This window comes from Bombus affinis, chromosome 12, assembly GCF_024516045.1.
Source record: "Bombus affinis isolate iyBomAffi1 chromosome 12, iyBomAffi1.2, whole genome shotgun sequence".
NCBI classification, from domain to species: Eukaryota; Metazoa; Arthropoda; class Insecta; order Hymenoptera; family Apidae; genus Bombus; species Bombus affinis.
Window position 1 is genome coordinate 5533791 of NC_066355.1, and position 243793 is coordinate 5777583.

Here is a 243793-nt window from a genome sequence, read left to right on the forward strand (position 1 = left end):
TTTTTGTTCTTTGCGTAGGAGCGTTGCAACAGGAAATTATGATATGTTGGAAGTGGTTTTGGGCGGAAATCGTCCGAAAAATGGCACTTCCCATTGGACGAGCATACAAGGAATATTTTTCTGTACATTTTCCGGGCAGTTTTGGAATTTTCGTTCCTTCTGCACCAGCCTTGTGGCAGAAAATTATGATATGTTGGAAGGGGTTTCACGCGGGACCCTCCGAAAAATGGCACTTCCCATTGGACCAGTATACTAGGAATACTTTTCTGTACATTTTCCGGGCAGTTTCGAAATTTTCGTTCCTTCTGCACTAGCCTTGTACCAAGAAATTATGATATGTTGGAAGTGGTTTCATGCAGGACGCCCCTAAAAATGGTACTTCCCAGCGGAAGGGCATACGAAGAATCGTGTTCTGTATATTTTCCGGGCAGTATCAGAATTTTTGTTCTTTGTGTAGGAGCGTTGCAACAGGAAATTATGATATGTTGGAAGAGGTTTGGAGCGAGGCCCCCCGAAATATGTTACTTTCCAGTGGAAGTATATGCTAGGAATGTCTTTCTGTACATTTTCCGGGCATTGTGAGCCATTTCGTTCGTTCAAACGCCCCATACAGCCGATGATAATGATAGGCTAAAACAGGTATCGTGCAAAAAACAGACCGAAGAATGGTACTTCCCATTGGTCGCGCATACGAAGAATCTTGTTCAGTACATTTTCCGCCCCATATCGGCTTTTTCGTTTCTTCTGTAAGGGCCGTATAGCAGGAAATTATGATATGTTTGAAGAGGTTCCACGTTGATATCCTTCGAAAAATGGCACTTCCCATTGGACGAGTTTACTAGAAATATTTTTCTGTACATTTTACGGGAAGTATCGGAATTCTCGGTCTTTCTGCACCAGCCTGGTGGCAGAAAATTATGATATGTTGGAAGAGGTTTTGGGCGGAGATCCTCCAAAAAATGGCACTTTCCATTGTAGGCGCGTACGAAAAATATTGTTCAGTACATTTTCCGCACTGTATCGGTTTTTTTCGTCCCTTCTGTACGGGCCTCATAGCAGGAAATTATGATATGTTGGAAGAGATTCCGCGTTGAAATCCTCCGAAAAATGGTACTACCCACAGGAGGCGCATACGAAAAATATTGTTCTGTACATTTTTAGCACTGTATCGGTTTTTTTCGTCCCTTCTGTACGGGCGTCATAGCAGGAATTTATGATACGTTGGAATAGATTCTACGTTGAAATCCTCCGAAAAATGGTACTTCCTATTGGACGCGCATACTAGGAAAATTTTTCTGTACATTTTCCGTGCAGTATCGGAATTTTCGGTCTTCCTGCACCAGCCTTGTGGCAGGAAATTATGATATGTTGGAAGTGGTTTCATGCCGGGCCCACCGAAATGTGATACTTTCCAGTGGAAGGGCATACTAGGAATATTTTTCTGTACATTTTCCGGGCAGTTTCGGAATTTTTCGTTCTTTCTGTACGCTCGATACATCAGGAAACTATCATATGTAAGAACAGGTTTCACGCGGAAACCCTCCGAAAAATGGTACTTCCCACTGGATGCGCATACGAAGAATCGTGTTCTGTATATTTTCCGGGCAGTATCAGAATTTTTGTTCTTTGCGTAGGAGCATTGCAACAGGAAATTATGATATGTTGGAAGAGGTTGTGGGCGGAAATCCTCCGAAAAATGGCACTTCCCATTGGACGAGCATACAAGAAATATTTTTCTGTACATTTTCCGGGCAGTTTCGGAATTTTCGTTCCTTCTGCACAAGTCTTGTGGCAGGAAATTATGATATGTTAGAAGTGGTTTCATGCGGGACGCCCCTAAAAATGGTACTTCCCAGTGGAAGGGCATACTAGGAATTTCTTTCTGTACATTTTCTGGCCAGTGTGAGCCATTTCGTTTGTTCAAACGCCCCATACCGACGATGATTATGATAGGCTAGAACAGGTTTCGTGCAAAATACAGACCGAAGATTGGTACTTCCCATTGGTCGCGCATACGAAGAATCTTGTTCAGTACATTTTCCGCCCCATATCGGCTTTTTCGTTCCTCCTGTATGGGCCTTATAGCAGGAAATTATGACATGTTGGAAGAGGTTTCACGCGGAAGCCCTCCCAGAAATGGTACTTCTCTTACGAGTCGCATTGGAATCACATCGTTTGCACATTTTCGGGAGAGTTTCGGATTTTTCATTATTTTTGTTCAAGTCTTATAACAGAAAATTATGGTAGGTTAGAACAGGTTTCACGCGGAGACGTTGCGAAAATTGGTATTTCCCTTACGATACCCACAGTAAGAATATTGTTTGCACATTTTCCTGCTAGTGTCGGATTTTTCAATCTTTTTGAAATCTCTATTTTGCAGGAAATTTTGACATGTAAGATCAGATTTCACACGGTGATCCGCGGAAAAAAGGATTTTCCCATATAATGTCCATAGGAAGAAACTTGTTTGCTCATTTTCCGGCCAGTTTCGGCCATTTCGTTCGTTCTAAACGCCCCATTCACCCGAAGATTATGATAGGTCCCAAAACAGGTTGTAGGCGGAAACCTTCCGAAAAATGCTGCTTCCCATTTGACGCGCATACGAAGAATCTTGTTCTGTACATTTTCGGGGCAGCATCGGAATTTTTGTTCTTTGTATAGGAGCGTTACAACAGGAAATTATGATATGTTGGAAGAGGTTTCACGCGGAAACCCTCCGAAAAATGGCACTTCCCATCGGTGGCGCGTAGGAAGAATATTGTTCAGTACATTTTCAACCCGGTATCGGCTTTTCCGTCCTTCCTGCACGAGCCTTATTGCAGGAAATTATAATATGTTGGAAGAGGTTCCACGTTGAAATCCTCCGAAACATGGCACTTCCCATTGGCCTAGCATACAAGGAATATTTTTCTGTACATTTTCCGGGCAGTTTCGGAATTTTCGTTCCTTCTGCACAAGTCTTGTGGCAGGAAATTATGATATGTTAGAAGTGGTTTCATGCGGGACGCCCCTAAAAATGGTACTTCCCAGTGGAAGGGCATACTAGGAATGTCTTTTTGTATATTTTCCGGGCATTGTGGGCCATTTCGTTCGTTCAAACGCCCCGTACAGCCGATGATAATGATAGGCTAGAACAGATTTCGTGCAAAAATCCTACCGAAAAATGGTACTACCCATAGGAGTCGCATACGAAAAATATTGTTCTGTACATTTTCCGCACTGTATCGGTTTTTTTCGTCCTTTCTGTACGGGCCTCATAGCAGGAAATTATGATTTGTTGGAAGAGATTCCACGTTGAAATCCTTCGAAAAATGGTACTTCCCTTACGAGGCGCATACCAAGAATATTGTTCAGTACATTTTCAACCCGGTATCGGCTTTTTCGTCCTTCCTGCACGAGCCTTATAGCAGGAAATAATAATATGTTGGAAGAGGTTCCACGTTGAAATCCTCCGAAAAATGGTACTTCCTATTGGACGCGCATATTAGGAATATTTTTCTTTACATTTCCCGGGCAGAATCAGAATTTTCGGTCTTTATGCACTAGCCTTGTGGCAGGAAATTATGATATGTTGGAAGAGGTTTCACGCGGGACCCTCCGAAAAATGGTACTTCCCATACGATTAGCATAGGAAGAATCTTGTTCAGTACATTTTCCTCCCCGTATCGGCTTTTTCGTTCTTTCTGTTTGGGCCTTATAGCAGGAAATTATGATACGTAAGAACAGGTTTCATCCGGAATCCCGCCGAAAAATGGTTCTTCTTATACGATACGTATTCTAAAAATCTCGGTGAAGATGTTTCAAAGTCGAGCCTTGTATCACTTGAACATATTGTGAAGGATGATTGCAAGAGTGCTTTGTCTGGCCTTTGATTTGGTGTTATATTTTTTCGAAATGTAGAATGTGATTTTAGGAGTATATGATCTGTAGAAGAATGCTACGTGAATTTACTTACCTTTCTTACATTTCCTTACCTGGTTTGATCTTCTTATTTTCCTTTACTTACTTGCTTTGATCTTCTTACTTATCTTTCCGTATTATTCGTGGTCATTCGGATTCTTTATGTTCTGTAAATCTTTTCTCTTATGTACATATTTATCTCCAGGAAAGGGTTAGAAATAGAAACGCGGAGTTAATCTCTTTCACATTTTATTTAAATTGGTTTCGAACAGCATCGGACTAGTTTTGTACACGTAGGAATATTTCATATGTAAATAGAATAGTGAAAACAGTAGTTGCTTCAACGAAATCCCATTTTTCACGAAATGGACATAATCCTGCTTACGTTCGAGGATTTTCTCGTCAGTCAGGCGGTTGTACTTCGTTGCCAATTAAAAAACGTCAATTCGTAATTATTACGTGTGTTATGTTGTTCGAGCGTACAGTTAATGGAATTTTTGAGGAGGAGATTACACCTCGCGTTTTATCCAATTTGTCCTATTGCATGGCACGCGCTAATTCCACGCCTGCTTTTTCCTGTACACTCTGACATCGTGTAACTTTCTTCTACCTATACATTTTGACTTCTATTTTTCTATATTATATTATTACAAATGCAAGTATTTTTGTGTACATTTATATATTTATGAATACGACTTAAAAGTTAGATCTATGTATAGATTTATTTTATTCGCTAGATATTATTATCAACTTGTGAATTTTTATTATACAACTACTCGTTATAATGTTTAAAACAGATTTATTCTTAGATGCAACTTCTGTACTTATATTCGTAAAAATACGAATTTATATAAAAAATCGAAATTTATTCTTATGATTTCTAAAAATGTCCATACACTGTCGTAAATCTGTATATTTTTATATAGTATTTGCATTTTATATATTCTACACCATTTAATCCTGTATAAATGCATAAAAATCCGCAATTTACCTACAAGGAATAAAAGAGTTCCGTTTTGACGAAGTCGCTGCGACAGCCTGTCAGTAGTCCGTTCCATTTGTCAGTATACTTTTCTAATAACGACCAGAACCTCTCTGTTGGTTCGACAGACTTTAAACAAATAGCCCTGCAACAGGGCACGAAGAATAAAATAAATGGTAGTTCGCTTTCGCAAAGGAGAAAGGGGCATGTCGCACGTCTCGACGCGATCCATCAGGCGTCTTCGCTTCGACTGACTCAATAGACTCCAAGATCGATCGAATTCTTACCTGGCTCGGCTTGAATTTAAACATCGAACACTCTTGCCTCTTTTCAACCACCATCCACGTTTCTTGACTCTCGATTAAGACGCGCCAATAAATAATTCTACCCCATATCGAAGCTCCGTTTTATTCGTTAGTGCTATTCTTCATGAAACTGGGAGGATCAAACAAAAAGTATTTTTAAATTCTTATCTTGATTCTGATGATGTCGATGGAATGGTCATGAAATCCTGCTTATAAATCTTGCAGTTTATATGTTTATTGGCCAATTGAATGATTCAATGGTAAAACGCGTTTTATGTAAAGTGGTGATGAATGTGTGAAATGATACATGATGGCACAAGGGTATTTATTATAAATCCACTGATGAATTTTATAATGAATTCGTTTAAAGTATTTTGACATTTTCGAAAGCATACAAATTTCCGTAACCTTACTCGCAGTTTTCTCAAATTAAAGATTTTCTCACTTGTACGAGCCGTACAAGTGTAACTGGTCTACAATGTGTAATTTTACCTCAATTTTAAAATAGAAAATCTCAAGGAAGTCTCTAAATTAAATCAAATGTAGACATTTTTACGTATTTGCTTTTAGATATATGCTATATTCTTTATGTGTATAACATATATTACTTCTAATTTAAATAAATTCAAGAAATTCTCTTTTCCCCCTAGAATCATTAATAATTGGCCTACATGAAAATACTTTAGTTCTAAAAAATACAATATTTTTTAAATAGCCATTGTTAACAGTTATTATGTTAATAAAACCCCTTCAGAGACGCTTCAACTTCTAATAACATGAACTCGTATCACCTACACAGATACAGGCGTGAAAAGATCGCATAAAATGCTTCAGAAATAGCATTTTTAGAAGAAAAATTGTTTCAAAAATCGTTGTCACGTTCGGAGGTCCCCGAGGAATGGCGTGGAACCAGTAAAACAACCGAGGAATAGGTTTACCTATAGATGCCGGAATACGTAGGCGATGACGACGTTCCCGAGGGAACACGATTCATTACCGATCTTGAATAAATGATCACGCGGCAGTATGGACGATTGGCAACGTACAGGAGGATACTTTTGGAAAAGTGATTATTCGTTCGACGATGTCCTGTTCACCAGGACGAAATCGACCCCTGAGGACGAGCATCGTGACTGCCTGTGTCGCCATGTATCTCCTTTAACTGCATCATTGATGATCGAACCGGTCCATTTGAGAGTCTTCAGGACTCTTTTCTATATTTTCACGTCGATACTATTTAACTTCGTCCTTGTGTGATTAATCTATCTGTACACGCGATTCTAACTGAGCTAACTTAGAACTAATCATACATTTTTGGGGATTCATGAAGAATTGCTGTGAGAACAATTCAGGGGCCCAGTGGGAAAATAATTTTTAATTTGAGAAAACTGTGGTTACATTTCAAACATAAAAATCTGTATGTCTCCAAACATTAAGACACATCGCTATGTATACTCGTAATGAGCTGAAAATTCATAATAATATTCTTAATTTTTTTAAAATAAAAATGAACTTGTACCATTTTTTGAATGTTATTAATTTTATGGCCAACTTTGATTAATAAACTGAAACGATTAAGCGGAAGGCGAAGGAAAAATATAGAACGCCACGAAATATCTTTATTGAAAAAATACTTACGTAATATTTTGAAACTTATTAATAAGGAAAGAAGGTTCAACGAATTTAACATTATATTTTGTAATATGAAAATTATACTCTGATTAAGTGAGTCTTACAGTAAGAATAAGCAAAGAGATTTTCTGTTTAAATAGCAATAAGCTATTGCATTGTAAAATCAATAAAAATGGATATTTCTAATCTTAACATTACTACAGTCAAATATTTCCAATCCCGAAATCGCTAAAAATAAATATTATCTCCAGTTTTTAACATCAAGATAAATCAGTTCCAATAGACGACAAATTTTCGCTAAGACAATAATGTTGCAATTTTAACTTGTTCGTTTTTTCGTGATTCCAACCCTTAAGCTTAATGTAACATAGCAGTTCAGCAAAAGTAAGAAACCATATACCTAAGATATCCTTTCGCTGCATCAGAGCCATGTTCCTGAGCACCATGTTCCGCGGCAGGGAAAATTCAAATGGAATCAGCCAGCCCTCTCTGTCCCCGTGCATAATTTCGCGGACGTCCTCGCGGACGTATCGACGCCTACCTGGACCACGTAGCAGCCGTAACTCAGTTTCGAAATGGATTGCCTCCGAGGAATACTTTATGCGTGCTACACGTCATTCCAGCCGGCTGCTCGATCCATGGCTGTTCGATGGCACGAGATACGAGGACAAGGATCTTAGGTATTCTACGTATCGTGCAGAACGACTGCATCGAGGTGCTACGCATACTATCGAACCTGTTTCGCGATAGACAAAGATCGAGATGAGGTGAGAGAAGAAAGGAAGAAAAGTCCAACCCCTGTTTCACGACCCACCGGAAGAAACTGCGAGCAGCAGGTCTACGGATAATCATATAAGGATGACTAGAGCCGTTGAAGGTGACTGGGTATCAACTTTTGATCCTACAGTATCTTGTACAACCACCCCCTTTCCAACGAGAGCGACTCGGTATTCAAACGGATCTAACTCGATATAAGCGGTGCTCCCTAAGGCACCCTTCTACAACGACGAAGAGGACACCGATCCACCCACCTACACCGTTTCCTCAACCACTCGCACTCGGTACTTCCAAGAAATAAGAGTATCCTCTCGCTCGATCGACGAATTCAATTTGCATCCTGGCTTCTATTTACCGCCTGCCTTTAGTGTCGTTTACTATCGGTGTCTCTCCATTGGATTGAGTGGTCTTCGAGTTGAGCATAAAATGCTTACCGATACGCTTTGAGATAAATAGAATATGATGGATATGTGGAAGGAAATAAATTGTTGTAGTTATAGGCTAAAACATTTTTTTCGATAAGAATTGTAAGATGATTATTAGATATGTATGTAGGTAATTACATTCTTGTAGAATGATAGACATATAATAGAATGTAGGATATTCATGATGAATTTCAGAGTAAAAATTGGCATTGTATATACAAGTTAATTTTGTGCTATTATTAAGTAGTATGAGAGAAGAGACCATGATATACTTTAAGTTTAAGGACTAAGTGTAGTGCGATTCTTACAAATTGTACATTGATATAAGAACACTCTGCCTCGTCATTGAGAAAGGAAGATTCCTTCTTGACCGTCGGCTCAATAGGAAACTATTTGAATTACAGATTCCTACTTTAATAAGGAAGGGTAACATTTTCTAATCTGTAAAGTTCTACTAAAAACTATTCATCATTGACTAAGGATAGGATACACGCGAATAAAAGACCGAACTTTGTATTCCAGGTTCTGAAATATCATCCTGTCAGAAAATCAGAATTTTTCTTATGCCTTCTGCGATTTCCTATGACGAATATAGAAATTATCGCAGATAATTCATTGGTGATTATATCACCGATATGCTATAGAATGGACGTGACATTTATGACATACCGACGTCTTGCTGTTTTACCGACATTATTACTAAGAACTTTTATATCTACCGTTTCTCCGTATTTGATACCCAAGAGTCAGGTATGTGAACGCGAATCCTGTTGTCACCTCTGATATCAGTAGCCATTAAAGAGAAAATTGCATCTCTATGTAAGCCAGCCTCTCATTTAAGATAATAAATAGGATATGAAAGAGCCTGTATCAATGGATCTTGCGCCCTCATTTTTTCATTGCGAAATCTCTCGTGCGTTACTATTTCCATTGCGTTATCAATTCTTAGAAATCTTATATGCTACGAGATATACTAATATAATACGATGATAATGTTAAAAATTGGTTTACAACTGTCGTTTATATCCTTTATTATTGAATATAAGTTTTTGAAAATAAGTATTATCATGCTTATTATAAAGAAGGTAGAATCTCTAGAGACATCCGTTGCCTCAGAAATTAATGTGATGTTGCTTCTTCCGTCCAATTCCGCGGAAAGTATAACCGATTAACGTATGCCCAAATTTAGTCGTCCTTGGGAATCTTTGCATAGACGTTCCAGCACACGACATAAATTTTAAGCGACGCCAAGCGTTATTCTATTTTTGTACTTCCTGCGTTTATCTCATCGGTCGATAGTATCATCATTTGTAAGTATAAAATATGTTGTTATCTGCTGGCATAGGAAATTGCATCTATAACAACCGATGGTAAAACAGCTAATGGTGTCAAAAAATTGTTCATCTTTTAAAGATACTTGTTAAAAGTAAAATTGCAACTAGTGAGATTCATAGATCTATCCAGTGTGTTATAACAGAATTATAAATATGTTATAAGCAAATTTTATACTATGTATTAGACTTAAGAAGTTATATTATATATTTAATAAAGGAATGTGGCAAATAAAATGAGCATGATTTATATTTTATCGTATTTTAATAGTAGTCATATCCAAGAGTACGCCGCTGCGTGTTGCAAGAATCATTCTCGTCTTAATCACGGCTTACATTACTATAAAACGATTAGAAGCCACGTATTATTTTCCCCCATCTTTTTATTTTTAAGATCGTTACATCATTTGCAAGGGTTTCACGCATTTCTCTCGAATATCCTTGGGAAAAAGATTAAAGCTTAATTGCTCTTTTACTTTCGTCGATGAGAGAAAACCAATTCGACGATCGCGCAAAACGAACGACCCAGAATGTCGATTGGCTGTTTGAATTCAACTGGAAGAGAGGCGGAAATGCGAGGTTTCTCAAGTAACAAGAACGACTTTGAAAAAAGTGGAACAGATCTCAACAACTTTGAATTACTAACTGCTTTAACAAGTAACGATACTTGTGAATTAAACTTACAACAAATCTGTCATTTCTTCGACGCTCTTCCGTTCGTAACTAGTCGATCAAAAATCGTTTAATTCCCTTCTATCTACACGTAACAACGTCGTGATAATATTTCTGATTATACAAACGTGACTCTACAACTATCTTCTTCGAGTAGACAAAACGAACTCGTAGTACGAACGAAAAATTATCTTAAAAGTCTTCTTCTGTTCGTGAACAATACACGAAATAATTCGACGAAAAAATGGCAGCGATGAAAAAGTTGAAAGCTCTCCACAAACGTAGCGGGATCATGGATCAGTAAAATTTGACAGGCTTTCATCTCTACGACAGCTTGTCTCGTTGTAAAAAGAAAGCAATCGTGGCTGAAACTTTTTCATTTCAGCTGATCCTCGTTTACGGTAACGTAATAAAACACGTAGAAGCTTAGGACTCGTCGCTGGAGCTGTATAAAACTTGATCAAATTGTTTCAAGTTCACTGAGATATTCTTACGATTAATGTATATCAGGTCATTTTATAAGCAATACGTTCTTTTTTACATTTTCGTGCATGAGCAGCGTCAAAGTTAGGATAACATATGAATGTATAACGTTTAACTCAAAGATAATTATCATACACAGAATATTGTTTATATAATAATATAATTATATGTGAAAGAAAATGAAGTAAATTTCAAATGCTTCTCCAATGCAATGTTAATATGATTTTGATATATCCTGCGTTACTTGCGATCTTTCCTTTAAGTTTTCTATTCCCCTTTTATATAACTTTCATAGCGAGTTCTATTGTATTAAACTCGACTCTTAGGAAGACCACATTACTTATAAAATGGTCGAATATATCATCTTCTTTTTATTGAATCTATTTTTGTTTTATCGAAGATTCGACATGCCTCTTCCTTTCCCTCTAAAAGAGGAAGCACGATGCGTTTAACACGTTTAAAGATTTGTAAAGTTTGGTAAAATTTGCGAATATTCAGCCCTGTCATGTCGTTTCTTCCCTTAACTCGTAATCTATCGGATAATTTAAGAAGAGATTTCGATAGCGAACCACTAAGCTTACGAGCGTCGCACGATTAAATTTTAATTTGGCACTTGCATTCTTAAATGTGATTTTCTCTCTCATTTAGTTTCACTCATCTTCGACGCGGATTTAGATATATGTAAGTAAATACATGTTCTTGTTTCCTTTCTTCTTTCACTTATAAAGAAGCACTCAAGAAAGTGACCAGCCCTTTTTACAATATCTATCCTTTCATATATTCGTTCTTTTTGATTTCTTTCAGTCCATCTACGATTTTACGTAACTCAGGCCTAGCTTCGTTTATCGTTACGTCGCTTATACATAGTCATGATTCTCGTGTGTTACGTCGACTGTCGCAAATAAAACTTTGCCTCTTTTCTTCTTACTTTACAATTGAAATTTCGAACGAAACCTTGGCAGGAAATTGTAAGCACTCTTTACGTTATTTTATTCTTAATTACACACGCCCGAAAGTTTCACCTCACGTTGTACGAAATAGACGTGAGTTTTTTTAATAACGTTTACGATACTACAGGCAGACAGAATAAACCGTAATTTTGTTAGTTGAACGGCGAAGTTTGAAGAAGAAACTTCTGAACGTCATTAAAATTAACGATGCTCTCTCATCGGCGAGAATCGCAAACGGCAGTCGACGTGTTTAAATAACTTAAACGCGGAACACTTAACGAAAAGCATCGGTTTCAGAAAACTTATTCACACAGATATATATATGTTCGACGCATACGTATCGATCTTTACACGTATATAAATTCTAAGTATCAACGCGTTACGCTTCTTCCTTTAGTATTATTTTTCCTTCTATTTCTGGTTTTCATTTTTTTCTTTAGCCATCGTTTAGCTTTTCCTCAGTTTGGCTTGTTTGCGAGCTCATAAACGTTCAACAACCCTATATACCCTACTAGACTTAATCGAATAAGTATAATAATAAAATGTGTAGTAAATATAATGTGTATGTATACTCGTATATATGTATAATATATATATATTTATATATTATATATTATATATTACATATATATATATATAATCCTCATATATCGTGTACGTCGACAAACGATTTAAATATTACCTAATAAACTTCTCAATCACGTTACACCTTCCGACTAGATCGAAATTTATTATTAATATTAGTATTTTATTATTAGGGTTATCGTTCATTAAATATTAATTATTATTATTTATTTTTAGTATCGTTATCGCTAATTAATATAGAAATTTGGCGCATTTTTTTTTTTTATATCATTTGGCATGTGTATCGTTTCGCGACGATAAATAAATTCGTCGAATTTGAGCCAGACGAGCATATTGTATTTTTTCGATATATACCATTCATTATATATTTTATTTCTCTTTCCTCTGTACGCGCGCACAGAAATTTTTGCTCGAAATTTAAGGTCGCGTTAGATATTTTTATTCGGTATCGATGACAATATACATAGAAATATTTAATAATAAAAACGTGAAACGATGAATTTCGATTTTCTAGATTTATCTCTCTTTTTTTTTGTATGTATGTTTGTTTGTTATCTCGATATTTGTTTCCATCAATTTTTAGCAGCCAGGCGCGATTACCGGCAAACTGTTGTACATTCAGGGGGCATATTTTGTACATAGATACTCCTAGATACGTAATAACGTAAGCCTGCGTTATTATCTTCTTCTTCGTTTCATATAAAAAGAGGAGAAACAATCGGAGCAGTGACTTATTCCGTTACGATGTATTGTCCACAAATTATATATTTATCGTTCGCGATGGTTGTGTCTCGTTTTCTTTTTTTTTTTCTTTTTTTTTAATTATCGTTATAATTAATATCGTGTTCCATCGAGAGGAGAACGATGATCGAATGAATCACATGAGATCGCGTTTTTCAAGTCGGAAACCCCTGCTCTTCGCTTGTGTTAAGTACGATCGAAACTTCGTGTCTGTTACTAGCAAGTAAATTCTTAACGATTTTACGATTGAACGCAATTGAAACATACAAAATCTTAGGGTTATTAACACGTTGTTTCACCATATAATATAATATAACGTTAGCGTTTCCTGTACACGTACATACATACAATCGATTACAATCTATTATATCGCCGAAGAACTTAATGAACGCAATATCAGACGTTGGAAGTAGACGCGTGAACATTTTCAGAAGCATGTCGATGAGAATCAAGACCTTGGTGCAGATTTTCGGCGCGTTGAAAGTTTTTCGTTTTCCTTTTACGAAATTATTTAACGAAATTATCGAAAAACCAGCATTTAAGATTCAGCTCTTTATATACTCGTTTCTATTTTCTAATTCACGCGATCTTCTCGGTTTGAGAGTTTTCAGAAATCAAAGTACAGGCGTTAAACGTACACGCTGTACACGTTCAAGTACACGCGTTCCCACTTTGCTCTGAATTCAGCGTTCCCGATGGATCCTCGACACCTCGATGATTTCCGTTTCGTCAGATGGCAGAACAGGCGGATGTAAAGTCGTACTCGAAACGCGATATTCAGCTGCTACTGTATGGAACACGTCAATGGATGTGACAAAGCGTGGTCCAGCAGGATGGGCGTGCCTGCAGCCAATTCCGTTCTCGCATCGCCGAAATCTTCCTCGCAGTCGAAATAATTACTCTGAAAAAGAGACGAATAATGTTTCATCGTGATATAAAAGTTGATATTTTTTAGTGGATTATGTTCTTTGAATTTAGTTGGAAAATGTGTGTTTACAAGTGACAGAGTAATTTGTAAAAGAAATAAAGAATCGAAGAGCGTGAACTCTGGCGGTGAGAAATTTTTAGTACAACGTAATCCTTATTATTCACATTAATTAGTTACAAACAGAATAATCGAATTTCTTGGACAACGTTACTTAATAAACCTAAAATATAGATAACCACAAATCGTTCGCATAAGAAATGATAATTTATTGGATTGTTAAACATTATCTGAAACATTGAATATTATCGCTTAGATAGGATATGCTTGGATAATAAATCTTTTACTGTATTGAACTTCCGAGGTCAAAGCTTCTTGTCATTAAATTTCCGAGGCTAAAGCTCTTCGACGTTAAATTTCCGAGGTTCGATCTTTGCGACATTCAATTTCCCAGGTCAAAGTTTTTTCAACTTTTAGCCTATAAGTTCAAAGCTTTTCGTTATCGAGTAATTCTAGGTGGCGAGCTTTCCGACATTAAGCTCTCTAACCGAAAGGGCTTTAGCTGTGTAGTTAAGCTAACCATTAAAAGGTCGAAGGGTCTAGCCTCGGAGGTGCACGCAAAAGAAAATATTTAACCTTGCAAGTTCAATGCCAACCAGCGTCGGCCTTGGAAAGCAAACTCAATGTGAAAATTCTCTGACCGTAAATGCTCGAAAATACACAGTTCGCTTTGTCACGAGCTGAGAAATACGCGAACTAAAAAAGAAGCTAACAGTCTCATTAACGTCTCCGCATATGTATATTCTATCGCGAGTAAAAATAGAGGATGAAATTTCTCTCGTTAGTTATTCCGAGATTCCATAAACAAGCTCGCACACCTTGCGAAATTTCCGGTGGAATGAAAATTTTAGTAGGTTAACCGATACGCAATAAAATTTTTAATTAAATTCAGACGCCAAATTTCCACGTTGCATTTTCTTTCATTGGTTTTCCGAAACGAGAACACCAGCTGATCGCGGTCGCGCAAGCGGAAAACTGGGGCAAAGAAATATTTACGCGTTTGATCGAGAAAATGGCTAATCAATGGGAACCGCCTCGCCTCGGCTATTATTGGTACACCGGGAGCTTTAGACAATTAGTTCGAAAATCGAGACAATATCCTCTTAATTTCCAAGATTATATTCTCTGACTCGCGCTAATTGCACGCGTCGCGTGAGTGAGTTCGTGAATGGATGCAATTACGCGTTGTAATTTCCACCACTTCGTAAAAAGAACTAGAGGAAACCGAACTTTTATTTGGAATTTTTGTACTTGAAGAGATACCATCACATTATAAAAATTTTTATATTAACGAATAAAACGAATAATAACTTATAACAAATTAAAGGAAATTTCTGCGTTTTCATTTTTTCCTTTCACTTTCTACATTACGTGATATATCGTACTTTGATAAGATGTTACCTAACTAAACAATAAATGTATCTATTTCCAGCGAAACCGGTCTCAAATTTTAGTGCATTGTATCTTTTTTACAAAACCCTACAAGAGGATATTTTCCTATTATTAACTATTAATACAAAAGACATTTTTTTGTGACTATGAAAGAAGTTAATCCTGAAAAGGTTAAAGAAATATAAATTCATGTACAATGGAAAAATATCGTCGAATTTATATAGCAATTTGGAGTATCACTTTTATTACGAAAGAGTGTTATAGTAATCCTAAAACTGACCGCTGTAATGGAGCACGTACGAACATTAGTTCAGCGTTAAAATATTTTATTACTGTCTAAATGTACTTTAGGAGATATATGTAATCTTGACATAAATGCTTTAATCAAACAGTATAATTTTTATCATTATAACTAAAATGATACCTCGTTATAATCACATCTATGGAAATTAAAAATTAAGTAAAGTTGGATTCCTTAAAAAAAAAGTTCTATAAAATTTTCTGATCTCCACATACGAGATAATTGTTATTGTTTGATTTGTAAATTTCATAACTTTGTCACGTTACGGATACACATTTTATTATAGTAAAAACATGTAGGACATATGTTTATTTACCTGACAATCGATGCATGGGCAGCTATCGGTCAACGAACAGGTAAGACCAAGAATCTCAACAGCTTCTTTGTACAGTTCCGCGCTCGATTTCCGTTGCCTTGGTGGCGTGGTCGGCGCACTGACTGTACCCGATGGTCTTCTGCCTCTCTTCAGCCTCGAAGAGGACTCTCGAGACAAGGAGGAGGTCGACGTCGATCCTCTCCGCCGATTGTCACTGGTGAGCAACGCCCGTCCCGCCGGCGAGGCGAACAGTTGCAGCATGTCCATGTCCTGCAGCCAAATATTATCAGTTAGTCCTATAAATGAAATATTCTAATCATTAAAGATATGAAAGTTGATTTTAAAATGATAGAAGAGTCATGAATTTTCAAAGAATCTTTTTAGAAGTTTTATAACCACAGTAACCACATCAGCATAGGAAATGTGTATATATGAGATCGTGAATAAATTCGTGAAGAATAAAAATTTTCTGCAGGGCAATTTTTCTCCTGAAGCATTATTTTCTCATATAAAGTTGCCCATGTACTCCGGCGCGTTTATTGTCGTAGTTACGAGTAGGGACACAGAAAAGTACTTTTCGATACCAAGATATATCGGAATTTCTATATGCATCTACATATACGTTTCATGTTGCCAACATAAATTTCGAATATACTACTATTTTATCTCTTCAAAATTTTATTCACATTATCCTTCTTTCTATATATTTCTGCACCGAAGCGCGTATAAAATAAATATCGTTTGTATGAAAGTTTCGTGCCTTACATCACCATTTTTTTCACAAAAATACTGTATCTCAGTCTTCTTTCTTTTGGAGTCGTTAAGAACATGTAGGTAATTTTGAGAATATTAATATTGTATCTTAACGAAACCGAAATATGATTTTCGTCAAACTCCTTTGATCCAAAATTTTTTAAGTATTGTTACACTATTTTATTTCCAAAATCTTACTCGTAATATTTTTCCCTGTACATTTATTTATATTGAACCAAGTATAAAATAAATATCTTTTTACAACTATTTGTTGATCTATTTTACCTGATTTCTTACAACCGTTTAATCTGAACCGTTTAAGTAAGCAGTTAAACAAGTAAATTGGTCGTTCACTAAAGCCTTGACAAAATCCTTAATCATTGTTGAGCATTCTTAACTTCAAAGGGTCGCATCAATAAACTCGAAGGGGTTGATTGGCTTTTGTTAAGGGTGGTCGTGCTCCTTTTTGCTCGTCTGCATCGTTGACTCTCGTTAGTCTACCACGATGGAAGTTGTTCGGTTGCCCCGGAAGGGCATTATTCTCTTAACGAGGTAAGACGTACCCGCAAGTACCTCCTCCTCTTTTCTGCTGTCTCGTTCGTTTCATATTGGCAAGAAACTCTTTGAGACTTTTCCACCCGCGAACACGCCCCACGGGCGAAAGGGATTTTTCTAACGATGCCACGACGAGCGTCGTCACGCCGAAAGTTCCGTGTCCCTTTTCCCCTTTTTTCTACCCGACACTGGGAGAAAGAAGCGCCCGAAAGAAATTCTCTGCCTCTCCGGTGGATTATCAAAGAGGAATGTGACAAGCTCTCCGTGAGTATTCTTGTCCTTTTAAATTCTTTGACGGATCGGACGGTTCGAGGCGATTAGTTTTACGAGAAAATGTACCAAAGATACTCCCTTCTCGAAAGATATTTCTTTAAGAAATTAGAAAAATGTGGGAGATATTTTAAATTTTGGATTTGCGTTGTATATCGAAAAATTTGCAATATTCATCTATTTGTTGTAAACTATTTGACTCCTCTGAGGTATAGGTTAGGTCCGTCAAGTAAATCCGTTAAATAAACGTTAGACTTAAAACGAGACACTGAATCGCTAAAAAGATTTAAGGTGTCGATGAACTTGTTAGCTACATTAGATAATCTAGTGACACCAGTTGTCCAAACAGGAAGGTATATGTTTGATATTATGGATGTTAACATATGTATTAATACATTAGTATTAGCAAGAATCGTTAGACAGTAAACATATCTATCAAGTATCCTGTGAAAGTAAATAAAATCAGTGGTAGTCCTCCTATGATCCAAGCTTCATATTTATTGCAGTATTCGTACGGTATTAAAATAGTTATAGTAGGTTTTTTTTATTATTATTATTTAATTTGTACTTTACAATTTGTCCAGCTGGACATGTTGTAGTAGGTGGTAGAAATTATTTGACCAAATTTGTAGGCCGTTTGCCCGTTTGCATCGTTGCACTGTTTTACGTTGTGTCATGGTGTTTGGCCCGTAGAAAATCTTACCAGGAAGCCTAAGGCTTTCCTTGCTGAGCATATTTCCTGAGTCGTGTGATCGGAAAAGGATAATGACGAATCATTTTGTTACGTCCGGTGACTCTATACAAACCAGGACCCATACCGCGTCCACGATGGCTTTCAGATATCTAAACACTTTTATTGCGGACCCTCAATAATCTTAAAATCCTATCATAAATCTTCGCATTTTCATAGTTAAGGTCCTTAAGACCAAAAAAATATGTTTTTAGTTGAAGTATTCTTTAGATCTATTGTCCATTCCGAGAAAACATGGGAAAACGGTTTTCCTAGGTACAATGCAACCCACGGGCAAGCTTTGATTGGGAGCGACCAACACTCACCCTTACCCAACAGCTTTTTTCTTGCCCAATTAGAAGCAATGACCGTTACCCTCACTTTCCTGGCCAAAATTGCCATCAACGAATCCGATGGTCCCGTGCGTTAGACACACCCATCAATAGCTTTCCTCCGCGACAACATCGTCACCGAACTTCTTTGGTTTTTCATTCGTTGACCAATCAATGTCTTGATTGGTTTTTCGTGCTTAGATCAGTCACCATCTCTTGAATGGTTTTCCGTACTATTTACACTTCGCTAAGAATACATCTACACGCACCACGCGTAACTATTTATATCTACAAAGTTGTTGGAATAAAGTGCATGTTTTAATTTGTTAACCAAGTGTTATCATCAGTTCAACCACCTGTATTATCATAATCGAAATAGGGGATCGACTAATTCGTGGCGTCGATTATCAAATCGTAACGGGAATTTACGACTCTCGTTGGCGTGCTCCTTCGCGATCGCATTTCTCCGCGAACGGTCGAACACATTTAGATCAGCAATAGAGTTAATAAAAGAAGGTGAATGTCCAGAAGGAAATAGTACAGAGTTGTAAGAGAGAGACGTATGAGGAAAGATTTGTTCTGGATATATGAATCGTTAATAATTGAATTTTCTCCTAATTTTGTTATGAACGTGATATTAATACTTTAAATGTTCATAAGAATTTTTTTCACAGTTTTTAAGATGACAGAATTCTTATTTTTTTTCTTAAATATTCATGTGTGATGTTATACTTTTTCTTCTATCGTGAAAATTTTTACACGTAATGGATTCGATGGTTGTTACTTAAGGAAAATCAGCTGTGAAATATAAAGCAGCTACGGTAAGTCAGCTCAAGAAAGGGTAACGTGAGCCCCGGCTTTTGTTCAATTCGTTAATTAGCGTCGGTCCAAAGGTGCTCGCGTAATTCTTCCACTAATTTCCACCACGAGCTTCCATTGAAATTAGAAATTACAGCCACTTTAAACCGTTTTGACACCAAATGAAAGGAATCTGTGCAATTTTCTGCGCAAAGAACGGCATCAAAAAATTCGACTCGCGGTTTATAACACGGTGAAAACCGTGGTAACACCTTGCAGAGTTCAAGTCTTTGTTCTCGATAAACGTGCAGGCTGGTTGATTGGAATTTTGCGACGAGAGGCAAGCGTGCTTAATTATCGACGGCAGATCATTAAAAATCCACCTCCTGGTTGCTGCAACGCGGCACTGTACAAACGATCGTGAGTCACGGTACTACAACGCGAATGCAGGAGCCGTTTCGCTGGAAGAAAATAATTGGAATGATCCTGACCTCATGTGCGAAGGAATTCGTCGAGGAAGACGCGGTGGTACTTCTATGCGTCGCGGTAATTTGAATGACCCGTTAGGAAAATTCAGTGACTCGTGAAAATATTACTCACCTAAGCTAAAAGTACTGCTCCTTTTTCGTTTCATGGAAATTTCCTACGATTTCCAGAAAATTTCGAAATAAAAGATAATAATATAAAATTGATGAAATTTTACATTCCAATAAATAGGAAAAATTTATTAAGAATGATAAAATAATGTGACTAGGGTGATGCATATGTTCGAGATTTGGAGTGGCCGTCAGTTTGACTCGGACAGCACATCTCCCTTTTTTGGAAAAGTCCGAAGTGTCTGCCTCCCTGAGCTGTAAACCTTATGATGCGATCATCGTCAATAGACTAAAAAATACCTTAAGTGCCGATGGGTTGGGGCATAGGTAAATAAATGACAATATCAAAGGATATGCACCTCCGATACAGGTAAACCAAAGAAAACCCACGGACGGAAAGTCAGGATGTACGGACGAGACGGAGCTGCTGGTGGAGGGAACAGCTACATCCTAGGACAGTCTTCATCAGAGTGTCGTATCATTCGTTTGAGATTCCATCATATTCAGTTTCAACAAGATCGTACAACCGTCGTGATCAGAACGTCAAACTCTTCGTGTATACTGAAAATGCAAATAATGTATCAAACGATACTAACACTCGATATATTCGATATACTAGGAGTGTAAATTCACCTCTACCTTGTGTGTTAGCTCATTGAAAGTTCGCGATATCAACCGATCGGTTGACCCTGACCGATCGCTATTTAGTTGAGAATTCGCAACAGCATATAAAATTTTATTTCGGCGAACAATACACAAAATAACGAAATTAGATAATCTTGCGTTAAATTAGATGAAAGTCGCTTTAATTAAATGTACAAAAATTCAGGTATATTCAGTTAACAGCAAAACTCCATTTATCTGAATAGTTATATGTATAATGGAAGTTCATATAAGAGGACTTCGCCAATTTTCTTCACTACCTATTATTTCTCGTTCACATAGTAAGAGCTCACATTCAGATAAGTGGATTCATGCAGCGAAAGCTCAGTTGATAGAGGATTAAATAAAATTCCGTTCGAATAAATGGAGTTCAGATAAATGGAGTTCTAACATACTTGAAAAATTTGTATACAACCTTTATATATGAACGTATATTTTCACGAATAATATAATATTTTGATAACATCGTAATGTGAATAGTATTCAAAATCAGATAATTCGCTCTGCTAACGAGAGATCTTCATTAATGCAAAAAAGAAAAGCAATCAATAACCGACTGCTAATTAATCGAATGCAAATCCATCTGAATGTTACATCATTAAACAGCTAATTACACATAACAATTTCTATACGAATCCATCATATGCAATTACGCCATCATGTTGATATGAGGTTTGAGATGCGATCATCTCTCGCGGAATCGCGAAATCTCAACGGAATCGTGCAATCGAAGAGGGCATGGAAAATACACGTCGGTTAAAAGGCTTTTCGCCCCGGGGGTACGAGACTTTCCAACTATTACCAACCATAAACGTTCGTGAAAAGGAGGATGCGCTTTTAGAGCTTGGTTCACCAGCGTAGAATCTTCGTTGGAAACGATTCCGCTGCTTCTCCACGAAAGGGTTTTAATGCATTCGCCGCTGTTTGCTTGTGAAAGAATCGAGGAATCGTAAAAGCAATTCAACGGTTAAGAAGTTTTCGGTGATCTCGTGTCGATTTCTCGTAGAATTTTAGCAGATATTTTGCGAAGGAATTAACCCAATTGCGTCGGATATTTACTTTTCTAAGCCTGCCCGTACGTATCCTTTTTAGAGCAAAAACTAAGCTCGAACAGTATAAATTTTCGTCTTTAATTGAAATCGAATGAAGGCTGTAATGTATAGCAATGATGAGAGGGATCTTAGAGAAGACGTAAATTTTTTCTGAGATACGCAACACTCTGATATAGTCTGATACATATAGTACTATCAAACATTATTTACGCTTATACCTAGATTCATATTTAATTGATTATTTCCCGAAGCATTTACCTACGTAAACTAAAAAAGAAAAGGTTTATGAAATTTTCGAATAGAGAAGGAGGTATATAGGTATAGATATTGGAATTTGAGCAACTTGGATTCTATTAGTCATTTATTCGATTTGAAATATTGTTTCAAGCTTTCAGGTTTGCTCTCATTAGACAAGTTATTTACCATGAAGTCGTTTGAGCTCAAATGACCTGGAAGTTGCTTGAGTTCAGGTGATTTGGAACGACTTGACTGATCTAAAGGAAGCTTAACTCATTACGAAGAGGCATTGAAGTACTAATCGACTTATTACTTTCACTTGCTTTCTACATCAAAGGACACAGAATGTAAATTTAAGTTCCACGATCTATTCTGTATCTCTAAGTTCACGTAAAATAACTGATTTTATTATTTCATAGCGATAATCCTTGATTAAAAGATTTTTGCACTGAAAATTTCCGTAAACTTCAACTTAGATGTATAAGATTGCTTATGGTATTTGGAATCCTAACAATGACTCCGGCGGAAAGTTTCTCTTCATCAAGATGGAGGAGCGGAATTCTTCTTTAGCCTGCGGTGCAAAGAGTTAATATTTGGCTGGCTGGTCAAAGTTTAAGTCGTCCTGGGGCGAACTCGCCGTACATTTAAGTTTTATAAGCGCGATTCCACGACGTTGGGGAGCAGACTCGATTAGAGTTGAAGCTCTTGAAAATACATCGCGAGGGAAAGACGTGTACGAAAAGTGGCAGTTTGTATGGTGCCAGGGATAACGAAACTTTACGAACTTGAAAAAAATTCTGACACCGAGCTGTCCTTCTATATTCTTGAAAAAGATCTTAGAATATTCGTGAGATTAAATCGTTCGACTATCAGCAAAGACTGTCCATGTCAAGCTTTTAATTAAAAATTCATTTAACGAAGACACATTCCTTGACGAAGACGTATTTCCTTCGTTTAATAATAAAATTCCTCTCAAGTCACTTAATAATATGGAAAAATAAAAAAAATTTAACGAAGCAGCGTAACACTTGAGCTTCTTCGAACTGAACTAAACTAATCAACTCCATTTTTCCTAAATTTCTTGATTTTACTATATGGCTACATGATTAGTGTTTAATTTCCCTATATACGATAACAACTCTCATAAGATTTAATTATTGCCAAAATATGGTACAAAAATGATAAATTTTTAAAAATGTTAAAAAATCGTGATATTGCTTTCTTCTATTTTCCAATTTACGAAGTTGCTCAGTCTAGTTTCTGAGGATTTGTTGAAGACTTGTTCAAGACCATTGATTTCACTCAATAACGAAGCAATTCATCTTAAGTAACTAACATAGAAATCCAGAAAATTTAATCAGACAGAAAAATTAAGGAGGCAACAGTCGTTGAATGAGAGAAACAGCGTAAAATGGCCATGTCAGGGGATTGTATCATCCGATGAAAGGGACCTTTCTCCTCTTCGACCAATTGACCGAATCTTTATTTCTACCGCGACTAAGGAAGCCCCGAAGGAAACGTCGTCTCCAGAATCCAGGGACAAAAGAGTGAACAGGAAATGGCAAAGAGATCAAATGCCGGGAGATAACAAGTAGAAAGCTGATTCGATGTACCTACACCATGTGCCTGGCCAGACAGAGACTCCAACGATATTCCCCGGGGAGACATATCCAGGCTCCTCGTCTCGTATTTCCTCGAAACGTGCACGCGAACTTTCCTCCAGTCCTTCGACGCTGATAAATAGCTCGCTGGAAAGGACAAGTTAACGCCACCCGGCTCCTTTTTCCACGGAATTCCTGTAGCGTGATCTACGCGGCCGGAATTGCGATCGAACACCTTGAAATTCACTAGAACGTTTGATGGAAGTTTCGTGTTCACGCGTAAAATCAGATATTCCACCAGTAAAACGCTATAACGTTTCGTTTCGATCAGATCGACAGAAAGATCAGATTACGTGACGTTTAAACGCCATCGTGGATCGAGATTTCCGTATGGTTTCCCGCCTTGAAACGTCGAAAAGGGGGTGCACGTTTCTTCCAGGTTGACGATGTCGAACGTTTCTTCGTGTCTTCCTTTTTCTTTCAGAGAAATAAGACGATTTAACGGCCTCTTTTACTCAAGGCACGATCGTAAAGTCCGACGTTGACTCGTTTCTATAACGTTACCTAACTGCGCCAAGATGTTTATCAAGACGCGTATTCCGGAATGAACTTACTTCCGCCAAGTTTCCAGCTGCAGCTTTCCGATGGCAAAAGTTTCTCTATACGCCAGTGAACACTGTCAATAGGGTTTCGTGTTTGTAAAAGTCTTTCTGTAAATATTCCCAACGATCCCCGCTATTGATAACACGATAAACATTAAGCCGTTTCATTCTCTTCCGTTAATTTTTTAACTGGATATAAAAATATTTTTCCTTCGATCTTTTTAACAGAATTAAAACTGTACTGTACGAATGTCTTAAACCACCTGGCAAACGGAAACTAGGAATGGAGAACACTCATGTTCAGAAATAATAACTGGCACAAAAGATATAGATTAAATAGTTTAAAGTAATTTTTATTTCAAGAGATTCTCTGTTATCTCTACAAGAATAATTCTTCAATCATTTTTCTAATTTTATTATTCTCCATTCCATCTTTCATAAAAATAATTTTCATCGATGAATTTCTTCCTAATAATTTTTGTCCTAATTTATTGAAAGTGATCTCTATTTTATAACAATTAGGACGTCGCTCAGGCATAGATCAAATACTATTTTATTATATCTTAACATTTTCAAATTGTACTTATTTTAACATTTTCAAAAAAATTATAATTAAGGGAAGCCATAAATAGATAATACTATAAAGTTTGTTTCTATACAATAGCACGTGAAAACGTTTGCTACAAGAATATTCATTTGTCATTATAAAACCACTAAAACAGATGTGTATGTTATTGTGCAAGTACTTGAACAAAGTGTTGACACGAGGAAATTGGCAAGCAACCAGCAATCTCTTTTAAATATCGTAATATACCAAGACACGGAACAATGGAATAAATAACCTTTACAGGCTTTTGGCGTTAATTTCTCGACTGCAGGTAAAATATTTTTCGGACGTCAAACCAGCCAGCGTAATTACCTAGAAATGAATTTATACGACGCAAGGCGTCGCCGCGCGAAATATAAACGCCCTACCTGGATTAAACGACACGATAAACACTTTATGCTACAAGCTAATTAACGTGAATGTGACTGATTGATCGATTCAATACACCACGGCGAGATGCCGGAAATTCAATGTCCTATGTCACCGCGCGGGATCCAGATCCCACCCCCTGCGAGATTCCTGCAAATTACATTCAGTCTTGTGTACACGGTACACGAAACATCGTGTACACGGATAGCCAATATACACGCAAATAGACGAGCACACCAGCTCTCCCAATTTCTGACGGTATATGTACCTACTTACGCGTATATCTTTACTCATCGATGAATATATGTGAATGAAAATATAATTTATATCAATTATTTCATGAAATTGTGACGAGCTTTGGAAGTACGTAGTTTCCATTAAAACACGTAAGAAGGCATCGGTTCATACAAGATCGAATTCTAAATCAAAAATAATTTCTCAGGAATTGAAATTTCAAGATGCCAATGGTCCTGATTGTGGAGTATTCATTTTTCTTGTTCGTATAGAAGTAATTATTATCATTATTATTTATTGTAAACAGAGAAAAAAAGCTTTCATTAGTGTAGGAAGATAGGAACCTAATGACGGGCAGTTGAAATATATTACATAAAAATTATGCATAATGTTACTGTTGTAATATTAATCCTCAATTTTATGGTTATCGATTTCTTCGACTCGTTTTTCGATACTGACTGATAGAGATAACACGAATTCCTTCATATGATACACACGGTATGTCGCCGGCTAGATTGAAGTATGTTATAAACTACCTTTGCATAAAGATGCCGACAAATATCGTGGCGAAATGAGCGACAAACCACAGACGGTTAATGAAGACAACGATAAGGCAAGAATAAAGCTTTCTGATCGCTTTTGTTCCGTCTTCAGCGACGATAGATCCAGCAAAAAGAGACAATGCCACGATTACAGACTACCGACCCTTCTAGCTAATTTCGGTCGCACGTGGCTTCTAATAAAGATCTTCTATCAATTTTCTACCCCTAATTGCGTCCCTGGTAACAGTACCCTTTGATGGGTTACCTAAATTCCGACAAAAAATTTAAATTTTTCTCATAAAAATCACCACCAGACAAATTATTCTACTGCGATTTCTGATGAATTTTCGGAGAATGAATGTCTTAGGACACGTTTCGCTCTTGATAAAATTTTAATATTTAACGTAAATTAGAAATTAGAAAAAGAGTCATGGATTTTATAGTATAAATTTTAATACACTAGCATCTTTTAATATTTAGAGTAAATTAATTAAAAAAATTTAGTATTCAATTATGAACTTTAAATATTATATGAATTTTATGACAAAAATTTTAATACAATAGTATTTGATACGTTAACTATTTTTTTTGACATGTAAAATATTAATTGACGTACTTTGCTTTTTAACTGTCTCCAGTTTTAAAGTAAACGCAGCAACTGGCTTTTGACTGGGGATGTATGCACTACTCGATCCATTAATTCAACTTGTAACCCTACCTTTGCGTCAGAAACCAAAACTGACTTACTGTTAATGAACAGGCTTCATTTGTTCGACAACTAATTAACTTAATTCATATACACGGACGCATTTCGTTTCTACGATTTCCCTATTCTTCGTAGCCCGTTACGTTGTGGATAATTGAGTGGAGTGGTTCGTTCGAAGGACAATGATATGCACATACCATACATGGTTTAACCAATGATTAATTCGAAAGGTAAAATAGATCGCGTTACGTGAACCGAGCTGCGCATGAAACTGACACGTGCCCATTTTTATTGCCAGTACACTTTTTACGAGTCTGCGCTTTCTATAAGCTTCCGCAACGTTTCGCCATTTTTTGACTACGGATGTGAAATATTTTGCGAAGTTTATATTTATAGCTAAATATTATCAATCAAATTTGATTTTATTATCGATTGATATTAATCACATTAAAAAGGAACTTATGATGCTAATATGATTATTAATAAAAAATCTTTGTGTTTTTCGATTTTTTAATAAATGTAATAATATATAACGTGGATGTAAAAATTGGCCAAAATAATGGTCCAGAGACGTGACAGATTAACGAGATTATTATTATGATATTAAATATGTATAGTCTAACTTTTGAAATGAGATCATTTTTAAACATTTTGATAATTTTATATTGGTTCTTTAAGTTTTCTTAAATTCTTTTTGAGTATCTTTCTAATACATGTAAATAAGAGTGTACATGTATGCTGCCAAAATTTTATTTGAGAAAACGATATCTCACATGTCTCCAAACTAATGAAAATTCGTTTTTCTTCCCTCTTGATTCGTTAGTTAGTGCCAGGAAGATGACAGCAATTCATTGAAAAATTGGAATGCATGTGGTGCACGTGGTATATGCTTGTTTCAGTTCCAGTGGAGTTCGCACCTTGTTATTGCGACAACACGTATCGATTCAATTTATCCACGAAATTTACGCGTCCCGGGGAATTGTCCCGAGAAATTCCCGGTTACCTCTTTCGTGTACACGTGTTCATTATTAAATTTTACTGTTAATCAAAATACGCAACTGCGAGTTTTAATTGGAAACAAAGTCGAACGATACACCATCGTTGAATTTAATTAAATTCGCATCGAATCGGTCGGGGTCTGATTATTTTCTGATCGTGACGAACGCGAATCGAAGACAAGCTATATTGTTCTTGCTATTGTGTCGTAGGAACTATCGCCGTTTGTATCATTAAACTCAAGGAACAACTTCTATAATCTTCGATAACTCGTTTAAGTCGAATAAAATATTCGTACTTCGATCTAATAATTTTATAAATTTGCACTTCTCATACTTTCACTGACTTTGATTCGAGGAACATGAAATTATTCTCGATGTGAATTTGTTATGTAATTGACTTGAAATATAAAAAAATTCTAAAAGTATAGTAAAAAAGTAAATAAGATAAAAATTAAAACATCAACAGAAGTAAATTTATTTACCGTATAGTCCTCATATGAAAAATAAAAAATGCGACTTAACACGCATCTCCCTTATGATATTCATATTCAAAGTCATTTTTACTTAATCCATCAATTGGTTATGCTTCCTCTAACTAGTTCTAGTTTCAATTTAAAATGGTGGTCATTGTATAAGTTTAACAATCATATTAATTTTGGTGACCGTGGCATGCAATTATGATCCGTGCAATCGACTTAAACGAGCGAACAGAAGGGTGGAGCAGGGCGGGCAGTAACAGCCGTGACTAACTGGCTTGTTCGGAATCGTACTCACCGGCAGCGATTCAGGAGTGTGGTCCAGCACATATATGTTGTTCGTGTATCCATATAACATCGTGTCCAGATCTGAAATCCAAGGAGCGAGCAGAACATTAAATTGGATCCAACCATTGACGACTGCGACTTGCGGAATACTAACGTTATGCATAGTTAGCCAGCTGTGCTACGCCCAATGTTCCAATTATGCCCGAGAGCTACCTAGAAGCTTCTTATCAAACGCGTCGTATCCCATTCCTATTCGATTCGATACAACCGAGGAAATTGAATGGTGCGATCATAAAATTGCCTGGCACGTAGGTATTGTTCCATGATTTTCCTATTTGAACGCCATAGCGATGTATCGAATGGTGATTGCAATACGGTATCGATCCATAGAATCAATGAAAATATTATACAGGATGTTAAAAAGAAGTGGACGATATTTATAAGATGCGAGTCAAGGTATTAGAACGAGATATTTGGAAAGTCGTTTGAACCTCATCTTTCCAAGTTATGAAGAATCTAATTTTATTCTAGAATACATTAATAGATATGTAGATCAATGAACTGTAAACTTAACTTCTGAATTCACATTATGTATATATCACCCACTTTTTTAACATCCCATATATATATATATATTAATGATATTTCTTTCAATGGTGCAGCAGAAGGTAGAAAAAATGTTCGATTGATTTAAAACGCAGGTAAGTTGGCAGGCTGTTAAGTTTGGTCATTGCATAACGAAGATGAAACTAATTTCACGTTTGGCGCGGCGGTTAGTTATGCAGGGTTTTAACTCCAACATTAATGCGACTTTTTTAAAGACTTTAACGAACTTTCTTGCGGTAGTCGCTTAGGCAGCAGGAACGTTTATTGATTGGAAAATGATTAGGTGTGGACCGCGGGTTTTGATAAAACTTCGGCGAGATCGATCGAGCTTGAAATGCCATTTTAAGAAATTAGACTATGAGTCTGCCGATAAAAGCTGAAAAAATATTTAAGAACATTTATATTTAATTTAATATGTAATATCTAAGAACAAATATTTAGAATAGCTAATTTATCTATATTCGAGTTATTTGAAATCACTTTATACAATTTTATTTAACTTGAAATATTCTCTACTATTAAACTTCGAGTAGAACTGCGATTCTTGCAACTATAACTTGAATAAAATAATAATTACCGAATAATGTGGATTTATTGCTATTTCTGTGAATATCGGTATTGATTGTCTAATTCGTATTAATATTTAGCATATACCATATTGGATATGACATGGAGTTTTCCATTAGAATCCATTTGTTCTTCATTGCATCTGAAGTTTAATTTATTAACTTCGAGAATTCGATTAAGATATGAAGTATAGAATCAAAGACACCATAGACTCTAAAAAAATGAAAGAATAAATATATATCTTAAATCATAGGCAACAGAAAAGAGAAAAATTATTCAGTATCAATTAAACTTGAATGAACACAAACATGAAATCCTGTTACTTTAATTCGCTAGACACGACTTAAACAAGGCTTAAGAAATTCGTTTAAGACGCGAAACGTAAAATCAATGGTACGATAGACATTAAAAAGGAAAGTACATATATATTGTAAAGTACATCAAGCAGTCTAGAACGCGAAAGCTATTCTGTATCAATACTTGGAGAATATACGATCCTAATGCCTCTTAGGGAATACTTGCAAACACCGATATATCACATGGAATCCAGAAACGAGGGCGATTTATGCGTTAAAATCTCAGACTGAGCTCAGAGAACGGAACAATTTTTCAGAATTATTACCCAGGCTATGCGGCTGTCTGTCGATGAACGAGAGCCACTTCGGCCTCGATCCCGATTCATTTCCATGCGAAAGATCTTTCGTCCCACTCGTTCCGATCGCGTTATACTCGTCACGCACACGTCAGGATAGATATTCGTTGGAGGAATCAATCGGATTCGAAGGCCACACGGCCATCGCTGGTATATCGGCCGATATTTCGTTCATTGTTCACGCTTAGAAGAGACACGCGGTTTTCATTGTGGCACGCCGGTCATTTGCCACGAGCATCGGGACTTTTCTGAACGAGAAGGTCGTATTTTACAACGTCACGGTTGATAGCTTTTATGGATATTCGATGGATATGAATTCGATTCAAAATCTATCACGTTTAATAAAAATAGTTACAAAATTCGTTGATATTTGGCAAGAGGGACACGATGCAATACTTGTTAAGTATGGTTTCATATATTAGTTTAATAATATTTCTAAATCGTAGTCCTAATAACGTTATTTAAATGGTATTCCAGTTGTCGGATCAGGTATTGCGTTGTTCTACCTACGCAGCGAATTATAATGTACAAACTATTTTGATAAATAACACGATTCTGTTCTGTTTGAACAGTCGCAATCCTATTTCACTTCCGCTATCATATGTTATATATACCATAATGAAACTACAATATTCAAGGGCAGTTAATTCATGAATCATTATTAACTTAAATTTCACCGATTTCCCGCGAATATTATCAATTAAGATATAATATGAAAACATTAACAAATATTTACGATCATATACTGCATTCGCTAAATTACATTATAAACCTGAACTACTATCAATTGAAACAAAAATTGATATACGTATATATGTAATAATAAACATTTACAATTTCTCATTATCTTCATTCGCTAACAAGCATAAGTTCCATCAATTGTTTATAATTACGTCTAATTAGCGGAAGAATTAATATGACGTCAATAATAAACATTGACGATCTAATTCTTGCATCGTCACACTCTCTCCCATTTGTCCTCGTTCACAGTATGACGTCAGTAAGATGCGATTAATCAACAATTCACCATCAGAAATTTTCACGCATCGGTGAATCACGATGTTTCTAAATTTCCATTAATCAAATGGCTCAAATAGCGCATGGCACAGCGAGTCGCGTTTCGAGAAAAGGAAAACACAGAGGCCGGGTAATTATTGTTGTTTTCCACGATTAAACGAGCAATTCCTGCGGTACAATTGAAATTTTTCGGTGGGGCGGTTCACGTTACGGAGGACCAGTTTCCGGTTAGCTAATTCCGGCTGTAGCTTTTGACCAAATCTGGGACAATCGAGTCGGAAATAACGAATGAATTTATTCTGGCGACTGTTCTGCGCCAATGGCCGCCGCCGAATGCACGCGTACACACTACGTAACGTTATTACTCATCTCCTCTCTTTTTCTCTTTCTCCGTTTATGGTTTGCGTGTGTAGCATCCGTTTCATCTGCATGACGAACGTTAATTATCGTTCGGATCCTGGCGGTTTTCGTTTTAATTTCGTTCTCGAAACGCTGCAACCACTATCCAAACTCGATATGATACATCACCAAACGAAGTAGTCGAGTGTGGGATTTCTGTGAACGAAATTTTCGACAAAGTCGAGATAGAGATCAGAGGAGCGAACGCGTAACCGATAAGAAATTTTGAAGAAAAGTGGAATTGATTTTGAAGATTGTATGATTATCATTGACTGTGAGAGAGTTTGGTTTCTTTGAACTTTGTAATGAAGATTTCAAATAAGATTTTAAACAAAATTATGGTCTTTGATTCATGTGTGGTTTATAAAGAAGATTGAAGAAAACTGACACTTTATTTTGTAAATTTGATGATAGTCATTGACAATGAAAAAGAAATTTAGAAGTTACTTTGAATTTTGCAAACTCTAAACAAAATTTGAATATGTGGTCAATAAGGAACTCGGAATAAGACTGAGCGTCCATTTTGCAGACAGAATAATAATCATTGGCAATGAATAACATAGTCATTGGTCTTGAGGAAATTAAAGCGAACATAATAGCGAAAATGTGCAAAGCTGGTGAAGTTTGAAACGGGTGAAAATGATCATTGAACTGCAAGAGATAGAAAATTCGAAGAGTAATTTAATATAAATGTGAAGGAATCCAGTGTAAATCATGTGTGATCGTCACATAAAGAATGTTTCTTTCACTGATCTGACTTAATGAAGAAGATAGCGACAGAAAATATTTTTCAATGATGCGTGATGATACACTGAGTAGTTTCGTTTGACAGAAAGCGTACCGTTCGACCAAAAGGATTTGCGGACCCAGAAAACCAACGATGATAGATGTAACATTCGAGTTCAGTCACCGAACGAGCCAGCACGGTATGCGAATGCATCGCAGGAACTTGTAGCGATGCTGAGCCAAACTTGATATATCTTTCCGTAGTAGAGGACGAATATTTTCGGGCAAAGTCTTCCCTCTATTCAGCTGTACGTGTTAGACGTTATTTTATCTAGCACAAACATATATTCCCTGCTAAGAAATCGGCTTTAAACGATATAATACAGCCAATACAAATCCTCTTTTATATTTTCCGTTCGATAACCGAGGCTTTATTTCATGTTATATCTTCCATTTTGATTCGGAATTTTATGGAGATAAAAAATATAAGATGTTCTACTACTATTGATAAAAAAGCTACCTTTAGTCATTAATTTACGAAATATTATTGAATCTTTTGATTAAAGTAAAAAGAATGTGATTAGAAAAGATAATCTGTCTATATAAAAATGTAAGAGATAATCGTCAATATAAATCGACGCTGTAGGTTGGACTTGGCTACTTGTTTATTTATTGTTATATTTTCATTGCACCGATATTTCTTAATAATAATTGAAATTTATTTCGGGTAATAAACCTATGCTACCATGAATGCGAAAGCTTACGTTAAATATAAATTAAGGATACACATTAAATCTTTGAATGAAATCCAGAGAAACATTCAGGATTTCAGAAGCAAATCTTCAGTAGAAAAGAATACCATTAGTCAGACGTTATTCTACGTATTTATTCAGCATTGTATTTTCGTTATTATAGTTTTTTAATAATATTTTAAGCAGAAAACACGCTAATATCTTTCGTCTCGTAAAGATACAAACATGTCGCGTTGAGATAGTCATAAAAAATTTCAGCGCATACCGATGTATCACGATTTTTCTTCTCACGTACTCCACGTATTATTTCTTAGTTTTCCTTTTTATTTGTCTCACCTTCTTCGTGAACATTCATCTTCGTCGGTGTGTTTCACGTTCCAACGGAAGCCGTACTATGCGTTATCCAGCGGCGCATAAAGAAAACGTGTACTCACTCTACGAGGATTTATTGCTAATTACTTTTCTATGCTGACCTATTCGCCTCATTCTCCATCTTCCGTTCCTGTGGATTTATGGCCATTATTTTTCCCCCTCTCTGACGACCGTCGCGGCGAAAATGTATGCGGGCGTTCGAACAATCGCGATATGACGCGAAAATGAGATTTATTGTCTGGAATCGTTACACGCTGGGACATTTATGCTTTTGTAAGAGCGTGATAAAAGGTATGAACAATACAATGAAGCGTGCGAAATGAGTTACCACAATAAATCTGTTCTATCGGTTTACGATCAATACACATGATCAAATTCAAAATTATGTCATTTAGTTTCATAATCAAATTCTTATTCATTTTCCTTGATACTATAGCAATTTTTATTTATAGCATTATTACAAGGGTGAAAAGATAGAGGTATAAATATTCAATACCAGTATGAATATTCAAATTTCATTACTGAAATAAAATAAAGTTGGTTAGTTATTTTTATACTTACAGTAAAGCTCATTTAATTTATTGCATAAATTATCCTCTAAGGATACGTCGGTATATCGCGATTCTTCATCTCCTCCTTCAACTTCAGTTTTCGAGCTTCTTCAAAAGTCTTATTAGTATTGTTACTGACATGAACAATTCCGTTCCCACTTTATGCACTTCTGATGAAAGAGAGACTTCTGATACACGAAGGTAGAACAATGTATAGGTACTGAAATTAGCAAACATAATCATCAGTAAATGGATTTTCGAAGCCATGGTAATTGGGCACGTGGTTACGTCTTGATTGCAAGCCAATTACGATGTATCAAGCCTCGTAAATTGTTCGAAGACGCGATCCAAGAGGAGACGAATTAATATTATAACAACGTCCCCGATGTGAAGTATTCGGCCACGATGATGGAACGTCGTGGAACCCATTTAATGCCTCGCAAGCATCCGCTCCACTGATCCGCAAATTCGTCCAATTATTCGCGGTTCTAACAGTAACGAACCGCTGGCCATAATTGCAAGCCTTGTCGTCGCACCTTGCTAATAGCAATCACACTGCTCGTTCGTGGATAATTTATCACCGTTGGTACGTACTGACGACCACTAAAACCCCGTTCGATTTTCCCTGTGTTCGTGCGAAAACTTCGTTCGACAGCGGTCTCAACGAACCTGGAAACGGACCACATTTCATTCATCGATAGATTGAAACGTTTACTTGTTCCATTTCATTTTTAGTCCATGAGAAAGTTTGTTTCGATGCTTTGAAATGGCGTTGGTAGATCGTTAGAATCGCGTAAACGGCGTATAGAGAATTCATCGAACTGCAGAGGCTGCTTACGTCATTCGTGCAAACAATACATGCGTTTATTTTGCGAGCCGGTAGTTTCGGAACCCGCTTGTAATTCCCCGTGTAGATGCAAATTTTATGCATTTGTCAGAGTTCCTTAAGTTTCGCGTCTGCATGTTAATTGGTTTTGCTTCATCCGGCTGCAAAGAACTTGGCGGCGGCATTCGGGAACGTTGAAACTTTTTTCTTATTCCTGGCCACTGGCATTCTTTCTTTCTTTTTTCGAACTAACCGCCGTCACTCGAACAGGACAAACAAACTTCTTAATGCGATTCATGGACGAAAGATTTTAGGAAGCGTCAGAGATAATTGGCTTTTCTTCACTTTTTTCCGTGTACGCGCGTCGAGTTTAGAACTTCCTGACGTTTCCGCTTACTGCGGTCTTTTTCTTACTCGTAGAGGAGACTCGCGGCAAAAACCTCGTAAACTGTTGTTCACGTTAAAAGAAATTTGTTTCCTCCTTTAGTGGGAGTTTATGCGAGCAGGAAGTTCTTATTACAGTAGGTTTCATCATTTGTACCTTGATAAAATCTTTTACGTCCATCTCCTGCCTGCTTTATTAGAACGTTAACGCGGTTGGTTAATTAACGTTAACTAACGATAACCCGAACGCTATCAACGAAATTAATCAATCTGGAAATTGGCTGTCGCCTATCTTCCCTTTCTAGTCACTGCGTTTCACGTAGATTACCGCATTTCCACAGAGTAGGAACGTAGACAAACAAAGGACAGAAACAAACAAGCTGTGAATGTAAATAAACGAAGAGTATAAATAGAAAATATGAGTTACAACTTCGTTGTAAAATACAAGTTTTCAGTTTTAATTATGAAGTACACGTGTACGTATACACACGTATGTACATTTTTAACTTATTTACCTTTCATCTTTAAAATTTTCCAGGTTTGATTGAATATCTTCAGAACAAAATGTCAAATGATCAGGCAAACTATTCATGGAATGACCAATTTTCTTTGGTTCAAACTCACTTGAAATTAATACTTTCCGTTTCGTCGCTTACAATGATAATTGCATCGCTGTCACAGTTATCACCATCAACATCGTCAATTTTATTCGAAACTCTGTTCCTTTTTTTATATATTATCTTCATATCTCCATCATCACTTGGTACTTCAAATAAATCGTCCGCTAATATTCCTGTAATATCGTTAATCGTCGTATATTAACTGATGGTATGAAGATCACAAGAGAAAACATGGTACATTTATTTTTATCGATTTTTGGATTTTAATGTCATTTTACAATTAAACAGGAGGATTTTAATGTGACATAATTAAAAACGAAAATAATCTGTTAATTCCGAAGATGTACATTCTTTAAATATTTGATAATTGGCCATGCTAAATTAGACGAATAAATGAAAAGATTCGACCTTTAAAAACATACGTCACATCTAAATCTGTACCAAATTTACAGAATACATTACACGAGATCAATAACTACGCAAACACAATGAAAAACCGTATATCAAGATATTTACAATTTAAGTTCCAAGTGTTCTCAATTGTCAAGCACAGAATGCAAAATATCACGTCAACACCCTCCCCTTTCTCATTATCTCTCTATAAAGCGTTAACGCCCATACATTTTCTCATAAGAGATGCAAGATACGTCGAATACACGGGGTACAATACACGTAAACATCGGATGGTCCGCAGTTAGCGTGACTCGCATTCTAACGAAGCGTGGGTCGAGGAAATCAGGCTTGTCATTGATGCGTACGTCGCCTAGTCGACGCAATTTCCATGCAATCAAATGGCAAACAGTGCAACGCCACGACGTCACCGTGGTTCGTACGTTGGCGGCTCGTTTCCGCGAGCCGTGTAGTTCCATATGCAAATTGCACGCTACGACCTAGCACGTCGTGGCAGTGAAATCGAATCAATATTGCATTAGGAAGGTCGGATCCTACCACGATCCGAGCATGGTCACCCATTGAATAAATTATGCTGAAACACAGGTCACAGGTCTCAGCTCTTGATAAACGCAGCTCGAGCATAATGTCGCCAGACAGGCTAGCCTAAAATTTTTTATGATTTTGCCCCTACTGTTCGCCACGAATATTTCATCCGAGCAACTTGGACAACGAGCTGCTCTCCTCATCCTGGATTTAAAAGACGTAATCTCTTGCCGCGAAACTTGATATTCATTTAAGAGCACAAGATATTGATTTTCGGTAAATTGGAAGATTAATCTGTGGCACGATGATGGATATTAATCGACGTTTAGATGAATAAGTGATTCTGAAAAGCTTCTTCAGAGTTTCGCGAAACTTGTTACAGCTTAACGGCTGTTAATGCGCTCGATATTGGGAATATTTAATCACCAAATCCTCATGTACATATAAGGATCATTTTATATTTATACTTTTGCATCTATATTTTATGTTTAGATAATATGTTATTAATATCTTCGTTGTTCACATTATTAAAATTCTATCGTAAAATTGATATATACAATTTTTAATCGATCGCATTTGTTACTTTTAGATTAGTTGATATTAACGTACGACCATTTGGTATTCGAAACGACGAAGATTAGTTTCCTAAAACTGAAAATATTGAAGGACTTGAACATCTTCGTGTTTTATGCGAGGAATATTAAGAATAACTTACGTCAAGTGGATTATATTATTTCTGCTATTAGATGATAGAAAATGTTTTGTCGAATTAATAGGAAGTATCCAAATAGGCACAAACGTAATTTTCCTAAGCAGACATAACTTTCCACGAGTTTGCCCGATTTCCTGTTTACAGACACCTGCTAGTTTGCCGAGTTAAGAACGCGTAGAACTTTCGTTCTATCTAAATAATTATCCATTTCTAGCTATAATCCTGGAGTTCCATCCTGATTCAACCGAAGATAGTTCTATTTCAATTTATTCGCCGCAAGGGAAATATCAAAGCCGCTGGTAACCGCGTAGTTATTCGCTCGAGTAAATCATATACGCTTCGTGTTCATGCGATAAACACAATTTCATAGTTGGAGTACTGATTACAAAAAGGTGAATGAAGCATAGTGTTCTAGCTACAGTTTACCAAATTTCTTTACATATACCACCGCGAAAAACTAGGTAAATATATGGACACTTATTTATGCTTGTAGAATTATGTTCGTAGAATATTATGACATAATGCAATTCATTTTTGGAAATTAGTATACAACAAAAAAATTAAAATCTGTAAGTGTCACATATTATAACCAATTTCGCTATTTAGGAAGTTCGTTATCTTCAGCTCATTTGACTGCCAAATTAATAGGAAGCCAACATTTGAACGAATTTTATATGACATATTGTTGGTTTCACAACATTTAGCATAGTGCATATATAGCACACGCGTAACGCAAACATAGCCATTAATTTTTACATTTTATTAATATTCAAGTATCGTTAATACAAACTGATTAAAGTATCAATATAGTTACAAGTAGCAATATAAATACTAAGTAATTTGTAACTAGAGAAATTACACTTTCATCCTTGTCGAATATATTAATCTCCATTCGAATATTTATTATCAAAGATTTTGACAGACGAACAAGAAAAATGAAAAGTATATGAGGAGTACAAAGACTCGTCTTCATGGTCCATTATACGATCGTAACTCAAAAGTGAGCTTCAGAGTCTGAGATTGATTTTGTCGGGGGCAACAGAGCGTGGCAAGTTGTGGCGTTTGATATCGAGGGAAAGGATAGGTCAAGGGGCGACGTCACCCGAGATTTTTCGATAGTTTGAAACGTAGATACACATTATACCTGATATTCCCGATATTAAAAGATACAGAATAGTTTCCAGTTTCTCCTTCATAACTCATGCAAACCATGATCCGGATGAGCATTAACGCTTTGGAGATCGCGATTTTTAATAATGAATGCAATATACATATAACAATACAAATTACAATGTACTTGAAATTGGAAAAAGATAGGTCAGGCATAATTTCTTAATGAGATATATAGTTCAATTTATAATAGCATTCTAGGTTCCAATAACGATAACAGAAAAATGATAAAAACTTGGGAGTCGTTCTAAAAAGTTACATCTTTCTGCCACATTCGTCCTTAATCTTTGAAAGAAAAGATTCTTCTTGTACGATTTTTAGAATGACACTTAGATTTCCTTCTATTCAACTACCGATCAAGGTTAAAAATTAAATCTTCCTCATCTATTCTCCATGCTGTCCATCAAAGAATGTTCTGCCTAATTTTCTCTTCAATTTAGATCGACCCTGTCCCTCATCCATCACTCTGACAGCACATTGAGATAAATTATTCCTAACGTTAAAACGATCAAACTAGTCGAATAATAGGCGTTCAAGGATCGAGTAATAACTCGAACTAGCGTTGCAGCTCCCGATCGTTCCGAACTTGGTTGAATGAATGAAGCCAGTTACGCCATTTCACACTGATAGAAGCAATGGATTAGGGTCGGTGAAATCAAGCGAGCTTCTCGAATGGCACGAAGCTCGTTTCGGTTTGAGGGCAAATACACGGAGGGCCACTTGACTAACGCTAAATAATTCATAGAACACTGCTCGAATCGTCTATATATGCCAGCACGGTGGCAATAGCCATTGGACCGTTCATCAGCGACTATTGATTGAGTTTTGAGCTTTCCCTTCCCGATTTCCTTCTCGCGCTTACTCTCGCAACTTCCTCGATGCAATTAGTTCGACGTATGACATTTACCAATCACAAGCAGAAGCCTCTAGGATTTCTCTGCTAGCGAAGTACCGCGGGACGCAGACGTGGTTAGCATATCCTGATGAATCATTCATAGTTTACTCGATGTCGTCCTACTCTCCTTCTGTGGATCTTCAGAAACATACAACCAGAATGGTTTCTGGTCTCACTTGAACGTTCTTCCTGGATAAGGCGAATCGGTTTCGCATAAAAGAAGATAAATATCAAGCACTTCTTTCTTCAAACTCCGAGTACACCTATATTTCAGTACTTATTCCGTATTCCTGCGGTATCATGGTTCTTAACATGGCAAGATTTATATCTTTGCCTTGGTACGCATTTATCAAACCGGATAAAATATGTACCACGTGGCAAGTTTACGAAAATTTCCGAGGGAGAAACGAACGATCCCCAGGCTTTTTCCCTAAGAGTACAAGCTACCAAAGTTGTACACACCCCCGTGTATCTGTCAGAGGCTACAAGAAGCGCATTATTCGCTGGGTAGCGCGCCGAGTGAACGCTCTCTCTGGATCAACTCGAACACTACTCCAGTTATTAGAATGCGTGCCATAAATCTCCGCCCGCAATAAGGCTGGCAGTTGACGTAATAAGCTCTTAAACGGCGCAATTGTACTTCCCCGTGGTCGATCTTTCATTAATGAGGTCAACATTCCAGTCCTTTCTCCCCGAACGCTGCGCAACCGCGTGTTCTCATAACTTCCCCCTTTTCATTGGACTCTTCTAGTGGTTTTCATCTTTCGCTGACGTCTGTCAAGCAATAATGGCCAGATAATGACAAAAATTAGGAAAAAGCGAAAAATGTAAGAAACGAGAAATTGTGTCTCTTCGTTATTCCTTTCTTCATGATGGACACGACGTTGTTGGTTTCAAACCGCGAAACAAGGCGAAAGTTCAAGAAGTAGTCCTTAAAAAGTTGCCGGCGTGCTCTTAACAAAGCGGCCTCGCTTTCTTGTTGCAAGCTTCATGAGTCATCCAAGTGTCGCCTAATTGGATTCTGTTATCGCGTTCCTTTTCTCCCTGGGAAATGTGGTCTTTTCGCATCAACATGAAAATCAATAACATGTGATAAATCACGTTTTGATAAATGCCTCCTTATCTGGTACTAATTGAAGAGGATTTTATCAGATTTACAAAGATCCTTTCGTTTATATATCTTCTTAATTTTGATGCTAATATTTGGTAGGCCTTAACGTAAGAACAGTCATAGTTTTCTTTGAATTATTACATCGAGAATACTGGAACTATCCGTAAGCAAAGTTAGGCTAATCAAGTTGTCCAACCAGCTTCACATTCGAATCTTTTCGTGCAGAACATCGTTCCGGCCCTTAACTAAATTTATGGATCGATGACCGCCGACATAGTCCAAAATTGGGAAACTTACCCTGCGGCTCTCGAGCTGAAGGGTGTGTGAGTTTAGACACGTTTCAAGTGATGACACACATCACCAATAGGGTTATTTAATTAATTATAAGTTAGATCAGCTTTACTTTTAATACAGGCTTTATAGAAATCTCAATTATTTTTTAATTTTCGTCAAAATATGTAATGCCTAAATTATTTTACTCCTTAATTAAAGCCAACTTTATTGAACACGTTGATAGAAGATTGACTCGATCTCATTTAGTAAATTTCATCCTTATTAGTTTACCTTTATATAACCGCGTACTACTATCTACACGGGAACAATAAATCAATTTTTATAGGATATATTGTAGAATTGATTATTTTCCATGAAATATTATGAGCAATAAAAGGATTATGTGTAATACTTTTCATTAAATATTTCATATAATAAAAATATGTTTCTCCTTCTCAGGAGAAGAAGCAAGTAAAATTTTGTATCGATCAAACCTGTCACCATATCTTTTTTAACATTCTTCGGGGTTGTCATACATCCTGACAGAGGAAAAAGATCGGATATCCATTCGATGCCGTTTGAACCGCGCCCAAAAACCAGGTTACCCCCATGGGGCCCGACCTGGGTTCCAACGCGAGATTTCCATTTTCCAGCCATAAATCAAAATGTCTTCGATTCGAGCGAACAGTAGCCTACTTTTTCCAACCATTCTCGATCCCTCTATGCCAACCGAACCTCTGTTAGATCGTCTTCCTCGTTCGTGGAAAAGTAAATAACGATCGTTCGGTAAAAGGCTGGCGCGTTCATGGCTGACTTTGCAAATAAAAAACCTTCGATCTTAAAAACTTTCCAGCAGCTTTCGTTCCTTTCTCGCTGTTCCCATTCTTACTTAACATCGTCTCCGAATCCATGCCCGCAGGCTATGGCGAAAACTTAGGCAATTACGTGGAATTAAACTCCTTAAAATTTACAAGGACAGTCTGGTTTGACATTATTTTCTTGAAACTCGGACAGACGACGAGACGTTCTTTGTTTGTTGCTCGGTAATGAGCCACCGTAATTGTTAGTTAAGGAGTAATTACTCGGTTGACATTGCTTAATAAAAGAAGTAAGCATTGATGGATAGTAACGACTCGCAACATTTCTCATTTTACGTAATCGTATTTTGAAACAAAATAGCCCCTTTATTTCTCGCCACGACCACTTTCGTAACTTATATTATGTCGACGAACTTTTCTAATATCTTGAGTGGGGACAGCGGCAGTCTCTAAAGAAAATTACGGTGTCAGTTAGCCGAAAGTTGTCGCTTTTATTTGAAGGATACTTCAATTTCCGCTTCGTTGGTACAGCAACATGCATCCATAGTGGAATAATTTACGCGGTCGTTCTTTCAAACCGAACAGTCTGATGATCGATATTATATCGGAAGGAAGATGGAGATAAATTTTCCGATAGCAGGCACAAATCAACGTTAGAGATCGTTTTACGACTGATCCCGCCAATACATCGATGGTAACGAGAGTATGAAAGTGAACCACCAGTACATGTATAAGCTGCAACGCGTTGATATGTAAACCGACGGGGCAAAATCTCCGAAGCTCATGAAACAGCCAATAGAAAACCCGTGGAATATGTAGCTTCTGATAGTCGAAATTAATAATACAACAGTCACATGGTAGGATCTTTTAAACGAAATAGCTTCCACTGGCTGACTATCGATTATCGATTATCGTGCGAACTTTTTTCTCTGTATCCGGGTAAAATCCCTGGCGAGCGCGATCCAGAGTTTTCTTCTATCAATGGAAAGGATATATGACAGGATAAATAAAATTTACGGATACTTGAATTTGCATACGGTATTTTCGATACGAAAGCTCCAAGCTGGTAGAGAAAATCGATTGCCCATGTCGAGTTAAGGTGTGTAATCGATTGTGATATATATGAAAGCATCGAGGTATAGAAATTATCCTTTTAAAAATATTCATTCATCGACGTCAGCTCATCACTGTTAATACGTATCAGCTATGGTTTATCGGTGATAATGGAGGAATCGGATTATCTTGGTAACGTTCCTGCTGCTCCTTTACAGGAATAACCTGTGTATTGATTACAGAGGTGTAATGAACCACTCGTTTCAATTATGCTAACTTGTGTATACCTACAGAGAGGGAGGAAAGAATCAATCCTCGCCCCCGGACAAATGTTTGCAAGCGGAGGAAATGGGCACGCTTTGTCATGTGGGAACCATCGCGTTAAGGTAGCCAGGACAAATGATAATTGCTCTCGATAACCACTGCGCAGTTTGGTATTAAGCTATTCGAGGAATATTCCGACGATATATGGCGCGATATTGTTACCACCAAAGCTTTGACGTTGCACAATAAAATGATATAAATGGGTATAATTTAACTCTCGGACAACAGCAGTCAACTTTTATTTATACCGATATTTTATGTATACGTATTATTATTTTATCGAACTATATAAATATGTAAAGAATATTGATTTTTAAGTAAATCTTATTGCTTTTATACATTTTATAAAACAAATATTCGATGCCAGTGACAAATGTGATGCAGCCATAAGAGTTAAACTTACATGTTAGCTTCGAGATATCGAAAGGAAACATAATTTTTCTAACTTTCAAAAATTTCTGACTTCAAATCCTTCGTCTTAACTTGATTTTAACGTTTTGTATTCTTTTGTAAAAAAACACGCTAGATTTACAAATGACAGAGTGTCTAATTCCAAATATTTCTGAATTCGATGATCAAAATTAGCATCGTACGAAGAAAGATCGAAAGTTGAGTCATCAATGACAATGTTCCATGCGTACGCGACGCTGTTACACGCTGATCGAAGTTCTTCCGCCAAGGATTTCAGGAAAGGGAAACGACAAGATCGGAAGGTGTGAGGGGACGATGGTTCAGGCTATTTCAGGAAGCCGTAGTGATTACGCTTCGGTCGCCAATGAGAGCTTATCGCACCGCCTTGTAAAGAAGTGTCTATATATACGTAGCCATTACCAGCAGCTCTCTGGAAGCAAGCACCCCTCCACAACAAGCTTTCACAGCGCGCCACGCCGCGGCGACTAAACGCCGTCAAGCTTGCTAAGTTATTACGTCGTGAAAATAAGGAGAAAATTGGAAAGCGGTTTAGCCGTGAAAGTGGTGTCAATTACCGTCTCGATACCCTAAGTCTAAGATAGCTAGCTTTCAAACAGCTTCGACCAAAGTCGATCAAAAGATTTCATGACGTGTTCGGTTTTTTGGCTTCTCGCATACGTCTTTCAATTTATGAACCAGGTTACCACGTGACGAGAGGACCGCAACGTTCGTATAATTAATGGTCGTCGACGCGAGACAGAGAAAAAGTGTCAAGAGAGCGAACGTCGTGGATGGTAGCTTCCACACTCTCTTCCGTACCACGACGAAAATAATCATTTTCAACGCGTTGATAAATCGTCAAGGGTTTATCAAACTTTCAGCGACGTGTCGCGAAATTGATGTTTCTTGCTATAAATAACGGTACAACCTCGCGCAAGAACGGCTTCGGCCTGTCTGACTCGCGCCGTCCCTTTCTACTGTGAGACCAAAGTTGGTTACGTGTCGAACGCGTCGCTTCCATCGAGTCCCCTGTAACTTCTAAAATTACTGGAGAAAGGTTGCTTTATTTTTAGATCCTTCGCGAGTGTCCTTGAATCTAATAATATGTTCTTAAAACTGTAGGTGCTTTTCTAGTCCATCCAGACTGTTCCCTTTTATTCCATTCTTCTTTATTTATATCGCCGTATTGTCTCATTCTGCCTGTTTCATTCTATCGATGAATCAAGTAAATTTAAACGAGAAAGTTAACCAGCGATCGCAGGGAACCAAAAACTGACCGTTCGATGAGTCGATAAAAAGCATCTGTCTCACAGCTGACACAGCACGAAGTCAGACCGTCAATCATCACGATACCCCGACGGTCTATCCAGATAAAAAGAACCACCCATTGGCCCTCTGTTACGTTGCAGGCCCGCGGCGATAATGATGCTAGCAGGAAGTATGGGAATCATCGATCCAAACCCCTGTTCTTCCTTCATTCAGCTTTATTGTCAGACTTTTATCAAGCAAAGGAAATGGGGCACGGGTAAAGCCGAAGAGGAGCGTGAAACTATAATAGAACGATTTCCAGTGATTGGATCACGATGATCGACGCAATTTCTATGGGTAATTCGGCTTCTGGCAGTCGTGAATAGACAGAGAATACAGATGAAAGCGCAGGGAATGATGAAAAGGACAGGTAACAATGCAATTCTAAAAATGTCCGCGTGCAATATCGGCACCTGTTGTCCCATGAAATAACCGAACGCTATTCACGAAGATCCTGTCTCCTTTTCGGACGTCGAACAATCGCGGTTTGAACTCGATTGATTCGTCAATCTTAGTCACCGGAAGATTCCAGGTCTCGTTTTCCTACTTTCGTCCCTGTTTTCATTTAGCAAATGGTCAGTTTGTTTCTCATTTCGAGATTGCTCGTTAGGAATTGAAAAGGAAATGTATCATGAATAATTAATTGTTTCACGGTAAGCTGATCCCCTCCTCCTGCTCCAGCAGTTTGATGGAATTTAATTTCCTGGAAATTTTTTAAAAATGAAATCGCGTGTCATCTTTACGAGTACTCGCCAGTTTTTATTGTTCCAAGAAAGAAACGCGTTTTCACGTAAACGCATGACCCCGAAAAGCCACGAGGAGAAGGAGAAAATGCGTGCGATGAAATGTAGGTGGTAGTAAACAACGCTGCAAAAATATTTCGGGAATGAGGGAGTATTTCCGCCAGGGTATCAGGAGCTGCACATTGTTTTTGCATTCAGATTTACAAGCGGCCTAAACTTTAATTACGGTACGGGAACTGGGTTAATCACTCGCAATTCGGTACGTTTTAGGTGCGGTTAACCACGCACCGAACATTTTTCCCCAGTCCTAACCAACATTTCCAACGACAGCTGTACGTTTTAACGATCGGCGAAACGAGTCGAAGTTGAAATTACTATGCACCCTCCTAGTAAAGATTGAAATTTACCGACTCAATGTGAAAACTACGAACTCCGTAATCCACGGAATTGATACGAATGGAAATGTACTCCGGGCAATAACTCCGGGGAACTATGCCAACGGTGTCGTACTATTTTCACCATTTCCATTATCTATCCGTGGAATTTACGGGCTGAGTCAAAACTTCTAGATGCCCGCGCGAGTGTCCATTTAAACTTTATGATAAACACAAGCTTGATATTTCATCCTGGAACGTTCAACCAGTCCGTTTGTGCATTGAAACTGAACGTTTAGATATGATAATTCGTCTCCTTTATCTTTCTGAAAATTTTACCTCGCGTTACTATTCTGGCACATACGCGGTACTACCTCGTTATAGTTATTTATTTAGTTGATTTATGAGATGTTCCCGTGGGAATTGTTACGTTTGAGAATGTTGTAAATTTTCATTTAAAGTTCGCAGTAAATCGTGGGATGACTAACCTGTGGGTGTGCATGGTGTTCGTGCTGCCTCCACGAGGTCCTCCCGACTTCCGGGCGGTGCTTCCAGCATCGTGCCGCTGCCGGAGAATTTCTTTACACATAGCAGGCTCAACGCTGAAACAGAATGAAAACATTGCCAGAAATAACAGACATTCGAAATAAAGATTACATTAATATAAATATTCGATGAGTTTTTTGTGCATGTATTCTAGACTCATTTTACATTTGATTATTAAAGAATAAATTGTATTTATTTTTACACGGAGAACAGATCCGTTAATTATGTAGAAATTAACGTTTAATCAAGTTCAACGTCTTTGTTCTATCGATATTTTCACAATTAATGACGCGATTCTCAGCGAAATTATGACAACTGAATTTGACTCGAGTTAATAAATTACGTCTTTTCCTGGCTGCACCTCGTCACCTTATCTTAAATGCCAGTGAATTACGAGTATATTTCTAAATATAAAATATTTACGTCGATGGTAATTCATTTTTCAAAATAACCCATCAGGAATACAAAGTAATTAATTATTTTATTAATTTAGATGTTTTAATATTTACGTATTTTATATTTATAATATTTATATAATATAATAATATAACACTTATATTATTTAAATATTTAATTACATAAGCTCGAGTATGATTTATGGGCGATGAATAAATTCTCCTATTATAGGTACTATTATAGAAACGCCTTGAGAAACTCCAACATACAGAAACTATTGACATTTCAGGAGATTAACAATTCCTGATAACATCCAGCTCCTCTTTACTAGACTAACAATAAGTAGAACGCGATGTCTGATCCAATATCGTCATATTCTACTTAACGTTCAATAGCTTCGTATTCTGCGCAGAATATCAAACATCTGAAATGAAATGCGAAGTGTTTGAAGTATTCTTGTGTAAAAATATTCCAACAAACATTTTCAATAAATAGCTTTTGTTAAGTAGTTCCCCCTTGCCAAACTAATTAGTACAACACGCTGTCTGACCCATCATCCTATTCTATTCAATATCGAATTATTTCTTACTTTGTATATTAATATTAAACATTCAAAATGAAATTCATATTGTTTTAGGCATTCTCAAGAAAAAATATCCTAGTATTCACTTTCTCTGAATAAACGGCTTTTGATAATATCCGTTTCCTCTCTACGGGAATAATCATACGAAGAATAGGGTGACTGACCTAATACGTACTATTTTACTTAACGTTCAATTCCTTCGTATTCTGCGCACGATATAAAACATTTAAAATAAAATTTCTACTGAAGCATCTTCGTGTAAAACTTTCCCAGCAGACGTATACTCTAAATAATTATGCGTCATTTTCTCTAAAAAATGTTCCCGCTACAGTGAAAATAAAAGAGACATGGGTACAGTCCAGCCAAAACTGTCTTCTCATTCACAAAATGTTCTCCGACATTCGCATAATTCTTTTCCCCGCAATTTACCATTGGGCTAAGGCAAAAGAAGAACACTCATCACCGCGAGATCTCGTCGGCAACACACGTTATTCGTGCAAGACTCGCGTGTATGGTCGAGACACGTTTTAATTAAATTTTCATAACCACAGCGCCGCGAGGAATGCTCCGTTCTATGTAATAACACATGTGTCTCATGGCACACACCTTGACACTGCGCTATGCTTACGATCGTATGTACAAATAGGATGCAAACACTGGTATTGGAAGGGTTATACGAGCCGGATAATAATGTTTAGCCTTTGTGCTTGGTCGCAAGCCAGGAAGAAAGTATTAACAGTGCCGTTGCGTCGGTTCGTGACACGGACGTTCAAGGAACGCTTTGCATGATTAATTTTGAGGTTGCGTCTAAAACATCAGGTGCCTACTAGCCGTGTCAGGATTCGTTCCTTTTCGCATCTTTCGTTCAATCGCTGAAAATCTCTCGTAGTTCTAGATGAAAATTGTATAGCCGCGCTTGTGAATGTTCTGGTTGGTCGAATTAGAATTTATGAAATTGATTATTCTCCCTGAAGAAGAAAGTTACTCAGGATACCCTAAAGTAGTTTTTATTACGTCAATCACCTATCAGAGAACGAAAACCTTCCTCATCGTACTTTAGATCATTTGTATTGGCATTATACCATGAACAGAATCTTTCAAAAGTATATCCTAGTATCGTTCAGTTCATTAAACCGAAACAAGATATTCACATTACGTTGTTTTATAAACATTCAATGATAAATTAGAAAAAGTCAGATTCTAAGGTTTAAATTTAATTCAATACCTGTTCCACTGAACTCCACTTATTTTCCACGGTTTAGAATGTCATTTCAACGTTGACAATTTTTTCGAAAATCAATATCGGCTCTTTCATTCCTCCGATTTTCTCTCACGAAAATTCTTCCCTTTCATGGCGAAAAAACTCTACGAACGGTGCGGCCGGAACTTTTCACAATCTCGGCGTATAGTACAGTTTCCTGCGGTTCAATTTTCATCCTTTGACGATTGTCGAAAGGCAAGGAGCTTCAAGCATTGAAAATCGGTGGCGGTGGCGGCAGCTACCGAATCATCCTCTTTGTCTCTTCCTATTTTCCAATAGTCCTTACCATCTTCTTCCTCCTTCCTTCTCGATTCCTTCCACCGCCTCTCCCTTTCTCTTTCTCTTCGTCTCTGGATCCTTTTGTGCCGGCCAGATCGAAGAGACCGCTTTTTCCGAGCCACGGCAGCTCTAATCTTGCACGATCGTTCGCTCTGTCGCCTCTCTGTCGACGAGTTTGCGGATACTTTGAAAGCAAATTCACGAGCCACAATTCCAGATAAAATTGCGCCTTTCACCGGCTGACTCACGAAAGAATTCCGAATTGTATTTCAGCTCGCGTGCATTGTCGCGCCGCACGGTTTCCCCCTTTCCTGTGTCTGGAACCCGACAAAATTGAATCACAAGGGGGAGAAAAATGCTTTCCTTCCACCGATCATTTTCGAACTTTCTTCCCCTTTCCTCGGCTCTGTCGATCTTCGTTTTCCTCTCTGTTTAGTCGTATCTCTCGTTTCTCTGACAAAGAAGATTTGTTTTACCATTGCTTAATATTTGTTTCAGATTTCCTATCCGCCCTTCAATTCCAGGGAATTTGGTCGAAGAAAAAGAAAGAGGTATCGAATTATTTTGAAAATTTATTGCCTGGTAGATTCGAATGTGAGGCAGGACGCATCGGTTAGCCAGGAATCCCAGGATACAACTCACTGTACAAATTATTCACATTCTGCACAACAAACAGATTCCACATACCACGCGACCGTTTCCGTCGTTCCAAACGTAACGAATTTCACGAATAATCGGGGCAACTCTATCTTGTTTTCCTTTGTTTTTTTTCGTCCTTTTATATACAGACGGTCGAATATTGGTCCTATTTCTTTTGGTTCTTGCAACAGTTTGATCTTTCGGGAACAATTATTCGTCAAACATTTTTTTTCGGTTGCTATGGTTTCTATTCTTCATCCAGAATCCACAGGGTTACTTTGTTAAGATACGTGAGCCGAAATTCAACGATACACGCACGCGGTCAGCTCGAACGAGAAAATTCCAGCCTCGGCGAAATAGCAGGGGGAATTTTATTTATCCGAATACCAGATCGTTTATCTCCAGTCTCTCGAGCTTCCACAACTGAGCCGCCGGCCAACTTTCGTTTCAGAATCCAATTTTTTTTCGCGGACATGCCACGAAGCTGCCCAATGTACTGTCTAAGATGTACGTTGGCAGAATGTGAACGTTACATTTTATATCTTTTAAGCTCTCAAAGATTAACCAAGAAGACAATTACCATGTTTGATTTTCATTTTTCTTCCTCGAGGAGCGATACAATTTTTCTATCAGACGTCTATTCGTCTAATTATGTAATCAATCATTATGTGAGTAAATTATGTGGGGAACGAAGGAGAATTATAATGAAACAGAGTAATTTTTTATTAAAATAAAAGTCAATGAACTACATTTTCAACAAATTATTTATATAAAATTTATAAGAAAGCTCACCCCGCTTCACGTCCCGCCACGTGTTCGTGATTTCGTCGAATCTTCCTTGCCCGTTTGGTGTTCACCCATATATTCCTCTCACATCGTTCTGATACCTAACGTTCTACGAATCTGAAACATAGCAGAACAATATGTTTAAGGGATTTATTCCATATCTCCGGCCATTGCTTCCCTATTATCCATTACGGTTGTGCAACGTGACTCCAATTATAATGCTACTATAATGTAATATTGTTTTTAACAAAGTATGACGATCAATAGCTGCGATGTCGAACCGATATGCAATTTCAAAAAATAAAGATAAAGTAATTGTTTTAAAGCAAGACGAGAGTTTTTATATTCACTGATACCAAATCTCAGGCGAATACTTTTCGATCCCTTGATCCCAAGAATACAGGTTTTATTCGGTTCCTAGATTGCTTCATTCCCAAACCTCGAATATCTATATCCATCCTATTCCCAGACAACCATTTCCCATGCTTATTCTACTGTTAAGTTTCAAATATCTTCTCTTGGCTTACTTTTTAGCCTGCAGCAAATATCTCATAACTTACCAATATAACCACGTCCATAGTTATGCATGTCTCATTACAGCGTTAATAAAATTTTCTCTGGTAAGTGCTCGAACACTATCTTGAGTCACTGTATAAATTTATAAATTTTTAACGCTATCCATCGTGTTTAGCACCCTTCTTAATTCGATCAAAGATGCTAACATTATAAAATATTTCTATGATGAGAATTCAAATACTTCCGTAAGTCACTGTATTAATTTCTAAATTTTTTAACATTGTTTAATCTTTCCTCTTGGTCAATTAAAGATTCTATCATGAATTTAGAACAAAGCACACATGCGACAAATGCATAATGCTATCCCGGGGCTGCATAATATGAGGCTGGTGGCTGTGTGCATGTGTACCTATTGGCGCGGGCGCATGTGGCGAGATGTATGCACCGCAAACCACGCAAGAGCAAATAGGAGATACGAGTGTGCGCGGCTTATGTAAAATGTCGGCTACAAACTGAAATCGTAAAATTCCCGTGTCCCATAACTTTTATCTTTCCGCCGTGTTCCGTTAAAGCATGTTTTATCGTTTTAATTCGTTTAATACGCAACCGTTTTAATCAATCAAACGATTCGAAATGTTTACCGGGAAACGGAATTGCCACCGAGATATGATATTTATTTCGATAGTTCCCCCCTCCTCTCGTTCGATTTTCTGTGTTCTTTAAAATTTAATATTCCTCTTTGTCGTTTGACTCGATAAATTGTTGCAAATATTAAATTTCGTATTCCAAATTGTAACCTTTTATTATTGGTTTTTAGCATCCCACTTTTGAGAAATTTTTTCATGTTCGATATATTACATTGTAATATGCGAAATATCGAACTTTTAAACATTCATAAATGGATTTTGAACAGCGTTATTTATATGTAAATGTTAAAAAAGAAACTCGGTTATGAAAGAGGAAACCGCCAGCTTGGAAATGACATAAAATGGTACATTTACGAAAATAAAAGTATTTATGATAAAAAAAAGTTTAGAAAATTTGAACAACGAAAACTATAATCTAACAACATGATATTCCAAAAATCTTTGAAAATCTCCTACGAAAGGTATTAACCTGACTAATATTCCATCGAAACGAGGAAGAACGCGTAGAGTAAGTATCCATAAATACTGTTCCGAAAACGAGATTGCTCGTAAATTCCGTTACTTTTATCTCTTAACGTTCGTTTCCCGGTTCCCGTTAGTCGACTGGTTACAGGATAGGGAATGCTCAGCCCTTTCTTAATTTCCGCTCCATCACTTCGTTCGACTGTGCTTTTGTCCGTTTCTTTATCCTCTTTACTATTCACCTGAATCCCCTTCGTCCTTCTAAAAACTTTAATCATTAGCAAAAGCATTTAGCAAAATTCGAAATCCTCAACGTTACAACAAACGAAGGGGATATACAATAGTCTTGCTCGAGGCTCGAAAGCTGACAACGAAATGAATTTAGTCGAAAATCCTCGGGAGAATAATTAATGGAACAATTTCGTTTCGTTATCGTAGGTTCTCCGTTACTTAGCTCTTTGCTCGTCGAGCAGCTCGAAAAGACGGGCTCCAGGTGCTGTTCTCGCCAGATAATGGCGCAGCTATCTGCATACCCGCTAATTCACAATGGAAATTCGCGATGGAAACTCGCGAGAGAACATCGAGAAAATCCTGATAGGAGTTTCGGTTATCGCTCGAGTGGTCACCGGTTGGCCAGTCATGGTCATACCAGCGGCATCAGGGATCTGATAATTGGTGTCTGGAAGCCGTTTTCAGCCAGAAATCAATCGTCATCTTCTCTTCGGCGAAAGTTTCGCAGCTACTAGTAGAGTTTCCTTGCTGTGAACTGTCCAACCCGCGTGCTGGTGTAACCAATCGTTGAAATAGTGTCACCCAGCAAACCAAGAGAAGAAAAATTGCGGTCAGCGAAGCGTGAAAACTGTGCAGGAGCACATGGAAAAGTTGTGTGTCCGTGTTCGGCTAGCGTGTAACCACACCACTTCACCGATCGCCAATATCACGCGGAGAGGTGGAAAACGAGAGAACCTTTCACCCCAATCGAACCGAAAAGTATTGCGGCTTCGCACAGAAATTCCTTGAAATCAATCGCTGCTAATTAATATCGTTCGACGTTTCTGGATTCCATTGTTGATTGTTGTTGTAATTTAAATTTAAGTATAAATCTGATTTTCTGTATCTGTATTTCCTGATTAAATAAAGGATTTGATAATTCGTATTGTTAATGAAATTGATGCTTCGAAATGTATCGAATTCCTTTGGAAATAAATTTAATTAAAAGTGTTTTTAGTGTAGATGTTTGAAGGTCCAAACGTTCGTTTTCTTTTCCCATATGTATTCTAATTATGGTGATTGGAGAGACTCGTTCCCCGGTCCATTTGATAAGTCCACGTGAAATTTCCATCCATAGAAGAGGAATAGCGAAGGGGATGGTGAAAGAGAGTCGAGTGAAATAACGCTGAAAAACGCTTCTCCGGGCGCGAACGAGGTTGCCGTTATTTCCGATATCACGCAAGCGATGATACTTTCATGTGCCTACTATATTGAAGTTATTGGTCTGCGGTTTTCGGGTTATCTGTAGTTTCTATGTGAACTTCGAACGCTATGCACTCTATTTTTTCTACTCCGACCGACCTTACTTTTCTCAAAATAACAGTGTTAAATGAAAATTACGTTACAATTATAACAATATAAATATATATTACTACAATAAATGGAACATCACAGCATATCATAATGATAATATACTCAATTTCTAAAGGGTTTCTCGAAACAAGTGTCAAGGTGATCCACGGAAGCATAGGAACATCGTGACGAAGACAAGCGATCCGCACATATGAACCTTTATTCGTGTATTATGTAAGGATCAAGATCCCAGCTTTAGTGCACCGTCCAGCCCAGTTCCCTACATACACCTACATCCTACACTCGCGAGCCAACTCCCAGGAGTCATATAGTTGGTGACTAGTAATTAGCTAGACGAGTGACACTATCTCCGTTATCACTCCCAGGGTACAACGAACACGCAATATCCAGACTCATGGTCGTATCATGCATTCGTTTCTGTCCCTCTATAATTCCATGCACGTAATTCTCCGTTATCAGATCAATCGCGGCTCTATTTCGCCGAATAATCAACTTTCAAGATAATCGAATAACTTCCATGGGAAGTATTATATCATCTTCTCATTTACTTGAAAATCATGTGAAATCAGATTCAAAGGGAACCTTTTGTTCGGGTCGAATGAACCTTCCTTATTCATAACCATTTCTCTCATTTTTCATTCTTCATTTCCCCAGTTGAAAGATCTGATTACAAGAGACGTATGCGGTAAGGAGGAACTCGCGGTTGTACGCGAATTGCCTTTCCAATGCAATTCTTTCCTTTACCGCGTTTTTCTATTTTTATCAACCACTATATCTCCAGCTATTCTTCTCTCTATCTTTGCTCATCCCCGTACACTGTGTTATATTTGTATATATATTTTCGACTTCTATCTTTCCGTTTCTCTTCGAGTACTCGATTTGTTCTTCTGGTTTTCAGTCTCCTGCGTGTCTTTTCCCGCTACCGCTTACGAAGCTACCGTTGCGCGTCTATCTGCATGCTCCTCAGCTACGTACACATCTGGAAGACGTTTTCCACGGGGGAAAAAACGACTTCATAACCAGGAATGCAGACGAGAATATAAAGCAGACAGTACAGTGGAACGATCTCATAACCTTTTCCAGGCGTTGCGCCCTTAACATTTTTCTCTGCTCTGTTGCTTTCTCTTTCAATCCTACCCTCGCACATCCGACTCTTTTGCTGTGACCACCATTCGCTATTTCGGTGTGCCGGACGACCCGGTCATTTTCGTGGCTTGCGTAAGTTTGCGGAACGACCTTCGGATATCCGAATGCAAATGAAATTTCACGGAAACGAAACAGCGGTTGATAAAAAGGTCCCATATTAAAGTTTACATAGAAGATTAGCACTCTTAAGGGGAAAATTATATGTCCAGATTAATGGCACACATTCTGATTAGAATCGGTTAATGGTTTGCAATCGCACAAATGTCAGGTTACAATATATGAAATATACAATTTCGTTGTAGTAATATGTATATATATATATATATATATATATATATATATATATATATTACTGCATTTACTAATATAAATTAAAGTACTACATTTACAAAAATAAAAATACTTAGAAAATTCTTACAACAAAAAATTCAAACCCTACATGAAAGAGAAGATATTCAGCTTTAAAATGATATATATATATATAATATTTTATCTTTCATGTGGGTTTTTAATTTTTTAAAAGTTACAACTTGATGCTTCATTATCACAGTTGCTTAATAAGAACAAGTATGGCAATCTTTTAAGATTACGAATAAAAGAGAATTATAAGTATTTCTCTAAAAACAAGTACCTAATATGACAATGATCTTTAAATATTAACAGACCATAAGTAACTTGGTAATACTTAATGCAATAAAATAACTGCGTGACTGAATATAGTAGTAAAATAGCTGTAATATGTTAAGAGGGTAAACGATTCTGAGCAGACTTCGATAAACTGAGGAAGATTTCAGAACGCCGCGTCGGAAATCTATTTATGAAGAACTAACTTAAGGAAGTCTACGATAACGACGTTTCACGCCGTCTTTAATCTTCTTTCAGTTGGTGATTCCATAAAGGAACTGGCAAGTATTATAGCCTGGCGCACGTTGCCGAATAATTTATCACAGACAGCGGGAATTTCCTGTTTTCTGAGCTGGATGGCTACGTTTTCTGACTATTAGTACTCTGTTTCATAAATATCAGTTCCCCTATAACACAACCTAGTATCGAAATACGTTTAGTCTCTCGAATTTCGATCGTATACAATAAATGACTAATCACGTGGAACGTGATTAATTAAACGAACCCTTCGTCAACCGGCGTATATTCATTACGTGGATGAATGTTTTAACGGGTTTGCTTCGATTTAATTAACATCAATCAACGGTAGGTTTAAAAATGAATACTACTTCCAATCCCTTTGAAACTTTCAGCCTAATTAAACTTCGACTCACTCGAACGAAACATAGAAATGAAAATCATAGATCGTTTGGCAAATTATTGTATCTTTATCGGTGATTAAACTACGACAGAAAAGGATGGAAACATTGAAACCGGTGGATCTGAATTTTATGAACACTGTGTATTGTATTATGTAACAGATCCCTTATGTCAGGACATCATGCTTAGTTGCTACCCTTTAGTGGCGTCCTTACGATGAAGGGATGCTGTAAACTTCGTATATCCTTCGCGTAAGACCTCGGTCATAATTTATAGAACAGATTGCTCCATTCTGCTACACTGTTATTGTGATTAACATGGCAAACGTGTTAACTGTGTTTCTGAAACGTCGTCGATCAATTTTCTCCTATCGTGATTCACAGTTCAAGCGAAGAGAGATTCCTAACTCGAAAATGAGGCAAAGTAAGGCAATAAATAATTTCATAAAGAGCTTATTTAAAAGCTTATTTAAAAGCTTTCCCTAGAGTCCGATTAAAACACGACACTTCGAAGATTTCAATATAAATCAGTACTTATGAATATTAACAAGATTAAGTTTCGCTGACTGTCGTTCTTGCGCTTTTAGAGGTTTCAGGCTCTTGTCTAGGACATAAAACTTCGTTTATCGTGGTAGAGTATTTTCTACTTAACACAGAGGAAACTGTTAGAGTACGCATAAAATGGTCAATTTCATAGACGTGTAAAACAATTTAGGATATAAATACGCTGTTAAATAACTAATAGAAATTAACACGCAGCAGATACGGATAGTATTAACTAGTAATTTGTTATAACATATAGGAATATCTTACTAGAGTCTTTTCGACAACAGAGACGCATGTGAACGTTCAGACACTTGGATTAATAAACCTAGAGCTCTGGGTATTTAAGTCCGAGCTTAAATTTTGAAGGTTTTATTAGGCAATTAATTAATAAAAGCTACAAATTCTGAAGGTTTTATTACGAATACGGTAATTAACTAATACATCAATTTCATTGTCGTAATTGTAACGATTTATCATGCGATAGAGTAGACTTTCTTTGAATTATGTATAATTTATTCGTGTGCTTTGAATTTAAATGATTTTGAATAAATCGATCGATTATATCGCATCGAACGCATCAGCACGAGACCCAATTACCATTTCGTGTTGGGCCACGTAATGGCTCTGTATTATTTATGTGTGGCTGAAACTGCTTCTCAGCGACATTTATACTCTTCGTAGGTCAGGGAACGGAACATTAGATAACGCGCTGTACACGCGAAATGCCCGATGCAATTAAACTGCATTATGAGTCCGCTGACTCTGAGTCTCGCTGGCGAACTTCGCTCACTGACAATAACGCGAAATGGATGTGCATTAACACTGTTTTCACGTGTTCATTCCGCGTCAAGTGGCTTAGCCTCAATAGCCCAATGAGTTCACCATCCTGATGAAAACTCGTTTCCATTTGTTACACTCGATAAAACATAGATACCTTTCAATGGATCCAGTTTTTCAAACGCGTGTACACGTTTTCTAGTGTGCTATCTCGTTCAAAAAAATTGCGAGTGCTTAGATTTATATGAAGTATGTGAATTTTTTGTATCGTTGCGACACAATTATCCTCCCCTTTGACTTATTATTGACTCCCAAAATTATCTAATTACCTATTTGATGTTCAACTATAAATTTCTATAATCTATCGAATCGTCCATTTATGATATTGTCATAAGAGGGAAGAAAGATATTAAAGTATTTTCAGAAATATCATTGATTTTCAAATCGCATCGTCATTTTAAACGTGTGATACAACGACAATATTAAATATTTAAAATTTTGCATAACTCATGTCAATACACGAATGAAACTAGGTAACTTTCTATAAGTACATTCCAACGATTCTTCAACTTTTGTATATCTCAACGGGTAGTACTTACTGAACGACGCTCGTATACAGCTGAATTAATTCATTTCATCTACCTGGAAAGTTATATGGAGAAAAAGGAGATACTTGTTTTCAAACGACGAGTTAATGTTCTACCATCTTCGCCGCGAGATATAAAGGGGCAAGGAAACACGGAGGGTATTATTTTTTCAAATAAACACCGCGACTGCTGTAATTCCGCGAGATACGATCTCTTCGTACAATGGAGCAGCGCGGCGGCCAATTCAGCCTGGATAAATCAAAGCGGCGGGTACGATAAAACCTCGGAGACTTTTCTTCCTAGACAGGGATAAACTCGAGCAAGTTTTCCAGGCCGAGGCAATAACCGCGAGACCTCGCGACACCCCCGCAATCATATTCATTCCACTGGTTCTTTTATTTCTTTCTCTCTTTCTTTTTCCCTATCCAACCTTTTCCCTGTTTTCAGTTGACTTAATTAACCACACACCTCGACACCAACTGCAGCACACAGCTAATACGAAAACGTCATGCTCGTTTGTCTTCGACTTTGTTTCCTCGACTGTTTGTCATCCCAAGCAAGCTACCGAAAGAGAAACTTTTCTTCGCCCCTTCTTTTCCTCTTATTCGGTTAAAATGAAACAATGACGCTGACGTCGTCACGTAGGGGCTTTACACAATGTCTGTGTGTATCGTTTTATCTTTTTTGTTTCACGTTCCAAGTATTCTCTCCCCGTTTTTCCTTTTCCTTCGAGCGAGCTCTCTCGGCAGGTCCCCTCGTGGCTGCCCTCGAGCGTCTCGAGAGTGGTTTCGTTTTCCCCGAAGTGACGTGCTTCGAGGCTGACTGAAGGGTCTTCTACGAGGCCCAACGCCTAGATGTAATGGGCTTGATGCATCCTGAGGGGTGGATAACCTTCGAGAACAGTGGCTGCTTCGAATCTTTTATCGGAAATTCACGCTCTCTTATTCGTACCTTCGTCTGGAGAATTCTTTTAATCGTTTTATCGAGACTGCTGTTGAAACCGAGACAGCATTTTACTGTTACATCGTACGGTTGCATTATAATATTTAATTTTTGTAATAAAAATCTATACACTGTGTAAAAATTGCAATAAAGATGTTACGATTTATTTATTATCTGGTTACTTTACTGTATTCAAAATTTAATCAATTTGTTCGGTATTTTAATGATTTATAAAAATTGAAGTAATTGATTAATGCTGGCAATTAAGCAGCACGGCAATTAATGTATATATTAATTATGTCTCTCGAAATTAATAAAACGATACCTCCTATAGATACATTTAGAACGACTGCTGGATTATTATAATCACTCTGACATCGCACCGAAAATTGTTGCAACATATTTTACGTTAGAAATCACTTTCAGTTTGTTTTATAGTTCGTGTCATGATACTATTATATTCATTACAGAAAGGCAAATCTATTTCAAAAAGAATTGGAACCGAAATTCGCATCGAAAATTGTTGCAACATATTTTCTGTTAGAAATCACATTCAGTTTGTTTTATAATTCGTGTTATGATACTATTATATTCATTACAGGAAGGCAAATCTATTTCAAAAAGAATTGGAATCGAAATTAATAAATCAAAATCTTTATCCAGCCATAAATCAACTCGTAAAATTCCAAACCTTTGAACACCCATAAAATCCAACTGTCCACTTCAATAATAGCAGTAATCCAGCGTATGATACATGTCAGAGTATAACGTTTCCATCTAGAGATTTATTAAGAACGATTCACCGTACGAACCACGGCGGAAGCTAGCGATTACTATCGTTCGTACGCGCGGTATGCAGCATATTCTATTCTGAAACATTAGTACGTAGAATCGAGACACGGTCTGGATATTCTGGCGCAGCTTAAATCGCTGGTATTACGAGTTTACGCCGCGAAAGCTCTCGGTGGAAAGCCCACAGTACGCTTAAGTGCACAGATAATTGGTTCTGACAAGAAAGTTTAGTCCGTGTTACGGGCCGAACACTTCGTTCCAGAAAATTTCCCAACACTTCCAGCTTTCCACGTGGCTCGACCACAACAGTATCCCAACATAAGAGTAACGAATTTACTTCGCGTTGGATCACTCACAGAGTGAGTGTTTCGTATTACGTGGAACTAGAAAATCAGGTCAGTCCGCTCTGAAACGAGGCATCGATTTACCGATGAATTCTAATTAGACGAGATGGAGAGGTTGCATTTAAAAAAAAAAAAAAAAGGAAGATACCCGGTACTCTCTCAATGGCACCAGTCGACACGTTCTCGCTCAAAGGTTCGCGTTTATTGTTCCTACGCCGGTAAAAAGGTGTATTCACTTCGCGTAGAGCAGCGGATGTACGTGCACGTGAATAAGTAGTAGTAATAATGGATCACGCAGACGAGGAACGTGTATTCTTCGGCCTTCGGTTGTAATCTGAATGAAGAGATTAAATTCCTTCGTAGTATGCTACTTGGAATTTCCTCGGATATAAACGATATTATAATCCTGCAGACGCATTGGTATAGTTACGAGAATTATTTGTATGGGATAATGCAAGTAATTGGAACTGCTTCGATTAGTTGATTTACGTACTAAAAAATATACGATTCCATTAAAGAAACAATTTGACCTTCGTATACAGTAACTTTACAATATTTCACTTTAAAACACTTTCTACTTAAATCATGTTAATAAGTATTTTTCTAGAACAACTTACAATTAGTAAAATTGTCTTGTAAGTTAAAACATATGCTGTGGAGTTTTATCCCCTTAAAATATTGTATTTTGACAACATTGTAGAATGTTCGCTTTGTTCGTAAGGAATCCTCGCTTCGGACAAAAATTTTTGACAACCGTTATATTATTTCACGTTCACTTATAAAGAAAAGTAATGACATCAGATTATACCTTCTTTGGAACCATTCAACTTTTGTCTGAAGCTCTTTTCACTGAAATCATTACGGAGTAACCGAAGTGATTCCAATTTTATACTCTACCTTATACAATGATCCGGATCATGTCATAAATTGGCATAATATTATATATCATGTCACGATTCCTGACACAACTGTCTAGATTTAATATAGCACGACTAAATATCACGTAATATCTGATATAATGTGAGGTAATGTAATGTAAATTGGATTATAATTTAGAACATGCACCCATAATTCATAGACTAAATTATTTCACGAACCATCTTACAACCAATCCTTACTTAGAGAACTTCTACGATTTCATAATAATTATAATACAAAGTCGTGAGTCAAAGATTGCAATAGCAACGAACAAGATTAGAAAGATTTATCTGAAAAATTCGCCACGTAATTTCTTTGGAACAGCAGTGAATCAGTTTTCACGCTTGCAGCTCGATGTTTTCCTTCAGCTTGTCGTACAGCCAACCGAGCTTAAGCTGCTTAGAACTTCGTAACCCCCTGAATGTGGCCGTTCCCGATGTACACAGCCTCGTTCCTCCACACCTACGCGACAATGGTTGGATACGAATTTGAAGCAATGGCACCATTGGTGCCAGCGTAACTCTGATGTATCGGCGGATTAGGCAACCGACCACGTCGTTCCATTTGGATTTTCCTTCGATCTCGATACAGGAAACCTTCCTATTTAGCAAGTAGAATTCCGTCGAAGATACGCTCATAAAACACCAACCAATTTGCGGCATAATCTCTATATCGTTCTACGGTTATGCTGTTGACTTATTCATAGCTTCCTCGCCATTACTATAATTAGTATTTCTAGTTCGTATTACTATTCGCTATTAGTAATTTTCTCATCCACGATGATACGGTTTTCTTCTAGCTTAAATAAGAGATTTTTTCAAACTTCTCTTCCAACAGTTCTCAAACTTTTTGATTCTGTTAAGAGATACGATTCTTTAAATTTAATAATAAACGAATTAAACTGCGACAATCAATTCGATAGAAGCCAACTGCATATTATAACATATAAATTGAAAATGTAAAAGAATTTACTATGATTTTAAAAAATGCAGCTTATTATAGTATATCGGAGACAACTTAGTTTCTTTAAATTTCATAAAATCATAGGATTTAGACAGAAGAGGAAATAGCGGTGAAAAGATATCGAGCAACTCCTCAGAATCCCCTTTCATAATCACAGTACTAGAAAATCCAGTTCGATATAAATATAAATTGACTACAAAATATAATACTATGAAATGTAGCGTTAACGCAACATCATTAATATCCCATTAATAAATAAATGCAATCGTCGAAAAGAATGATCTTCATACTAGAGGCTAGAGATATTCTTAAATTCTTTTGTGTCTGTTTCGAAAGCAGTCAGGCACAGTGTTCGTCGTTTCTTGTACGCCCTTAATAAACGTGCCGATCCTACCAGGGAGAAGGGATGCGATATAATGGTGCAGGAGTGGTTGCCCATTGTGGCGAACACAATGAATCTCTCGTTTGAACATTCCTAAGGAGAATGTCTCTGGCAGTTCGATGTGGTTCGGGTATAAATGCTGCGAAGCATCGTTGTCAAACAGCTTTACCACAGACCTCCATTGTCCATCACGATTCATGCTAATCTGCCTAAACTGAACTCGTTTGTCCTTAATTTTATCGACAGTATCGCAATTTAGCACGAGTGCGTGAAATATTTCGACAGAGAAACTCCATTTATCTCTGTGAACGCAATTTCCATATGACAATAAAATATCAGATTTAAATTCAAATATCGAGACATCGAAAATTGTGCGAAATTTAATATACGCGTGTTATAGCAGACATAAAGACAAACATGTAATCGCCCCATTTTTTCAGGAAAACTCATTGGACGGGCCGAAATAAAATTCTCTCTGGTATTTCGATTAACTCACGTGTCCGACAATACATTCATTTACCATTCTCGCTCCAATGGGACGACGAAATATCACAGATCGATCGGGTTATAGCATTTGGCGCCGAAGGAAACACACCATCGGAACAATGGAGCTCGTTTCAGTTTATATCCCTGAATCGTAAATTCCCTAGTGGCGCGTCACCATCTTACATCCTCGAATATTCATCGTTATTCGCTGCTTTCTTACTTCTGTGCCCATCCATCCGTATTGTTCCGATCTGAAGTACAAAGAGAGTTTCAGATAACACGAGGTCGCGACACGTTGTTTCCGAGATACCCGCTCGTTGCCGGTGTTACGTCGTCCGAGAACATTGTTAGCCCATCGTGCCTGTGCCAGGCGATAAATTGAACGACTTCCGTCTGCGAGAGATCGTGCAATCTGCGAGCTGGTTCGTGCTAGCCGAAACTTCTCAAACACTCCTCCAAGATAGGCTCTAATGGGCAAAGTTCCTTTGACGAAACATAACAAACGGTTCTAAGAAAGATTTAATATACATGTGTATGTGCGTATATCGATGCTTTCGAAATGTATAATTAGAAACTGGAACGTATTAATCGGAATATTTTGATAGGAGGTAATTTGATAATCCAATTTGAAGTTGAATCAATCATTAGAAAATTGTCAATAATCAAACCAACCTCCTGTCGCTTATTTAATACTTCCGCATTGAATTTTAGGAATAAATGAGATTGAATGATTGACGAAGATTTTGGAGGATTTAGTACGATAAAGAACATTTTAATTTGCAACAACTCGAAAATAGTTTTCGATAGCTACTTCTGTGGCATTAATCTCATTTCTCGATTTGTCACTAAATTTCAACCGGCGCACACCGCCAGAATAAAATATAATTCGTGTTACACCGTTGGCAAATTTACCAGCAAATTTTCCACGTATCTACGAAGTAATATATATATATGTATAAAGGACACAATACACGCAACCGTTGCCTCCATTGTGTCTCGGTAAATGGTGACAACGCTGGAAAGAGAAAGGAAAAATAAAATAAAAAAGGACCACGCAAGCTTCTCATCAACGGGCCGGAAATAACTCATATCTCATGTCAATGTTGCTCCATTTTGTCGCATGGTATTAATTCCTTAGTATTTGTAGCCGCATCGACGCTTTCAATTCTTTCCGCCGACCCAACGAATTCGTTTGTGCCAAAGATGAAACTGTGCCGGTCCCATCACCTCCCCCATTTACGATCGCGTTCATCCATCCCCGAAATTGTCACGGTCGAAGGTTAAATTGGAATCGCGGGCACACCATATAGACTGAATCTCTATTCTTTCTCTCTGCCTCTCTCTCTCTCTCTCTCTTGTGATGCGTATTATCAAAGTCTGCTAGTGAAACGATTCGATGCTATTCTGGTTCTGTTCTGGTTGCTTTATTTAGCGGTTAAACGGCCGGCGCTCTTCGATACAAAGAAGACTGAATCAAATATATCTTCCAAGTATTAAAAATGTATTTGAGTTTGTAGATAGGAATTATATCTATAACTTGGATATAAGATTCGAGATGTAATTTGCTGATTCGATTCACAGAATTTCAGTTTGAAATAGATACTGTCACTCGGAAGTACGCGGATACGTTTATTTTGATCGACAAGATGTTATTTAATTGCACGATTAACTGAAACGATAAATTGAACGATGTGGCTATTTATAATTGTCCTGAATATGTATAGCGGAATATTTTTAATTCGTTGTTAGAAATTAATATGCAATGGTAAGACTGACATTTGTAATTAGAAATCCTTGTAAATTTATCTTTTGTCTTTTTAATCACGAATCAAATTAAGAAGGACTGTGTAAGCTGATGAAAAGGCTTCTAACATTAATAGAAGTAGTCATACTTAAATAATACATGTGTCTAGTAAATATTTCTACTGAGGTATTACAAAGTATTAATGGATAATCTGAATTACTTGGCTAAATCCATAAAAAAATTGTATGTACTACTTTCAGCCATTAATTTGCTATTCATTCATGCCATTTGATAAAATTCACGTCTGCTATCACCACGGTCACTCATGTAGAAATTATCGCAACGGAAAGAAAAATTGAATTACTTTATAAGAGAATGAACGATTAGAAATTTAATTTAAGACATTCTCTATTTTCGTTAATTACTCGAGCTTTCAACTTCGAACGTGAATAATAATTTCTATAGAGAATTAATAGCATGCGGCAACTTTGTTCGTGTATCGACATTGTCATTTCATTCAGAGATTCGCATCATGCTAAATGAGATGTAAACATGTATACCCATACAGTATGATCCCCTTTATGATGGTAATTTGTGTTTCAGCTAATTCACTGTGCAAATGACCGAGAAAGCTATCAGGCTACAGCAATACTAGGTATCTCATAGCATACGAATGGAAGTTAGGATGATGCTAGCAGGGAATAAATTAAATAAATACGTTAACCGTTCGAATTACACTCTTCTTTCGAGTTAATCGCCTGGGTAACGTTCCCATCCGTGAATTTACGCGCAAAATTCTCTTTCTCGCTCTCTTGGTGTTTTAACAACTTTTCCCACTCTAACAATATAAAGAGAGCAAAAGTGGTAAACACGAGTTGTTTTAAAGCCCAGATATCGTCAGCGAGAAACAAAGAACAGCGAGACGTGGAAGAGAAAGGAAATTTCAAGGGGATTCGTGGAATAAAATAAGAGGGAAGGAAACCGGAAGCTCTCGTAGGAAAGTAAGGCTCGAGAGTAAAGACACAGAGGAGAAGCAGGTGGAAAAACCGCGAAGAAATTCGAAACACAAATAAGAGGGGACTCGCGCCAGAGAAATCGGCCTAGTCAAGTTTCATCGAGTGCATACATCTATATGCAGCGTTACCCTTAACTCCTAAAGCAAACTTCCACAGAGGAGCACCAAAGCAAAGTACTAGCATTAAGCTTTTGCGTTGAACAGGAACCGCTACAACATCGACTTTTCGGCAAATCAAAATTTCCTCGACTATTCACGGCGCAATGATAACATCAGGTTACGAAGATCAAACGTTTCACCATAACGTTTCCAACGTTTCCTATATTTTTACAAGCGCTTTAAATAAATACGACGATTGATCCACTCGATGTCGCGTCAATCCACGTTGGAGTCTGGTATACCTCGTTATTGTTTGACGCATAATTAATTCCAACTTTCCTCTGATATCGAATTTAATGAACGACATTATGCTTCGTCACACGACTGTTGTACGAGCACTTGGGTTTCCAGCACCATTGTTTGCCGCGGGTATTATTAATTAAACAACGTCTGAATTATATCGTTCGACAAGGATCTCGAATAACAGAAAGAATATTATTATGGATTAAAATTACGAGGAAAATGTTTGTACTGTCAAGCAGAAAATAAGATATTTAATTCTCATTTTGTTAAATTAATTTTTCCCTTGATTTTATATTGACGTAATCGTAAAGAAATGAGCATACAATGATAAGCTAAATCTGTAAATTCTTTTATTGAAAATAAATTAAATTGAATTTTGTATCAGGGCACAGTGCCATTTTTTGCATTTATCAGAATAAATCAAATGTCCACGTGTCAATAGGAATGTTTTTTGACTTGTGCTATATTCTTAAAAATCTTGCAGTATTTTATTTGCTAAGTATGTAGGTCAAAATAATAGCTGTCAGCAGTTTTCAAGGATTGTTTTTTATAAGTCTTCATTGAAAACTAGCGCAAGAAGTCGTGCTTTTTCTTCGGAGAGTAGAGACTTCCACCTAGGAGGAAGAGTTATTTGGACGATAACTGATTTGTAGCCGTGTACCGATTCAATCGCATAAATCTTCTTCCCACCCCTTTCTGTCGGTTCTTTCTCTCGAGCTTGGCTTCGTTTACACTCACGTAGAATGACCTGTGTACGTGTGTTACCCACACCCTTTCCCTAACGGGCAAGTTCGAGTTCGCTCGTGCGCGTTTCCTACGTTTCCACTATCTGACATCCGACTACTGTCACAATAATATCCTTGCTCCTTCGCCACCCCTGTGATTTATCCTTCCAAATGTGCTCTACAATACGAGGGAATTAAGTCACGAAAAGCGTGCAGGTTTGCCTAATTATACAGCCATTTATTACTGCTTTGTGATTTAGAGAAAGCTAGTTTATAAATAACTATAAATTTGTGAATTTCATATGAGTTCGTATCTCAAAGTATATAAAATTGGAAATATAGCGGTTGGGTTGAAAGTATTTAATATTCGGCAGATTAAAATTTACCGATAAGAAGTTGTAAATAGTTTGATATTTAATTAACTTACAGGCTAATATCGTGGAAGCTATGTAGATATTTAATTAACAGTAGAAGGGTGTAGACCATTATTAAATAATATTAAATAACTTTTGGGATGCTTGTTATTTTATGGATATAATTTGTTGGTGAAAAAGTTAGAAATGATTTTATAACAAATTAAACCATCCAGCAGGATTCATAAAATAATTATTAACTTTATATACTACTAGATAAAATTTAAACACTCAATATTGCCAGAAATTCTCCCACATTTTTCTTTCTGAGACTCTCGGTTTCTCGAAACTCGCAAAAAATGTAATTCATAAAATAAAATTCGAAATGAAATAAGATAATGAAACCATGTAAAAAGATACTGAATTCCACTGAATCACCTCTAGCAGAAAAAAGGAGACTTTTGGATCAATACGTATCCAAGAAATAAGAATACTAAAATGTTAAAAAAATTTCGCGTTGAATCGAGTCTGAAATTTTCATCTGCAATAAAATAGAATAAAAATGTGAGGTAAAAACCACACGAAACTCAATGTAAAAAAGGTATGAGAAAAAATACCACGAAAATACTGCATCTATTTCCTCATAATTTATGATATAAAAGACGTCGTAAGCAAAGAGAAAAACGAATATGAAAGAACATGTATTCTCCGTAATTAGACATAGCGATTTTCGACGTATTTCCACAATCACATTATACTGACAAATCATCCAATTCTCGTTCAGACTCCTGTTTCGCATTCGCCCACAACGCCGCCAGTTTCTATCATAACAAACACACCATCGTGCTCCCTTTCTCACCCTTCAACCTCTATGATTTATACTCACGGGTGTCACATTGTGTACCGCTGCGTGCGTTGTGCTAACAATATCTACGTGTAGATACGATTATGCAGCGGCGTCGTTACGCGTTTCCACACACCCTCCCGTGCAGCCGTATGTTCCATGCGCACCCAACTAGTTTGCCACGGTGTATACACTCGTCCTGTATTTGTCGGTTCGTTTGTCTGTTCGCGCTAAGCACGAATCACGTTCAAAAATCCCACATCCCGGTCACTAAATTCCGCCGCGTTGCAGATAACGTAAAACTTATATCATCACACATGCTGGCTTTGTTTCGCCCATGAAGTGCAGCTATCCTTTCGCAGATAGTCTTTTTTCCATTCCCTTCGTCGCACGGCATGGAATTCGTGATTAGAGCGGCGAAAAAAATGTTCCAATTGCGTAACGTTGGAATATTGATGTAACATAGATCCCATGATCATTTGCATTTGATATTTTCGAGAAGGGATTGAAATTTTCAAAGCTCATATAAACTATGTGAAGTATAATGCTTTCTACGTTATAATATTTGATAGGTGAAACAATTTTCTACCGAGGTTCTACTTTTTTAACTATATTTTCAAAAATATAAATTTGCATAGAAATTCGCAGTTTATTTATCGCAGAACAATTTCAAGTATATACTATGTGTGCTTTATAAAAACATTTTGAAATTTTATTAATACATTGAAATGGAATACGATTGTGATGATTAGATTGGTATTTGAAAGCAATCTGGAAACGCGTATAAATTACAAAATGCTTACTGCAAACATTAACTTGTAATGTTCAAAAATTTACTTTAGAGAGATAATATCAGTAAGTCAGACAAATGAGATCCATTACGTTGTTATTTATTGGATCCAAAACGCAGACGAAATGAACGGTACCTATGGCTTTTATGAGATGAAAGTATCAAATTACTCGGCCTAAAAGCCACTTTTTATGAGCAACACGCACACAGCCCAAAGTGCTCGCTAATAAAACGTACAATTAACTGCAATCAATGGCCCTGAAAGTTCGATAATCGAGTTCCCATATAATTGGCTCTGATTCCGTAACAACGCGGCCTGTATTAACGTGCGTAAGTTCATTTTGCAATTGGAGCTCGTCTCGTCAAGTGGATCATTCAAAATCGACTAGCGAATATCCTCTCATTATCGAAAATTTTATCCCTCGCAGCTTAATTGTCTTCAATAAAATGTAAAAAAGATTACATGCAGGAATTGATTCCCTGTTAGTTTAGTAGAAAATTGGTAGAAAAATTATATCTATTGTTCCGAATGATTGATGTCGTTAGAAAATAATAACAATAAAAAATGAAAAAGAATTAACCGTTCCTCATATTTTTCACTTGACTACCTTCTCCTATTCTCTTATTTCCCTTTTTCTTTTCTTCCTTCGCTTTCCTTCGTTCTCTTCCTTTTACCTCTGTTCCATTCTATCTTATATATCTATATTTCCACTTCTTTCTTTTTCGTGCTTCCTGTTCCATGCCCTTCTCCTATATTTCTAAACCTCTCCAGTATCATTTTTCTTTCTTTCTTTACCTGCGTCACTCCTTTCTTATCTTTTTATCCTTTCCATACATCTCCCATTCTCATTACTACTTTTCTATCTCTCGTCCTACCTCTCCTCGCTCCCCGTTTCCTTTTCTTCTTCTTTTATCTTTCGACTTTCTTCGTATCTCATTCTTCTCCTCTCTCCTTCAGTATTCTATTGAAAAATAGCGAAACACATTCTCAAACAAGTGTTGACATTTATAAAAGATAGCTCGTTTGTTTCGAAAATGGAAAGTAGCTTTTAAAATCGTAGCGTAGGGAATAGCATTCAAGGCAATAAGAATGTTCGCCAATGAATCATCCTATTAATACTAATCGTCAGGTGCTGCATAATTCGAATTCCACCGCAATTACCAGGCGATTTTCCAAACGAAAGGAATTGCCATGCGTGTACGCACTTACTGATTAATGTTTCGCGATGCTTATTATCAGGTCACAGTGTGATTATACCCGAATGACACCGTGGCTCATCTGATTGTAATTGGATGTTAATTATAATGTTCGTAACAGTCAATGCGAATAAACAAGCTAATGGAATTACCGAGTGATTGATCGGAACATCGACAATTGAATATCAAGATAGATATTGATAAGCATTTTAACTACAAAATCCTTTGGTAAACGAAAGAATTCATTTATGGCAAATGAGGTGACAAAACGAGTCCTTTTTTGAGAAACATTCTCGCAGTGCAGTGGATTAAAACGCGAATTGTGAAAGGGGCATCGTTGAGCGAGCGATGCGTTATATAGAATTCTAACTACGTCAAGCTCGCAGAACACACGTTATAGCCGATATAGACGAGAATACAAAACTTTTCCCTCTCACATACGCTTTTTTTACTTTCTCTCTCTCTCTCTCTCTCTCTCTCTCTCTCTCTCTCTCTCTCTCTCTCTCTCTCTCTCTCTCTCTCTCTCTCTCTCTCTTATTCTGTTGTATTCTTTTTGTTCTCTTTAGTCGCCATCAAGAATATCGCGTTGCTAGTTACCAGTAGCTGGATGTTCCCCTTCGCAAGATCGTCGATAAAGCGCGAGTGTCGATAACGGGGCGGAATTTAGAAATGGGTCGGCGTTCAGCCAATCAAGAGAAACAAAGGGAAGTTTCGTCAGGCGAGTGAGAGGAAATTTGTTTCTCGAATGTTCTCAAGTTTTTTCATAGGTTACACGTTGCTCGATATTCGCGTTGCAACGATACTACACGCCCGTGCCTTTCGCGATAAGGGATGAACTTCGCAGGCCGGATAAAATGAGAGTTTTCGTTCGCTGACTAGCTACTGTGTTATATCAACTTCTCATAAATATTCCGCTGAATTTGCCGATATTTTATCAAGTTTTCTTTTTCGGGCCCCGAATAGGATATCTGACAATTGCGAATAAAAAATGACGTTTAACAAAAGTTTTATGGCGGCTGAGATAAATTTGAAATTCTCTTCTTCACCCCCGAATTTTATCTTTTCATGTATTATGGGATATCGTACTATTTTATAAGATATGAAAAATTAACGTTAAGAAAATTCGTGTCCTGAATGTATGAGATTTTCTTTCCTTTTTTCCGTTAGTCTCCAATTGACCTCGTTGCAGTATTATTTTATTACTTTAGTTTGTATTCTATATTTTATGCGACAAACGTCACCGATAATATTTGGCACTCGAGATATAAAAATACAAAGTAAAATAATACAAGCTAATTTGTCTTAAACTGTCGCGGATATGAATGATCCAACGGTAAAAAAATAATCCAATTTTACTAAAAATTTTCGCACTGGTTTGTTCATAAATTAATTATATTTGCGAATGAATTTCACGAATAATTGTTAAACCGCGCGTGGGGAAATAGAGGAAAGAATTTCTATAGATCTGGATTCTGATCAGACAGAAGAATCTCCTCAACTTCCAAACGAACCGCGGTCTGAACCTCTAGCCAATAATTAGATTACCCTCGACACCATTCTGTTATCTCTACACATAGAAATGAAGTGGATCGCGGATGGAACTGCTGTGAAACATCTATGAAACTACTTCAACTGCTAATGACCCTAATCACTCGATGTCCTTCTGCTTTACAATGATTGGTCTTCAATTAACGCCCTTGACTTCATCCTTCAATTAGTCAGACGTAACTAAAAATTTTACGGATCGATTCGAATCACTTGGATCTTTCACAAAATAAAACGAACCGAAAACCAAGTACTTTTTCCTCTTGATCTTTGAAGATTCTTTTAGTCCAAGCTTCAACCTTATTTTACAGTAAAACAAGCGGCTCGAATCGAATTAACTGGCTAATACGTTCCGAGCGCAAGCTCCAACTGATAGGATTACCGGAAACGTTCAATGAACATTGACCTGGTGATTCGAATTTAGTTCAGAGAAACGAGCACGAACGAGGAGCACTAGAGACTGAAAACGAGATTTTTCAACGAAAACGATCACTGCGGCAATTTTCTGGAGAATGCGAAGTCTTCATCTAAACAAAGTATACTGTGGGTTTCGGTTACAATTATGTGTATTGTCTGCATAAAAATTACACGTATCTATACCGATACATTCCGACAAATTGTACATTTACATATATATCTTTATTCGTGAATAGTATTAGAACACCTACTGATATTCATGTGATAACTGTGAACCTTATAAAATATGATTAATACAGAGTATCAGCAAAATGATTAATCAGTTAGAATTTTATATTCATCTAAGATTAAAATCTGAAATATTTAGGAAAAATTTTGTGAAATCTATATGTAACAATTAATTTTATAATAAATGTAAAAGTAAACGTAGAAGGTGACAGGAAAAATAATGAATAAACAATTGTGTGTTGACTCTTATAACCCCTGATCTAAATGCCAAAGAAAAAGTGCTATATTAAACAGGATACTTTAAATAGTATTCCCGATCAAATAATAAATGTAATGGGAAATCTAATAATAATCGAATATCAAAATTGATTAAAGCAATGATTAACAGTCGCCGTCGATATAGAGATGCGCATATGTAAATGAGTTTAATTCTATTACACAAAATTGATAATAGTTTCATTACAATATTAAATGGATTTCTGAATGCAAATACACCAACAATTGAAAGCCTTGAACAATAATTCTTTACTTTCCTGAATAATTCTTTAGATGTATCTCATTTTTCTTTAAGTGTCCTACGGAACGAAGGTGCGCATTAATAAAAAAGGAAAAAGATCGATCTAGACAATACTTAACGTCTCTAACAGTAACCAAACCCACGACAGATGGCCTTGAAAAGGCGCGAATTATTCACTAGGATTCCTCGATAATCCTAAAAGAACCGTTTTTTCCCGTTAGCCTGAATACTCCATTTGGCCAGCCGCAGGCGTTAATTACTCTCCTCCAATAGAAAATATTCAATCAGACGAGGAAATGCTGCGTGGATCGATCGATACTCTCCTCCGTGGCATTGTTTCGCACAGTGCATCCATTAAGCATGGAGCACGATAATTATTCGTTTTGAGACGGGAACGCTGAACATTTCGGTTGGTTCCGATGGAACTTGTGCCTTTGGCTACGAATTACTTGAACTTCTTTTAATTTTCACCGGGCACCATTCGTTGCATATAAAATGGAATTTTTAACGAGTTTAATTTCAATAGAAATTGAAACGTAGATCGCGTCAGAAACGATTTTCGAAGGTTCACGGTGAAGGTAGCTATTATCAAAATTACCGCCAACTAATAGGGGGCTTTTTAACCTAAAATGCGTCGTCTTTATGGCACGAAGAAAATCGAGGGATACCATTGCTCTTTAAACTCGCCCCTATTCGTTTCGCCCTCCTTAATTTCCTCGTTTAATTTCTATTTCTCTCCCTCGCGAGAAAAGAGGTTTTACGAGCGAACAGTAGCCCCTACTGTTGGTGCGATGCCTGACCAGCTGTTTTAGATATCTTCAGGACGGATCATGTAATCTTGATGCAACTTAGAGAGCGTTTAAAATTAATTTTATTGCGTATGTGTGTAAAACTAGTTACTCTTTCGTGAGATTATTCAAGTAGATTCATGTATTGTGTGGCTATCGCATTGATACTGATTGAACAGTTAAAATTCATCTTTTAAATGTTGCTAACGTTTCAACAAAGTTTATTCATATCAACTTTTTCAAAGTATTCGATTGCATCGTTAAAAATTCTATTTTCTCAGGCACGAAGCAATCCAAATTCGATGATGCTTGAGGCAGTGCTATCGCGCGGCGTTTAGAGCCGCTCGAGGAATAGCGACGTTTATTTCGACGGTTCGAGCGTTTAAATTTTAACGAGGAACCGTGGCAAAAAGCGGTGCTACCAACTTGTAACAGTGGCATGCAAAAACTTCATAGACCGGTCGCTGTAAAGTCTGCTGTCCCAGAGTGCCTGAAGATCATCTAGCCGTAGCGGCGCACTATTTATTCAGAAGAAAGTCCTGTAAAAAAAGTCAGCCTGCAAACGACGTAATTCGTGCCGACATACGACGAGAGAACTCGAGAAGAATTTTTCTCGCGAACAGCTATGTACAAGGTTTCATCCCTGGTGCCTGACGTCAAAAATATTTTCGTCATTTCGACTGATGCGTGAATTTTTCCTCGGCTCTTTTATCTTTTTATCGGCGCAATTAAATTTGTCGGAGAATTTCGACGCGTTCCCCAAAGTCCACCGTATGTTATTTTCCTTTCGCCTGAGTTGGTTTAACCGGCAGATATGAATATGTCGCAGCGACAGGTCGACCAATTTGGAAAATTTCCAGGTGAGAAAAAGGCAGCGTGCGCTTACTAAACGTTAGGTTACTAGAAGAAGAGCTTTTGTACGAAGCCGCTACCAAGTTACGACGATATGCATAAGAAGGAAAATTTTTGTAACGTCCTCGAATTTTCAGGATCTACATACTAGTATGTACTTGCAGCGAGAGAATTTAAAATTTTGGTAGACTTTCACGATATTGATCCCAGGATATTGTCGTATCTATATTTTCTTCAAAATAACGAGACTTGGAAGAGAAACGTGCACAAACGGAAATAAAGTCGGAGATATCGAAGAAAAGAGCAACCAACCTGAGAATCATCCACGAGGAGAATCGAAATCTCGAAGACGTGGTTGCGCCAAGAAGAATTTTATGCCAGAAATTCTCAGACAAACAGATTCCTATCTACGCGACAAGATTCAGAATCTTTCGCCTCTTACTAAGATTCTTTGTATCCCTTTTGTGGCTCCAAAACACGATACATCGTCTGCACGCGATAAGATTCTTAAGAAATTGTGGCCAAAAAATTCTTTTCGTTTGATTAAACGATCGATAAATTATCCAGATACGTAAACACGAGTACTTCGTGCGCGAGGAATCATCAACCATCTAATATTTCATTCAAGGGGAAATATACTTGAGAGAAACGCATTAAACGAATGAAAACATGCAACGAGAAGAACGAACACACTAGTCCCGGTGTAATCGTGGTGAATGCAAGCAAGACAGACGTGGATATTTCTTTTACGAGCCAATTTTTTATCGTGCGATGCGCTCGCGCTGAATACTCCAGTAAAAAATTAAGGTGCATTAACTATAAAATGGACGAAGATCATCGAGAATGAAGGAGAAAGTGTTGGTTAAAATGAAACGGTGCTCTCCAAGCTTTATACTCGCCATTCTCAAACTAATTTCGACTCCTCCAGGATAGAACCATAGCCGAGTATAAAAGAATGAAAAGATTATTCTGGCAAAATTTAGGGGAGATTCATACGATAATCCAGTTTCGCGCGACTGCCGGTCATTCTTCATTTTCTCTGGATGAATTTTTCATAAAATTCTTGGCGTGCGTGTCGAGAATGGGGAAAGTTTCGTCACGTGGGATCCCGCTCCATTGTTCGAAAACGAGTTTCAAAATTTTATCGTGAGAATCGATAATATGTTCGCCACTTTGAAATCATTTTATTCCTCGATAATACCCGTATCGACTCTTCGGCTCAACTTCTTTGTTCCTAATTCTCTGTATGCGACCGACGCCCGTATACCGTGTATCAATTTCCCATAAATCACACGCACATGCCACGAAATCACGTCCTACTACAACCCACGTGCGCGCTCCTACGCGTATGGCGTCGAATTAAACCGAAGTTGGCAGGCTAATCAGAACGTACCGGCTTACAATATATCGAGCGCGATTCGCCGTAATTAAAATGATCCCCTGGTCGCGTTTTATCGGCGAGTATGGCGATTCGTACAGCTTAATAGCAGCAGAGCCAATCGCAGCGTCGAATCGAACACGATCACGCCGCGAGGGAGATTAAATCAGCTCGCGTTGCAAATTAAATTCGAATGATGCGCCGCCCGTTTATCTTGTTACCGATTGGTACAGCCTAATAATTGAAATTTCGCGAGGGTCAAACCGATCACGAACGACAGTCAAAAGCTTCGTGCATTGTCTTTTGCATGTATGCGGACGAAATATATTGCGAGTGGAATATGTAGGTGAGTATGTACGAGTATGCATGTATGGAATTGCTAGCATGAATGGGCCTTATTCGATAATTCCGCTGGAATATGGAGGCAGCGATCCACACTTGCGGTTGTCCAAATCGTTAAGTAGCGATTGGACGGTTCTATTGATTCGATGGCGTGCAAGTGACATTGGCGGTTCCCTACACTGTTGGCGAACCGGAAACTACATCACCAGCTATTTTCTCAGGGAGGAAATCCCACGATTGTCAGAACTTGGTTACGTTTGTGTCCATACACAAAGTGACCGCTGTGTAAATGTTTGAAGCGACAAAGAAACCAATTCTGCGAGGAAATATGGAATCTTCATTATTTTGATGTTGAATAATGTGCATACATAATTTGGTAATTTGATAATTTGGGGAAATGACGTGATTATTTTATTTCCCAGAATTTCGCGTTATTGTATATTAAATCGTTATTCGAAATTGTTTAATAAGATTTTATATAGAATGACGTCGGGTTAACTTACTAAGCGGTGATAAATTTCGGTAATTTAGTAAATTTGGAGTTTATACGACTTCAATGTCAAGTATAATTATATTAAAAAGTTAACGAAAATTTTGTGTATTGTAATATTTCGTTTCGTATCATCATCATAAATTACTATTTATTAAACCATTACTGGGAATTATATGAGGCAATTTTGTCGCTGTTTCCGACGATATAGTTTGGCAGAAACTTAATTTAATAATTTGAGAAATGTACAATATTACTTCCCAAGAGCTTACGCGCTATTACATATTAATTTATTACTTGCTATTATTTCGCGTAATACCATTTACTGCCACCATGAATATACTATATATATACTATATCTATACTATGTATATTCGAGAAGAAGATAAATCTTGGTAATTAGAAAGACTTAAAATTTGTATAACTTTATATGTGAAGACAATTCAATGAATCGAGAAATCGACAGTTTTTCAGAGTCGTGCATTATTATTTATTACATTTTCAAACGGGATCATTTGGTAGAATTTTGCCGTCCCAAAAATATTGTTCGACCGAAACATATACCGAAATTGGCTCCATAGCAAGTCTTGTATTAACAAAACGTACTGTAATTACACAATGCATTCGTTCTGTATGCAACGGAGCAACAATGAAAATTTACTGCACCTCGTTTTGCAAAACACGGTCAGTGTACAGTGCCAACTAAAAGTACCGGATTATTCAACCTACCGGTGCATTTCATAACGGCAGCAACGTACTTTCGTACTCATCGCCATTTCCCAGCTGTAAACTTTTAAACTATGGGATATATCACCTTTTGTATTCGGCTCACTTTTGCATTTTACAATCCGCGAAGTTTATGCTAAAAGATCTGCAACCTAGTTTAGCTTCAAACCGGCAGATAAACACTCGTCATTCCATGTAAATTTATTCAATATGTAAATTTCTCAGCTTTATATCTTAAAAGCTAACTAAAAAACAAATTAACTAAAAACCGAAAGATAACACTTTTCGTTTCACCTTTTATCAATCGTGCATCACGAAATAAGCTATTCGTGAAAACAGGCACACTGAAATTTGCATGAGAAAAAATTCGCTTGACGACAGTGGAAAATTGTAACGCGTAAAATTCCACGTTCGTTTACGCGGATCATGCGTTCTGGTAATCCCGGCGGATGTTGAAACGTCGAGGAAGCGAAAAATTCACTACGATAACGAAAAATCATGGCGAACGTGGCAACGAATAACGAGAATGCGGTCTTTTCCCTGTAAAAATGTCACTAGCAACTGTTGACGGAGCTGTGCGGTACGTTTCTACGGCGATACAAGCGAGTCAATCGCACGTGCTCCTGATATTTCCCGATGGTACAACGTTTGCCTGGCGAATCCAAGAACCAGCCAACTGCGAACAACGAATTCAACGCGTGTACACGGCGAAAGTATCGTCGATAGCGAGGTTGTTCGAATGCTCCATCGAATTAAAGGCGATAACAAAGTGAAATCGAATCAGACGAACGAGAGGGAAAGTGGTTCTAGATAGAGTCAAGCGCTTGGTTAATTGAACAGCCGATAGTTTCTTCATTGCCCTATTTACAATGGGAATATTTCCATTGAAAATACTCTGTCTGTGAATTTGGCAAATTGTGGGATAACAGTCTAAGTTTAAGAAGCCAAGAATGTCATATTCTCAGAATATCTTTGAACGTGGAATAACTCCAGGCGTTTTTTAAATTAGAAGGAATTTAATTTTTTTTTCTCAAATCGAATCAAAGTTATATGGAATGCTTAAATTGGAAAGATGAAATTTAACGAGAAGCCATAGAATTAATTCGATTGTTAAAAGTGCGATGACAATGAAGGAGAATAATTACAAAATCCATCGTATAAGAAACGAGAGACGGTTCAAAGGGATAATAATTCTTGATGAAGGCAATAATCTCTTTCAATCGCGAAAGAGTCAGCCTTTATGTTCAACGACTGACATTCTGAATGACCAATTCCGACTGGTCCAATTTGGACAATTTACGTGGTTCGATTTCGCGAAAAACTCGAACGGTTATTGGCTGGCAAAATGTTCACGGTCTACGAATTCCTCAGCGCCGAATTTCAATCCCAGCCATTTGGCAACTTTGTTCCCTAATTACAATCCCTGTCGAACTTTTATTTCACAAATAATCAGAAATACAAATATATTATCGACCAGTAAAATCCTCGATAAATTGGATTAGTTAAACAAATTTTAATATTGGCATTCATATATATATATATATATATATATATATAGTTGATACTCATTTCTAATTATTAATATCTGCTTGACGTTTATAAATACCCAGAACGATAAATATATCACAGACTAATCAAATCTTTATACAATTCTTTTAATTTTAGAAATCAATAGCATTAATATCTACAGGGACGAGTACATGTATAAATTGATACATATTCTTTTGATAATTTCATTTATTTAATTCATGTGATTATTGTTGTTTATACATTTCAAATTTACTTTTGTTTAAAATAATGTTTTCACTTTGAACAATCATCTCAATGTCTCTTTCAACAATATCTCATTCCACAATGTAGTGATATTAATTCAGGGACTCGCAATACATATTTTATGTGGGTTATGAAAACAAAATGTTGCAATTTATATGTTCGTTACTATACACCATCGGTGCATTTCAAATTAAAACATTTGCCTTATTTTCATATATCACTGACTAATGAAACTCTTATAAAAGTTTATCAGCATCGTAATTACATAGCACCAAAAATCCCAACACTGTAGTCTACGTACATTATTTGTAGTATTAAATACTCATGCCTCATTAAGGTAGTTTCTATGCTTTCAAGAAGAAACACAGCCACGAACATACTTGTAAATAATATAGTTAGTAAAATTCTCATAAAATTTCCCTAGCCCCAAAAAACTCACAATTGGAATTTATATGCATTATCAATAATTCTATGTATCCATTCCTAATTATAATATCTTTGCCACTTTCGCAAAAACTTGAATTACGTACATAATAGATAGCTAGTAAAATTCGCGTAAAGATCCCTCGTCCGAAAAGCTGCGGCATTACTATCTAAGTATAGCTATATACCATCAATTTCCTTGCACAGTCCGTATAACGTTTATCGAGGCACCATAACCGCGTCAGCGTCCCCATAGACGGTCAGAATAAATAGGAAATACCGCGTCCCGGGAGAAATTACATAGAGTGGCCATTCTTATCAGATACAGGACTTTTCCGTGCAAGATAAATCAGTTAAACGTAATTTCTCTTGGCAAACTGGAGCTCGACTAAACGGCGCAAAGGGTAGGTATTACAGTATAATCAAGAAAACATATGAGTTTCAAATCAAATTCACGTTACGCAAACATCCATCGAATTCTTTTTAACAAACGAAAAGCTTTTCGGCTGTAGAAAAATAGTTACTGCAACTGAAAGTTCCATCGTATCGCGTACATCGAATGACAGTTTATTTTCTCGGCTAAATTCAGAGAATTTGTCGCATCGAAACGAGTAATCCCGTTACAACGCGCATGCCATCGGTGGGGATCAAAGTGCACGCGTTAAATTGCTGCCGTCATGAAAGACGAGAGGACGCAGACTGGCGAATTCCCTGCCAAACCGCGTCGAAACCCAGAACGGGCCCGGGTGCATTCGAACGCGTGAACGCAACATTCCAGAAACCGCTGCTCTAACAAGGACAGACACTTTGGCCCATTGACGTCACGCTGCGTCTCTAATCACTGCATCACGTTCTGTGCACATACGTAGAGAGCGCGTGGGATGCGCGAAATACCACGCAAGGTTCGATGCGTTTAAAGGGTAAATAATGAGAAAATTTTCCTGTAATTTTCACGACGGGTTCCGATTTTTCGAAGCGAGTTATCACATCAAAGGTCGCTTTTTCAACATCGCATAGTGACTGCCATTCTCGTCGCGTTATATGGAAATATGTTAAAAATTGAAAAGCGCCCGCGTTTAACAGGCATTGGTAATTAATGTGAGTTTTAGCAAATGTGGCGCTTTGAATTTTATAAATTCACGTAATCTTTTTATATCACAGCACTGCTTCGAAAACTCACGAGATAAAATATTTCCGGAGAAACAAAACTTTTGATTATTCTATTTGCGGTGAGTTTCAGTGAATCGCGCGGGACTTCGTACGATTAATATTAAAAGGCCACATTTTTCTAACTTAAACGCGAAAACAAAGTATATCCTCTCTTTTATCCCGTAAACACGCGTAGCTTTGATTACTACTCTTGGCGAAAAAAACCTGACACGATATAGGGGTTTACCACCTTTGAACTTTTAATTGCGCTCCAAATGCGATTTACATTTTTTAACCATCCAACCGAGAGACTTAAAACATGTCCGGTTTTCTCCCAGCGATTCACCGCGCGAAAGTTACCGGCTATTTGTTCCTCTCGCAGACAAGATTAAACGGGAAAAGGATTTTCCTTTCTCTCTCTCTCTCTCTCTCTCTCTCTCTCTCTCTCTCTCTCTGTTTCTTTCGCTAGATATTTTTTTGGATTGAAAATTTGTTCCTGTATACAGGAGCGATGAAACTATGATACAACACGCGCGGTGATATCCGTGCTTTGAAACTTGAATGAATCATCTTTGACACATGAAGCAAACAGGCTCCTTGGTTTGACGAAGAGATAAAATGGGAGTATCTTTATGAAAAAGTCAAAGTATGCTAGGTTGAAGTAGAGTTATTTGGGCCAGAAGGGTATTTTAGCGAAGTTAAGTAATTTGTCTTGCAATGCACTAAATTCGGTTATGAACAATTTTTAACTTCTTTAATTTAACTCTCTTAAAGGAACGTTTGTTCAAATACAGTTAATACTCTTAGTTGTAATTGCCATACTTCAGCAATACAATTTCGTTAGTTCTTACATACTACAATATATTGTTGCTGACTCAAATAACATCACCGTAGTGTTAGTCGAATTATTTTTTCAAATACACACTTTACCATATTCTAAAATGTGGACGCGAAATCGCGACAGTTTCAAAAGAAACACACGCGCGAGAAAATAGAAGAATCGAAGAAACTTCATGGGATGCCTCTTAAAAAATAAAAGACAAGAAGAAAGCAGAAAATACTTTAGCAAAGTTTCGGTACTTGTACGACCCGTACGACCCTCAGGCTCCTTAATGATCATTAGAGAGACGCGAGTGTAGCAACACGTTCATGTGCCGGCTCATATAAGAATCGACATACGTTTTTGAAGTCTGTCTTAAATTCATCTCCTTGACGAGACTGCTTTCTGGTCAATGAAATCATTTTAGGTTATCTATATCGTACTCTCCTGTGTTTATTGAAACCCAATGTTGTGTTAATGCAACGTTTCATTTCTAATTTATATTATTTCAATCTATTCTTAGATTATAATGCACCTCTGTAAAGTATTTACTATTCCACTATATTTCCGTACCTTGGCAAAACAAAAAGCAACTTATTTTATTTATATATCCTAATAATGTTGCACTTATCCTTAACTATTCCACCGCTTGATTAAACTTATCCGAAATCTTGGACCAAACTGATTCCGAAAAAGAATTTAAATTTCCTATTTTATATACCAAGTTTTATATAAAATACTTTTACAACAATATCACATTACACTTTTAGTTTATTCACGCAGATGGTGAATTTATCGATTTCGTTAACTATTCGTATTGAAATCGAAAGATTAGAAATGAAATGAAAGATATAGAAGAACTCGACACAATTTTACTTTCTTCTTTTCTTCGAGCCCTTGCTGGTGACCTGAGAGAGGATGTTCCTCACTTCCGGAAACGGTTCGTGAGGAGGCTTCGCTTTGGGCCGTGGGAAACCTGGGCGAACAAACGGATCGTTACTAAAATGGAGCCTTCGTACGTTGGCTACTGCCGCGATAAGCGGCCAAGAGTACCGATAAGAAAACGCAGGATAATCCATCGCACGTCTTTGGGTAGAAGCCGATAGTAAAATTCCTTTACGAGAGATCGACTGATCTCGGCCAGGCCGAGATTCACCTCGTTACACGGATCCCCCATAAACTTGCTCCGGTTTATTATACACGTATACATAATACATGTATATGTACATATTATACATAATTAAACCAACTTCCACAGATAGATCAAATTTTAATAATTCAACGTCTGCCGGTTTTCTTCGTCCGTAATAGTAGGAAATCATAAAGTGGAATTTCGAGAATATTATAGGCTTCTCGTCTTATAGGGTGTAAAATGTTTCATTTGAATTTCTGATTTTCGTGAGAAGAAGGACTGTCAACGATATTATTAAACTACAAAGGAAACGAGGAGAATGCAACCGGGGTATTAATTATCTTCTTCCGGTGTTAATATGATAGAACTTTGATTATTAAAACATCGATTAAGTTAATAGGTTATTGGAAACTAATTAGTCGATTAATTTAATAGATTTTTGGAAACTAATAATTTAATAGATTTTTTATTAATGAAAGGTGTGTCTCTTGTCTGAGGATGGTCGCTTATAAGAAAGATTAGAAAATAAAAAGGGGAACTGGAAGAAATACTTACATCACACAAAATAATTTTCTGTTTTAGATGAAATTGTGTTAATATACAAAAAATTATACAAAAATTTAATTACCCGAACAACATGTGTTGCGATTAATTTGAATAACCCAGACTCTACTTTATTCTAATAGACAAGCAAAATATTGGAATGCACAACACGAATTGTTTATTGTCTATTTCCTTAGACTGTATGTTGTACTTTTTAATTAACTTTTTCATCTACTTTAAGAACATTAAAAAGTAATATAGGATGCTATATAAAAAATACAAGAGAATTTTAGTTTTCTGTTTTCAGACAAGAAAAATGTATTCAAAGACACCTGTTAAAACTAGTTTAAATACCATATTATTCCATTAATTCCTTCCACCCCCTATTTACGAGTTACACGACCTCAGAAAGGTTAAAAAATGTACGTCTCGTTCACAGAAACGTGAATATCGCCTCGACCAAACGAAAGCAAATACAAGGAACGCGGGCCGATCTCGAAGGACGGCACAATAAAAATCTTCAATTCCCTCTACGGCACGAAGAAAAGTAAAGCACTTGGAACGATCTAAGGCTCGAGTTCAGAGCAACAAGAATGCTTTGGTACAAGCTTTCGCGAAGTAGAACGCTCAATGAAAGGCAAATAATTAACCCGACATCGAGTTCTGGCTCGTGATGATGTCACAATCCACAATTAATCATGTAAGTAAACGCAATTAAACTTCTGTAAACACGAAACTCCAACTGTACGTGGCCACTGAACCTATGTCTCTCAATTTGTGTAGCTTCCTCATCGCGCCCTTCTTTTTCTTCTTTATTACCCTTCCCTTCGTCCTCTCATTGATTTTCGCTTTTACTCTTTTCTTCTTCTTTTTTTTTTTATTTTACTTCTCCTCTTCCTCCTTTTTTTCTGATGAATGTGCTTTAGTGAGTGCACTAGCGGGATGCATTAGCCGGTAATTGCTACAGCTGGAAAAATGGCACTTGCTGTAAAAACGATTGGCCACTTCTGGCTGATTGCGGAGTCTCAATTGCGTACGTGCACCACAGCCACAATTCGATATGTTCGAATGGATGTTGCTGAATAATGATAACCAGACACTTTTCGTTTCGAATGTGGTAATCAAATTAGGAAACTTTTACCCGAAACTTGGATTTCGCTCGCGGTGGACGAGTTTTTATCGAACTTCGTTTCCACGTGAAAATCTAATGGAAATATGAATAGGAGATCGAATATTTGCTGTTGGAAGCAACATACGAAAGATAATAGAAATTTAAAAGCAATAATGACAAAGCTCTCGGAGAAGTTTATAAAGAAATAACTAAGAAAGCAGAAGAAATACAAGTGACTTTACAATCTCTTTGCTGTTTACGAATCTACCTTATTATATTTTCATTCTTTAATGGCTGAAATACAGCTAGAATATGAAATAAATCTTTCATAAAATTAAAAATTTGTCATGGTATTAACCTGTTATAACGTTTGATAAATATCAGATTTTGTATTACAATAGATATTTAATTATAATTAATAATACCAAATGTTGGAGAGTGTAATTGAAATGAATAATTATACTAACATTTTGTAATCATCTTTCAACAACTTACCCTTCACCAAAATCTTCATTTGTCTGTCCGTGTCTTTTAATTCACGTCCGTGTAACGGAGGTGTATTCACGAATAAATAACGAAAAGGTACACCAGGATCATCGTCACGCTCTTTTAAGATAGATAGAGCGCACTAAAACCCAATAAATTTTATTATTTCTCACGAGTAGCTCCATTACTCTTACTTTGTGATGTTTGATTATTTCATTGTGTATAAAACTCCATATGAACTCTCCAATTTTCTAACATAAGCGTTTTATATACCTGCAGTATCTCAATATCAGACAGCATCAACGTCGACGGTACATCCTCATTAAAATCAGATTTGACCTCAAATTCTTCGCTACCTCTGCTACTAATTTCCCCGAAATAGCTGCTTTTTCGTATCGAATCTCTACTTCCGCTCCTAGTCGACGGAGTGTCGAGAACTGGTTCGTCTACGACCACATAAAGTCTACAGAAAAATATTTCACGTTAATCAAATCATCGACCTTTTACGAGTTATCCTCATTTTATTTGATATTAGCAGAATTGCTTCAAAGAAAAAATTAGGTTGTTCGGAAAGTTCGTAATCAATATATTTTTTTTGCGTATATCGTGAGATTAAACAAATGAAAATTTATTTGGAACTTGTCGAGAATAATGGAAACTAAAAAAAATTAACAATAAATTAATATCTCACATATGAAAATCACTGGAGAAAATCTTATAGGTTCGTTTTTTCCCATTCTTTTATTTTAACTTTTTGTTTAAAAAACTTTATTTTAATATGATTCGTAGCTAATAGCAGCTAAAATTTTATACAAAAACAAAAGTATAATTATTAGAAGACGGTATTAAGGTATCATGACAAGCAATATTTTTAAAATTATGAAGAGAATAAAAAAACATGTATTTAGCATTGACACAAAATAGAAAATTGGTAATTTCAGATTGATTGACGGCTGAACTTTAAACTTACTCTTCCGTAATAAATGAAAAATGTAACATATCGTATTTCTCCGTTATACTCTTCATATAATATTGTTGTAATTTAGCAAGTAAAAAGGAATACTTCGTACGCTATAATTGGGCTTCACACTTATGCACCGGAATCACCCGGCGGTCGAACAAGAAATAACAAAATAATATCACAATACGTAGCAATGATTTACTTGAGGCAACGACAGGTGTGGAGAATACATCAATTCTATGTCCACTTTAACAAATGTAATTCCAGTATTATTTGTTTCAGTCCCTAATAAATTTTATGGAAAATTCCGATCGTTTTCCAAAGAGAGAAATCATGTGAGTAAAAAAGAAAAGAAAAACGGTGCATATATTGTTCCACAGAATGATTGATCTATCAAAATACATGAAGTTCAAATTTTTGTTACATTTCTCTACGAACTTTCCGAATAGTTCGACAAAATCGCCAAACGTACGACGATTTTTCGTGAAACGGAGATACTCGAATCCAACAAGTTGATTATAATCGCGAAGCATTATGTTTACTTTGGACTGCATATCAGCTCGAAGCCGCCTTTAAAGCTGATAAAGTTGTACACGGGCACGTAGTCCCGCTCGGAGATCCGGCAATAAATTCTGAACGGTTGCTCGTCGCAGATTGTCTCGACCTGTGCGAATATCGTGATGCACGTGACCGAATCAAATGAAAATTTATTAACGTTTATACGACTCGCGAACATATTTCTGTCGAATTTTTTGCTGTCAACGACGTTCAATGCGAATTATTATAACGAATTACAGAGACAAGCTATCGTAAATCTTCTATTTAAAAACCAATTCCACGACTGACCAAACTCGCCTTTTTATCAATTCCATTTACCTTTCAATATTGACATTAACATACAATGCCCCACAAGAGGATTCGAACACATATCATTGAAAATTTTAAAGACGAATATAAAATAGCGAATGTTATACGAAACTTTTTGAAATTTCATTAGCATTTTAAACTAGACCCTGACGATACGATTATATCGATAAAATTTGAATCAAATCCGAGAACGTAACATCTAAAAGTTACAAGCATTTATTACAAACATACGCTTAGTAAGAAATTAGACAAACATATAATTAATGCTGAAACTTCTTACGAAATACTGTGGCTTACTACTATAATTTTTGTTGATCTTGGGGAAGTATATACTTGCAATGAATATCCTGTACACCTGTGCTATACAAATTTTCAGATTCGATTCAGATTTTGCCAATATAGTCAGGACAATCGTTGAAGTGCTAATAAAATTTCCAAATGTTTTATATAATACGTATGATATATTCAGAAAATATTTCTAAAAAATCAAACATTTTTATGAGCCAGTGAGAAGTTTATAAAGTTAGGTTTGAATATAATAAATCGATTATTGCGCAAAATTTGAAATGATGGGAAATAAAAGAGGAATCTGTTTTTCACAGTCGAAAAGCTTTTGTATCGTGTACCAAAGAGTTGGAAACGATGTTCCTTCATTTTTCAATATTTTTGTGCGTGCATTCGACTGTAACGTTGAGATAAATCGACACCGGTTCCGTTGTAGATGAGAAATTTTCCATTTATGAAACGGTTGAAAGATATAATGAAAGCGGCGAGAGCTCTATCACGATTAATATTAAGTGGATTAAATATTGAATGCGCATTAAATTAAATTGCCTTCAATCAGCTGTGAACGTGAAACAACCGAGGATGCCGGAATACCTCCGAAAACGATCATGTCGATAACATTCATGGTCAGTTTAAATAATTCAAACACCGAAAATACAGATAGAGCCTTGATCCTTTGAATACGTTCAAGAATATGCCATATTAACAAACAAAACTGACTTACAAAAATATTCGAACACTTGTATATTCTCATTTTATGAATATAAAATATAAATATATAATAAAAAGAAACTTATCAACAAATTTAATAAGATACAACAATAGAATGGTAGATAAATAAAATAAAATCAAAACCTTATAGATCATATCACATGTCTAAGATTTTTTAAGAATTTTTTTACTAACAATAGATATATGTTTGCAATATCTTATAAATATTTTGTAATTTTTACATATATTTTCTGATTGGTTTTAAGTCTTACCAATACAATCACAATAGTTATGTCTTATCACGTTGCTAACGATATTTCAAAAAATTTTATACAACACATACAATTATATATATCAAATATTTCTATGATAAGTGTTTAAACTTTCGTGAGCCAGTGTATAATTTCAGCATCGAAACGTGAGTATTATTTTATACCGAATAGAAAAAGAAAGAGTATTCTATAATACTATTAAAGAAATATAAAGTATTAAATATACTAAACCGCGGATGGTATCGAAGGTATTCCAACGTTCCACTGGGTATTAGAAGATAGAAAATAGTACGATACATCGATGAAGAGATCGGTAATGTCTGGGAAATGTTCGTTCCTCAAGGTTATTGTCGTTCTCTCGATGGTCATACTGGGATTTCGCACGACGGTCACGTTAACTTCCAGGACCCGACGTAGCAACATAACTGCACACCATAGAAACTTCTATTCTTACAGAAATCTCGAATTTTCTTTCCATTTTGTCTTCTCACATGCTTCTTAAATTTTGTCAATTTCCAAACCAAAAGACGCATAAACACGATACCAAAAGACACAAACATTTCACATATATATATGTATATATTTTTAAAGCGAAGTGAAATTGTCCCTGAAGTTTCGAGCAATTTAATGATTCTCGACATTCGTTGATACACGGATAAAATCATTCTATCGAACGGAATTTTTTTGTTTGTTCGCCTTTCCTTGGACAGACAATGGATTTTGGCAGTTATATTCGGTTATACGTCATTCATTCTTCCAATTTTGTTCGAGTCACAACAAAAATCCCAAGGCGGTGGGGAGGGGAGTCGGGGAGAGAAAAGAAAAACTTGGCCAACCAAACGAAGGACCATTGATTCGGCGTTACGATTTCAAAAGTGTCACGGCAATCCCACATAACTCATACCTTTTTCTCCTCCACGATCACGATATTCCATCCTTGATGACCATACAGAAACGTCTTGAACGGAATTCGAACGTTTTGTAGCACAAGTAACACGTCCCCCTGAGGTAATCCGATCTTTTGATAAATCGTTCTCGGTTTCCTTTCAAAAATCCTTTTTCAAAAATGTTTACGCTTGTCCTCATAACGTCACGTTTTTATCCCAAACTTTTTCAAAGTGGAATAAGAGAGAGATTCGCCGACGATCGTGGTCGCAAAGATTCCTCTTCAAGTTTTCAGGATGATTCGAAATAATTCGCTGGTTTCAATTCGAACGTAGGAAGGAATTAGAGCGCATCACGTTGGAAAATCCTTTAACTGCGTCTATATATTTTCGAGAGCGTTATTCCGCGCGCTTGCGTTTTCGTGTTTAACCAACTGCTTGGAAAACGTTGATTAACGGGAACAGATATTCTGTAATGTATACGCGTGATTGTTATTGGGAAGGAATGAAAATTACGTAAACGTTCGAAGTGGTGCACCGAGAAAATTTAATTTAAAGAATTCTCTAAGTAGGTCCTGAAACACCGCGCCCGTTCATTGCGATGTTGTTCCAATGCCCTACTTATCGAATTGAGCACAATGGTAAGTAGAAAAACAATTCCGTGCTATGAGTTCTTTTAACTTTATCCTATTACGCGGAATGGCAGACAACACTGGAATTTCTATCTCGTTTGTACGATTGCTTGCGGAAGTCGTAAGAAGCAATATTAAAAAATGAAACGTCATAAGCATTAACGAATTTCAACAATTATCAAGAATTTTTCTGTCGTTTCAATTTCTCTCCATAGGAAATTCAACGTGTAACAATCTTGATAATTTATTACCGATTCCTCAAATATTTTATCTAAACTTCATAGAATACTATATTCAAGATTACTGCTTACTAAAAATCACAGCCAACAATGAATAATCAATAATCAATAATAAGTGAATAAAAATAATTACACAATTACCAGGAATCCTCTTTCAATTTCATTTCTCAATTTTCCTCTCTTTTGTAAAAATTACATCCAATTGCCATCGTTGCGAACGTCGACGAATTAAAATAATTGCACAATCGCCGGCTCGATAATTGTTCTTCCATCTGATTTCTCAATGTCGAAAGCTCAACAGATTAGACGATTAAAATTTCCCCCTAAATTGTTTGATTTAAATCTTCTATAATATTAAACTCAAGATTATCGTTCAAGAAATTGCACATCCGCTTCTTTCGCAAAAATCCCAGCGAGCGATCATCTTAATTTTAACTTCCTTCATCTCCATAAACTCCTTCATCTCCACTCGATGAATTGATCCAGCACCTGAACTCGAGGAAACGGAAGTTCTGGACTCCTGATGAATATCCCGAACGAGGGCTGTCGAGTACTGATGGCCCCTTTCGGCCCCATACATATTCGAGTGGCGTCCTCCCGGTTTGATCCACCGAAAGCGGCCGTTTTTGTGATGGAAATGTCTCTCCGGTGTTGCTCCGCTCGTTCCCCCCAACTCGTCACGAATTTCCTACCCTTGGTTCCCGGATAAACACCTCCGGTCCGACCGGAAGGTGGAAAGAAAATCAATGCCGGTTTTCTCTCGATTAACGCGACGCTGGAAATCGAACGACGATCACGATCGATTCACGTTGCTAATATTTAATCGACTTGATCGCAGCAATCCGTAACCGCTTCGAAAATAATTGTCGAGACGAGATGGTTCTCTGGAGTAGAAGGTTAGCTATCGAGCCAAGTGGTTGTTGCTTCCTGTTCCCGTGGAAATTGAAAATTAAAACAGGTCAGGCCAAGTCGGCCTGCAAAGATAGCTTGCATCGCGTCAAGATAGATGACGAAAGATTCTTCCTCTGGTTTCACAGAAAATTGCTAGGGCAGATAGGATGAGATACTAATGCAATTTCTTGTTCCGAGATGGATCAATTTGGTTTGAAGAATTATATGGGTAATTTTAACGCGGAGAAATAATCGTTGATTTTTACGTGGAACTAAAAGTTTCGTTCCCTCTAGTATTCAAGCGTAAAATTAACCAAACGATGAAAGAGAATGAACATCGGCGATAATGCTTTTCTTTATTTGATTAAATTGCAAATTATTGTAACGTTTTATTTCACTTGTATTGCCACGCGTTCTCTGCCAAAGGAATTCCAATTTTCTCGACAAATGGTCAAACGTGTTCGCTCGAGTTCACGTTCCGAACCTTTTTAAACTACGTTCTGCCAGCGCACCGCAAAAAAGCACGCACATGCTTCCCCCAGAAAGAGATCTTGCTTTCGTGCACGCGTAGATATAATATTTATACCAGCAGACGCAATCGTTCGTAAATAACATTCGATTGCACTGACGAATTCGATACTTTGTAACCACTGAAACAATACTCTTTATCTGCGTCGCACGGAACAAAATACAAAAGAATCCTTTATAACGTAAAACACATATTGCAATATTACACAATCTATGTGTTATTGTCTTCCATTGACATTTATATCTTCATCGTTCGTGATATAACAATTTTTAATTGCTGCTTTGTAGTTATAAATGGAAGATTCTGCGAATAACGTGATTTTATCGATTTCCAAATGATTTAAAAATAACAACGTTTTTAAAATGTTTGAGATCTCAAAATTCTACGCTCCCTTTTATATAATCTACAGAATGTGTCTCGTTAAATTTGCCAGCGATTCAGCAAGTATCAGGGAAAAGTCCCTTTCAATGGACCTTCGAGTATAAAAACCGGTACTTTTTCCAGGCAACCATAACAGCGATCCAATAACGGCATGTACTCGTTATTTCAAACCTCCTCGCAATTTTCCAATCCACGAAAATCGATATGCACCATGGAAATAGAATTCTGTTACAATATTCTATGTCCTTATTGTCTTATAGGATGTTTTTCGTTGAATGTGTTCGCGGATCCCTTTGCATTTACTTCCTAACAACGATATCGTTCTAAGAATATTAGAACAATATTGTTTTATTTTATTTATAAATATACGAAAGGCATTAAATATTCGCAGGTCCTTCCATTGTATCTTTGAAAATGTTGATAATACACACGAAGGAATAAAATTCTTCGGCACTCTTAAATTTATCTCGTCGATGATTTGCAAAAATTCACAGAGGAACCTTGTAAAGAAATTTCTTATGCGAAGGACAATATTTTTCCCAACAACGGGTGCCGATCCAACAACTGAAACTTACAAGGGCTTTAATTACGCCCGCTGCAAATATTTGCATTTCAAGTGGCTTTTGCTTGCCTGCATAATGTTTGACACAGTTGCAGCAACAGAGATGGGCTTAGCTGCCGGAGCACGCTTCTAAGTGCTACTACGAGAGGCCACTTTGTGAACCACGTAATTCCATGATACTAACAATGAAAATCGCTAAAAAATTTCACATCGAATTTTCGTACATACGCATTTTTCTGCTGCCAGTGTAAAAAAAAAATCTAATGACCGATTTCCATTTAGTACTGGCCAACTCTGGTCAAGCGACTTCTCGATAATCCGAGTGCACTCTGCTCATCGTTTCGTTATCCATTCGCTCGTGAAATGTTTTCAATTTTCAGGATATGGCTTTTATGGAGGTTAGCCGAGCAGCTGAAGCAGCTTGAAATCCCTTCGAATAATTTCCAACGCTGCTGTAACGGGCTCGTTTCCCATTTGACGAGTTTTGACGAAGTACCATCGAAATGGTATTCTGCCTTCTTGGCGATCTCCGTCGTGCCGTATTTCTTATAACAAGAATACCACGTAACATCGCGAAATTGGGGCAACGTCCGTCAAACTACGATTAAACTTACAAACTCTGTCCCTTGGTCGTTGTTATCAGTCGGCCTGGTTGGAAAGAGTCGTTGAAACGGATCTTTGTCTCCTTAGTGAGTCGTGTGTTCAAGTATTTTAGCACTCTACTGCAGTATATCTTGAGTGAATTAGAGGTTTTGCGTGATACGAAGGATAGCACGAAAGTAGAGCAAAGTTATATAGAACTGGAGTGCAAAATCGGAAACATAGGGGCGCGAATGTTATCAGTTGCTCCATTTGTAATGACTGTATCTGCCTATCGACCTGCGTTCCGCGATAAAACACACTTGACGTATATCCAGCTCGACCATTCGCAACACACAAATCAGTCGACGTTGGATCACAAGGTTCGATTTTTCTTGGAATCCTGTTCGCGAGCAAATTTCTTCATGAACAGGTTACATGAATCCCTGGGAAACGCCGAATGAAAGCGGCAGGAAATTTGCTGGAAATCAAGTTAGAAAGCAACGTGTTAGCGTCGAATAATTTCATTGAACTCTGTACGATGAGCTTTCCAATATCAAGCTGGATTGTGTCCCGTTTGAAAATCCGATTGGCTATTCCCGGTTCGTTATCTGATTTGTCCTGTTATTTTGCGAAGGAAATGGAAAGAGAAGCAAGGCAGACAGAACAGAGCGTTTTTTGTGTCCGATGGAAAACTCTGTTGCGATCAATCGGCCCGCATCGTTCTACGGGGACATCGAGAGTAAGTATCGCCGCAACAGCTTTTCGAAAAAAAAATTTATTCCGCGCCGCTCGCTAGCTGGAAAGGGTTTTATGTACGGCAAGCTTTCACAAGCAATTTCCCGGGGGTGAGCGAATAACTGCGTATATCCCGTAGGTGAGGTCTCTAACGTCGTTTTAACGACGCTGCGCTGTCGAGAGCGCTATGCGAACCAACGACGAGAAACAAGATTTTCGTTCGACCTACCAGCGACAAAAATAAAACTGTATCGGAAAATCCCGATATTCTTTCACGATCCTCGTCGTAACATTAATCGTCGCATTTAAACAGGATTAGCGCAAACTGTCGGTACTCGTGAATTCTGCAGCAGCACTCTATCTTTGCAAAGATTCGTACGTATCTACCGACTAATATACCCGAAGAACAAATTCCTCCAAAGTTGTTGATTTACCACTGTGAAAAGCTATCTCAGATTGTGTGTTTCGAAGTTTTCTAAAACCTCCCATTCGTATCTTCTCTCATTATATCTTTGACACGTTTTTGTCCTGAAAGGGACACCGAAACTCTTTAATAATAATAATAAAGAACTATAAATACAAAAATAATATCAAGAACATGATCCGAGTACTGTCCATCCAGACAATAGAAGTGTTAGATTCTATCTTCCAAAGACCAGAAAAACATACAAAATCTTAAAAGTGTCACGAATCATACAGCCGAAGCCTTTAACACAACTATATTCAGAACCGCTTAATAGCATTCAAACGTAAAGGTAATGATATTCTTTGAGGCAAAATACACCTGGAAAAACTACGAAGTTTCTTACGAATATATTTTTAGAACGTAATAGGATGCACAGCCTTTAAAACGCGGTTTACTTCATACCGATATCTCAAATGGTTGCCGGGGCCTCAAAGTGCAAGCGTACAGGCGCTGAATTCTTGGATGCACTGTGACCTATTTTTTTTCCAGCAACAGTAAAAAAAACTGTTGGGTCAGCGTTTACCGGTGACCAGTGCACGTAATGGGATGCAGGCAGGTTGGTGAGGCAGGTTTGTGATGACGTGCAAGTATCAGGTACGAGAATTGCGACAAATTAAGTCTCGCTTTGAGCAACGATATCTCGGGAAACGGAAGACGCTTCGGGACGGAGGCATTTGGTCCAGAAAAAATGGCTATGTTCCGAATTATTGTGGATTAAGGTAAAAGAGGATTTGATAAAATATTGGAAGGAATATAGAGATTTCTTATGAGTTTTTGAGGTAATTTTTTAATAAAATCATATAACGGTAGATATTATGAATGTTGCAAAGATGGAAGTTGCCTTGAAAATAATGTTATAACTAGTATGAGAATTCATTGATTTCCTAAGCAGGACAATTCAAGGTGATTTCCACTTTGACAGGAAAACCAAGCTTATTCTGCGCAATCGGAGGATCGAAACGACAGTTTGATATGACAGATAGGAGGCAAGGAAATTAAATGAAATCTCGAAATTCGAACGAAACAAGACTCACGTCGCGGAGAAATGATTCTTGTATCGACTTGTTGTCGTTTTACAGAAAACGCAGCCGTATTCGTGACAAGGAGGAGAACGAAGTATTTTATTGTCAGAATGAGCGAAGACGCAAACGACAGAAAGCAATTACGTATAGTTGTTGAGTTTTCAAAGAAATAATGTGGAAAGGTGAGAATGTTCTCCTCGCTGGTAAAGTGATAAAACAGGTACACGCGGAAACTAGAATAAAGAAGAAAGAAACGGAAATGATCTCATTAACCAGGTCGGAATTCAGCGGACCATATAATATTGACAGAATCGCTTGGAAGAAATTCGAAGCGTTTTTCTCCGTCTGGAAATCCTTTCTCGCGTTTCTGAAACCAATGCATTTCACTGAGCAGTTTCTAAATTTATGCTTCAAATTCTCCTTGAAAATTGAGAAATACTCGTGAAATAAAGTACGAGCATTTGAGAAATTCTTTTTGAAGAAACGACAGCCTACATATCAGGATTAGAAATGCAGTGTTTTGGAAAACTTTGTAACTTTCATTTTAGGTTTGATGGATATATAATGTAAAAAAATTACTAAACATTAGAAAGAATCTCCCAAAGATTAATAAAAATTTATATCGAAATATTCAAATCGTTTTTCCAATTTGTTTGGTCGATCATTATCGAGATACAACTTGAAAGATGAGCAAGGAGCCACATACAGCAAAGTCTCATCTGTTGCACGCGAAGGATTAATTTCAGGTGGCGACGAGAAGATCTTGTTTGCAATTTCTTGCCCCACGGGTATTAGTTCAACGAAATCTTCATGTCTGAAATTTCGCCCCACCTCAATTCGCGTGCATATACCGACATGTTTGTATGACGTACGATCCCTATGATTCTAGGGAACTTTAGCATCTGCTCGTTTCTTGTCTACAAATCCTTCAGAACTGGCAGCTATGATCAGCAAGAAAAAATCTTCTCAATTGCTAGATCAGATTTCATCGCCGTTAATGTTACTTCTTACTCTACTCTTTTACCCGTACTATCGTGACTATTGTTGGAAATACGAATGTTTAGAAAGCTTTTTGAGAAAATTGTTATACTTGAAATTCGATAATTTTAATTTAACAACTTTTAATTTGAATATCTAAAAATTGGGTGATTCGCAATTTGAAAATTCGTAAATTGGAACATTTGAAATTTGAAACGAAAACTTCCATTTAGAATTTGCTAGCGCCACGGGCAAAACTTCTCTTCGTTCGTACTAAGAAACTTTCGACAGCCGAAATTATTCCGAATGTTTCACAACAGTATTGGTAGTGTAGCGTAGAAAACGACGCAAGTTTGTCAGGAGGGAAAGTCAGGAATCCGGAGTATCAAAATTTAATAACCATCCCCCTGAGATCCCGTGAGCGGAAGCTCGACACCCGTACTTCAACCCTTCGAGGGTTACCTCATGGAACTTTCAGAATTAATCCGAGCTAACTCGGAAACGACTCTGTTTCTGCTTAGACAAAGTTCAAATGCCGTCGCCAGCGTGCTATCTGACCCCGAGGCTTTCTAGGATTTCCACGCTCTCCTAGCCCCGACTATCCTCTTCTACTCTTCCCCTATACACCAGTGTTTTCTCTACCTCATTTAAGGTTACGTCCCGTGAGAAGTTACGCCGGACCTCGTTCAAACTTTCTTGAGAAATCGGCGAGTCGAAATTAATTAGCAACAGAGACAATGATCACCGCCAGCCTCCTTGCCCGCTTTCACTCGTAACTGGCAATCAAAATTTATTCGCAAGTTTCTGTTCTTCTCGAGCATCCTTCTCGAGCGAAGTTAGAAGAAATCTCCAACAGAACTTCGACTAATGGCGTAGTCGTAGAAAATGGTACTGCTAATTGTACCAGAAGCATCGTAATTTGTAAGTACTGATGAAGATCTTGCTCCGATTAAGTAAAACTGAATTCTGGCAGAATATTTTTTTTTTTTTTTTGTACTATAAACGATAATATGTTAAAGCGAAGTCGAGTTAGAATTAAATATGAAATACTCTAAAGAAAGGAATTTCTTTGGCAATTAATTTCCACCCTTACACAGATTATAAAGGTACAGTATTATAATAATGAGTTTGCGAGAGGCTAGTACCATGAGTTCCAGCCGGAAGAATAAAATTTCGTTATTCGAGATGGAAAGAAACTCACCTTGACCCAGAATTTCTGTTTAAGTTTCCACGATTATTCAGTCACACTCCCCCGTCGTTCTGGATTTGCCTCACTCTGCCTTCTGTTTCCACCCTGAATCGCGTTGTCCCACGGGTGTTCAGCTACTTCCTACAAAAGATCAAAATAACGCTTATCAATCTCCGTGAATTTCGTAAACGAGAATTTCGTGTTTTAAGGTTAAGTGGAAAGCGAGGGCGCGGCATTGCCAATGGTTTTCTAAATGCAGCCTTATTTTCAATGGCTCTTTACTCGCTCGCTCGTGAAACGGCACACACTCGAACATTATCGCTCCTCTATTCTTTACCTAATTAACCCGTTCTTAAGACGAACGCTATGGTCTACGTCTTTTAGTGGACCAGGCAATTTGTATTCCATAATGTAATCACGATATTTTTACGATTTTTACAGCATGAAGAGTTTTAATAATTTTCTAGAGAACATAGGAAATCAATTTTCTAAAATATATCAATTTAACGTATATTATGGCGTTTTACTATGATTTTTTTCTGATGTAGTTGTTGATCTTCGTAAATAGCAAGTGACAATAAAAGCATAAGACAGGAACTGTTTATGTGGCACGAGTGCGCGATAGAATAACAAATTATTTCATTCGGTGGAGATCTAGAGGACTAAAAAAGGTGCACATGTGGAATGAAGTGATACCCAATTAAAGCTGTCCGTGGTGGTCGCATAAAACTTCTCGCGTAGCAGCGTCGAGCTACGAATAACAAACTAATAAGCCTATTAGTGTGAAAAAAACGCGGTGTGGCCGAGTGAAGCTAACTCGCATAATTAAATTTCATCTTGAGACAGAGCAACGCGGAGTCGCCGGCGAATATTTTACCAACGAAAATTAATCGAGCAACATTCAATTTGACGCGCTTGACTACGGCTTAATTGCGTGCAAACTTCCTGCCTTAGTGCAAAATTTACCCGAAAAATCCCATTATTTTCCCTTGCGTTGCTCGTTTTATAGCTACTCTAAACTTAGTTTCATCAGATTAATATCAAAAAATGTGCCTCAAAATCACTGAATCTGAATTAAATTGTCTCGCAAGTTACATATATATGTTATTATTAGTTATAGTATTATATAGTTATATATATAATTATAATTATATATTATTTCATTCAATGAATGAAATAAACCAAATAAAATCATATTCAACGATAAAATAGAAATACAGTATTGCTCTTTTAAAATTCAATAGAAGAAGTTGTTTTACCTAAATTAAAATAGCCAAGCTCCATCGCTCCCCGCTGTTAATTAGGAAAGATCGTCTTCGATTTCAGTGAAAGTTTGTAGGCTTGAAGAAAAGCCAAAAATAGAGGATGCTTTTTCTTTTGTTCTAGTCTAAACCATCACCCAAACCTTCGTCCAAACGTTGACCCCAACACCTTAACCATAACCATAAACCTAATCTTGGGTGAAGGTTTGGATGTAGGTTTGGTTTAAGGAAACGAATTAGAAAATATAGCGAGAGTACTGAACCGTTCTGACGCTCATTCAATAAACACGAACCGATGAAAGAACCTAGAACGGATCAGGCTAGGCAAACTACAATTTTCCAGAACGTCACCCCTATCGAGAAAATGATCTCGAAGGGAGTGATAGAAAAAAAAAAAAAAAAGAAGAAGCCCGTCCTTACAATCCTCCCTGATCCACATTCATCTGCGTGTTAACACTCTCGACCCTTGTCTCTTCTTTTTCACCTGCAGGCGTTCGCAGACCTCTTCATGCTGCTCGTATCACTCGGGCACACGGTATCGCTACGACATAGAGTGTACGAGGATCGTGTCCGTTGGTAACTTTGTGTAATTCTTTTTTCGGCAAGAATCGGTTTCCAGGAGGGAGGTATCGGGGGGTGGAAATGAGATTTCTAGGGGCAATTTGGAGAGAGTTTACTTCTAAAAGGATCGAGATGAAGGTCTTGGAAACGAAGAAGAAAAAGAAGTAGACAGGGTCGACGGTTGACTAGCACGAAACGCGAGTAAGAGGAGGATGATAGACGAGCAAAGGGGGAGAGGGGTGGAAGTGCAGAATGAGCTGCCTTATTATAAACTGCTGAAGAAAATTTATCAAGCACCTCTCGTGAACTATCTGAACTTAGTTGGAGACGCAGGCGGGAAAAGGCACCAGGAAAACTCGAAAGAGATGTGAAATGAAACTCGATAGGTGGGATCGATCTACCACGGAAAAGAAATTCGCGACGATTGATTACTTCCCAGCTGGCACCGCGAAGCTGTGTGGAAAAAATCAACGTTGCTATTTTTATTGTATTATAGCGCAAGATGGAATTGTGATTTGATTAAATTCCTTGTTTCTATAGTATTGAATGTTACGGATTCAATTACAGTTACGAAAGAACACAAATTTCCTCGGGATCAGATGAGTTTACTCATGGAGTTTGTTCCGTTCTCCGGATAGAGGATTATAGGGAGAAATGTGGCTGGATTATTTTAAGATGTGAAACATAAACTTCCAAGAAGTTTCCCAACCGACTTCAAACACATCTCAGGGTCTTAATACGGTTTAAATCGTTGTTAATACCTAGACGATAATTTACTTCTGACTCAAGCAAGTGTGTACCTTCTAAATTAGGAGGTTGACTATGAGTGACAAAGAGCAAACATTTTACCATGTATTAGTTTGTAATTCAACGTATAGGCATGATTTCGATCGTTTTTAATTCGTCTATTTGTTCCTTTTTTCCTCTCTTTTTTTTTTACTTATTTTCAAGAAAAGTAACTCGTCATTTTCAAGAACACCAAGGCAAAGTATACCCACCGTCAGCGGAAAGTTTTGCGTTTCGCATAAATTCCGTGGAAACGATGAAGGAAAGGAGAAAATCGCAGGGAAGTTGGTGCGGCGAGAATTTCGCATCCGTTACCGTTGAGATACCGTGGCATTATCGGGCGAACCTGAACGTCCAGGAAAAAATCCACCCATATTTTCCCCCGTAACCGGGAAATACATTTCAATTACTGTCAAAAGTATGAAATTCCTTGAGAATATCCCAAGCTGTTTCTTCCCTCTCTTCGTAAGCTTCTAAATTGTTCCTTTCTCGAACGATTTTCGACTTCTTTCACATTCTGCCCGCCACATTTATCTCTATTCCTATTAAAAATATTTATTTTATAAATGAACTTTGATATGAAAACTTTGGAACCCTAACTCCTCCTCAAATGATAGCCATCCCTTTCCCTTATTCTGCATCTTAAGCATATTTTCATCTAAATTAAAAATAATTAATTAAATCAGTGGGGTTAAAAATTCTAAAGTCCGAAACTTAATTAATTTTTGAAAAACGTCGGATCAAAGTCTACACGGAAAGCAAGCGAGGTTTCTTTTAGACGATCGTCGACTCTTTCCTTTCCTCTCATTTTATGTCTTAAACTCATTTTCATCTAAGTTAACAATCTAATTAGAATGAGAAATTAAAATTACAAATTTCAATGTCTGAATTTTAAGATCAAATAGAAAACTTGAAGGCTTAACTAACGACATGTCCAAACGAAAGAGAGATCTCTGAAACGGACTTTGCACCACAGAAACAATCCCGTCGTATCTACCCAGCCATTTCGAAAGCAACTTTACCGTGTCGATCCAAAATTGTACGTGTACCTCCACTTCGCCTGGCGACTATTTCAACGACTTTTCATACGGGAGAACAAAAGAGGCTTTGACGCGGTGGTTGTAGTAGCGTCAGCCAGCGTGATTCACCTTTGATTTCCATACAGACAAATCTTGCGACCGCTTCTAGACATAAAGGTTGAAAATTTTCAAAAAGAATCGACGCCGTTTTGTGAACCGCGCATCGCTCTCAGGACTTTCTTTATCTTCTATTCAACATTCCTTAGTGATTTTCTTCGCTCGCCTTAATTATTCTCCTCGCCTTCCATTTTTCGTAATTTGCAGCGATACAGAAAGCAAGGTTATTTACATTTTTAAACGATCGAACGCAGCGAGTGATGAAGACCGTGTTTAATTAGTTATGGCCGATGAAGTAAAGCAGGCTTAGACGGAGTCATTTTAATTTATACTTCTTTATACGCGACTCGAACAGGGAGAAAGAGAATTTCTCCGAAACGATGAACCTCTTTATCGTTACAGAAACGGTTATTATCTACGTTCGCTTTCGCCCCTAATATTTGCAACAAGTTCGACCACGTTTCTCTCTGGCACAACTTCGGAAATTTCAACTTCAAAGACGGCCCTTTACAAGGAAGTTGCATCTCGAGCTCGAGCATTTCAAGCTCGATGCTTCCTTCCTGATACAAAGCAGAAACAAAACAGAGATCGGAGAGGAGTGGTAGCCAACGAGGAATGATTTTTTAATCTTACTCTCGGGAAGGAAAACGAATTTTGATCGTCCGATTCTTAACCGTGTTTTTTCCATAATTGAAAGTTGGAGAAGTTTCACGATCTGTCCTTTTCCCTTCAACATTGATGAAACTTCTCTGTTTCAATCTGCAAGTCTCGAGATATTCCAATCAATTTCTCGAACGCGAAATTGCTGAGCGGCGAACTTTCACTGCCTGGAAAGTTTTCACACGAGTAGCTACAGCGACTCGTGCGAAACTTTTATTCGGAGAAATTAAGCTCCTTTGGAATTACTAATTATACCTCTCTTTTGTCATCGTAAAATTGTGCTTCGTTTTATAACCACGATTAATCGCCCTTTGCCGTTGTAATACTTTTTATTTATTTATTTTCCCTATTAAACTCTTGAGGGGCGAGTTGATTAAGCCCAGGGGAGGAAACATGATTTTCTTTTGTCTTTCAGAATTGTACTTTCTTAAATATATTTATAGAAATATATTAAGCAAAATAGATCAAATATTTTATCCTTGTGTCTTTGAAAATCGTGTTGAAATTTAGATAAAAATTAGATATGCAAAAATTATATATACTAGTACCATTTAAATGGCTTAATTAAAAATGGTATTTGATAATTATTAATACAATATAATAATTCTGAAAAAGGCATATAGAACACCTAACTGAATGAAACTCATGCATTTCACAATTGCAGATATAATCACGAAGTATATGCTGTATAAATGGCACATTACTAATTGCTCCATTTCTGTCATAGCAAAACGGTACTTTCGCTTACAACCACGATTAATCACCTCCTACCGTACATTACTATTTTAATTAAAAGTAATTTGGACATCGAATTTATACAAAACAAAATTATTAGTGAAATAAAGTAATTCCAAGAGAGATTGCAACTCGTTTCCCAAACAAGACATATGTATGATGCACCAAATACAATGAAAGCTGTGTATATCACGGTCCCAGATATAATTATAGGGTGCACTAAGCCGTGTAAATGAAACATTAATATCCACCACTATCCAGCCTCAGCGTATATTCTCTCAACGTTACAGTATTGTGAAATCATTCAACGGGTTCCTCGACGAAGATTAAATCGGGTCGTGCGCTTAATTATGTTTGATCTCGCTAATTTAAACCCAGCAGCGAATCAAGCCGTGCTGGACACATGTACCTGCGTGGTTCAGCTATCTCTTAATTAATAAATCTATACGATAATTTTAAAGTTGGCTCATCGACGACCGATTAATTAATGTGAAAGTAGAGCGAAAAAGATATCTCTGTACCGATTCTGAAATTTAATACGTCGGCTTAATGAAATTGAAATTTTTTATTAGGAGTTTCATTAACGGTTTCGTAATTAATTGTTCTTAAATGTACAATAATTTATTACTGGTTATACATTATTTAAAGATATCATATTGGAAAATAAAAAGGATGTATGTTTCTGCGATTTTACAAAATATAGGGGATGAAGAATAAATCGAAAACGTAGAAAAATATTACGGTCAATGGACATCGCTGTAAATTAATATATTTCTATTTAGGTTTATGTTCATTGTTCGACTTGTGAGAACATAGAATGAAACCAGGATACAATACGATGCAACAGTAGAAATTTAATTTCATAGAAAAATACGAAAAGGTAAAGTGCATACCCATGGGAATGAGAAATAATTTCAACAATTTTCGAAATGATCAAACGTATCCTGTTTCTCCACTACCCAGTAAAGCAAACATGACTGGGAATATTACACCATAAGCAAGATTTATTACCGTTTATTAAATAAAAATTTAGTATTAATTTTCCCGAAAGCAAAGTCTGGTATGAAATAAATTTAATTTTTCATTTTCGATGTACTTTGTAACGTAATATCATCTCCTAATTTATATTATTACGTTATATGGAACACTTTGGGTACATACATTTTGTACGTGTAATTTTTATTCGAAATTTCCTTTTGTATCAGCAATTTAATTCCAGTCGAGGAAGTCGACGAACGAAAATAACAGGAAACTGGTCCAAACAGTTTCCTAAACGTTCGCGATCTACGAGACGAATGAAGGTCCGAACGAAAAGGAAGCAGACTCGGGGTGCACAATAAAAGCGGCGCCTGCACGCTGAGTACTAAACCTTTGACGATGTTGAATCGAATGGTCACGGCAAAAGGGACCCAGCCGTAAAACCATCGATAAACTTGTCGACCTATAGTTGCTAGCGCGGTACACCAACGTGCGAGCTTTTGTTACGTGCGGTTGGGATAGGCATCCGCCACACTCGAAACGATCCTGAATTTTAAGGGGATTTACATGTGACTTAACTATTTAACGGTGAATATCGCGACGCTAGGAAAATTTCGTGGAGCTGAGATAGATAAGGAACGAATAAGGCTATGGAATGAATAAGAACAATTGAAACCTATTTGCGAGGTATACTACAATGGACAAAAGTTGAATTTTATTTTTCTATTACTGCGTTCATTCACTCTGAAAGGAAGAACTGGAAGATGATTTTTTATAAAATATAGTATCTATTATCTATTAAAGTATCCATTAAAATTGTAGTATCGTGGGCAAAAGGCCCAAGATATCGGTCGAACCGTATACAAAGTGACGAGAGCCGTGGCGCCGTCGAGTACATCAATGTGTCGTCGGTCCTTTCAAGTGGACAGTTTTGTGGAAAGAGCCTGCGTGACCCTGGCCACGGGGTTTCGGGACACGTGTTCGATGGAACGAGAAAAGACAAAGGGACGCTAAGGGTAGAGTTAGTTGAGACGCTAGCGAGAACGAATGCAAAAGGCGTGCAGTATGAGTTGATAAGCGAGAGCGTGCGAGTGCAGATGCCGAAGACGAGAGTTGTAGAGTTGCTAGCGTTGTAGAGAGATCGAGTTGTTAGAGTTATAGAGTTGCGAGAGTGATTTGAGCGGAATAAGACTTTTGTGTTTTAGTTCAAGTTGAACATTTATCGTTCTCTGTCCAATTAATCTCTGTTATTTTTACTTATCTTAAATAAATAGTATTAGGAGAATTTTACAAATCTAAATTATCCTAATCCTATCCTTTTTCCGATACTACAAAATATTTGAGAGATTTCTACTGATCTAATAAAATAAGAGATAATATATCGAGAGAAATTAGCTTAATCTATAATATTACAATGTCACTGATTTTTATCGAAGACAATTTTTAATATTAGGTTATCGACCGAATAATGACTAATTTTCGTACAAGTTTTGGCAGATTAAGAAAATTGTTTCATACGAAAGCCGACAGAAACCATTACGATAAATAAAAAGCTTGAGATCTTTGAGAACTCCAATGTATTTGACGTTATGAAATTAATTAACGATAAAATATGAAGTTCGATGGAAAAAGAAACAGAGTTTCTTAGGGCTCTTCCCACTCAAGTTTTTGCCTTCATGAAACAAGGGTACGCGTTAGAATGAATGATCGAGGGCAGAACAAACGAAGAGTAGATTAGAACGAAGTCAGTAAAAGCGATCTAGGTTGCCAGCTGACAAGCTAGCAATGACTGATCGACGCAGGTTGCTACTATCCACGTCGTTTCTCTCCGTCACGGGTATTGTTCGCGGACTAATTAGATTCTCCTTGAGATTAATCGCGAAATTCGCCTAGCTCCGATGGATTCAACCCACCAAGCTCCCGTACACCACCGCCGATTATTATTGTCTATCGGAATAATCAGTCCGAAGTTCCGACAACCGGAATGTAATTAACAAGAACCGCTAAATCACGGTTGGATTCAGATCTGTCTAACAATGAATCTTCGTTAGGCTTTCTGTTATGCTAATGATACGCACCTTTCTGGATACGACAACAGGAAATCTCTGGAATACAATTGAATTCAACCAAACGAGAAATTTCTAGAGATTACTCCCGCAGCTATACACGATTTTTAGAGGCTATAATTTGGTAAAATACACTTTTATTTGCATCATTCTACTAGCCGTATAAATTATTTTTTATCTTCTCTTTAGGATGAATGAGGAAATGCGAATTATTACAATCATTCGGAATAAAACGTAGACATATAATAACCTAACAAGGAATGGGAATAATCACGTAAAAATTATGATATGTTATCTTGAAAAATCTTAAGTTTCTTAGTCCATAATTATATAAAAATTGTTTCTTCCACCAGTCTCCTAATAATAACGCTCCCAGATGAGAATATTTGCTTAAGTCAATTTTAATTATTTAATATTGCAACACAGCGTGTTGAAAATAAAATATGAACAAACTAACATCGATAGTTCTCAGGTTTGAAGAATTTGAATTAATATTATTAAAGTTGAAGCTAAGCTATATCGCTAATTCAATGTGCTTTTATTAAATCGGTATTATAATACGTACTAAGAGTTTAATTCGATATTTATAGCGTGAGGGATTAATTAAAAAATAACTTCGTGCATTTAATATTACTCTTGATGCAAGTATACAGAGAAGGGAAATGGGAGTAAGTATTTCAGATTAATGTCTGTGATCTAATGCTGAACAATCACAAAGTGAAATGACAGACACACCAAATTCCCGTAGATTGCGTAGTAAACTCGATTTTGTCGTCACGCTGTTCTCCAGAGACGTTAATGAATCGCGGGAACAGGCGCTTCCCTTAATCTTGGCAAGGATCTACAACCGACGCACGACTCGACATTAGTAACGCGTCACTCAACGATAAATCGTCTACACGTCCTCGAAATATCGATTGCCCATCGCTCGAACAAAATCGTGACTCTAACAGCAACTCGAAAACTAAAAATCACGGACATGAAACAAAATTTATCGTGGAAATCTTTTCAACCTAGATTCCTGGCCGTTTCGATCCTTCGCTTTCCTAGCCATCGAAAATAACGAAGCAATTCGGTCGGCAAAGCAAAAACCTCCACTTTTTCTCTCTTTGTTCCCGTGTATATTTTTTTCTCTTCGGAGCAGTTCCTTGCACGACCGTTCAACAATGGAAAAAAAATATAGAAAATAAAAGAGAAAGCCAACTAATCGATAAAAATTAATCGACCGGAAGAGGCGGGCAGAAGTATCCGCGAGTGAAGACACAATCGACGTCGCTTTTGCTCGGTCGACAAGAAAAAGTTGCCAGCCGACGTTTCGAACGATAAAAGCTTCCGGCTGAACGACGGAGGGACACTTCGCCCGTGTCTTTCAACACTTCCGCCACATATGTCCGACAACTTTGCACTCGGTATCGCACTTTACCCGGCCGCTCGTCCCATTTCGCTTTCACCTCCTAAACTTTTCTCGCAGTACTCCGATCGCTATAATCGGCCGTTATTCCTTTCTTCCCTATCTGCTGTCTACCACAAATGCGCTGTGACTCAACGATCGATTCGTAGATGGTCATCGTAAAAATCGTTGAATTTTGTCTGGAAACCCCGGTTACCCGCCACGATCTATTCTCACCGTGAAAACCAATTGAACGTTCAACCGACACGAGGTCAACGCCTCTCGCCAAACAGTTACCATGCTTTTATTCCCTGCCCCGATGGAAAATTTTTCCTCGTATTTGCTATGTAACGGGCAACAATAATAAATTCGCCGACACGTACAGGGTGTTAAGGAAAAATCGAGGAATTTGCTGCAGAGTGCCTTCGAGAAACCGAGTAAACACACCCACCATTATTGGAACGGCAGGTTCGTAAATCCGTGGTGAATAATTTTTGATCGTTTGACGCGAAGGACGATTCTACGGTACGGTAACATAGCAGTAGCAAGTTTCTTAAGCTCCAATGTTCAAGTCGAATATTGAGAAATGTTTCAGAGAATAGACGCTCTGAATCAATTACTTCTATTTTCGTGGAAGTCAGTACACGCGACTACATAGTTGAACGAAATAATGGACTGTTATAGGGTCGCAGAACACCCCAAGCTTGAGATTTCTGGAAAATATACGAAGTAGTCATCCTAACAAACGAAGCAATCACCTTCGATTTATTCACATCATCGTTCCCTCCATACCTGGGATTTTCCACGTCTCTCTGGTTTTACACCATTTGCAAAACTCAAATTTTCCTTCTAAAAACTTCGTTCGAATATCCAATCGTTTATCTCAATATTTTACTCCTCTTCCTATCTTTTGACCAATCGCCATTTTACGGAGATGGATCTGACCGCAATAATAACATTATAATACACATTTTTTACATTTGACGTAATTGATGCGCACGAATAGTATACAACGAACACGAGGTATAATATTACGCGAATTGGCGATCAAACGTCTCTTACTTTCAACCCTTTTTAACTGGACCTGAAAGGACTCCTAGGTTCCAACAGTCGACAATATGGAAACACACGTAATATTTGACGTAATATATTTTAAAATTTGGAAAGATGTGTAACCCTTTAAACGCAACAGGATTTATCGAATCCGTTATCCCAGGGAAAATCATTGATTTTGGAATTCTTACTGGTATTTAATCTATCGTTTGTGTAGCACTAAATTTCAGCGAATGTCGTTGAAGGCTGCGATAATATTTGCTCGATAAATTAATCTCCTTTGTGCTAAATCCTCCTGCATAGCGAAACAGGATAAAGCGACAAATAAAACTGTTTCGTGGGCGAACAGTTGAGGAAAATCTCTCGCGTTTAATACGGGAGAAATCGTGCTTGTCCACGAGCGAAGCGGTGTCGTTAATAATTCCTCTGTCTCTCTCTCTCTCTCTCTCTCTCTCTCTCTCTCTCTCTCTCTCTCTCTCTCTCCCTTACTCTTTCGTAGCTGATGGCGTGACGCGCAAAAGCCTGCTCTCTGTAAGGGCCCAATTAACTACGGTGATTAATCATTTTATCTCGCTCTGACTGTTTCTCCGCTCTTTTCTCGCATTACACCAGACCAGACCAAAATAAACGAACTATTAATTGATTCCTAATGCGTGCTAACCTAGCTAGACCACTAGTGCACACGATAGATTATTTTGCTCTTTTCTATCGAACTCGTCTTCTTCTTTCTATCGAGCTCATCGTAGATTCTTGTGAGATAGTTTCATAAACTCGATGCTTTTGTTCGTTCTATCAAATTTGCTTTGCTGGAGGTTTACTCCGTTCCAATATTAGTTTGTACTAGTTTAATCTCTGGTAAGGGCGTTACGGTTATATTAATTAAATGACGTGAATTTAGCAGTGGAAATAAATAAATTTATTTTCGTTGAGAGCTGGGCTATAATCAGCTATTGTTTTCAAAATGACACAGAAATTTTTTTTTAAAGAATCAAAAGCTCTTGCAAGTAATTGTGCTCGTTAGTGAAAACGGATTATATTTATGCGAAATTTTTGCAGTATACCGACCTATAAAATTCTGAGATTTGTATTTTAGAAATAGGTTAAAAAGGTCAAGTAACTTTTGCACTTTATAAGTACGCAGCATTTTATGTGTACCTTGTACTTTTTCACATAATATTTACTAGTAGAAATTGAACGTGAAAAACGAGGAGTTCTACCAATCTCGAGTTCCTTATATCGATACCTAATGTAGAACGAACTTATTCGAAGATTGCATTTGCGCTGCCGCTGTCGATTGAATTTGCCGCGAAAGTGAAGGTCGAATCTTGTACGAACTGGGAAAAAGGAATCGTGAGAAAGTTGAGTGCAAAGGACGAGGTAAAATTTATACCCGCTAAATCGAGGATCGTCCAACGTTAAACGAGAGATCGAGTTCAGGGCCGATCAAGTTACCAACTGGCTACCGTAAAACGCTACGAATTTTTATGAGGTTTAGTGCGGCCAAAAGGAGAGAAAGAGAGAAAAATCAATGCTAGGATTGGGGAAAAATGAGGTGAAAAGGATGGAGGATGTAAAACGATACTTCGACAACAAGCGAAGCAAACATAAAGGCGAGTGCCTCATCGCCACAAAATTTCACACGAAAATTCTCCGTAACCCTTGATTTCGAGTGCTTTACAAGTAAAAAGCATATTTGCAATCTTTACACGATATTTGAAATTCATATCTACACTGTGGATTTTTATGCATTTATGGAATATTTAAAGACACAGAAATGCATAGAATACATATAGTATGCAAATACATGTAAATTAATCATTGTAATATTCACAAGGTAAGTCTGTGTTTCGTTTCGATTTTTTCGTTATCTTTTATAAAAACATGAAATTATAGAATTAAGCATAAAAACAACCGGTCTATTTATAATAAATTAAATGAAACTTACAATTCGTCGAGAAAGAATAGTATTTTCCTCGTCGTACCCGAGTCAAACTAAAACTTAAAATTCGAATCGCGTGTGGCGGAAGAAGATTCTTACCAAAGTGCACGTCCAATTCCTTAAACATTAAGTTTAGATTGAATCGGTGGTAAGAAAAGGTATCGAAAGTAGATGTAGAATCGCACCAAGACCAGGGAAAAACTGGGTGAACGAAGAATCGATCCGTACTGCCGGCCGGCGGATGTGTGATCATCGAAATGGCTGGTAATAATTTCGTAATTACTATTTGAGAGTATGTCGTAAAGGGAGCCGAGCTTCAGGATATCCAGGACGGAGGAATGATTTTGCATTTTCACCCATGAATCCCCCAGAGTAACGTATCTATTGAAATAGGCTCGAGAAACACACACAGTAGAATAATACTCCTCGTGTCAGACTCCCTTGTCAAACAAACGAAACAGCCATATTCTCCTTCTCCGCGACGTCCTCGTTCCCCTGGCCGACAAGATCTCGTTGCTTCACTTTCGTTTGACTTTTATCATTTCCCTGCGTACGTTCGCGATTCTATTCCACCGAGAGGGGAAGAAGATTTTTCTAGAATTCAGACACGCTCGCGGTTCTATTTTCCGTGAAGGTAAACTAGGTCTTCTTCAACGTCTTATTGAATTACTGTATTCTGGAATTTATTCGAGAGAGGCCCCAGTCAAATGGAATTATATACCGTGCAATAACGATGGTTTCTTTACTTTTAATTTAGAAGAAACGGTCACGATTGATAAATAAGAGGAGGAATTTACATATAAATTAGATAAGTTTGTACGACCTGGAGCTTTATGCGGGTTTTTAGAAAGCTTTCTATAATCGCAAGTGGGAGCAATTACACTGTGAAACGAGGCCTTTTAGTTTAAACAGTCGTTCAATCTCTTAGGCGATTCGCTGAATATTTATCAAGAGATCCGTTCGCGCTGAACATCTCCGAATATCCGTCCTGGGTGGTGCTCGTTTAATTACTTTCTTCGAGACACTTTTGCTACAACAAGAGACCATTGTAAGCGGACAGAAGTTCTCTCTTGGCTTTTATCGCGAGAGGAGTTGCGCGAAAAAGCCAAGAGGCTCGAATAAATTTGCATTGCCATAATTAAAGAGAAGGTATGTTGTCTGGAGAAAGAGAGGGAGGGGGGCGCTGAAGAAAAGAGAAGAAACAAGAGGTTGTCCAAATATGCTCTGTTATTCGTTTATCTTTCTCTTTCTTCCTTCGTTTTTTGTTACACGTGAGCGGCGATAATTAATTTTGAAATTGAAAGCCGTGCTATCACTGACTCATATTTTTCGAAGTTGAGTTATATATTCCCCTCCTCCTTTCCTTCCTTTTCTCCTTCCCCTTCCCCTTCTTACCTTTCACTTCTTCGTACGTGCATATAAATACAGTAGTTTTTATAAATCTAAGCTAGCGAACTACAATCTCTTAATCGTGGAATTTATACAAAAAAACATCGTCCTTTTTCTATTTGAAAAGATTCGATTGAATCTGACTCTCAAGTGTGGAATTATAATTTGAATGAATTAATTAACGAGAAAAGTTTTGTAGTCAGACGTGAAATATCTCCGGATAAATTAAAAAGGGACGTCGCCATTAACAACGACAAGAACAACGCGGTATAAAAAGATTTCCAAGTGAACACAAAACGGAACGATTTCCATCCATTCTTTATCTCTTCCGTTCTATTAGTTTTTATTCTCTCTTTCTTCTCGTCTCTTCTTTTCTTTCTCTCCCTCGTTTCTTTCTCATCACCGTTCTATCAACCAACAACAAGAAAAACTCGCCTATCGTGTCTCGTCCTTGTCCAACCTCCTCCTTTTATCCTCCATACTCTTTTCCTTCTCTATTTCTCCTGTCCACTTTGGAGGCTATGCCCGTTGCAATTGCAACTTTTACTACACCATAAATATTTTTACCTCGGATGGTAATCGATCAGCTCTGTTGCCCGTAACTTCAACAATCGTTTTCCGTTTTCGATGATAAAACTACGACCAGGCTACGCTCTATCATCGTGAATATTTTAAGCACAAAACAAATTTACACGAACATGCGCGTATATTTGCGAATTTCCTGGATATCTATTCGTTACGATGGTTCAATGAAATTAAACATTTGTAAATTTCAATTTACGAAATATAGAAATTAGGAGAGCTTTGAAAGAAAAGTAACACAAGTGGCACAATCTTTGATTTGAAGAAACTGCGAAAGAAATTAACTTCTAATAGAGAAATCTATGTGTTATTCAATGGGAATATCACAGATCACAATCATTTTTCTGTATATTTTTACTATTAAATATATACAGATGTTCTGAATAATCGTGCTTCAAATTTTGTTGTACACTTTTTCGATGACTAAAGCATTTTTATTGCTGGCACAAAAATAGTCATGACATAGTTACAATTCGTCAATAACCATTTATATCGCAATTATTTTCATATTCCAATAGAAACATTACTGTACATGTTCGCAAATTTTCGCGAATTTTGTAACAAGATTCTCTGAATTGAACGTATAAAAACGTATAAAAACTGAACGTATTTTGATAATCCCAGTTTTTGATAATCAATGCACTTGTGCTTTTCCATTGATCAATTTCGATCTATAATAATGTTAAAGATTAATCTATGTTGGCAATTTGAAAGATTGAATGAGTTCAAAGAATTGCAAAATCGACTGAGAGTTAATCCATATCAAACCGTTCATTAATAAATGAATATCAAATGATTATTTCCAAAGTATGCAACGATCATTAACGAATGTTCGCATTATTCAGAGACAAATCATCGTACTCCAACGTTTCGATTAGAAAAATTCTGCTGAATAATAGCTTTGCCTCGCTGATGAAATGCATTTTACGTAAGTGCATGCATATAAGTCTTCCGGTGCAAATTCGTCGCTAAATTGCACGTTATCCAGGCCTGATATTTATAGGTAAATTATGCGAATAGCCTGGTTCAATACGCGAAACGAACCATATTTCTTGCGAGGTCATTCGTACTATCAGTTGAAGTCACTATCGATACACGAATTCACAGGGAAAAGAAGGAAATGCATTTTATCTGATCACAGTTCCACGTTACTTATGAAAGAAAAAAATACATCATTATAGTGATAAAAATATTTTGGAATTATTAGAATCTGATCTAAACTTGGAATGTCTCATAAAAAGATATAAAGGCTACAGTAAAGAAGCATGCTAAATTATACAGCGATAATTATTCCGTTATTCTATTTAAAATTGCTCAAACCACTTGATTCTAAAATGTATCTTATCTTTCCACATAGCAACTCATTTTTCTTTATAATTACATAATATCTTAGTAAATAAATTTAACAAATTTTAACTGGTCATATCTTTCCCGTATGGTCTTCGTATATTTCCCTTCTTTGACGAATACTTCATCTATTTTTCAATCTTTTTCCAATTTCTCTTTGTGGAAGCAACAGTAAAGAATTCATTTAGGGATCAAATATTCACGAAAATCGTGCGAACTGTCAAAGAGTCGAATTGGAAGGCTATTGAACACTGATTAATTCAGAACCACTCAAAGAGATTGGTAAAATTGCAAAATAATTCTATTCGTCTAAAGAATATCCATGACATCGAAAAGGATATATTCGTCGCTGAAGAAAATTTTTAAAGTTTCCGTACTCTAGGAATATTTTTCGCCTCTGTACGAGCAATTTGCTATTCGATTCTAGATTCGGAAGAGTCTCTAAAGCCTAAAGTACATCCTGAGTAGGAAAAGTCTGAGAAACGACCGTTGCAAAACTCACGGAGTCTCTGAAAAGCTAACGTGGAATACATCAAGGAACCGAACGGCAGAAAATTTCCTGGCGGTTCATTTGTCCATTCGGAGCTTTTGACAAATGGCAAAAACGCTATTCGCTGTGGCATGGGCTATAAAAGTTGTAATATCGAGAAAAATGCCGGTGGTGACCGCATTTCCCGCGTATAAAATTCCCGTTGCACGGTCGCGGTGTTAAAGTTATCGCCGACGAGAAAATTCCAAATATCTACAATTTCCACGTGCGTTCTCGATACAGTCTGTGCAAAGTCAATGACACCGTATTTCCATTTTCTAAATTCCTGGTCCATTCGACGAACGAATCACGCCGTTCCCGCGAACAAAAAGAATCTCGGTTTCCTTCTTTAGGAAATCCAGTTCTATTGTTCGCTTGAACGTCGTTTCTGGTCTGTGTTGTACAAAAAGGCGGTCCAATCAGACGACAAGTCCACAAGAAAATCGAAAGCTTCGTGGAACACGAGGAAATAGAAGTAGAAACAAATGAACGAGTACCAGAAATCTCGAAACTTTGCAACAATATCAGCTTTCATATTCGACGCATTTGAAGTTAAACTTCCGTCAGAGTTTCTTCTCGACGACTCGTGTACGAGTTGAGCAGACACAAAGCCTTTTGAAAGTCCTCCGCGCGTGCTAGTTTTTACGATACATAGGGAAAACGAGTCCTTTTCAAGTTAAAAGAGTTCGAACAGCGAACTCTCCATTGATCAACGCGTTGTCGAATATTTCTCGAGGAATTATTATTGTCCATGGATCGCGAATTGCAGTTGGTTGGGGGAAAATTAAATTCACAGGGTTTATCATATACGAACGACTTGATTCTGATTGAATAAAATAATTGATTTCGTGATGAGTGCATTCGCCAGACGCGTATAATTGCCTGAACGATAAATTGAATTCTTTTATGGGTAAACTTATATCGACGGATAGTTTTCTGTTACATAAAATCGTCGATAGATTTTGCATGTGACTTATGAATGTAGAATTAACAGCATCTAATTTAATATTAAACATATAATAAGTATTAAGTATATTCTCACTAAATATCGAATTTATGAATATAATGGATAATTGTCAGTTCCTGTGATCTTTGCAATTTTTACTTTCTATATATATATATTCAGATTTGTTTCATCCAAACTTTCTCTATATAATTATAACAATGGAGTTTCATAGAAGTGCTGATATAATTTTTAAATGTTTCGTACGATATATAAAATATATTTATAAGAAATGTCTAGGAGTGTTGGAATATCGAACCTGTGAATGTACTGAATTGTGAACCTATGCACGTTTGCACAAGTGCGTACGCTTCTCTTTTCTCCGAGCAAGGAATTGCGCCTGCATCGACACAATCAAAGCGAATCGTTGTTTCCGAATGCATTCAATTCTCTCGCGGCCCATTTACGATCCACTTCGGTCCACGAACCTCTCGAGTAACAAGAAACTTTCTTCCGACGTCTTGCCGCCTTCCAGACGCCTCTAATGGCTTTACCTTAGAGTATATCCGCCGCCGAGTCATCGTCGGATGAATTTCAAGAGTCTAGTAATCTGTTACCCTCGAGATGGACATCGATGAAGAAGAGGAATAGAGTGGCAGTAAAGGTGCAAAAAGAAGGTTCTTCAGACTGCAACTTCTTTTCTTTAAACGATATTCTTACGGAAAGGATTCGTCGCTCTGAGCAAGCCGAGCATCGCTGAGGTATTCATTAGCGGTGAGTTGGAAAGAGATAATGCGGTAAATAACGAAGGGTGTATAGGGGTTTATGAGATTCCGTGTGGAAACGTTATGAAGTTATAAAACGAAAGAAGCATCTAATGATATTTCTCTCTGGGGAGTTATTATAAATTTAGAAGATATTGAATCTTTTAAGTACTGGAATAAAGTCACTACGTCAGAGAATAACGCTTCGAAATTGCGTTTCCGGGCTGTAAAGGTTTCTAATAAAGTTTTTCTTCGTCAGTCGATGTAAAGTTAAAAGGTTTGAAAATTTGAAAGTTTGAACATTTGAAAATTAAAAAGTTTTAATATTCGAAAGTCGGAAAGTTTGGATATGTATAAAATCAACGATTTGAAATTGTAGAAGTCTGAAAACTTGAATATTTGAAAAACAAAGAACAAGACGTTCGAAAGCTTGAAAATTCGAGAATTAGAAATTTTTTAATTCAAAGATACAGAAGGCTTGAAATGTTTTAGTTGCAGAAGATATAAAGATGAAAATTGTGGAAGTTCTAGAATTCTACAATCTAATTAAGATAGACATCGATTCACAAAGAAACGGAACGATCGTCGAGGCAGAGAAGTCAATAAAATCAGAAATCAAGAAATCAGAGATAATTTCCTTGGATCCTGGCGGAGAAGCTTGCTCTCTGTATCCATTAAGTGCTACGGATTTGAGATCGTGTGATAAGGGCGGGAATGGCTGGCGATCGGCAAAGCGATACCAGAAATGGAGGCTAATCCGAGATACGTCGAACAAACAGGTCTCGGATTAATATCAGTGACGTGGATTTCCCGGCCACCGGGTGGGAATTCACGACACTTCAAGAATCGTTCCGCTACATTGCTCGTTTCAATTACTCGCATAAAGTGTGTTTTGACAAGTTTCTAACTTTGTTTCACCCAGTTCTCGCCAATACAATCGCCGACACAATCGCCTCACAGCCGATAGTTCATTGTGTAAGCTCGCATGAAATCACCAATAACGAATGTTCGCGTTCGAACGAGCGGTTTTTCCCGCTGTTAATAGTTTGAATATCGTGAAATTCTGTCTGTCTATAGTATGAATCACGGATTCAGTATTTTAGCAGAAATAAAATCCAACTTTCGAATAAATATTCGATCCGTATTAATAAAGTAAATAAATAAAGAAGTGGAACATCATCGAGAAATGTTACTTTCATGTAAGAGGTACAGTTCCATTGATTCGGTGAGAAAGGCTCGATGAAGCGAGCGGTAATTCAGCATTCCCTTCTTGATAGAACGAACACTCGGAATTTCTTAATTAAATGCACGCAGTTAGGTGAAAATCACGAGAAAAACGCCTGAACACTTGTATCCCGTGGAAAGTAGTTTTAATAAAAGAGGAAACGTTCCACTGAAAGAATCAGCCTTTGCATAAGGCGAACATCGCCATCAGCATCTTCTGTTACACAATAGAAAATTACATTCACGAAGACAAACAAAAGCAGAAGGTATAAAAGATTACAGCGGCGTCGTTGTAGATAAATATTACTTTTAGTTCAAACGACACGTGTGTTTGAGCGCATTATCGTAAGAACATTTTCAGTTCTTTCTCACATAGTTTTAAGGGACATAACAGGAAGAGGGTTGTAAAAGGGAAGAAAAGGGTGGACAGAAACAGAAACCATGGCGAAAACCCATTGTCTCGGCGCGTGGTCAAAATCCTCTGAGACTACTGTTCGAGTTATTACCACGTTGGATCGTTATAATCTTTCATAAATCTTACTGTACGTCAACCCTCATTTGTCGCGTACATTTATAATAAAATATTATACGTAAAAAGAAATACCCTGTGATAATAAATTCATAGAATTTCTCCTCCAATTAAAAATATTTCACAATGGAGGAACAACGAAGTTGTTGAAAAGTATCTGAATAGAGGCAAGAAGAATTGTGCAAAATCGCAAATTCGATTGGCGCCAGTTTCTTTAATGAAGGGAGCCGATTCACCAAGAGTATCAGACGACCACAAAAACTACCGCTCGTTACGTCTGAGAGAAGAGAACTTTCTCTTTTCTTTGACATCCTCGCAATCAGGCGACGAAGAAACCCGGTCAAGCCTCAATCTAGCTGATGATCGAGGGTTCCGTGGATTTGCTTCATTATACTCCCTGTGGGATATCAAAGTGATTTGCAGCGCGTAGACGTAGCCGAGGAGTCGGAAGAAAGGGACGAGATAACTGATACTGATCGACATCGCCCGTAGAATTCCGTAGAAACCCAGCTGAGACTCGCTTTGATGAAACAGCAAGCAAATTCCCGGCTACACTCACATTCGATGCTGTCTTTAATTGTATTAATATACATATAGCAATGTTTGGCCAAGCAATAGTATCGAAGAATAACTATCTTGGTTATAGTGAGTAAAATGTACGACATAGTTTTCAGGTAAACTTGCTTCGCTGTAACGAAACATAATTTGCAGTAAAATGTTATCGATCGCTATGAATGGAACACAATGTTCAATCATAAAATACGATCTGCAGTGGAATAGATTAAAATATCAAGATCGCAGAGACGAAACATGATAAATTATATTCTTGGTTTCTTACGCGGAAGCAATTTTTCAAATTTAATACGCAACTATCAACCAACCCCATATTATAGTATCATGTTATAATATCATATTATAATATCATATTATACCAACCCCATATTATAATAATCAACAAACCCCATATTCATATTGTTTGCATTGAAAATTAAATATTTATCTACTTATTTGAACATTTTAAAATATTGTTATAAGATTAACTATGCCATTGACTTTTATACAATTTTTCACCAAGTATCATCAAAATCATAAAACGTATATAAATTCAGTTCACCTGTAGTCTTAATAGATTATTAACATATTAAATACCTAATAGAATTAATTATGGAGAAATTATACATACAATCTATGCATATTTTTCTGCCATGTTATTTCGTATTACTCATCAATGAATTTCAATTGCTTCTGAAAGGCGGATGAGTTATAATCACGGCAGTCAGGATTACGTTCTGACCTATTACCGAAGCGGTACACGTCGAACGATTGCGAATTCAGTCACGATAATGATGAACGTGCCGTACGTCGCGTTATTATTTGTCACGAAGTAATTGCCTGCGGCCGTTCTTGTTTCGAAGCTTACCGCATTCGCGCAGGAAATCAATTTCTGTCCACCGCAATTGGTGGAATGTTTTGAAAGGGGACGAAGTCAAGCGGCACGACAAATTCGACCGCTTTGTGATCGAGTTTCCCGAATTGCTCGTTAATGTTATCACAATCGATGCCACCTTCGTTTAACCGTCCGCTAATCGCCTTCATTTGTCATGCAAATAAACGCAGCATACGCATCGCGATCGCCTTCTATAAGAGGATTCATCCACGACTGATACATCGCTGATCTATTCTACTTGCTCACGGTGAAGACCGATCTAAACGGACACGAAAATGATACTTCTTCGATATAAAAGCTACAAATACATAGAAGTACTTGTCGATTAATACTTTGGAAAAATTCTAATAATATGTAAAAGATTTTTGAACAACGAATTCTTAATGAACTTCCATACGAACAGAAATAAAAAAAACGATTCTAAATCCACACGAAGCATGCGATGTAAATCACACTTTAGAGTATAATCTTTCGTCTTCAGCACCGCCAAGAGATTCCACACTAGAAACGACAGGACTAAAGCATTCTTCGCAAAGGCGAACCGTAGATTTGCAAGTCAGAAGCGCGAAGCAACACCAGGTCGCGAGTAGAGAGCAGGACTTTACATAACTAAGCCCGACCGATGGATTTACTTCGAGCTTATACACCCCCCTTGATCTTCTTGCAAGATGGCCGTATATATTCGTGGCACGTACGTAGAACACTGAAAGGAAAGGAAGAGGACGTTTTCTCGGGCAGAGAAGCCTTGGGTCGTTCTGCTTGATCCGGATCTCTCGAGGAGCCTCAAAGTCGGACAGAATCGAATCTACTCTCGCCACCGTGACATCTTTTTCTCACTTCGTTCTTCTTTACTTCTTTCTCTCTCTTCCTTTGTTCATCGTGCGCTAGGACACACATAATCGATTCTGTCGGTGTCCGATACAAGATGAGCATCCGACTCTTTGGGGAACGAAACATCCGTCGCGGTGTTGTGGATATCGAGTTCTTCGTGCCTTCCTTTCAAGAGAACGTCTTATCTCAAGAGTGTAATTGATCCGGGCATTACGAGACGAGACTACTCACTTGTACAACTGAATTCCAAATGGACCGTAGAAGGAGGAATAATGGAAAAGGAGCTGCATCGATTTCTTCGCTTCGTGAATGAAGATTAGTAGGAAGAATTCAGATCGAGTGCGACTCTGAGATCTATGCGACTGTCTCTTTGTGTTTAGAGTTAAAGAATGGGTAAAGTAGAAACTCTTGCAACCTACCTGCAGGTTGAATTAAACTTAGAGAATTGTATGTATGAGTAGAAAATGGTATCTTGCTGATTAAACGTGGCTATGTAGTTTGAGTCAATATATTATTGAAATTATTTCAATTAGTTTCGAGCGAGGGAATGTATGAACCGTTGCCACAAGTAAAATATAATTTAGTAACAACGAAGAATTATAATTTTGTGGCAAATAAAATCCAACGTAATGGGAATAACCAGTTTTTGTCTGGTTACGAAATAGTCATTCTACTGTGAACGATTGTCGATTCTAAAATTTCTAAAGAATCAGACAGGAAATAGAAAATCTATGCTTTCGTTGTAGTTCACGAAGTGCTGGTTTTATATTGCCGCACAGGCACGTCAAGCTGTATTGAATTCACCAACACGCGATTATGCGATCTCCAAGAACCCTTTCGGTGCGCCTACCCAGCATCCTTAACGATTTTCTGTCGGACCACGTGCGTCGGGCGTGGCTCCAGGATAGTCGGTCGCGAGTATTTGAATTTATCGGCCAATATCAGAAACTACTTTGCCGACTGACAATGCCTCATTGAGGGTTCGTGTTCCAGAGACGAGCCTTCCAGCTGCAGGAGCTTCTCATAGTTGAGCTGATGATGCTAATTTCGCGGAGTTCTAAACCAACATTCTCCTCTACGTTTTCCCACGTTTTTTCCTTTCCTTACTAAAAAGTCATCTATAAGAGGAAAATGAGAAGATGAATCTTGATGATTCATGCAGAATATCGTGATCAGTTTCAGCATCGTCTGATTAATTTGTTTCATCAGTATTTTAAGTTCAATTTCAGTTAGCGATTTAGAGATTTGAGAACACTCAAACAACAGTTACAACTTCTTTTGTCACGATGTGATTGAAAATTATATTGAGGTATATAGTATAGTAAAGTTTCATTAATTGCATCGCCATTAATACAGCCTTTCGTCTAATTCCGAATAGTCCTCCCGCCAATTAGTTTGGATTAAGGGAGGCTTTGCCATTTCTTTTACTCCTATTCTCTGGCAATACAATAAAACTCCATTAATCTGGCCTGCTTTAATCCGGATCTCCGTTTAATTCGGTCGGTCTCGCATTTAGCTCACATCAACGAGCCTTTACCTTACTCATTATAACGATTCCATCTTAAATTTCGTCGTCCTTTTAAAACCATTAGGAAGGAAACCTACTGCTAAGCAAATAACAATAAAATCTCGTCTTTACAAATTGTCATATTGCATATTCTATTAATATCACGATGTATTATAATAGCATGCCATTCGAAGAATAAAGTTAACTACAGTGCTGACAGAGCGTAAGAAATCCTATTAAATTTATATTTCGAAATGTCAAATTGTAGCAGTGATATCAAGTGTGTAAATGTAATTAAAGTTTTAAATAAAAAATATTTTCTGGTTATTATATAAAACTTGAGCAATCGTTGCATATTTCATTACATTAATGATAAATATAAGAAAGGAATTATCACGTTGCAAAGTCTTACTTCGCACCACGTGTGCTTTAATTTGGCCATAACCAGCTTCTATTTCTTTTTCCCTCTGCATCACTATTCGTGTGATATAAAAATTAAAGCAGTGGAGTTGAAATAGTCACATCTTATTCGCAATAAAATCCAGTATCTCATTGGAAAGTGAACCAATAGATGTAATTCATTTTTATAATTGAACTTGTATTACATTCGAGCCATAAATAAAACTTGAATTTTATTTTAAAAAGCACAAAATTAATATACGCGTCTGATGTAAATCTAAATCCTTGAAAGTCAAACATTCTTGAAATATTATAACTATTTCTCATTCCGTTTGATTATCGATGAATCAATGAAGTAGTTTAAGCTCACTAGCCTGGTTGCCGATTAATCGGGCAGAAGGGAAAAAGAAAAGAACAACGGAGACCTGAAAACTTCCGGAAAAGCCAATTCGCTGCGTACCATCAAAAACTCCGTCGCAAATATTCCCGTAGAGAAACTTCTCCGCGGCCAAACACTTTTTCCTCGCACGCGAGCCGACGAGAGCTGAATACCGGATGCAGAACTTTCACCACATTTCTTCCTCTAATGCCGCGGCCGGGGGAGGAATAAGGTCAACCAAGGGATAAGGACAGGGATAAAACGAACTTTCGTTGGATTGTCGAAAGCCTTGAGCCAAAAACCTCGTAGCCATCGAATCCATCCGGTTTATCCGGCAGCCATCGTGGTTGAATTAAAATTCTACCACGAGTACTAGAAGGGAAGAAGAGTGGGGAGAGAGAGAGCTCGGTTAAAAAATGGCTTTTAGATCTCGTTTCCCCAGTGTTCCTCCATTTTTCTCTGTATTTTTGTTGCTTCATGTGCCTCTGTACAATGCACGAAACCACTCAGCTTCAAGATACACCCGACTAAAATTTTTCTATGCCATATAGAACATACGCACATTGGAACTTTGTGGTGTTCCAGTTTATACTACGAAATCATACTTCTACGTTAGTTTAAGCAATAATACCATCGCCTATGTTAAAACATAAAACGACAATAGAGAAACAAGTACTACAGTTTAGGTGATTATCGAAGTCCACTAAACGCTGACTCATTTCCTTCAGAACTCGAGTATTTACTGCCCGAACGGTTTTACGAGTCTAATTAGAAAGTCTAATTAGAAATTCTAATTAGACGAACAAGTTCCGACAGCATACTTAAAAAACGTACAGATTAGGAGAGCAATAATGAAAAGAAATATGCGCAAGAACCTTTTTATCGCAAATATAATGACACTATGAAGAATGATGGAACATTTCACGTTATCGCTGCTTGAATTAGTTTGATAATAAAAAGAATAGAAGACGCGTAGGAATTTCGAACAGAAAGTTTTTCCCTCTTTTAAAGCTTAAAATGTGAATTATCCCTTGGTCCAGAAGATTGCACTTTGCATGCGAGAATCTCGCGCTCGGTGCACAATAAACGTGATGCAGCAATATGGAACAACCGCATTTCCTCTCCTTCTTTTTCTTTCCCGCTCTACCGACGCCGCCAGACGGCGCATTGACGAAAGTGTGCCTTGAAACGAAAGCCAAATTCGATAACAGTTGTTGTTCCCTTCTTCTCTCCTTTCTCTCTGTCTGTCTCTCTGTCTGTCTCTCTGTCTGTCTCTCTGTCTGTCTCTCTGTCTGTCTCTCTGTCTGTCTCTCTGTCTGTCTTTCTGTCTGTCTCTCTGTCTCTCTCTCTCTCTCTCTCTTTCTCTCTCCCCCCCTCTCTCTCATTACTCTTTCAACGGCTACCTAACATTTTCTCCAGCGATACGATTTTTCTTCCCGTTCGTCGAATCAACGCCTCGTCGTCTAACGTTATCGAATCTCGAGAATATTGCGTCGCCGACGGCACGGGGATTTGAACTTTAAGCGGCGTCTTTCAAAGCGTCCTCGAGGAAAAAATCCCCGAGACGAGACTCGCGAAGAAGTATCAATATCCTCTTACCGATATGACATACATCTTTAATATCTTCCTTTTTGGCGTCCTCGGAATATTCCCAAAGATCTCTGCAATTCTTATTCGAAAAAGATATATGGTACACCCGTTGCACGGCTCTTGCGAAACGATCATACGAGTAATACCAAAAGGAGGATCCGTCTACCGATACGAGAAAATTACTATTCGAACGTCTGTCATACTTCCTGTTCGTTTTTCGTAATTCCGAGAGAGCGTAGAACAGAGAATACGCGTGAGAAATTCACGTGAAGTGAAGATGGATAGATAATGGATAGTAAATACTAAGTTTCCACCCGATAACTTGGCTGCATGTAACAAGAATATGTGTTGTGCGCGTGAATTCTAAGAATGTGCTGTGACCGAGATGCGAGAGAATTCCGAGTGATTCATTGACTTCTAAGAGTTATTTAAGTCGTTCGAATCGTCGAACTTGTATAATCAGTATATTCGCCATCACTCGTTATAAACTATTAATTATTTACCACATTCTAATAAGTTTCGCATTACTTTCATTGTACTTTCGCATCCCTATTTTAAACCTAACGAAGTTTGTCCTCGATAATTACTGCAATATCAAAGAAATGTTATTTCTCCTCCACAGAATCGTACGTAAGATTAATCTCGAATGATCAGCGATTTTTCTCGACAAACATTCTTTGTGATTTTCCCCAAGAATTTTGGCAGTAATTGGCAAGGGGAACAGTAGAAACGTTCCTCGAGAGATCCAATGAACCTTAGTGACGCGACGATCGTCTAGGGCCGCGAAATTAGGGGAAAAGGTGGAGCAAGCCAAGGATAAAGCGAAGTATAAAGAGAACGTAAAGGACAAGTAGAAAGGAGAAAAGATCTTGACGAATCGATCCTGGCGACGAAAGAACGGCTGGATGACCGCAGCATGACGCGTGAGGAGAAAAAGAGGGTGGAAGAAGGAGGCTACTAAAGAAAACGAATGACTTTGCACTGATAAAACTGACCTGCAGCTACTACGAACTGGGCAATAAAGATTTGCAATGGAAATGGAGACGTCGCGATTTCTTCATAGCCGCTACGTTATCCATTACAATATTTGACCCTCGCAGTGCCGAAATTACCCTCGCAAAATATTAACCTTTATATCCCTCCCTTGCGTTTTTACGTTGCTACCTCGAAACTACCACGATATATCGCTGGCTCGAGCAACTGTTCCAGCAATATACGCCATCTGTTCCTTTTTGACCACCCTTCCGCTTTGTATCTTCATTTTTCTGATTCCCTACTGTCGTGGCTTTGCATTTAGCGCAGAACAAAATATTTCGTATCATAAGTGGTAATAGATGTTGATCTCTGGGCAAACGTTTCCTCTTAAGTACATACATTGAGAATACATTTTGTAATGAAGATAAGAGACAGATAAGATACAGGTAAGAGCGCAATGCTATGCTATATTCCTATATTGTGAGATTTAAATATATGATATGAAATTACTATGAATTGTAATTTGCATTCCACGTTCAAGTCGGCACTATAGGCGTAAGCTGACAGAACATACCGACTGAGTTCTGTATGATTTGTCTGAGGAGATATTTGGTAGATTATTTTTATTGTTCGCATTGATATTTATCATTAGTTGGAATTGGAACTTGACGAACATGTTAAATCCACATAATGGAATGAAATATTCTTGATAAAATCGCTTTGGGATCTAATTAAAAATGAACGAAATGCGAGAAAGGGAAGCTTAGAATTTTCTTCTTTGCGCGGCGAACGAACGGGAAGATGCGTGAGCGATCAAACAGACGGACAATACGGGAAAAATCTACGTAACCCAAATACACGAGTAAACAGACAAAGATACTGGAAGAGCGAGAGGGGAGAAGAGATTGCGTAAGCTCAGCTGGAAAGATGCCTCATTAAGTTTTTGAAAATACTCGAAACACTGGCGAGACCCGCGGCTTGCGCCAGCATTTAAATAATCAAGGAACACGGGATCGAGATGACAAAACGGGTCTGCACCCCTTTTTTCGAAACAACTGACTTCCGCGTGTTTGCATCCACGCGAAAGTTTCCAGTCGCCTTTCCGGAGAGCTTTTCTAAAGGGCTTCTCTCCTTGGAGAGTATTCGCTTTCTTCCGTCTCTTTGTCGGCTCTCTTGACGCGCAGCAAGGGGAGAAAGTGAGCGTGAAAATGTAAAAGAGCGCTCGAGAATGGTAAACGCCCCGAATGTTATAACGGACATAATTTTCAGCGCGGTTGAAAAAGAAGGGAGAAGGACGAAGAAAGAAGAACAGGCGGCCGTAAAGTAAGCTGCTATACTTCACTGGAGAAACATTAAAAAAGGAAAAGGTAAAAGAGAAAGGTATCTTCGTTCGTTTCTTTCTTTGTTCTCTTCCCCTTTCTGCAATTTCATTAACATAATGCTATGTATGTATGTAACTTGCGGCGTAAACCGAATAAGCCACAATTTAAAGTTCCGAGGAGCAGAAAAAGCTTCGAACTTCTTCTAGATAGGATTTTCTCTGTAGACGGAATTAATATTAATTAAGTTACTACGGCATTTGTGTACGAGATCCAGCGCGGATACAGAAACGAAAGCCGTCGTTCGATGCTAGATATCAAAGTAAAGGGAACGAAACAAAGTTAGAGAAGACGCAAGGAAGCTTGGAAAACAGAGAGGATTTATCGAGAAGCCAGCAAAGTAGTATGTATCTCGTCCTTGCTCAGTCCTAGAGAGTTTATAGTCTTTGTAAAAGCGACAAGCGCCTGGCCAAGAGATTGAACTGCGAACGCCATGACGAGAAAATAGATAATGGAAGATCTTAGACGCGAAGAAGAAAACCCAACAATAATTCCGGACTCTCGAGGTTCAAACTCATTTTTGTTTGTCTACTAGCCGAGCTTCGTCTTATTCTACTTCGTCCCAGCGAGATGACTCTTCCTCGTAAACCTTTACCTACGAGACTTCGTATCTCTAAGACACCCGATTCCTGAATTATTCAAAAGCGTGATGGAGGAATAATAGCACGCTCAGCCTACACGGTCGAAACGTTAAGACTATTAGAATCCATTTTACATTGGAAACTGTAGTGGTCTTAAAATATCTGCTCCCTCTTCTTTGATCTTATAAGCCTCTTCAGAGTTTTTGTCCTTGATAATATATAAAATAGTGAGAGAAAAATGTACCAAGGAACTTTAGAACTTTAATACCAAGCCTATCCAGGCTGGTCAAAATAAGCAATTCAACATTTTTCATCAAAATTTGACAAGATTTTTCATGGTGCGTTTTTTGGAGAATTTTCTCTGATCTCTGGTTATATGGATAAATTTGCTTGTTCTCTTGCGTTATACATATATTTTTCCATACCTTTCCTTTTGATCTCTCTTTTTATTTCGGCCATGGCTAGTTCTCGCGTCAAAAATTTGTCCCTGTCAAAGAGAACCGAATATAAAATCTGCACGTTTGGATATTCATATTAAAATGCCAATGAACTAAATTTTTTAAGGATCAAAATTTTATTTCCATGCACGTAGGAATATCATCAAAGAAGAAGATTTTTATGTAATGTCCATCAAGCGTCGCTTCGATTTTCCAGGCGGTACGGTACAGCGAAACGAGCCAATGCTGAAACTCTGGTAAATCGTCTGTGACGAGCTTGCACATAGCTTTCTCGTGTTTGCGACATACACAATGAAGCATTTAGATAGGAGACGAAATGGGTTGCACAGGCAGTACGCACGATCTAACGAAGTGACTCATGGGAGCTGCGCGCCGGCCAGTTGCAAATGGACCGAGGAGATGCTGTAACATCCCCCTGAGTAACGATTCTGGCGTCTGCTTTATGCAACGAGAGTTAATTCATGGCCTGGCATACTGTCTGTGTAGCCAGATGCGTCCGTATGTTACCACACATCGAGAATCGATCTGATTCCTACGGAAACGTTCGACTCGCCTGGCTACATTTTATATTTAAAAGTTTGCGTCATCGAGCAGTGGAGGAACGCTTTTATTTATCGACCTAACGAGATCTAGACTCGAATCGTGTCTTAAATATAAAGAGAAGTAGAAACTTTCGTAAAACTCTCTTACGTGAAACTGAATATTTGATAAGGAGTTACAGAAAAGTAAAGATTCTTAAAATTTCAAAGTTGCTGTAAGAAATTTAAAGAAGCTTATACAGATAAGTTATAAAAATTTTGAGAGGTTTGTACAAATCGTTAAACATTGTATTCAAGCGCAAAGAGGATTGGCGCATGTTGCGATCGACGACCATGAAAATTTGCGCAAAAAGCGTTATTTTAAAGTTATGACCACGAGAATTCGTATTAAGGAAAGCGACGATGTTATTTAAAAAGATTCTAGGTCGACCCGCAACGTCGACGAACGATTCTGCATGGGCTGCCGGTGGCGTTCCTGGCTGTTCCTAACCGTAATGACGGTAGCTTGCCACGGTTTGCCTTGCCACTGCATTGCCCGTAGCGTTGCGCTTTGTTCCATCGTGTTGTCCGAAGTCTTATGTATTGTTCCATTACGTGTCCAACGTGATATTCACCTATACTACTTCACGCGGTTTCAATTTCCCCAAGACGACGATCTTCGTCATTGCCTGACAAATTAATCGTGAAGTATCTTATTTGTGAGACTGAAAACACCTACCACAAGTCGAATAACATCGAATATAATACGGGGTTATTCAGTGTGAATTTAAAATTTTTTTTATGACGATCCCCATAATTGGAAAATAATGCACGCGCACGTGCACGAGTGCGTCCGGCGCCAATAAACCTCGAATTTCGGTGGTTTTATTTTCAAGCCATCCACTAACTAATTTCCCGAAACAAAGGACAAAACTTTCGAGTCTGTCAAATAGGACTGGAAAATTTATCTCTCATGACAATACCGGTGAAAGGGAATATTCGACGAATAGTAACACAGAAAACACACATGTGTATGAACAAAATTGTGCACTACCTATCAGAATGTATCTACGTTAACACGATGTTACTCGATTAAAAATATAGAAATCGAGTTACGTTATATCATCGCGAGTACTCGCAACAAACAATTTGCGCAACATCGAAGAAAGCTGACGATTTCTTGCCAGGCGTAAAAGGAAGAACAAAGAAGAGATTGTTACAGGAAACGATACAAAGAAACGGTATTATGAATTTGCCAGGTCGAAGATACGATCGAATTGATTTTTCCCCCTTGGTTCGTACGATGTGATTCAAGACAGAACGTCGGCTCTCAGAGCAAATAACCCTGAAAAACCCGATAGCTGGCGGCCAGGAAAAATAAACGACGTATCGGCGAGAAGAAGGCTGCGACCGTGCAAAATCTATTTATGTATAACCGATACTTCAACAAACGATTATGTGCATACAGATGCAGCAGTGAGCCAAGATGGAGCACGACTATTTCTCCAATGGCAAAGTACGAGACACTTCGACGCGTTGACGCTTAAAAGTGTTTGCGAATCCGATTTCGAAACGAAATCTCGCTCGTTCGAACGCGCTCGCCAATATCAAAGGTCCGTTTCGAATGACACGTTGCGAGAGTAAACCCTTTCTCCATTTAGAGGGAGAAAAACATGGACAGTGATTTTCGGCGGAAACGTTCGAAAACGGTTGAAACGATGCAAATTTGCTGTTTTCGTTCGGTTTAATAATGCATAAAGGAACGACAAACGAGTTTTCGGAATCGGTTTCGCGTAAATCATTCGAATATTTTATCAGTGATAAATCGACGATAAGTTAATTATGAAGAATAGTACATAGGCTTGAAATTACTTTCGGGTATTTCTATTATTTTTCGCTTTGAATCTTTCGATTAGGCTACTGACGAGTTTACTTTGAGAGTGAAACGTAGTTTAGTACGAAAGTACTAAAACGTAGCAATAATCTCTGGAAGCTTATATGACTCATTTCACTCCGAAACTGGCGAGAATTAAAACTGGGAAAAGAGAATTCCATGATGTAGAAGATCAAGGGAAGAGGAGCAGTTCTCACAGGACACGCAGAATCAAGCAAAAAAGATGGTTCTTTTGCGAAATGTCGCGCTTTTCGCAGTCAACGTACGTTCCCACCACAGTAAAACTTAATTACCCTGTTTCAGTGGTTTCTTACCGAATCGTTTGCGAGCTTTTTCCAAATGCTGGACGAGAAACATCTGAGAAACATTTGAGAAGCGAAGGATCAAAACAAAGATTAAGCACTCGCTTTTCCTAAAGAACGAGAACAAGCAGGAACAGAAAATGAATAAAATCACAGACGTAATTGTCCAATTAATGTGCAAATCCTGTGTATTCGATTGGCCTTTTCAGCATCGAATTACTTCTTACCTACAATTTACGTTTGCCCTAATGGAAAATAATTCTAATCTATTCCATAATTGAAAATTTAAAAAATGATTGATTTTATATTATTTTTTTACGCGGACATTATTCGTTACATCTAGTTAACACTTGTACAGTGACAAATTGAAATATGAGGCAGTATATCACCACGTACGAACACTTGAAGCACGTAACCGAACATCCGTCAAATGTGAATACGTTTTCGTCATGTATTCGTGAGCTTTTCTATGGACACATGTCACTATTCGCAAAATAGCGGCGAGCTTTCGTAAATCACACGCGAGTTTCCATCGTACGTTTGCACGAACACTGCAAATCATGCGTGAACTTTCGCCATATTTACACGAGCACTTCCCAGTCACGTGTGAACCTATACACTGTTTGCATAAGGTTTCATAGGGTCTACGTATGCTGGCGCAGATCACGCATAACTTTAGTTACATTTGCACGAGTTTTCATCATCCGCAAATTATACCCAAGTTTCACATTTCACGTAATTCTTGAATTTTCATCGTATGTTAAATTACAACTCGGTTAAAATAAATGTGAAAACTTTCACTCTGCTTACAACAAACTTACGATTCATATCTCAACGTCGAATGTTCGCGAATGCGAGATTGAGAGTAATATAATTTCGAATGCCCCGTGTGTCTCTGCCAACGGTAAATTGCCAGAATATCGTATTTTTCGACTTGTATGAAATTGTTTAAATGGAAAACATATAAGTACATTTGCTGGATTCCAAAAGTGAATATGTATAACACATTTTTCGATTAAGAGGAGAAATTTCGTTAATCTATATTTTACCCTAAGACATAATTGATAATTTAAATGCATGCTCGAAGTATATCTATGAGAATATGTATACAGAATTTCATTATATTTTCTGATTGGAATGCTGTCTTTTAAGGATCTATAGATCACAGAATTTCAAATAAAGAAGTGAAATAAAAAGCCCAGTTTTCGATGAGTTAAGAAGCTTAAATATGTGTATGACCATTTAAAAAACACAGTAATACGATGTGATATCCAATTGACCTACCTTCGGATTAAGAAAACTAACATTATCTTCCGACAAATTCAATAAAATTGTACGTACACTAGCTTTTGCGAAATCAAAATCCCGAAAAGATCGACCACAGTACAAAGAAAATTTGTCGAATTTTCTCTTAATTAAAATTCGAATAACTATAAAAATTTAACACCTAACTTCCATCAGGGCAGATCCAGTTTATCCCACAGAAGGATCTATATCGTTAATCAGAAGAGACCCGTGTCTTTCCCGAAGAGAAAGGACGCAAGGAAAGCGAGAAGTGTTTACGAACAAAGACAGGGAATTGATTGAACAGCGACGCCATCGAGGAAGTCGCTAAACAAACCGGACCGCCAGATAGTGTCAGATCCGAACAAAGACACACGCCGGATGCGGCAAGTTAACCAGGACAACCTGTTCCCGATCCAGACGCAATTCGAAGCTGTTTGTAGGTGGCTTCGTTCAACTTCGCCACAGTAATCTCTCTGCAGCTTCTTCGGTCACGGATATTTTTGCTCGTTCCACAATTCGATTCGATCTATGTTTGGAAAATTAAACCTTCCAACATATTTTCCATTCGAAACCCGAATATTGCTGTATCAAAGTTATTATTGATGTTTATGAAAGGCTGGTTTTATTAATTATTTCGTATATTGTTCCAGTTATTGCGTATACACGAGCACAGATCAGGAAAGTTTTTCAACAAAATTCAATCGTCGTAAATGAAATACTGAAAAGTTTCTGCGTGTTTGATTTAGGAAACACCATGGCTTAATAATTTTCAAGTTTCATAAAGCGAGTCGAGCATTGGCAATCAAATAAATTAAACATGCAACATCTCCCAGGCTGTGAAAATTAACATGGAAATGTTATTCCGCTGTTGCAAATTACCATTCGAATATTATTATTCGTATGAATTTATTCATCTGCACGGTTTCGATACAAAAATTCAACGACCCGCTAAAACGAAAATATGATGATCCCAGAATACAAGAAGCTCGATCCATTTGATAGAACAAACAATATGCTCCACTGATTGAAACAAGAAAGAAAAAGAGAATTAGAAAAGAATTGTCCCGATACGATTTTTCACTCGGTATCCGTTTCCGGACGGTTGGAAAATACTTCATCGGCGGGCTTTTCGGTAAACTAACAAAGAATTAGTATCGCGGTGAAATCGGCTGACCCAGAAACGAAACGTTAATTCCAAATTTAACGGTATCAGATGCTCTCTGGCCGATGTTTACCGGCCATCTCGGTTATTTATTAGCCGCCATTATCTAGAAATTACTCGGTGTCTACGTCATCCCGAGCCTCCGGGACTAAATTGCGAACGGTTCCAGAAAGTAAACACGATATATGTATAAAGGGGAGTCTAGCGGCGCCAGGACAATTTCCTTCGTGTCCCTTCAATCACCAAGGCGTAGCTTAATAGCTGGCCCTGTTCGTGTACGTTCACCTATACAAGCCTTCGTCTATACGTATTCTATACGCCTTTTACCCTCACACATTCTCGTTATATAGTTCGTGCGTATGTGTATATATCTAGCCACGTGGCACCGATACGAGTATGTAATGGTATATGAATCTATACGTGTGGCCTATGTTAGCGTGGGAGTGTTTGTATGTACGTCACGACGACACTGCGGCGAGACAAAATGAAATTTCAGTCGGACGATGAATGTCCGGCGTGGAGCTGCACAGCCCTGTTCCCGGGGGCCAGGCAAGAGCCAATTTGCATGGAGGATTTAATTGAAAAATGCGACAGCCTGGCCCGAGATTAAGCCCCGGAAAAGCGTGGAAAAATTTCAAACGCCCACTGCCCTGGCTGGAGTCGCGATTCGGCAAAATTGAGCCGTTTTGCGTCCCGCTGAATTTATTAGCCGGAAAATCTGCCTTCGAATCTTCCGTCAAGGCGTCGAAGTTCTTAAATTTAAATTCCTAGATTTCCAAAGAATTTATCGGAACCTTTCGATTGGATATGAGAAAAATCTCTCTGTTTGTTCTTGTTCCTTTTTTCGCGGTTGATTAAAAGTGAATCACCCGCGGGTACGAGGATCTTCAAAATGGAAGTAAAGGCGCGGAAGTCGGGCACAAATACTTGATTCTACGTGGAGAAATAAAGCGTAGAATTTTCGTGGCACGAGCTATGGAATCCGAGCGATCCCTGGAATCCAGACACAGTCGGAAGAATTTAATATCAGTCGGGGTCGCTAAACATCCTACATATCGCAAGGAATATCAACCATCTTCTCCTTAATCGATTAATGACCCCGGTATTCTGATCAACGCCCCGAGGGAACGCTCCGAAGTTTCACAATTTAACGTCACGCTGTATCCACGAAACGTAAGGAAGAAGGAAGAACAAATCAGCTTACGTCTTCCCGAGATAATTAATCATTCTAATAATGAAAATCAAAATCTCTCATTGTGTTTGCGAAATAAAAGGTAGCGTACTGCCGACTCACCAGGAACCAGTTCTCAAAGTGTTATCAATCCGCCGCGGATTTTTATCTCGATAATAAAACTTTGTCTTTTTCTTTCCCGATTATGGTTACGTGTACACCATCCGATAGAAAAGTTCGGGAACTGTACGTGCTGCAAGGTATTTCGCAATAACGAACAACCAAACTTCTGGCTAGAACTTCTCATCTACGAAATAACGAAAACTCCTCGTTTCCATGGCGCATTTAAAGGATTAAAGTCGTTCCCCCACCATTGTGTTATAACAGCGGAATCAGCTCTATTTGAATATCAGGGAGCTCCCTCTTCGATGAGAATTAATATTCACCCGTGAAGTCAAGCGGATAAAGAGGTAACGGAGATGCAGAGGCAAGAGATCGACTATTCTTTCCTGCTCCTTTTTCTAATTTCCAGCAGCACTTCCGCGAATGAATTCGATTCACTGCGCAGATTCACCGATTCGTCTCTGCTCTCTGTGCAAAAGAGCCAAAGCATTTGCAAGTGCGAGATAGTTCGCACCGGTTCGAGGGACGCGGAGAAAAATTGTGCTTTTAAAGTAAACGAAAAATATCGTCCACTTGAGTTAGTGTTATGGAACACTGTCGTCGTCCATCCTGTTCATCTTTGTTTACTTCTTTTTCAGCTCAACGTTTCTTTACCTTATTCCCAAGTTAACAGACGATTCTTCTATCTTGCTTCACGCTGTAAATATCCTCGCTCTCGTAATCGCGTTATAACTGCACGATCTTTGAATAGGGTATTAATTAGCAAAGATATTATAGTTCAGTGGAATTCATAAATACTAATTAATTATTTAATTATTAAACTGTCTGATAATAAAATGGAAGAACACTCGAAGAAAGAATGAAAACACCTTTCCAAGTGACCTACATTTCCTTTGTATGAACCGACTCTTCTCTATTTATGCACCCCTAAGATGATATCTTAAACGCAAAGGGGAGTACTTCCAAGGGTTCCTTTTTTTATCAGCGGCAGTCAATTCGTCAAGAGTCTATCTCGCACGCGTGTATTCGAACAGCATACACACTTCTTACAAATGAAGTTGATTCTTATCTGTCTGACAGAAAAGAAAATTAACCCTCGACTAATGCGTTAAGCACAGTATATTTTCTTCTACGCTGTTTCCCGTTCTTTCTTTGATGTTATTGTAACACGAGACCAGTTCTCAATCTTACTTTACTGCACTGCTTAATACTTTATTTATTACTTATTTTATCAGCAATCTGATCCGCACTGCTTCAATCGGAAGTTGAAAAATTCTCAAGATCTGGATGAAGGATTTACACGTCGACGAGACTCGTTGGATTTCTAAAAGTCTTCAAAGTTGCCAAAGATAAAAGAGACCAGCTCAAAATCGGGCGACAAGCGTCGAGAAAAAAGTCGAGCTCTTAATGCAAAAGGGAGATGATCTCGCGGCTGCTCGCTCAGTCGTGCCGACTGTGTCTCTCGATATTCAACCCTCGTTTTTCCTTGCAGTTCTCCATCCACCTATATCCCACTCTCGCGCTCCTTTCCTCTTCTTTAACACCGTCACTGTCGTCGCGTCTCTACAATAACAGAGATGAGTTTTTACGCGCTGACACTTTTCACTCGCTTCCGTTGACAATTAGTTCTCGCTTCGAATGTTTGTTGGGAGTCGGATGAAGCTCCTCCAATTGAAACATACGAAAAATTTGTTGGAAAAAGTGTAGACGAGATACTTGCAGATACGCAACCGTTCTTACGTTCATTTTGGTGATTTTTTGTGGAATTTCTATTCTGTCTCTCTCTATTTCTATTCTCTCAAAATTCTTAAAATATATTGAAAAGAATGTAATTATAGTGAAATATTGAAAAGAAATTAGTTAAGGTAGGATATGATTCTTGACGAACAAACAGAGCATTGCGGAATCATTACGTGATTTACAGAGATTAGTGATTTGCATTACCTTCTTTGCCCGACTTATGGTATTTTAGTATTTATATTGTTGAAATCGCAACGCAGTTTTTAGCGTAGAGCAAACAAACGAAAAAGATCTATCGATCTACGTGTGTTTACGAGTTACAATACGCAATGATGGTTGGGAAATACGCGGATGGTTTTGAACTTATGTCTGACACTTTCATTCCAAAAAATTCTTTTGTCATTTGAATCAATAGAAAATCGAAAAGGAGCTTGAAATTCGGCAAATTAAAAAAAAGAAACATTTGATTCAGATAAGACTTCTCGAACGTGGAAAATCTTTTGGTTTTGGTAGAAAGTTTTGACAGAGACTCGATCACGAAGAGGGGAGAAAAGGTTAAAAGGATCACAGTGAATCAAGGTGAGCGAAGGTGAACGACGAAAGAGATTGGCGCGAGGCTTGGCTTTATAAATTCTCGACGTGTTTTAATCCTTCTGTAAGCCGTCCAGTTGTGTCAGAGCTTTCGTTAAATTAAGGGATTTCCGTACAATTTCTAGCTTGCGCCCATGAAACCTTTATACGTATATGTATTCTCACGATACTCCGGCGTCTCGACAAGCCTACTTGTGTATATCGTGCGATATTCGAATCGATCGTCCATAAACGGATTTTCGGATAATAACGGATGATGCTCCTTAACGGTCCGAAGATGCTTTTAACCTAATTTCGCAAGAAATACTTTAGTTAAATCGTAATACCGAGCTGCAAAATAATAATATTGCGACGAATGAATACTTGGCGTGGTTACTCGAAAATTCGATAACTGGGATTTTCTAGAAGAAATTTTTAAACAATTCCTGATAAAAAAGGAAAACCGTAAAAAGAGTCGAGTCAACCAACAACTCTGTTAGCAATTTTGAAAAACTGTTAGCCATGGATTTTTTCGCATGGCACAGAGAAAGAGGTAGCCCATGCTTTACCATGAAAACGTGGCTTTCATTTCTCGTTTGATGCTCGCCTCTTACGAGCGCCTGTGTTTCATCCAACGCAACGCGGATTTAATCCTCGGATTATTGATAACGAAGTTTGCCCAATTTATAAACGCGACATAGCGCGATTAAACGCGTCTGACAAAATGTTTGTCACGCGTGCCGGACAACAATTGATTTACCGCGAGGAAAAAACAGAAATATACATCTATACGACGAGATACGCCGATACGATGCCACTCAGCTTCCTGTTCTACAATAAAATCAATCGAAAATTCCGGCAACTCGAGCCAAATTCTCTCTCTTTCCCTTTTTCCGTCGATAGGTACGCGGAACGAACGGAATAACGTTTTCGCCGGAGAAATATCTGATCTCGTTCTTCGTCGATGCAACTCGTTTTTATCCTTCGAAATTCTAGGCATTCTAAAACAGAGAACAACGAAAGGGTGAAACAACTAGAGAGGACCTTTCGTTCGGAAACAAAAATTCTCCTGGAATAGCTCGCGGTGTGCATTCCAAACACATATCTAATCCTCGTCGGTATCATAGCGACATCTTAGCCTGAACAGAAAAAGACTAACCGGCGAACTTCAGCCAGATGAAAGTTTAAACGAGCGCGACCCAATTCCAGGGGCGTTCTTGCTGGCCGTTTCAACCCCTGTATACGAATAACAACGAGTTTCGCCATTAAGCTCTCGACACCGGCTACAAACGATGATCGCCCGGAGGGTTGTTTCATCGCCAGTAAAAAAAAAACAACGCGAAAGACATGGCAATAAGATGAGAAACGGGAGGTGAGAAAGGGAAAAGTTGAACAAGTTCCAAAGGACAAAGATGGCACTTTCACGTTTAAAAACGATTTCGAAAGGCCTGGCTCTAGTGCGTACCCGATCTTTAGCAACGATCTTAGATAACTAGAACATCGAGCGACTACTCCAACGAACGAACGAGTAAAATTCGAATGTTGCAATCGAAAAAGATGATACAGCGAACGTAGATAAATACCACCGAGTGCTTCTTCAATTCTCATTCTTTGTTCCTCTACCTCCAGAAAATTAAATCATTGTGTTGGGTGATTGCTCTGTACTGAAGGATGGCAGTATGTGCCACTGATGAAAGAGATATAGTGATATCATAAATTTGGTTAGGTGAGCTAAAACCGTATACGAAAGAAGATTAATAAAAAGTGCAGTTGATCAGCTTGGCTTCTGACGGGCTAATATATTTCAGCGTATGGTAGAACGAACAGATATTATAACAATGTTGTAGAACCAATTAGTTCGTTCTAAAATAGTACAACGCATCGCTCATCTGGACAGCGTATAAGTGAAGTTCAGAAGTTTGACGTCGGACGATTTTATCGTACAAACATGAAACAAGCGCGATTATTCATTTACAAGCCGCTACTTTACGTCGAGCAACGAGAGTAAAGCTTAGGATAAGACACCCGGCTAAGGTTTTTCAAAACGTAGGCAGAAAGAAAAGGGGAAGAGGCCGGCTAAACAGCGGAAGCAAAGGAAAAGAAAGAAATGATGGAGGTACTTCGCATTCCCAAGCGTGGCTCTCCAGGGTAAAAGGAGGTAAACACACGCTCTTGTGCTTAGTAGAGCAAAAGCTGCAGTCTGCTGTACGATCCTAATACTTCTACAAGCTGTGCGTAGTGAGGGATAAACGGAAAGCCCGCGTAAACTCTTGCGCTCTTCTCTTTTGTTTTTCTCGGATTTTCTGGTTTCCTTTCGTCCTTCTGGATTTACTCCTGAGAATTTGATCGTTTCCCTCGATATTCATCTTCCTATCTCTTCGAACAGTCTGTCATCCCTTTGATTAGCCCTTTATTTCGCCTCTTCAACACCATCAACTCTCATCGTCGATCGTGTGGCGTACTAATTCAATCTATCCTTTACAAAATACGCGTTTATCCTCCAATTTAGCGACTGTCTTTCTTCATCTCTGGCTTTTCTGTTTCAAATATAAGCAACGAGTTCGAGCGAAATTACATTCTTTTCCTAGCCTCGTAATACCTTTATCGCTCGCCCGTTTTCACTCCCCTTTCCTTTTATCCTTTTTACTCTGGTGAGCAGTTGAAACACCACCATCGTTGGAATGGATCACGGGCCAAAAAGGATCAAAGGATCACCGACGTACAGACTGGTTTCTCGTATTTTCTAGAGGTTTCGCACGGAATAAGAAAGCCAGGAATTTCGAGAAGTGCGATTCCTACGGGAACGTATGTAGCTACGTGCCACTAAGCTCGAAGAGTAATTTCTTTCGGCCGAATGTTGATTGCACCATTCCACTTCGCCGTTCGCTAACGCTAAATGTACTCGCAAAGCTGGCCTTTTTAGGAGACCCCCTTTTCCTTCTTGTTAGCCACCCTCCTTCGCCCCACTCCTTCGGCCACTGTGGTTTAATTACGACGCTTTAATTACGCCACGACCGTGAACTCGGATCTCCATTTGTGGTCGGACGGTGTAAAATTGGTATCTCTTCCTGATATACCCGGGCGAGGATGCTCAGCCCAATCTACCAAGTGGATGTAAACTAATGCAAAGAAGAAGCTTTCGAGGGAAACGTAACAAGACGGCGAGCATCGCGGCAGCTCTGCCAGCAGAACGGTTCGTTTGATGTTCTAATTGCTACGTTGCGAATTTTTCTTAAGTTTGATAACTGGCTGGCGTGATTTTTCTTTGAATATGATAAAGTGAAGAAAATTTTGCACGAGAGAGAGCGAGAGAGAGAGAGAGAGAGGAGGATGGGTGTCTTAAACCGGTCGACGTTCTTATACACGAACAACCCGAAACGAGGTGAAGCACCATTAAAATGGACTATTTTGTGTCCAAACGACGAGTTCTTCGCTTCGAAGAGAATGAAAGCCTCGTTTAAATGTAACTCGACTAATATTGCTTTAGAAATAATTACTACGGAATATAACGATTTTTTAATAGAAACGTAATAATTGCCTTTAGAGAATTCAAAATTATGAATGAAAGAGCCAAAGAAATCCTCGTTACTTCGAAATCGTATAAAATAATAAAGATAGTGCTACTATATTAATTGGGAAAACAGCGACAAACGATGAAATTTAAAGGAGGAACGAGAGAGATAGGGGATTAAATTGATCGGCCGAAATAAAGATTTTAGACTGTTTGAGAGACGACATACGTATCTTTGAGCGGAATTCATCTATACACGCGCGTCTGGCATTCATCGCGTGCCGCTTTTCTTATCCGTAATAACATCGCTGGAGAAAAGGCACTTTGCTTTCCAACATTCAATTTCATCTGGCGCTCACACAGCCAGTGCTTCGTCGCCAATTACCATGAACTTCACCATCCAGAGTTTCATATCATCTTTTCTCCCACCAATTTCACCCTTTTACAACGACACCTTCGCGCTAACCTCCTTTTCCTAACGCGAAATAATATTTTCATAGGGATGATGCAAAACGAAATACGACTAGTTCGATAAAACGAAGGCAAAAACTCCCTTTCGTTCGAGCGTACGATATTATCATCGATTCCGCTGACTTCTCGATCTCCCGACCATGAAAGGTAAATGAACCGATAACGAATAACCGGTAATTACGTATAGTAATTGAAGCGACCGAAGAGCATCAATTAATTTGACCCCTTGCTTGCTTTCTAGAGCGATGTTAAACGAGGGTGCTCCAACGCTTGCTCGATGCTAATGAGTTATTCGAAACGACCGGTGTGAACGCACGTGGTAACGAGGGTTTGTGTTCTTCCTCTGTTGCCGTCTATAAGAGTTTTCGAAATTTCCTTGTTGCGGAAGCTCACGATTTTTGTAACTAATGGAGCTTAATTATTTTGCTTCTCTGACGGTGCGCTCAAATAATCAACAATATTATCAATATTTCAAGCTTCACAACATCATTGTATAATATTGACGATATTGTATTCACAATACATAACAACCCTTTTAGTTGAGAACCTTGAAAAAATGGCAATAAATATTGATAATCTGAAAGCATCCTAAAATGGGGAAGTCGGCTCTGGCATTCGAATTTGTATATCCTAATAGGAAACACTTTCGGTGTTTTAAGAAAAATTTTATCCCAAAGCTTAATTTAAAATTCAAATATAAGAAATTCCTTTAACGATAAGGGAACACGATTGAAAAAAAGATAAAAGCAGTTACGAGGGACGTAGCAGGATTACAGAAAGGGATGAAACATAAATGTTCGTAAGATTGAAATTTCATCGAAAGAATTCTAGATATTATATACAAGAAAGACTCGAAAATGAAATATAATGATTATCTACGATTACTCGGTTATTGAAAATTCCTTCAATACCAAACTGTTATAAAATGTGATCTAAAAGTTCTATCAGTCTCTATCGATATATTTCGTATCTTGCAACATTTAACAATGTCCAAAAACGGTCATACGTATCAACGTAACATCAAAATGCTTTTTAAACCGAGTAATCCAACGACCAGCAATTACGACCGGCAAATTCGTGCACCCACCGCGACAAGTATTAAATCACAATACCGAGAGATTCCCCGTAAGTTGGATTAGCGGCGACTATGGCCAGGCTTACGGAAAAACGTGTACGGAACGGATTATGTCTTGCGGAAATGAAGCTTCGGTCGACGTACCGTCGCGTCGTCTCGTCACTCTATTCGTATAATGAAACCGCACAAAGATAATCTGCGGCCCGTTTAAACCATTAACGAAAACACGTTGCTTATTCTGACAGGAGATACATTTGGCGGCCAATATGCACATGAAATGCAATAAATTACGTAATGCAATTTCAAACAAAACCAGATAGCCGTGGGGAGCAAACGAAAACATTTCCAGATCCGCGTTTCGTATTATCGTAATCTATGGTTACTCGCCAGCACGTTTCAACTTTTATCTAATAGCGTTCAACTGTCCCCTTTCTCGAATATATATTGAAATTAATTAAACTCGTATCGCATGGAACGAATAACGATACTGGAGTCCCTTCCGATGAATAATTTAAGTTTCGAATTTGTTTTTACGAGTACGAAGAGGGTAGTTTCCTTTCTTTGTAGTTCTTCGAGAAGTTCCCGCGGATTCTTCGGTGCACGTGCACTCTCCATGTTTCGTATAGCTGTCCTTTCTAGGCGAATTAAACGTCCGAGAAGAAACTCAACGCTAGATAATCGAAGCATGATTAATCGTAGAGAAACTCGCAACACGAAGAATGTTATACTCTTGTGTAATAGAAAATTATGACCTCGTCTTTCAAAGTTTCGAAAAGAAAATAAATATAAAATATTCAACGCTACGTGTTTACACGAAATCCATGTTTCTATGAATATAACAAATGCAAGATTATAAATACGCATTGTTGTTTCATTATTATTGAATATTATAGCTAATGCAGTGGTATTCCGTTTATACGGAATTCCGTATGAGCTTGTCGAAAGGCAAATAGTTTTTGTAATTGAAATTCATATAACAGAGATCCACTCATTCTTTTTATTTGTGATTTCTCGTTAAAAATTCTCATCCGGATAAGTGAATTCAGCCAATGAAATTTCTTCGGACAACAACTAAAATTTTACTCAAATAAACGAAATTCTACTCTACTCTGCTTTGAATATTTATATATTTTTCTAGATTACGTGTATCAATACGTTCTATATTACGTTCTACAATTGTGAATTTCTTCTAAATACCCGCAGTCTCCTCATCACCGTATCTATACGAAAATCGAAATACGAACAATTCTTTTTCCAGTAAATTACCCAAATTTTCCTAGTCGTAAAAGGGTTTGAAACCTAAGAGCAGGATCCAGAACGAGAACAAATTCGTTGAAAGACAATTGGGAAGTAGGAGGAAGTTCCTAGATTCCCGAATTCGTCGTAGGATTACCGAATTTACGATCACGACAGATGAACCTATGCGCGTTTTCCAGGCTCAGGGGGCGGAGAAAGGCCGTGTTGGATTCAAATTGCGCTCGCGTCCGACTTATTTGCGAAACGTTAGCGCGCTGGAAAGCTAGGTAAACGACGTCACCTGGTGCGCGTACGTCGCGGCGTCACTGCGTCCTGATTGCGAGCGCACGCGTCAAATAGGGCGGAAAGAGGCTTCGCTGTTGCTTCACGAGCAATTTCATTTCCACCCGTGGAAAATTTATGCAAATCATCCCTCGCCACGGCAACCCGTGGCGAAAGAGCCAAGGCTCCAAGCATAACGAATTCGCAGGATTATCCGATTTCCCTGGGACAAGAAGCTGCTAACACGCTCGACGCGAGATCTCTCGCGTGGCCTGGAATCGAGAAAAGTGGCCGGCTCGTCTGCGCCTAATGCGAGAGCTAGAATACCGCGCTGATTTAAATAGATGAGATTGAATATGATAGACCGAATATGATAGACGAAATGCTCAATTTTTAACATTTTCGCTGACGAATATTTGTTAATTCGATGAATTCTGACGCAACGTAAGCTACGAGGATCCGTCAAGAGGTCGAGCAAAAATATCTGGGAACGAACCTTCTGCCGCCAAGTGAAAGATGAATCCGGACAAGCAGTGCCCTACGGATTGAGATGAATTACGTTCGTATTGAGAACAAAATAGAGGTTGACTGAATGCTGGGCTTCAAGGACCTTATGGAGTGTGACTTCCCTATTTTGTTGTCGAAGCATGATTAATCGTAGAGAAACTCGCAACACGAAGAATGTTATACTCTTGTGTAATAGAAAATTATGACCTCGTCTTTCAAAGTTTCGAAAAGAAAATAAATATAAAATATTCTTTTTCGATGCGCATGGAAAAAGATTTATAAAATAGAACATCAAACAGCCTGAAGACAATTCGATTTGAAAAGAGCTTCATATTTTTTTAAAGAGAAGTTATCTAATTAGCATCTCGAATTTTTATTGAAAAAACCCGAGTTATAAAAGTTGTTCGACCTTCCGTCGACTTTCTACTCCTGCAATGAAATAATTCGTCCTTAGAGGAAAAGAGCGATTGAATATTTATAAGTGGCTATCTTTTTTAATTACTTAATCGTCTGACGCTTCGTCAGCTCATAAATTTTCATATACAGCCCATTCAGATCAGCCATACCTTTTATTTAGGTCGTATTTAAAGCAAACCGTTGAGCGGACTGTGGTCGAAGATCACGATCATATCGTGACGTAAGCAGCACGTTTGCTTCTGACAGGTATGGAAATACAGGCGCTGGCCTGCAAATTGCTTCTTCCACTTTAAACCGGCCGTTTTCCGCTTGATGCTGGTGACGTCCGACCGTCTGGTGCGGTTGCTACCTACCCTTCGACCCTTCGATTTTTAACCACCCTTTAAGGACCGATCATTTAACCGTTCTACGGCTAAATCAACACTAACTATGGATATCTTACTATTTGTAATTGAAAAAGTTTCAGTGAATTTCGTTAAAGGATAAAAATACTTGAAGGATTCCTTTAAAAAAAAATTCAACGTTAAAGAGCTAGCGTCATTAAACCTCCTAAGAGTGTCGATTCAATTTTTCAACTATCGGCTTATAGCGTTCGTAAGAAATAAATTTCAAGCTGAAACGATCATTCGCTGTCTTAAAAAAAAAGGGGGGAAAAAAAGAAGAAATATTACATGTATCCAACCCAGAAGTAAGTAAAGATGGAAGAAATGCGAGAGATACATATCAGTCGGAATAAATAAATAAATAGATAGATAGATAAATAAATAAGCAAGTAGAAGGAACGTTTATCTTGAAGGATCGTGACATTAGAACGGATGTTCCTTGATGGAAACTTTGGGAGGATGAGAATATAGATGTTCTCTCGCCTTAAGAGCAAATTTCTCCGGAGGAAATGTAACGTTGAAAAATCTCGAAATAAGTCAAACTATCACTCATGAATTTTATTTCCCACGCGCAAAATGGTCACGGCGTCACTCTTTCTCCCGCCCCTCTCTCTCTCTCTCTCTCTCTCTCTCTCTCTCTCTCTCTCTCTCTCTCTCTCTCTCTCTCTCTCTCTCTCTCTCTCTCTCTTACACACACTTATATTCCTTTCCCTGGGCCAAGAGAATCGCATTTGCATAACATAAATGTACGCTTCCGAGGGAAAGAGAGGTAGAGCAAGAAGCATAGAGGGGATCGTCAAGAGGGGTCGGACAAACAGACAAACGGACAGGAAGCGAGGGCTTCTGCACGGTAAATCTTTGGATACGACTCTCGTCTCGGTGGTACTTTGCATTCGTTTCTTATTCCATAGCTCTTTTTACAACTGTCGCATACTTTCGGCCTCGCGAACACTCGAATCTCATTCGAACTTCAACTGGTTTTATACCACCGACTCGACAAATTATTTTTCACTCTCTTAGCCATCCATTGACTTTTGGTCAAGTCGAAAGTATTGGACGCAGTATCCTCTCGCAGCATCCGTCTCTTTCTCTGTGCACAGCGCCCGCTTCCTGACACTTTATGGTATCGAAAGTGGAAAATACGATGAAAACAATTTTCTTGCTGTCGGGTAAGCTCTTAATGCTAGTTTGTGACCTACGCGGCGTCCCAAACTAGGTGATGCAATTTATGTACGGAAATAAGGGTAGAAAAGCGTTCAATTTTCCAAGACATTGGATATTAGATTTTTTTTAATTATAAACGATTAATATAGCGATGATTTTATATTATATAAAATTGTATTTTAATGGAATTGACGTAACATAGCAGAACCAAGCTGAACAAACTAAACGAAATATTTTTAACGTAATCCATCACGCAACACATCCGAAATTTTTCAACGAAAATGGCTCCCCAATAAAATATCTTGTTGGTTACCTACTCGTATAAAACACGCTAAATTTGTAACATCTGTTTCGCGCAGTATTATTTCATCGGGAATAAAAATGGTTATAATTTTTGGTAACAAGGCGAAATATTCTCCGCAACGATAACATCGAGCGAAATCTGACGCTCGATCTGCCAACATCGATCGTTAACCAACTTCTCTAACACGTTTCCTCTGTGAATTTATCATCATTGATTTTTCGAGTAATGGTTTCCACCGATGATATTAATAACCTACTAGCAGCTACGCGAGAGACTGGCTGTAGAAACAAAGGGAGAAAAAATGATGACAAGTTAAGCGGTCGGAGAATCGTAGTAGTAAGCTTTCTAAATGGTCCTCAAGTTGAAATTATCTACCGGATTCTCTGGCTGTACTTGAAAAATCTACTTTTCAAAAGGAAAGAAAGGAAAAGAGAGGGAAAGAAAGAAGATAGCAAAAGAGTGCTTAAAATTTTTCAGAAAATTATTCCAGATCTATATCTTAAATAGAAAGAAGTTTTTGAAATTCTATGCACGTATAAACGTGAATACCTTTATCGTTCATTTCTATTACACAAAACAGGAATGTTAAAAAATTATCCAGGATCATGAACCATCGCGTAGGAAAACGTGACGTAATTTGCAAAAAGAAAGAAAGAACATTAGATGCCGCCTGTACATTCCAGTAAGACGTTGTTGGCTGAATTTTAATTCTCGTAATTTGTCATTAATATTCGTATCGTGGTAACTACCGTCTTAATAGGTATTTATTTTATTTATCTTTAAAAAGCACGATGGAATGAGAAAAAAGAGCGATATGGTTGGTAACGGTAAAAATAATCCCGAAAAAAGAGAAAAAGAGAAAAAGAGAGAGAACGAAGTCGTGGCCAGTCACTTTGTAACGTACCGTGCTAGGTATTTAAAAAATTCAATTTTTCGCAATAAGAAGAAGTTATGCGCCGTATCAGGGTGCGTTCGTTATGGAAAGTGTATTCATTTTCCACGCGGAAACTCTCCCTTCCATGTTGTAATAAAAGGCTGCACAGAAAGCCATGTGCGTGTGTTCATTAAAATTCAAACGTGTAGTAACAAGGTATCCTAATTAAATAAAACAGAACGTCGCAAAAGACATTTATTTATTCACGCTTCGATCACGAAGAAACCTCGGCTAATTAAATAGGAAACTTATACGTAAAGTATCGCGTGTAAAAAGGACGCAGAAGGAAGCCTTATGATGGTGATTTAATAAAAGTATCAAGAGCTAAATAATATTTTCTACAGTAAATTTACGAGACTGCAGTAACTGAAGATCTTTTATCGACATACGTTTTTCGATGTCATTTTCTTTCAAATTTTCGACGTACGCTATTGAAAATGTCTGGTATCACTATATGAGCTAAAAGAATTAAAACAAATAAAATAAATTTATAGAAAAGTAAGTTCAGAAATCTACTATTTTGGAGAAGACTTTGATAAAAAAAACTATATCAAAGTAAAAGATACTAGTATTGATGTTTTAGTGTTAATTTCGTCGTATTACTAATAAAATTAGCGCAAAGTAATTCCAAATCTTTTGCCAGCAATGAATTTATCGTGTTCAGCTACACTCCATTTGAGCTCGAAGGTCTCCCACTTACATCATTACATTCACCCAACCTCCCTGAAATCTATCGCTATTTTGGTTCAGACATGTTCATTTACAGCCTCCTTCGTCAAATAGCCCCGACCTTAATGCCGATTGATCACCACTTCTTGTTCACCACGTCACGCTTCCTCTGTCGGGCGCAAACTTCGAAAAGTTCAAGGTACATAGATCCCGTAGACCGTAAGGCAGGAGAGATAGTTGAACGCGGTATAACTCAGGAACAATTTCCACCAGGCGACAACCAAGCTGAACTCCACTTTTCGATTCGACCCTCGTACCGACCGTTCATTAGATCCTTCGTACACGTTTTGGGAGGGGGTCTCGAGTTACGTAAAACACGGAAACTCTTTTTGCGAACTACTTCCAAGGCTGACCATAAAAACAAAGCCGCAGTGTATTTAACCAAAGTTCATTAGCGCTATTACGACAATTACGTGGCACGAACCTATTACCAACGATTAAATCCCAATCTTCGATTTGTATACAAAGCTTGCAATCAAAGTAAACGACCAAGTACTAATTTGAACCATACAGAGAATGATTATTTTGTGCGAATTCGATTTCCGAATGGGAATATCTTCGGGAATGAAGTAAACGATTATACTTGTTAGGGAAAGGTAACTCAATTTTTCTGTTCCGTGATTCTCGTTTATATGAAAGTAATATAACTTCCTCCTAACGTCCTTTATTCCCAGACATCTTTACGGCCTGAGGTCAGCCAGTTATAGTGCTTCAACCCTTATGAAGAAATCGTCGTTGCAGAAATTTTTATACCCTCGGTAACAGCCTTCTTCTATCATCGTCTCGAGTGTACTTTCGCGTCGAATATAAAGAGACAATAAAAACTGCCCGTGAAAAAAGGTGGTCCGTTGCACGACTTGAATATTTTTGCCCGGGTGAACCATTCCAAGAATCAAACGAAACGCTGATAGATCGCCGATCGAATCGGTAGAAATATAAATATACGCTAGGACAGTGATGGTAGATTAGAATAGCATTTCACGATGAACGGTAAATATACTCATGGTGAAACGATTATTGGCAACGGGAAAATTTACATGGGCAAACCGTTAGTTTCGAGTGGATGAACATCACCAGTCAGAATGACGCCGCCACTGTTCTCCATTATACATCCAGTTATAAACGAGCTATACGACCTGGAATTAATACGGCCGCAAATTTGTATAAGTTAGAACGATATCGCGGATGACTTTACGTTTAGAAATATAATTGATGATAAAGCTAAGAACGTTGCTCACTGCAGTATTCAAATACTTGTAGGTATCATTTATGAATAATATACTATGTGCGTTGTAACGAAATATTCTGACATTTTGTTAGCAATGTAATTAGACTCGACTATCATGATAATCTGAAGAAATATATAGGAATCATGAGGTACTTACTATATTTATATCTCGCAGAGATTAATAGATTACTGAGACAGTCAAATATCTATTATATTAATAATAAATATTTTATAATATCTAATTAAAATAAATATCTAATATATTATTAAATATTCAGTGGAACTATCTTTAACGTGTATTATACGCCCGAGATGGGTACTTTATTTTATAAAATAATTTCCAATTTCACTTTATATAATTTTATATAATAAAGTTTCCTACTAAAATCATGACAATCGCGTTTCGTTACGATACTACCGAAGTTTCAAACTGGTTTACTTAGAATATACACGTAAAAGGTTTCTTTGATAAACATTCTAAAAACTTTCGCGAACCACCGTAAGATCTAATAACGAGACAACGGAATAAAACGTAATTAAATTAAAGGATATTATAACAGACGCTAAAGATACTTCGTGTTTGAAATAGAGAATCGTTCTACTGGGTCTAACCGGAGGAACAGAGTTTCTCTGTTACATTTGACCCAGCTAGAAATCGTTCATTAGTTGAGGTTACACGTGGTGGCGAACTTACAGAAATTACAATGACTTTTATGGCTTGATGCCGACCAAAATTTCGCCCATCAATTCGAAACGTTTCTGGCCGTCTATTTCGCTAACACAGCATAGTTTTGCCGTTGCGAAATAGACGGGGGCACGAGACTGTAAAGAGTCCAGCAATGTAGCACAATAGAGGGAATTATACCCTGGTTCGAGTCATAAAATAGATTACAAACAGTGTACAGAAATGTTTTAGAACAGTGTACAGATTGTTACGATAACGTTATAGCGTAATCTAATGTAATGTTTTTTATTGTTACGAAATGGTTGAATTATTACCGAATAAAGATAATCCTATAAATAGCGAATAGAAAAAAAATATTATATTTCCAAGAGAGAACAAGGTGATTTAATTTTATATGTACGTGCAATTTAATGAATGGATTACGTATAGGAATTGAGTATTGATCACATTGTATATATTGACAGAAACGAGGGAAACAGAGAGAGAACCAGCACAGCTTCGGTTCTTGCCTACACAAGCAAAACAAAAAGGTTTTTTTGAAGCGAAAGTTCTTTCCAGGAAATCCTTGAACCTTGTGTATACATTTCGGTTAGGAATGCCGTTTAATCTTTCTTTTATGACTGACTTAATTTATATTTACATATAAATAGTTTTTTTTATTGCAAGGATGGATGGAAAATATTTTTATGTGATTAATTCAAATTGATACATGTTTATATAAAGTTTCAAAACTTCAGTGAGTCACAAAAACATCTTTCAGTTACTAAAAATAACGCTCTTTTTGCGTTGTGTCATCGTCAATATGCTGCGGTAAGAAGCTGGACGCTTAAATTATAAGAAAATTATGAAACATAAAACGAAATCTATGATACGCAATCCATTCATTCTTAACGTGTCGCTGCGGATAAGCCATGGCGCGTCCTTGGTTACATCTCGAGAATCGGGTATCGATTGCTTCTCTCGCACGCCGATGAAAAACGAGGGAAGGAAAAGAAAACACACTAGAGCTCGTGCTCCCAGTTCCAACAAACAAACATGTTGCCCCTAACTTTCAACCCCCTTTCTACACGCTGGCAAAGCTTGTACGACAATTCTCTTTAATTCCAAAGCGAAGCACGACGTCAAAACATTAATTCTACTCGATCTCGAATTCACGGAACTTTCACTATACCGTATCTCTAACGTATTCTTGAATTCGTATATCTTGCGCTGCTCTATGTCACTGCTGTGACATTCGAAAAAAGTGACGCAGAAAATATCGAACGCTCGCAAAGAAACTAAAAAAAGTGATTGCTCGACTTACCGACTCGCAGTTCTTGAGAAGAGAAAAATTCGGAGGTAGTCGTGCTACGACTGGAGGTGGTTGGCGGCTACAGGTCGGCGCACCACTAGTCAGGGATCAGCTGATCGATGAATGACAAATCTAATGACTCTACACTCGGTACGGGAAGCGGGCGATTCACCACCGAACACGAAACCCTCACCGAACGAAGATGCGCGGACGACTGACTGCCGCGGCCGTCACGGTGGGGTGTAGCTGTGCGCTGATTCTCCACGGCTTCCCCACTTTCAACCCCATTCTCAATCCCTCCTTGTCGCGCCACTCGACGGCAAGCTCTTTCCTTCCACCCCTTCCCGAACTCTCTCCTTCTCTTTCTCCTTTCCTCGTGTCAGCTATCCCATCGGCCTTCCTCTGTTTTCCTTCACCCTTTTGCATCCGTCTTTCATCCTCATTCTTCCTCTTGTTCATCACGTTGCCGTCTTCTTACCGTCCTCTTCCGACATTTCTTCGTTACTTGGCACTTTTTCCAGCGACCCCTTTCTATCTTTCTTCCTTTTGCGTTTGTTAACTGTGTTAACTGTGTTAATTTATCTTTGTTCGTATTTCTCTGCTGCTCTTTCTTCTTTCTTGTCTTCCTTACCTGCAGTTCGAACTTCCTTTGACCATTGACCTTTGCACATCACCTTCTTCAAACGATCCTTTTGTCACACTATTTGTTTCTCGATTCTTTGTGTCATTTTATCCTCCCCAGAAAACCAATTTCCCCTACAGGTTTTTTAGTTACAAACTTCTCTCTCCGAGCCCTCTAACTCCTCCCATATTCCTAATACATCTTCTTATTCACGTTTATTATTCCTCTTCCGTATTTCTTCAAGAATTCCACTTCCTTTCCATTCTTCCTTCCGTCTTGCAGCGTCGTTGCAATCTCTCCCATTCCTACCTTTCTTACTGATCTCCTCCATCCAACCAAATGCCAGCCTTGTCCCACCAAACAGGATCATCTCTCTCTACTCTCCTTAAGCTACTCCTCGTCTTTGTTTCTCCGACGCGTTTCCCATCTCTCTTCTACTTTCCACGCCTGATACGACTCCCGCTGGTTTCCTCCTTTTCTCACCCGACCAGCGTTCTATCCTATTTTCTCGGCCTTCCTTGTTCAACGCCGACAAAGACGGAGGTACCAACCCGTTCGTCGACGAAGTTTGACTGTGCGAACGCAACGAAGACGGAAAAACACGAAAGAAGACATCGGAACGAGTATAATCGAGCTACGGATAAAGCGAAAGCGTGAAGGATAGAAAAAGTGGCGTGCAAATAAACCAGCAGTGGAAAGAAGACAGAGGACGCGCCCGAGGGTGGAAGAACACCGGCGATTTATTGGATCCAAGAGACCAACGATCACCTATATGCCCAGAGAAAAGTTCGGTAGAATTCAAGACGAGATACTTCGGTCGTTGGCTGTCTTGGTAAAAAGAAGAGCGCGAGAGAGTGAAAAAAGAGTCGGAAGTGTGAGCCCTACGGTAAAAGGAAAAAGCACAATGAAAGATCAACTCCTCCGGTTTGCCGAGGCTGATTCGAACTCGGTTTCGAGGGATCGATGTCACTCTTGAATCGCTTCTTCTGTCGGGGAAAGCATCTTTGAAGATCGTTGTTAGAAGTTTGATTAGCCTATTGCACACGTTTATGTATGTGTAAGCAATTTTTAAATCCAAAAACGTAGGATGTATTTTACAAATATATATAATACAAAAATGTATAAAATATCTAAAATATAACACGTGGTACAATATTTAGCGAATGAAGAAAATTTCTGCTCGAGTTCCATTTCTTTAGCTGTCTTCATAGAAATATAAATTCAGATTTAATTTATTGACGAACATGCCGATTTCTGTTTCTTGCAAGCGAGTCAAATGCTTTTCAGAAATGCTAATCAATCCTACTCTAATGCTAATCTATTTTTTGTGTATTTATTATAATATTATAGACTAATTTCTTTACAGAAATTGATTTATCGTAGAGGGCTGACACAAACCAGCATCGTTACTTTTCTGCATTTCTTCATTCGTGAAGTTCGTCGGTGTAGTTCTTGAACAGTTCGTTTATTATATCAGATTCAAATGCGCTATATGAAAATACAGTCGTCAGAAGTGGAACTATCGCACAAACCAGAGAAAGGAATGCAGAAGAAAATGTCCACGGAATACAGAATTTGCTTCACGATTTCTCTGGTATTTCAAATATCCAATACTTACATGACGCTTAAAGATGCAATCTCCGAAACTAGTATATAAAATCACGATACAATGCTGCGGAAAAATAAATCGTCAGACAAACCACCGAAACAAATATAAGCGTAATATTATATCCAAGTCTTCGTTATACCAAAAGATAATCGAATCAAACTGAAACCTTCTATGTGGAATAACAATACGATTCTCAAACGTAATACTGTCACACAAATCACGATACCACGGTGTGCCTTACAGGCGCTGTTAGATCAAACATCCGATCATCTGAAATCGACAGCTTTCTCTAAGGACTTGATACGTCGCGCGTTTACCTGGCCGTGAAGCAGCCTCTGGAACGCAACTGCCTCTCGCAGCAGCTTTCAATTTGCCCAGGAAATAATTTACGCTTTCCGGTGTGCCGGTTCCACGGAGAAATTTATCGCGAATATGCATGCGCCATTTATGAATATGAATATGGACTAAATTATTATGCGTTGCGACGGCAAGTAAGTTCAGCGATAGGACTTTCCGCATGTCGGTTAGAAATCGGTTCTCCACTGTGGATAAAGAAGAAGAATCCCCGAGCATTTTACTTCCATCAACGCATTCTATACGCTCGACTAACGCTTTCCTGCTTGTCCTTGAAATACGTGTACCACCAACTTTTTCTTCAAGTATTATACGTTGAAAATACCTAAGTATCTCTTTCGAGATCTATTTCTTGATCACTTGAGACGTTAGAGCGCAACCAACGAAATGTCGCAAACACACTGTGAAATCATCGGTACTTCTCTATACGTATGAAGATCACGTACATTGTAACGAACCGGCGACCGTTGCTCTGCATCGAATGCCATAACTTTGGGATCCAGTCGTGACAGGCGCGTTAGCAATGATTTAGCGTGCACGGCAGAGAAGCATGGTCGACCACCGTGACGCGCACCGGAAGGAATATCCAGTCGGAAATATCCGGCGAACTTGGATATACTGGATAGACTCGGAGAACAGAGTGGTGGCTCCGAACCGTAGTTTCTGCGTCGATTGGATGGAGAAACGTGTGGCAGGGATGCTACACGGCTGGCAATCTCGTTCGGGGGCCGTTTAATAAACGAAATAAAGCGCGATTGTTCGTCAAAGACGCCGCTGGAGATGGGAAACTTTAATTCCCTTTTCTGTCTCTCTTTTTTCTATTTCGATCACTCGGCTATGATTTAGTACAACGCGCGAAAAATGGGAATTGCCATGGCAGAGGCAAGCTTTGGAATACGAATTGCTGGATAAACACCGCAGGAAATCTGATCGTTGCATTCTTTTATTCTAAAAACTGTTATCATCGAAACTTGTTATTTTGTTCAAAGGAATGGACTATTATATTTAATCGATTTCCTTGTTCCTCCTTCTCCATTCCAAGTTTGCGATTTTTTGCGCCTGACGGACCTAACTATTCGCTTACATGTTTCGTTAATCATGCAACGTTTGCCTGTTATGCTATTCAATAGCAATTGCAGTTTGTGGTAACTTGATTTTCACGTGAATACGTCTCGCTATTGAAGCGTACTTGTGAATGGAGGAAATACGTCCTGTACGTGTTAAACGATGACGTGTAACCCGACGTGTTCGACTGTAAAATTTATTAATCGCACGATGCAACTTGAACGAGACAATGTTCTAACTCTGTTTATGATATCATTGATTTTACGATGATTGATCAACAGTTGTTACATCGGAATTTTGTAACAGTTTCTTTGCCGAAGCTTCCTCTTTCTTAATAAAATATACGAAAAATTCTAGTCTACTCTCTCAGAACGACCAAAGAAATAAAGGCGTGTGTACATATTTGTACGGAAGATTTGGGCTGAATAATTGCGTGGAAAATAAAAAAGATGGATCAGTAGAGAGAGGATGGGCCAACCAAGTTCAAAAATAGAACGGTCCACTATCTTGGCCACTCATCTCGCTGGTTTCGTGTCAATGTCCTCGTAATTTATTCATCGTACACCCGTCCATCGTCTTGCTCCGGTCCATTCTATGACGTCACGTTGACCCTTAAACCTCTGACGACCACCGGTGCCTCGGTCGATTCGAGATTCGCAATTTCCTTTCTACGCGACTAGGGAATTCACCGGAGAATTTAATACGAACCGGCATCAAAGTCCCACCGGTACACTTACATATATCGTAGAGAAAAGAAACGAACGTGTTGTTATTTAAAGCAAGGTAGAACGATCGGGATTCGTGGAAATGGAAAATTTTCCGAAATATTCTCGTCCGAGGAATTTCCAACACGCGATGTTGTATCTCTCTTTTTATACGTATCTCTTTGTTTCGTCGTCTCTTCCCTCGTTTCAAATCAAATCAATTTGTCTCAGTGGCCTCGCTGGTATTCATCTCGTGTACCATGACGCACGTCACTTTGGAATGTAAACGTCACTCGTACGTATCGATGGCGTGGAACAAACGAAGGAAAGGAACGAGGATTTCCACGACGCGACGCTGCGAATTCTCTTAATTCGTTTTCGATTCGGAGGCTGCTCTCGGCTGGCGAGATCTAATTCTATTCCAACGATCGAATCTTTTCATTTGATTTCCCTCCGAGCTTCAACTCCGTAACTACTTTCACGCCTTGGCGCAAAAAAAAGAGACGAATTAAACTACATTTCATTCGTGGTTACCAATAAACTTTGTTCAAACACATTCTCAGATTTACCCAAGAAATCAGATCTCCCAAAAAATTTGTTCAATTTTCAAACTGTTTGCTTTCCGATTTGTGGACACGCGCGAAAGAGATTTACATAAACTGACGATATAGAACTTCCGCCATTCAAAAATTACAAAACTCGCACAAGATTGAAATTTTTAAATTCGCCACGAAAACAACACATCACGCGGACCCATGCAGGGATGATATTCTGCACATAGTTCTCGTTCGGGGGATCACCGTGTTCACGGATAAGCGGTGAACGTACCAATCGACGCCTGTGGAGCATGCTCATCCGGTGGCATTAGTTTGTCTGCAATTAAAGCGAAATTTCAGGGCAAAAGGGTTCGTTGCGTCCTGTTTCCGAAATGAAACGACGAACCGGGTGCGAAGGCACGGGGACACAATGGGACGTAATGAAACGGTCCTCCTGTTGTAACCTATCGGTCGAGGTCAAAAGAAAAGAAATATTTTCGCTGCCTCAGTGCTTGACAAAGTATTGTTGCCATGTCTGCTATGACATGGCTGTACTCGAGGTTTTTCGAGTCGTTAGCACGGATCCAGAACAATATTGATTACCAGTGCTGGTTTGCATTTCGTTCCTGATGACATGTATTTCAATAGCTGTGACGAATGTTCGTTTTCCATGGTGTCCGTTAGAGATGGATCGCGAGATGGAAGCTTTAACTTCGAAGCAATATTGCGCGATTCCAGAAAGCTAGATTTATGACTGCGCGGCTTTGAAAAAATTTCTTTCTCGACAGGGGCGAATATCGAGAATGGTACGCTTCAAATGGAACATCATGGCGAGTCAGAAGTTTTGGTAACATCGAATTTTTCGACAGACTTCCCTGGTCTGTCAACTGACTGGACGAAATATTTCTGATCGTTTAATTTAATGTGCCGTCGCGGTACAATGCAAATTTCGTGAAGTTAGACGAGAAAGTAATGAAGTCACAAATTATATGCAAAATGACGTTAAAGTTAAGTCAACCGGAATTAGTGAGGTTCTCTTTCGTATCAACGAAATGAGTTCATCTCTCATTGAATGTCCTTAAAATCTTGCTTTTGCGTCTCCCCTCTTTCTCTCTCTTTCTCTTCCTCTCTCTACTGGTTGAAAATTAATTACTCACTGGTAGGACCTGCAAAAACTCGTACCGTCCATCTATAATCCTATCTTCGTGCGACGGTAATTTATTATCGACTGTCGTCGACAAACGCAGTTTTCAGGCCATATATTGTAATTATGAAAATTAGTACAAGTTACCGGCGAACGTTTCTCATTTGTCGTCGCTTAAAATCATACTTTCGTTTCGTGTATGTTTCCCGAGGAATTTGGTTCGCCTTGTGGCAAATAGGTGAGAAAGGAAAACAACGAAACTGTAGCGATTTCAATTCCAAGAAAATTATGGAAACGCGTTCGGATCGAAAAAACATCGAGAAGGTTTCCCGTGTTCTGGTCGGATATAATAACACAAGGAACGCGAGGGAAAACGCGATACAGATGGAATGTGATATTCGCTTGGAACGTCTGGAAGATGGTGAAAGAAAAATATAACATCCCTGTCAATATTGATTTATTAGGAGAGAGGCAGAGTGTTCAGGAACTTCAACTTTGGTCGCGAATGGCCAACGTCGCCTGAATATCGTCGAACAGTTCATGATAAACGACTATTGATACCAGAGTGATCGTTCTCTTTGAAAAATTTCTAGAATAATACCTCTCGACTTGTCCGCTACTTGAATAAAACGATCGATAATATTAATCTTACGTGATACAACGTTGCTTCGAGTAAAAATACTACGCAAATATAACATAATACACGATTAATAAATTAGAACGGACAATTTGCTATTGGTAAAGTTTTCCGAGGGATTATGTACTGCAGAGATATATCACTTGGAAAGAAACAAGTCACTGACGCGAAAACGATAAAAGAAGAACGAAAGAGAAATCGAGGCAGGAATTTCACCCGGGATACACACTGATGTCCACGTTATCGTTTCCTTAGATTGTGCAACGTGGTTTATCCCGGCCACTAGAAACCTGAACTCACACATTGACTCGCCGCATCTCGACCGGAGATGGAAGAAATCGAAGGGCACCAGGCTGTAATTTCCGGTACGTCCAGCTGAAGTTGAAAAACAAGAAAGAAGAGAGTTTACCGGGGTAACAAATTCCGGATTGTTTCGCTCTCCGTCACCCTGATTGCTCCATTATTTCTCTGGTAGTTCTGTCCTCTTTGTTATCTAAGCAGGGGATCACGCTGTCGTGACAAAACTCCATGAACTATACGATGAAACCTTGTCAAAGTGTCATACCTAAAATGTATACAAACAAACGAATATATTGCATAAATACCTTCGAATCACAGATGATGGTGGAAGTAGAGCGATTGACAGTCGTGCTCGTTTCAATGCATTGAAGAATTATCGAATCCAAGTGAATCCAAATTCGTGAAAAGCATGGAAATCAGATCATTGAAGTTAAAACCTACCAAGAGAGTACAAGAGTTATCGAACTCGTATCACCGTATCAAAGTTAACTCCAAAGCCATTTGAAAACCACTGAAGGTTGTGGAATACGTGTTACCAATGTATCTCTCCTTTGAAAATAAATAAAATTCGGTAAATAAATGACATTAAAATATCTTTCGACCTTTAGAAATACAAATTAAGCACGTTAGTTGGCAACTGAAAAAAAACCAATAGGCTTCCATCGCCATTTAATTAACCGTTTCTCCGTCAACTACTATCCGAAACTATCTATCCGAAAATCATTAAAAGCTGTTTGCGAGCCAGGTCCGGCCCGCAATTAGATTTTCGCTCGGCCTCTCGTAGGAACACATCCAACCATTCGAAACCTGTAGACGGCTGATTCTGCCGTCACGTTGCACCGGACTAATTAGCGTCGTGTGATACCGCCTTTGATCCCTGTAAATTGATAATGGCACCGTATCACCCCTTGCCCGTTACCGACAGTGAATTCAATTCTACCTTTTTCGTCCGTTCCCGACCTCGTCCCTCTTCGCCAGGTTGCGCCCCCGTGGCCACGGCCCTGTACTCTTTTCGACGTCAGCCCCAAAGGACCCGAGCTCATACATATACTAGCTAACAGGCCAGTTTTCTATTTTCTTCGCCCTCTGCCTTCGTTCGCAAGCCTCAGCCCCGTTTTCGCGTTCAAAGCTCGTCGACACGTCGTCTCTCTCAAAGCGATTCCCTCCAAAAGAAATCGCTTCCGGCGAATCACGCTCGATCCATCCTTTTTTTCTAGCCCCTTTCTGCTGAAATTTAATTGACCCTTGCCAGTCGATAGAACGAAGAACAAAGGAGTAACATTCGGGTCGTACATTCTATTAGTTATTACCCAGATCTGATCTATGGACTCTGGAGGATAGATTAACTGTCCGGTTAGTGATCTTCGAAATTGATTCTACGTTTCTTCGGTAGGTTATCGAGAGAAGGATTTAGGTGTTCCTCTTGGACGTTAATGACTCCATAGGGGTTGATGTAATTTATTCGCAGGTCATACACTTTGCTTCTGTTTCAAAACGTTATAGCCAACTTTATTTTGAGAAGTTTCAAAGACTTATTCAACTTCGTATCTTTATTGACTTAAGATTTCTTTGGGCTGGCAAGTTCAGCGCTCGAAACTTTATTAAAAAGGATGATGTATTTACAGTGGTTCAAAGGGAAAAGATTAGAGACTTCGTCATCGTGTTAGACTTGGATAATGGAAAGGTTGGATTTACAAATTATTCTTACTTAAATTCCTTGATCAATATGAACAAAGGTAGACATTATAGTATGAAGTCCCTGTCTGCCCTTCTCTACACACTTTCCTTTCTTTACTTCCCTTTCTATTCTATATCCTTCCTTTTTCTCCTTGCTTCTGCAGCCTTTGCATCCCCTTTTTCATTTCCTCTTTTCATTCCCCCTCGAATCTTTCGACCTTCCATTATCTTCTAACCTTTCTCATCTCCAGTTTGAAGCGATGAACACATAGTGTATACGTATAGCAGCTAATCTTCGTCCGCAAACTTTACGTATCTATATAAAAATATTTGCAAAAAGATTTTACATATGTATATTTGCCACATGAACCGTGACCTTCGCAAGGTTAAATCAAACCAATGTGGAAGTTGAGGCGGAAAATAGAAGTACAAAAGCTAAGCTTGAAGTCTAATAAAACCCAGCCCTGGCAACATCTGGCTCGCGCCTCCCCGAAAATAAAACAGTGACGGATGCTTTCCCCCATCTTCTGCCGGTGCATTTCATATGCGCCCGGAAACCCCGTTTCTTCTCACGCTTTCCGCTAGCGTCTCTTTCTTTTTCAACCACTTCTGACGCAGCACTGCGGGTCACTGCAAAATAAAGGGAATAAGAGGAAAAGGGGCACGAAGAAATGAATTCTTACCACATTCCTACCGAGAACACTTGCTCGACGAGTCCCTCCTTGTTATTACTTCTTTGATCTGAAGACGGTGAATCGAGTTCTACCATCAGAAGGACACTTAAAATAAATTTATCCGGAACACCGCCACCAGCACAGTCTCGATCGGACGCTTAAATGGAACTTTTTGCGCGGACCTTCCATCTGGCTGAATGAGCAGCGATCGTTTCGATTCAATTGCACCTGAAAGTGAAAATTTCTGTTTAGTAGTGAAAATTCCCCATACAACTGTTCGTATTATTTTTCATTCGATTCCAAGTACAATACCACGTCATCGTTCTTAATTAATCTCTTCGTCTCTCCTCGATTCTATTCATAAATGAAGTTAAAGGAGAAGCAAAGCTGAACCCAGTTTGCACTCATGAACGCTACGAGCATTGTTACAGGGCGATAACTCTTTCAGGCAGCGATACAAGTTTAACTGACAGTGTTTCGCGCTGCGTAAAATGCCGAATACAGCTCTCGGGACGGTTCAACTTCCAACTTTCCATCGGGACAAAGTTCCAAGAAGGGCGTCTCTTCTCAACCGCGAAAACTTGCAACTAATTCCCTCCAGGGTGTGTCACCTATACGCAACGAGTGACAGACTGGTGTTGGTATTTTTAAATTCCTGAACTATTCAACTTCGACGATAGAATCTCTTTTTCAGTGTTCTCCATTTCCTCGAATCGCCAATGATACCAACAAATTGTATCAAGTTGTCCATAGCGATGACTAAAACGAAAAGAGTGGTACAATGCACTTTGCATTGTCGGTCAATGCGAAACGAAACCGTCTGCCGTTACTAGAGCGTGACTACTAGGGTGTCGATAGAATTAAAAGAACAGATAGAAAGAGAGGAAGAAAGAAGAAGCAACTAGAGATACAGAGCACAAGAAAAAATGAGTGTCACGACGATGCAGCCTGTTCGTTCCTATTTTTCATTCTCTACCCTCTCGACCAGGCTATGCCGGAAGAAAAGAGAAACAAAGACCAAGGTGGCGTTCGTCGAATCACTGAAACGTCTCGCGCGTTTGTTTGATTTCATTCGGAACCAATTGATTTGTTTGCGTCCATTTCCACCCGGGCAACGTTATTTCCACCTATCGAATGTGAAACGCGAAGCGTTCCGTTGAATCGTTCGGAAAACTGAACGCGCTCGTGAGATAAATTCCGACCGTTTACGCCGAGTCTCCACGGTCTCCCCGGACGTTTCCAGGCGAGACGAACTTTACGGTTCACGATCGACGAGGTATCCGACACTGCGGTAGTCGCTTGTTTCGAAAACTTAATTTTCTAACGGTGTATTTACTGTAACCGACTGCAAACGAAAATACAGCCATCGGCTGCGGACGCAAATTTAGAAGCAATGGAATATTTTAAGAAATATTTTTATCACAAAGGACGATAATAATGTATTGGGAAATTTTAATAGAACACGTTGATTACTTTGCTTCGTAATTGAAACTGGCGGCGACCACATTAATCAACTCCATAAATTGAAATGCGGCAAAGAGCGATAATGTCGCAAGAATTAGTTTTTTAAAACTTATCTTGAATTTACAACGTTCGTAAACGAAGTAATTTGTTCTAGCTCAACGGTAATTATGTGGACAAATGAAACGATGTAGTCGATCTCAGTTTTCCTTCTGAGAGATTGAAAACTATCCTACGATGAATACCTATTAGGAGCATTACTGTCATACTATGTGCAGTATGTATTATACATCAACAATGAAAATGAATAGCAATCAATAATTATGTCTCTATATCAATAATTAACTTCTGTATTTAATAATCGTAAAAACCAAAAATCAGAAATTCGACATTTTCCATTTTGCTTTTCTCATTCTATAAAACTTCGATCTGAGAAATGCCAATTTTCTCGTGAACAAGAGAACAGAATTTAGCATATTTCTTATTTACCAATTCGATGCACTAATGCGCCGCGAATAATATTAAACATGGTTGCAAAACCTTCCTCAAGGGGATGAGGCACGCACTTAGAACCACACATTAGGGGTGAAAAGCAGCTCGAGGCTTTACTCCCCCACCCCTTTTACTGAACGTCGCGTCGACCGGAGAACCTTTACCTATGAAGCAGATGGAAGGAATGCTCGAAAGCAATGCGCGAAAGCAAATCTCTACCAACGATAGATGCATTTGCAGAACGACGTAGTTGCAGCCTTCAAGGGATTAAATGGCGGCACGAACAAGCTCATGGAAATTCACACGTGGAAGCTTAATTTTCGGCAAAGATGGTAGAATACACTATGGTGATTACCGTAGAATTCATACGGAATATGTGATAAGGAACTGGTGGAACTGTCAATATAGAGATTGAATAATGAAATGGAGCTATTCTAGGTGAATCGTGTACAGTGATAATGTTACACAATGTTACACAAAGTTTCCTCCAAAGCGTCCTTAAATCGCTATACCGTAGTATATCTACAAGAGAAAATATTTCACTCTAGGATTGATTACGTAAGAATTTATTAAGGTAGCCAGTGTAGCGGCACTCGACAGCAAACTTCCCAACGGTTTCTGTCCCGTGCCTCGCTACACAAGGACTCTACCTTTCGAACAGATGATTGCCAGATGTCGATACACTCTCACCGAATATTTACAGCGAGCCTAAGGACCCGCTATGAATCTTAGGATTCACGCAGCTAAGATTCTCTAAAGGGACAAATAGTCTTTGTCTCAATAGTCCCTACACATACCACCCACTACGGGAAATCTGTTTTTTCTCACGTACGACGCTCCTCGCTAGCAACTTTCTCTCAAGGGCAGTTGTCATCCCTTTCCAACAACCAACTCACGATTTAGCCAATTAACAACGACGTCCATTTCCCTCACTCTCTGAACTAACACTTTTCTCAACGAATCCGATGATCCCGTACCCTTAGACACACCCAAACACAGTTTTCCTAAGGAGCATCATCGCGACACAAATTCATTCTGTTCTATCGCGAGTCGCGAGGCAAGTTGGAAGTCGCCTATCCGAATTGTCCGTCCGCAGTCGTACGTAATAGCGAATCTGAATTCCTCGACATCTGTGCAATCGTCTCGACTTGAACCACCGCGTAAAGTATCGCGCCGAGCTTGAACTTGTAATCTTGAACCGATAATTGTACCGTACTTTCCGTACTTTAGTGTATACCACGGACACAAGCAAATAAACTGTTATTGTTTAACAATATCGAGTGATTCTTCTATACCTATCACGCTCATCACCTCACCGGTTTGACCATATTTTATAAAATGATGTTTTCTACCTCTGTTACTAAATTCGTTGGTAATTTGTGATGATGAAATTAATTTCAAGTTATTTTGAAACCCATAAAATAATTACAGAAGGAACTATTCCGAAAATATACCAACTCCGATTCCGAGTAACCGCTAAATAAAAGCAGAGTTGATGTGACTTGCTGAGTTATGTAAATGTTCAGTGATGTCTTTTAAGGAAAGGAGAAATATACCTATTTAAATGAGCTATTTATTAATTCAACGTGTATCCGCATAATAAATGTATTCTCGTGAGATGAAGCGATATATTTTTAAAACGCAAATTATAATACACGATGAAAGAAAGGACTGACAAAGGGGGTACGGTACGAATTCATTTACATCAACTATAAAATATTTTATTGCTTAATTAATCGGTTATTCTCTGGTATAAATCACCATAAAAATCAAATATCGCTAAAAACTATCTAAGTCACAGTAGAATTAATTGCATTGTCACAGATAGCACCACAAAAACGGTAATATATTAAATGGCATTAAAGATAAAATGCGTGATTTTTCGAATCACTTTTGCAACCATGCCCATACGCAATAACGTTTCTTCTTTTCTTATACTAGTAAGTAAAACCGTAGTTCATTTCCTTTCCTCCTCCGTCTCTCTCTCTCTTAAGATTGCAAGAAAGGAAAGTAAATAAACGACAAAAATTAAGTATCGTGAAAGTATTCACTCGCAAGAGATCCATTGCACGCGTGGTTATTAGCCAATTAAAATTAACATTTTTTTTCAGTCTCATAACGACATAATAGTCAATACGATTACTATTATCACGAAAATTAACTTCGCAAGAACAATTCACCGTATTCCGTTCTTAATTAATAGTTGATCCCATAATGGTATTGATTGTCAGCAAGGCCTGGCATGAGGTTCCTCAGTCTTTTTTAGAAGCAACCTTTTATTGTATGCACTCATTCCTCAACTGCGATCGTAAGATCTTCCCGCTCGCATTCTTCGGTATCTCATTTATGAAGGTAACTCCTCCTGAAATTATTACAAATTCACGTTCGATTACCTTACATTATCGATCAGGTAAATAAGAAGTACAATATTAAACGAAATTTGTATCGTACAAAAACAATCAAAAACAGGTTGAACGTAAAATAATGATAGATTAATAGAATATATGTAAAAAATTCTACGATATTATTTAACTACTTAAAAAGCTTACTTTATGTACTGGAAAATTTACATAATATGACAGGAAAAAGATGGATGTATTCATTGGTACGTTAATCGTTTTTATATACATGACATCACAAATTGCATTCTGTTTCGCATTAAACGTAAACTGAAAAACTTTACCTCGCAGCTGTTTGTATTCTGACACTTTGCTTTTAATGAAATCTTTAATGTCATCCTCAGTCACTTTTGACCCTTTCCTCGTCACTACGAAAGCTTTTGGTACCTCACCGCACCTTTCGTCCGGCAGACCGATCACAGCTGCCTCCACGACGTCTGGATGCGATCTTAGTATAGCTTCCATTTCAGCTGGTGGTACCTGACGCAAAATTTTAAATCGATAAAGGAACGAGATTTGAAAAATAAGCAAATTGGTGTTTTTTATGAAGAAATGAACGCTTAAGAATATATTAATAAAAAATATACTAATAAAGTTTGTATCGTACAGAAAACATATGGCATAATGCATGACTCAATACTTTGATCCTGGAAGATAGAAAGAATTAGTAAAATGTAATACGCTTTATATAACTATAAAAACGTAACTGGCCTTACGTCAATTGGAAAAATTAATTGGAAAAATTTCTATGAATACTACGTATATATATATAGTATGTATGTACTATGTAATTATATAAAAAAATGCAATTGTTCGATTATCGAAATTACATAGGCGACAAAGTAAAAGTTCTGTAATACAACCAACTTAATATTGTTTACTAGTTCCATACATTTTATACACAAAAGTACGTTTGATAGTACATATGAATAATGATAAATGGTAGTACTCGAATTTTTCGACAGAGTCACAAAATTTAGTGAAATAAAAATTAAGTCATGTTAGCGTTACCGTAGTGATATATCTTTTCTTATTTACATGAACAATGATTGGCATGTATGAGTATGGGATGAGTGGAAAATAGATTTAATTGAAGCTTTTTGCGAATATCTCGGAAACTAAGATCGAGCGACGGTGACATAGATAGGGAAAAGTTGTCCAGAATGATAATCTCGATAACATATTTCAAACGTATTAGATTAGGATTACCAGGTAAGGAAGATTGATATATTATCTACTAATTCTATGAATGGAGGTATCATTTACCTGAAATCCTTTAACTTTAATTAACTCCTTCATTCTGTCCGTGATAAAGAAATCGGATTCTTCGTCATAGTAAGCAATGTCCCCGGTTTTCAGCCAGCCATTCTCGACGATCATGTCGTTCGTGGCACTTTCGTTGTTTAGGTAGCCTTTCATAACATGAGGCCCCCTGACCCATATTTCACCGACTTGACCTTGTTCAGAAATATCTTCTTTCGTACTTTGATCGACTAATCGTACCTCGCAACCAACAATGTTTTTTCCGACACTTCCTGGTTTCGAATCACCTACATCCAAGGTAACAACTGGCGAGGTTTCCGTCAATCCATATCCTTGTTGAAAGAAATTAAACAAATGATAAATATTTTTTAGAATTTCGACTTTATCAAAAGAAGTTCAACTTTAATGAAGCACGAAAGATTCGGGAATAGAAATTTTAGGAATTAGAGTTAAAGTCTTACCTTGACAGAGTTTCAACTGATCGGGGTTTAACTGATACCTTCGATAGAAATTTTCTACGTCCGTTTGTGATAACGGAGCCGCACCACTGATAAAGTGATGCATGCTTTCGTAAACGTGTTTCTTAATATATGTACAAGAGTTCAAGAACAGAAGTATCGGTGGGACTATGTAAAGACCTGTTACCTGTGGAATAAAGTACACTTGAAAACATTCCTGAAATATATGTTGCCAAATAAAAGATATATTCCAACAGAATTCTCACCTTGTGTTTCATTAAAACGCTAACAAATAGTTCTGGCGTGAACTTTGGAACAGTAATTAATTTTGCACCGGAGGCGATACGCGGTAACACCATGCCGTTCAACCCGAAAATATGGAAGAAAGGTAATATTAAAGGTAATACTTCTTGGAAGTCGGCTGCAAAAATAATTAATCTCGTCAATGATGCTTGATATTAAACGAACAAATAAGTTTACGATACTAAGATGATAAGCAATAATAATAAATAATAATAAACGATGCTTACCCGTTGTAGTTTGCCACATTTTCTCTTTGCACGTCTGTTCCACCATTTGCATGTTACTGACTAAATTATTATGCGTCAACATCACTCCCTTTGGCAAGCCTGTCGTTCCACTGGAGAATGGTAAAACAGCCAAATCGTTTGGTGACATTTGATAACTGGTTATAGGCGGTAACGTTTTGCCACGTGCAATGAGATCCTATAAAAGTTTCATTATCTTGAGCCAATGTTCAACTCGTACCGATTATACCAAACGGTTTCCCGCCTACGAATTCGAATTCAATCAATTTATCCGAGGTGCTCGACACTATGATCAATTTTAGTCCTCACCTTAAACGGCACGGTACCATCGGGAATAGGTCCGCTACCATCTTCGATAACCACCAAGTGTCCTCCAGATGCGAGGATATCTCTCGAAGCTTGGAGTACGATCGGTGCAATTTCTGCCACTGTAATGACCGCCTTCGCGTTCGCAATCTTCAGTTGCCTCTGTATTTCATCTGTTTGATAATAGAAAATAATTGAGAATGATTTGCAGAAAGAGAACAGAAACAGAATTGTTAACAAAATTATGTTGATCAATTCCTTTTTTTTCCACATATCGAATAATTTAATATGCAAATACGTTTTACTGATTATGCGCACTTATCTGAATATACCAGCGCAAATGTATATTAAGTAGTTAATTTCTTGCTGAATCAGTAATGAATACAACTCACCAGACGTATAGGTAGGATTCACTGTAGTAACAATAAGATCGGCCTCTAGGATACCGATAGTACCTAAAATCGCTTCCGGATAATTGGGCGATATCAAGGCCACTACGTCGCCCTTTCTCAAACCCATATTTATCAAACTTCTTCCGATATAATTAGTTGCGTCCTTCGCTTCGCTGTACGTATACTTTCTTCCGGTCACCGAGCACTCCTAATATAGTAACATCGATTGCATTAGAGTCATCGAATTAGCATAGAAAATTACTATTTGCATCATTTTGAAATGTGTAGCTACTAAAAATTATCCTAATCAGCAACTGTTGCAGCTGTGTTGTAACAATTAAAAGTCGTTTGTTGTAACTTGATCATATTCGTATGAAACGAACATAAGAACGTAAGCGCACTACGCGCCGCTCTTCAAGAGTTACTCGTGCTTATCGTATTTAATTATTATTATCGCTCTCACAGACCACTGTTGTGACTTATAACAGTAACAAAGAAATTGTTCCATTCTTTCACTGCTCTAATAAAGAGGAGAAAGAAAGAAATTGTAATAATTTGTTTATAATATTACCAGCGCAATATTGTTAGCGAATTTCGTAGCATTTCTCCAGATGTATTCCTGAATGAGCATCTCGTTCGGCGTGAACTCGCCGAACGGCGACAAGAAAATCTTTTTTCCATTTTCATCCTCCATGATCTTCTGTCGCGCCAATGTAGAAGTGCGTCTCGCGAACTGGTTTGCAACTTTCGTCCCGCTCTCCGATATCTGGCTTAGTCTTCGAGCACAACGAAAAATTTGCCTGACGCCCGTCATTATTTGCACGCAATATTTTATCCTAGTCTCCCAATAATTTGTTAATAGTTCAATAGTAACACTTTAACGAACTGTTAGCAGTTTATGGGATCACGTCGAACGGGTACGCTCTGGAAAAGAGATAAAAACGATGACAATTGAATCGCATAAAAATGATTTTTTAGCTGTGGAAATAACGTGTACCGAGTAAGGCACGCGGTTCAATGTGGGTCAACTGATTTGACGTTAAGAGGAACGAAGACGCAGAACGTTGAAAGTAGAAATACTTACAACGACAACATAAATCGCGTAAACATCTAGATCGAAATCTTATAACTATACGAAACGATTACAGAAGTTAATAAAATTTTAATCCGGACAACATCATTTTTTCCTGGTAATCCATATATTCATGATTAACAAGCTTCTTCCAGGAAGTCCTTCGAGGTGACAATCAAGATATCAACAATAATGTATAAATAATTATGCCAGTTTATTGATTGCATCATCATACACCGATGGGACAAGTTACGCTGCGACGAACAGACCGAATGTAATGTCTGTAAGAATGTCTGTGGAATAACAAACGGACTACGTTAATCAGTAGATTGAATTGTTTGCGACGGATCAAAGGAATCTGAATTAATAGAACGACAAACTGCGAGTGAAGAATAAGTAGAAGATCAAAGTACAACATGGTTATCGACATTTACACACTTCATCTAGTTGTTATCTTATTCTCAGCCACGCGTAAATATAGCGGCTCCTTCCTACATTATCGCGGTAAATCGAGGAACAGTCTACCAAATGACTTGCAGTTGTCGAGTATGACTCTGCTTCATTCAACGTTGTCTTACACAATAAACTGTTACCATCGAAAAAAGTTATCATTTATAAATTTTCACAGTATTAAACACTAATCACAGTATTAAACTAGATATTAATGAGCGCTCAATTTGTTCGTAAACAAGCTCTCGGAGAATCAAAGATGATATCATTGGTATCGTACCGCATATCGCGTCGGTTGAAACAGATTGTGTGATAAGTCGATGTTAAATGTTTCGATCGAGAGACCATTGAACTTTCTCAAAAGTACGAATAATCCTGCACCGTCTGAAGCTTCTACACCTACGCATTTGGAACGCCAGATGGTGCTTTGGCCTCGAATAACATTTTGCGATAGCTTCCTGAGGATGAACGTTCGTTCGCTAGGCATTGGCGGCGACTCAGACAGACAGAGATTTAGTTTTCGCTATCTTGCGTTTATTATTCGTTACGAGCAATAGCAAACTTACGATATCACGATAAAACGGATGTTGAGCCTCTTGTAAACCCAGGAAACGTTGCCTTCGCGACGAATGCAAGTACGCGATAAACATCCGTTTATGTCAAATACATTCGAAACACTTGATCGACCGTAAATAAAAATTATTCGAAACTAGGTACCGTCTAACTTTTGACCAGATCTATGATCTCGACGCAGAACTAAGCGTGTTTACAATTTTCATCGATCGATCGATTTTTACTCGGCTGACCTGTTGCATAGGAAAATCCGATTTCTGATTTCACTTACTTTTATGCAAGTAAAATCGCAAACCGGTTTTCATATAGTGGATGTCTTTTGTTTCAATACCGATCGCGATCGATTAAGAAGGGGTCAATCCAGCGTCGATAAAATACACTTGTCAAACAGAGAAAAACATAGGAAAACGTGCAAACCTTGATGATCTTCTTGAATACACGGTGTAAATGTTAGTGCGTAGCCGTAGGACTCGAGTCGTTGTTGTCGGCTTAGACGTGATGTATTTGGGAAAAGTCGCAATACCGCGAACCTACGAACGACACAGAACTGGCGAAGCTTACTCAACTAACTGACTTTCACTGACAGACTACGAGTTTCTGTTGCAAACCATTTAACTTCTGCCCGCCTGTAGATACGCCATTCCCCCACCCAACACTCTAGCAGAGGAGGCGTGTACAGGGATAGTTATTTGTATGCGAAAACTATAATGACGCTTTCACGAACGACTGTATTTTCAGTACACTTTGCTCGATTGCAAGTAATTGATTCTGTCATTATGATAACATCCGCAACGCGGACGCGTGTGTTCACGAACATCGATTAATGTTCTTCCCGCTTTCGACGGTGATTTAAATGCAATAAAATTTAGTCGATTAGTTTGAGACAGACCTACTATTTATTGTTAGAGTGATAACTAGATATCAGGTTCCTCTTATCGTTCTGGCAATTATACCATAACTACATTCACATATATGAATATTTACATTAGACTGAGAATATTTATGTTAAGACATATAAAACAGTAGAAAATCCACATGATACTCGCGGATATATAAATTACTCAGAGTGTTTATTACAATATTCACGAGTATTCGTTCAATTAGATTATAGAAAGTATTAATTTACTTTGAGGCATGAAGTTTGCATATATTATGTACAATACTTGTTACGCTTTGGTCGATGTTACATAATCAAAATGAACTGATCTTACCATTCGTATTATATAACCATACTCCTGTGGAATATAAAGGTGCTAAACATCGTGGTATGGCGCTGTACGAAATTGTCAAGGGAAGAATAAGAAGAAAATTCACGTCGGTATTTCCGACGGTTTGAACCATACAGAGACCAACTTGGACTTTGTATCTAAAAACGTCTCCCCTCTTGCCATCTAGTGACGGGATTCCGACCTTTTAGCGCTTTATCGTTCGTTGACAAAACGAACACCCTATAGGTGAGCCTTAGGCAAATAAGCTCGATACATTTATTTCTGAATATAAGACAAAGCAATTTGATTGCTAATGCAACAGCATCTAAGCGTCGATGACCTGGTAACGTTATGTTAATCGATGAGAATCACATTTTTTCATTGTTTCAACGTCGTCTGTATTTAACTCCAACTATTGCACCCGGCACATTGTCGAGGGGTCGATGCGTCGGCGCGTCGTCATCGACGCCGACTCCAACGTTGCGTCCAGGTCCGTACGACAAGTGTCGTGAAATACGTGTCAATAAATGTGAAATATCATTCATACTTATATCTAATACATCTACATTTCAAATTCTTAATCGCAAGTCATTTCCTCCATAAGCATATAAATTAACGTTGCAATACACGAATATGTCATTTAAAAGCGAAAACAAACTACTCTAAAATCTTCGTTACTCCAGGCACTTACGAAGGTCTATTTACATAAAACGAATAAGCTATTCGAATATATGTCTTGATAAAATATTTGACCGCGAAATAAATTCATTTGGTTAGCGGTGAGTCAACCGGTCAAACGATTAAGCGCCCCACGAAGGTTCATCCCTGTTCGCAAAGGCAACGACGCCATGTCGACGTTCATCCCTATAGCTTGGCCTCGTTGCAACCCCCGTTACGTCCCCAGTTGACCGTGAACCGCGACGAGCAAGTATATTGAGAAACGGGATATTCGTGTTATTCGTCGCAACGCTAGATCATCGTCGAACACCAGGTCACTGTCGCTAAGCGAGTCTGTGCTATGAATGAAGACCCAACCTTTTCATTTCGAGGTAATTATAAAAAGAATCGGCCTAATTGACGTGTTTGTATCGACAGACGGAATGGTCATCGTCTATCCGTCACGTCAGCAAGATTGCGTCATTGCAAATCAATTTATTCCACTTTTCGTGTCGTAGCTTTTGAGATCGTACAATCGTGGGTGATCTGTTCTTATCGACATAGCGTCATACGGAACAGGGAAATGATGACTAATGAGGTCAGAGTGCGTGAAAATTTTTCCTTCCATGCCGTTTGTACAGCTAACGGTCGTTTTACACGATCGTATAAATATTCCATGAGAAACACGGACAAAGACGTCACGAATATAGACTAATAGATAGTACGGTATTGAAAAAATGACGAGTACTAGTTAGTAAACTTTAGTAAACCTCCGAATAAACAAACGACAATAATTTACGACAACGTTGTTCATTCGAGCGCAAGCAGAAAGAAGGAATAAGTGAAGGAATAAGTGTGTATTTTGCGTTTCGCAGGTCTTGATAGTGTTACTCTTATCCGTAATCCCCTGGCCAGGACCCAGCGTGTTTAAAATATCATGCCCCCGCGATCGGGCGTCCGTGGTGAGGAGGATAGTTCAGAAGGTAAAGAAAATTTGCGAAATGTCCATTTGTAGCAATTTTGTCGCTGTGGAAAATCCTTCAACTTTCTCGAGGTTTCAGAGATGGATGCCAATTCTGAAGAGACATCAAGTAGAGCTGCCTCTGGAGTGCCCGTTCCACGAAAGTCGAGATATTTTTCGACCACAGCAAAAGGCGAAACACCAACACAGACCGTCACAATGGACCTGCGGTCTGTGTGGCAAATCCTTCTACGCAGAGAAACACTTGGATGCCCACTTCGATAACAGACACAAAAGCAATGTTAACACGGTACGTTTTCCTTCTTTCGATTCGCTCGAGTAAATATAATTTGTTCGACATATAAAGTGTAGAATTGGAGTTGTCACGACTCGTTTAGAAAGCCTCGTTTCTATCAAAATTACCATTCCGTTAGAATAATTGCCATAATTGTAATTATAAATATATACTCTTATAACGGGATAATAAAGGAGGGATATGCTTCTAGAGAAAAACATCGTGTAAACTTCATCGATTTTATGAGACACCTCCCATTTTCCACCTGGCACAGAAAATCTATCGACACTCCTTCGCAACGCACACAAATAACTTCAAATACGGTAAGACCAGTTGCCAAGTGTGTCAATTATAAATGAAACTGTTGGAGGCTAGGCGGAAGACGCGGTGTGCCTCGCGGATTACTGCGACATCATGAGATGCGACGTGCTTGGAAATCGTGATTTCGAAAATTCCCTGGTGGACGACGAGGCTGGCCACCATAGCACGGATATACAAGTTTGGAAAGAGAACACGGAGCAACGTCACACATCTGTGATGCCTTGTGAGTCGCGAGGCAGTTTCTCGGGCACGTATCCGGTCGAGAAAGCCTGCACTATTCCCGGTGGCGGAGCTGTCACCAACATTCAGCAATATTGTCATCGAGAGGACAGCGGGGCTTTAGAGAATCATCGTTTGCCAGGAACTGCGTACCACGTCGAAATCGCTGGTCCGGATAACAGGAGTAACGCCTGCGACAACGGCGAAGAGGACGAAGACGAAGAAGACGAGGACGATGAAGAGAATCTCGTGGAAGCGGCGTTACCAGCCGTCGACAAGAAGAGGCGTAAGGGGTTGCACCTGAGGAAGCTGAAGGCCAACTGCAAGCCGGAGGAGCTGCAGAAGCTGAAGTTGCAATGCGAAGTTAGTTGACTTCGTGGGAAGATTGCACAAAATTTTTTAAATGAAGGGTCTGATTTACCTCTTAGAAATCATCTCGATGAAACGTCGATAAGATCTAGGAATAGTCGAACGATACGAATAAGTGGACGACTTCCTTGGTTCTATAAGATAATATCTGCTCGTGAGAGAAATAGTATATCTTTCATTACCATATGAATTCAGAAACGGCCTATTTCTCTGTCCTCTATGCAACTCGAAGATTACAGATCGGTGTTTGAGTATGTAAAATTATCGTTCTAGTAGCTGTTGTATTGTCCTTGGAAGCTTTAGTCATTACAAAACGCTTTGGCATTACTTAATTATTGTCCCGAATAATCTCGTAAATATAGGTACCTTTCCTTGTAGAGCATTCGAGAGAGGATTAACCACTTCCTAGCCTCGTTTGTCGTTCCATTTATCTTAAAATGACTAATCACTATTTTGCTAGAGTCACGTAAACTTTCTAAACCCAAACGAGTATCACGAGTATCATGAGTATTAACGTATAATCTTCCGTATAATCCGTAGACTAAAAGCACGGTTAATGAGGAAATAAAAAGTGTCGTAACAAATTGTGGCATAGGATGAAATAACAAGCACGTATCATAAATATCGTGTTCTTTTATGTCACGAAAGTGTTATCATTTGAATAATGTCAACAGGTACTGATCCGCGATTGCATCGCTGGACTCTTGACGAATCTTTCGGTACGAGATTTCCAGGAAATGGAAGGTATGCCGTTCATTCAATTTGATAAACGTCTTATCGACAAATCGGATTTCCAATTTTTATCATTCTCTCTCTTTTTAGGTGAGTTGAATCGCGCGATATGCTGGTACCTTAGCTGCGACAGGTATTGGGAAGATACAAAAAAGCAACAGAGGCACACACCTTGGTACCTGTTAAGCATTTTTCTGCTTATTCTGTCTTTGTCCATTTACGCGTGCTACTACATTATTTGGGTGCTGTTCAAGTACGTACGTTGAAACATATTTACACATAACAATGTCGCTCTACGATTTATCATCGTTCGCGTGTGTATAAAAACAACGATAAGAGAATTTATCAGCACGACGATTGTCGTCACATACGTAGTTAGGCAGATCTAATTAAAGATTCAACACGATACAAATATGTCAAACGTTTACGATAATGATAAGTCACATACTCTTTTCGTAACTTTGTTAGAAATCGTTCCAAAATTCGATATTAAAAATTGCACATATGTATATGTACGTAGAATTAAACTTAAGATATTAATGAATAGCTTGGATGAAAGTGCAAATATAACTTTTTCTTTTTATGCACGTAAATGTTTAGACGTTCGAAGATTTACATTGTTTTTACACCGAAGAACCTGATAGTATAGAAAAAATGACATTCGAAATCATTTTTACAATTCAAAGACACGAAGGCGTCATTAATCCCATAAATTCTACTTAAGATACCAGATATCAATATTCCCACTCGAAACATATTATATATTTTTAACCAAAGATATCATTCATCTTATCCAAATGCAGTACATACATTGTATTTATCCTTGTTAATTACCGTGATTCATCATCGAGACATCAATCTTTCAGTTCAGCAGAAGAAGACAGGTTGGATGGAACGGGAAGCTTAGACTACACGGATGGAGATCTAACGGCTACGTCCTCGTTACACGATCAGAGTGGTCCTGGCGACAGTAGAACCAGTGGCAGAAGAAAAGGTGAGCCAGGGGACGATAATCTTCCTTCGAACGAAGAAATGCCCGATCATTATATATACGTAACCTATCCACCCGAGCTAAAGCAGCGATTACTGGACAGGTAAATAAGATGAGAAAAGATGAAACAAGTATGGGACATTGGTATCGAAATCGTACAGTGATCTTCCTGGTTGCAGCTGCTACAATAGAACCACTCGACTATAAAGTCGAAGAGGTAACAGAAGGGTGGACAAAGATTCGTTCGGAAGTACGAGAACAGCTCGCTCGGTACCACAAGTCGGTCCCACGGCAAAACACCTTCTTCCTTATTTTTTCCCCTCTCTTAATCTTCGTGTTTTGTATACCAACCGTGAGAATAAATTACAAAACGTACACGAGAAAAGAATTTGTTGTCAATACCTCTGTTCGCGTTATTTATATTTCGTTTGACTAAACTATCAACGTATGTCAAAGCTTTATACTTAAGATAATATTCTATCGAATCGTTCCGATAATTTATATAATTTGTTTCTTCAAGTGCATTACATAAAAAGAACATACTTCTCTGTTTAAAAAATTCGTTGAATGATATTTTTATTGTTATCTCGGTAATGCAACGACGATCTACTCGGCCAAGGAATGCTGTTTATAGTTTTATCTATAAACAGTTTCACAAGCCTACGATAACCAGTTTCGCTTATGGCAAACTACGCTCATGTTTCTTTCGAGCATAACACGTGTCGATCTTTTTAAAGAACGATGTATTAATGCCAAATTTCTTGTAAAACTAGAGAAACAAGGTACTGAAATAACTGGTATGTTAAAAAAAAAAAAGAAAAAACATATAGAGAGAAAGTGAGAAGCATATGAAGATAGCAACCATTTACAAGTGGTCAAATAGATTTCATGAATGAATAGAAGAGATGGAAGATGATGCTCGACCTCCTACTGAGCAATTCTAAAGAAGAACTTTTAACGTGTTTATAAAGTTGTGTTATCACTGACCGGATAATCGCTGAAGATCTTAGTGTCAGTCGAGGAAATATGCATTAAATCTTAAAAGACGATTTAGAAATACGAAAACCCGACGCTAGAATTGCCTCGCGATTTACTGATGTAATTCTACGAATTTTTTTAACAGACTAGTATAAAAGCATACGTTCACGACAGGGACAATACATAAAAAAATGCTGTAGGTAATAATACCTCCTTGGGTCAGTAGTTTCGGTTTTATTTTGAAATTGAAAGCTCGATTCGAAACTAAAACCAGTAAGTCATCTTAATAGATCCATCGGAGTCCCGTTGCGTGTCCATCACGCTGGATTGTCGAACCAGCCGACGTACGCTCGCACTGCTAGGCCTTTGTTGGTCCTCTAACAGTCTCTGAGGAATCGGTGCCTCAGGTACTTCGTGCATCTCCACCGTCTCTCTGATCGATAAATCTTCGTAAGAAGCCGCAGCCGATGAAGGTCTAAGATCAGCCAAAGCAACGACGTGTTATTCACATTTAAGAAGGAGGAATATTTATGTGTTTACTCGACTATTTTTGACAATAATACGATTCATACTTAGTCGGGACGCAACGAAAACAGTCGGCACAAGTCCAATCCTTCCCAAACAGTTCCCCTTCCTCTACAGTCTGTGGTAATCGATGATGCAGCGTCTCCGGCAAACGCAAGCCAGACAGTCCGCCGATTACAGATACGACGCCAAGAATTACGAGGGGCAGTACTAAGTTCTCCTTGCCCTAATGACGTAAATTCCTGGAAGATTTAACTGAACGCGGAGACACGATAAGCGTATTTACGATTACTTACAAGATAAGTAACAAAAGGAATGATTATAAGGCCGAGACCACTGATGTAGGCGGAGAAACCAATCGCTACGCCGCGTAGTTGTGTAGGGTAAAGTTCACCGGCGAACGGATATATAATTAAAAAAGAGGCTGATATTGCGGATTTTGATAAGAGGAATAGAATTAACGTCGTCACAACAGCATCTATAAAAACAGACAAAGATGGAATAGTTAAAATGAAAAAATTTATTTCGAAACTACTTTCAGTATTTCTCATTTTATTGTATGAGTTATACGAAGAATCTGTTCTCCTGTATTTTTCTTTTATTAGCGTAATGTAGTACCAGATGACAAAAGAACCGTGGCAATGCACAATACACCAGCGAGTACCATGGACAAGCAAAGAGGCCATCGACGACCCCATCGATCCATTACGACCCAGCAGGCCATGTAGCTTGGAATCTCAGCCAGAGACGAGAAGAAAAAGCTCAAGTGTTCCTCGTTACCCAACGCTGGCCCGTAATACGATAATCCGACATATACCATATTATTGGCAAACCTAGAAAGAGCGATAGATACATTTCGTCATTTGTTGTTCACATAAAGAAATACAATCACGTATATTCGATAAACAGCGATTAATAATACGAAAACATTGTAAGATTCTGTAGAAGTGTCGAAAGCTAAATTTTACAACAAACACACGCGTGTTATATTTTATCTTATTCGTTGATTCATGAGGTATTTGTACTTTGATTTACCAATTTAGAGTGATAAGACATGTCTTCAATCGCATATTTGGTGTTTTGAAGAGAGACAATACACCGGGCCCTTTGCGTAATCTCTCCTCTTCACTTTTAGACCGTGACATCATCATTCGTTGACGTAGCTTTTGCGAGAAAGAAGTAGGTAGCTCTTTCCCGTTTACTTTGGCTAATCGTTCCAAGACTTCGTTAGCTTCAACTAATCGACTTTTCGCCAATAACCATCTTGGTGATTCTGGCAACAACCTTGAATAATCTTAGACGTTTTATTATGACGTCGCGGAAGAAGGAATACGGAAGAAGGATAAAAGGCAGAGAGACAATTACTCACCACCAGTATAAGAAATACAAAAGAAAGGGTGCGCTCGTGGTTATGGCAAGCGTTCTCCAATCTCTTATCAAATAGGTCACACCAGCCAACATACACAATCCCATCGTATAGAAGCTGCACGTCATCACTGTCACGAATGATCGATAATTTGGTCCAACCAGTTCCAAAGCTGTTTGTAGAAAACCCAGAAAACGTTAATACTCGTTCTTTCTACGAAAAATATTTCTCATACTTTTTATTCCCTGTATTTGTTCATGTTATTTATTTATTTATTTATTTATTATTTCTTTCTCTTCGTGGAATCTTACATATGATAAAAGGTATCTGATAAATAGCAGGAATGGTTAAACCAACGACCACCCTGGTTGCAGCCCAGGTCCAAAAGCTGTTCGACATCGACGTTAAAAATCCACCGGTTATTAAAGTCGCCAGACACGTGAAGAAAGACAATCTTCTACCAATTCTATGTGATACAACAAAGGTAATGAAACAACCTGTATCTAAGTTTCAAAACTAAGTAACAATGTTTGTTACCTATCGTTTAGCGTGCCGAAAAGGTACACTCCAATTGGTCCTCCCGTGTTTAGAGCGACCAACCCAATCGTCGGGTAAATCGCACGATCGCACACGAGATCGAACTGAAACGTTTCAGCAGGAATTAACGAAAAAATAAAATAATCATCTTGATCGAAAAACAGGATAAAATGCAAACGTACATCGATAACGATAGAAGATTTCACTTCTGAAGTTTCATACTCCCAACCATGATCGCATAGAACAATGGGCCACGATGCATTTGGCATGTACGAAGCCGCTGTCACGACAGAAATATTTTCCGCTGTCCAATCGATATCGTATCGTGTGCATTGACTGTACGTTTCATTGTCCTCCTAATTATGAAGGCAATTGTTACAATACTGCGAGCAAATAACGTGCACTATTGTGGTAAACGTACATATGTACTTTATTATGGATAAACGATGTCTTTTCTGCAGTATCAGAGCAGGAAATCATCTTGGAAATACGAGAAAAATGCTAGCGTTTATCTAATTTCCTCGACAAACAGCGTAGGTTGATAGAATAAGCAACGCTAACTCTAAATCTTATTTTCTAACCTACTTATAGCGATTAAGATTTATTGTCATTGGCAATTAACTCTGCCATTCCTATGATGATAATTGTACGACTACGTATTTAGAATATAAAGCGCAACAGAATATTACTACGAATTATTTTCGCCAAAAGCTAATGACAGAATTACAGATGTTTCTAAATATCAAAATGATTGTATGAATGTTTCCCATGTAGTTATCGAATAATTTAAAAATGAAAAGCTTGCAACGAGGGGCGGGTATATTTGATTGACTAGCTTTTAAATAAATACCCTAATTGTCTAAATTCCTGCTAATAAAACACATGATCGAGGAGATAAAAGAATTAACGCCTAGACCGACAATTGCACCTGACTAATTGGAATCGCGAGTCTCTTTCTCCAGGAGACATCCAGAGACTCCAACCCCGGTACTTTGCACCAGTGGGGTGGCGTGTCGGACATGAAGAGTTGATTGAAGGCGCAAAAGCCACACGGAAGACACGCCGGAAGACACACGAGCCAAAGAAGTTGCTTCTGATAACGACCGAATTCGCCAACGATCGGTAGAAGATCGTCGAGATCGAAGCCATCCTACAAAACTCTTGGCTCTTAATCTTGATCACACTCTTTTTAAATAATCAATTATATCAAGGAGTTTTATATCATGACACCAATCAAAAACCGTTTAAATGAATGACGATAATGAAGGAAATCCTATCGATTAGATAAGAGTATAGAAGTGTGTTGATAGGAATTATTACTACGAAGTAATAATTCCTACCAATAGATATGTTGAAGATGTAATTTGACATAAACAACTTACTTCATCGTTCGCGTTTCCAGTCGTCTTGGTGTTCGCTGATTCGGACGTTTGATTTTCATCCAAGTCTTCCATTCTCGTGAACTTTGCCCACGTTCAAGCTACCGAAACGTCGCCGATACCTTAGAAACGCGTTACGTGACGTGTATTAGCTCCTTTACGATGGCAGTGCAACCGACGTGCCATTCGTTCCATCCTGCTGCGTCTTTTTCTTTTTCACCCTCGCACGATCGTACTACGAGGGTGTCCCTCCGAAGTCGCCACGAAGAGGAGACAAAAGTATTTAGATAGCGTGTGCCAGCTCTTGTAGTGGATTTAGTGAGTTCTAGTTGGACACGAACCCAAAAGGAATTGGATGAATTAGAAAATTAAATCGCTCACTGTTGATCAATCCATTGCTCGCTCAACATTTTTCAAAAATTCGTGCCTTCTCGACAACTGTTACTCTTCTCTCTTAAGGAAACTCACTTGTCAAACGTGTCATCGTATCAAAAGAAAAGAACAAAACGAAAATGAATGATATTAAATTGAAGAGATATGCAGAGTGTGTTTGTGTACGTGTATGTGTGTGTGTGTGTAAGAGAGAGAAAGAACGTGTAATAATTAGTGTGTATGCAGAAAATTAACACAAATCAATGAATGGTATGTGCTTGTACGTCGTATCTCGTTTCGTCGACAAAGAAAAATTATGGTCGATGAAATTACTCCGGAATTTTTATGGCGAATACACCGATATTGTTCATCTCCCGAATATAGTACATTAAGCACGAGCCACCGGCTTCTCTTTCTTCGTTTGAAAGTGAGTTAAAAAAAAAAGAAAGGGAAAGAAGAGGATAAAGCTCGCGTACGTACTCGCGTTTCACGCACGCGAAAGAGAATCGAGGAAATGCAGGCGACACGACTTCAGAGGCGCGTGCCACGAGGTGTGTCCTTCTAATTCAATTGGGTTAAGGGTACTTAAAGGAGATTAAGAACAATGCTGACATATGCTGCGTGGTGGCCGCATTTCATTCTTCGAACACGCCGCGCGACTTTTGGTGTTATTTTGTAATTTTCGATTCGTTATCCTTCGTGGCGGTTCTACAATTAATTTCTAATTTCTCATGCTGATCAAACGTGCGATTTTTCGCATATCGCTTACCTCCCGTATAAGTATAATATACAAATATATATATACTTTTCGCAAAAATCCTTTCTTATTTGTATCATTCGTCTATCCCACGTTTCGTCAACAAAATTGATTTGTTGGAAATGTTAATAGTTTGGTGTCGTTAGACTACGTTTTCGGTACTTTTATACAATAACGAATATCCCCGGTAAATGCTTGAAAATCGCGAAATATACGGCTTCGTTCAAATCCAAGGTAATCTGATTGATAAAATAAAGCACCGTTAGGTATACACAGGTAATTGTTCACGTTCTCCATCCGCGTGTTCGCATACGAATATCGATCGGACGATAAATTTTCCGCATTTTCGTTATGAGATTACTCTGAATGACGATGTCGAAAGCGATAGATGAAGGTGGGTGGTTATTGGAAAAAAAGAAGTGAGAAAGAGAAAGCTCGATGCCGAAACGACGACTGGTAATAATAGCATTGCTGCGTGTATTCAGATTTCAAATGAATTTTTATTCTGGACAATCTCGTTTTGTCGAAGATAAAAAAAGAAAAGAAAAGAAAGGAGAAGAAATTCCAAATTTGAAAACACATGTGGAAGCAATTCGCATTTCGATGGTCAAATCTTGCGGGATGAAACGACCTCGTATTCTTCTCGGAATAAGATTTCATAATTTCTTTTTTCACATACAGAACGCAACTGTGTTTTCTTTCTCTCGTAGTTTTCCTTTTCCCTCGTTCTTTCACTCTTTTTTCGTTTCTCTCGATCCTTTTTTCTTTTTTTTTTTTTTTTTGTCAAGACGATGAAAATCGTGATGTTAGTAGTCGAAATGATTTCTCTCGTTTAATTAATCGTATGGCACTGTCGCTTGGCGATTCGTATAATCGTTTCTCGTACACACACTGACAGAGTACGATCAACCACATTAAAGATTCAACAAAAAAAGCTGATATCCATGAACACACAGCGTGGAATCTACGTTTAACAGATAACACGCAATAACAGACGAGTTAATACGAAAAAAAGAAATGCATAGTATGCGATTTCGTTTTCATAACACGACCTTTGTATCTTGTGTTTCGAAATCAGTATTTTGTTTGTTTATTGTTGTATTAATGTAACCGATCGTACGGTGAACACACTTTCCAAAAGAATCGTCCCCAATCATTCCACGATCGCTCTGGCACTCAGATAAGCGATGCAGCCGATGTGTCACATATAATCGTTGTCATTTGGATACCTTCACAGAACACAGGCTCGGCAAACCACACGACTGACACAGACCGAAAAGAAATGAAAGATACGTAAATATCTTGCGCTACGTAGACATGCCGCACCCTCTCCCATTCTAGAATCATTCATGTAGAAAATTATTATTATTGGAAAATCAGAGGTAACAAGGGAAAACATTGTCCTCCTAAGTATATGATATAAGATTCATCTTCTGTAGCAAAATAAAGTTTCCTCGTTGTTGTAATCTCGATTTGCTTTAAGCATTATTTTGCCTGATAATACTATGATAACCGAGCACGTAATAGCAACTTGTGACTTTAACCAAGATTTCGCTCCTTTACAAGGAAAAACAATATGCTTTTTATCTAATGCAGATAAGAAATTAATCTTCGTCAAATGAGTCAAGAAACAAGTTTTATTAGCGATCGCGAATGAATATTCGTAGGATCTACTTTGAAATACAAGAAACGAGTCATTAAATTATGGAATAGGTTAAAGGAATTTATCGATTCTTCGGCTTTTTACGGTATATCTTTTACCACTTTTTTGTCCTTTTGTTTTATTTTATTGGTGACGAGGTCGAAGTAAATGCTGAACTCTAGGAAACAAATTGGAGAGGGTGAGCAAATTACAGAGTGGCAGGCTAAATAGGATTTCATCCAACTCGTGTTCTCGTTTATTCGTTTTTTCTTTCTTTCTTGCTTTTGCTTCAAACCCACGTTTATCGCCCGAATTGTTCACATGCGTAAATTATAATGTTTGGTCCGATCGTCGATCGGCAGCACTCGACAGCACTCTCTCTCTCTCTTTCCGCATATCGTCACAAAAAGATCAATCTCACACGCTCATTTTGCTTCTCTCCTCTTCTTTTTTCTCGTTATTAATTTTTTTCATTTTTTTTATTAATTTTTTTTTTTGTTTGCTTCTCTTTTAATTCTTTAGTTTTTTAATCACACAATATGCATGGTAATGGCATTTTAGCTTTATCTCGACGCAACCCATCAAAAATCGGGAAAAACAAAAATATCTGAAGATACTGATCAACCGTGACACACACACGAAGCACTATAGGCATCACACGATCGATCGATCTTCACTTCTGCCATTACCGTGCAATTTCTCGGACATTTTGGAACAATAACAGCTCTACACGCGTTGGCTTCGTGTTTCGCGATTCGATCGTTTAAAAAATATTATCGAAAATATTGTCTCGTACGTACAACGGCACCGCGGTTCGAATATCTTAAGAACGGAGACTCTGTTCTGGACCCAGCGTCGCTGAAATCCTCTCGAAAAATAATTCATCTGTGTGATCTGCTTGGATTCGTTTTCATCTTATTCGCATCGTCGTTGTCGTCGTCGTTGTCGTCGTCATCGTCGTCATCGTCGTCTATATAACAGCTTACTTATTTAGTCTTGCGATCTCGTTTTCTAAGTTGGACAAAAATTTCAGCGAAGCACCAGGACATGGATTCGGTGACAGTTCTCCGATCTTTTAACCGCGTCACGATACAAAATTTATATAACTTTTTTTTCTTATTTCCATCCTTTGTTTCTTCTTTATCTTTTTATTCTTTTTTTTTTACAAATCGACGATTCGTCCTTTCCCGAACGTGACGCCGCGATTCACGTCGAATCACGAGCCAACTCTCATCATCATCCCTCCACCACAATTATCAAATACTCTCTCCTCTTGTGTTTCTCTCTCGCTCACAATCTTTCTCGCTCTCACAGCTCATTCGTTCTTCTCGTCGTTTTTTCTTCACTCGCAGATAACACCCTAACAGGACACATCCTACCAGTAAATTGTGATTTATCTCACAGCGCACATCATCACTGATACAGCGTAATGCACACGCTTTTCAAATTTTTTTTTTTTTATTCTTTTTAATAATCCTTATAATTAAATACGCTCTCACGTACGTTCCCTAGTGAAGCATCGCACGCACTCTAGGCGTCTCGACGATGAAAAGGCTAACAACTAATAGTTCGATAAGATATTATCGTGTATGAGTTTGTTTCTAGGAGCGAGGCTCTGATCGTGACTCGTTCCCTCGATCACATATAAACTTAAAAAGGAAAACTCCGTCTTTCAGAAACGACCTCAATCATCGTATATATGCCTTTCGTACATTCATTAAATATACGTGTTTGTGTGCGCGTTAGGCTAGCTCGAAATACAGAGCAGCGAATATTCTCTTATTAAAACGAATAGACAAAATAATAATTACACAGAAGAATGGCGAGCAAATCTGCTATGTTTGAGATCGTAGAATGGAGAACATGGATCAGCCAGAGCCACGCTCCCTTTAAGGTAGAACATCGACCCCTCGCACACGAGAGTCTCTCCAAAAAATCACAGTCGCATATATAATATAATTTGCTTCTTTCGTATTTTTTATTTTCACAACTCGTTACTCGTTACTTCCATCACGGCACGACCGGCATTTCGTTTCCTAGTTTCCTACCTCTGCTCTTCCACGACCGATCCCTATCTACACGGGTGTTTCCTTCCGTATTTCATTCCTTCCATTTCTGTTAGTCTGTTTGCCCTTCTCGGCGGACCTGATAACGTGATTCGCAACGATCACCTCGAAGATACCGGAAACGAACGATATACCCCGTCTTCTAGTAACGTCTTGAAGTAGACGCTTGTTATACGATCATGAAAGAATGTTCTTGGTCACGATTGATCGTAAAGTACGCGTGATGAAAAGAATAGTCGCGTGTTCGTTCCATTAATGTACAGACTGTTTCTAAAATAGGTAGTTCAATGGCTATTTTTATATACATTTTACTCGTCGTGAGAATAAAAAGATGCGTTGAATAAGTAACACAGGAATAATTTCTTATCGATCCTAATCGTCATCCTAGCGTCATCCTAACGACCAGTAGAAGGCTTTTACGAATTCGACCACCCATTTTAAAGACAGCCAATAGAATGGTGAATGCGACGAAGCGCAACTCTCGATTGTTTGCGAATCAGAAGGACAGGCGAGCGATCGAGTTCTTTATCAAGACGCGGAAAGTCGCGCACCAACGTCCTCTCCGTCGTGGTTCCTCTATCTCTCTCTCTTTCTCGCATTCCCCCTTTCACATCTACATCCTTTCTTTCTCTCTCGTCCTTCCACTCTCCTCTCGCTCTCTTTCTTACGTCCTCTCTTTCCCTCTACTCTCTCTGCTACGTGGAATGTAAAAGAAAAACAGGATACACTTTGCGCCTCGATATTTTGCATATTTCTTCTTTGGACATTCGGAATAAACCGTTTCACTACTTTCGGTTTCTCGCTTCCCCCTCCCCCCCTTTTTCTAAATACTTTTTGTAGTTTTTTTTTTTCCTTGGATTCATCGAGACATCGACTTTGGTAGATCGATGACGGCATTCGTCATCGTGAGAACTGTAAAGCAAAGCTGTAGTTTTTTCTTTTTCGTAGAAGGAGAAATTTTCGCGATTGGAAGACACCGTGTTTCGTCTGCGAGAATTTCGTTCTGCTTCGAAATCGAAAGGATCCACCGCGAGATAAAACAATGTACGGAGAATTTGCATTCGTGTATAACTGTATGTGTTTGGTGTGTACATGGATGTGTGTATCGCAAAGAGATCAAGGTTTAGGCTCCAGTCTACGTAACGAGCGGCTCGCCGAAACGATTTTTCCCTACTCCTATTTTTATTTGTTTGTTGTTTTGTCAGGTTTCTTCTCATTTTTAAAAGCTAAATAGACATTTCTCTTTCTTATACGCTAAGTTTGGCAATATCGTTCGCAACAGTAAAAAAATTATATATGTATATATATTTATTTTTATATCCAGACATGGAGCAGACACATTGGTTTCCCTCGATATGTAAAATCGTAAAAAAGATAATCAATTTAATAAAAAGTCTTAGTTTATAATCGTTTCTCGTCAATTCCCTATTTGTCCCTTCGCGTTTCTTCTTACGCCAATATTGTTTCCCTTTTCAACTATTTATTCTTCGCTTTATTTTTTAAATTGTTTTGTTTAGTTTTCGTTTTTGTGTTTGTTCCGTCGAAACACGTTTACCCCAACCCAGGCGATTCTTTTACGAAGATACCACCCCTCAGCCTAGATTTCCATTCGAATCTCGCTGCGATCATCGTTAATAATCTTCTCTGTTCGATATCGTGTCTGTACGTAAAGCTTTGCATAAACAAGGCGTTCACGGGAAAAATATGTTAAGAATGAAATCACTATAAAATATACCCCGAACATCACGAAAGAACGGTCACACAGTGCGCTTCCGCTGGCAAAAGTATTTGGAATGCATGGCACTAGCACAGCCACGTTTCGACCACGTGACGTAACTTCGTATTATATTATTAGAGCGCCCGATTGCCCGCTTAATCTTTCGTGTAAAATCTTACTAAATATCGCGTTCGTGCACAAAACCACCTACAAGGGAAAGCTATGGAAATTTGCGAGGTTGACTGGCAAGGAAGTGTGCGAGAAAATGAAAAATGTTCGCATCGTTAAAGGATCCTGAAACGTTTCTGATCCATTCGATATCTCAGTCGTTTCATGATTCGAAATGTTTATGTAATAGGGGATGCGTGTGTGTGTATAAGAAAAGGAAAAAAGTATTCTGCGTAATCCTTGCGCGACCAGGAATTTGAAATATCTTCAGTTCGATATCCGACTTCTTCAACGAATTTATCTATCGATTCCCGTATAACTCGCTTGATTTTATATTGAAACAGCTTACGGGGAAAAACCGGACGATATGAAGTCGAGTTATATCAATCACCTATCTTTGAAATTCCATCGTTCCTAACTTTTACGCGATCACCGTATTCGTTTTTTCGATGGACACCGGAATAACGTGCGAATAAAGATGAGCAACATCCTCGATATGATTTTCTTTTTTCATTTGATCATCAATAAACGCCTTCCTACAACAATGCGAGGCCAGGAAGACGAATCTCTTTGACAAATATTCACGCGAAATAAGATCTCGATATCCTTGAGCCCTTTGAATTCAAAGAAAGAAACGAACGGTGTAAAACACGTGCCTGAACATCACGTACATAGTATTGTTTCAATGTTAGTGGCAGTGCAAAAAGCTCTCGTCCGATATTCCGTTGGAGAATTACAAAAATACGAATTAATGATATAACGTGATCGCATAAAATTAATTTCGATTACGCGCAGGATTACTTTTGTGTATGGGTGGGTATAATTGTATAATGTATTTTGACGCTGAATACTACTCGATCGTAATTAGTTTTCTTTCCTCTTTGCAATTCTTTTTTACTCGAACGTTCAGGCCGGACGAGGACTTCGGTACAACTCAATAACTTATGCCAGCAAAATATTAATTTTAATGAATCAACAGCAACAGACATTCACATACGGGCAAAGTAACATACGCGGCATCATCATCATCATCATCATCATCATCATCATCATCATCATCATCATTATCATACTATAACTAATCATTTAGATTCTCGCGCAGCACGATCGGACCAGAGGTCAGCAATATTTTCAACCTTCCGACCATATTTTTTTGAGAATCATTCAGAACATTTGTGATGCTATTCACACGCATTCACTCTTACCTTCTTTTTTTCTTTCCCTTTCTCTCTTCCTCTCTTGTGTAAAGTTCTTACCTCCACTTGTGCACCACTTGGCTGCATTAAAATAGCAACCAGCATTCTGACCGCCACTTATTTCGCTCATTAACTTCAAATCACGCCAACAACAGTCATTCGGTGATGCTTCGATTGCTTCGAACGAGTGATGGTGTGACAGTTTAGTAAGGAATCGGAAACAGACCGCGGGCTTCGTTGGCAAAGCTACAGGAGGACAAAAAAGCTAGGAGCTTTACAACGAGTTGCGCATTAATAATTGAACTTTCTCGACGAGACGACGTGTGTAATATAATCGCTCATTCAAAGGTGACATGTTTTATTTTATACACACAGACTCCCTGTGATCTTACATGCATACATATTAATAGAACCATCCTTACGTTCAATTACTAGAGCACATTCTTTCTTTAGCAGCTCTACAGTCTCGCTCTCTCTCATTTGGTTTCTCTGCGTTTTCTTCCTCGTTCACACCATTCGTTCTTCCACACTCACTCATTCGCTCTCTCTCTCTCTCTCTCTCTCTCTCTCATTGGCCTCGATCATCGTCTATTGAAGTCGTCTTTTCCTCAGGTTCAACTTCTCAATCACGCGGGTAGAAGCCCCAGGCTCGTTACCAGGCATACTTGCATCACCGGAACATCTCGGCAGACTTCGGCCTTGGCCCATTCATCGGCAACATCCACTTGCACTCCTCATCATCCGTTGTCGGCAGACATGTATTTATTTTTTCGACCATTTGGGGTTGCGCTCGACGTGTCGGTACTCAAATACCGTCGCCAGAGCAGGGACACGTGCAGACTCATCACCCCATCATCGTCATCGCTTCGAAACTCACGCACATCCATCAACTCGCATCCGCACCATCCAATCTTGTTGTCTTTGTATTGTGTTCGATAGCTCTCTAGTCAAATCAAATTGCACGACAGTACAACCGTGGGGTGATCTGTAAACAACAAAAGCGAGCCAAATATCAATAACTGTCGCTCACTGCTCGGTGTGTGTATGCATATTTTTTTAACGTATTTAAATTTTTTTCTTTTTTATTCAATTTTGTATTGTTATTTTTTGACCTAAATTTTTTATTTTCAGATGGGGTCTCTGTGTCGAGTGCACGTGTCTGTACACGGGACGGGGCTATGAGACAAAGGGGATCGTAAACAATGACGACAAAACGAAACTGTATTGTACAGAATAGTTTTGAGATGTGAGACAACTTAGGGCTCGTTTTTTAAACAAAGATAAGACGGTTATGATTAAGGACATTCAAGCAAAATTTTGTTCGTTTTAAACAGAAAGAACTACAACTCGATCCAATTTCTAGAATCAGTATGTAATGTCTCTAATTTTCCATCACCATGCAGCCATATTGCATCTTTGCTTCTTTGATACTTTGTACACTCGCGTTTCTTGTTTTCTTTTTTTTTTTTCTTTCATATCTCCTAAGTGTATAGCATTATAAATCGTTCGTCGAGAAAATAATCTTAGTAAGTTACACAGAAAGGTAGTAGCGTAGAATGAAGGGGAATGTAGTAAAGAATGAAATGGGAAAAACGGTAAGTTGATATGGATAACAGGTGATTGAATATACACGCACCACACATAGTCCACACGGAAATTATTGATAATAAAAGAAACGAATAAAAAAAATATAAGAAGGAAATGATTAATAAAGCAATGAAAAATTACTTACCAACTGGACGTAGAGTTAGCAATATTCTTGAGCTTCCGAATCTCCTTAGCAGCCCAGTTAGCCAAAGTCTTAGTCTTCTCAGTACGTGATCGTCTAGCCTTAGTTAAGAACTCCGTAAGCGGTTCAGTTTCTACCATCGGCAAGAGTTTTACTCCAAACACGGTGACAAGGTCACCAAGCAAGCCCACAGAAGCTGCAATATTGCCTTCAGAATGTTCACGGTCCTGTGCTATCGACGTGATGAACTGGATAATAAAGGGCACGTGCGGCTCTACCAGAGCAATTGCCGTATCTGGGCAAGGATTCGATACATCACCGCGCAGTCCTTGTACTATACCAGTATAAGCTTCAAGGACACCCTCTCGTAATTCGTTCAGATAATCGATCATATCGTAATCGTTTCTATCTACATTTGCTTGAGAAGCCTGAGCCAATGTTTGAAGTACCACGTCCAAATATTTCTTGAATTCAGGACCAATACTGAGAGCGACATCACCGAAAACGGAGAAGATTTGAGGCTTCACGGAACGATTGACCGAATTATTACCAAGATTTTCCAGCAAGAGGGTCATGATCTCATCGCAATAGGGTAACATTTTGTTTTTTAGAGCGCGACAAATGTCTCCTGTCAGACCAACAGCGGCGCAACAAACTTGATATTCTGCATGATTCTTTAAGCCAAGACAAAGATATGGTTTGAATGCATCCATGTACTTCAAGAAACCTTCTCCAAGGACTTCGACTAGAGTCGAAACAGCCATGAGAGCATCCTCTTGTACACCCTCGGCTTTGCAAGAATTCGAGTTGAACATAGACAATAATGCTGTCATTATTACATCAGAGATGTGCGGAGCATCCTCTGGTGTAACTTTACGTAGCACAGATTGCAAAGTTGCGCATAACAACGATTGCAAATCATTATATTGAGCACGATCCGAATGGCTCTGGATATGTGTCTCCATTTGCAGTACCTGCTGCAATCTCTCCAGAATTACCATCGTCGTCTTCTGCACGGTTAAATAACAATCGCGCGGAGAGTTCTTCACCATGTCCATCAGTGCTTCATAAGCAGCCGATCGTAAGTTAGCTTGAGCTCCATCCGGACGATCCGTCGTTTCCAACAATCTCTGAATGATAAAATCAAAGTACTGAGACATGCAACACGTTTCCGGATTCTGTCCCTCGAGACTTTCTGCAGCCTCGTAACTAGCTTCTGCAAGACCCGTGAACGCCCAACAAACGTTCGCTGCAACGCGAGGTTCTGCCTTCAAACCGTTTATCAAAGCCTCTAACAATGGTTTCAGGTATGTCTCACTAATCGCTGCTTGTGGTATGATCTCACAAATTCGACCAAACGTCCATGCAGCTGTGTCCCTTACCGCGACACTGCTGTCGTACATTAGTTCGATAAGCGTTTGCATTGCTTGCTCTACCAAAGGTTTCAAGGTAGCATGATCAACGCCCCCAAGAATAGAACCAAAAGCCATTAATGCCGCATCCCGATACCTCCAGTCGTGACTTTTAATGTTATCCTTGACAAAAGGAAGAACAAATGGAACAATGGCATCCTCGCAGCAAGAGGATAATAACATTAAACACACTCCAGCAGCTTTTGAGGGATTCCAATCGTCTTCGTCATCAAATTCTTCTTGTTTAGTGAGCTTCTTCATCAAAACAGGTACCAGATACTGCAAAGCGCCCTTTGCATAATGTCTCGATACTTTGACTGGCGGTCTACCACCATCAGTAGCTTCGCCCTCTTCCATGGCTAAATCTACCTCCTCGTCAGATACGTTTGACCAAAACTCAATTCCTTGCAGTGCAACTTCATCGATATCTGACTTCATAGCTTCTAGAGTAATTGGGAAAAGTGCTGGAGCCATGTAGGGCTCCATATATTGATAATATAATGACATAATTTTTACAAGACACTGTAAAGCAGCTACTTTAACTTGGGTGTTTAAGGACTGTGTTGCCTCACATACCACCTCCATAATGAAGTTTCTCTCAGTCTGCGTACATAAGCAAAACGGTTAAACTAGATGTTGTTATTAAAAACCTATATTCTATTCTTGAAATTATACAAACCTCTATCTCAAAATTTCCTTTGGTAAATTCTAACGAATTATAGAGTGCACTCGTAGCTGCAAGGCGAACGTAATGCGAGGTACTCGATCCTTTCATACCATGAATGATAGCAGTGAGAATCTCATTAGACTGAGGTACCAAAACATCGCTCTCTATATCTTGACAAATATAACCGATGGCTTCTAAAGTTGCTTCCTTTAATATCTCTGTGCTGTTTGGATTTACAACATTATTGACTAACAGATGAATGACATTGGTCCATTCACGAACAGGTAATTCAGCAACTGCTACATATGCAACACACTGTGCTGCAGAACCTGGCCTGTTGTTCTCCGTTCCAAGTGCTCCAAAAATCTATTGATAAAGAATAATATCATATGCTTTTACATGAAAATGTATCATCAAATAACTGAAAAAGTTACTTACATTCTTCTTAATATATTCCCTTGTTTCTACAGGAATACCAAGCCAACGCTGTTGATATTGACATTTTAAATCTGGATCTTTAGATGTAAGTTGATTTTTGAGCTGAAGACCTGCTGCCATACGAGCAACTGGGCTTGCAGTGGCATTAACCAGCACGCCGCTGAGTCTTTGCAAAAATTCATGCTAAAAGAAGAACAATGAGTTTTTTATAACTTTTCCAAACTCTTACATATACCTCACAAAAGTTTCTTTAAAAAGAAAAAAACTTACAAGGTTAGTTCTTGCTGCCTGCTCAAGAAAGTTTTGAGCTGCTTCCAACTCATTTTTGTCTGAAATTACGCATAAATTACTTTTATATTATAAATGTATTATAAATATAGACATAATTAATATCAATTTTTTTATTTATAAAGGTTCCATGAACAAAAGGGATAATGTCCATTTTTATCAAATTTTGAGTTCAACATTTTTCAACATACTTCTGTGGGTGCTCTATCATGGGCCATATCTCATTGGGATTAAAATTTTCCAAATTTTGCAGTAGTTATTTAAGATGTACAATGAAAAATGAATAATTTACATTTTTTAGAGTTTAGTGTGTTATATATTATTTAAAATTATAAGTGAAAGTTGAAAATAGTGCAGAATAAAATAATGTTTTATTTTAATATATGAGAAAATATGAGAATGTGACATCATATATTGAAAAATAAATTTTTGTTTTCTAAGAAATATTAAAACTTCATATTTGTCCCTTCTTCATGTGGATTAGTCATATCATTTCGTTTATGTCAAGCTGGTAAAAAATGTGAAGTAACGATAGAGGTTAGAAAAGCAAGATGCACTCTTCGCCGTGCCAACCGACAACGGGGACGTGCAATACGAGTAACCGTCACATGGGACAATACTTTTTCGGTCGTGAACAAAGCCCCTAGCAACAGCCAAACGGAATACAATGCGACGTATTTTCGTATAAACGACAGATCCCGATTAAACGTTAACATATCGACGCCAAACTATTCCAAATGAATCAAAGGAACCATCAATTAACGTTGGTACTAAGTACTCCATGAATACACCGGAAGGAGTATAAAAAGGACGCGCACGCGGTAGGACTTTACTTTTCCGGGCAAGCTTGCCAAAACGATAAGGAGACAAAAACGAAGTATTTATGTCGTTCATAAAATAACAACGATAGCAACATTAAGAGCAATAAAATAACTGAGAAAAATTAATCTTAATTCTAAGATGTCGCCAATAATCTGAAGTACTGATTAATCAAAATGACTTACTCGAGGAGACGGTTCTCTCTAGAACCTGGATAAGCTGTACTGTCGTTGGATCCATTTGCATGATTTCAGCTTCTTTCGTCTATCGATTATCAGAAAACGTAATTTTTTATGCCTCGATAGGAAATGTCTCGTTGTCGCTACCGGCAGACAGCCACATGTAGCCACCACCGAATCAACTAGCTCAACGACGTACCCCCTTCTACCCACTTCCTGCCAGTACTCGATTTCTGCTTCCTTCCACAACGTGCGGCGTAGTAATATCTGCGGCCTTTGATATTCTCGCGCCTAGTACACGCAGACGAACCTTCTGATCATTAACTCGACACAATAATATACCGAATGTATACCTTGTACTTCCGTCAGACCCTTACCGTGAATTTCGTAAACGTTGCAAAGCTACTGTCACGAGCGTCACGTTTCTCCAACAGATCGTCGTGTCTCTTCAAGCACGGACTATTTTCTTTGTGCGCTGTACAAAATTTCCTTCGCGCACGCGCACATAGAGACGTAGGCGCCATCTACGCCATCTGCTAGGACTGTAGCGCATGCGCGCTCGACACAGCCGTTATGCCGGTTAATTTTGAAATCGTGCACTTAAAGTTGTAAATTGTCATAAATTACATTTGTGTTTCTTACACTTTCGAATATTGCCTATCTTATGGTATCTTTATAATCCTAAAATATGACAAAACTATTTTTAAAAGAAGTTTTAGAATATATGTTATCTCAAAGAGCAACAAAGCCTTTTCTGCTATTAATACTGTTTACGACCGGGGACTCACTACGGTCAAGGCGACCATTATCTGTGTACATATAATTAAGCGAGTCGCAATAATCCTAAGAAACTCATAAAACAAGGGTTCTTGATTTACCGTTGAGACCCTTAAGTGCCATAAAACATCGATGAGTCAAAAGGTTCTTTGTGATAATTGCTTTATCAGGTAAAAAATGGGGGAACATGAATCAGTCAACATATTTGCACTTGATCTACAACTACAGATCAGTCGACATCTCTAGATTCGATTTACGACTACAGACTAGTCATCATTTCTGCACTGGGTTCACTACTTTAACTCAGCAATATTTCTTTACCGGGTTTACACCCGTCAATCATTCACATACTTAACTTATACCTTACGCATCAGCGTAGCTATCTTCTTTACAAAATTGTTGGAAATATATACTATCTTTGAACTGTTAATCAAGCATTATACTCATTAAACTACCTCTATTATCCTAATCGAAATAGGGGATCGATCCGTTCGTGGCGTCGATTATTCTAATCGTAACGGGAATTTACGACTTCCGTTGACGCGCTTCCTCGCGAACGCGTCTCCCCGAGACTGGTCGATAAAACAATCTGTTTCATTGTTTGTGAAACTAGTAAAGAATTACACTGTTGTCGTAGACACGTCGGGATACTGACACGAAAGAAGAAAGGACGCCGGTTATTTTCATAGATTTAATGAAACGATATACAGAATACATTTGCTTTCGTAATGCATCGCAACGCATCGTCCGCGTGCCTTACCATCTATATCACATATCAATTTTTCTTTTATTTATAAAATATAATGGTCGCAATATATGTGTTTTTGTATTCTCACATCATGCCTTTAAATTGCTTTCTCGTTTGCATATCGAAAGTATATATAATATATATATATTTATTTATATTTATATTACTTCATTATATTTATATATTTATAAGTATATATATATAATAATTATATATTATATCATTTTATATTATATTATATTATATATATATATATAATAATTAACCAAGCGAGAGAGAGGGACTGTGTGTATGTGTGACTCGGCACAGAATTACAGCGAATCAGGTAAAACATCTTTAATTAGAATACTTTACAAATTTTTAGTAGAACGATGTTAACGTGTTGCTAAATATCGACGGTCGTAGGGGTGAAAAGGCCGGTGGTCGGGAAACTTCCCTTGCAATTCCTTTTATTGTCGTTGTGAACAAATTGCAAGGAGAACACAAATTGTACTTGATTAAATAATCGGCGAATTATCGATCGATTTCAATAATTCGCACCTCCTTTTCAATTGTACGGCCGTCAATACATATCGATTTTACATATCGACATTATCGATCGACATTATATTATTCTTTACCTCCTTTTTCTTTTTCCTTCTTTTTTATTTCCTTCCCCTTCTGCTTGTTACCCCTTCTCGTTCTTTGTTTTTTTTTTTTTTTTTTTCTTACTTTAATCCTTCCAACGTGCTCGATGACCGACAGAGATTTCGACCAACATATCACGCGGATACATTCAACGTGTTTAAATTTGTTTGTTTGCTTTCGGTGCAACGTCTACCACTTCCGATGTGTACTTTGTATTTGTGCATGTAGTGTATATGGGTGTATCCGCAGATATTCGTACGGCAGAGTACAGATCGATCGTTGTAGAAACGTCCGTACGAAAACGAGAGTTTGCCGCGTTTTATTTCTTTTTGTTTCTTTTTTTCTATTCTTCTTTTTCGTATGACTTCATAAAACTTGATCCGGGACAGAAAACGATACAACGCACGATAACAAACATGGAAAAGTTCTATCTCATATTTTGGACGGAAAGGGAACGAATTTCGATTTCGAACTCCTTACAAACGCTGTGATTTCCACATGGAAGGTCGGACGTACCACATTGCAACATTCAATTTTATTTTATCAAAGAAAAAGAACGACAAGCTCAATAAAAAAAAAAAAATTAAATCATCCGTTGATTGAACATTTATTGTTACATCGAGGGAAGAGGATAAAGTACACCTAATGGAATTGGCCTTTGTTCATTTTACAGCGATGACAATTAATCGGTAACAACAATACTTGAGATGATCTCGTTTTTCATTCGAGATATTTCTACGTTCGAACGATCCGAGATCCCTTGTTCTCCGCTTTAATTTATTTCATTCTTATATCCCTCCTCGCTTCGTTTCTTTTTTTTTTTCGTTTTATATAAGATTTTAAAACTTTTTCTTTATCTCTTTTTCTTGTAATCCTTTCCGCTAAATCGGGAAAGGTGCACGCGCAATTTACATATCGTAGCATCGTAGAAAATAATACAACGCTAATCAGCGTTGAGTCCAGGAAAGATTTGGTGGAATCGTAATCGGAGCACGTCAATCACGAGTTAAATTGTTTCTACTCCAATAGGGGATTAGAAACTGGTCGCGATGCTTCCTTTAATTTTCTTAAGTAATAGGAACAAAAATATTCTTCCCCTCTATTATATGAGCGAGGCAAGAAACTTAAGAACTCTCGAATTCGTTAAGCGCTCGTTAATCACAATTAGCCTAATAGCACCGTTTAATTTGACGAATTCCATCAGCCTCTAAATCTCTTCTGGACTCGATGCGCTCTATACATACACGATGGAAACGTACGGATTTTGTTCTTGTGTCATATAATCCGAAAACGGGGATCAAATATTAATACGTGCTGCTAGAAAGAGAGCATTACGCTTAATTGAAAATTCATTATTACATAGTGGTCGGTCGAAGATATGACGAATTAGGTAATAAACGAAACCGTTCGTTTCCACGGCGTTATCCTAATTTTCATTCGAAAAGAGAACTCAAAGTGACGTGTCCCCTTTTCGGATACTTGTACCTTGCTTTCTTGCCGGGCATATGTTGTTCTCGTTTCACCGAACACCTGCGATCGTATCCATCCGCAAACGTTTCCACACACGCGGCCAATGCCAATGAAGCTCGTTTGCACAGAGAAAAGCGTTGTTGTTGTTGACACTCACAACTTAATCGCGAGTGCAGGCTTGAAAATTGAATTACGTCTGCTCGAGCACCGTTTAATGAAGCTCGACGTTAATTACTGCTTTCTCCGTGTACTCTTCCGTAACGAAAGGCCGCTAAACGGAAGCTCTTATATGGCTAGCAATCGATAACTCTTGCACAAGAAATAGTACCGAATAAAAAACGAATCGAGAAATAATATATATAAGACGAAAGAAAGAGTGGGAAATGATGAAATTCGACTTTTATAAAAAGAACTACGATTGCGCAGAAATCAATGAAAGTGAATCGAGACGATTCAGCTCGTGGTCGAACTCGAATCCTCTCTGTTTCCTTATAAAGCGTGGAACATTTGCGGATACACACAGCGAGTAGAGAGTAACGTATACACACGTAATTATTTTATACCTATTGTGCACATATATGTATCGTTAACGTGTTTTCCTGCTTCTCGTTAAGTTAGAAGAACCACATGGCGATCGCCACGCGGACCGTGTCTTTCTGAAATTAGGTGTACTAAGATTAATGTTGCGATTTAAACGCTGTATCGGTTGGATCGGTTTACTGGATTGTACTTTTACGTTGACAAGTAACATACACACAAAAGAGGAAAGTATTGTTGCCGAACAATTAAGATGGCCATTTTCAACGGGCCATGCTGGAAATATTACGCCAACTTAACCATCAACGATTCCTTGATATTTTAATCTTCCATGAAATTCATCATGGGTCCCCTACAGCTTCTTTGGATCGTGCGTCAATGCAATCCAGTCTAGGGTTGATTATTTCTTTTACATGCAAAGGAGACGTTTTTTTTATCCTGGTGATATATTGCAGCGGCGAAGAGTGCTTAACGTCGACGATGTTTCTTACGCATTTAGCAAGTTATGGTAACACAAGGTGGTGGTAAGAAGGTAGCGGATGGTAACAGCGGTAGTAGCGACAGTAACGCCATAAAATCGTAACATTAGCGGTAAGTAGTAGTTAAGTAATAGTAATTAATAAGTAGCAAGTAATAGTATAAGTAGTAGTAGCGGCGCGGTATACGTATAAATAGGACTGTCTACGTTAGTTTGATTAAAAATAAATGTCATAACGTAATAGGTAACTTTATGCCGGACCCGTAACGAAGCCACTGTTCATTGCTGATCGGTCGCGATCGAAATGACGCTATGCGCGTATATTCAGTTCCTCTTGTGCTCGTCCAGATGGATCGTGCAGCCGATCGGCTACGTTCGGGTCCTGTTTCATTCTTCTTCTCCCTTAGCTGTCTAAAATCACATTAACGCAAGAATAGTGGTAATTATTTTGAGCCGAGCGGATCTCGACCACGTGACTTGGAAGACACTCACACGTTTTCAATGATACTAAATTCCATGCGATCGAGGGTCAGGAGGGGATGACAGAGCACCGATTAGCCTCGGATCGATGAAGCTAGTAAGCCAAAGGACGCGAGTTTCGCATGAATACGAGCACAGGGAATCAGGAAACAAGGAAACAAGGATTTTCTACCAATAATTCATTTTAGCATCATCGCGACGTTCGAGTGTGATCACAGTCACGATCTACGTACACTTAAACTATCAACACGGAAGAGCGAAATTCATTTAGAAGTGGGACAAAAGGTAGATGGAGGAATATTAATTACTAACATAATCTGTGATAATCTACTTGTCTCCGCTCTTCCGTCGTTGCTCTGATATGTTGCGAATCGTCAATGCGTTCTCTCTTCTTTCTCCTCGACGAGTAATAAGTACATTTTTGTTTACCAAAAGAAGAGATATTCGTCCCGATTGGGCGGATCGTCGGGGGCAATCGATGCAGCATGAGCAATGAAAGAAACGTAGCGACTTTGTTCGTTGACGTAGCGACTTATACATGTATAAAGTAGGTAGAAAAGTGATAAAAATTCATGTGTATGTGTACGTATAAGATGTGTGTAACGAGTACTGTATACCTTTCCTTTCTTTTTTTTTTTTTTTTCTTTTTTTCGTTTCATTTGTGCATGTTTGCGAGAAATAGCGTAGCATTTAGAATTATCAATTGATAAAACACTCCGTGATTAATCTTCCGGATGCCACTGCTCTTTTCGTCACCTATAAACGCATAGTAAAACGCTAGATCCTCTTACGAAAGGGGAAATCTACCGTTTGTTTCACTGTCATTTCTCCGTGGGCCCCGATAATCCGCCAAGAAACCGAGTTCACCTTCGTTACATGGTTCTCGATACTTTCGATAGCAAGAATAGTTGTTACATCGTACAGTGTTAAAATAGTTATAGCAGTAATAATAGTAGTAACAATAGTAACAGTTGTCAGGTCGAGCACTCGCGTCTGCCCGCTGACACATCACGAAGACATGCGCCCCGCTCATCCACCCGTCTCTCATCCATACACGCACAGGGAACTTTGTCTTAAATTTAGCGACAAACCACGTCTTCCGGCTCGTCCATTCGCGCGTGCATTCACTCCAATGTACACTTGCACGATACTCGATCGCATGCACGCATCTATTCGCTAAAACATCTAAACGACGAGTCAGCCTCGAGACAAACAGTCTCGACAGTATTCATCGAGCTGACTGCCGTGGTATACGACGATTCATGCGTCAACACTCGTGTGAAAACCATGTGAGGGTACACGCAAGAAGATAGTAAAACCTACGTATACGTATAAGAACTAAGGAAACTTAATCGAGTAGGTACGCAACCGCACAAGATCTCAAGAGTAAATTGTTCTACGCGAAGATAAAGCCTTAGGCTTGGCTCGAGAAGGTGATTAGAACGGTAGACTACCGACAAACATCGTCTCGATCATTGGTGGCGCCGGGACCAGATCTTCCAGTTTCAGGTAAAAGATACGCTGGAGCCCTTGCACTGACAGACTCCTCAGTTCCGGTAGTTTACCTAACAAACGGGATAGATAGTGCGCTTTCCTCTGCGCCTCGGCGTTATAGGTGACATGATCGCGAAGGGACGAGATTATTTTCGACTGCAGCTGCTCCATGCGATGAGGTTCCTTCAGGCCGTACCTTGCTGTAATTTTAAGCAGAGAAACATACGCGTTTTTTATCAATCGATCCAATTTCAATCACTCGATGGACATAGGGATGAACCGGTTTGTAACGAAAATTGCTAGATTTCCAGATTCGCTAGACAATTTAAACGGGAAGGGAAGCCGATGTTGCGTGCAATCGTAATTCTACGACGTCGCTGAATTGACCGAAAAGGAGCACGCACATGCAACTCGCGAGGAAAATCGCGTCGACGTATCGCGTGCAATAGACACGAACGATGGCGGTTTCTTTTCGTCGTCGCATCAATAACTAACAGGTTGATCGATAAATAATTTATCTACCAGACGATCGCGCCTAATGGAGAGTCGTCAAATAGACGAGAGAGGAATCGAGGGTAAATCAGAATAGAAAAGCAACGTTCATACTTATGATATTCTTTCGAATAAAAAAAAAACAAGAACTTCGATGAAACTTACCAGTAACGAGGGTGAGAGCACACAGACAGGCGAAAGCACTAGTGTCTACGTCGAGAATATGAAGAGCTTTGCTGAACTCGAGGATACTGTGGAGCCAATCGCCAAAGCTACGTTGACATTGTTCCAATGCCAAAACCACACCGTTGCAAAATGTCAGCTTGGTGTCTTCTGGTTTTGTACGGTACGCCAACCGAAGAACAAAGAGTTCCAGACTGGCTGACTGGAAAAGTAACTCCTACGAAGAGTAGCAATAACGAAAAGTGTTAGACAACCAAATTATGCTTATAATACGTACAGTCGATGAAAGTGATATAACGAGATCGTAAATTAAAAAGTTAAACGGCGATACCGATTGATCTAGCCGTACTCAGGACCGTACGTCACTGGTAACCAAGATTGACAGAGAATTCTTCATCGTTGATTTATCTACTTGAAAGAAAGAACTAGTTCTGAGTTGACGTCGTAGGGGCCTGAACAAGGCTCGAACTTCTTATTAATCCTAAAATTTACATTTACATGTTTCGGTCTTTAAACATGTAAACTTTAACGCCTGATCGATTTTACGATCTCGCTATATCGTTTCCATCGATATGTATGCAAGGTATACGTGAATCGTGGAAGGCGAGTTACAAATTGTTAAAAAAGCAACTTTGTTACGAGAGAATGTTATTTTCATCGGTGGCTCGAGGCTAGCAACTAGATAACCGACCAATCAGACCGTCGATTAGACATGTCGTAGGCTCGTCAGGATTGACCTTTTAGAAAATGTACAAGCTATCGATTTCTTTAATGAAAGCTTCCCTTACAGATATTGCTCGTCGATACGTAATAAACAATATATCGCGACTCGCATATGGTTGCACGAGCATATCATCCAAGGCTGACGAAAAGATTAATAAGAATTATTAATGAGAATATTTACATTACCTGATCTTCCCGTACTAAATCCGTGAAACCAGGAATCTTATCGGCAAAAGTTCGAATCACGTCGATGGACGTAGTGAGAAGATTGTAAAATTGCTGAGTCTTTTCGGCCTCTGTGATAGGCGGATCGCCAGGACTCGATTGTCGATACTGCGAATAGTCTAATGTCGCTTGATCGGGTGTTGTGTCCAAATGTGCACGAACCAGAGCTGTAATCAAGGAAACTGGAGAACTCGGTGGCGATTCTTGTGGCGATTTTGGCTTCGACGGTAGTCTACCTCGACGACCCCTCAAGGAATCCGTCCTTACAACCTATTAAACGAATAACTTTCGTTATATCCTTCCGAATTCTCAATATTCTTTCGAAAAATAATGTTTTCAAGGTATGCCAATATTTTTTACTTTGTTATCTTGTTTTAATAATTTTATAAGTAGTATTTGTATATCTTTCATGGCGAGTAATTTGTTCTTAAGAATTGGTAAATGAATTCGAATGTTACCACTTACCTCTTTCACCATACCGACCATCAAGCATTTCTGGAAGCGACAAAATTGGCAACGATTCCGTCGGCGTTTGTCAACGGGGCAAGCTTTCTCTGCTAAACACACGTATTTTGAGCCTTTCTGCACGGTCCTCTTGAAGAACCCTTTGCAGCCCTCACAGGTACGCACACCATAGTGTTGACACGCTGCCGTGTCACCACAAACAGCGCACAATTGACTGGGACTCGGCGGTGCTCGTTCGTTGCTAGTTGTGCTTCCAGGTGATGGAGAACTCACAGAATTTCCAGTGCCCCCGCTTCCGCCGCGTGCTTTCGGGGATTCTGTACTGCTACTGCTGTCAATGAAAGACACGTTTCTTTAAAATCTCAGAACTCCAAAAGATTACATAAAGTTCCTTTTTCATCGAACGAACAAAGTCGGGAAGGAAATTCATCTCGGATAGACGCGTTAGTCTTCCCGGATAAATGCCATATTTTAATGTTAAAAAAGAAAATGAAATTGTATAGTCGTTTATTCGATAATTGATTCATTACAAATGGTTCAAGAGCTTATATAAAATTGTTCAAAAAAGAAAGCATATCTAACAACTACACTGCTCCAAATAATTAAAAAACTTCTTTTTATGTTATATCCATTCCCAGCATCTTATGTTAAAGTTTACATTTACGGCAGTATCACACGAACAACATGTCAATTTGTACGAACTCTATAAAACTTCTTCACTTGATTAACAATAGATCCACTCATAATAGAGATTCTCTAATTGTTTTCAACAGTACACATTAACATTGAAATCAATATTCCCCCGTATAATGAAAGTCGGCTACGATTCATTACCTCGCAGACTCTGACCTCTGCGTGGGTAGAGACGCCCTCCGTGGACGAGGCGTCCCTACGACGACATTGTCGACGGTAGGGTAATTGTCCGTTGGTGCAACCGGTGTGGCACCGCCAGTTATGGTCGGTGATGGACCATACACCATGGGTACACTGACCGCTGCACCATATGGCGAGTCCTGTCGATGATTCGATGGGGGAGGAACAGCGGTGGTCGGAGTTGGGGCCGTTTCTGTCGCGAAATAACCTTGGTGATTATGATGATGTTGTTGTTGCGGAGGAAGTGCTGACTGTTGTTGTTGATGGTGATGATGAAGATGTTGTTGCCTGTGGTCGTGGTAGGGCAATGTGGGCGAAAATTCGGTGGGATAATGTCCGGTGGCGCATGGATACACCGAGTTATCGTAACATTCTGCCTCGTCCATCTTGATGCCGAGAACCTGCAGTTCCTGTCTGGTGTACCGTTGAGCCGTGTAGGTTTCTTGGAAACTTGGCAGGGGTGTAGAACTGCTGCTCAGACAGATCAGAATTAAATGTCAGTGGACCGGTCGACTCGTCCGAACGAAATGCCAGCTACGATCTTTCTTCATGCTACCGATGATGATCGTTAAATCACACAATGAAACGTGCAATCGCGTAGAACAAGCTGATTCGCAGAATCGTAAAAGTAATGACAGAATGCCAACTATGATTTATCTTTTACCTATCGGTCAAATCTAAGATTCTATCTGTGAAAGGTGAAATGCAGATTGAAAACAACGAGCGGTACCTAAGGGAGTCTGGTTGCACGTCCTCGGGAAGAGGAGCTGCTGATGGGGGCGGTTGTGGTGCTTGTTGATGATGTACCGTTTGTTGTGCTTGGGCAGACTCGTCAGCCGTGGGTACTCCTTGCGGATTACCCAGCTGCAGTTCTGGAAATGGGTCCAGCTCCTCCGGTAGACTTCCTGCATCCGCTGGATCCGTGTACGAGGCACTCAGTAAATCCGCCAGAGTGCTACATCCGAAAGGACTCTAGAAAAAACGCATTGAACCTCGGTTAGATCATTTTCAATCGCGAACTGAGATTTCATTCAACTTTTGTAAAATCGACAACTATTCAACTATTTAAAGTTTTCAAAGCTGCACCAAACTCGAACAAAATCTTTTTTACGTTTGGCAAAAAGATTTGATAATATTTTAATATTGTTTCGGTGGATAAAGAACATCAAACAACGGTTAATTGGACCACGAAATATCTGTCGATCCTTGATAATTCAATTCCGTGGTACTGGTACACTTTTTCTATTGTTTCTACAATGTCGGACAACGTCGGAAGAGCCGTGCGAGCGGCAAATCGAAGTACTCGACTGCAAGGCGGTAACATTGTTCGACCACAATTGCGAGCCGTGTCGAGACATCGATGTACAGTTGAGGTGCGCAGTGAGGATGTCGGAGAAGAGCGAAGTGGGCTCTCGTATCGCGTGTTGTCTGTAACTCAAACAGTCACGCGGAGATTCCTACGTTTAATCGAATCGGACGAATCTCTTCTTTCTAATTCAAACTTGCCATACCCGTATAAAATCCGTACTTGGTCCACGTGACTCTAATAATCCATGTCCAATACTATCTTGTCCGTTACGAACACCGATGTCTCGATTTATAATCTCTTTCCCTATATTATTATAAACGATCTTTAATACGAATATTACTATAAATATCGGCTGACATTTTACTTAAAGATATTAAGGTCGACTGTCGCGTCGATACCGCATAAATAAAAATATCAGCGTGAAACATATAATAATTAAAGCAACGTTTATTTCTCCAAGAAGGGAAATGAAAATCGAGTCGAAGACAACATGGACGCAACAAGGACGCGGACGAACGTCTGGCCAGGTAACTATTGGAGGATATCAGTACGATGGAGGTAGGATGGGGTGTGGATATTCAATTTGCCGGGTTGGTTCCGCTTCTGAGCTGACATTTCGTTCATCGCTCCCTCGAGAGCCGACGATCGAATTGTCAGCCTACCATAACCCTGGCTACGGCCTTCTAAACGGCCTCTCGAAGCCGTTCAACCCCCCATTCTTCCTTACGAAACTTCCTACGAGCAATTACGACACCATGAAAGCGTGGCTGCGTGTAACTTCTCTACGTAGGATTACTAATTTCGTGGTACAGCTAGACCAAGTGTTGTCAGCCGTTTAATTACGCGTGACGATCCCGCGGACAGACGTTTTCAACGAAAAGACTTTCCAAGACGGAAAATGAACATAAGAGAAGGGATAGAAACAGGTAGGACGACACTGGAGATCCGGGTACGTGGGCAGGAATGCAGATGGTGCACGATAAGCGAATGCAGATGACGATCAAGAACGCCGGAACGTAGGAGGGCAGATCTTGTTGCGGGTCGAGCTACACTCGCGGAGTTCGAAGACCACGGGACAGATAAGATAGTGAAATAGTGAAAGTCCCGCGAGCCCAAGCGACCCACTAAATACGGGATTCGATAATTACCAGCTGGTTCCGCCAGACGACGTTCACGTAAATTCCGATCGCGTTAAGAAACATGTTTTCACGTATAACTATGGAGGGCTGTTATTAGCAATTTTGTTGCTAATTAAGAACGACAGAGTCTAATTTTAAATCCGAATGCACGAAATAGTACTAAAGAAAATTGAAGAGAAGGGGTCACTGACCGCGGGAAAACTTCCAGAAAAGCAAATGCTACGAAAAACGTGAAATAGAGTAACATTCTAAAGAGCTACGCGAGATTTGGAAATATAAGAAAAGAAGATGGATCATCGATCGTAATATAACGTTGAGAGTAATGTCGCGCAAAAAAGGGTGCGCGAAGCGCATCAGAGTGAATTCTTGCTGACCTGATTATAATCAATAATAAAGAATAAAGGGGAAAGGGATTGAAGGGCGAACCTGGACATTACATTACCTGCGTCTGTAGGAGAAGCATGCTTGATGCTACCGTGAACGCGGTGGTTGTCGTGGTTGTAGAAGACTGATTCGTGCAGGCGAGAACTGGAACAGTAGTTGTTGTCTGCCGTTGATGCCGCTGGCGATGTGGCTGTTGCTGTTGCTCTACGTCGTTCCGTGTAATAGCCACCGCACGCTGACTACCGTTGCTGTTATCGCTGTCGCCGTTCGGCGAATGCAATTGCCCTGCAACAGAACGCAACACATCCTGAAGCTACTGCTAGCAGCGAGATCGCTTTAAATTCCTTCGATTTAATGCACCGATCTTAAACATTATGAATCTTATAAAACCAATTACAGAGGCGGCTAAGCAATCTACGACAGTTCGACTAACGCATCTCTCTACATTTTTTCCTTTCTGTAATAAAAAGTGGCTCGCATATAACGTCTATCGAGGACATTGTTCCAGAATATGATGAAAAGTTCTTTGGTCCAAAGCCAACGCGTTTATTGTTTCATGATGAAACAAAGAGGGATGAGAAACTAAACTTTCTGACACGTATTCCCCGCGATGACGCGTTGAATGTACGCGCCGGACTATTTCTATCCTACAAAAGTACCATGATCTTTTCTTTCTTTTGTGTCCAGACGTGACGCGAATCGAGAATTTAGTTAACAACTGCGTACGTACAATATCTACGATATTGAGAGTGACCGGCGTCCATGGTGATCATCTCTGCGACCAATTTAAAATCGAGAGGCCTCGAACTCGGACGAATTTGGTTCCGTGAGAGACGAACGCGTTTGCACAGATCGATTCTTAGAAGTACAAGTAAATTTCGACCACCAGGCCAAGGATGGCCTGGCAGCCAGTGGAATTCGGAAACGACTTTCACTGGTTCCCGTTTTTCTTGTTTGACGCTACTCGTTTTAACCGGTTGTTATCACTATCTGGTACTGACTTATTAGTCGTCGAATTCTCGTCGTCGACTGAGGTCCTCGACGCCGAGGTTTCGTCCTATATAGGGTAGCTCCGACACCCCAGGGAGACATGAAATCATTGGCATTTAAAATACTACCGTCCTATGCAGACAGCCACCATACCCCCTGCTCGATTATTATTACGCGATATTATCCCTAACGCCCGAGGGATGACTATACCTCGTCCCGTCAACGAAGAGATCGCTCGCCTTTTATCTTTAGAATCTATGCATGAAACGAACCTTAAAAGAACGTAGGAATATAAGAAAAATTGTCAGTACCTGCCATCACGTTTCCATCATTTTCATTATCACCATAGTTATTACATTTTTTTTTTTTTTTTTACTAAATATCGCCTCACTCGATTCTTAGTATAATATTACCACACTTTGTTCGCTACAATTCTCTTACAAAGGCTAGAAATTGATACGTTTCGATTAATTGATACGTTATGTAAAGAAGAACGAATAGAAAGTGACATTAACAAGTGATGGGATAAACAGATGCGTTCTGCTCTTTTGAGTGCTCCATCCTTTCGACTCGTCGAAGGATCAGGGAAGATGCGAACGAGAGATAGTCACGGTCACCTAGACCGGCGATTCGATTGAATTTCGCAATGGGGATCGTGAGAGGACCACCCAGTGGTTTTTCACGTCGTGAAACATGGCATAGCCGAGTCGTAAACGATTCCACCGTGGCGGAGATTAATCGTAGAGGGGTGTAGAGGGTGCGACGTGATTCGATACGATAGCGACACCGGTTATGGCGAATTAAAAGGGACTGCACACAAGCCTTGCTCGATAAGTATCGATGCAAACGCGGCTGGCATCGGATCTATACGGCCATAAATCTCAACGCAGTCAAATCGATCGGGCTAGAAGTCTGTCATTACCTAACGAAAAGTCATAAATGTTGCCTGTATAGCCCACTCTCTTTCTCTCACCCGTACCTTTAACCTTTTCCTTTCCTCTCTCGTTGTAACCCGTGCAAGGTGGTTGCTCCGCCAATTAAGATAGCTCGATCCAAAACAATGAGCCCTATCAGACAGCGAGGATCAGCGAGACCGCGAAGGAGAGGCGCGAGTGGAACCGATCCCACCTACGGGAGCGCATACTAGAGAAAACAGGCTGCACCTGAGCCGGTGTGCACGTGCACGGAAGGACTCGATTAACTTCTACAACGCTAGCACCGACAGCATCGTAGGCAGGGTAAAGGCAGAGGTAGCCAGGGTAGGGTAGCGAACGGACGAGCAAGAGTAGGGTTAGCCGAACAGCGTGTGCCAAGTGGATTACACCGGTATACACGGCCCTCCCACGAACCACGCCTCTCCACGTGCCACCACGTGCAGCCACGCCGCGCACAGCCACTTGCTCCGTTTCTCAACAATTTGCTCTCATGAATTAACCACTCGTTCCTTCCAGTCTCCTGTATCTGCTCTTCCTTTTGCTTCCTTCTTCTCCACTCTCGATCGTCTCGCGTGTACCGTATCCAACGAAGATTGGAAGGATCGGATGAATGTCGAACGAAGAGCTTTGAGTAATTTTCTATGTGAATACATAAGGCTGCTTTGACAAATAAGATGACATTACGCAGGACTATTAAATGCTGTTTGTATGTCGCTAGATATAGATGAAGAGAAAAATATGCACTGTCGTAGATCAGCGTGTTAATAGACAGATTCCGCAGTTGTGTAATTGAACCGAGGAATTCTGGACATTCAGGAATTGCGAAAGACTTCTGTGTGTAGTTTATAAGAGTCGTTGAGTGATACATATCCCGGGAAGACAGGCGTGAAAATTTTGTGCTATTTTTCATAACGAAACGACCCACTTTCCGCTTGAGACAAGAGTCATCACTGACGTCACTGTTACTTGGTAGCATCGGACGAGTATACAGCCACAATTAGGCATGAAATTCCTATAAGTTACGGGCTAATTGCAACGATTGTCCAGTCACGTGTTTTCATTTCATGGCTTACCAAGATAATTGATATCCTTCATGAATAATTCATTCTGGCAGCGAGTTTCTTTCTAACGTGTCGTTTATGAGAAAACCCGTAGCTACGAGGAGAAATAGAGAGAAAGAGAAAGAAGGACGCTATTAATAGACGCATCGGAGGACTTTTCTTCGTTACAACGTTACCTTCGAACCTCGAGAATTATATTGCCGATCAATCGACGCGTCTCGTATGCAGGCACACCTAACGACGTTAGCAACCGGTGGTGGGTGAGCGTGCGTGCACGAGAGAAAGTAGGACCTGATCATGTCTTGCAGCCGTACGCGACATATAATCGCGTACCGAGATATCTTCGATTTAAAGCTCGCATCGGTTCGCCCACACGAGCCGAGCGTCTCTCCAGTTGGACGATCATAATTAACCCTTTCACTACTAAGTAGGGACGGTCGTGTGCCAGCCTTTCGTTTGCCTTTTTCCTTTTAGCAGCCGTGCTCATCGCATTTTACTTCTCTGGAAGCTGGTATTACTTTTTCCAATTTCTCTTATTTTCACGCCTGATTTTCGCATTCAGAGATTTTAGCGGAGAGATTGTTTTCAAAGTCGGTACTGCGAAGTCTATGCAATAATGGCAAAGTTCTATACGATACATTCGGTTTTTATTAGATTTCTAGCACGTGGCTCTTAGGATGTTTTAAGTTTTTAAAGAACTTCGTTGTTTATTGCGTGCATCTTTTTTAGGACGTTGATTTTCATTTGCTATGTTGCTCTGGTTACTTGTATTTCTCTTAATATCTTGTATTGTTATTTTTTTTATTAAAGATTCTTGCTTTTGCGTTCTGACGCTTTGTTTTCATTGCTGACATTCTTTCCTCAATTGTCCTTATATTTTTATCGCCGAAACTCCTTTTTTGCGTACCTTCTTTTAAGCTGAAATTCCTGTTCTGATGTCCTTGTTACTGGGAATCCCAATTTCATCACCTTGGAACGTACTTCGAGAAATTATTGCCGAAGGGAAAGAAGCTGTCATTCCATTCGGAATGTAGACTGTGAATGAACTAGTAACCATTGATTCACTATAAAGTGGATAATATCCAGAGTGAGTACTCGGTTAGATGTAGACAATCTTCATATCTTGTTCGGTCAGTTCTTGTATATACACAAAAATTGAAAATATGGGAATGGCACTAAGAATCCTCATACATATTTTTGCTCCATTAATCTACGATAGACACTGTACATCGCAAATTCAGATTCAGAAAGGAATCACCAAACGTGTTCATAGCAATTAGGATAATTATAAGGGAAAATTATGATTTTAGGATAAGTAACCATTGGGTGACCCTATGAGACGACTGTATGATGGATATCATCCACATCTGGTAATTGGTCAAGAGGTTTGCTTGCTACAGTAGTAAACAGTAGCTACGGGGATTTTGGAAATTGCAGAAAAGTCAGGCTCAGAAATTGAATTTCTCATTCTCCGTGAAAAATTTATGATAGTCACTTTTTACAAAATTTAACAAACAGCAAACAGGCTGGTTACCAGCTCTTTAGTATTATCGCACTCGACTCGATTATTTTTTAATAAAGTACATATGCATGTACACGTATCATATTGATTTTAAATCTTGACCCACTTACCTAATGTGCACTAATCATTGCAGATGCTGCATCATCTGATCTCCCTACCATTAGGAGGCGAACTTTAATAGCTATGTACCACTGATTATACTATTAATTTTTCTTAGTCAGTCGTATCCTGAAGGCATCGCGAAACTTATTTAACACTTTCACTATTAAATTGAAATAATTTTCTTTTTTCTTTTTCTTGCTCTCATAGGAGATGAAATTTTGTTCTAATTTTTCCGTAATCCAAATCGAACGACTATTCGAATATCGAGAAATATTTATTTCCGTGTGTCGTATAATATATGTACGAGTTAATTTCGAATATTTTTTAATACAGAATATTTCCTTCTGTGTTAATTTAGCATGGTTTCGTGTCATATATCTCTTCACAGCGTGGAAAGTCGAATGAATCACAGGATCGTCGAATCGGACGTAAGATAATTTGAAAGTTTCCATGCTACGTGTACTCTAAAACTGGTCCAGCGTATGCACTCGGTGCAGCTTTCTCTTTCGCTGAATTTAGTGAAAGATTGATGACATCGCAATTAGGATTACAACAATCTCTCCGGGAATCCTGAGTCACCCTCGTGTCGCGATCACGTTCCATCCGAAGCCTGATACGTGCTTATCATCATTCTCGACAGTTCATTAGCAGTCCATTCACCGAGACCGAATTATCACCGGCTTCGTAATTCGCCGAGCACTGTAACCTTCGCGTAACGAAAAAAAGAAAGAAACGTATCAAAGAAAAAGATTCGTAACCATCCAACATGCTAATCACTCTATCAAACAATCATTTCGCTGGATGTATTCCTCGAGGATTTATCTTTCCTATTCGACAAAGATTTCACTGCAATTTCACAGAAAACACACAGCCTGTATCTTTTATTGCTATCATAAACATTTCCACATAGAAAGATACTGCCCGAACCAATAGGCCGCTATCTGCTACGTTCGACAGTACGTTTGGTTTCCTACGTTTACAAACGCAATCCTTCGATCGACAACCTCGAAGAAGGAGCAAAATGCAACGCTTACGGAGAGGAGAGAAGAAACACGGATCGAATCACGGATCCGTGAAAGCAGGACCAGGAAAGCCAAGCTGAAACAAATTGTCCAGATACCCTGGAAAGATTAGATACGTTCTCGGTGGATTGACCTCTCCCGATAAAAGGCTGCTCGATAGCTAGCGCGGCCAATAAGAATACAAAGGCCGTTTCAAACGCTCGCGAGCTAGTCGCGGCTCGCGTGGTCCGGGTTAGAGTGCGGCTTACGGTGTCGAACGAGGTGAAAGAAGAGCTTCGACGTCGAGCTACGCGAGGGAGGAGAGAGAGAAGGAGGATACGGAGAGTCGCTTGCGACACGCAGGCTCGAGCAGCCAGGCTGATAGGTAGGTAGGTAGGTATATCGCCCCCTGACCCCGAAGAACTACCGTGAGACCGGCTTAGCTCCGGCCGGAGCACTCTCCTTTGCTCTCTCGGCGTGCACTGCGCGTATGCACACACGTATACACACCACGCGTGTACACAGGCCAGGCGCCGTGGAATAAAGAAGTGGGAAGGGTACACAGTATGCCGTGACACGACCGAGAAGAATAAGAAGAAGAAGAAGAAGAAGAAGAAGAAGAAAGAGTAGAAGAAAGAGAGAGGAAGAAGGAGGAGAAGGGAACGACACGACGAAGGATGTGTGACTCGTGGGTGCAGCTGCAATGCAGCCCGGCTGCATTCAGTGGCACATGCAGGACGATAGCTGGGCTTTTCGATGGTACGCCAGGATTATCCTCGCTGGCAAACAAATACCATGCAACGAATTTCGTAATGGTTGCAAGCATGACCGTGGTTCACGAGGAATCTTCTCTTTTTCCCTCGTTGCATGTGTGCACGATTTGATTAGGACTCTTATCGCGAAGAATCTTTCCAGATTTCTTCCTTTCTCTTTAAGTCGGGCTAGTTTGGATTTTCTTTTCGTGGATTTCCAGCCAGAGATGGCACTGCAGAATAATAGTTAGATACTGAAGACTCCCGAAGGCTTTTAAGAGAAAGTTGTATATGGACGTGGTTCGGGTACATTTTGACGGAAGATGAATCGTAATTGTGAGTGTACTAGACAACTGCCGAGAAAATAAAAAAAGATACAGGTTCTCATAAAGTTTAATGACTTTTGGATATCCCCATTCGCTAATCGTACGATAGGAGAAAGTATCTGCAACGTCGATACCCAGAAACGATGTAAGCTGTTTCCCCTGCTCGTGGATGCCTCGAGCCATGACACAAAATCGCCGACGAATTGCACGAAACACAATGTGTATCACGTTCAACGGTAAAATCACCGTTTACAGAGACACCCTGTACATCCTGGGGAAAGTCCAGCCATAAAGCCATCGCGAAAAAAATCTCTATCGGCGATATGGTCGCGCGGTGGATCGTCGTTCGCCGATATTCGGACGGGCCGACAGAGCAGTAAATTATCGACGATCCGTGAGCGGGAGAACGCGGGAGCCAAGCAAAAATCTCCATGCATAAATCAGCAGACTAGAAAAGTGCCGGACAATAATTACAGGCCATGGAATTTTACGAGAGACTGTCTTAACGCTCGGCCTGAAAACGAAGAACAAACACGACGGGTCAGTAATGATTCTTCGTCGCGTAATTCGCTATTAACTTAATCGTGCATCGATTCCTACGCTCGTTATTTTTTCCTTTCGGCTGAACCGTTCGTAAGTAAAGACAAGGGGAAAGAGAAAATGACGACAGGCGTGAAAAAAAAAAGAAAAGAAAAAAGAAGACTCGAACGAAGAGGAACGTGGATGCGGCCGAACGTAGGCAACTTTTTCTAGGCGTCGCGTAAGCAATCATCCTGCATACTTCGGATGAAAGAATAAGCAAATAGAAAACCAGCCGTGCCGCTCGCTACCAGCGTTGCAATTATATTTCCAGTGGCGCATCGTGTTGTGAAATTCGACATAATTTCGTCATCCTTCGGTGGAAAGGAAGGAAGAACGAGTCAAAGAGAAGGGATACGTTTAAAAAATTCATACACGACGACGATACGGGAACATGCGGATTCACGCGTATCGAAACGAATGGCGTAGGGAGCAAAATGGCTGCACGACGCGGCTCCACCCACATCCTGATCTTCGCATGCGTGTTCCACGCTCTCATATATCGATCCTTTGATTCCATTCGGTCGAAGAATGGAGAGGAAAACAAAAGAGGCGACGCGGCAGAATATCGCGAAGCGTGTGCCTTGACAGGCGTCGAGATCTCCGGGGATTTCCCCGGTTTCACGACGCGGAAACCCACGTTACAATTTGTTTGCTGTCGGAAAGCACTTTGCACCATCTATAATCTTTCACGAAGTTTACTCCACGTAATCGAAACTATCACCATGTCTGTTGCAATTATCGTTACGATAATAACTCGACCGTTTTATCTACGGAAAATTGATCTATAAAAAAAAAAAAGACCAACGAGAAAAAGAATGAACATATGACAAAAAATTAGCATAAACAGCTCAAATACGTATGTCTCTGGCTTGTTAATATCATAATTAATGATAATAACGTATTTATTGAGTTAGTTAATTATGATAATGAGATTTGAAATTAGTAATTACAATATTATCGAGATTTTACCGTAAACACAAACACGACAGTGGAGGACCGATAATGCACGGAAAACCGAAAAAAAAGTTCTGACGAAGTTGTTTAATCACTTTTCGTCCGCGTTACGTTAAGGAAAAAAGGAAGAGAGAGACGCGCGTGTTGCGAGATGATTCAACGCGTTCGGCGCGAGGGTCGGTGGTGGACAGTTATGCAAGGGGCCGTGTTTGGCGCGTCCGCTTTGGCAGGTTCAACCGGTCTTAATCGCGATCGAGTCGACTTCGTCCAATCGAAACTAGTCAGGTTTCGGCTGGAAACGGCCCCAGACGAAGCCAACGTTTATTACCAACTATTTGAATATTAATAAATGATTTTCTATCGGCACGTGTTAGCTATCGTGTTTCGTACGACGCGCGTCATACTACGTTCACCATTTCTCGATGACTACTAATGAAACCAATCCATTTGCGTTCGTAAGTGGCAGGATCTATAAAACTGGACGAAAAGTGAACGAGATGCATGCGTTGCAACGCGTGAAACGTACGTTCCAGAGCTCGTAATTGCTTCCAGATTTGGCGTGAGTCTTTCTCGCTCGATCGCTTCGAAGCTAGGGCCTTGGTACGAGACGACACACAGATGCTAAAGTCGTTTCTTTTTGGCAACTTTTTGGAATAAGAGAAACGAAAAATTTCCTTAGATTTTTATTACCTTAGCATCGTATTAATTTATATTTGTCGGTAGACTTGGAGTTCAGAATTCTTTAGGATTAGAAGATAATTGTACGCCGATTCTATGAGAGTTGCAGGCTAAATAAGGAATTAGATAGTTTAGCGTTTCGTGAATCTGTTGAAATTCCACGGTGAAAGGATTACGTTGGATACTTATTCCATTTTATTGGCGCAGTCGATCATTCGAGCGGCTTTATATTCCCCTATAAATTGTTCCATAGTCTAAAAGCCTTATCTGCTACATAAATTAGACATTCAGGTGCAAATACGAAGAATTTATGCCATGCTTCGAGCATCTCAAGGCTGAGCGCATACATATATAGCAGCCTCGTTATCGCATCCTAATTATTGCACATTTTACCTGCCTCCTTTATTCCTCCTTTTACGCTATTCACGAATCCTTATTACAATCAAGGCTCTGTTCTTCGGTACTTGACATTTGTCAGGCCGTTTCAATACTCTCGTCCATTCACTCGTCGAGCAGCGAGTCGAATCTTCCAGCGGTGATTCGTCCGAAACGAAGCGTCTTCGACACGGCTCGACCGCGATCGGTAATTTGCGATTATCACGCATAATCTCATCGATTTCCAGAAATAAAACATATAGGAATAAATCGCGACTAAGGCCGGAATGAGACGTCCTCGAGGTAAGACTATCGTCGCAGCGCTCAAGGACGACCACGATTCGTCGCTATCCGGTGATAAAATGCGGCGTCCACGTGCGTGTGATTCGCTCGCGAATTCGCCTGCTGAAACGAGCGACGTTACATTCTCGAACATCTCCCTGTAACTCCCTTGCTTGTACGTGCGTATATTCGTGTCGAATGGATCGTTTCCTTTCCCCGCCGCCCCGTACGATACCGGTTGCTCGTCCTCTCACTCTCGTCGTCCAGATCTCGATGATGTACGTACGCACAAGAGCGACTAGGAACGACATACTTTCATCGAATTCGATGCAGAAACGAATTTCAATCGAGTGCGATCGATAGAGAGCGAGAGGGAGAAAGAGAAAAAGAGAACCAGTCGAGGAACTTCTCGCAGAACCTCTCGAGAGCGTGGGTTTCTAATCGTCGTGGCTGAAAGTATACGAACGGAGAGAGAAGTCCGCCATTCTAATTAATGTTTACCGCTCGATCGGCGAATTATTTCCTCGACTGATTCAACGAGATGCTTAAGATATTTATATTTAGTTCTAGGAAAAGTCGATTTACAATGTATCAGTCTAATGCCGAAGCTGCGGTTCTTCGATTCTCTTCTTGCAATTTCCATATCGTTTTAAAGAACGTAGCGGCACACGAGCTGGAGGACAATTCGAATCATGTTGTTCTTTTGCCTTAGGATATACAAAATGTAATAGTAAACAAACTCCGGCTAAAACATTGTCACCGCTACATGCAACCGTTAACCGAAGTTGAATTTAAAGTTTCCAGTACTCCCCCAACCAGTATAAATGACCGCGATCGTTAAGACGATCAGTTCTCAGTCTCAGTCTTGAGCATTTTTATCAGCGATCGGTACGCTGTCTTTAACGAATCAGTTAGTATCGGGCGTTCTTATCGAACATTCTTATAACGACCAGTATCGAACGATCTACGATTGACTCTGTATTTTGTATTGTATTTATAAATATTTTAAAAATACATTTGACGGCTTCAATAGTCTTGTCACTAATCAACAACACGACCAACCGTCCTCCACAAGACTATGCCATTTAATCGTTGAGAGGAAACTTTTAAGTGTACAGGCACTAGCCTCGATTATGTAAGCTTAAAGATTCACTTCGATGGCATAAGCAATCGACGCACAAGCGTCACTTGAAAACAGAATTAATTTGTGCACCGGTTGCGGCACGTGCTGGCGAGTTTATCTGCATAACGATCGCCAGAGGTTCCAGACCGCATACGGTCCCATCAATTACGTGATTCCTGTAGGTTTGCGTCGCGCAAACTGTTCTCGACGACAGCTTGTCTCGAGAGTACAGCGCTACACCATCACCGGGAGACAAGACGGATCCACAGGAGTTCAGGCTCGAACGGTCGGCTTGAAAAAGCATCGGCGAGATCCCTATCGGTTCAATCAACGCCGTACGAGGCTGTAATCGCGCTTCATCAAGACACGTCTCACGCCTGCTGATCGTGGGGGGCTCACGGTTTTTGTTCTTCCTTCGATCGAGGACAATATTCTCTCGATGTGTAGTCATCGAAATCGTGTAATTGAACGATCAACGGGAACGCTGGAATTCCTTTTTTGCATCGATCGACCGATGTATCGCACTTTTCATCGTAGACACGACGATCGACGGTAACGAGGAACCAATTATAAGAAACACGTTCTCCCTTCAAGAAGCAAGCACGACGAAATTATTACCAACTCCTAATGCGATCCCTCGCTTGCGCAATTCCACTCGTTGTCCCTAAAGGATTCTATTTCTTCGTACTACAAACGAACGAGCCACCGATCTTCGAGTCTCGAGCGTTAAATCAGACACGGCGGACGTTGCCAGTGAAACGCGTAAATACGGGACACGCGCGATTACACGCGATCCAAGTGGAAGACGTGCTTGCCACCTCACGAATGTCAGATGCACGAGGAGGCTACAACCGGTCGACACGTCGAAGAGAAAGGATTTACCGGGGTCACCGCGTCTACGCGGCACGTCACAAGGAAGATAACCACCGACTAATAGGGTCACTTAGGCTAAAGCGTATGTGTTCAATCAAAAAGAAACTTTACCGGACAGGTTTCTTCGTGGCACGAGTATTGGTTGCAATATACCAAGCAATCTCAGGCTGAAGAAACGTTCGTGGGAAACCTGTAGCAAGTATCAGTCCGAGCGATCTTTGTCCGATCTTACGCCGTAAATCCACGTTCGAAACTTGCCAGAAGGTACTGGCTTCGTGTCTCGGAACCCGTATAAACGTGTGTCGATTAAAAATTCGTTGTCGCTAATGGTTGACGCGTAAGAAGAATCTCGTTTGCCATTCGTGGCCGTCCAAGAAAAATACACGGCGAGGCCGCGTATGGTATTACGGAATGGGATGAGATGGATCGACGATCTATCGCAAAAAGCTAGATCGAGCGAAGAAACCTCGTGCTCGAGGCCTTTCTCGATTCGGTCCTTCGGTTGTGCGTCTGGTTCTACCTGTCGGATGTCGCAAGCCGGTAGCATCGGCTGGCTCGATTAAGCGATCAAAGATCGATTAAGCGAGCAGGTTTTTCCGTCGCTGTTTTCTAAAGTCTCTCCTCTCACTCGACGAGAAAATCGAAACAGCCGTACGATACCGTAATTGAAATAGCTGACGCCTTTTTGCCACCGCGGCGAACGCGTAACATCAACGTGTTCGCCGGTTACATGTCGGTTTAAGGCGAACTATGATAATGCGTCGGCTAGAAAGCGACCAGAGTCGTGGAATCGACTCAGGCTAATAAGACTCGATCAATTTTTACCATGTTGTAAACACGAAACAACGACGCAGCTGTTACCTCGTTTGGAACACTGTAGCGGACAAGCGTGGAGTAGAATGAGCGGTTACTAGTCAGACACGCGTTCCTAGCTCCTCCCTCCACTAATACATCGTCGCTGTGTCACGAACAATTAATTTCTCGTTTCAAGAACGTTCGATCTACCGTATCCCATTAATCATTCCTTTCGTTAGATCATTTACAGAAACAAAAGGATTACAGAAATCACGTTATTCACCCTTCAGTTTAGCATCCATTTAACGATCTACTGATTTTCCCATACGATAACCGATGCGGCATCAAAACCAGCAAGGAATAGCGAAGTCTCGAAATCAATTCCACGATCTTTTTCACGATATCCGCAGGCGAAATAGCTTTCACGTAATGTTTTTCAACATCCCCACCATAAAATCGAACGCAGTTCGTCTGCCAGGTTCGGGCAAATTCGAGTACGGAAATCAACGAACAGGTAGACATAATCCAACGAATCTCGTAATAGGTACCCTAATCCCATCCAGCTTTCTACATCGCCCGCGGCGGAGACTCGTTCGCGCGCGCGCGTTCGCTCTACGCCACGCCAAGCGAATCGCACGACGACGGAACACGCTTCAAGGGCCGAACGGTTCTCATGCTTTACCGATTCTTTCTTCGTTCCTACTCCCATCTACATCCCCTCTTCTTGGTTTTCGTGCGCGACCATTTCGATGCAAATTCACGACCAATGTATGTCGTCACTTTGCACGAATCCAGCGTATCGAGATACGTCAATCGAAAGTACCGTTTCATACTTTCTTCCCCGTTCCTCGTTGTTTTCTTGGCTCGGTCGACGATTTGGCGATAGGAAATTTCCAATCTCTCCCTTCGAATGGAAATGAATAAATAAATCCATTGCTACGAGGAAGCGACAAAATCGACGGTCTTTCGATGTATCGAACGAATCAGACGCTGATTTAGAGAATAAGCGTGAGTCCGTTAGGAGGTGACTTGACTGAATTCTCCAACTTTCTCAACGATCGTTGCGATCGGACTTCGATCGACGAGACACGTAGGCACCCTCTTTCTGATATTCCCTTTCTGGGACGTTCGTGATTTCTTATCAATAGTTTGTAAATGTTTTCATAGATACAATTAAAGAAATGAAATTTGCATAGAGATCTGATGTACCCACTAAATATTATGACAATTACTTTGATTTTTTACGTATTACATGTGTTCCATATGTTTCAAATTTCTTATAAATATCCGGAGTCTACTAATGAAATTTCTAAGACATCCCATTACGACTTTAATCATCCATAGGTACGATACCTGAATTCCACCTGAGATCCATCAAGGAATAGAAATGTGATTTAATGAAAAATAGTTTAAATTCATACTTAAGTGTATACTTTGAGGAAAATTCGAGTAAAGTAAAAAATGAACACAGGAAGGTACTCGACTATCTCGTTGTCTATTCTACCGATACCAAAAATATATCTATACGCACACGCGCCCAGTACGGCCAGGAGCAAGGTAACGAAATACGTAAACGCTGCGAACCTCTCGAACGTGTTTGCTCACGTAACTCGTACTAATGATACGTTAAATCGCCACGAGGGAGTAATTGCAGGGCTGTTGGTCGTGTATATGCCAAGTAAGTGGCTACAAGTAAGTAACACGTACGTATTGATACGTGATATGTTTCATTGGATACCGATGTGTATTATTCTTGCAACCGGAATAGCGATATTGTGTGTTGAACACGTTCGGGGAAGACAATCGCTCGTCAGAATGCAAACAGGGTGGTACGCCCGTGAATTCTTCCGACACCGTGTAACGCGATAAACACAAGGGGATACGAACGAGTGATCTATAATTATTGGGAAATCCGATACACGTGTCTCAATAATGCAACACCTTGGGTGACTGGCGGACTCGTGAATACCGCCTCCTGTTTACCGTAGCAAGCTTGTAATCTTTATTATTCGCTGGAAAGATTCAATATACTCGTCGCTCAAACATGAAGTACATACCAGCATGGTATTCAGATTTTGATCGATACAAGCTCTGAATTTAGAATCCAATTTATCGATGACGGAAAGACCTTTTATTCTATGGAACGGCAATTCCCATCGGGTTGACGCGTCCAATGAAGTACTTAACCGTTCCATACCGATTCCTTTGGCACTCAAACGACTTGACTCGAAAGATAATCATCGACCGGCACAATGCAGACGGCCTGACCGTAGTTTGAACCCATCTGACACGATCGTAACGCGATGAATGCGAACAGATAAAGGCTCGTGCATCGCCGGGCAAATTATAGTCGCGGCCGCAATTTCATTACGAAATCTAAGCAACACACGTGGGCAAGCATCGCCGATAGAGCGTGAGAGTCTCGAACTTTTCATCCGCCAACTTTTTCCCTTTCTTCCTTCTACAGAGTTCTTATTATCGAATTTTTCGAATAACTCGCCGCGAAGCGTAACCACCATTGGGCGTGATCACTTTCTTCTTGTCAGTCAATTAATACATCAACGCGCTCTCTTGTACATTTTCAGCTCCGACAACGTGGCTGCTTATTATCGTATGCTGTTTTACATCGTATGCTTAATATCATAATCATCGTCTTGTTCCGGAGTTTCCGTACTTCTTATTACTTTACGCTTTATAGCGACGTTTAGGCTTGTACTCGTAAATGCTGATCGATTTTTGCACGGAGAAACGTGTCTTTCAAATCATCGTTCGAATAAATGATTACGTAAGAAATTAAAGTGAAAGCGGTCGAAAAAAGAAAAGAGAAATTAACTCCCTGCGAAGAATTAATTTGCATAAAATTCGAAATTATACATATTCTTTGGCTGAAAGATTTTGAGGCCGTTGGAGAACAGAGAGATCAGATAGTAGAGTGGGTGCGCACTATACGGACAAGCGTTTCTTTGGAAAACACGCTACTGATATGGGTGAAAATTGCAAAAGAACGCCTAAAAGTTGCTACGGGATTTCGTACGGAGTCAATGGAGCGCAATGAGCAAAGTCGGAACCGGTTACAATCCGTGTAATTGCCACGGTAAATTTAGACGAGGCGAGGAGCGAACGAGCAACTCCGCCGGTCTCTGTCCACTTTTAAAAGCGCTCGCAGCTGTGAGGAAACACGCTCGATTCAACGGTATAACAAGGCGGAGGTGGCGTAGGTATTCTATAACGTTTTAATATCCTTTTACGATAATTTACCAGATGATAAATCTGATTTTAATTTTGAACAAAGGCGATACTTCTCGAATAGAACGAAAATGAAGAAATAAATTCGTTGCTTCGAAAAAATCGTTGAGCAATAAAAAGAGATCGTGGAACAAAATAGAAGCAAGTGTAGAAATTGCAAATGTTGAAGGTTTGAATGCCCTTGGAGAAGGTTGTACGAGAACTGACGACGAAAATCGATGGTGAAACTGGTGGTGGGCCGTGGCGAGATACGCGAACATAATGAAATGGTTGAAGGTGAAGGACGAACTCTGCAACCGGGTGATACAACTATTCGGTAATCGTCTTCAGTGATCGTCCTTGCGCGTTGTCAAGAAAAATCGATCACCGAGTTACCCAACTCGTAAGACAACGCGGAGAAAACAACCAATCTTTTATCGTAAATATTTTTAAACGTGTACATCTCACAATGAAACAAGATAATGAAGTTATGAAAAAATCGTCTATTCGCGTTCGTAAGAAGAGAGAGGAGAAAAACGCGAGATCGATGCAAAACCTAAAGCGGCGTCTCGAAATGGCTCGTTTAAATAGGTTAATGTTCCAACCAGAACAGATTCCGTTTCTGCATCATGTGTTAATCAATCAATTGTGAATTGAAACGAGCCTGCTATCAATGACCGTCACGATTCATTCAACGATCAAATATTTAGCTCGATTATTTCGAGATCCAGAACAGGCTGAAGAAGAGTCGATTTCTTAATATATATCGCGTACAGGCAGCCGCCAACCTCCGCTTCAAGTGAGTTATACCGCTCATTAATCAAAGGAATCAATGTGAATTAAGAAACGCAACGTGCCACCTGTCAAACAATTTCGCGAAATATAATGCGCCACTCACGTAAGCCGACGCGAGTTATTAGTTTCATTAATCAGCTGCAATCTGGCATTAACGTTAATGAAGAAAACCAACCACTACGGGTACCTGTTGCTGCCCCTTCGACGTGTTAATATCTACTGAATCGACTCATTGGACCGTTCAGACATATTTTTTCCAGAGTACATCCTTAACATCCTCGACATTGAACAAGTTCTCCTCGCTCCTCAGGTTTAACCGAGCGATCCAATTTTCTGTTTATTTTCTACACCATCTCTTTAATCCACGTGGAAAATTGTTAAATCGTTAGATTGATTTTCAAAGGCTAACTGTATAGATAAAATTGGAGTCTCTTAAGCGTGGAGAAAATGCGTGGTACTGTCTTCCGCCTCCTACTCTATCCAGAGTTAGACATTAAGCGCGAAAATCCATAAGCGATAGTGAAACTACTTGAATAATAATTATCAATACCATGGAACACGTATTAACTCAACTGCACCGTCAATAATTACTAAGCACTATCTATTTTAACACCAATTTACACCGCGACAAGAACTAATCTGAGAATCTCCTACGATCTTTCAAACTCTCAAGGAAACCAACGAAAACGAAAAACTGTATTTCTTACGGTCCTTTCTCCGCGGTGTGTAAAAACTTCTCTAGATCGTTGGTTTTTCGCTTTCCCTCGTAAAATCGAAGCAACCCGTTCTGTCATTCGCGTAACTTTAATCCAACCGAGAAAATGCGTTATCGTAGAGCAGCTTTCCGGGTCGATCCCCTATCGATTTCGATTTCTCCTTGAAATTTCTCCACTGTCGGTGATCCCCTGGTAGCGATCGGCGGAATGGCAACGCGCGGTGGCGGTAAGAGAAAGGAGAAAAAAAGGGGGAAAGAAGTGGAGAAGGAAAGACAGCGGCAGTAACAGCAGTCAAGACAGGCCAGAAGCGTGTGGCGGCGTGCGGTAGCGTGCACGTGTGCGTGCGTGCCGGCGCGACAACGCGCTAGATAGGATCTCTCTGGTTGGTATGCGCCAGAGCAGGCAATACGCGACACCCATACCGTGGTCGGAAACGAGCTGCAGGTTCCGTGACCCCGAAACCAGGGATACGATCTCCCGTTGATAGCCACCGCCTGGGAGAAAAGCTCGTTGTTCGATCGGTCTTGCTATATAGCACGCGAATCTAATTGCGCGATAGACGGCCAATATAATTAACGGATATGAACCGCTTTATTACGATGTCCGTATCAGACTCGGTCCAATACCACGAGACGATTGGGTCGATTTACGAGAAATCGAATAAAGTTTACACGGGAGGAGAAGTTGGAGGCACGAGCTTTCTAGTTAAGTAGATGGAAATTAGAGCGAAATCTATGGTTATGCGCAATAAATAATGCGAGGAGATATCGGAGTGGGTGTTATTGCGTCAATGCGTATGGATTTTTGTCAGTAAAAGGAATTCGACGGTATATATCTATTTATTGGTGTTTCAAATGATTACCGCCTACGGTTTTCAATTAGCCTCTAGCATCACGCAAGATATTCTGCTGGTAGCAGGAAGTGACGCGTTACCTACTGCATTTTTTCTTATCGACGTAAATTAATTACGCTTACACGTCCCGCGTAATTACGGGATCGTTTATAAGGCAACGAAACGAGTGTAAACTAATTAGTTCCTGTTTAGAAAGCGTATATTTTAGAAGCTGACACTGCAAGACACCCACACCACGCGGTACAATGCTCGAAACCTGTCTTTTGTCGTGATAATCAGAAACGCGCCGAGTTGAAAGAGCCGCGCGCGAGTGATATAAAAGTCGAACAACACCATCAACCTCTGTATGCATCTAATTACATCTAGATAACTGCTAATGACCGAAACTGCAGCTTTCAAGTTCGTGGTAAGTGTTAATCGCTTTATCCTCACTTCGATAGCTACGCAATGCTCGATAATATCTGGCTGTAGGCGGGTTCATCCTCTAGAATATAATTGGATGTAAACACGAACGTGCGATCCGATCGAAACGCCGTGCATAAATCATCGATGAAAACGCGGCATGATAATCTGTTGGACAGCGCGATGCAACCTGGTCGTGTCAGTGCATTATTGGCGAAGAATCGCGATACCGAACGATCTATACAAACACCCGTCACGCGTAAATGGACCGTCTGCCGATGCGCATAAAGTGGATGTACCTCGCAGACGATTGTGCTTTACTAACATGTTATAAATTCAAAGAAATCAATTGCGTCAAGTGGTCGTATGATAGTGAAAGTTACGATGCTTGCAAATATCCTGCATGTGATATTGATGATAATATATTGTAATAAGTTTAATAAATCGGAAGGCTTGTTGGACCGAACGATTCGTGTAGATATACTTTGACGAGGAAGATATTAAGGTAGAAATAGTTCGATTGTAGGCGGAGATGTGGCAAAGGTCAGCCACTTTTTTTTTTAAATAGAACACTGCACGATTTCCGCAGCTCATAAATGAGTCAACAATTGTCAAATCGAAATTAGCTTTCATTCAAGTGTTAGCTTGGACACTTTCACGATTCCCGGCTTCTCTCCATTCATCTTGTCGAGTACGTGTCGACGGATTATATTACAGAATCGCTTGAAACTTATTCGCATGCAAAGTGTATTTAACTAATTGGCATTAGTAACAGGTACCTTATTGAAGCGACTATAACAAAATTCGTCAACACGTCGTAATTAATGTTAGAGTCATCGACCTAATACAAGGAAAACAATTCTCCGAATCTTGTTATATAAACCATAATTGTAAATTTATATCGAATTACTTGGTACATCTCATATCGAACGTGACTTATTCGAGCAATTTTCTTACTTTTCTCCAGAAATTCATTCTCTTGTGCATATCGACATGCAACCCAGCATCCGTAAGCCAATTTACATTTCGTCGTGCAGAAGCGATGCCGGCAGCTTAACAGGGATCATACGTGAACGATTCAAGAATCCTGAAGCCTGGAAGTTAACGAGCGCGCAGCGAAGATGCCGCGAGGATGCCACGAAGACACCGGTAAGAGGAATCGTTCGTACACGAGTGGCGTAGCGTGCAACAAGCAAACGAGTGATTTAGTCGCTTAGATCGAGGTCCGCATACCGAACGACTGTGACCGACTCAGGACGGATCGAGACCCCGTTGGGCCTCGAGGCCTCAAGGCCGGCGAGCTCGTAAAGCCAATTCGTGCCTCTCCCTCGTTCGACCAAGCGGATTTTCATCGCGCCAGACGAAGACGTGCATCAGTCACAACCTGCTGCAACCACTTCATGGCTACCAGCCAGTTGTACTTACGTTCCTCCAGAAGTACTCGTCTCGTTAATGTTAATGTTTGCAAATTGTGCGTTACGTCTGGGCATCGATAAAATTACAGCACGAGAGTGAACGTCGATACTGCTCTCTTTGACTCTGAGCAATTTTGTAAATTTTCATTGGATGATCAAGTAAGCAGAATTTACGAAGATTTTTAGGTAGATTCTGATACTAAATGGATTGGTAAAAGTTGAAAAAAGCTATTCGAAGCTGTCGCTCTTTTATTCGAGAAATTATAGATACGTATAATAATAAGCGCCTGATTTACTGGCTACTTAAAAAAGTAGCTGCGATCACCTTGGCAAATAACAGCACGCCATTAATCTCCGGTTAAATTCATTGCCCTATCTTTTTTCAATGGGTTTTTTCCCTTCCTTCTCGTCCACGCTAATTTATCGTTGTTAAACAAGCTATGCTTACGGAAAGCCGAGGAGCACAGATTCACGAGAAAGATAGGCTTCCCAGTGTGTCCGCGGAACGCGAAACTGTGGAGAAAAGCAGAAAACGCGCGCGCCCTGTAAATTGGGACACGTAGCGCGATTCCACGAAATTTTATCTGATCAAAGTCGCTCGGGCAAATCAAGCGCGGGCAGACACACGCTCGACGTTGGATCACGAGCTGGAAAACAGAACGACAATACATCTGATAACTGCATCAACACCAGCTGGCCGAGTTCGCGCGCGATCCATTGCGAAACAATCGAACGCGAGGCCTTTTCTACGATCGAACTTCGACATCGCGCTAAAATTTTTTACTCGTGGCACGTTAAAATACTCCGAAATTGCACGGCTCTGTGCGTTTCAATGTTTCCTTAAAGAAATTCAATAGCTTTCCTCTTCTTAATACTTTTCTGTCCTTCGATTTGCAACCCTCTTTTGCAATCAGAAATTCGTTATTCTTCTTCAATTTTTACCATGTCAATTAAAAGATTGTAACCCAATGAAGATTCTATGTTTAATTATCAGAAAAGCAAAGAGAGTTATTTAAACCAACTCATCCTTTTCCACCTGTTAAAATTCGACGCTCAATATCGCAGTGGTCTATCCTCTTTAACCGGCGGCCTTGCTCGCCCCCGTTAAACGGACTCAGCTGCGCACGTACATGAACTACCACGCATGCAATATCAGTGTGGATCGTCAACACACAGTCATACGAGAAACTTCATCCCCCACTGCCAGAGTCCTCCCCCTTGCACAGCTGCTTGCCACCCTTTTTCGACCCATCCTCTCCCATCGCCTACACCACCACCCCCTGCCTCCCTTTCAACTAATGACGTCATACTGCGACGTCGTTGATGACGTCATTGTTGTACCGCAGTTCCGTTCATCGATCGACGTCCTCCCCATGTCTCGTTCGTGGGTGGAAAACGGGGTGCCCCGATTGCTACGCTTTACCGACTGTTTTTCACGACTTCAAAGAGGTCTGTAGGTTTCGCGATACCGCATCTGACATGATTTGATTAGCCTTTGAACGATCCCTCAACACAATCGGAAGTTATTTCAGTCACAGTTAATTTTCGATAACGAATATCGTGATCCTGTGTGGAAATAGATAACTTGGATTTCCTCGAATCGGCCTGAAATTGTTCGAAATATCGCGACTAGGAAATCGAGAATCGTTCTAGCGATTTTTCCGATAAAGAATTTCCTTGCAATTACTCGAGAACCAGAAACTGTCTTAACGGAACTTGCCTAAGATCGGTGCGACTACAATGCTACCTCCACACTGGCCTTGACTTCTTCCGCGGAATTCACGCACCGCCCGGTCGACTTCTCGAGATTGTACGTTTCGATGGCCGGTATTCCTCACGTGCTTGAATAAAGCTCGAAAGACGAACATTATGCGTCACTGGTAATGGTAATGACTCAACTTTCGAGGCATTAGCGACGCAATACTGTTCTATACTGCAACATCTAAAGGAGAATTATAAATCAGTGACGAGAGATAGAATAGAAAAGCGTAGGAATTTATTAGTGGTATTGACGATAGCTAATCGACAACGCTTCATATAACTGTCCAGAGCATTCCCCGGCGAGGTCACGGCAAAAGTGCGATAGCTTTCTTATATAAAAATTAAACGATACGTTGCCTATGTATCGCAGAAAATGGATAAATTTACATATTTATAAAAAATACCTTCGAATATATATATATATATATTATATATATTATATTATTATATATATATTATATATATATATATATTCGAAGGTATTTTTTATAAATATGTAATATATGTATATATATATATATATGAAGTCGGGCAAATAAATAGGTCATGTTGTCGATCAAGTAATCGAGAGATTAAAGATTAAAAATTGCCAGCGTCGTCAAGGGAAATATTCCTGGACTTGTCGAATTAAGTATACATATATTTCATTGACTATTCAAACGTCAAAGTTTAACAGCCAGCCCAAAATCTGTTAACCTCGGTTCACTCATAGAAAATGTTTGATTCGCACGTTTGTTAAGCCAACCAGATTACTGCGTTGAATCAATACAGACCGCCTCGTCAGTGGCACCAACTAGCTAACACACGTTCCGATACTCTTATTTTCAGGTCAGCTGGAAGACAATTACGAGGGATGAGAATTTCTGCGGCCACCAATGGAAAAACGAATTTTCAACGAATCATCCTGTTACTACGTGAAAAATTTTAGTAGAGAAGCACATGACAACCGGTTGCTCTCTGAGCAACCTATCCTCCTTTTCCCTTGACAGCTCTTGCATATTTACTTGATGACATCACATAGTTACTTACTTCGAGGCGGATAAAAGTGCCGTTATATTTACGACGAGAAAGTGAAAGAAATAGTGACCGCATCTCCGATCAATCGAAATCTTCCTTGCAAATCTTCTAACTCCTACTTTTAAAGAGTCATATACCCAACTATTGTACCTTATCACTGACTATTTTAACGATACCAATTAGCCAAGCTTCTACGTCTATTAATACATCCAAATATTCGATAACAATCGATCCTCATCAACATTCCTAATTCTCAATTACCATCGCCCTCCAATACCAATCACCCAAGCAACTTGGCACATACTTAATACCCACTTAGCAACACCCCCGAAATATCACCTTGAACTACATTCCAGGCGTCTTGCAATCAACGCCGCACCCACTCCGCCCCATTTTCTCTGTGCACAATCGATGGAAACTTTTTTTCATCGGTCGGTCATTCACCAAGGACTGGCATCGTATCGGTATTTACGTTAACACATCGGTACAAAAAGCTCGCGTCAAAGCACGCTCGCGATGCGTCGTCACGGCTCTGTTTTGGCACAAGCCGCTGCCACCGTTCGCCTCCACCGCGTCCCGCGTCATCGTTTTTCCGTGGTACAACGTCACGCGGAACCCAGCCGAGTCGCGCTAATCCTGAACATCGTTGTGTTCGCGTGTATTAAATTTAGCCACTGCCACGCCGCCTATTACGCGAGCAAACGGGCACGGTAATCCTTCCTGCTTATCGCACGCGCCACTACCGCCCTTCTCCTCCCTCCGCGATTTTCACTTCTATTTCGCGGTCCACGTCCGCTTTTCCCGGAAACGATTGCGCGACGATGCAACCCTGACACCTCCGCAAAAATGACGGACTCCACGTGACGCGTGAGTTCCAAGGTCGCGAATTAAACTCGCTGCTTCGCGTGAATGGTCAGTGATCTCTCGCTGATAGCAATCTAAAGAATTTTTACAAATTTATCAAACAATTTTGTAACGACAGATTTGTCGAGAGAAAATTATCGAGAGATCCATCTTTGTTTTAAGTAGGTGGTTTAAGTTTAACGGATAAGTAGGCAGGAAACACTTTAGGATCCAGCTTTAAAGTATTATTACACTGTCTGATTGAGATATTCATGGTATTTATGGTACCATGTTACGTAAATAGTCAACATCTTGTAGCTGACGCTTACTCGGAGAACCTCTCATTCATCATCACGATATCAGCGATCATCGGAGAACCTGTACTCTGAAACAGGTCTCCGATCGTTATATCATTCGACATAGAAAGTCTCTTACAAATAGATAATAAAAAAAACTATTCGAAATAGATTCACGGATCGGTTAAAAGTTACCTCATTTCCAACAAGCGAGACACCACTGTGATGGGAAAGTGATCAGCAACGGATTGACGCGTCGTTGGTTCCGTGGTACGTATAAAAACTCTAGCGTCTTCATGACAAGCACAAGCACGTTTGAAATAATTTGGTAAACACTCGAAACTCGGTAGAGAGTCGACGGTTGTATTCACTGTGTCATCGGGTAATATCGAGAGACAGCGACGTATTTCGGCGATCCGCGACGAAACGAGCCGCGTGGTCGTTCCGTGGAGCGTGATGACGCGGAAAACTCGAGAGAATCTCGTGACTGGAGGCGAAAACGCGGCGATATTGACGGCCCCACCGGTCGCCAACGACGACGACAGCGTCGAAGGTGGTGGCGAAGACGGCGACGAGGACGGCAATGCATAACGCCCGAAATAGCGTCGTCCTTGGCGGTGCGTGTGACGTCGTTGTGCTGTCGGTCGGTCGATGACGGACGGGGGCGGCGTAGTGACGTCAGAGTTAATGTCAGAGAGAGACTGGCAGCGTCGCGACGCCACGGAGTTTGCGCGCGAAAGCGGCGTCGTGCGTCAAGTTTGAATGAAACTAGCCACCGCGAGGGAATACTCGCTCACCTATCCACTTCGTTATGTATTCTTTCACAGGACGGACGACTGGCTGGTTTCTCGAGGCTGTGATCGATTAAAAAGACACTCAACTATGTAAATCTCGGCGGACTGATTGCGTCCGTGTAACGTAATCAATGCGCAAGCAAGTTTACCGTAGGTGGAATTTCGGGACGCGTTTTACGTAGACGCGAAAACGCTGCACGCGACGTCTGACGCGTGTTCTTTACCGAGAAACGCAGGAAACCGGTGGAAATATATTATTACATTGTGCAGAGTATACATATCGCCCTTACCGACCGGAAACATCCATCAATCGAATGCTTCAGCCGAGATTCCGTAGCGCGAAAACGCGTGCTGTAGCATCGTAAATAACGAAAGTAGTTTAAATCCGACGAATATGGCGATATGGTAATTATATTCCACGAATAATTAGAAATACTATGCGTCAAGTCGGGAGAATTTTCACGAAAACATGAATTCTTTCGGTGTTAACGATCGATCCTCGGATGGACGGCGCGTAACGGAGAGAAATTATAGCTTGCCGCTCGAACGGCGTCAAAACTCGCGCGGAATACGTTTCCGCGCGGTGAAATCTATTTCAGGTGAAACAAGGTCGCGCGTCAGCCAGTCGCGTTACACATTTTTACTCGGTTCGCCCGAATTACCATAAACCTGTCGAGCATGCGGCCCAGTCTCGTCAAAGCGACGTTACGTACGTCGCATACGACGCTTCAATTATACATTTTGTTGCCTTTCTTCCAGGACGTCGTGTTTCTTTCTTTGCCCCTTCCTCGAATCGATGCAATGCGCGATCGCTATCGATCCGTCGTTAATCAACCGTGCTAAAACACAACGAATCAAGTCCTCCCGGTATTTATAGCGCCACTGTCTGACTACTGACCCTTTCACTGCTGGCACGCGCGTTCATATGCATCAACGTCACTTATCGATCCTAGAGTCATTATGCGAGTCACAATCTCATTACGCTCGACTCGAGTAATCTCTCTTTCTCATAGCGAATGCGTTCTGTATCCGGCGGGCGATCAGGTTCTGCCGGTCCCGCGACACGGAGAAACGCGTATGCAAAACAGACCCGTCTACGCACACGGATGTTTTCCAGACTTCGTTCATTTTAAACGCTTTTCCCTTGGAGATTGTACTCGTTCGTATGTTTTCTGTCTCATACTTCCATCGTACGTTCGCGATGATCATGCAATTGGACGTTACGCAACGTTAAATTACTACGAGCTGGTTGTTTATCGACGAGTATTGGTTTCCATTAATTATAATTATCGGCCAATACCGCACAGCTCTTTTCTTTCCCGTGAAACCCGCTTCGAAACGTGTTCGTTACACGCTCGATGAAAGTTTTTCACGGCACGAGTCACATCGAGTGAGGAACCGTTACATAATTGAAGAAGCGGCGTAGCATTTATGCAATATGAATCGTTCAGAACCGCCCACCTAAGCAGCGTCTTTTCACCCTCGTTCCTTCGGCCCGCGAGCTCCTGAGGTCGCTTCCTGATCGCATGTCTCGCGCCGGAAATAACAGCCTATTTCCTCCCACGCATAACCGCAGCCTCATGAAAAACGCAACGCCGCAATCGGCGGCTTAGTTTCCAGCAAGAACCTGTCATCGCCTGATGACATCGGGCCCCTTCATTCGATGCCTCAATGTCGATACCCCGACAGCGTATTTCCATAATATTTCTACGAGATTAATTGTGCTTATGTACTGTGAAAAGTGAGAAGGAAAATACAAAAATACAGAAAGATATTCTAAATGGAACGAACCAACTGATTCACATAGATTATCCTATGGTACTACACATCGTAGTACCAGATCGTCGCGAACGCCTTATACATTTTAATCGACAGGATGATTCACAATGCCAAAGGTGGTATCGAAACGAAACGCTCTCTGTTTTTCAATCTACATTCCGGGAACGTGGACGTCGAGTTAGACGCAGCGTCGTGCACGCGGGTGACTCGTCGGTCGTTCATCGTTCTAGCACGCCGAAAACGTGAAAAGTGTAACGGCACGTGATGCATGGCGTCTTCGTCGTTTCTTTGGTCGCCTTTGTGTCCCAGCCAAGCACCCGCGGATCGCTTGCCTCGCACGTATATTTAGTTTGCCCAGTAAAACAATGCAATTGGCCTCTAGGAAGCGCTGTCCGTACCACGGGCACTTGCCGTCAAAATACTATCCAATTTTACGATTCTACGAACGATGCCGATTATTTTCACTTCGTCGCTTAACGATTTCGTCGCTGATCGATTGAATCGTTCGATTGCACTTTCGTATACCTGACCTCACCGTTAAACCGTTAAGCGAGCTTTTTACGTCGATCAAACGCAAAGAAATCGCGAATTTTCAAGAAATCCATGTCGAATCCAAGATATCTTCGTTAATCCGCGTTTAGGTTCAATTCTATACGTAGATGTTTGTTAATGGTTTTCTACGATAGCGTAGTATTACCTATCATAATAGGATATTATCCTTTACTTAGCGATCTAAGTGTACGCCGTGCGCACCCCTATTATGAATTACCAATATAATAATTATTCATAATAAAATAAATTACCTCTCGCCTTTACGGGTTATAACCGAGCGAGGATTTTATCGTCGATTACGGGCAATATCATTATAGAGAGGAGGACTGACGGCGACGCTGCGCGTTCACCGGGCTTTTAAAAAGAATTAAGTAGTTACAGACGTGCCAGCTCAGACGGCCAGCGATGCACGTCTCGCTAATGTCTGAGTCTGATTGCACCTAACTACTTGCGCTGTGAAACGGCAACCAGTGCGTTATTCCGAAAGCCTATTACTATTAACGTAATACACTCTCACGACACGTGTCACTTGGTTACCCGTAAACCAATGATTTTCCACGGACAAACCATTCTCGAGCCGAGAGTTTCTTTATGGCCAAGAGAAGGGAAAACGAGAGAGACTGTCACCTCGACTGATTAGATTTCTCGATCTCGATATGTTTATCAACTCTTGCTCCCCTGGGTTGACCAGCGTGTTCATTTTTTTTTCTCTTTCTGCCCCCACGAAGCCTGCGTATATCGCAATTACATGCCCACGTAACGGTCAGACTGACAGCCGATCGGCTATCGATAGCGCGATGGCGACTTTTAACGGTGCCGCGACACAAGCAGGCATTTAACGCGCGGAAGTCATAATCGTTGATTTACCATTGTCACGGTCGTTACTCTCAGGCGAACGCGACAATCGGTTTTCGCAATTCGACTACGCAGCCACAGGGCAACACTCGGCACAATGCAGCCGAACCAGCGACCGCACCTGCACTCGCTCGCTACACGCTGGTTATATTTGTTCGTTCGCGTACTCTCTTCTTTCCTGCGCGGACAGGTCTCGTGCGGGCCAAGTATGTACGCGGAAAAGAAACGCCTGCCATGCACTCGGCCGACTGCCAGACTATATTTACCTTAACGTACTGATTACACCTGTAATGTGTCCTATCGAACATACAAGCTATACCGAATCGAACGTTTATACCGCTCTTGAATATGGAATCTGTCGCTAGGTCTGAAGAAACAAGGGCGAATGAATAATTTATAGGTGCGCAGATGGTTCCACAAAACTGATTTAAGTTCATTCGTAAAGATTTAAAGAACTGCGAGAAATCGAAAATTATTTCGAGAAGGGAAATGACGACGATGATGGTGGTGATTTTAAAATAAAACTAACATAGGGTAGAAACATAATGGATAAAATGTCCGCGACTGAAAGTTGAGAGCTAAGCTTTTCTTTTGGAAAAGAATTGATCCGTTCCCTTGGAGGAACGTTAACGGCCAATCGGCGAGTTACAGCCTCTAGATCCTTTTCACAGCTCGAATCGATTGGCTAAGAAGAAACGACTAGAGGGGGCAATTTGTCCCTTCGCTCTATCGTTCGCACCTCATCTCCATTTCGCTCGCTCTTTCCTCTTTAATGCCATATCCAATAACCTTCTTCATTTTCCTAAGAGCGTACACGCGAATTTATTGCGCACACTATTGTCTTTAGATCTTTGGTCGATTCGATCGACCACAGTCTAAAGCTCTATCATCCAAACTATCCTTCGTCGGCGAAGGACAAATAAATCGAATCCGATTACGTATCGACAAGCAATTTAAAATAGTACGTGAACATTAATCGCCCTAAAATAAAATACAACACGTCGATCCATCTTCTTCATCGATAATCGTCATTAATCCCACCGTCACCACCACCATCACCACCACCACCACCTTTTAACTACAACCAACCAGCCATCAGCGAGCATTGTACAATTTCTTCGTAAACGATGAATTTACCAACTATAATAGGACGGTCCCAAGGTCTTTTTTTTATTTTCACCCATTTTTTTTTCTTTTTCTGTTTGTTTTCTTTTTGTACTAGGTGACTTACACTTGTTCCAGTGATCGTGACGTTGAGCCGCGTGATGCTCGAAGTTCCGATGATGGTCATGATTGTTGTTAGTATCCGCCGCAATGGTGACCGGGTGGTACGGTGTAGTCGGTAGATGGATCGTCGTCGATCGATCTGGTTGATCGTGATCGCGATCGTGATTGTGATCGACGACTAGATGCCTGCCAGTGGTAGCACGCTGATGGGTGGTCGCAGCACTAACTGCGGCTGCTTCCGTGGCTGTATCCTCCACGGTACGCATCGCACGTACGATCAGCACTATAGCGCTTCGTTTTTAGTCGTTTCATTCACCAAATCCAGTCGTATAATCCGGGGATCCCGCCTCGATCCCGTGACTCCCTCTCTTTTTCTTTTCAAATGCCCACGGCGGCGCGCGAACGACGATCGACGGCCACAACGACCGCGACCATCCTACGACGAACGATCTCTCACTCTTTTTTCTTTCTCTTTGCTTCCTTCTTTGTCGGCCAGATTCTCGCTCCTGTGCACGGCGCGGCCGCGCAAGCGCGCACGTGCGCGATCAGAACGCTAAATGGAAGAGCGAGTTCGAAAAGTTACACGTGGTTTGGTATGACAACAGCTGATCTCGCGCCTTCTCCCGGCTCTCGACGAGATAACGCGATAATCGCGCCAAGTTTGCGATGTTTCAAATCGATGGATTGTCTGGGTATTACACGACACAAATAACACATCGATATTCCAAATCGTTTTAATCGTCAGTTCGTGATGATTACGATTGATCTCTCGATGATTTAGGCCGTTTGAGGATGTTCGTGAGGCAAAAGCATCCGCGAGAAACGAGTGAAGTGGACGAGTAAACGATGATGAGCGACGGGTGAGAGTGAAAGGGGATAACTCACAGTCGATAATTCTCACGGCTCGTAAACACCGAGTGTATCGGTCACAGGAATGTGGAATTCCTCGACTGTATCATTATCGATGTAGGTGAAAATGAGAAACGGGATAATAAACAGAACAGGTACGTGCTTTATAACGTGATCCAGCCGAAAGTCGCACACACACAACTCACCCATAACACACGAAAAACAGTGGATGACACACGTGTATCACCGACCTGTCTGCGTTGTCGAAAGGCTAGACGAATCCTTCCGGAAAACGTCTTCGGAGGTCAGCACTCCACCGAGGAGCTCGAACACTTCTCGCATGCAGAATTCTGTTATATGTTGCCCACGTTCGCTCGAAATTTATCGTTCCTCCGTCCCCATGGGCGACATGGTTCTCACTGTTATAGTCGTGGCGTTCTTCAAAATTATCGTCGAACTGTTTGAATCGATGTTATCGACGAATCTTTCCCGCATCGGCTCGTCGTACACCGTTCTTTGCGAATAGCAGCTCCCGAAGCTCTCGTTCTCCAAAAAAAAAAAATATCCAAGCGGAACGATTCTTTGTGCCGCGTTTCGCGAGGAGCACAGCTCAACGTGGAAGCTGTCAGAACGTTACACGAGGACACACCGTAGTCCCGTACCCGCGGAACCACGCGCGTTCGAAACGCGCTAGTAGCCTCCCTCTTTCTGGTTGGTCACGCGAAACTCAAACACAAACGTCCTTGGCTGCACCACCTTTTCTTCCTCGCTAGCGTATGTAATCCCCAGTTTTCTCGCACTTGACACGCTCTGTCTCACGATTCACGATCCGTTTAGCACACGAAACTGATACACAATTCGTTGACAAAACGGATCAAAAGAAGCCGTGACAAGATCGATGGCCGCGAATCGACAACGATTCGCGTTATACGTGAAAATTTGAAAGAGAAAAGAAGGAGAAACCGTAGAGAATAAATAGAGAGAAGAGAAAGACAGAGAGTGAAAAACAGCGCGGACAAGTTTTACAAGAAAACGATACGCTCTCGCACGGGTGGCCGGCCGCCGCGTAACTGAGTCCGGATCGCGCGCGTTCCTCCGCTATATTAAAACCGTAGCGTGTGTAGCGACGGCGGCGGCGAACGGCGCTAACGATGACGTCACCTTTGGACGTCATAAACACACACGACAGCAGCCGGCGGATCGATGGACCTGGCTCGAGTGAGCGTCCCTATTGGCCCACGCGGCTGATGATGCCGCTATAGTGACGTCAGCACGCCACCTACCGATCACCCATCTCCCTCCACCCGGATATCCAACCCCACGCAAGTCGACCTAATCCAACCCGACCCGACCTAACACCGGTACATGGATCATCCTTTCTTCTGTTTCTTTTTCTTCGTATCCGCCTTCTTCTTCTCCTTTTCTTTACTTCTTGCTCTCGATTCGTTTTTTCGTAAAAGGAACACTCTCTCTTTTCGATGTATTTTACGCTCTCGATAGCTTATTTCCTTACGACACCTCCTTCATGGTCGTCGGTTTATTTCCATCTTCTGTCGGCGTCTATTTTCCGCGTTTGGCGCTCACTTGGCCCGCTTCCGTTCATATTCTGAGTTCACCTGATAGTCGTTCGACCAGCGTCTTGGCACCAACGATCGCTTTTGAATTATCGATGAGAGGGGAATTAAAACAGACCGTGGAAACTGATGGATAGAAATGGAACTTGTGCAATATCGTTTGTTAACCTTCCTTATTCGGATTCCTGAATTATCGGAGTGATCGTGGGGCAAAACGATAGTCAATGCTCTAACGCAAAGTGTTAAATAATCGTGAAATATGCATCGAGGAGCTATAATTTGTTATTCAAAATTTCGTAAAAATTTAATTCGTAACGTAATTAGAATTTTGTACAATGTTTCTTTCTCTCATCTTTGGCCGAGCAACGTGTGCGTTACAAAATTTATCATTTTACAGAATGAAGCAATTCCCAGTAAACAAGAAAATCGATACGAAGCCGCTTAAGTTGTTCCGACGTGACGCTCTACGTATATACTACTATCGTGAACGACGCTTTATTTCCTATAAAAATCACATAAACCACACGTTTCGCAAATACTCTCATAGCACGATTACATCCAAGGAAACTGTCTGCATTTTCATGAAGAACCATCCCCTTTTATCATTCAATTCATTCTTTTGATCTTACCCGACTCATCTGCAATCAAAGGTATCTTTGGAACCCGATCGATTTCCTCGTTTAAATTTCATTCTCGGACCCACCATAGATAAACTACACCATAAATCAGTCGAAGCGTAAACGACCTCTAATTACGCCGATACGATTTGCAATTATTTACCTCCGGCCGTCAATCTAACGCGCTGTTTATCCGTCCATCAATGGACTGAACCCCGGATTGACGCACAGAAGCGTGATTAAATGAACACGGAAATCCACAAGCTGCTTGACAAGCACGCGGCCGGAAATAAAGGCAATTAACTGCATCTTTTCGAATCGGTGACAAAACTACGTCATAATTTACCCTCGCACATCGGCTGCGCCATCGTAATTGTCGTTTCTATGTACGTGCGCGTGGGTCACCGATAGACAAAGACGTCGGCGTGAGAAAGACGCAAGTTGGACGAGGATATCAAGCAAAATGGGGGATGAACAGAGATGAACGGACGTGGAGACGATACACGAGAGATAGAGACGAAAGCATGGATTCACCGTTATCGAGGAGTGCCGACGTCGGTCTACTCTCTTCCGCTCTCGGCTCTCCACCACCTCTGCAACCTTCATTCATGCATCAGTCGAGCTACCCCGCAACTCCCCTCAGTGCTACCAACAGCCCCTACCCTCATGCAGCGGCCCTGGTGACTGGTGCACGCGTGGCAAAGCGGAGGCGTAAGCACGAGCCGACGTCGCCCCAGTTAATCACCCGTAAGACGAGCTCTCTTCGACACGTGACGAAACAGCAGTATCGTGTCCGCCACCTGTGAAACGAGCACTGATCTGGAAGAGGCGAAAGAGAAGGATAAGGTCGTTCGATCGGTTCGCCGGACCGACTCTTTGGTGAGAATTCAGCCGCAACGAGAGATCCCTATGAGCCGAGCAGGCACAGCCAAGGAATTCAACACGGCTGTTAATTCACGGAGAATATCGTCTGTAAGAAAAGTAAGAAAGTTGCTACTAGATGAATTAATTAAAAAGGAGATATATATCTATATATATATATATATATAGAATGATGGAGAAAGATGGATATTAATTGACCAGTGCGTTGAGCAGGATTAAACGAATAATATCCTTGCTAAAATTTTATCGTCGCCACCCAATGTTTCGAAATTCTACCTGGCTATTGCTTTGATGCAACCATTTAATTGCGTCACAGAGATTAATTTACGAGATAACGACATTTATATCTGCCTGTATGTACGTTAGAGGATGAAGACATTTGTGAGAGTCGAAGTTTCTTTATTCGATACTTGTAAATCGAGTACTGATCTAGGATAGACCAGAGAGAGTAAGGTCGTTCGATCGATCTGCAAACCGGAATCTTCCGGTGAGATGTAGCGGACGAAGGCCAGCGTGACTATCAAGACGATTGGTCGCGCGAGTCTGTGTGTTGAACAGTGACAAGTTTTGTGTCGTGTTAAAAATGAAAAAGAAAAGATAGAGAGGTATAAAAAAGTTGTTTGCCTCGGCACGCTCCAGTGACACAGTGTTAAACTGAATGATAGATTCAAAATTTTTGGAACTTCAACGAAATCCGATGGAATTTACGTTGTTCGATAGTTTGCAAATATGCATCGTAGCAGAGCTCTCGTGTGTCATTATGAACGCTTGCTTCCAATAATGTTGCGACGTATTTATAACAAAGAGAAACTATATCTTTGGATTCCTTAAAGTAATTCGACCTGCTATCCCTGTTTTCTTTTAATCAGGAAAGTAATATTATTTCTTTTCTGATAGCTTGTTTTCACGATCACTCGGTCAACTCAAAATTATTTACTCATTTTCTTTAATTAGCTTGCCACCGCTTTGTGCCGCTGCTGAAGATCATTGTACCGTATAACGTTCCTCAAGAGGTGTACGGCGCATAATTTTTTATTAGGTTGAGATGACCTTTCTCCCGTGTAATGTGCTGTCAGTGGAGAAGCACGGATGCCAGTGAACCTCTCTCTCGTCTCGTCCCTCCCTGATATCGCTTTTCACTCTCAATGTAGACTTCCCGTTACGATGCGGCCTAAGCAACCGCAGATCGATTAACATTTTTCCCCTCGATTCGAGTGGCGTCCTAGTTGCGTAAAGCAATGTAAGAGACAGATTAACGCGATCCTTTCAAAAAGAAACGACGCAAACCCACGCATGGCCATCGTCAACTATTGTTTTTGCCAATCGGCAAACGAATTCCTTCGAGGAGATAATACACCACGTTTGAAGCGAAAACTAAGAGAAACACGTTTTAGCAAACGTTTAAATATGATTCTACAATTCACCGACAGTGATAAATGTTTGCCACCCCTGCGTTACACTACAGCACAGCGATTATAATTTCAAATTTAATGCACAAGACACTGATTTAAGAGCGATGGTTTCTGTAATTGCACCGCATTACAGCGAATTAAGACGCCTCGGTATTACGTATTAACCCTTGACTGGTGGGGTGAAACGGTGGTTACGTAACTGGTAGAGACGGTTTGACCTCAATTAACAAAGTAGATGGAATATATCTTGGCGAGGACACTATCTCGCCTAGGATGTTTCATATCAAGACGTATAAATCCTCTAAGAATATCAATATTTTATTCCTTTACATTCCCTGGGGCTCGCGATAGATTTCCCTATACCGACGTACCCCTGAACTTTTCTGCACTTCACCCGAACTCTCAACAACGAAGCTAAGATAAATTGCACGGTGTTCCAGGAAGACACCTATTACAATCAATCATGCACGTTCTGGAAGAGAACAACGTGACTCACTTTAACCTGCCGGATTACCAGGTGAGAGATAAATTTCGTCATTAACGCCTCCTCTGTCAACATTTCTGGGATCGTGCGGAACGTGCAACGAGGTGAACCGGTGTTTTAAAGCCGAATTCGAGAGCTCGTTTCGCGCGAGAGCTTGTTCGGTCCATCGCGGAAAGAAGGATGCGGCCAACGGAGCTGCAGAAAAGGACAAAAAAGGAGAAAGAGGAGAAGGAGGAGAAGGTGGAACCGGTTGTCGTTATGGGTTCTCTCGTAGTCAGGAAGAACCAGCGAGGGTGAGAGGTTTACAGGCTATATTACGCAACCGCCCGCGTGTAACGTCGAGTTACACGACGAAAGGAGAGTGTCACGCTGATATTCGTGCAATGAGAGTTCACGCACATTTATAATACTATTTATAGAACCCGAACGTTCACCTTTTATGTTCACGAATCGATCAAGCGGGAATGAAGAACGATCGTTGTTTCGTCCCGCTCCCAAGAGACATTTTTCAACGCCATGATTCCACGTCGCAATGTAATTATTATTTATGCGACGTGTCTGATCATCGAGTGCGAAGAAATAGTTTCTCAAGCCGATAAATATATAATATACCTTGTTTCGTGACGCTACGACATTGTTTGTTTTTCTATCACGTCAAAGGTAATTATACATATAATGGTATAATCCAATCTTCCCAGAGGAAATGACGAAGAACGCGAAAAATGATAGGTAGCGTTTGGCCAACACTTAGAAATAGCCAGCTCTTAGAATTCGAACGATCTCTATGATAAGTCATTGATAAAACAGATATAGTATCGTTACAGGTCAAATCCTTTCTTCTGATTACGCTAATAATAACACGTGCCCATGTGTGCAAATATAATTACAGCCCGTTTACGTAACTTAATCGGTCTAATTGCCATTTAGGATGCTAATATTTTGTTTACGATCGCGGTAACACATCGATTGGGGTTATTGCACCAGGCGGCTAATGCTAATTGCAGAGCACTTTTAATCGCATACTCGATGGACCTCCGAGCGTACGCCGGCTGTTTTATGGCGAAACATTGAATCGTTTCGTCCGTTCATGAGCGAATACATAGCGCATACGTCGTACACCACACGATTCGATCCACACGTGAGCATTTTTCGAACGGGTACCGGCAGTCGTTGATACACGCGTCTGTTAATCACGAAACGTACTTGTTCTCCTTATAATTTTTCCACATGCGACTCTCCTTGTCCCATAAATTCACGGTTAATTCTATCTTTCTTTGCTCATGAATGAAAATGCTAATAAAGCAACCGCATCGACCGAGTCTATCGGTGGTCAATAATGCCTCAACGGCAGAACGGTGCGGCGCACTTTCATTTTCACCGCAACTCCGGTATACACCCCGCGTTGTCGTTTGCGAGCCTGTGCGACACACACTGCGTGGGCGGCGAGTCTTTAACGGAACCGCACGTGGAACATTGTATAATATACGCAACGAACGCGCGCTCCAACTGTCAAGGAAACGGCGAGATGGTAACGGGAGCTATAACCAAGTCGAATCGATTCGCGAAACGTATTACGTATTTTGAAACTTCCAGAAAATTCCTGCGGATGCGCGTATCCTTGTTGCAATGTATGCGACTGATTCTAAGGTTCCGTCTAATTTTAGACGTAACACCGGGTGATGTAGAGACAGGATTATCGAACGTTATCTGCTATTAGGACGCGTTGATTCACTTTGATTACTTCATTCATGCTGACAGTTTCAATTAATTTACACGTCACTCTTTACGCCTATCTATCCACTGCTAATCTTATCGATTAAAACTCCTGTCCGTATTATCACACGCGTGTCTATACGTCCTGATATCTTTCTTTACGCTTTTCAATTTTGAAGGATGTCGACGTAAAACAAATAGATACAATTTTTATCACGGCTCCTAATAAGTATCGACTTCAGTTCAAATAGTACCAGATGATCCTACTAATTATAAAACACGAGAATCTTGTAAGGAGATAATTAAAATATCAGTCAAGATGTCACCGCTTTAAAAGTTAAACATTTATGCGTCTGTCTACCGTGTAATTTTATGTTAACTCTTATCTATCACATTTATTATGATATCTTGGTATATCGCCTATGTAATTCATGGGACAGTGCAGCGTGATCGAAGAAAGTTGCACGCATCCACCGACCAATATACACGATAGACGATTCTTTTCCATCCTGAAAGTAGTCGGTCGCTTCTCCCTGGACCAGGGCGATTCTGAGATCGTTCCTCCTCTCCTGTTTACCTGTTTTCTTCCCTTCCTCTATGTCTCTTGCTCTTCCTGTCTATTCATCTCCTTTTCGCTCTCAGAGTTCGGGTTTCTTTTCCTCTCTGTTTCCCCTCCTTTTCTCTCGCAGTTTTCTCCTCTCTTTCTTTTCCTCCCACCCGATAGATCAGAGAACGATGGGCGATTAGCGCCGCGTGTGAAAGGGAAAGCGAGCGGTCGGCTTCACGGAGGAGGACGATCGACCCGGCACACGATTCGAAACGACTCTCTCCTCCGTATGTAATGTATTCGTCGTCTCTTCTGCGCCCACTCCTTTCTCTCCTTCTTTATGCGACCATCTGTTCGTGTCTCTCTTCCTTTTTTCCTACCAACAGTTTTCTGTCCTCTCCCATTACCCTCTTCCAGGTGCCCGACACTGCCGCCTTGGAATGACTTTTTAGAGGATGATTTAATTGCCAAGTAAGCACGATACCCCTTCCTCCTTCCTTTTTTTATTCGTTTCAAAAAATTGCCAAAAATGTGGGTCACGAATTATATTGGAGAAAGATATCATTGATCGCATATCGCATTGATCGCATAGACATTTTTTAAGAAAAATGGATGAATTCTGTGGCATACAGAATGAATAATCAATAATGAATAAGCCACAATATATAAAAATCTAGGACACCTCGATTTAGATGTATTCGTGCTTGCCTATAAAGAAACCGATAAGCTTGAAAGCTTGGAATACCGAGGTGTTAACTGGAAAATAAGATGTTTGTCTTTAGTTGATTGGTATTTTCCTCCTAGAGCACTATTTTGAATACCAGAGAAGTCTGGGCTTGCAGGGAAGGCGGTACTTTCTTCGCGGGAATTTGAGATGCGCCTGACATCTTCGAGACGCGCGGAGACAACTGTTATTCGCATTGTTGCGGCACGTTTCTACAATTTGCTTACGGTATTGTCACCGATGATCGATTCGAAGCTGCAAACACACGGACAAAAGGACGTACATGCACGCGGAATCGTCGGAGGAGTCACAAGCGCGCGATCCTGAGTTTCGTGCGTATATCCACCGCGTGACGTTGCGTTTCCGCGTTGCTATGCTAATGAGAGAGCGTCGAAGACCAAGACCATCCTTGGATGAGCTTCGACTAACCGATTGAAAGCGACTACAGTCAAAATTGGCAATTAAATATTTTAAGTGTGAAATAAAAAAGACCATGTATCGAATTGATTGGTACTCGAAATATGAAATACCTTTTAACGTAGACAACATATTTAGAAAACATGAAGTACACTTCTATCTGTCGATTAAAGTATTATTTAGAGACCAAAGTTCACATTAACGTTTGAAGGGACTCAAGACAGTAGCCCATAAAATCAAAGTAGCTTCTGTTTCTTGTAAACTTAGGCGAATCTGTATTTCATTTTGTCGATATTAATCGAGTGCTTCCACTTTTTAACACATGTATTAAATTAACGTGCTTCAATTATCTTTGACTAATAGTTATCAAACTTTCTTAGGATATTCTTAATGATGGTTTAAATCAATTGCGAATTTCTAAACACGAGGAATGCCTCTAATGGTGCACGTCTTCCTGATAAATTTACGTTCGAGCCGATCCGCTGCTCGGTGAAACCGAAAAGAGAAACCATCCTTAAAACAAACCGCCTACGCTATGGTTCGCCAATCCGCGAAGACAAATATCCGATTGAAATCGCGACATCGATTGTTCATTACTGGCACTATGCGCGGTCCGCTGGCCGACATCGCGCTCAACCGACCCCATGCTTTTAACCCATAACGCATCCCGATGCACAATCTCGAGCGGCTTCATCGACATTCACGAGCGGTTAACGTCGGACGTATCGACGATTTTCTATCGAATACGGTAGCTTCCCGATCTGGCGGCAGCGCGGTCACGATTATAACGCCATATAGAGAGAATCGACGGCAAGTCGTGAGGTCACACGCGGGGTCGTTTATGGGTTGTACCTCCGCTTGGATCTCCACCACCCTTTTCCGCGTTGATCCACCACGGAAGGAAGATGGAAATGGAATAGCCACTGTGGGAGAGCCGATATACGAGTTGAAACGAATAGCCTCGTCTCGTCTTGATCTGCACAAAGTCGTTAACGAGTCTGCTCGTTATCTTTTGCCATGATTTTGCCTCCATGATTGTTGTGTTTGAGTTCTATACATGTGAACGTTCGCGGCTAGGCATATACAACGATTGCTTAGGCCGAGCAACGGTTAAAGGCGAGGAGAGCAATGAAAAAGGGAGGAAAGGAGGGAGAGAAAGGAAGGAATCGTGAAGCTAGAAAGGAGGGGGAGGAGGAAAGAGAAAGACGCAGTTGGACACGATGCTAGAGAACCGCGGGAAGGTCGTCCCCCTTCAGCCTTCGAAGACACACAGGTACTTTCTCTCATAGTTTTTCGGTGTCGTCTTTTGCATGCTTTCCTGCACCGACCGACTACAACACCTCGCCGACTCTCCGCCAAGTCGTCAGGGATCCTCCTGTGCTTGTACCAGGATTGTTTACTGCCCGGTTGGACAGTACTACGTCGCAGGACGATACGATTCGAAACGACATTGCTACATGTTTAGATGGGTCAACGGTCCGAGAGCTCCTGGAGAAACTACCGGTTGGTAGGAAAAAATCCAACGCCGAGGGATGGGGAATTTATCGTTGCCTCGT

The 243793-nt window shown here is 39.3% G+C and overlaps 5 protein-coding genes and 1 long non-coding RNA gene across 16 annotated transcripts; 2 read left to right on the top strand and 4 right to left on the bottom strand.

Annotated features, from left to right (window-relative positions):
• Positions 1–9598: 9598 nt before the first annotated feature.
• On the bottom strand, positions 9599–149257 carry LOC126922622 (uncharacterized). Of its 2 annotated transcripts, XM_050735417.1 has the most exons (7): positions 149022–149251; positions 96619–96747; positions 50283–50393; positions 46275–46388; positions 28197–28267; positions 15778–16047; positions 9599–13684 (listed from the first exon to the last, which is right to left on the bottom strand). In XM_050735417.1, the coding sequence occupies exons 4-7, from the start codon at positions 46342–46344 to the stop codon at positions 13568–13570; spliced, it is 528 nt and encodes a 175-aa protein (XP_050591374.1). In that variant the 5' UTR covers positions 46345–46388; positions 50283–50393; positions 96619–96747; positions 149022–149251; the 3' UTR covers positions 9599–13567. The 2 variants fall into 2 exon arrangements, with proteins under 2 accessions (XP_050591374.1, XP_050591375.1); XM_050735418.1 differs by lacking the exon at positions 50283–50393 and having other exon boundaries at positions 149022–149257.
• A 12726-nt stretch (positions 149258–161983) lies between these two features.
• LOC126922548 (uncharacterized) lies at positions 161984–168335 on the bottom strand. Its single transcript, XM_050735241.1, has 10 exons — positions 168163–168335; positions 166222–166574; positions 165651–165858; positions 165262–165431; positions 164935–165130; positions 164671–164825; positions 164408–164591; positions 163950–164278; positions 162968–163163; positions 161984–162646 (listed from the first exon to the last, which is right to left on the bottom strand). Exons 2-10 carry the CDS (start codon positions 166462–166464, stop codon positions 162561–162563), a joined length of 1767 nt encoding a protein of 588 aa, XP_050591198.1. The 5' UTR covers positions 166465–166574; positions 168163–168335; the 3' UTR covers positions 161984–162560.
• Positions 168336–169772: 1437 nt separating this feature from the next.
• LOC126922568 (uncharacterized) lies at positions 169773–173886 on the top strand. 3 transcript variants are annotated; one of them, XM_050735289.1, is made up of 8 exons: positions 169773–170002; positions 170486–170593; positions 170672–170881; positions 171242–171769; positions 172450–172519; positions 172598–172760; positions 173374–173601; positions 173660–173886. In XM_050735289.1, exons 1-8 carry the CDS (start codon positions 169976–169978, stop codon positions 173703–173705), a joined length of 1380 nt encoding a protein of 459 aa, XP_050591246.1. In that variant the 5' UTR covers positions 169773–169975; the 3' UTR covers positions 173706–173886. The 3 variants fall into 3 exon arrangements, with proteins under 3 accessions (XP_050591246.1, XP_050591248.1, XP_050591247.1); XM_050735291.1 differs by having other exon boundaries at positions 169774–170002; positions 173678–173886; XM_050735290.1 differs by lacking the exon at positions 169773–170002 and adding an exon at positions 170082–170208.
• An 804-nt stretch (positions 173887–174690) lies between these two features.
• Positions 174691–178436, bottom strand: LOC126922542 (carcinine transporter). 2 transcript variants are annotated; one of them, XM_050735233.1, is made up of 11 exons: positions 178287–178435; positions 177833–178054; positions 177087–177260; positions 176905–177008; positions 176679–176833; positions 176371–176539; positions 176037–176285; positions 175620–175834; positions 175298–175479; positions 175049–175227; positions 174691–174951 (listed from the first exon to the last, which is right to left on the bottom strand). In XM_050735233.1, the coding sequence occupies exons 1-11, from the start codon at positions 178356–178358 to the stop codon at positions 174741–174743; spliced, it is 1932 nt and encodes a 643-aa protein (XP_050591190.1). In that variant the 5' UTR covers positions 178359–178435; the 3' UTR covers positions 174691–174740. The 2 variants fall into 2 exon arrangements, with proteins under 2 accessions (XP_050591190.1, XP_050591191.1); XM_050735234.1 differs by lacking the exon at positions 177833–178054 and having other exon boundaries at positions 178287–178436.
• Positions 178437–179892: 1456 nt separating this feature from the next.
• LOC126922527 (probable nuclear hormone receptor HR38) lies at positions 179893–234981 on the bottom strand. 7 transcript variants are annotated; one of them, XM_050735192.1, is made up of 9 exons: positions 234119–234981; positions 204196–204422; positions 202036–202277; positions 201267–201776; positions 200433–200763; positions 199929–200237; positions 199002–199236; positions 192111–198544; positions 191740–192024 (listed from the first exon to the last, which is right to left on the bottom strand). In XM_050735192.1, exons 1-8 carry the CDS (start codon positions 234207–234209, stop codon positions 198288–198290), a joined length of 2202 nt encoding a protein of 733 aa, XP_050591149.1. In that variant the 5' UTR covers positions 234210–234981; the 3' UTR covers positions 191740–192024; positions 192111–198287. The 7 variants fall into 7 exon arrangements, with proteins under 7 accessions (XP_050591145.1, XP_050591149.1, XP_050591150.1 ...); XM_050735193.1 differs by lacking the exon at positions 234119–234981 and adding an exon at positions 234074–234092; XM_050735190.1 differs by lacking the exon at positions 234119–234981 and adding an exon at positions 233023–234061 and having other exon boundaries at positions 200433–200760.
• On the top strand, positions 187223–191067 carry LOC126922651 (uncharacterized). The gene is made up of 3 exons (XR_007712881.1): positions 187223–187237; positions 187333–190720; positions 190861–191067. It is a non-coding gene; the product is annotated as an uncharacterized LOC126922651 (long non-coding RNA).
• Positions 234982–243793: the final 8812 nt, after the last annotated feature.

Excerpts from the sequence above, each read along its gene's own strand:
- LOC126922548 (XM_050735241.1), bottom strand. The coding sequence starts at position 166,464 with ATGACGGGCGTCAGGCAAATTTTTCGTTGTGCTCGAAGACTAAGCCAG. Across the intron at positions 163,164-163,949 it reads TTAAAGTTAAAGGATTTCAG|GTACCACCAGCTGAAATGGA; the intron begins GTAAATGATACC and ends ATTTTGCGTCAG. Across the intron at positions 162,647-162,967 it reads AGAATACAAACAGCTGCGAG|GAGGAGTTACCTTCATAAAT; the intron begins GTAAAGTTTTTC and ends TAATAATTTCAG.
- LOC126922527 (XM_050735188.1), bottom strand. The coding sequence starts at position 191,800 with ATGCAAATGGATCCAACGACAGTACAGCTTATCCAGGTTCTAGAGAGA. Across the intron at positions 190,777-191,739 it reads AGAGAGAACCGTCTCCTCGA|ACAAAAATGAGTTGGAAGCA; the intron begins GTAAGTCATTTT and ends GCGTAATTTCAG. Across the intron at positions 189,946-190,021 it reads AAGGAAATTTTGAGATAGAG|ACTGAGAGAAACTTCATTAT; the intron begins GTTTGTATAATT and ends TTATGTACGCAG.
- LOC126922622 (XM_050735418.1), bottom strand. The coding sequence starts at position 46,344 with ATGCTGGAAGCACCGCCCGGAAGTCGGGAGGACCTCGTGGAGGCAGCA. Across the intron at positions 16,048-28,196 it reads ACACTCCTGAATCGCTGCCG|GACATGGACATGCTGCAACT; the intron begins GTGAGTACGATT and ends ATTTGGCTGCAG. Across the intron at positions 13,685-15,777 it reads GCCCATGCATCGATTGTCAG|AGTAATTATTTCGACTGCGA; the intron begins GTAAATAAACAT and ends TCTCTTTTTCAG.
- LOC126922542 (XM_050735233.1), bottom strand. The coding sequence starts at position 178,358 with ATGGAAGACTTGGATGAAAATCAAACGTCCGAATCAGCGAACACCAAG. Across the intron at positions 177,009-177,086 it reads AATCTTCTATCGTTATCGAT|TTCGATCTCGTGTGCGATCG; the intron begins GTACGTTTGCAT and ends GAAACGTTTCAG. Across the intron at positions 176,834-176,904 it reads TTCGGCACGCTAAACGATAG|AATTGGTAGAAGATTGTCTT; the intron begins GTAACAAACATT and ends TGTATCACATAG.
- LOC126922568 (XM_050735289.1), top strand. The coding sequence starts at position 169,976 with ATGAAGACCCAACCTTTTCATTTCGAG. Across the intron at positions 170,882-171,241 it reads ACAAAAGCAATGTTAACACG|GCGGAAGACGCGGTGTGCCT; the intron begins GTACGTTTTCCT and ends GTTGGAGGCTAG. Across the intron at positions 172,520-172,597 it reads AGATTTCCAGGAAATGGAAG|GTGAGTTGAATCGCGCGATA; the intron begins GTATGCCGTTCA and ends CTCTCTTTTTAG.